The sequence below is a fragment of the Ptychodera flava genome (genome assembly GCF_041260155.1).
Source record: "Ptychodera flava strain L36383 chromosome 23 unlocalized genomic scaffold, AS_Pfla_20210202 Scaffold_24__1_contigs__length_23054250_pilon, whole genome shotgun sequence".
Classification (NCBI taxonomy): domain Eukaryota; kingdom Metazoa; phylum Hemichordata; class Enteropneusta; family Ptychoderidae; genus Ptychodera; species Ptychodera flava.
This window is the reverse complement of record NW_027248278.1, coordinates 7244039-7532396: the sequence shown is the minus strand read 5'-3', so window position 1 is coordinate 7532396 and position 288358 is coordinate 7244039. Positions and strand designations below refer to the sequence as shown.

Sequence of the window (288358 nt, the reverse complement as noted above, 5' to 3'; positions counted from 1 at the left end):
ATTTCAACCAGCTGAAGAGACAAATGGGAGAATTCTGGGATTACTGATGTCAAAGAAGCTTTCTTTCAAGGTGCAGGTGATCAGAAGAATGACGAGGCTCCTGCAAATGGCAAAGCTTCAGACAGTGCGTTGCCAAGTGGTACCTCTTCATTAAACAATGTCGATCTTTCAGATTGTCCAAAGACCAAAGCAAAGACAACAGAAGGTACTGGAGACACAAAACCGACAATTTCACCTAAGGAGATGCCCCCTAAACTCACAAATGGACATCCAGCAATACCTTCACAACAACGTGGCTCAACAGATCAAATACACAGCCCTGAGGGTGCAGCCACTAAGAAAAACCTTGGCAAGACCAAGGCTAAATCTAAAAAGGGGACAGAAATGGCAGCAAAAGTGGATGTTGTTAAAGGTGTCAGGGGTAAATATCACAAAGAAGGAACACCACTTTTAAAGACAGGTTCTGTGAAGACCATTGGAACAGAAGGACAATTCTGTTCTCCGAACGGTATCACCATCAACAAACATGGCGATTTTGTCACTGCTGACACAGCTAACAACAGAGTACAAATAACGGACAGGGATGGGAATATGAAATCCACTTTCACTTTCCCTGAGTTTCCAGAGCCTTTCTATCCCTTGGATGTCGCAATCTCTGCTAAAGATGAGTATATAATGACAGATGGAAAAAACAAACAAGTAGTCGTAAGTGATGAGAATGGATCGTTGATCAAATGCTTTGGAGAAGAGATCAAGAAACCTGGCCGCATCGCTATCAGTCCAGTGGACGGCAGTGTGTACATCAGTGACTGGGAGTGGTCAGTGGAAGATGCTGACCAAAAAGGTCACTGCATCAGGAAATACACTCCTAACTTTCAGTATGTTAAATCATTCGGGGATTTCATCCCGAAACCAGAATCTGACTCCAGAGCGCCTCACTACTTAGCTGTGGACATTAATGGAGATGTGTTTGTTGCAGATTTTAATCAAAGTTGTATCCAGGTGTACAACTCAGATGGTGAGCTCAGGCATTCATTTGGCAGCTACGGTTTGAAGCAAGATGGCAAGTTCAACGGTCCAAAAGGAATGGCGTTTGACGAGGAAGGTTACTTGTATGTCAGTGATGAGGGCAATAGTAGTGTACAGAAATTTGATAAAAACGGCAACTTTATCTGTCGCATCGATAAACCTGACGATAAGCTGAATCTGCCTCAAGGCTTAGCAATCACAGATGACATGGAAGTAGTTGTATGCAATTGGAATTACGATTGCCTCAAAGTTTTCACTCAGTTAACATAAAGAGCCTCAAAGGGAATGAAGAGTTTCTGTGAAGCTTGAAATTCGAGAAGAGTATTAAGACGCTCGAATGCATTATGCTTAGAAGCTGTACGGTGAGCAAACATAATTTAGCACATAATGTAGAAATACCAAGAGAGTGTGCATAGGGAACATTGTCATTGATACTCACAGACATTAAGTGCTGCTGAAGTCAAAGAGAGTACATGGCAGAGTCTCTTAACCACATGAAGATTATCATGATTTATTTTTTCCATATCCGTAGGCAGGGAAAGAGGGGGTGGGAAGTGGTTTGGCAGATACGTCCTCATTTGTTGCCAGAAATTCCATTGTACTGCTCGGTGGATAAATTGAAAACGGTCCAATGGGTAGGTAGGTAGGGAGGGAGGGAGGGAGGGAGGGAGTACGATTAGTCGGATATTATTGTATTTCTTAGCCACTGTTTTGATTTTAAGAGGGCTTGCTACCAGTAACATAATTACCTTTAAGGTTTGAGCATTTGATTACACTTGTAATGCAATTTAACCAATTATCCACATTTCGTTATGGACATTTCATTGTTTTCAATCTCAATAGTATTCGATTATTTTACTGAAACCACTGTATAATATATTCCAGTAGATTTTTATTAAGCTATTGCTGCTAATGATTGGTAAGTGTTGACAAAAAAGAAAATAAAGATTGAAATACTAACTTGTCTATTAAAGCTTTGATACATAGATGAGAAAATTCCTTCTGACTGAAAAATACACTGGAAACACATTGACAATTGACTAAATAATAAATTTATCAATGATATTTGCTTAATCAATGAAAAGAAAGTCTGAAATTGTGTTCAAAAGGTTCAGTGTCTATCAAGTACTATTCTTTGTTTTGAACATTTCTGTTTTGTTGAATACGTGGCCTTATTTCCACAAAAAAAAAACTTTAGGAATTTACGTAATTAATGTAATAAATTTCTGGCAATAAGAGGACTGAAATAAAGCTAAGACATTGCTGTTATCAATGCCTGTGATTGCCTTTGTATACGCAGAGAAACTAGGTCAGAGTGCCAAGAGAATGCAGTAACCCAGGTATTTTACCACAGTAGACTGCCCTACAGATGTGTTTTGTTTGTCTGGGTAGGAATCTGGGGCAAAAGGTCTAGCGACAAGACTGATTTCTGCCGTGCAAACTACTATCGACTGCCCTAGTACTACCGTACAAGAAAAGCAGTAAAATGCCTAATTGTGAACCTTGGCAATAGCTTCAATCGTAATGAAAGTAAAATCATGCTACAATGTATGAGAACAGGAGCAAGCTGGTATCTGGATTGTTACAAAGGTGAAGTAAAAGATCGCAGCACAGTGGCTGGTTGAAACGTATGCAAAGAAACAGTATGACGAAGGTATCTAGTGAAGAAATCAATGGACTAAACCTACCTTATTGAAATAAATGGATGTTAGGTCAAATGATCACCATATACAATAAGTACTTTACAACTGAACGCCAAACTCTATACGCTTGAGAAAACTTAGAGAATCTGACATTTGCAATGTAGAGACTGCAAACTTCTCAAACTTTTAGAATGCTGTTTAGGTCTACTACGTTTGAGGGCTAATTTTGAAGCTCATGGGGTAAATACAAGTTTTCATTTATGAATCAAAGCATTACGATGCATGGATAGTGAACTATCCACAAACAAAACTAAATGAATATGTAAATATCTAAATAATTAATATTCAGATACAGACTAATATATTATAGCATTTTGTAAACTAATTCAAGATATCTGACCCTTGCCTAACCAGGTACCATACCTGGGATTGCCTGTTAGTTAGATGCTAGTTGCTTTTTACCTAGTCAAAAATTCTTCTTTCTGTACGCAAAACTTTACCAACTTTATGATATTGCTACATGCCTCCAAGTTGTTTTCACTAAACGCTTTGAATGAATGCGAAGATATTTTTTAACATTGCAAAGAGCTAGGTCGAAAGCTTGTCAAGAACCACATAGTTATTTTCTTTATTTTCTATTTATTTTTACTTTTTGCAACACAAAGCAGGATTTCTATACTGAATCCATATTTGCAGTGTCGCATGTGTACCTAGCACACAAGAGTAATATACAATATTTGATTTTTTACGAATATGTCAATAATGTTCACAGTGAAACTAACACATGCATCTGTGTGATATAAGACTACATGCTCATCATTCTGTAACTACTGAATTTATTCGCATCTCAGGTGTGTGTGTTAGATTTCGGTGACTTTATAAGAACAACTGCCGCTAGTACAACGCCCCTGACCATCCCAACTTAAAGGATTCACAGGATTCAAAATGAAACAAATACAGCAGATTTTCTTGTAGCTGTATTTTTAACTCGCAGTCACCCATGAAAGGTCATGCACTCTGCACTACTATGAGACGTCAGGAAAACATGTTGCACAGCAATTCATCTTGACAACATGGATAAACAAAAGATCTGCATGAAGATAATATCCCCGGTTCGTAAATGGTATATTTGTTTTTAGTAATGTTTATGTATGAACTTTTGACCTAGTGACTGGAGGAATATTTCTGGTACAAGGCAATACACAGTAATGTGTCATTAATAAGCATATTTCTAGAGATTGGCACTGTATTGCTGAATTTGATGAAACTATATAAAAATGTAAAATGACATTCAAATAAATGACTAACATCATGGCGTGTGTACACTTACTCAAGATGTCTGACCCTTGCCTAACAAGGTACTATACCTGGCATTGTCTATAATTAAATATCATTTGCGTTTTGTTCCTGTTTATCTTTCTGTACAGAAAACTTTAACAACTTTATGATATTGCTAAATGCCTCCAGGTTGTTTCACTAAACGTGTTAAATGAATGCAAAGAAATGTTATCACATTTCAAACAGTCAGATCGAAAGCTTGTCTAAAACCGCATACTTTATTTTTTTAACCAAAGGCATAGAGACGTTGTTGTTTAAACAAATGCAGCAAAGAAAATTTATCTCCATAAAGTTTCCTATCAGATTGAGAAGTAACCACTCTACTTGGTCAATTCATGCATGCTATCTCTATAACCTTGAGGATATTTTGCTAAACACTGACGGTTGGTAATATCTACCAAAACGTTGATATTGTATATGACCCTTCATCATATAGCTATGCAGGAAAATGATCACTGTTTTCATTTATCCTGCGCTTTAAGGAGCTAATAACTCAGTAAAACGACACATGCAAACAAAACAATAAATTTTGGGTTGCATGTTCACATATTTAGTTCTTCTCTAAACACAATGAAATGACTGGCAAAATTTATTAGAATCTGCCATGAAATTGGCCATGATCAGATCACCGTAGTACTGTGTGGTTTATATTTACTTGTCGTCTAGACATGTCATCAATAAAGTAATATAATGGCAAAGACAACTACTTTACTCTGATCTGTTACTCTTAACGTTTTAGTTGACGTGATCATGACATTCTCATCACAATTAATGATTTGAAAACATACAGAAAAAGCAAAAAAATCATTTTTCGGTTTGAAATTACTTTTCGATCACTGCTCTGAATGTCCTAACATTTGCTACACAAAACAGGATTTCTATACCGTATCCATATTTGCAGTGTCACATAGGTTTCCAGCACACATGAATGATGATAACATGCAATATTTTACTCTTTACGAATATGCAAATGGCGTTCAAAGTGAAGGTTAAACTTCAATAAACCTGTGTGATGAAAGAAAACATGCTCATCATAATTCTGCAACTACTGAGTTGAGATTAATTCACGTCTCAGGTGTTTGTTATATTTATGTGACTTTATAAGGACAATGGTCATCGGTACAAAGCCCCTGAATGATGATAATATACAATATTTTATTCTTCACAAATATGTAAATGGTGTTCAAAGTGAAACTAACACATGCATCTGTGTGATATCAGACTACATGCTCATCTTAATGCAACTACTGACATTTATTCTCATCTCAGGTGTGTGTTATATTTCTGTGACTTTATAAGAACAACTGTCATTGGTACAGCGCCTCTGAGCACCCCAACTGAAAGGATTCACAGGATTCAAAATTAAACAAATACTGGCAGATTTTCTGGTTGCAATATTTTTAACTCGCAGTCACCCAGAAAGGTCATGCACTCTGCACCACTGAGAGACGCCCGGAAGTCATGCTCCACAACAATTTACATTGAAAACATGGATAAACAAAAGAAGAACTGCTACAAAAGATCATAAAGATACTACACTTCCGGTTCGTAAATGGTATATTTGTTTTTAGTATTTTTATGTATGAACTTTTGACCTAGTGACTGAAGGAATATTTCTGGTACAAGGAAATACACAGTAATGTGTCATTACTAGGCATATTTCTAGAGATTGGCACTGTATTGCTGAATTTGATGAAACTATATTAAAATGTAAAATGACATTCAAATAAATGACTAACATCATGGCGTGTGTACACTTACTCAAGATGTCTGACCCTTGCCTAACAAGGTACTATACCTGGCATTGTCTATAATTAAATATCATTTGCATGTTAATTGCTTTGTACCTAGTCAACAATTCTTCTTTCTGTACAGAAAACTTTACCAACTTTATGATATTGCTACATGTCTCCAAGTTGTTTTCCCTAAACGTTTTGAATGAATGCAAAGAAATTGTTTCACGTATGAAACAGTCAGGCCGAAAGCTTGTCTAAAACTGCATAATTATTTTTTTTAATCAAAGGAATAGAGAAGTTGCTGTTTAAACAAATGCAGCAAAGAAAATTTATCTCCATAAAGTTTCCTATCAGATTGAGAAGTAACCACTCTGCTTGGTCAATTCATGAATGCTATCTCTATAATCTTGAGGATATTTTGCTAAACAATGACAGGTGGTAACATCTACCAAAACGTTGATATTGTATATGACCCTTCATCATATAGCTATGCAGGAAAATGACCACTCTTTCCATTTATCCTGCGCTTTAAGGAACTAAAACGTCAGTAGATTTACACAAGCAAACAAAACTATAAATTTTGGGTTGCATGTTCACCTATTTAGTTCTTCTGTATATACAATGAAATGAGCGAATAAATTAATTAGCATCTGCCATGAAATGGGCCATGATCAGATCACCATGGTAATGTGTTGTTGATATTTACTTTCTGAATTGGTGTCTAAACACGTCGTCTGGACATATAATCAATAACTACTTTTATCTGTTACTCTAAATGTTTTAGTTGACGTGATCATGAAATTCTCATCACAATTTATGATTTGAACGCATAAAAACACGGCAAACAAATTATCTTTCGATCTCTGCTCTGAATGTCCTAACATTTGTTATAAAAAACAGGATTTCTATACGATATCAATATTTGCAGTGTCGCAAGGGTTCCTAGCAAACGTGAAATATGATAACATTCAATATTTTATTCTTTATGAATATGTAATATGGTGTTCAAACGAAAGCTACAATAAGCCTGTGTGGTATAAGACAATATGCTCATCATAATTCTACAACAACTGGGTTGAGATTAATTCACGTCTCAGGTGTTTGTTATATTTATGTGACTTTATAAGGACAATGGTCATCGGTACAAAGCCCCTGAATGATGATAATATACAATATTTTATTCTTCACAAATATGTAAATGGTGTTCAAAGTGAAACTAACACATGCATCTGTGTGATATAAGACTACATGCTCATCTTAATGCAACTACTGACATTTATTCGCATCTCAGGTGTGTGTTATATTTCTGTGACTTTATAAGAACAACTGTCATTAGTAAAACGCCCCTGAGTACCCAACCTGAAAGGATTCACAGGATTCAAAATGAAACAAATACAGCAGATAGATTTTCTTGTTGAAATATTTTTAACTCGCAGTCATCCAGGAAGGTCATGCACTCTGCACTACTTACATACGTCAGGAAAACATGCTTCACAACAATTCACCTTGACAACATGGATAAACAAAAGAAGAATTACTACAAAAGATGAGCATGAAGATCATACCCCCCCCCCCCCCGGTTCGTAAATGGCATATTTGCTTTTATATTAATTAGTAATGTTTATGTATGAACTTTTGACCTAGTGACTGAAGGAATATTTCTGGTACAAGGCAATACACAGTAATGTGTCATTACTAAGCATATTTCTAGAGATTGGCATTGTATTGCTGAATTTGATGAGTTATCTGGCTGGGAAATCAATCAGTTGGTAGGTGCCATTTATTCAAACATGGACAATTGTGCTGACAAGGATATTGGTTATTGCAAGCGCACGGTAAATAGGGAGTCTGTAAATTATTGATTGCATTCTGTAACATTTGGAGGCAACTGTTCGAGATGGCTGCTGCTCTGCAAAATGTCTCTGAAGCTGAACAGCTTCTCCGTGAGCTACACAAGGATATTCTTTCTTGTGCCATCTGCCAGAAGTTTTTCACGAAACCCAAAGTGTTGCACTGCAATCACTCGTTCTGTGAGCTATGTCTGACGACGCTGGTGTCGACAAAAGATAAACTTATTAACTGTCCTACGTGTAGCACATCATACCAACTGCCTGATGGAGGAGTTACTGAAATGAAAGCTAACTTCTTCCTAGACTCCCTGGCAAAATTTTACTCCAGAGAATGGTTCACAGATAAGTCCCAGGCAGTACTTTGTAATGGATGTGAGGAAAACGAGGCAACGCATTGGTGCATGGAGTGTAGTCTGTATTTCTGTACGTTTTGCACCAAGCCACATAAGAAGCTTATGAAAGCCCATGATGTTATCACGCTGCAGGAATACAGAGAAGCCACACCATCGAGCTCGTTACTTCGACATCATGTCTACTGCAATTTGCATCCTGATAATGTTGTTAAATTCTTTTGTGAAACTTGCAATGCTGTGGTGTGTACAGAATGCACCGTTCTTAAACATTACAGTGGTCAACATCTACTCAGAGATCTGGAGGCGACAGCTGCACAATACAAGAGTCAGATGAAAGATTTGTTGAATCAAGCGAAGCAGAAAGAAAGGGCCATCCAGAAATACGCTTCAGAGGCAAAGATAGCAAGAGAGACAATGATATCGTCATGCAAGGACGTAGAACAGAGAGTGAGAAAGAAAACAGCTGACGTCATTCAGAAGGTCAAAACAGAGGAAGAGCAACTCATAGAACAGCTCAAAACTGGATGTGAGAAAATTGGAAAGCAAATTGAAATGCAAATAGATGACTTGGAGCAAAAACATAAAAGCATATCACGACATTTTGGTTACATAGAAATATTGATTGATCTTGGAACACCAGCCCAAGTCTTGTCTATCAGGGAGGAGACGATATGTCACATGAATAAGCTTGTTTCTATGAAAATGAATGTACATAAAGTATCTCAGAGCGTTGAATTCCACCCTGTTGAGGAGAAAGGGGACATGGGAATCCTTGGGTATCTAAAATTCAATTCGGCCAGGCCACATGATCAAACACCGAGTAGTATAGACTTAAGCAATGGTGATGTCCAACCTGCAACTGACAAAATGGACACAAAGACACCCATTAGTCCAAGCTGCACTGATGTTAACAATACCATTGGCAAAGAGGATACACCACATCTCTGTGAAAAACAGGATATGAGGAAAACAGCAAAATCAGAGAACGATGGTCTGAAGAGAAATGTCAGTCCTGCCAACAAATCATCTCAAAAAATGTTTCCTCGCAATCAAGATTACTTAAAAAATAGAGGGCGAAGTCCAAGCCGTGAGCGAAAGAAGAGTGCTCTTCCTCAAACACAAGATAGACTTAAAGGTCAACGAGTATTGCATGCCAGACAGTCAGAATCTAAAGATAAAACAGTTATTGTGCCAGAAATGAAGAAAATTGTCGTAACTACATGCCAAAACCCAAAAGCAAACATAATAAAGAAAGAGCCAGTGAAAGCCTTTGGGGTCAAGGGACATAAACCTGCATTGATGCCTCTTCCATCAGCAGTGACAAACAAAGATTTGATGAAGCCTGCTCGCAGATGTCAAAGTCTCACAAACCTACACGTATTTAAAGAAGAAAGTGAGCTGAAACCTGTCCGTGGCAAGGTTCACAAACAAGCCCCACTTGTCATTGTAAAGGGTTCAGTGAAAAGCATTGGGAATGAAGGACCCGCAGAAGGTCAGTTTCGTTCTCCAAATGGTATTACCATTACCAAACATGGTGATTTTGTCACAGCTGACTCTGCAAACAACAGAGTACAAATCACAGATAAGAACGGGAATTTCAAATCTAGTTTCACTTTCACAGAATTTCCCGAGGTTTTCTTTCCAATTGATGTCACAATCTCCACAAAAGATGAGTACGTCATGACAGATGGGAAAAACAAACAAGTAGTCGTAAGTGATGAGAATGGTTCATTGATCAAATGCTTTGGGGAAGAGGTCAAGAACCCTGGATCCGTGGCTATCAGTCCAGTGGACGGAAGTGTGTACATCAGTGACTGGGAGTGGTCAGTGGAAGACACAGATGAAAGAGGTCACTGCATCAAGAAATACACTCATGACTTTCAGTATGTTAAGTCTTTCGGTAATCTTATCACAAAATTAGGGCATTCTAAAGGGCCTAATTACTTGACAGTAGACAATAATGGAAATGTGTTTGTTTCCGATTTCAACAATTGTTGTATCCAGGTATACAACCCAGATGGTCATTTGATGTATTCATTTGGAAGTTTTGATATTAGTGATGGCAAGCTTAATGGGCCAAGAGGAATAGCATTTGATAAAGAAGGTTCTTTATATGTTAGTGATGAGGGTAATAGTAGTGTACAGAAATTTGATAAAAGCGGTAAATTTATCTGTCGCATTGATCAGCCAGAAGATGACTTAAAACAACCTCAGGGTCTAGCAGTGACAGAAGACATGGACATTGTCGTGGCAGATTGGGGCAATGACTGCCTCAAAGTTTTCACTCAGTGAATCTAATGCTACAGTGATGGGAAATATCTCGCCCATGCATGTTGAAAGTAAGTCCAACGAATATGGAATGCGTTTGAAATTGAGATACAGTGTTTATATACGAAATGAATTGATATTTGCATACCTGTGGCAAATTACTGTGCACAGGTTGTTCCTTCATTTCTCATTCTTGATGCATTATTCCTTTGTGTTCAAATCTTTCAAAGTAAGGGTGTTTTGTACAATGAACAGTGTAAATATTTTAATTCAATGATTGAAGGGAACATATGGGTTCAGTTTATAAACTAACATGGCGTATGCTCTCTTTAAAATGTCGATGGTATATTGACATACATTACATTGGAAATTACAGAAATACTCTGGCATTTACAGTAATATAAATGTTAATGCTGAAGCATTGAGAAATGGGTCGACTTTAACTTATAAGCATTATGCCAGACAGTTTCAAGGCAACAATTCAGAGAAACGAAGAAATGTTCTTTAGCAACTGTTATACTGTAATTCCTGCACGTGTAGGTGTCGCTCAAAATAATCGAAAAGGTTTTGTTCTAGTTGACTTGGTGATGTACCACAAGCACATCATACTCATGTGATACCAGGAATGCTGGAAATTTACAAGAATAGTAACTTTTAAAGTGGGAGCTATCCCAACTTTTGCATTCGGCCACATACTTAATGTTGCCATCAAATCGAAGTGAAACACTTTGTAACCAGTTCTCAGCAGATTGGCAACAAATTTGCATCAACTATTGAGAAAGTAGTGTAAAATAGAAAGGAACTTCAAAAATTTGCTGAATATGCCACTACAATATACAAGAAGTATTTGAAAATTGACAGCAAAGAAATTACGTTTCCCACTGTTAGTTATTTACATTCATGTGGAAATAATTGCATACAATAATTTGTATCTTTGACTCCGTATTGCCCTTTAAAGGTATACAGTCACCTGTAATCTAAATATGCCTATATATGGTCAAAGGGGCGTTCCTTTGTATTGAAAATGCCATGCGAGGGCGCTATTTTTAAAAAGCGGCCACCAGCTTAAAATCTGTGATTGGTTAGATTTTCTCTTTCCATAGTAACTATGGCAAAATTTGAACAGGTGACAGTATACCTTTAATACAAACTATTAACCTATCAAAGACTTCAATTATCGCCGATAATCTAATAATCAGAGAAACACGCTCTATATAAACATGCTCAAATGAATGGGAAAGGAGAGTCAACAAAAAGGAATTTTAAAACAATTCTTTGTAACTTAAATACGATTTTGTTGCTTAAGTGAGTCATGAGGAGTTCTGAGGTCTCAGGAGTTCGATGCAGATTTGTCCAGGTGCATTACACAAGAATACAGGGGCAAAAGACAAGTTTTTAGGTTATACCTTAATGCAAGTAATATCCAAAAAGATGAAAAGATGAATGAGTTTACGTAAGTTTCACTATCAACCAGAACTTTTAGCCATGACGACGATTACTTTTATGTTAAAAGTAATTATTAGATCACCATCTCAAACTGTTTCTGTGGTGGGAAGTTGACCTTTTACCCACAGTGCGCTTCAATATCATTTAGCTTGCACCTCTCCCACCCCAGCACAAGACAAAAGCTAGTTGAGGTTGCGAGAATTGCGACCATATCGCTGTACGATATCATTATCCCTAGTGAAGTGACAGAGTTTGAATATTTTAACATCCATATTAGAAAACTACTTGCGTTTTCCCCACAAAATCTGATAATTTAGAAATGTAAATGTGTTTCTTTTTGCAGGTAGATTTCTGATTGAAAGTATAGCTTGGAGTTAGTTGGTTACGCTGACAAACTTTGAACTTTGACCCTTCACTTGTTTTCCATACTCTGTGATAATATATTAGATTCTCGATTTACAGCTGATATATTTCAATCGATCTGGCCGGAGACTTTTATGGTTAAACTATTTTCAAGGTGTCTACATAATGAGCACATTGTATTCTGGTAAAATACTCAAAGTCTTATTTGATTGTGCAAGTCGTCGAGGCGACAGAGTTTGAAATAATTGCATGTTTACAGAAGCAGGACGGGTGTAGTTAATTTCGCAGCCTATGTGGTTTTAAAAATAATTTCCTCTGATTAATATTAAGTTCATCCAAAAATACATGTTTACAGTTACATTTAAATTGTGAATCAGGATCTTTTATGTACTATGACATGAAAAATATTACATCAAAATGTTAGTTTATATTAAACTTGGCTTTTATTCTCATAGTCAAGGTTGGTAGCAGGCATAAGGACTGCAATTTAGAAAACCTAACAACATGAAGAACAATAATGAAAACAGAAAACTGTGTTGTGTTTTTGAAGTTTTGTTGAACAATAAAATTTTCACGGAGTAAGGTATTTTCAGTGTGATTTGTTACATGTCTTTTCTCACAGATCATCCCCCAAAAGAGACAATATTTGGTATACAAACAATAAACAATGATATATAAGTCATGAATCAAACCACACTCCGAAATGTGTAGTGTTGAGCTACTTTGGTCCACCTGATACAAATGGTACATCAGTGACGTATTCAACAGGGCTATGGCAATGTATACTTAACGAGGCAATAGTTATTGTTTAGCTATTTTCAGAACATATTTCTTTCAACATACGTCAACATAAGTCTCTGAATCGGGTTTTGGTTCTGTTTACACTGATATGAGATGAAATGAGTAGGCTGAGAATGTCCCTTCATGCATTATCAGACCCTGAGGCCCTCTAGAACAGGGCCTAGTAACCAAAAGGATCACTAGGTTTACATGTTTGGATAATATCCGTACTTGACCTAGTGTTCCAACTGATATCTGCCTACTAGCAAAATTTGTTTACAAGTTTGCGCTACCCTTTGGCCACATGGTACACTGTTATTTGCAAAACTGTGTACAATTTTTCACTATATTTAGCGGTATGTTACGAATGTTATCGTCTGTTGTGCTGCAAATTACTGTCATATTTATTTAATTGCAAGCTTTGTTCATGTAGCTACACGTTTGTCTCGTCGAATGTTATAGCTTATATTTGCAAGATTAAACAGGTTTTCTTACATGAATATCATCAAATGATAAGCATTCAACTGCCTTCCGACGATATCACATACCTAATGGTACATCAGTATGGTCAAAATTGATAATAAGGCCAAAGTAATTAAATTCTTTGTTTTGCGTTCCTACCCACTTAGGTTTTTAAGGTTTTCATGAAAACATACAGAGTTTATTTGAATAGGAAATTTTAGGACATGGCCGCTTAGCTTTTCTGAACTAAAATTTTGTTACAATTTTTTATTTGCTGCAATCAAATTACATTTTGTTAATTTTCTTAGGTGTGTTTTTTCAGCAGCTTAGACGCGTACCTTTTCCATTTAGATTGGACGCAAAACAAAGAATTTAATTACTTTGGCCCAAGTTGTGTATTACTCATGTTGAAATATTTTCTGACAACTATTTCATCATGCATATGACCATAACATGCAGTTATTCAGAAAAAATGACCACTGTTTCCCTTTTATCTGACTTATGCAAACGATGAATCTATGGGAAAAGTCAAGCCTATGTCTAAAAGTGGCCAACGACCACGTCTTCCTAATACTCTGTATTTTATCATTGCATATTATCTGGACATGACATGATCAATGATAGCGAAGAAAACTGGTTTACCCTCACTTGTTGCTCTGATCACACAAACACGTTTTGTTTGCACTCCTATGCCAATCTTATCACATTTAAGGGGGCGCTGCACCCAACATAGCGTCTTTTGCTCAAAAATCACCTTTTTGCAAATATTCATTCAATTTTATTTAATTTGTCAACCCAAGATGAAAAAATTTGTTGGATTCACCTATTAGCTTGTCAAGCAGTCACATGTTGCTTGATAAAGAAGCCTTAATTTATGCAAATGTATGCAAATCACCCGATTTCCTGCCTTATTTGTCCTCCCAATTTCAAAATTTTCAAAGAATTTAACTCCACTCTGGCTGGGTCAAATTTTCCGAAATTTTCATATTATGTTCTTTAAATGCCTACAACAAAACGAATATTTTGTTTGGCAATACAGTTCCTACTTTTTGAATAACAGGCATTTTTATATCGCTTTTTTGAGTGTCAGTCTTTCAACCCTTGCCATTTTAGGATGGGATAGATAATGCAAAATAAAACAGTCGTTTTTTTTTCTACATATACTCTTCTTTCAAGTAAAATATACCTTTCAGAAAATAGCGTCAAGTTTTTTACTTAAATTAATTTTTATCATTAATACCAAAATTGTTTTTTTACCCCAATAATACACCCATTTTCTCTTTCGAGTAGACTACGGCTACCATACTAAACTTTAGAGTCTCTGCTTTTTGAAAATATATGGTATGAGGAGATTTCCTGTCGTCTTTGATGAGAAATATAGCTTGAAAAAAAAATGTGTTGGCAACATGCAGCTCCACCTTAATATCTTGACAGCACCATACAAAAATGGTAAACAATCTTTCTGTTTGAAGTAATACTCTGCTCAGAGTGTCTTACCTGATGTTACACATAATTTAGTTTTTTCTGCAAAGCCTCAGTACTGTGTAGTCAGTGCCATCTGGGTCAATTGTGCACATAAATGATGTCAACGTGCCATATTTCGTATTCATTTTATTAACTACAGTTTAAAGTGAAACTAAAAAGCTGTGTCAATATAAGACAGACTACGCTAATTTCCCCAAATATGGCAAGTTGGCAAGTTCAAAGAGCGGTGTTTTATGCCACAAACAAATTCTCTGTATGTGTTACGTCATGAATGTGTATGTATATCATGTACATCCTTGCATGTTTCCATTACAGTGGTGTTTACCATTGACCTAGTTCACAGATGAGGTCACATAGAAATAACTGCATTCACCAGAAGCACAATATGTCAAACTCAGAATTACTCAAAGAGGTTGTGACCTTTTGGTTACAACGTGACAGCTGGTAAACATACTAAACGACAAGTCTCCTTAAAAACATGGATACACAAATGAAGGATGCACAACAAAATATAAGGCCAATGTAATTAAATTCTTTGTTTTGCGTCCCCACCCGCTGAGGTTTTTAAGATTTTCATGAAAAACAAACACAGTGTATTTGAAAAGGAAAGTTTAGGACGTAACCGCTTAGCTTTTCTGAACTAAAAATTTTGTTACAATTTTTTATTTGCTGCAATCAAATTACATTGTGTACATTTTCTTGTGTGTGTTTTTCAGCAGCTTAGACGCGTACCTTTTCCCATTTAGATTGGACGCAAAACAAAGAATTTAATTACTTTGGCCTAAGCCTGAAGCGTGCCTTAATTGTTTATTTACAATTTGTGTTGTTTATGTATGGGCTATAGACCTAGTCTTAATGAATACCACTAATTCCATGTTAAAAACCATATGTACCAGGTGCATTAATGGGTCTTTACAGAGCACATTTATAAACAGTGGGGGTGTGTTGCTGTGTATAATATGACTACTTATCTTGCTGGAAAAAGGTGAGTTGATGTATATCATTTCTAAAAGCCTGTGCGATTGTCACGGTGATAGGGTACATGTTACCACCAGCAATAGATAAGGAGTCCACAAATATTATTGATTGTTATCGACTTAAGCATTTGGAGGCAACTCTTCAAGATGGCTGCTGAATTTTCTGACCTTCAAGAAACTGACAAAATTGTCTATGGGATCCACAAGGACTTTGTCACTTGTGTCATCTGCAAGGAATTGCTCACGAAACCAAAAGTGTTTCCATGCAATCACTCATTCTGTGAACTATGTCTGACAATGCTGGTGAAAACCGAAGGTAAACTTATTAACTGTCCTACTTGTAGCACGCCATACAAACTTTCTGATGGAGGAGTCACTGAAATTAAAACTAACTACTTTCTAGACTCTGTACTAAAAGTTTACTTTAAAGAAATCTTCAAGGAAGATGAAGCTGAGCCTCTAGTTTGTAGCGGATGTGAAGAAAATGAGGCAATACATTGGTGCACAGAGTGTAGGCTGTATTTCTGTACTTTTTGCACAAAGACACACAGGCTACTTATAAAAAGCCATGGTGTCATCATGCTTCGAGAATATGGAGAAAAAACATCAAGGAACATGGTACATCAGCAGCATGTCTATTGCAGTTTGCATCCTGGTATTGTAGTTAAATTCTTTTGTGAAACTTGCAATGGTGTGGTGTGTACAGAATGCACTGTTCTTAAACATCATAGTGGTCAACACCGACTCAGAGATCTGGAGGCGACAGCTGCACAATACAAGAGCCAGATGAAATATTTGTTGAATCAAGCAAAGAAGAAAGAGAGGGCCATCCAGAAATACGCTTCAGAGGCAAAGTTAGCAAGAGAGACAATAATATCGTCATGCAAGGACGTAGAACAGAAAGTCAGGAAGAAAACAGCTGACGTCATTCAGAAGGTCAAAATAGAGGAAGAGCAGCTGATAGAACAGCTCAATAATGGATGTGAGAAAATTGGAAAGCAAATTGAAATGCAAATAGATGACCTGGAGCAAATGTATAAAAGCATATCACGACATTATGGATACCTAGAAACATTGATTGATCTTGGGACACCAGCCCAAGTCTTGTCTATCAAGGAGGAGACGATATGTCAAATGGATAAGCTTGTTTCTATGGAAGTGAATCTACATAAAGTCTCTCAGAGCGTTGAATTCCACCCTGTTGAGGAGAGAAGGGACATGGGCATCCTGGGGTATCTAACATTCAATCCTCCCGGGCCACACGATCAAACACCGAGTACTGTAGACTTAAGTAATGGTGATGTCCAACCTGCACCTGACAAAATGGTCACAGAGACACTCATTAGTCCAAACTGCACTGATATTTGCAATACCAATGACAAAGAGGATTCACCACATCTCTGTGTAAAACAGGATATGAGGAAAACAGCAAAATCAGAGAACGATGGTCTGAAGAGAAATGTCAGTCCTGCCAACAAATCATCTCAAAAAATGTTTCCTCGCAATCAAGATTACTTAAAAAATAGAGGGCGAAGTCCAAGCCGTGAGCGAAAGAAGAGTGCTCTTCCTCAAACACAAGACAGACACAAAGGTCAACGGGTAATGCATACCAGACAGTCAGAATCTAAAGGTAAAACAGTTATTTTACTAGAGATGGAGAAAGCAAATGTCGTAACTACATGCCAAAATCCACCAGCAAACTTAATAAAGAAAGACCCAGTTAAAGCCTTTGGGGTCAAGGCTCATAAGCCTGCAGTGATGCCTCTTCCATCAGCAGTGACAAACAAAGATTTGATGAAGCCTGCCCGCAGATGTCAAAGTCTCAAAAATCTACATGTATTTAAAGACGAAGGTGAGCTGAAACCTGTCCGTGGCAAGGTTCACAAACAAGCCCCACTTGTCAAAGTAAAGGGTTCAGTGAAAAGCATTGGGAATGAAGGGCCTGCAGATGGTCAGTTTCGTTCTCCTAATGGTATTACCATTACCAAACATGGAGATTTTGTCACAGCTGACTCTGCAAACAACAGAGTACAAATCACAGATAAGAACGGGAATTTCAAATCTAGTTTCACTTTCACAGAATTTCCCGAGGTTTTCTTTCCAATTGATGTCACAATCTCCACAAAAGATGAGTACGTCATGACAGATGGGAAAAACAAACAAGTAGTCGTAAGCGATGAGAATGGTTCATTGATCAAATGCTTTGGGGAAGAGGTCAAGAACCCTGGATCCGTGGCTATCAGTCCAATGGACGGAAGTGTGTACATCAGTGACTGGGAGTGGTCAGTGGAAGACACAGATAAAAGGGGTCACTGCATAAGGAAATACACTCATGACTTTCAGTATGTTAAGTCCTTTGGTAATCTTATCACAAAATTAGGACATTCTAGAGGGCCTAATTATTTGGCAGTAGACAATAACGGAAATGTGTTTGTTTCCGATTTTAACAATTGTTGTATCCAGGTGTACAACCCAGATGGTAAGTTGATGTATTCATTTGGAAGTTTTGATATTAGAGATGGCAAGCTTAATGGGCCAAGAGGAATAGCATTTGATAAAGAAGGTTATTTATATGTTAGTGATGAGGGCAATAACAGTGTACAGAAATTTGATAAAAAAGGAAAATTTATCTGTCGCATTGATCAGCCAGAAGGTGACATAAAACAACCTCAGGGTCTAGCAGTGACAGAAGACATGGACATTGTCGTGGCAGATTGGGGCAATGACTGCCTCAAAGTTTTAACTCAGTGAATCTAATGCTACAGTGATGGGAAATATCTCGCCCATGCATCTTCAAAGTAAGTCCAACAAATATGGAATGCGTTTGAAATTGAGATATAGTGTTTATATAGGAAATGAATTGGTATTTGCATATTGTGGCAAATTACTGTGCACAGGTTTGTTCCTTCATTTCTCATTCTTGACTGCATCATTCCTTTGGGTTCAAATCTTTATAAAGTAAGGGTGTTTCGTACAATAAACAATGTGTAATGTAAATGTTTTAATTCGATGATGGAATGGAAAATATTGGTTAAGTGTATAAACTTACATGGCGTATGATCTCTTTAAAATGTCGATGATATTGACATACATTACATTGGAAATTACAGAAATACTCTGGCATTTACAGTAATATTAATGTTAATGCTGAAGCATTGAGAAATGGGTCGATTTTAAGTTATAAGCATTATGCAAGACTTTTTCAATGCAACATTTCAGTGAAACAAAGAAATTTTCTTTTGCAATTGTTATACTGTAATTCCTGCACGTGTAGGTGTCGCTCAAAATAATCGAAAGCGTTTTGTTCTAGTTGACTTGGTGATGTCCCATATGCACTTCATACTCTTATGTGATCCCAGGAACGCTGGAAATCTACAAGAATATTAGCTTTTAAAGTGGGGACTATCCCAACTTTTGCATCGGGCCACATACTTAATGTTGTCATCAAATCGAAGTGAAACACTTTGTAACCAGTCCTCAGCAGAGTGGCAACAAAACATCATCAACTATTGTGAAAGTAGTGTAAAGTAGAAGGGAACTTCAAACATTTGCTGAATATGCCAATACAATATACAAGAACTATTTGAAAGCTGACAGCAAAGAAATCACGTTTCCCACCTGCTGTAACAGTATAGTTTTGGACTCCTTATTCAATTACATACTATTAGTTATTTACATTAATGTGGAAATAATTGCTCACAATAATTTGTATCTTTAGCTCAATACCGCCCTTTAATACGAGCCTTTAACCTACCAAAGCCTTCAATTATTGCAGATAATCTAATAATAAAAGAAACATGCTGTATATGAACATATACAAATGAATTGGAATGGAGAGTCAACACTAAGAAATTTTAAAAATGTGCATCACAAGAATACAGACGCAAAAGAAAAGCTTTTAAGTTATACAGGAATTTAATGCAAGCAATACCAGTAGTAAAGAAAGCGTGGACAACTGGGATGAAGTAAGAATTTTACACCCATTTTATTCATTTATCTACATGAAGCGAAGGAAAAATTAACCATCCATGTAACTAAAGTATGACCCTGACCTATATACGAACTCACGCACGCGCAGCAGTGCATTGTCCTGAACTAAGCGGGGAAATTCCCTTCTGAGTCACACACAACATGTTTATACATGTACGGGAAATTCCGTGTGAGTCATCACCATCAAACTAGCCTATATAAAGGAGCCCCGTTGTCAGTCCGGCGGCCGGTCGCGGAGTCTAGCTGATGTTGAACACGAAGTTCCTATCGGTACGAACTAAATTTCATATCCATTCAATCCATAATGTCTTAAATATCTTTCCAGAGGTGGACTAAATCCTTCTTGTTTTTGAATTTCTAGCGCCTGATGAAATATGTCCTGAATAAGTTCTGACCCCGGAGCCTCCTCGTTCCGAAGGTTGCGCCTTTTTCTTGTATTTGTGTAAGCAGCTGTTTATATTGAACATAATAATGTTTATATTTCTCTCGTCTCTTTGCTACACCAGTTTTCCCTTGTATTACATCAATAACAACACCTGGTATAGGAGTTAAGGCTAACAGTACCGGAACTGTTGGAATTGCTGCTATTACAGCAGAGCTTACAAGAATTCCCTTAGTAATATTAAGAGCCATATCAATTCGACCCATTAATTTGTAACTTCGTCGATATGCAGCACTTGTTCTTTCTATGTAATCAGCCAATTGTTCAACGCTTTCAACAACTGAGATGTGCATTTTTTTACTGTATATGTAAGGGGGGATAAAAAATAATTGTAGTAATATAGAAATACAATATGGCAGAAGGAGGAGAAGATATACCATTCCAGGATTTCGTTAATGCAAATTTGAATGACGATGATGCTACTGCTGAAACATCTTTTATTGGGATAATGTCCTTGCAGAAGCCGATACTTTCCAGGCCGGCTCAAGCGACAGACCCGCAGGTGAGTTGTTGATTGGACAGAGAGGACGAATTACAGATATAATGGCTAACAATACTTAGATAGTAATAGGATTACTGATGCGCATAAACGAGAATTAATGCATACAATACTAGTATTAGGGATGGAGAGCTGTATTATCGAGAAGCCAGGCTGACATCAAATAAAGGCACGAAGTATTTAATGCCCTCCTCAATAAAAGGTAAGGGAGCTGCAGAATTTAAAAAAGATATATTAGGAATAGATCCAGATTTTGTATCAGAATTGACTGATAATGAAGCAAAAATGTTATTGAAAAGGCGGCCGATAGACTGAAACCATACGACATTGGACGACTCAGAGATAGAATAACAGATTTACGAGAAAATTTTAGCGATAATGCCGATGAAATACGTACTATCGAAAATAAAATCGAAAAATGGAATAATGAAAACCCTGAATATAGAGCTATTAATGATGAATTAAGGATTGCGAATATGCGTCTTGGCGAGCTTAACAATGAAAAAAAGAAAATAATGCTAGAGAAAAAAGAAGTTGAAAAACAGTTAAAGGATCCTGAAACGAGCACCCAAGGAAAAGCAAAAGCCGAAAAACTACTAGCTGAACTCATAACAAGCGAAGCTAAAATTGTTGATCGAATTGAATACGAACATGGTAAGATTAGCGGGGCACGTGAAAGTCTGGCTACGACTAGGTCTCTTCGTGATGTAATTTCCGATCCAGAATTGTCACTCAGGCTGAAGCTGACAGAGTTATTTAAACGAAATGGTATAACAATCGCTGCAATACTGACTGCCCTTGGAATGACAATATCAACAATTGCCCTGGCTGTGACTAGAGGAGGAGCGGGAGCAGGGGGAGGAGGAGCAGGAACTGGCGGGTCTGGTTCAGGTCCGCCCAAAGTATATACAAAAGCGAAAGAAATTGTAAAGCAATTTGGCGAATGGTTAAAAACCTTGGCCGCAAAAAGTGCTGCTGCAATACCAGGTTTAATCGGTTCCCTCGTCAGTTTTCTATTAAAAACAGCAGGATCGGTGGTCGGATTTGTCGGAGAACAGCTATGGATATTTTTAACTGGTTTAACATTAGTCATTATAAATAAAATTATGTATTAATATATGACACCCCTACGGCATCGACATGTTTGGTGAAAAGAATATTGCAAAGTTTCTTTCTAAAAATAAAGACCTGTTTGGTTTCTCCGTCGAATTGGAATGGTGCAAACTTCGGCGGGTAAATCGACATATACTTCGAGCAAATCCAGGTGTCCGACTCAAAGATGATAATCTATATCATAACATATTAGCTTTCGTGAAGGAATGTCAAAAGACTAACTTCTTTAAGCGACTAGAATTCATAGCTGTATTCCAGGATACTGAGGATGACCAAGAGGCTCATCATCTCCAAGAATATTGGGTTCTTCGATTGATTCGCGACACAGGCAACGATTTATCTTTCAGTCAGACGGAAATATTTATGTAAAGATGTGATTTTTTCTTCTAAGTCATTATATACACGAAGTGAAACGTAAGATGTGATTTATTCTTTTTTTTCTTCTACTATATACATTACACGAAAATGGGGTACGATAGAACATTATCACCGACTTTCACCAACCGAATACCGAATGGAACAAAGTCAGAAAGAACTCATCACGTGATTGCTCATAATCCAAGTGAGGCAGATCCAGGCCAGACACTTATCATACGATGTCCAAAGTTAGAAAGCGGAGTACTCTTAGTTCCTAACACTTTCGACCTGGTTTTTGATCTCGAAGTAATGGGAGGTGGAACTACCCGTGTAGTACAAAATGTTGCAAAAATTTGGTGGAGCGTAATGAAACTCACATTCGAGGGCCAGACACTTTTCGATTTGAATAAATATAACCTTATTGAATGTTATCGCGATCTCTTCAAACATAAAAGGAGGAGAGAACGAACATGACACTGTACGGAATTCAGAACGAAAATCTAAGAAAATTAAGAAGCGGTGCGACCGATGCAGATGCTGCCGTCGTGGGCGATAATTTACTTTTCGACACATATAAAACAAAATATGCTATTCGTCTCACTCATCCCCTCATAACAGGCCATGGAGTTGCATATCCATCAGCGTTAGGGAGTCATATTGAATGGGAAATTACGTTGGCACCCGCCCCCCAATTACTTGTCAGTAATCAGTTTATTACAACCAATTATAAATTAAAAACATTCAAATGGAATACGAGACAATTTCTGACCTCGATCTCGCGAGGTCAACTGCTGGTTATTACAACGGTGGAAAAAGTTACCTTTACGAGCATATACATTATTTTAGAACAATCCCATTCAAAGAATCGGACACAGTTATCAATGAAAATATAAATGTACCACGACGTAGCATTAGAGGTATCGCTATACTCTTCACTAAAAATCAGAATCAGTCAGAACTGAACAGTGAACTTTTCTTTAACCCCTCCATTGAATCTGTGTCTGTAATGATTGAAGGCATTGCAAATAAAGTGTACGCTCAGAAGATGATACCAAGACAATTTTGGCGAGAGGTGCGACGGTATTTTGCTGAAGATAAAGATTGGTGTGAAATTGATATAGATGAGGCCGATATTTGAAGAATAAATTCTGTCTGTTTATCGATCTGCGTAGTTTTAAAGATATTGAGTTTCATGGAAATGGTTTAAAAGTAATGAACACAAAGGACGGAATTCAACTTGAGATCCTGAAGAAAGATACCGCGTGGGGTGGCGATGACGCTCACAATGATAATATATTTGCCCACATTTATGTTATCAGTGATGCCCAGGTCACTGTTGAAAATAGTAGATTAATGTCTTTACAATTTTAAACCGTAACCATGACCCGTCGTCCGTCCTATCGGCCATGTTTCTGCCAACCATTCGCCCGTGTCTGGATTATATAGCTGCACACGTTTGATATCATTTGGCGCCATCATATTTTACTACGCTTTTCACTACGGATTTCTCCAGCCTTTTTCCGTACAAACTGTACAAACTGTGCCGGCTCCGGCTTCTTCCCAGTTTCAAATAGATCTTTATAATCTTCAAAGTTCAAATGTTTTCTAACACAAACATCTTTCACCCCTTTATTTTTTTTCGTCTCCGAAGTTGGAGTTCGAAAAGCATACACTTCGAGCGTATGCCGACAAAATCAAGAATAGGTTCACCATTCAACTCATCTTTAAATTTACCTATCACTTTTTATTAATCTTCGGAAAGTTGGGGGCCACCATGGGTCCACTCATCCCACTAGTATCATATATAGACTTCTCACCATTCTTTTCAACATCTTCTCGGACTATATCATTGAAAGTTACGTCCGGGTCCGGGAGGGTATTGGCACACTGTAAACAAAACTGTCAGTATCCATGTAGGCTAATCGTATTCCAGGGAACTGGGCCGAAAGTAATTGTAATGCGTCTCATACATAAGCAGCTTAGAAAGTTCCAGTACTGCGGCGCCGATGAAAACTGGTTTTACATATCTATGCTCATCCGTTTTCAGTTCCAGTAGGGCACTGTCGCAGGAATCGCCATCCTCTTCGGAAGTTATGAAAGTTATATGTTCATCTTTGGATTATACTTCTGAATCTTTTACGTCCACTATCCGTGCCGTTCCAGTCCGAAACAAATTTAAAGTCTCTGTACTTTCGAACATCTTCTATTGTCTTACCGAACATTGCATTATTCATCAGCTTATAGAAATTCTTTTCGAAATCTGTCCTCCCCTTTGCCCTCATTTTAGTGTTAAAGTCAATATATTTCGCGAGACATGGAGCTTCATCGAAAGCAAGCACCCGATAAATCTTTTTCAATCTCATCCCATCCGAAGATAGAATTCCAGCAACTTGTAGTGTAAGACATAGGACTCTCTATCCATCACACTTGTAATCAGTCGACCGCCCTGCCTCGGAAATTCATAGTGATGCGGTGCTAATGGCAAATCGCTGTGTTCTTCATGTAATTCGGCTGGGTATTCTAAGTCTACTTCTAGAAAACTTGGTGGAAAGGTGGAACCAGGTCCCCACCCTCCGGCTCCGCCCCCCGCTCCGCCGCCCCGTCTTCCATTCCTCCCACTCTTCCATCGTCATCCAATGAAGTCCGCCCGTAGGCATTGCCTGACTCATTGCCCAGCCGTAGAGATTGTTTGCATCGAGATATTTTATTTCGGTCACCGGCTTCTCTGGATCGTAATTCCCGTAAGCCGGATGATTTGTCTGTAAATAATGAATATTACACTGGCTGATACCTCCTCGTATTCCCCGTTGTACGAAAGTCATCTGCTCAGCATCTTGAATGAGTTTAAACTTATTACCCGTGTAAAGTAACATAGCATCCCATGTCAAGCCAGGCGCGACATATAGTGGGCTGGATCTAACTTATATGCTTCTAAACATGTGTCACGGAAATTTTCAAATATATTTGCAAGAAGTAGAACGTCAGTCTCACAATAGAATTCCATATAATCACGAATCGTCTTACATCCAACTTCGTCCCATACTCTTAATGCATGTTCGTAATCAGACTCCGAAATCCCCTCTTCCGTCAATTCGCTATAAAATTCCCCCCTCTCCGGGAGCTCACCCTCTCCCAGTCTGTCAACCGAGTCTAAATATTCGTAGGGGAAGAAACCTTTCGCCCTTTGAATGTCCGGGTACGAAAGTGGTACCGTCGTCCATCCGTGGTCCGGCACAGTTTTTGCCAACTTCGCCAATGACCCCATCATCAGCTGAGCACTGTCCATAAACTTTATAGAAAAGAAACGTCTCTTTATCTCCCTCTTCCCTCCGGCAACAACAATTGAGGCGTGAAAAATAAATGTTTTCGAGAGACCCATAATTCCTCCATTGCTCGTCTTAGCTATGATTTTAGGCTCTGGTCCGGAACCCCCATCATCTCCTTCGGTAACGATTTCATGTAATTCTTTCAAAATAAAAGAACCATCGTATCCCTTGAGGTTGTGAAAGTAGATAGGAATGGTTCTCGACGGCCGGCATCCTTCGCAATAGAAGGTCGCCTCCTCTTCACTACTCGGTATCCTGCCGGCTCTCCACATGCAATACAGACTGGATCACATCCGTCGCGCCGGTAATTAGAAGGATCCCTCATCGGTATTATTTTCCAATAATACGATTTAGAATAATACTCGGCCCGTTCTTTCATATCCTTTAGAAAGTCTGTAACACAGGAGAGACCTGTGAATGTTCTTTTACCATAAACAGTGGGTCGGCCCGGGCCTCGTTCCGAAGGTCCCCACCCCCGTTCCACCATAACATACGAAAGACAAATTGGAATGTGCGGCCGGTCCCCTTCTCAATAATTGCCTCAGTATCTGCATAGACGACGTAGGGAGAAGGAACCTTCTTCCGATGTCCTTCAAATTGACACACTTCCTTAGGAAAATCTGGCTGGGCAGTGTCTGTTCCACAGTATACCTGATGTTTTTCTAATTCTTCTGTTGACTTAAAACCTCTTTTACAAACCATACAAATACACTTCCGTCTGCGCTCATTCTTTCGATTAGTACGAGAATTACGAAGGCGATTTTCCGCAGTAATTGGTACGAAGTGAGAACGGCCGCCGTCTTCGCCAACTATCAGTAAGATATTTGCTATTTGATTCCTATCGGCTTCACCTCGGAATGGGCACTATATAACACAGTTATGTCGGACGGGGGAGCGGGATCATTTTCGTAGATCTGAAATACTTGAAGTTTGATGCCTGGATTTTGCTGCTCGAAGCGCTGAATACAGTCAGATCGGCGGGCGTGGGCGTGGGAATACCTTCCCAACAGTAGTCAGCCAATAAATGGGGCGTACGTATTCCATTTTCTCCTTACCTGACCACATTTCTTTTCACGAAACTCGGGGTCGGCCAACTTTAAACTTGCTACGATGGCGTATTGAAAACAGTTCTCGCTGCCCGAAGGTAGCACCAGATCGCTCACACAATGCTTATTTTTTAACCATCTTGGAAGTTGGACTGCGCCAGCCCCAGCCCCGAGTAAAACTTCTACTAGAATTACTTCAAAATTAAGTATCTCCTCGAGAACGAGACCAGAACCCTCAACATTTTCAATTGTATCAAGCATACGATCGTAGCGATCTATTAATTGTTGCCCCACATCCAATCCGATCCTCTTACATCTTTTGTGTATGTATCTTTTAATTTAACAGGCAATGTACGATTTTGTGTATTACCAGTTTTCGGATCCGATAATTTGACTTCCATTTCGGTATAAACAGAGTACATCTTTCGTTCCGTTTCTTTGACCATACCTTCAATATCCACCAGCTCCCCGATATCCTTGACTCGCTTGACTTCAGGAAATTCTTTTCGTAAAACTGCTCCCTTGAATGCTGTATGTAATCGACGGGCCATAATAATCTTTATGATATATACTATCCTAAAAATTTTTAAAATGAAAAAATAATTATTCTATGATAGGTCATCAAAATCCACTATAATATTTTTGTCAGCATTTATTTGTTTATATATCTCGCCTAATCTTTCTAAGTCGACTAGTTCTTCCACATCTTGAATTTCTGGTTTATTAGGCGCAGCACAAAATATTAATCTCTCAACAGTGAAAGAAAGAGCACGCTTACTTAAGCGCGGTTTAAATGCTAAGAATTCTATCTTACTACCTTTTCGGATATTACGAGGTACAATAGCAGGATTTTCTCGGACTGGTAGTAACGGACTCACTGTTTTAAAACCGCAGTCAATTTCTTGAACCATATCAATACATGTAGCGAAATCGTGAGCCCCTCTCCCTCTCCCTCTTTTAAACTGAAATTTAAAATACGCCACTGGCTGAGGCCCCTCGCTCCCTCGCTTCTGATACACTTTAGATGGATTGTAAAATCCGTAGTCTTGGAGTGAGCGGCCAGGCTTGCAGCATAACTTTTAGCAGTGCTGCATCGAAACTTTCACCTAGGGTACGGAATATTATTAAATCAGTAAACTTTTGAAGACTCGGTTGCCAACGGACACACACCCCATCACATGTAGCTGGATCTTTAGAACCATATTTAGGTCCGATGTTGAAAACTACTTCTAGCTCACTGTCTACGTATATGAAAGGATCTACATATTCACCAAATACTAATTTGCCTCCATCATCAATTTTGATGTTTTCTCCGGTTTCAAGTATTTTATTGCAGTTGAAATAGAAAGGATTGTCATTGTCTTATCGTATATATCTTAATAAAAAATAATTTTAAAAAATTTTTCTATGATATAGTATCCTAAAATGTCATACATATTCATAAATGGACCAACTGGAAGTGGTAAGAGTTACGATGCAGTAAATTTGGATCCGTATCACGTACCAGAATTTGACACTAGTTTTCCAGCAACATTGCCGACTTTTATAATGGGCGCTCCCCCGTTTCGATTGCCGATTTTCAGAACCAGTTTATAGAACATACGCTTAGTTTACAATGTCAGGCTGGGAGGAGGAGGGAGGAGGTTTCTCCTCCCCCCTCCCTTCAGAACAATACATTATTTGTGACTCTTCCATAATTCAACATCTGACTTTTTCTCGAATCCGGGGCGTTTCCACGGAGTGGGAGAAGAAAAAAAGATTGTTTCTAGAGCATTTGACCATTTACCCAGTTTCATTATCATATTCAAAGATATGCCTTGGGATTATTGCAGGCGGAATGTGTTGACTCGAGCCAGGTCGTACGAAATAGCCGCCTTAGAAGAACTAGAAGAGATTCACAACAAGTTCAAACAGACTTTCTTAGAAATTTGCCACGACTACAGACTTCCATGTTTGGTAATTCGGAACGCTCTTACCCCCTCGTTCTCAAGAATATACTTAATCCAACAATGATACGAGACAGTCGGACCAGTAGAATATCCACGAGCTTTTGACTTTGGAATTGCATGGAGCGGCGGCAGCCAGGGATTTTTAATAGACGGTTTCAGGCAAGGAAAACTTGAAAAAGCGTACTTCCCACCTGGCAAGAACAACTAGAACAACCTCGAGTCTCACTCAAGAACATACACAAACTTCTTAACGCTTGTGAATCTGTGTGTGCTTATAATGCTTCGTTTGACCTACGAGCACTTGACATTATGAAACCCTACGGTTCTGTAACACCGGACTTTGAAGTTACTTGTCTATGGCTTATGTCAGTTGTGTACATTATACTTCAACCAGAACTTATAGATAAAGCTGAAAAAGGGGGACTCGAAAGAACGGACTGTGGTAACATGAGAAGTCGTTTTGAAGATCTTGCAAACTTAATATGTTCAGGAACTGAGGGGGTACCACCTCATCCACATACGGCCGAAAAAGATGCAGTAAGTGAACATTACTTACGACAGTACATGATAAATACTTGGCCAGGTGGGGGGTGGAAGTGGGGTGGTAAACTGACACTTTCGGCTTTCAAGAAATTAAGACTTTTTCCATGGTACTTATTGAATAACTTTCGTAAATACTTACGTTAGTACTTACGTAGTACTTGACAAGTACCATGGACAGGAACTTACGTAGTACTTACGTAAGTACCAGCACAGGAACTTACGAAGTTCTAATAACATTTTCCTCTGGCTCCCAACTATTGAAACTTTCTGGATAACCTTTCCATTTTATCAGATAATATTTCTTTCCTCTAATTTTTTTCGTCTTCAAAATTCGTTCTACTCTGTACAGCTCGTCCGAAAGGGCGCTCTGAAGTTCATCAGAATAGAAAGTGCCAAGTATTTCCTCTCCATTCAGATCTTTTATTTTGTAAACTGGTGGCGTTCCTAGTCCAGCTGCGTACACAACTTTTGAAACCACGAAAATCTCCTCTGTCCAATTTGGTAAATACCCTTTCTTAAAAGTGGTCTTGTATTTTGTAATTCGGACACGTTTCTCCCGGCTTGAATTCAGGGTTGGCTCCCCCGGCTGCCAACTCAGGACCGAATAGTGTATAAAATGCCTGCCAATCGTTCTCCTCTGTTACGTCCCTGGGTTTCATTTTGATACTTCCGTGTACGGTGTTATTGTAATTCTCAAGAAGGTGGGGTAGAATAGAAAGCCAGGAACGTGTCTGTTTATATGTAAAGTATTTCCACATCATCGTCTTAAGCGTCCGATTAAAACGTTCAACGACGCTAGCTTTTTTGTCACTGTAGGTGTGAAACCAGTGAATTCCCACCTCCTGGAGCCACCCTGCATTTTTCGATTCGTAAATTCCCGCCCCTCATCTGTCTGAAGTTTGTCGGGCCTTCTCCCAGATTTCTTAATCACATCTTGTAGCGCCTGTAACGTATCATCGGCCGTTTTTGACTGTATTGGCCTAGCCCAGGCATATTTACTGAGTACATCGATTACTGTTAGCATGTATCGAATGTTATGATTCTCTTTTGCGAATGCTGCAGGGAATTCCACAAGGTCTGCTTGCCACTGTGAGTCTATCGATGTTACAAAAACGCGTCGGCCGCCCGTAGCATGAGAACGAGGTACGGTTTATGTAGATTATAAGTTAGCTGAGTTTTTAACCAGTCCTTCACCTCTTTCTTAGTGACGTGGAGTCCGCTGGCCGTGCTGCGTCATACAATTTTTGTACACCTCCAAAACCAGTTTTCAGGTTGTAATATAATTCTCTAAGAGTACCTTCGGCTTCCATAATTGCTATATTATACGAATAATTTTATGTCGTACGGATTCCGTAAACGAAATACTAGTTTACTGAATGGCCTACTTTTCAATTGCTTGATTAGGCCCACGGCTTCCTGTTCTGACACCTCCATTCCATATTCTTTTATAATAGTTTTGTTGTCTATCTTGTTCGGTGTGTAAAATAGTACTAACATCTGTATGTTTTCCCTGAATGGTTTACTAATACTAGTATATTGTTGAGTCAGAACCCAGACAGATAATCCGTCGTGCCTTGCGCTGAAACCAAGTTGGACTAAAACGTTACTGCGCTTCTTCATATCTTTGGACGAGGCGCAGTCGTCGAGGATTATTAAAGTGTTCGTGCCGGCCCATTCTTTATGCACGAAGGCTAGTGTATCATCCACTGCATCGAGTCCGACTGGAAATATAAACACATTATCATCGGTGAAAATGAATCTTCTATTATACGCTTTATTATTCATGAATGTTGGGCAAATGAATATCACATATTCGAATTTCCTTAAGTACGGACCGGTGAGGAGGTCCAACATAAATTCTGTTTTGCCAGAATATGTCGGTCCAGTTATAATCATGTTGAATGGTGGGGTTACGTATATTGACATTTCCTCTGGATCTATATACTGTAAATTAATGAATCTCTTCTAGTTCTTTTAAGTTACTGGTTCGAGTTAGATGAAACCCAGTCACATCGACAGCATCTGAATGAACTATATAGTTAGTGACTTTATTCCAGTACCTACAATAGTAATGAATATTGCTAAAGATAACAAACCAATTTTACCATATTCGTGAATAGGGTCTGCAGATGCTGCCCGTTCTGGGGAGGGGAGGGGAGGCCCCCGAGTCGTGTCATTGTGAGGTGACTCTCCGGGCTCGTCCTGCCACTTCACGGGATCCGCCTCCCCCTCCATCTCGTGTACAGCACTTTCTCGAACTTCCGTGTTTATATCACCGTTCACCCCGAAGGACATAGATTCTGTTGCGTATTGTAATTCATTATTATAACCCGAGATTGCCGGGCCCGAAAGAATGACCATCTCAGATGGCAAGAGAAGTAAATTGGGTGAAACTGCCATATCAAGTTTGACACCAGTATTCATTATTGTGTCTTGATATCGCCTATAACTGATTACTTTGTCGGTATTGCGAATTTCATCTTCGAGGAGAACGCCGAATTCTTTTCGGACTTGCTCTGCACTGCCAGTATCGCCCACAATGGTACTGCGAATATTTGCTTGTGCGCCGAGTATGCAATATACGTAGGCTTCAAGGCTTTCATTGAGGCGAGCGAGACCGGCCTTTGTTAGTCCCGAGTCTCCTGTCAGAGGAATGAAACTATTGTATTGTCCCTCCGATCCATCATTTCGGAAGAAATAGTAGTGCGGTCGTCTTTGTCGGGACAGTACATGTTTTTTCTTTCCAAAAATGGTATGTGTATAGAAAACGCCTCCGTCGGCGGAGAGGAAAAAGTCCCGACCGTTGTATATCGCTTTTGGCTGTCGAACAGGCCCACGATTAGTGTAATATTCATATCCATAACCAAGACCTTTATTTTGACCTTTTCGATAACGAAAGTCGGACTTCGTTGGACTTATATTTCCAAATTCTGTACATAGAAGTTCATATTGGACGAGATTGTACGGATTGTCGCCCGCTTTGAAGGTGGGGAGGGGTCGTCTGGAAGTGCAACGCCCATTTCGTGAAGGATCCGACGTATTGTAAAGTATACATGGAAACGGCAGAATGATCGTATTTGTGGAGGAAATTTCTTATCAAAGAGATGGGCGAATGATATACCACAACCAGTAGTGCTACACCATACAGCGAAATTCAGTTGCTGGTCCCAATATTTCATATGCGGACTGCCCAGCCAGACATTACTTTCTTTCGCTGATCGATGAGTGATTACGTTATCTTTGAACACATCCCGAGGATGAAAAGTAAATTTATCTGTCGGCGTTACATATATTTCTAAGTCCATGAGAATAGGTTTTATTCCCCCGTCCGGTTTGGAAGGGGGGGTATCAGCATGCTGTACTGTCGGTACGCTCGTCTTATTCAATTGAAAAGCAACTGGGAATAAGTCTGTACTCATTATTCGTGTTTCTATATACAGATAGATTTAAATGGAGGAGAATTTTCTCGGAATCCCTGTCGGAACGATTTCTTTAGGGGTACTAACATTCCAGACTATGTTAATACTTTATTTCGGATTCAGGTTTAAACGAATTTTTTATTTTTTACTAAGAATAGATAACATACTGCAAACAATGGAGAATTTAATAAAGTCATCGGCAGCGGCAAATATGGCAGCGCCCTACCGGAACGGTTCCGAAGGGGCTTCGGCACCTTCAGCGCCTTCGGACAATAATCAATCCATAATAGAGACAAAACGTGAAAAAATACTCTGTGTCATCGCAAGTGGTCAAAGCAAGTTATTTTTGGTAAGGATATTACAGTTGCTGACGTAGAAAAATGGAAAGATGAAACGGTGGTTAAAGCCTTCAAAATGTACGAAGCGAAATACAGTTCTCTTATAAGTGATACCATCACTCAAAGTTTCATAGATCTAGGAGCCCGCGCAATAAGTCAGGTAGTTCCAATCGATGATGGGGATAACTATGCCACTGATCTTAAAAAGGATTTTATTCTAAACAGTGAAATAAAACGATTATCAGGACGGATAGCGTACACGTGGGGGCCCGTGATTGCTCTAATTTCCACCGGTTTAATTACGGGTAAACATTTAAATTTTAAAAAATCGGGTTTAATATAGTACCTGAAATAAATGGATTCAACTTCGCCGACTCAGCAAACGGCTCCGCCAGGGACTCCGTCAGGGACGACCCCCACACCGCAAACGACTCCGCCGACTCCGACACAGCGCAACATAGAGAAAGTGACGTTACCGCCGAAGCATCCAGGGAGAGTTGCTGCGGGCAAGAATTAGCGGAATGGAACAGGCAAAACAGGGAGAAGAAACTAAAAGCAATGGAGGGGGAGGGGATAGCGATGCGGTAGCGACAAACTGTATAAGCCTACCGCCTACAATGAAAGAACAGTGTGATAGCTCACGCGATAATAAATGGTATAATAAATGTTATCTTGTTTTAGGAATTGTGGGAGTTTCATTGACTGCATTAGGACTATATTGGGGGCGTGCTCGACATATTTGTCCCGTTCGGAAAGATCCTCCCCAGAAAGCGAAAAAAACAGAGCCCGTAGCGGCTCCCTCCAGAACAGTTCCGACAGGGGTTCCGAGGGGAGGGGAGGGGGAGGGGGAGGGGGAGGGGGAGGGGGGACCCAGCTCCTCTACATTGTATGAGATGGATTAACTCCCCATATTTTTTATTTTTATTTTTTATTTTATATACTAGTCAGCAATCATGGATATTAAAAAGTTGTAAACACAATGTACGATGGTATTGTAATCGCAGGACTTGCGATGGGATATCTTATGATCTCCAGCAAATTTCTGAAAATGGATTTGGCGATCCAAGTCGACCAAATTTGACTCGATTGGCAAAATTAGGCAGTGCGACTGCTGCCGCGGTTGCGACCAAAGATCTCCTTGAACAGAAAAATATTATTCCTGCAGAACCTTATACTGTGTAATGGGCACCTTCGGAATAATAATAATATTCATCGAACACTTATACTTAGTAATATATACAACGTACAACAATGATCATTTGGATTGAAAGCCAAACAGGTGAACCAGTCACTGTTAATTTTTACCCTTGCATTGACACGACACAGTTTACGAAGATAAGACTGCTAGAGTGCGGACTATATAATTCATGGCATAACATAACATCGACGAATAATGTAATAAAATATCAAGAAGGTGACCAACCGAAGAAGACTAAATCAATACGTCCAGGTAACTACAATATCGATACGTTAAACAAAGCAATCGGGTTGAAGCAAAAATTAATTTTGAAAAACATCTGCCGACAAACCACGTTCTTCTAACTTTGGCTAAAGATGTTAAAGTTTATTTCAATGCTACAGGTAGCTTTGCCAACGTCGTCGGCTTTTCAGATAAACCTGAGGACAACCCAGTTATAAAAAGTACTATGAGTCCGAAGAAAGTGGATTTCTTAACAGTCACTAAATATATAGTTCATTCAGATGTAGTCGATGTTACTGGAAATTATGTTTCATTTGGTTCGGGTGCCTCCGGAGGATACATACAGGGGAAAGTATCGAACTGTTTACAAATACTTCCCATCCGGGATACGAGAGAAATAAGTGAAAAGGTTACTTACGATTTTAAAAACGGAGCAATTTCTATGCCATTGAGAAAAGGGGGAGATTACATGAATTCAATGCTATCTGGATAACAGATCAGGATGGGAACATGATCGATTTCAATAACTGGCCAATTAGCTTTTGTATTGAATTATTGTAGTCCCGAAGCGGGCCCTACCGGTGTAACCCTATCGGAAGATAAACCATCCCACGACCAATCCTCCAGCAATATAGATCATCTCATATTTCTTTTGCTCAGGACTGGGCTGATAATAATCTGAGAATTGAACTGCCCCTTCGGAACGGCTTTGCACCGCTTCTGCTTCTTCCAGGATTTCTGCATCTGTATCTCTTAATTCTGCCGCAGCATGCGCATCCTTTGCTTGATTTTCTCTTTCCCAGTCAGCCTGTAGTAATCTTTTTTCTGACCAGACGTTGCGATCATGTTCAAATTTTTCTAATGCTTTATCATGTCGGACCTTTCTTCAATAAGAGCGTCACCATTACCGGAAAGCTTTTGTCCGATAATATTTCCTCCTGTGAATGCCGTTGCATTTAATACAGCACCGAGAACTGTCATTCCTATAGCTGAAGCCATGGTTGTGTATATTACAAGGTATTATTTTAATTTTCACTGTATATAGGTCCCTACGGAGTATGTCTGATCCAAGTGGCTTCGGTCTAGGTACAATTCGTATGCAAAATCTTGAGCTTGAAGATCTGAGTGATGTTAAAGTTAACAATAATACTAAGATGGCTGCTAATCATAATAAGGATTACGTCCTTCGTTATAAAGACCGCGAAAAATATTTCGTTTTAGCCAATGCCGCGGCGCCACCCCACGAACATGCTGTAGAATTTTCCGAACTTAAAGACATTGATGAAACTGTAATTGACGCCACAAAGGCTTCGAATGATTCTACTCCTTTTGCTCTGACATGGGATTCGGCTAGTCAGAAATTCATGCCTTATAATGTGCCGCGTAACATCTTAGATATATTGGGTAGTGAAATTGCAGGAGGTGTTGCTGAACCACCAGGAACTCCGAATGTGATTTATTTTGATAGCAATGTAAACAAATATAAATTGTTAGATTTTCGTAGTTGGCTTACTCCTACGAATCCATACATTGCACTTCTTGGTATACCGATTCACCTTAAAATTAGTCCTCTTAATACAATAATGAAGGCAGATAATACACTAAGAAGGTGGATAAACGAGGGGGAGAATTATTGCTCGTATACAGCTAGCGGAGTTCCAGTTAGATTATTTTGGGACACAACTTTAAAGAAACTGGGCTTGAAAAGTGTCGGTGACGAGGCAGCTGTTCTCACTTTACAGACAGTAAATCAACAGATGACTGATAATATGAAAATACTTCAACATGGTACAGTTCTCATTAGATGTGTAAAGTTAGCTACGGGAGATGAATTTGACGATTTGGTTGGATATTATGCTATGAAAACAGATAACAGAACAACTTGTGATATTATCATAAGTATTGATAAAGATCGGGGAGGGGAAATGAGTATTGAATGTTTTGTTGGCGGGAATAGAATAGAGAACGACTTAGGAACTACATTTGTACGTAAAGATAAAGAGGTGAACACTTTAGATATCAGTACCATTCATCTGAAACGACTCATTTGTTTGAAGTAATGGTCTTTCGTCATATTTTAAGTTCAGAGGAAATTACTAAAATTTTATCTATCGGGTGAACAAGTTCGTACCGATAGGAACTTCGTGTTCAACATCAGCTAGACTCCGCGACCGGCCGGCCGGACTGACAACGGGGTCCTTTATATAGGCTAGTTTGATGGTGATGACTCACACGGAATTTCCCGTACATGTATAAACATGTTGTGTGTGACTCAGAAGGGAATTTCCCCGCTTAGTTCAGGACAATGCACTGCTGCGCGTGCGTGAGTTCGTATATAGGTCAGGGTCATACTTTAGTTACATGGATGGTTAATTTTCCTTCGCTTCATGTAGATAAATGAATAAAATGGGGTGTAAAATTCTTACTTCATCCCAGTTGTCCACGCTTTCTTTACTACTAATACCTAAAAAGTTAAAAAGATAAATGAGTGTACCAAGTTTCACTATCAACTACAACTGTTTTCCATGACGACCGTTACTTTTATGTTAAAAGTAATTATTAGATCACCATCTCAAACTGTTGCTGTTGTGGGAAATGGATTTTTTACCCACAGTGCGCTTCAATATCATTCAGTTTGCACCCTCCCCCCACCTCTCAGCACAAGACAAAAGCTCGTTGAGGTAGCGAGAATTGCTACCATATCGCAGTACAATATCATTATACCCAGTGAAGTGACAGAGTTTGAATATTTTAACATTTATATTAGAAAACTACTTGCGTTTTCCTCACAAAATCTGATAATGTAGGAAATGCAAATGTGTTTCTTTTTGCAGTTAGATTTACTGACAAACTTTGAACTTTGATCCTTCACTTGTTTTCTATACTCTGTGATAATATTTTAGATTATCGATTTACTGCTGGTATATTTCAATCGGATCAGAAACTTATATGGTTTTGCTATTTTCAAGGTGTCTACATAATTAGCACATTGTACTTTGGTAAAATGCTCAAAAGACTTATTTGATTGCACAAGTTTTCTAAGAGACAGAGGTTGAAACAATTGCATGTTTAAATAAGCAGGACGAGTGTAGTTAATTTCGCAGCCCATATGGTTTTAAATAATGATTTCATCTGATTATAATTCAGTTCATTCAACAATACACGTTCGACAAGTTGGAAGTTTTCAAAATTGTTGAATAGGGCATTTTATGAACTATAACATCGAAAATATTACATCAAAATGTTAGTTGGCATTACACTCGGGTTTTATTGTTATAGTCAAGGCAGGAAGCTTGCATAAAGACTCGAATTTAGAAAACCTAACAATATGAAGAACACTTATAAAAAAGAAAACTGTGTTGTGTTTTTGAAGGTTTGTTGAACAATAATATTTTCACGTAATAAGGTTTTTTCATTGAGATTTGTTAGATGTCTTTTCACACAGATAGATGCGAGCAATAGACAATACCATATAAGTCATGAATCAAACCACACTCCGCCATGTGTAGTGGTAAGCTACTTTTTTCCACCTGACACAATTGGTATAAAAGATGTCATTTTTGTATTCAGAATTATCAGGTGTTGACATTTTTTCATGTTATCAGTGACGTATTTAACAGGGATATTGTAATGTATCCTTAAAGCGGCAATAGTTATTGTTTAGCTATTTTCAGAACATATTTCTTCCTACATACGTCATAACAAGCATTTACAAGTCTCTGTATTGGGTTTGGTTTTGTTTACACATGATATCAGATGGAATGGTCAGCTGAAAATGTCCCTTTATGCATTATCAGATCCTGAGTTCCTCTAGCCCAGGGCCTAGTAACCAAAAGGATCACTAGGTTTATATGTTTGTGTACTATCCGTACTTGACCTAGTGTTCCAACTGATATCTGCCTACTGGCAAAATTTGTTTACAAGTTTGCGCTACCCTGTGGCCACATGCTACACTGATATTTGCCAAACTGTGTTGAATTTTTCACTGTATTTGGCGGTATGTTACGAATGTAGCCGTCTGCAAACTTTTTTTAAATGATTGCACTATATTGTACCGCAAATTACTGTCATATATATGTAATTGCAAGCTTTGTTCATGTTTCTCGTCGAATGTTATAGCTGATATTTGCAAGATTAAACAGGTTTCTTACATGAATATCATCAAAAGATAAGCATTCAATTGCCTTCCGACGATATCACATACATGATGGTACATCGGTATGATCAAAATTGATAATTAGTTGTGTATTGCTGTTGTTGAAATATTTTCTGACAAATATTTCATCATGCATATGACCATTAACATGCAATTATCCAGACAAAATGACCAGTGTTTCCCTTTTATCTGATTCATGCAAACAATGAATCTATGGGAAAAGTCAAGCCTATGTCTAAAAGTGGCCAACGACCACGTCTTCCTAATACTCTGTATTTTATCATTGCATATTATCTGGACATGACATGATCAATGATAGCGAAGAAAACTGGTTTACCCTCACTTGTTGCTCTGATCACACAAACACGTTTTGTTTGCACTCCTATGCCAATCTTATCACATTTAAGGGGGCGCTGCACCCAACATAGCGTCTTTTGCTCAAAAATCACGGAGTCACATGTTGCGTGATAAAGAAGTGTTAATTTATGCAAATGTATGCAAATCACCCGATTTCCTGCCTTATTTGTCCTCCCAATTTCAAAATTTTCAAAGAATTTAACTCCACTCTGGCTGGGTCAAATTTTATGAAATTTTCATATTATGTTCTTTAAATGCCTATAACAAAACGACTATTTTGTTTGGCAATACAGTTCCTACTTTTTGAATAACAGGCATTTTAATTTTGATAATCATGATTTTTGTCGCTTTTTTTAATGTCAGTCTTTCAACCCTTGCCATTTTAGGATGGGATAGATAATGCAAAATAAAACAGTCGTTTTTTTTTCTACATACACTCTTCTTCTTTCAAGTAAAATATTACCTTTCAGAAAATAGCGTCAAGGTTTTGACTTAAATTAATTTTTATCATTAATACCAAAATTGGGTTTTTTTTCCCAATTATACACCCATTTTCTCTTTCCAGTAAACTACTGCTACCATACTAAACTTTAGAGTCTCTGCTCTTTGAAAATATATAGTATGAGGGGGTTTCCTTGTCATCTTTGATGAGAAATATTGCTTTGAAAAAAACTGTTGGCAACATGCAGCTCCACCTTAATATCTTGAGAGCACCATACAAAAATGGTAAACAATCTTTCTGTTTGAAGTAATACTCTGTTCAGAGTGTCTTATCTATTGTTACACATAATCTAGTATTTCTGCAAAGCCTCAGTACTGTGTAGTCAGTGCCATCTGGGTGTCTGGTGCACATAAATGGTGTCAACGTGCCATATTTCATATTCATTTTATTAACTACAGTTTAAAGTGAAACTAAAAATGCTGTGTTTTATAAGACGGACTATGCTAATTTTCCCAAATATGGCAAGCTCAAAGAAAGGTCCTGTATGCCACAAACAAATTCTCTGTATGTGTTACGTCATGAATGTGCATGTATATCATGTAAATCCTTGCATTTGTCCATCACAGTGGTGTTTACCATTGACCTAGTTCACAGATGAGGTCACATAGAAATAACTGCATTCACCAGAAGCACAATATGTCAAACTCAGAGTTACTCAAAGAGGTTGTGACCTATTGGTTACAACGTGACAGTTGGTAAACATACTAAACGACAAGTCTCCTTGAAAACATGGATACACAAATGGAGGATGCACAACAAAATATCAGGCAAAAGTAATTAAATTCTTTTTTTGCGTCCCCGCCCGCTAAGGTTTTTAAGGTTTTCATGAAAAACACACGGTGTATTTAAATAGGCAATTTTAGGACGTAACTGCTCAGCTTTTCTGAACTAAAAATTTTGTTACAATTTTTTATTTGCTGCAATCAAATTACATTGTGTTAATTTTCTTGTGTGTGTTTTTCAGCCGCTTAGACGCGTACCTTTCCCCATTTAGATTGGACGCAAAACAAAGAATTTAATTACTTTGGCCTAAGCCTGAAGCCTGCCTCAATTGTTCAAGATGGCTGAATTTTCTGACCTTCAAGAAATTGACAAAATTGTCCATGAGATCCACAAGGACTTTGTCACTTGTGTCATCAGCCAGGAATTGCTCACGAAACCAAAAGTGTTTCCATGCTATCACTCATTCTGTTAAGTTTGCAAAGAGACGGTGAAAGATTTAAACTGTCACGTTGTTAAAGAAATATTATTTTATATAGGCCGGTGAGATATTAAAAAGAGCGCTACTAATAAAGATAAGAAAACCATGTTGGTATTTTTGAACAATAAACTTGTGGCTGAAAAAGTATTATAAGTCACACGTGATAATCTTAAATACTCTCAGATTCTTCTATATCTCAGCTACATTTGGCAAAATGTAAACGGTAAACGTGTCCGTTGAGAATCAACCCATAAAGTCTCCTGTGGTGGAGGACGTCCGATGGATACGTACAATTGGGACGTACAACAACTTGAAACTATTCACCATGTCTGATATAATTAGTATACCGGAAGTGATCATAATTATCGTTACATTTCGCATATATTAATATTTTCAGAATATTTTACAGTTTTCGTACGGTGTTTACAGTATGTACAACTCTCTGTTTACGTTTGGTTCAGTTTGCAAAGAGACCATCATGGAATGTGTAGGCTAAAATGTTTCCACATAGCAATTTACACATTTTGATATAATGCTGACTAACCACTATCGTTGCTATTGCTGTTCATGTCGTCGTCGTCGTCGTTGTTGGTTTTTCTATTTTTTGTTATATTTTGTGCAGAGAGTGTCGGGGCCACAGCCATAGAGAGTCTAGTTGAGGTAAAAGCTTCCCCTTACAGCCTAAGGTCATGCACAAACCCGGTACACAAAGCACAGTCCCTCCACGCGGTGTTCACAAAGGTATGTCATCATGGTTTTTTAACCACATATAGACCCGATGTGGGCTTTTACCAGGTAACTCAACGAACCCATTGGTCGCATAACTTGGCCTTTCTGCATTAAAATGCGTCGTTTTGGTTAATTACACTCCGCGTCAGTAGTGAGCCCTCTAGTGACAGCCTTAGTGCTCAGGTTTGCCATTCTGCCTGTTTCCGTTGAGCGGTGCATTTGCCTCAGTGTGCCCCCGCCACTCCCCTTTATTTTTGCTAGTTGTCAAGCATTTCATCTTGTGAACTTTGAGCAGCTTCATCACCTATTTGCATGTATGGAATTTCTCTTTTCTCACCAAGTAGTGGCTTGCATTGTGGTTTGTCACTGGTCTTTAATTCTAACCTCTAATTTTGTATCATCTTGGACGTACATAATTTTTACCGGCTCGCCCAGGGATCACAGTTCACACTAGCAACGCTGTGTAGAGTTTGCTGAAATGTGTATTCTTTCAAGTAAAAAGCCCAAAGACTGACAGGTAACTAACAGGTCATTTATCATCAAAACGTCAGCCGTGCCACTTTGTCCGTTTATACACAAACCTGTACGGCCACTACATACACAGTAGTGGAACGGAATATTGCAATATGCTTAAACGCCATAGGCACTTTTAACCAGAAATTCAGAAAAAGAAACAGAGATATGAATGAATGAATGGATGGATGGATGGATGGATGGATGGATGAATGAATACGCGACATTGCAACACTCTTTCACGATAATGTGAAAGTATCGTCAGCGAGTGTTTTGCAATGTGACATATTCTCAGGTGGTTCGGTGCGAAGGCGTAACATTTTGTCCTAATAATCAGCCTACTCGCGTATCCAGTTCTACGAGGGTACTAACTAGCTACGTGGCAGGGCAGTATTACCGGTTACATCCCCCCCCCCCCCCCCGGTGTGGCCGATAACTCAGCCCTGCGACGTCGGCCCAGTAGCTGAGTGGGCTGTAGGGGATGGTTCTACGTACTAACAAGCCGGGTCGATAAGAATACAATTATTGAAACTAACGGGCAGTAGCATATATATTTACGGTGGTCGTGATATAAGCTTAAATGTACCTTGGACCGCACCGTATACCAGATGTGACCAAGTAGGCCCACAGCATGTTCGAGTATACATTGTCATGTAGGTAGGTATTGAAGCTCTCATAATTTGACAAGGGATAATAATTTTAACTTCACAATAATCCAGATACCTAAAATATGAAGTTGACTGTTACTTACGTAAAATACCTGCTCTCCCTGCTCCATGACTCCTCCCGGCCATGACTGGCAGTGCCGTGTATATTTCAAAGTGGGCGCCATGTTTACGTTGAGGTCACAGTCCGGAAAGAATGACGTCATCATAAACGAAACCTGAAAAGTTCGTTGACATTGACAGCGTCGCCCGGAGGTTCTCGTCAGAACATGAAAATGTTCTGGAACTTACACCATAGAAATGGAAATTTTTGAACAGCGTTTTTGCACTTTTCAACTCACTGTGCATCTGTCGTTCATCCTGGTGACGTGCTCATAGTTTGGCGGAACTAAGCGAAAGAAATGAAACTAAATTTCCATTTGGATATAACATTCGCCAGTTTATTCATCATCTTTCTCGTTCACCGTAAGTAAATTTTCGTATTCGAAAAATCAAGTTGCTACACATACACGAAGAACTCGCAAACACATCCCATTTCTGCTTTTTGTGCAGATATTGTTAGAATCTTGGAGACAAGAAACTTTGTGCATGAAAAATTCCTCTGCTGCTGGCGGCAAGGACAAATTATATTAGGATACATAGCTTGAAGACGAATAACTCGCGATTTGGCACGTTACAAGACTTTCACGTGACTCCGCCAAAGCGAATTCATTGGTCTGGCTGGACTCGTACGCATGGTGTATAGTTTCTATATTTATACGAATACGAATGTATATACTATGGCAACAACACTCGGTACGGTGTTTTCTTCTGTAATTTATTTCATCTCGATTTGTGGCAAGGGGGAGAGGAATAGGAATTCGAACATCCTCATCGAATTTATGAACGACCCGCGTCTCACGCGCGTGCGCGCACATGTCTGCTTTCACAACTGCCGATACCCGTTTACGAAAAAGTAACCTTTTTCTTTCGTTCCATGACGCTCTCCGGTGAAAATATTAATGTTAAAAAACACAAAAATGCCCATCAAAAAGGAAAAGTTAAACAATGAAAGAACCATGCTGGCATGCAAAATCTCTTTATGGAGTTTAATTAAAATGTCGTAAATCGCATAACTATTTTCTGCGACAAGATATTGGATATAAACTTGAAAATTACTTCGGTATCTTTACGGTTCTCTGCCCTCCCCATCTTATCGTTTAAGCAGTGATATTGTGAGCAGAATGCGATGTATATGATCATCACCACGGATCGTTAGTGTTTCCTCGGGTCGGGGTTCAGTTTTGACAAGGATGTCTCTCAGAATGTTTATATTTGCTGTATTCTACGATCTGTTTGTCTCGAAATACGTGGGACCTTGGGGAGAATTTGTAATTAAATTCGGCGCTTTCGGTCGCTGTTTACTTTTGTTTTCGTTTTGTTATTTTCACCATTTGTTGAATACGTTGATTCATGTACTGACTAAACGTTTCCATAGCTGATAATATAGCTTTGTCAATATCAGCGAATTTCTGTGGCAAGATGGTGTTTTAACAAATTCACCGGAATTGCCAAAACTTTACGATAATAACAATAATGTACCCCCTCCCGGCCCATAATGGACTCAATTGCAGCAAACTTTGCACTCCATAATGTACTCGGCTTCGACTCGTACATTATGTTGTGCAAAGTTTGCTTTCATCCATTGTGGTCCAGGAGGGGGTACATTATTGCATAATTATATTTTACTTCCAGATGTGAATACTAAATCTATCCAGGTAGAAAACAGATGGCGGGAACACGCCGTTGCAGGTTAGTGCTACCGATGACATAACGCACCGTCATGAGTGCCCAGGTATACGCAGGGTGTGATGAACTCTACTTTCTCTGGTCAAAATTACCCAAATGGCAAATGTGTTGCCGTTTTTGATTGGTCTATCCGAAAATATGAAAATCAACAAATGTTCCCGCCCGACCTACCCTATTTTCTGAATGTGTATTAAAGGGAGGGGGTCGTCGCATCTGCGGCTCTGCGCATGGCACCAATGCGACCGGTCAGTTTCTATTCATAACATATCCGAACATCCCATGTCCATAGCCAAATTTCCTTTAAATGGTGGCCGAAGCAGCTTCAAAAGCTTATTTGACAAGTCTTGCCATGGTTGGAAAGATGTAAAACTCATTAACTATATGAAATGAACACGCATAAAATGCTGAATTTGCATCACATTTGCTCGACATTCATCACCAATTACTGAGGCAATTACAGAGGCAATTTTTATAAACAAGAAATACGCGCAGTCGCAGGCGGCGCGACTCAATCCCTTTAAACTGCTCTCATTGTATTGGTTCCCCAAATATACATTAATTTGCACTTGCGGAATCAAAGAAGTACTAACAAAAGGCAATCAATCATCTGTCTGCCTATCCCTTGCCGGTGATACTCTGGGACTCTCCACATATAAGTCTGATAAAAATGTATGTAGGTACAGATTTTATGGGAGAAAGGACGATAAGACCTATGTACCGGTACAATTGGCGTATTTTTTATACGTTCTCATTTGTTCAAAACATCTTTCAGTTTCTCGTTGTAATCAACAGAGTCATGTAAAATGCCTAGTGTTCAACACATTGGCAATTGCCTGTACACGTTTAATGTCCATGTTTTACCGATGACAGCTGATGTTTAGACCAGAGTAGAATTCATTCGCCAATAATAACATTGACATTATACACAAATTGTTGTGTTTATAGGGCCAATATATTTTATTTAAATGCTTTAGGGGAAAGAACAGGAAAATATACGAGTCTCTCTTTCCAGAGCAAATGTTATCAAACCTGAGCTAGCCTGGATGTACATATTGCATTAGATTACACATAGCATAGTTAGCCGTGTTCAAAACATAGAGCAACTTAGTAATGGCTGTCAATTCTGCATTTTTATGCAGATACATTCCATCATCGCATCGCCAAACGACACGCTGATTACAACGAACTCTGGCACAGCGAATCACACCCGGGACATGGCAGAACACACGGTCACACGGGACACGCTGTAAGTTTCTAACATAAAAAAAGAGATTTGGAAGTACCCTGGATTTGTCATCATTTTGCAGATGTAAATGGTGGTAAAATGTTCGAAGAATCAACATCATAACTGAGTTGACACACCAGAAAATAATTGTTTCTGATTGGGAACATTACTTAGATACCAGAGTCAGTGTAAGAGAGAGAGAGAGAGAGAGAGGTGATCTGTTGTTCTGCATTACATAAATCGAATTGTTGTCTGTCTTTCAGAACAAAATAGAAACTCCCGAACCTGAGACTGGTGGATCGTCTGGTGGGTTGCCTGGCTATGCTATTGCTCTTGTCACCGTTGGTGGCGTTATCTTTCTCCTGACATCAGTCATACTTGGAGTGCTGATATACGTGAGGCTGATTAAAATCCCGTGCTGGAAATATGATTAATTTTTGATTTCAAGAAATTGTATTTGATGTCATAGACACCGAACTTTGCAACAGATCACATCAATATCTCTTTTTACCTCTTGAAATGAAATCGATAATGAATATTAAGCTTGCCTGCTTAAAGTGTCTGTGTTTTGATGTCATTTGTGACTTCAATAAATCTCACCAGACATAAAATGGCACTGGTTGATTGAAACCCAGAGAGTTACACATTCCGCACCGATGTAATACATGGTCACTGACAAGTTTAACTCACAGATCCCTATATCTCTCTTTGATGTTGAAATTGTGCCAAAATAAGTTTTTCTGAACTTCAACATTTTTTAAAAGTCGATAGCCTATCTAATGTGTGACACGCTTCCAACAACTCTGCAACATGGCTAAAAGAGTCTGTGGACAAAAATTACCCATCTGATTGGCAATAGGTGACGAGCAGGAATTCACGTCTTCAAATCTGCCTTACTTGTTCTGGGAAAAATAGACAGTCAGCCATGATTACTTGCTGAAAGTCAGCAGCACATCTGCTGTAGTAACCAACAACCCAATATGATTGAATGACGCTCACAGCGAAGACTTAACCCATTCACCACCATGGTTTGTTCCAATCCTATTGTTTAGCATGGTAAAGTTGACTTCTATGGTGGGAAATGGGGGAGGTGAGTTACTTTTTGTCTAGATTACAGTACAGCGAGTCTTTCCAGCTTGCAATAAGCAAGCACACACACACACACACACACAGTCGATTTGCCAATTTCAGATGCTGATAATTCAAACTTTTCTCAATCACAATGAATATCTTTTTTGCTAAATTAAAAACCTGCTGATTGCAGTGAAAATATTAAAGTGCTGACAAAGCATGCAGCTAGTTCAAAGTGTTTTACAGTACTTCTCTCAGCCAGTCACAAGATGCTGACGTGTCTTTGACCAGTTATTCAGAAATTCATTGTCAGAAGCAGAATGTAAGGGGCAGTTGAATAGAATGTTTCTTATATTGAATATCTTCATTTGTTCGATGCTTGGGTGTTTGGAAAACCTCCTCCAAATTATGGCATCAGGCTTGAAGTGTTGAGCCAAGTCTTGAAAATGACAATACATGACGTATTCACACATTCTATGGACCTGTAAAGCTGGCATGGTTCACAACAGCTAATGCCAGAGCCTCTCAGGCCCCTGTCAGGTCCTAGACTGAAAGAGCCATCGCTCAATAGAGCGCCCTCAAGCGACCGATCTTTCAGTCTAGTCAGGTTCCGTCTCCAATTTCTACTGCTTTTGCTGACGAAGTATACACTGTGTGTAGCCAGCAGTAGGCTTTGGGTAGGGGACAAGACTAGCGCCCAAGCATTCTTATACTATCGATAATTGCTTGAGGTGGTGAGTGTCAGATATTGGGCACAAAAGAGGGAAGGCTTGTGTCTTCTTATAGTTACTATTCTCAATCAATTCTAGGAGATAATATTAAATTCCACTCACATGTAATACACAATGCACGGTAGTTTTCATTAAAGCACATTATATCACATAGTAAATTTTTTCGGAGCTAAAATTTTATGTGGATTCATTATCGTTGTGGAATATTCATTCTATCTCACATCTTCCATTGCATACCTCACTTGTGCATATTGGTTAGTAAATTGAGTTTAGTTTTGCAGACATAGCTGGACAGACTGGAAGCTGCAGCTATTCTTGACAGTTTAACTAACACTAAACCCACCCCAGAAATTTTCCTTCACGATGTCGTGTTTCATGTCAACACACTTGACAGCTAATATTGATCCAATACACACCCATGGTACATCAAAGCAAACCTGGAACACGATAGCAATGTCACCAGTGTTGAGAACAGATACTTTCACAACAAGTCATCGTAGATGACACAGTCCCCACTTGTTAATGGGTACTTTGATTACAAGTCCTCACAGAGGATAGAGTCCTCTTCATGAATTTGGTCTGTGATGTCCTTTTACTAAGTTTGAATAAAATTGGTGAATAAAATCGGTTGAGACTTGCCCTAGTTTTGGCTAAGGACATGAAAAAATTGTAACAAAATGGCTGCCATGCAGCCATATTGGATCATATCATGAAACAAATTGACTTACATAGGTATGACATAGGTTAATGTCCTTGTACCAACTTTGAATAAAATCGGTTGAGATATGCCTGAGTTATGGCTCTGTACATGAAAAAATCATAACAAAATGGCCACACGGCAGCCATATTGGATCATATCACAAAACAAATTGACGTGCTATGTATGACATAAGTCAATCTCCTTGTACTAACTTTGAATAAATTTGCTTGATACATGTCTGAGTTATGGTTCCATGTACATGAAAAAAACGTAACAAAATGGCCACACAGCGACCATATTGGATCATTTCACAAAACAAATCAATGTGCATATATATTACATAGGTCGATGTCCTTGAACCAACTTTGAATAAAATCGGTTGAGATATGCCAGAGTTATGGCTCTGTACTTGAAAAAATCGTAACAAAATGGCCGCCTGGCGGCCATATTGCATTGTATCAAAAACCAAATTGACGTGCATGTCTATGACATTGGTCAATGTCCTTGTACCAACTGTGAATAAAATCGGTACAAACATGTCGGAGTTATGGCTCTGTACATGAAAAAATCATAACAAAATGGCCGCCTGGCGGCCATATTGGATCGTATCACAAAACAGATCAACGTGCATATGTATTACATAGGTCATGTCCTTGTACCAACTTTGAATAAAATCAGTTGAGATATGCCTGAGTTATGGCTCTGTACATGAAAAAATCGTAATAAAATGGCCGCCTGGCGGCCATATTGGATCGTATCACAAAACAAATCAACGTGCATATGTATGACATAGGTCAATGTCCTTGTACCAAATTTGAATAAAATCGGTTTAGATATGCCTGAGTTATGGCTCTGTACATGAAAAAATCGTAATAAAATGGCCGCCTGGCGGCCATATTGGATCGTATCAAAAAACAAATCAACGTGCATATGTATGACATATGAAGTAATCTATGTACTAAGTTTGAATGAAATCGCTCCAGGCGTATCTGAGATATCTGCGTGAACGGACGGACGCACGCACGCACGGACATGACCAAACCTATAAGTCCCCCCGGACGGTGTCCGTGGGGACTAATAACAGTTAGATACAGGCTTGGGAAGAACACTTTTGGAAATATTCTATTACACACCAGGGTTTAACCCTTGTTACCAACCATCCCAAACACTGATATACAGGGAACTGAACAACAAACACTAAAATTGCTGATGTGTATGTTTTATGAATTCTGCAACCCCACATCTCACTGTCTTTGTACCGAGTAGTTGTACAGTTGTTCCACAGAGAAGTGAGTTGAAAACATGCACACACTCGTTCCAAAAACCAACAAGAACACAATTTTGAGCAAGGATAGTTGCAGTTTTTATTGTTCCATGGTTTCTCAAGATTTCTCTGTAAATGAAAAAAAATATAACAGATGCAATAGGCTCTCAAAGAAACTCTAATAATTTGAAACTTTATTCTGGGTATACTGCATAAAGTTCACAAATATAAATGGTGGTTGAGAAGAGACAATTTCAGAAAACTCTCCATGAAAATATACTTGTCTTTGGCAGAGCTGATGTTGAAGGTTGGTTGGAAATCCAGTTCACAAATGTTCGTTGACACAGCATCTATCCCTGCTTCTTCTTAACAATGACACTCTAATGAGCCTTCCTTCTGAACGAACAACCTGGAATGGACAAACAATTTGGTATATGTCAATTACTTTGCACTCCCACAATAGCTCTGACTGTGATTGAAGCCTTGTTTTTATCTAGAGCATCACATTTTGGAAATTGGCCCTTCCAAAGATATAAAGAAATTTTTTTTTGTACCTGTGTTTTTTGGTACAGATTTTAAAAGAAAAGAAAAGAGGGGTTGCATGGAGGGAGCACACTCAAACATCATGATAAACTGTTCCTCTTGCAGACATTTGGCAATAATAATAAAACATGACATCAAATCCCTCACAGCATTAGTTTTTTTTATATTCTGTACGTTTGACCATATTGGCAAGTCTCTGTTTTTATATTCTAGTAATAATTAATTCCCTGACACAGTGACAAGGGCAATGTTGTCATACCCTGTATCTTAAAATGTATGTTATTTCTGAAGTATTTAGCTGGCAGAGTTTAGTATCTAAGGTTCACCTTGTTTGCACTTAATTATGAAATCTGCATCCCGCAAATTTACAAATAACATAGCCTTTTTCGACAGGTAATAAGTGCACCAACTAAATCTCTACCTGAATAATTTCTAAGATTACAGTATCGGTAATTTTCCTACAGGTACAGTCATTATCTATTCCCCAAACAAGGGATTACAAGCTCAAGTTAGGTGACCATTTGCCCAATGCAAGGAGGGCAAATAGTCTTCTGCTTCAAGAGCACACAGTCCTTTGTTTAGGGTACAATGTTTTCATTACATGTCTCTCTTACAGTTTTCACACAATATTTTGGGGCTTATTTGCATAATTTAACTTAATTATTTGCATAATTTTCTAAACACATTATTTTCTAGGTAAACACATAATTTCATCATTTTCAAAATCCCTAAATTGATAAGTTGAAAATACTTCCGGTTGACTGGCCCTGCTAGGTGAATGAACATTGCATTAATCTTAGGGTCATCCATAAACAATGTTGCTATGGAAACACAGCTGCCAACAAAACAGTTGTGCTTCTGTTGATTGCAAGACTGCCATTGGTATAGACACACAAACAGTTACACAAAATTAGAAGGGTCATGTATGATGATGTGCAGCAATCAGGAGTCTCAAAGAAAATCTTTTTCTATGATGTAACTCCTCTTTCTTTGTTGTATGAATATCAAACTGACAAGTGTCTTATTTGATATCTGGATAAACGTTCTCACCTTCCGTAAGCCTTGCTCTGCCTCCTGTGGGTTGACAAAGTACAGTTGAACATCCTACGCAGAGTACCACAGTCTGTGCATGGCTAAACACTGTGGTGATTTTGTAACAACCTGCAAAATGAAAAGTATTATTTTTGTGATAATAAGCACGCAATTCAACATTTCCTGAACTGAAGCTAGGGTACACTCTGCATGCAGAGTTGTGACCAAATCTTGTAATCCTGTTTTTATTTCCTATGATGCAGGTGCTTTTTCTACAGAAACAAAGTTAATCAAGTGATCGAAGCAATAAACCATTATTATCATTAAAGGGCAACTTGAGGACGTTCACTGGTTCTGTTGTTGTCCTATCAGGGTTCTCTACAAGGGGAATTTTAGAGCTGGGTCACCACTCTGTTTTTGGGCGCAATCTATTCATATGTTAATAACTGTACAACAGAACACATTTTTACAGTAAAAGAACATGAAAATTATGCATTATTATGTGAATTTGCCATGCCTTTATTCTCCAAGCTGTGGAGAACCACTGCCTAGGTGTGAATCAATCAAGGGAAATGAACAACCAACTGCACTTGCTGAAATCTGTTTGAATTGCAACTATTACTTGTATGCAAAAATTATCTTGCTCTGACGACAATATTGCAAAAAATGCACTATTAATGAAGACACAAATATTTCTTTACTAATACTAATAAACATACAAGGATGTCAGATATTTACAGCTTTAGTCAGCTCATTTCACAAATTGCATTTTTCTCAAAACTAAGCCTGCACTGAAGTGCAGATACAACACACTACCAAATATACTGTGATATATGACACACAATGCATAGATTTCAATGCGCTGAGATGACAGTGTCTGTCTGTCTGTGCAGTGTCTATGTTTTGTTTGCATGTAAGGTGGTCAGAGTACACACTATGGACTGCGCAGAAAGTCCGCCACTCAAAGCTCATCTTTGGAAAAATGCCAAAACAGACGTCAAAGAAATCAATACAATAAGGGAACTACAATCTGAATATCTCTGGTATGGAATGGAAACTGATTTTTCTCTACCATCATCTCTGTTTTGTGTCGGAGACATGAACCTGATCCAACTTGCTCAATATGGCTAAAGCCCACATTAATATTTCTCACCAGGTACAACAGTTAAGGTAAAATATGAGACACAACAACCTACATGTGTACAGAGTCGATTCTCTGCAATGGCAAAGACATACTATCATCAAGGTGACAGGGGACCCTGTTCACAAAGAACTGGGGTAAGCAACTGGTGTATTTGGAATTCATGTAAGACTGGTCTAACGATTTCAAGTGAAACTAGCTTGACCCTACAGTAGTAGCTCCTATAAGGACAGTGTAGTTACTCCTATGAATAATTCCCCGCGTCCATGTCTGTCCCTGTAAATTTAAAGGTAGGGGACTGGATCCCAGGGTTCAAGTTTGATCTAGTCTGTAAGAGGATTATGGAGGTGTAATAGTCTTTTGTTTTCAATTGAAATTGTAATCTAGTAAGTAAATAAACTGACACCTGAACCATGCCTTTAAAATTCCCCTATCCATTTCAGGAAACCTCAAATTCCCTGTCTGTCCCTGTAAGCCGAAAATTCCCAATCTGTCACTGTACGCCTAAAATTCCTCTGTCAGCCGTGCAAACCTGGAATTCCCGTCTGTCCTAGACTTGGTTCAAGTCGGTGAATTTTAAAAAAATAAAATCATTTATAATAGTTTCTCTTGTGTCTCTCCTATTTCGTACAAACCTATTCGGAATTTGGCAGCTCAGGCTCTCGCCAGGTTTTCCCAGCGATTGAATGCGTCACTTTTGAGTCTGCGCAGTAGTGAGTTAGTTTCTGCCGGATTCACCGACTTGGACTTCTTGCAAAGTACAGGCGGTGAGACGGACTGAGTACACAGTGACGTAGAGCAAATACAAAATGATTGACAGCCCCCACCATATTCTGGCCGATAAGAAGAACGCATGCTAATAAACCTCTGCAGGCATTAAAAAGTTTGTTGTCATCTCCGTGCAAAGCTAGACATCGAGTACGTTTTATATCTGGGCGAATAATGGCATCAAGTTCGTACATCAACCACGTTTTACAACTGATCGGTCGACCATCGCTAATCATGCGAGATTACCAAAGAAAGCTTGTTGAGAGTTACATTGAGGGAAAAGATGTGTTCGTCTGCGCACCAACCGGCAGCGGAAAATCACTGACATACGAAGTCGCCCCACATTGTTTTGATTTCCATCGCTTTGGGCACGTAAGAGAACAAGCTACAACTGTAAGGACGGTGTCTTTTTCCATCCTTGAATAACCGGCGACGATTTTCGCATTTTGCAACATGGGCCCCACAAACAACACAGATATTTTCACGCGTTTTTGGTGATACAACAGAGGTCGTGCTGACTTTTGTGGGAGTGATCGCACTCGACATTTTGTCAACAACGCCATGTGAGTTTTATGCACGTCTCGTTTGGGTCAATTGGTAACTCCTCCCAATGTGTAAAATTTAGTGATGTCATCTTCTAAACGTCATCTCATGAATAATTTATAGCAACGCAGATCGTGCAAGAAAGCCAAGTCTGTGATTCCGGGTGAAACTCCGCTGTATAGCGTTCACTCCACTCATCGCGTTCACCCTACTCATCGCGTCCACTCACGCGCGCGTTTCACATGAAAGCAGAATACAAATCGTTGCGTTCACTCCACTCAAACATTCACAAATCACAGACTTGAACCAAGTCTACGTCTGTCCCTGTAAACCTCAAATCCCTATCTGTGCCTACAAACCTCTGATCCTGTTCTGATATCCACTAACACCAATCCCTGCTGTGTTGGATTTGTAACAGAAAATTCACTCACTGTATTCATTTCACAGTTGGAAACTGTTGAAAGCTGAAGATAAGTAAAGCCATGATTAACAGGATAATGCCTGTTAAGTGTCATACATACCTGGACATTTGACATCCATGAAATATGAATTAGGACTCTGTACAAGACGCTTCTTCTTGTGTCTTCTCTTCTCAAGCTCAGGGCTTGGATGAAGTAAATCTCTCGCGAGCTGAAACGGTGAAAAAAGAAATAAAATCAATATGCTACAACACAATGCTGAAAGAGAGATATTGTAACGTAAAGTATGTACAACCAATCAACAATCTGTAACTGGTCACTGCAACCAGCATAAGCAAGATCAAGTCCATTACGGAGGGCTTGAAATTGATCAACAAGTTCAGGACAATCTTCTGAAACTCATATGCACCTCGTGGACAGATATTCAGACACTAAATTTTTTACAAATCTGTGCTGATCTACCACTTGTGTAGGTCAATTAAATAAAGAAAGGGTAGATTTTTGAAAATCCTTCACTCAATTTTCCTCTGCAAAAATAACCAGAGTATGACAGCCATTTTGGATTTCAGTATCAGTAAATGTTAGGTAATTTGTTTCTATGGTACCAAACTTAGCACGGTAACACCTGATTTTTTTGCTTTTTTTGGTAAGAGAATGATTAAAAGTTTAGTTGAGGAAACTCTGAGCGAAAGTTGGTCTTTCACTTTTGAGGCATGTAATGAAGTAAACACTGGAAATGAAATTCCACAAATAAATGCTTATTAAACTTCAGTCAAACATAAAAGTTGGGCTATCCATAATCTTACACCTCAAAACAACAAGACTCGTACAGTTGTCTGTCAAATCTGGCCTACGTATGCTAGAAAATTGGTCTATATTTCAAACCAAGACTGACAAAAGGTCTGCGTAAGAGCATAACAAGGACACAATTGATACATACAACTGCAGGATAATTTGTTGGAAGCAGTTCAATAAAAGGACTAAAAATAGGTATGACATTTGCTTTGTATACAAGGAATGTCGTAGCCTTTCAAGTTTGAAGTTTGCAAGTTTTTGCACCATTTTTGCAAGGACATGATGAATTTTACAAAATAATAACAATCCTAATAATCTACTACTGTAAATTTGAAAAGTTTTGTTGGGAACTGGATTTCCTTACACATGTGGCAAAGGTGCTTTCAGTTTACCTGGTTCATATGAAATGGGGGTTGAAAAGAAAATAATGGTGCACACAAAATTAAGAAACAAAATTTCAACCATAGAGGTGTGTGATCTCCAAGCTTCAACATGTGATCAAACATTTACATTCCAGCAACCCTACGACAGTTACAATAATTATCAAAATAATGAATACTTCTAGCATTACAATCATGTGTGAAAAGTTGTTTGTAAACAACACGAACAAAATGAAACCACCTGCGCACAGCATTGTGACGCATGCAACTTTGCACGCAACAGAACTTCGTAAAGATAATCTCGCGGCAAGTCCTTATCAAATTGTCTCGGTTTCCGAAATATAATACTTACTGGCATGGTGTTTAAATGATTCTACCAATGTCTGATAGCGCGTATCCGTGATTTGACGTAAGACTACAGCAGACCCAGTTCTCTAGAATTTGCGATGAAATGTTTTGATTGCACAACCTGTTGTAAATCTTTGCGCATGCTCAAAGGTTAAATCCCGCTGACGGCCGCAAGCAGCATATTTTGACAATATGTAATTTCGCAATACGGCGCGGTAAAATCGTCAACTTGTTTGGCGGTATTTCCCTGTGAGTCTTCAACGCATCAACTGAAGCCTGAATCTCGCATAAGAATCCTCAAACGAAGAGCATGCTTCCGATGTAAACACTACGATCGGACACAACATGTTATCCAACATGGCGGACTCCATCGACACCCTGATTTATTCATTCCAACGGTAGACATTTTTTCATCGTACGCGATATTGAAGATGAAGGTGAAAACAAAAATGACCGATTACGCTTTCTAAGTGTTTAAAGGCCTAACCTCGAGGCAAAAATGGCAGAAAATGATAACATGTTGCAAAATATTGGGTTATACTTTCGTGCATACTTACAGGCATGATGGCTATGCTATCAGTGTAGCGAAAAAGAGGTTGAATCACGTGACCAGTGTTTCTCCTCGGGTTTCAAAGACTGTAATGCAGGGACACGACTTTAACCCCTATGATTGAGTACAGATTATGATATCACAATTTCTAGTGAAAGAGCCATAGTTCAAGAAGAAGCTTTTCATACAGAATAGGTGAACCTTAAAATTTGGAACAATTAGCTGTCTTCGCTGCCGTGGTGGATGGTATACCTCATATTCGACGATGAGGGCGCAATGCTCAGGTGCCGCCAACTGGTAAATTTGATGAATTTCGCAAAATCATCACAAAACATGTTTTGAAGGCTGATATACCGATTTTTCTTATTTTTGACCTTGACCTAAAATTTGGAGGGGAAAGTGAGAGCTGTTCGTAACTGCCCTCCCACTGGCATACACTGAAAATGTGCCCTCCCACTGAATTTTGATGCCCACTGCCCTCTGGTATCTACAGTCTGCCCGCTCCCCGCTCCCCACAACAATTCAAGCTCCCCGCTGCCCTCTCCCCACTACTAAAATTCCCCATTGCCAACTAGATGCCCACTAGGCAACCCAGATCAACACAAAACCATGCCAGTAGTTAGCAGTATACTTGGAACATTGCTCCCCTCTAAGTTGGGCGCTCAATTTCTCCTCAAGTTCTATCAACCACGCCGCTTTCCCCTCCCTCTATGTAGGCCTATTTTCCGGTGCCACTGTCAAAAATTTTCTCCCCGCCCGCTGAAAGTAATGAAATTTCTTCCCCGCCCACAATAAATATCGATATTTTCTCCCCGCCCGCTTATTAGTTTTGAAATTTGCCCGCCCGCTGAAAAACTTCGCACGAACACCTTTTTGCACGAACAGCTTCGTTGGCGGCACCTGAATGCTGTATAGGTAGTTCTGACATAACAACTTGTATCGCTCTGGTAGTCTGGTAGTCCTGACAAAATTTAAGGTTGAGCAAATCAGAGTGCTTGCGCACTTTCATTTGAGGTTATTCAGAAACTTACGTTAAGATGTTGGGACCGGTCTGAAAGAGAGCAACTCAAACAAAACTGGTACTTTTCAAAATTCTTTCCTCTCAAACGACAATTTATTAAAAGCCTGAAGGTAGTCAAATACGTCAACATAATGCTCTACGATAAAAATGTATTTATGCCAAAAATTCCTAACATAAGCCAAACATCTTCCGACAATATCCAAACCAACCAATCATCAAGAAAAGATAGGCGGATGAATCTAAATAGATATTCTGGACGGGAATAAAAGCTTAAAATTCATTTTGAAATGAGGTCAGTAATTTAATATTTCTAATGCAGTGTAATCAAAGTGAAAACATTATGGTCTGTGTTTTAAGAACCCGCCGTCCACACGCGTATTTCAAGTTTATGCCTCTCTAAGTTACAATTATTCTATAGCAATGGTAGTTGGGCCAATAGCAACAAATTTTTGCAGAATCGAAATTTAACTCACTGTAATCGAACGAGATTCGTTAAAACACGGTGATACACGGTAGGGCCAACCGTATTGCAGATACACGGCGGAGTGACCTTGATTTTACCTATAGATAAGTGATACGTATATGACTTGACCAAACTTATCCCGCTTGGGGTAGAATCCGGCTCTCTTTCGACCATAGGGCGTAAATTCAAATAGTGCACCCATGATTCTATCATAGAAATCATACATATAAGCTTATGTGTTTATATTTAAATGTACATGGCACCTTGCACATCTTGCTTGCCATATTTGTTATTCCAAAATTATCTGTCACAAGGGATTTTTGTCGACAAATTTAGAAGAAGAAGGAAAAAAACCTTACGCGTCACATCGCAACCGCCCGACGGGCCAAGCACGCGTGACCGCCAATCATTGTTTAGATTTTTCTTTGATGAAAGCTGACGCAATATTTGGGAAATTTTTCGGGTGATCCATTAGGGCGGCACATACCCGTACATATTTCTACAGGAATGACTACAATTAAGGAGCAGCTCTTATAATAACCCTGTCATCGGAATATCGAACACACTTCCGACCCTTCGTCGGGTGGGGGGGGGGGGTGTTAGATGCGGCGAGTATCGTTTGTCATAAACTAGTATTCGGTCACGATATTAGAGATGATTGTTGAAATAGCTATTCACTCAAATCCCGGGAGGTTCCAATTGAAGGGAATCACATGTGACACGATTGGAACTAATTTGGGATAATTGGATCTTCAAGTTTATATTTTTCATATATCTCAAAAGTGTTACGTGCACTATAGATGAATTTTGCTATATTACAAAAAACTCATAAAAACAAGTGTGTAACTTAAAAAGAAAAGTAGACGAGCTAACATTTGCAGATTAAATCGACAATAATTCACCATTCCATTATCCTATATTAAATTAGTTCTAATCATGTTATGTGTACTGCGGGTTTACGTAACAACTCTTTTACCTGATGTGGACATGTATTGGACGGAAGATCTTTTGAAAAATGAGGGCTTTACAATTAACCCCCTGGGTTTGTTACTAGACTAGCACGACTGTATACACCAGATTGGCGCTTTTGACGCCATCGTTTACTGGAAAATTCGAAAACGTAGAAATTAGACATCAGTATATGGCCCACCGTTCGTGAAGTTTATGCTTTGGCTTCTATGGCGCTGGCGCACCTGTACCAAAAGTAGGGCAAATAACACACTTTCCCTTAGACTTGGTTAAAGTCGGTGAATTTTTAAAAAATAAAATCATTTATAATAGTTTCTCTTGTGTCTCTCCTATTTCGTACAAACCTATTCGGAATTTGGTAGCGCAGGCCAGGTTTTCGCAGCGATTGAATGCGTTACCTTTGAGTCTGCGCAGTGTAATGAGTTAGTTTCTGCCGGATTCCGGGTGAAACTCCCTTGTATTGCGTTCACCCCACTCATCGCGTCCACTCCACTCACGCGCGCGTTTCACATGAAAGCAAAATACAAATCATTGCGTTCACTCCACTCAAACATTCACAAATCACAGACTTGAACCAAGTCTAACTTTCCCTGTCCGGGTCTCACATTGAGCTTTTTCACAAAAAGCACAAGTGTCTATGCAATTTTCTCTTTTTTTCATACAGTGGACATAATTAGTTAATACTTGCAGTTAATATATGTGTTAAGATTTATAAATATAGATAATATGAATATATGTATGATATATATTATCATTTTAGTTGAATTAATTCCAACTTTCTCGTTCAGGCGACTTTTTCAGCTACTACCTGGTTTGATCTAAAGTGTCAGTTTTACTGTCACTTTGCACCGTACACTGCAAAATGACTTTGATACCCTCCTGCAGTAGTTTATCAGTCACAGAGGCGAACACTTAGGGAGATGCCCTGGTAGAAGGTTACTTTGGTCGTGCAATTACATCCGACCATATCACATCATAGAGAAAGAAGGACAGACAGCATACGAACAATAAGGCCAATTTAATTAAGGTAAAGGGCGACGAATTCGGACGCGCACACGCTTTAGAACATTTCTGCGCAGATTTAACTCAAGCCTGCCGCAAATGTGTTATTTGTAGCGCATGTATTGAACATCACCTGGCATTGTTGAAATTGCGCTTTTACCTAATTTTTTGACCCAGTCTCTTAGAAATACATGTGACCTTTAACCTTGTCATATTTTGACCCCCTAGGAAGCTGGTTTTTATTCAATATGAGCGCAAAATTAACATTTCTCTCCCACTTACATGGCGCATATTACCCATTCACCTGGAGATATTGTAAAAAGTAGCGTGGTGACACCCTTTTATTAAAAGTGTAAACTAAATGGTATTATGTCAGGATTTTATTCGCCAAGTTTGGTCAAAATGACACCATTCAAAGCGACAGGAAGAAAGTTCGAAAATTATGTAGTGATATAATTTCGATATCGTCATTTTGTAATCGATACTTATGTTAAAATTTCGTTACAAAACATCATGAAAACTATACATTCGATAGATATGGATCTTAATTCTTGGTATTTATCAAAATTAACTCATTTGCTAAGCGTTTTGTAATTGCTTTCTTTAGTTTAAGTGAATTATATCATTTTTATTTATTTCTAACGACGCCATTTTAACGTCCGTTTCCATGGAAACGAGCGTGGTGACCCCCATTTTTTATTTCATTTTTGCACTTGCACAACTTCCAAGAATATTTGTGCAAAGTTTCAAGAAAATGACACCACAACCTAATTTTGACGTAATTCGTAGTACTTCACCTTAAATTCTTTGTTTTGCGTCCACTCAAATTGGAAAAGGTACGCGTCTAAGCGGCTGAAAAACCACACACAAGAAAATTAAACAATGTAATTTGATTGCAGCAAATAAAAAATTGTAACAAAATTTTAGTTCAGAAAAGCTAAGCGGTCATGTCCTAAAATTTCCTATTCAAATACATTGTGTGTGTTTTTCATGAAAACCTTAAAAACCTAAGCGGGTGGGGACTCAAAACAAAGAATTTAATTACTTTGGCCTAATTAAACAGAGGATGAAACCACAAATGACGAAATGTGGTTTGTCCCTAAAGGACCAGTAGCTGTAACTTTTAATCGTCAATTTTTTAATAATTTTGTTTCATATGCCAAACGCAAGTTCCTGTTCTTCTCGAGCTTTCAGAAAGAATGTTGAAACATCTACGTACTTTAACTTGTCAACACAGCATCTAGATCTATACGTGTAAAATGCACATATTAGTCATGACTAGAATTCACTTGTGCAACACTAACAATGCTGTCAACACATATAAGGCCTACATGTAGTGGCTGGGTTGACAAGCTCAACACTGTGTATCCCAGAATCCTTAGGTCAATAGAACAAGAACTGTAGGTGACACAAAAAGGCAAAAATTAGTAGTAAAGGCCTGAAAAGTTAACACCAACTTGCCCTTTAACAGCATTGGTTAATCTGCGAAGTGCAAGAAACCAGTGAATGATTGGCTTTCAATAGCAATAATTAAGCAAAAATAAACCACACCAAGCGACGGCATATCCACGGGTGCACATAAGGCCTGTGAAGTGAAGGGGTCAAAGCCAGTGATACAACCGTTTCTGATGTAGTTTATTGCTATCATATCATAATATTAAATTGAAATTCAGGCGTGGAACGTCGAAAAGGGAATTTTCTATGGCTTAAAGCTCATGCTTTTTTTCCAGCCGTGCTACATTGCAAATACAGCGTTTTTATTGTCACGTCAAGACCAATCAGATTGCAGTATTTGCGCCATCATGATCAATATACAGGTATGATATAAAAGAGGTTTAACACTATTAAAATTACCAGGTCAGGATGGTAGCGGCCGTGTTGCGCCATTAAAGTCATATCGTTTGTAGTTCCAAATCAAACACTACGACATTGCATGCGCAAAAGTGTTTCCAACGGGATCTATAGGCCGTATGGCTACTTCAAAAGGGTTATACTGTCACAGAATGACTGTATACTATTGATTGGACGAGGATGTCACAGTACCAACGCAAAGTCCATTGCAAATTTATAGATATAATTTGTTGAACAGATACAAAAATCAAGATTTCATAATAATCACCTAGACCATATGTTGTAGTTGTAGGCTAGGCATGTTAAAGACTTTAGTTAGTTTGCAATTTACAAATGCCGGCCCGTACTTTACACTAATTTTCAAGTTCATAGTGACTCACTTTTAAAATGAACTAACTAAGGGTAGGAAAGAACTTAAAAGAAAGGTAATTTGATAAAAAAAACAGTATACTTTATTAGCCTGGACTACTATTTGGTATATAATTGCCCCAACTCTAGCAGATACTTCCCAACCAGGCGAAACAATTATGCTTCGCCAAAAAATTATTTTAAAAAAATTAATCATGATTGGCATCGGACCATGCGTCCGATAACCTGGGATGCCAGTCTAAGCTTTGTATTTCGCTTGCTTTGCAGTGCGCGTGCGGGCGCTTTCCATGCGACGAATAAGTCTCTGATTGTGATAATTTGTGTGACATATAGATAATTTTAAAGACTATAAGTAAAAGCACAGTTACATATTTACTCAGCTGTACACCTAGAAGGCGTACACCTGCCAGCTGACGCGACAACCACGCACAGGTAATATCCCGGAAGTACTGGGAGAATCTTCTGGTCCATGACGTCACTCAACAAGTGACTTTATGGTAATGAGGGTGTTTCCCTGGGACGAACAGACAAGAAAATGGCGAAAACGTATGACTTTCTTTTCAAGTTGCTACTTATAGGCGATTCCGGAGTTGGAAAAACTTGTGTACTCTTTAGGTTTTCAGAAGACGCATTTAATTCAACGTTTATATCAACGATAGGTGAGTCTTTTTTAATGTCGTCGCCATTGTCGTGTACACGACAAATACAAGTTGGAAAGCGCCTGTAGGCTGCGTGGTGTCATTGTCAAACCACGACTCGAGCGAGTGACTCACGCTCTGAGAACGGTGCTGTTTCTGCAGGCGGTTCGTGGGGTTTGGAGACAGGTAACATATGTGATCGGTGGTTGTTTCATATGCCGGCCAAGTTTCAATGTCCAGTATCTTGAAAGGCGACTCTTAGGGTCGAGTGAGCGGCTAAAATGTCGCCGTGCCATTGGCAGAACCAAATTCCAGGACCGAACCTTCAGGCGTGTGCCGTTGCGTCACAGCGCAAGTTCATGTCTGAGCGGTCATTGCAACTCAGCAGGTATAACAACAATAAGTCATGTTAGGGCGGACACCGACAGCGAATCTCTGAATACCTTTGACAGTCAGAATACGAGAAAACGACTGAAGTTGTACTCGTAGATGCTGAACACACTCACAGACAGCCGAAATTGTTATATTTTCAATGGAGGTGGCACACTACCCGGGGATCTGTGTGCTACCTCCATCTATGGTCATTACTTCGAATACAGCAATATGTATGTTGTTTTGATCGATGTGGTTTCTTTTTGCCTTTGCTGAAGACATGAAGCTGAAAGCACCCTTCATTGCCTAATGAAACTGAAAGAGTGGCGAATATAAAATGAGTCTTCAAACAATATGTAAACGAAAAATATTGATAAAACCTGATAGGAATATTTTGAAATTTTATCGATTTCAGATATGCAAGGACACATGAACTCATGGTGATACTTGAGCTAGGCATTCAAATTGTGCATCAAATATTGAACACGTTACCAGGAATGCAAATGTGACATCTGTGTGTTTTAGTTGATTTTGATGGCAGAAACCGTGATAAAAAAGATGCATAAAATAAGTGTATGGGCTGTAATTTTTACAGGGATGTTCATATGCCCGTCAGGATTTTTGCTGACAATAGCAAGCTTGGTTTTATTTGCCAGAAATCTACCTTTTATATATGTTCTCATCACAAGCATTGGAAATTTTGCTGTAGCTCCCAAATTTGGAATCTATGTTGGCCGAACTTGGCAAAAACACTGCCCTCTAAATTTTATCTGGCCCATGGGGCACGGCAAGGTCAATACAAGTCACATGGTTTATGCACTCATCAATTACAGGTTTTTGAGATAAAAGAACTTGGCCAGACATGAATTCTTATGTCAATAATAACAACATATGTTACGCATACATTTTATACAAGTCTTTGGTTTACATGCGAATGTCAAAGCAGGGTTGTTCATGGAAGTAGGCCAACAAGTTGTTGCACTTCAACCCTTATTCTAATAAGTTCATATGTCACGTTCAGGTCAAGTCGGTTAACTGTGAAGCATAACATGTTCCATATCTGGGATTTTTAACTAAAACAGTGGAGTAGATTTTTTCCTCTCTAGCATCAATAATTTTATTAAAAAGGGACTTGAACATTTGAAGGCCCCCAAAACCAAACAATGGTTCTGCTCCAGAATAAAAAGGACACATAGTCTACCGGTACGTGCTCTGCAGACTCAGTACATCCGAGAGAACAAGCAACGACGGTACAAATAAACCAATGTGTACAAACATGTATGATAATATACATATTTCTCTGTGTGTTTGTGCACATGGTTCCGTTTGCTGTCCATTTGAATTCCAGGTTTAACCTATCGGTAAATTTGCAAAAAGGTTGACAATAAGTTTTGGCTGAATACTGCTTTTTACTGACGTGGCAGATGGGGAAATGACAGGTCTGACAATTACTTGATGAGTCTTCCACTTCACTGTCTACAGTTAAGTATCTCCAGCTTTTGAGGTACAGTTAACCGTACATTTTAGCAGCACTTACATGTAAGGTAGGATGAGCCTTGAGGACACTCCCGACAGATATTTGGACTCTCAAACTTTTACAATTTTTCTCTGATATACCACTTGTAGGGGTTCATTTTAAAGCTCTTGGTGAAAAAAAATTTTTCATCGGCTTAGTTTTTTGAAAATCAAAATTTTTTTATTTTTCTCCGTAGAGTTAACAAAGGGATAGCGGCCATTTTGAATTTTAAATATTGTAAATCTTTGGTTATTTGTATCTCTAGTACCAAAATTTGCACAGTAACCCCCTACTTTTATTCTTGATTTGGTAAGAGAATGGCTGAAAGTTTATTTAAGTCTTTCACTTTCAGGATGCATACTCCCTTAAGTGCATAAGCTGTCACAGTGGGATGGGTGGGGAAATTTTATTACCTACAGTACATGTATGCCCCTATACAAACTGTAAGTGACTATAGAAATCTTTGCCCGCCCACACACTTTACACCTTAAAGAGGGAAATTGTTGGTATCACCTTGGTGTAAAATACAGTAACACAACAAAGGAAGTAAAAACAAACAAAGAATAAATACCAAGAAAGAAAAGAAATGTTCAATGATTTTCCGTGCAGTCAGTCATTTTTTTTGCCCTATAAACGTAGGTATACATGTACCAAAAGTGTATTCTTATACACCTGTCAGATTTATTGAACTTTCTTTTTTACCTCCATGCACTCACAGACTGATACATTTCGTTTCAACTGTCACTGTCGGTGTGTTCATTTTTAGCTCTGAGATAAGTGACAAATTAACCGTCTATTCTGTAACCTCTTCACCCCCTATTCCGTGTAAGGAAATCCTAAATCACCATTGATAAAAAAAGTCTGGGCAAAACCATGCTGGTGAAAGGGGTTTGAGTTTTACAAGCAATTTTCCTTGACTGAATTTTCTCATGGAAGCAGTTGCATCCGTGAACTCCATTCCTTTCACCGCCTATCAATGACATTTTGCATTGTATTTGAAAAATATCAAACACCCTGGATACTGAAAAGCATATGAACTCCATGGTGCAAATCAGTACATAACATTGCCCGGGCCATATGTTACATCCTGATAGGATATTGTGCAACAATTGCACTTCCATTTTACCAATGTATTATATCTGAGTATTGAATAGAATATGGAACTAAAAAGATAATGACAGAATGTCTGTGAAATCCTGTTCAGTGGTGGTGTACATATCATCAGTGGGAGGGAAATGTTACCCATCCATTGCTGGAGTTTGGTATGACCCAATTGATTTTAATAGGATGGCCGGACTGATGTACATAGAAATAGGAATGAAAGGTGAACAGAATATAAAAGAATACATCAGAATTTTTAATTTCTTTTTTTTTTCAATGATTGTATCAATGGTTGTTAGTGTCTGATCCATGCTTCCAGCCATCTGTTGCTATTAGAGCAAATATCCACCTTGGCATTATCCAGTGATACGACATTTCGGATTTTGATGGAAGGGAAAAGGTAGGGAAGAGAAAGGGCAGGTCAGAGTCAATGCGGGCATTTCAGAATAACTCACAAAAAGATTGACTGAGTAATTTCCACCCGCATGATCTTGTCATTATTACCACCCACCATTTTGAAATATGCCTGGGTAAATATAACGGCTATAAGACAAGTGAACTAAAAGGTTTGTTGAACCAAAACATTGTGTTTCAGTTTCTATCCGAAACCAAAGAAGAGGAAAGTGGTTGTAAAAACACGAAACTTTCCAACTACAAAGCCTATATTTATTCAGAGGAAGGAAGTCTATTTCAATTGCAAAAACTGTACATAAATCAAATGCTAAACCGGGCACATATTTTCATCAAATAGTGTGACTGATTTAAGCTGCATACCATTTTGTATGATGTTACTAGTATATATCAGGATCTTGCCTCAATTTTAGAGCTCCCCAACCAGTATTCTAAATTATCATGTACAAAGTATGCCATCAGTAGGATCAGTGGCTGTGACTTTTGATAATTTGTTTACCATCTCAAGATTTCAGAGCTGTATTCACATACATGATTCAGGTCTTTGGTACATGACTATTTGATCTATGTCATGGAAATTCTGAGTATATACGGGTCTGAAGAAACATGACTGTGTGTTGCAGAGTAGACAGTGCTGTGTTTATATTTAGGTTTTTTACAGAGTCTGCAAATATGCAAGATTTTAGAGTTTTGAAATAGGTCTATTGACTAACAACATATACTGGTAGTTGAAAGACATGCAAAAATTTCAGCAAGAATTCCTGCAGGCAGGCCCCTCATACCTGGAAATCACTTAAATCGTGGATTTCCTTGGGAGAAGCACATCAAATACACCTTTTGGAGGGGTTTAGAATTAGGGTTAGGGTTAGTTTTAGTGTTAGCATACTTAAAAGTGTTATATATCCTACCCAAGAAAAAAAAAATGGGTGGGAGGAGGGGGGGAGCCTTATGGAACTCTTTCCAAAATTTCAGATCCAGACATGTCTATGTACAAGACTGTATCTATTCAGATAATATGGCAGTACAGGTTCTGATACAAGATTGTAATTCCAACCCTGTGACACACCTGTGCACAGAGCACTGTAAACATTTTTGTCTATACAAGCACACAGACCTGGAGTCACTGAAGGGTCACAGACCTGTAACATTCCAGCCTCCATTTAGCTGTCACAGTTAGGACATCAATGCTACCCGGATCTAAATTTGCACAACTTCAACAAAACTCCATAATCTGCATTTTGCATCCACTGGCTTAACATTATCACAGGTATTTCTTGAAGTCAAAGCATTTAATTTATGAGATGTTCGCTTGACTGGAAAATACTGGTCTGTCTGTATTCTATGGTGCACTGTCAACCGTGATCCTTAAAAGGTGCTTCACGCTGATTTATTCATTTGCTTTGCAAGAAGGATCACGACTTGCATGTCTGATGCAGTGCTTTATTGTTTGCTGTTCCAAATAGTATTTCTGTTTAGGGAAGTGAGGTAATGGGTTACGCAGGAACTGTACAATCAGTAAAAGTTCCATTAGCTTAGACTTTTAGAACATTTTCCAATGTTTTTGTTCAGTTTGTCAATACAGCTGGGCCTCTGGCTTCTGGCGGGCCGCCTTCCAAAATGTGTCAAAGTACCAGAGTGTTCAGCTTACCAATACTGGTACATTCTGTGTATATTTAATGTCCAATATTTTTCTTTGCCCCTTTAAGTGATATTTTTATTGCTTAGATAAGTTTGTATGCTATGTCTGAGAGTAAGTGTACGAGTGTGAATGCTTCACAAACTCTACAGTGTGTGGTGGGGTTGCAGTCAGAAAAATTGTATAAGCTCAGGTATTGAACCACTCTCTCTGAAAGTGGTGATTTGGCCAAGCGGTTTTGTCTTTGGCTTCTCTGTTAAGTGACTGTGTGCCTTACATAGAAAGCGATTGAAAACACGGTATTGGCAGTGTTCTACATGACTTGGAGTGACAAAGGAATGGCTATTTACATAACAATGTATAATTTGCATGTTCTTTTGATATTCAAATGCATTCTTTCATGTGATCATTAACATAGGAATAGATCCTACTCACATTTTCTTTGAACATGAATGTTATTCAGAAAAGTGATAAAACGCACAATTCCAGACTTGAAAATCTAGATGTGTTGTACGTGGATGGTAACTGACGGTTGCAAGTTCTGTGTGTTGCACTCCATGAAATTTGTGAGTTGAGGCTTTGAAATGCATCATTGATTCCCAATTTTACCATTTGGGCATGAATTATGTATTGCATAGTAGAGGATTTCAACAACTCTTGGAATGTAGTTTCTTCTGTCAATCAAGGTACATTGTACATAAATAGGATTTTGAGGGTTACATAATGTTATTGGTATAATTACGGTATGTTTGCTGTTAACAAAATTGAGATCCCACGGGAAACAGCCTATCAAAGCATAGTGAATACAAAATGGTATCTAAACTTTCAGTTAATTTTTTTACTGACAAGTAAATCAAGTCCATCACAGTGGTGAAAATACATTTCAGCATGACTGTATTTGGTGTGGCCATTAGACTTTAGGAAGAGCTATCATAGGGAGGAAACGCTGATTTTTTTTGCCTTCAAAGTTGTGATGTATTGTTCATTCTTAAAGTGAAAGGGTACACATTGTTTTCCTAGAAATTTCCCCTTGTTTGACTTTCATACATGAATGGCAATTTTTTCTTCAGAAATTAGACTTAGGTCACATAGCACTTTGTTGAGGCCTCTTTTCTGACTATTTTCACCATGAATATGCATCACAAATATTTTTTCCATTTTTGACCCTCTCCCCCCAAGAACTAATGGTCTGTCCCATTGTATCATATACTGTTCCTATTCCTTATCAGTCTCTGCTATTTCTACTCTTTACACAGGAATAGACTTTAAAATAAGAACAATAGAATTAGACGGAAAGAAGATCAAGTTACAAATATGGTAAGTATTTTTTTTTACTTTTCGTTATATCCTCTCTTTCGATGGGGAAACGGTTTTGAATATCACACAAAAGTTAACGTTGATATTTTGTTGATTTTATACCATATATAGTGGAGGTTTTGTCGAATTATGAAGACACAATCATAAATGTTGATAGTGCAGAAGTGTCGTAATATCTAAGTGTTTGTTCAAATAATGTGCTTGTGTACATCAATACATATTCTTTTATCAATATATTAATGATATTTTGGTGTTAGTTTTGATCTTGGGATCTCAGCATTGCATTTTTTGTTCAGCTGTGTCATTTCAGGGGAAATGGGGTTGGTTTCCCCACATACATGTACAGGTCAAAAGTTCAAAGTTCATAGTTTTAGACAACCGGCAGGAAAGAAACCTATATAGCCTTTCACAATATCTTACAAACTTTTGCTGTGATTAGACTTTCAAATGTTCCAAGATTTTGATCAACACCGTCAAACTACACATTTGTATATGTTTTGACACCCCCACCCTCACCCCACCCCCGTTATTGTCAAGATGTAAGCAAAAACTTTGGATTTATGGATCAGGTAGCATTGTACATCTCATTGATACACATGTACCGGTATGCCTGATGTTGCTTGCTTTTTCCCTGATACAAGACAGGACAATATTTTGTGTCCCAGTGCAAACATGAAGAGATTTTTGGTACGTTCAGACTGACGACTTTGCGTCGGCCCAGGTCCCGACCAGGGCCGGGGCCGACGTAAAAAACCAATGTGGACACGCTGAGTCGGCCCTGGGCCGACTCAGTTTGGTCCCGGTTAGAAGGGGGGTTCAGGGCCGACTCAGGGCCAACGCAAAATTTGGTCCGACGCAAATCGCCAGTGTGGACACGTTACGTTGGCCCTGGTCCCAGTTGACCAGGCCTCCGCTATGGATCGAAGTTGAACTAGTCACACTATTCGCACAAACAAAACGACGTTTGAAACTAAAGTTTACACCTATCGAAAGTTTTCAATCCAGTCTTTACATTTTAATATCATCCCATGTACGCTGAACTTCCCACCAACCTTTGTTCCGCAAACGAGACCATGTCATTCGATTCCACAGTGCACGTAATAGACAAGAGAGGCATGTCAAAATGCCGCGCACTGGTTATTTCTCCACCGCGGTCTTATATATACCATATGCCCATCCAATAAATGGTGAAGATCTCTCCGATGATTAAAAGGGTGAGTGGTAGTCATATTTGCCCTTCTTGTGCGTAAAACACAGGAAAATCATGAACAGTAGAAACAGCGTGCCATATTCAAATGCGCCATTTTGAACTTTGACAGGTCAGAGGTCACAAAGGAAGGTAAAGTTACGTCGGCCCTAATTCTGGTACCGGTAAGTGTGGACACGGACCAAATTTAATCCCAAAAGGACAATTATTTTGCGTCGGCCCAAATTTCAGTTGGGTTGCCAATGTGAACAAGATATTTATCAGATTAAATATGATTGATGGTTTTACTGTAGGGCTATGTTATGTGACTACATTAAAAAAATACATACATGTAGCATACTTGCAGTAGCTCGTACATGTTTTACAACAGTTACAGTAACAATAACTTTCAAAGATAACTTGAAGCAATATTTGTTATCTCAGTGTAATGTATGTACAAATATTATACCATGTCTCAAGTACAGTGGCTGTGTGACATTAGAATGTACATGTACATTTATAGTGTAATACATTTGTATAGAACTAGTAGTAGTATTTGTTCTACACACTGGCAAAGATCTGTGTGCGATAAAACTTGTTGACAATTAAAGAGAGGGGTAGGGGTATTGTAGCTTAAAACATTACATCAAAGTATGTGTTCCTATGATTGTTCAGGCCCCTTCAATATGAAAACTGACCTTTGACCTTTGGAAAGGCAGTCCAAGCCATTGCTGATACATCACACCTGACATAAATACCAGTGCACACAATTCGTCTTTTGTTGTCTGGCCCGTAGAGTGCAGTTCACTCCTAAAACTGAACGTACAGTACAGTACCTGCTCATGAAATATTTATTACCTGCATTAAACCCTGGTTGGAAAACATTTGAGAAGATTATCTTTATCATCAAAATTATCAAACAAAACACACAAATATAGATGTGTTCTTCTCTTTTTTCATTGCATATTGGCATAAACAAAATGGGCCATTCAAAACAAGTCCCCAAGCCAAATTATATTGCTCTGTGTTGGGCAAGACTGAATAACAGTGGGCCCACACTGATCAATTTTACTAATTAGCATAATCCTAGGGATGCAGTTGATTCACAAAGTGAAGGGAGGGCGACTGTACAAGTGGTATAGCCAATCAGTGATGACATGAAAATTGCCGTACGCAAACACAGACGTCCAGTCATTGCAGCACTGACTAACCACATGCTAAAATAAAATAAATTTCCACTTTCTTCCAATCACTTTCACGATTTCCAACTGCTTCGTTTTTGTGTCAGGTGAAGCACAATGGGCCAGGAATTGGGTTTAGCTAACCAACTTGTCAAAACGGAGCGAGGGTAAGCGAGCAATGTTCTGACAATTTGGTCAGCTAACCCCAATGCCTGGCTTCCACTATGCTTCACCTGACACAAAATCAAGCAAATGAAGACCAATACACACATTTTAGAGTTAGAGTTTGTTAGTTCATGTCATTGTTGAAATAAACAATGTTGAAAATTGCTGACTGAGATTACTGAATTATATCATACCACTTCTGCAAATGTTACTTTTTGTAGGAAACCCACCTCATATGCTGTTTGACATCCTTACTGTATATTATTAGACATCTGATTCTACCATCAAGAACAATGGAATTATGTGAGCGCTAAAAAAGCAGTACATTCCGTAGCAGTTACTTTTTCTAGGCATTCTCCGCCAACCTCATTGGCTGTGCATTCTGCAACTACATGTACATCCGTGCATCCACTGCTCAATGGTTTCATGGAACGAATTGAAAGATTTACAGTATATCTATAGATATGTTTCACTATCTGTATGTGTAGTTCACAGGCTATTCAGAAGCACGTACAAGATAGCGTTCCATACTTGCTATAAATCGACAGAAATTTGAACTTGCATGAAAATGGTCAATGCCTGGCCCATTTAATGCCGCAGTCATGAATGTAAGATGTGTAATAATATGGTCATTACGAAAATTCCGCAAAGGATGCGCTCAGACAATGGCGCCGCGCATCGCCCCAGGCTTCGTGTCAGCGGATATGCTGCCTCAGTGTCCTCGTGCATCCTTTGCAGTATTCTCGTAATAACAGTATTCTCATAATAACCTAATCGTATTTCCATCACGTTATAGACATTCCTGTTGGAAAATTGTTTCTGTGTAGAGATGAAATATGAAACGTGGAATATGATCTGTCTTTTGTCAAATACTGGTGCATGATCAAATACAATCTCTTGGAAACACGGAGTACAGTCATGCCAATCATAGCTTCCTATTAGCAACTTTTTGTCACCTTGTATAACATGTGCATGTATCTTCAGATCCGGTATATCACTTGCCTTTATTCTGAAACGGTCCTTGTGTGTGTTTTATACACGTCTGCATGGCTTCAAAAAAGATTCATGGTCATTAGTTGCGTCCCCTCTATGAATATTTATTTCATTTCTGCATGTATTGTAGTGTCTTAAGGTAGTATATGCCTCAAAACGGAAGACTTGAATATTTACTCATACTTTCCTCAATAAAGCTTTAGGTGTTGTCATACAAAGTTTTGTACCATGGAAGCATCTAGCACCTTACTGGCGTAATTATACCAACAATTGAAATTCAAAATGGCGGACATTCAAGTGTAAACTCTTTGGGGTATATGGCACCGATGTAAAAGAAATAATCTGGTAACAGCCCAAGTTACTCCATGAGCTTCAAATTAATGCTCGCAAGTGATAGACTAAAATGTATTGTGAAAGTTTGAGAGGCCAAATATCTGTCCTAGAGGTGCATTCTACCTTAACCCTTTGAGCACCAATGACAATTTTTGTCGCCTTTATAAAATATCACCCCATCAATTTTTGCTGATTTTTGTCAAATTTTTAATGAGAAACTGTAGCTAATGAAATGTGATGTCCATTTGATCCAAAATTATCAAAAAAATTACAGAAAAATTCTTAAAAATCAGTAAAATGTTGTACAGAAATTTTGGTGGGAAAAATTACGGCAGTCTACATGGGTTCGACATAAAAGTTCTCCATGTAATGAGAATGGCGAAAGTGGAGACTACTGAACCTATAATAAGTTGTAGTACAAATCAATGTAATCATAGGGGATTAGGTTGGAGTAAATTGCCAGTTGAAATACCATGAAATTTCTGTAGCTCAGCCATAGTGTTGAAAGGATTTTGGATATGTGTGTGTCAAAGGGCTCTGGAATTATTCTGTGACAGGATTTGACGCCTTTGAGGTAAACAGTAGTGCTTCAAATTGGCCACCAATGTTTGGATTTGGTGGTTCAAGATGAAAAACTGATGATTATTATGGATGCCAAAATAATCATGCTTTCCCATGGTTGAATGTTGTAACAACTGGTTCATCAGTTCCTGGAGCATCCTTTTGGGATCTTGTCACATGCACATTGTATTCTTACAGTCATAATTTCTAAATTTAGAAAGCAAGCCATAGACTCTGAAGTGACTTTACTAAGTCAACACTCAGTTGAATGAAATTCCCTGAATGAGAGATTTAGCAATGTATCATACATGTACATTTGCAAGGAAAACTCTAACTTGCTTGATTATGAGCAGTTTGCCCTCAAAGCTTTCTCAAAGATTTCTCTCCATCAGATTTTTAAAAATTTGACCTATTTGGATACATGTACATGTACAAGTAAAGAAAATTTTTAAAATATTCGCAAAATGACTCAATGAGTCTGCAAATTCCAAAAGTCAAAGGGCACACACTGTTTATGAGTGGGCATGTAACCTTTTGACCCTATTTTCAGTAAACTACTTCAGACGTCACAACACACTCCCACCTGACACCACAGGTACACATGACTGTAAAATCAATCTAAAGTGTTCGGGTGATAAAGTTCACTGGATATAGAATGCCATAGCCTGGTATACCATATATACCGTGTACGTGGAGAACATACGCAGAAGTCGATGACATCATCGCAGAAATTCGTGACGTTACGCGTTCACATTCATGTAAAACATGTAGCCAAACCTGTCTAATATGCAAATGATGACTTGTTATGTAAATTGGCCATCCTTCTGTTTTTCCAGGCCATAGAAAACACTGGGATAGTACTCTAAGCCATGACTTGATATACCAGTACATGAAACTTTAGTATTGTTTGGTCCTGTCAACCCTATTTCCTGTACTTATGGAACCATCTATCCAATTCAAAACAATGGGATCATACCATTGTGTGGAACTGAAAGGGTTGATATACCATACAGATGTTAATATGCAGTTGTCCAACAGTCAACATTCTTATTTAGCTAGTTCATGAATTTTTCAAAATATGACTCTTTGCCGATTGGCCGGCATCAATTCAATGAGGATGTGCATTCTTTATTTTCAAAATTCTACATACATTGTACTGTCCATTAGTTCCAATGGCAAGTTGTGGGCCCGACAAGAAAAGAGTTCACACTTATGTTTGGAAAAAGGTAAATACACGGTCCCTCTGTGATAGACGGACCGTGGTAAATACAAGTGCAAATTTGAGGAAACATAATGGTATTATGTGTTTCCTCTGGCTTCTGAAATTTTTTAGTAAATTTACGAATTGGGTATTGAAACTTTTCGTAAATTTTGAAATTCATAAGTAAACTTAACCGTTCCAATACGGAATATCATTCAATCAAATTCAAATTAAGTACAACATGTGCTTAGACAGAACTATTTTGAGGTTTGGGGGTCTTCAGCTCTCAATCAACTAGCTGCTTCCTTGCATTCATATATTTACGAATCAACAATGAAAAAAATTAGTAAATCATCTAAAAAATTAGTAATTTTACGAATTTGAGAGTGGCAGAGGAAACATAATGGTATTAATGAAATGGTATTATTTTTAATGAAACTTGAATTGAGCAGTGTGGGGATTATTTGTACATATTATGATGGAAGCGTCTATCAATGCAGTGAGGAATGAATTTTTATCACATTGTTCAATTCCCAGGACCAGAGTTGTTGTTCTGTATTCATAACTTATTGCACATTGATATATAGCTTTTCATATGGAAATACCGGTATATTTATGGAAGTATGGTTTATGTACATTGTATTCATTGAATTGATCTTAATCTGTAGTAGAAAGGTACTTTTCTTGTGTGAGGGAGGTTTTTGTGTCAAATGAGATACATACCCCCTAGGGTAGTGATATATTTCAATACAGCAGTGTGTTGCTAGTTTTCTTCAACCTTGCCAAGTTACGTGTGAGAGAATAATATGGTAGATGACCTTTGACCTCTAGATATCCTCACCCCTACAATGTTATGTTATCACTTTGGTATTGCTGTAAAGTTTTAGCAAATGATTAATATCAGGATGTTATGAATTTTGCCTTTATATGCTTTTGTTAAGGTGTTATTTCCCATTGTGACTTATTAGTCCCCATGGACAAAGTCCTGGGGGATTATAGATTTTGTCATGTCCTTGCGTCCATGCGTCCGTCCGTGCGTCTGTTCACACAAATTTCTAAGAGATGCCTGGAACTTTCTTTCAAACTTGGTACAAGGATTACTACCTATGTCATACATATGCGCGTCATTTTGTTTTGTGATACAATCAAATATGACTGTCATTTCTGTCAATGGTTTCCAAATTCATTGACCAGTTGGAAATGTGTCATTGATAATGACAGTGTTTCAACATCTTTTCTTTGAATTTTGTTGTTATGGGTCGCGTGTTGTAAAGTTTTCTTGTGTGATTTGTTTCAGGGATACAGCAGGGCAAGAGAGATTTCGCACCATCACCACTGCTTACTACAGAGGAGCAATGGTAAGAAATGTCCCCTCTCAACCTCTCCAGTGCAGGGCCTTTTGTTTTGTCCTATTGTTTTCAGTTGGAAGGGTGAACCTATTATTGAAATGGAGGGGGGTGGGAGGGAAAGCAGTTTCAATTTCTGATCCGTTGATAATTGAAATCATGTCTGGATGATGTAGCTGTATGTTGATTGGCAGCAAATATCGAGTGTGTATAAAATAGCAGGCAGTTGGCAAAACAACCAGCTGTCAGCTGAAATTCACCGATTCTGAAAGTGAATTTTAGTAAAAAACTCAGGACATTTTGCACTCTCTTAAATGTGCTCACACACTGCATGTAAGTGCCGACATTTGTATACTTTTATTTTTGCCACCTTTACACCAAAAATTTTACATCCCTGAGATGTATATACTGTGTTGGAACTAAAAAAGAAAATGAGATTGTTTGATGGTGTTTATAAAAACCTAATGGAGAATTGTTTGTGTCCCTCTCAGGGAATTAGTTGTATATATATTATTTTTAAAAAGTGCTCAAAGGTGCATATTATCCTCTGTTACTCCATTATACGTTCAGAAGAGGGAATTATGGCATATTATAACATGCCACATGCTCATTCCGTGTCGCGATTCGCCAGAATACGTCACGTGACGAGAAAATAGATACGTCTAGTCCCCACCAGATCGACAAAAGTGACGTCAGAGGGTATATTTTGAAAAGCTATTTCCCTAGGGAAATAGTTCTGACCAAATTTGGAAAAGTGCCCGGTCACGTGACCGTAGTGTCGTCTGCAGCTTTGCAACAATGGCGGGTGACTAGAACGTGATGTGCGTCCGGGATAGGTGACGACACATTCTCTAAAACAGATTTTCCAACATTTTCCAACATTCCAACAGCGTAGGAACTTAAATAGCTCATCGATGGACTGGATGGAAAAGATTAAAGCGCAACTAAGGATGTCGCTAGGTATGCTTCGAATATTTTTTGAAAGAAAGTGGTACCACGTACAACTGAAAGCGCTGTGGAAACATCGCCCAGTAAACTTGTCACAATGGATTGTTGCGGTGCAAAATATCAAAACACATTAAAAACTATATAACAATACAACATGAGCATGTGGTGTGTTATAAAACACCTCTAGCCTGGTCTTATTTGGGCTATAGCGCTCGTCTATTACCCCTCGTGGCCGTGTGTTACCAGAAACACATCGCTATACCCCTCGGCCTACGGCCTCGGGGAATAGCGACGTGTTTCTGGTAACACACGGCCCCTCAGGGTAATAGACGGTCGCTATAGCCCTCATGACCAGGCAATAGGTGTTTACTTGTATGTACATGTGATATCATTTGCCTCCATATATTGATTCTTCTCAGGGTATTATGTTGGTCTATGACATCACCAATGAGAAATCCTTCGACAACATCAAGAACTGGATCAGGAACATTGAAGAAGTGAGTAAAATTGAAAACATTAATTCCAGTAAGGAAAATAAAGTAACTCCAGTAACAAAGAGTATTAACCCTTTGAACCCCGCTCGGACATAAATGTCCGATGACGTCATAGAGTACCAGGGGGTCAGGGTGCAAAGGGTTACGGAAAGCACAAGTTTGATTTTTAGCTACTATAGACTATAGTCTATAGAAGCTATTGGGATGGGTATCCGTCCGGCGTCCGTCGTCAGTCTGTATGTATGTATGTATGTATGTATGTATGTATGTATGTATGTATGTCCGTTTGTGAGGCGTCCGTCCACTCAAATATCTTGAGAACCGCAGTACTTACTGATTCGATATTTGTTGTGTAGATTAAAAATATGATTTTGAGAAAGTACTTTTTTAATTTTTTGATATTGTTGAAAATAGGCAAATTAATGCCAAAAAAGGTGTTTTTGGTAAAAAATCTTCTTCATAACCGCTGGTCAGACAGCTTTGTTATTTGGTATACAGGTCCCTAGGGGTAACCCAACTTAGATTTGTTCAAATTGTGATGAAATATGCAAATGTGTATTTTTAAGGAATTTTTTTGTCATTTTTGGTCAAAATTTGACTTGCATTGTATGTAATTCTTGTACTGTATAAACCCTATCATTCATCCAGAAAAAAATAATTAATATGATTTTAAATAATTGAATTAATTAGAAAATCATCAAAGCCAAAATAATTTTTATGTAGAATTATCAGAAAGTTCACCCTTTTTGACAGTTCGTAGTGAAATGCTTACCATCTTGGAGGATTAAAACATGTAAACGCAACTTTCCTGAATCCCAACTTTGACATATTCTGAACCGTCATTTATTGTGCCCTGTATGTTATCTAACAGAAATTGCTCAAAATAGTCAATAGAGATAGAGATAGAGAAGTTCTAATTTCCATTTATGGTTGACTTGGTAAGGATAAAATAAAATTACTTTTTGAGGAAAAAAATAGAGTGGTCAATTAAAAGAGTGGTCAAAGTGATAGGGTTTTTGGTAAAGCTTCGCTGTAAGATTCCTCATGTGCTATTTATAGCAATTGTGCAATCTGTGTAAACAGTGCAATGAAAGTTACATGATTCCTTATAATGCTTTTGATGACCTTGAACTTCTTAAGTTCAAACATTTGTCTCTTCAGTGTGCTTTCTCTGCGTATGTACAGTCTAAACTTATTCAACAGAACTCACTTACAATGTTAATGAAAGATATCCACCTTCTTCATCAATACATGTGTCACAAAAGGTTATTCTCTACATATTACACAGCAGAGCTCTGTCAACTGTTGAGTTGCTTGTTTTTTCAAAACCGCTGGTCAGACAGCTTTAACATTTGGTTTACAAGTCCCTAGGATGACCTATTAAAGTGAGATAATTTCATACAGTCAGGAAATACTTAATTTTGTATCCATGTCTATTGTAGCTTCAGGACTTTGGCCCTATGTTTAACATGTTCACCCGTGATTCCTTGTGAACAGGTCCACAAGCATCACTGATAGCAAAGGTTTGGGCAAAACCATTGTGATGAATGGGTTAAAGCCGTGTTACAACTGTTGTAGTTCACATTCCTACATTCAGTGGCAGTTAACAGGCCAGTGGCAGTTAAATGATATTGCACCATACACATTCATACCCTTGGGCAGACCCTTCAGTCCACTTCTGAAAGTGCACTCAGTTCACACCAGCCAATAGGCAGCGTTGTTTCATGGTTGCAGAGGTGAATAACATGTTATATTTGCCTTCCTATACCAGCATGCATCAGCAGATGTTGAGAAGATGGTGCTTGGTAACAAGTGTGATATGGAAGACAGACGACAGGTGACCAAAGAGAGGGGAGAACAGGTTAGATCAATTTTGTATCCCTCTGTTCCAGAAATTTGATATTTCAGGTCTCTTCTGATTTGAAACTGTTTTGTGTTTTCGTTGGGCCAATATCAGTATATTGTGTATCTAAGGCTCCTTTAACTGTAACTTTTGGTGTGATATCCAATATTTTCCCTCTGTTTGTGAAATGCAGTGTCTTGTACTGTAAGTGATAACAAAGTCATTTTGAAATGCATCAGCTTTTTAACACAGTCTGTTTTTGTAAAGTTTTTAACAACTGTATCCCTTTTCCTGCCAAGTTCATATTTCACCATTAGTTCAAGTTTGTTAAAACTAGTGAAGCACAATACATCCCATTTGGTGCATTTTAACAAAAAATTGAACATTTGAAACCCCTGAAACTACAGGTACTGTAAGCATGATTTTTATGAACTAAGCTGTAAAGCTTTTGGAATATACCAAGCCAAATGGGTGGAAATACGCGTGGTTTTGGCTCAATACAGCTTTTTACTGACTTAGCTGATGGGGAAGTGATACTGTCTGGCAGGGAAAGGGATATTTTAGTCTAGACCAGAGTTTATTTGTCAGTAATAACATCGCATTTTGTACACAATGCGCTGTGTTGACATGTATTTTGTATTTCTACCGTACACACTTTGAGAAGAAGAGTTAGAAAACTATATTTGATTTAAAGAATAAAGGTCATGAAAAATTATCAACTGTCTTTAAAGATAGTCCCTTTTGCAATCAAAAGAGTGTAACAGATGTATTGATTTTTGCAGCTTGCCATTGAGTACGGTATTAAATTCATGGAAACCAGTGCCAAAGCTAGCATCAATGTGGAAGAGGTAAGTATGATATTATACAGCTTTATAGCTTGCAATATTCGCCAGTCAGCAGGGATCTTCACAAGAGGGTTCTTAGGGGTTGGCCACCCCTCTGTTTTTGGAGCATTCTATTCGTATGTTAATAACAATGCAAAAGAATGCACGTTCACAACAAAAGAATATATCGTACGTCAGACATATGGTTACCTACCCTCGGGAGATTTTTCGAGCCAACCCCCAACTCCTATTTGCTGTTAATGTGCAGTGAACCTGAAAGGTTTTATCTGATTGGTTGATTTTCACTATTTACAACAATTTAAGGGGTCTATTGTCTATAATTCAATAATAACGGTTAGATTCAGGCAACTAATTGAATAACAGCTTCCGAGATGCTGCACATTAGTCAGTATTTGTGAATGCCGCTTTACCTGAAGTAATCAATGATTTTTGTGGATTACTTATTAACATGTGGAAACCACATTGTGCATCTCATTGAGATGTGATTTCACACTTCTGCCCTCTCCTGTTATTACATTTTGCCATCCTCAATCTCTTTCAGGCCTTTCACACACTAGCCACAGATATCAAGATTAAGATGGATAAGAAAATGGTAAGCAATTGTATTTGCATTGAGTTTTGTCAGCACCAATGATAAGCTTTCTGAATCAAGGCACTGTGGTGTAGTTTGCTTCTGTGATAGGGAGCCTCGATAGAAGCATACCCCTCAGGATAATGCTTGATTGCAATACAGCGTTGAAATAAGTATATATACCCCATAGCTTAGTGTTGAATAGTAATATGGCATACCGTAGAGAGCGATAATGTTGAATAGTAATATGGCTTGGAATGAAGCAATTAATCTTCAGCCATACCGTTGTGTTGTAGTCCTTTTCCAAAATTTGCAGTTTACCTTGGCTTCAAATTTCAAAATGAGTTTTCTTTTAGTGTATTTTATAGCTACATGGCTTTCAGATGTGTCACAGCCTCTCACTGAGTATGGTTTGCATTGTATAAGCGGATCACAGACTAAACATGTGTCTGATTACCTCTTTCATGTTCCATATCAAAGCTATTGTAAAGGGACAGTCCATAATCTATATTTTAACGGGGCAGTCCTCAATTCATATTTTAAAGGGGCAGTCCTCAATTCATATTTTAAAGGGGCAGTCCTCAATTCATATTTTAAAGGGGCAGTCCTCAATTCATATTTTAAAGGGGCAGTCCTCAATTCATATTTTAAAGGGGCAGTCCTCAATCCATGGTTCTCATTAATTCTTGTTGACTCTTGGTATTTGTGCTGTTGTTTTCCTGGAAGAGTTCTATCAAATCATTCAATTTACCTGTCGGTACATCTGATAAACAACTTACACCTGCACTGCAACAGTTCAGAAATTTCATTACTTTGGTGTCTAGCCCCAGTGCAATTGAAACAAATGATTCTTGCAATTTATAAAGACCCTTGATCATAAAAAAGCGGATGCATGAGAAACATAATTTCTTCAGACCTCAATTCATTTTGCATGCGCCGAAATTGCAGTATGGAATTTCCTTTAGTTTTTCTTAAACCACTTTCACAGTAAGGAGTTTCATTTGGATTGGGGCACTGATACAAATAAATTATGTTTTTCATGCATCAGTTATGATCATTGTCCCAAATGTACCATAAAAACCCTATCAATTCAACCAGAAGAGAAGAATTATGATTTTAAATAGTTGAACAATTAGAAAATTAACAAAGCCAAAATAATTCTATAGCTCCAATTATTAGGGATTTCAACTCTTTTGACAGTTCATATGGGATATGCTTACCATCTGAAGTCCCGACTTAGACATTCTGTGCTGTACATTGTATTGTTCTGTGTATTTTATCGAAAGTAAAATGTTCAAAACAGCTTGTCATGATTGGTTGGTCGAATTATTAGAGATTGATAAAGCCCGAATTCCATCGATGGTCAAACTGACAAGGGTAAAATAAATTACGTAGGATGGTCGAATTAAAAGAGTGGTCAAATTAATAGGGCTGTTATGGTAATTTAGCCGATCATGAGTCACGGAGTCCATAGACACCTTCATTGCTTTCATTCTTTTTGTTACATTTTCCAGGAGACAAGCTCAGCAGCCAAATCAGCCGTCAAAGTCACAGAAACACATCACAAGAAGAGCAGTGGGTGGCGATGCAGTATCCTGTAGCTTCCTACCCCTCACAGACCGACCTTCCCACCCCTGTTTTATGGTCCAACCAAAATATTCGGCATCCACATGCATTTGAAATGGGTTATCTTACTGTATATACAGGGTTGACGCATTGGCTATACCATAGAGGGTATCAAAAGTAATCGTTTTTTGTAGGATATTTCCACATTCACCTGCAGTTACTGTGGATTGGTCCTATACCACATATTGCCCCACTCATGCTTGGTATATTCCATTGATAAAACAGGGGTGGCAGGGTGCTCAATGAATCCGTTGTACATGTTTACACTGTATAATGAACCAGAGATATCTATATTTTCTACAATAGGGGACATAGATTTTGAAAAACTGACTTTTGAACTATTAAATAGAAATTCTTTCCTAGTAGGATAGTTATCATACACACAGCATTATGTTATGATGTTTCAGTGAGACCCAAGTATATTGCAACATTTTTTTTCAGAGCACAGCTTTTATAGAAGAACCAGTGACTTAAATATATACGGTGTTCTCTCCAGATAATCAGGGTTGTATTGTTGTACGGTGTATTTAAAATATAATGAAACCTGTCTTTTCAGGACACTCTGGGGATTGACAAAAAGTGCTGTCAAGGTAGAATATGCCTCAGGGACAGATATTCAAACTCTCAACACTTTTACTGGTCTTTTGGTCCAGCATTTGTGGGAGCTCATTTTGAAGCTCATGGAGTAAGTAAAAATTTTCCCAGGGAGTGATTTTTGTGAAAGTCAAAAATATACATTCTCCTTATACAGTTACCATGGGGTGGCAGCCATTTTGAATTTTGAATATTGCTAAATATTGTCTAATTTGCCTTTGTAGTACCAAATTTTGTAGGGTCATCCTTGATTTTCCTACTTGGTTTCAAAACAGAATGGCATAAAATTTGTGTACAGAATGTTTGGCCAACAATTCCTTGTTCAATTGTGAGGCGTGAACTACCATAAAGGTAATATGCTCCTCAAGGCAGAATGTTTGAAATTTGTCACAACTGTTATGAAACTTTCAACCCCTTTCTTTCATAATCAATAAAACTCAGCGGTCACAGTGCAAAGTTTTGGGTTAAAGAAACAAATAACCTAGAATTTACCAATATTTAAAACTCAAAGTGGCAGCTGCAGGCTGTGTTAATTTGCCGTGGAAAAATTAAATTTTCAATAAAAAAAAGAAAACAGGAAGGTGAAACGTTTTTGTACTCCATGAACTTAAAAATGAGTCCAAAGAAGCAGTAAACCACAAAGTGTTGTCAAACTTTGTGTCCAAACTCCCCCAAATGGCCTGTCATTAGTTTCGTAATCGGGCTTTGACAAAAATTGGTTTGAGGAAAACCATGGTGGGAAAGGAGTTAAGAGTAAAGCGAGAGGAGTGTTGATTTCAGTGGAGTCTGGGAATGCATGTTTCACTGTGCATGTGTTAGTTTCAACTCTTTCACACCCACGGAGTGATCCACCTTTTGCCCATAAAAAACGGCAGGGTTGTGCCATACTTTCGACCAGCCAGTCCTGTAGACAAAAATTCATATATCATTTTAAAGATTGATCAAAGCACATGAGACCTTCAGTACAACATCTGAAAGTATTCAAGGGTATCATAATTGTAATTTTTGCCCTGTCATGTTGATGTCGGATCTGGAGAAAACACTGTTAATACATTCAGTTTCATTTTGATTGATAGTAAGAAGTGTTTAAAAAAACCATAGTTTGTAGATTCTGATCTCTTAGACAACCCAACCCCTCCCATTTCACAACCACTTTGGTTTAATCCCATAGTGTAACATAGAATGGTTGAAACTACATTGAGGGTAAGGGGTATGAAAGGTTTTCATAAATAATAGAATTCTTGACAAAAGTTTAGCAAAATGTCTTAAATTATGTGTTTCTCAGAGCGGGCAAATTCTTGCCAAATTAATTCATATGTAGATAGTTTCCCTCAATTGCAGTATATGTACAAGTTTTCCTCTGAGTGGGCATTGGGGCGTATAATCATGTGAGATTCAAGAAAATTTTCCTCTCAACAATTACATAATTCAGAGGTTTTTTGCCAAATTTAGAAAGAAAATAATGCAAGTCTTCATAACCATTATGATATCAAGAATTATATCATGCCAATAAAGTGATTGCAAAAATAAAGCAATCTGATTGGTTGAGGCGCAAAAATAACAGTGCTGTATTTGTGATATAGCATAGTTGGAATATACGCAAAGCTCTGAGAGAGAAATCCCCTTTTTTACCTTTTCATGCCAGAATTTCAATATACTATAATTGTAATATAATACAGGTAGCAATGAACCATCTCAGCAACTGGTATACAATGCAGTTTTGACCAGTCCATGCCATATATGCACTTGCATACCCTCCTGCATGTATCTCACAAACTCGTCAAAATCTCATGGTATGACTGTCGCAGGGTGTGGTTCTTTGCTAAAGTATACTTTCACAGTCTGACTGATGGTGGCGCTGTTCACTTTCACTCTTGATAAAGTAGTGTGGGAACACAATATTCTAACTTTAATTTTTCTTGAAGGATGTAAATGTCTGTTCTTGTCACCCATCCCTAAGCATTTACAAACACACCCATAAACTTTTTATTTATCATTTTGTTGCTTTCCTATTTCTTAGTCGTTGCATGATCCTTTCAATCAGCAAGACCAATGAAATCTTCCATTTGAAGTTTCTAAGGTAGAACGTGTCTCGGTGACAGATATTTGAACTCAAATTTTTACTATTTTTTTCCATATTTACTTCTTCATTTTGAAGCTCTTCGAGTAAAAACATTGCAGAGTCTTAGTTTTCAAAAACTGGACATTTTCCCCACAGAGTTGGGATGGCGGCCATTTTGAATTTCAAACATTGGCAAACATTGGGCAATTTGCTTCTCTAATTCCCAACTTTGCAAAGTGACCCTGATTTTTATTCTTGATTTGAAAAGACAATGGTTGACAGTTGTGTCATTGAAGAAAGTTTGATCAAAAGTTTTATTTCTTCCACTTTTGAGGCGCGGACTACCTTAATATTCAGGCTGTGACATTAATGATATTATTACCATTATCTGTAGACTGAAAGATCCGTTGCTTGAGGGCGCTCTCTATGCTCCCAGCCTTATGAGAGCGCCCTCAAGTGACAGATCTTTCAGTCTACGTCATCTGTTGATGCAAAAACTGGTCAGATCCAGGGTGTGGACAATTCATGTAGATTAGTAACTCTTTTATAACTAACATCACCTGAAACTTTTTTGCACCTCCCTCCATCTCCTGGGAAAGTAGTAGTGACCCTATTGTAATTCTATGGTGGGTGAAGCTATTTTATGCAGAAATGGGGGTTTGTTGTAAAATTATGAAAACTTTGGTTTGTAATGGTGTGTAGGCAAACTTAAATGTTCATTGTGGTTTTTTTTCATCATATTTTCATTTTTAAACAGTACTGTTATGTAACACTTTTCCATTAATAATTGGGATACTTTTATACACCGTAATATTTTCCTCCATAAGTATGGATGGAAATATTTAAACCTGAAACATCCATAATATTTTGGGTTTTCTGGAAATGCCGATCTGTAATCAAGAAATATTCATATCAAAATACAGACTGTTAGCAAGCTTAAACATGATTCTAAGAAGCTTAGGTGGTCACCACGATTTAAGACCCCCTAGGGAGACTTTCCTTACAAGCATGAGGACATCCTTGCTTGATACTGTGCCTTCATCAATAGCCACTCGTTTGTTCCCTTGTATTTGCACCCTCATGTCAACGAAGAGAAACTACCAGAAGCAGGGCTGCTTCTTTCTAATTCATCCCTTTCGTTGACAAACCGTGGTAAGATCCCATTATATTTAATGGATGGGTGGACTTTTATACAGGAAAATGGGGGTGGAAGGGGTACAAAATCCCATAATTGTGTGACCATGTAGTTCTCTGTCAACAAGTTCACCAATCTGAGTGGCCAAATAAAAAAGCTCCCTAGCTCTCTTCAAAAACATCAAGTTCTTAAGAGATACTTTGTACAGAACGTGTCTATAAGCCTTAGCATTCAGAAAAACCAAAAATATCAAGCTTGTAAAATTATGCAACAACAGCCGCTTTAAATTGTACACACAGAAATGATTTAATATTTCTAGCAACATAGAAAACAAGCAGATATTACCTACAGTTTCTGTTTGATGTTTGATGTGTCAAAAAGACTTACACACCAATTGTGTCTCTCTGTTGTTGATAGCAATACATTAGTTCTAGAGGGATGAATGTAGTGGGAGCTTCATTTCATGTATGGTACTATTCATGCAATTTTTGAAATGAGATTTTCATTCAATCTTGTTACTTTATTGAGCTTTAACTTTGGTGTAAGCTATCGGTATCTTCTCTTCCTGAATCATCTGACATTAAAAAGCCATGATATAGCTACATTTGTAGTTTTTTGTTGTTTTCTGTATCAGTGTGATTGTAACAGAGACATGAAATTATTACTGTAAACAAGAGACATTCTACAATTGGTTAAGGTTGTATGTGCCTTGAAAGTGAAAGACTTAAAACTTTTGCTCAAACTTTCCTAAATGAAACTTTCAACCATTCTCTTACCAAATCAACAATAAAAATCGTGGGTCACCATGCAAAATTTGGAATTAGTGAGACAAATTGCCCAACATTTTGCAAGATTGGAAATTCAAAATGGCCGCCATCCCTGTGTTAACTTTATGGGGAAAAATTAAAGTTCGAATTTTCGAAAAACTAAGAAGGTGAAAGTTTTTCTTTCTCCAAGAGCTTTAAAATGAGCCCCCATAAGTGATAGATCAGAAAGGAATTGTAAAAGTTTGAAAGTCAAATTATCTGTCCCCAAGGCCGGCTCTACCTTAAAGGTATACAGTCACCTGTAATCTAACTATGCCCATATATGGTCAAAGGGGCGTTCCTTGGTATTCAAAATGCACATGTGAGGGCGCTGATTTTAAAAAGCGGCCACCCGCTTAAAATCTGTGATTGGTTAGATTTTTTCTTTCCATGGTAACTGTGGCAAAATTGGAATGGGTGACAGTATACATTTAACCACATGGTCACTTTTTCTCAATCTCTGACTTCCATGTGATTGTACTGCATGATTAGTAAGGTGGGGTAATGTTGCTGATTTGCTATTACAGGTGTAACAACTTGTCGTTGATATTGCTTTTGTACGTGTGACATCTTGTGGTTGATTCAGTCACAGAGTAACATACACAGAGTGGCAACACCTATTGTTTAAGGCGTGAAGCGGTTACGTAAGCAATCCATGTTTGCCTCGCCTCACGAAGCTCTTGGCTCTCTTTTCCGAAGAGTGCCGACCATGCACCCTTCGGTAATTTTCGGATTTTCACCAATTGTTAAGCGAAAGTATGTTCGACAAAGTTTGTGTTGTTGTTGTCGTGTGGTGCTGATCGGAATTGATCTGCTTGCAAAAACGGGAATGTTTTGAGCTTCAGGAAAGTGGGTTTTACCGTTTTAAAAATTCCTCTCATATTTTTATGAATATATAATGAGTGTGTTTGAACCAAATTTGAAAGTCTTTTATCGATACTGTCTGGTTTTACTCAATGGTTTACGGTCAGTCATACCGTCTTTTACACGTGCGTCAAGAAAGGACATGTTTATGAAACTGCTGGCGTGTTATGTTTTGATTGGCGTGAAGCAGTGTTTCTGGCCTGAGAGCTCACAAAGTAACTATGGTTGCTACGCGACTGGCAGTATGATGCCATCTCGTCGTATGTTTCGCATAATCTCGTGTAATTATCAACCACAAACAAAGCCTCCATAAAGTTTAACACCTTTGAAGCTCATTTTAATATGAAAAGCCAATAGTCTACCGAGACGACCATGGAACAAAAGGCATGCAAGTGTTGCCACTCTGTGTATGTTACTCTGTGATTCAGTATACTGACAGTAGCGCTTGTTTGTATATAACTCTATCTTCCCTATTTCTGCCTTAGCGTACCATGGCCTGTGTGCAAACATAACGACAACAGCTATTCAAATTTCCCCATTATATTACAGCTTTGTCAATATCAATAGAGTTTGTGGCATCATAGCCTAAGATTATGACTGGTAATGCATCCGATTATCCAGCATTGTGGACCTAGATGAGTTCAAAACATGATTAACATAGAGTAGCTTCCCGGTGAGAATCTGGACAATCACGCATGTTCGAGCTGAACAGCAAAAAGATGATCTTCGTTTGATAAGATTCGTTCAATAAATTTTTTCTCACTTCTACAAGCATAATGCCAATCGAGAAATCGCCGTAAATGTGAAAATTAAACCGTGTTATTTGTAAATGTCATGTCTTCAATCTGTAGTCCATTATTATTCCTAACGATAATTCTCCTGTTTGTGTTTTGAGAAATCTAAACACAACCTGTGCCCTCTAAAGTAAAGCTGATTATAATCTATATCATCTGCAGCCGCAACCGAGGATTTCCTAAGCCAGTGTTTATATTCTATATAAGAAGACTTGGGCACTGAACGATGAATTAAAATAATCAAAACTGAAAATGTGAGCATTTGATTGGGAATGGCATGAAAAAATGTCGTCTGCTTAGCGTTTGTAATCCGTTGACGATTTGGACATTCTGAGAAATTCAATAAAGTGACTCACAGCCTCTTGTAAATTTTGATCTATTGGGAGTTAAATAGTTCGATGAAGTCACATACAAATTACAATTGAGCTTGTCTGGTCTCTCGATGGATGCAAGGAAAAATACCGTCGCTGGTGAACAGTCAATGCGTCAGAAGGGAGTGGTATAGTGTTCGCATGGGTTTATTCAAGACTGGAATATAACTATCAACATTATTCGAACTTTTCGGATTCTTGCGCGTAAATATAATATTTTGAACGAAATTAAAATTTAGAGGGAAAAGCCAAGATTTTCCTACCTGCCTATTTGGGAAACTTTCCACAAGCCCTTATCAAAAAGCTCGCACTCCCGTTCACCCATACAGACCATTTGGAAAATCACCGAAAAAGCCGAATCATCTCTCTACCGTTCGCAAAATGTGAGCGGCCGTCCCAGGAGCCATATTTTACAAACATTTTAGGGCTACATAGCTTTGAAATTCGTTCTCTCTCTCTCTCTCTCTCTCTCTCTCTCTCTCTCTCTCTCTCTCTCTCTCTCTCTCTCTCTCTCTCTCTCTCTCTCTCTCTCTCTCTCTCTCAGATTCTTTATGTTCTCTAGAAGTGCCTCAGAGGGGAGACAGAGACCAACCTAAAATGAATACCAGGGACAGTCTCAGGCGACCAAATCCCGACATCTTGGAAGAATATTGAAGAAGTCATAACACATTACGATATCACACTTGATCTTCTATGGCTTCATTAAGGAGACGACATCTTGATACGTATTCCTCCCCGATTTTTATTCTTGACTAATGAAGAGAATGGTTTAAAATTTCCTTGATCAAATATTGAGAAAAAGTATAAACCTTTCAAATGCAAGGCGCCCAGTATCTTGACTGAACAATGACAATAAAACAAGTTAAGACTCTTAAGTCCTTGAACCTTGCACACAAACTTGGCACATGTTATGCAGTATCTTCTATATTGATAATTTTCATTAAACGTTTTTCCTCAAAATCTATTCGTCTGAACTTTCAATTTGCCTGACAACAGCATTTCTTAGCTTCAGATAGATGATTCAATGTTAAGGTAGTATGCACCTCGAAAGTGAAAGACTTAAACTTTTGCTCTAACTTTCCTCAAGGAATCTTTCAATCATTCTCTTTCAAAATCAAGAATAAAAATAGGGGGTCACCGTGCAAAGTTTGGTACTAGAGAAACAAATTACCCAAGATTTACCGATATTACAAATTCAAAATGGCCGCCATCCCTGTGTTCACTCTATGGAGAAAAATATAAATTTTCGAATTTCGAAAAACTAAGCCGGTGAAAAGTTTTCTTTCACCAAGAGCTTTAAAATGAAGCCCCACATGTGGTATATCAGAAGAGAATTGTAAAAGTTTGAGAGTCCGAATGTCTGTCCCCGAGGTGCGTTCTACCTTTTAACAGAGGCCACTCTGGTTGTCCGTATTGCATTATTTTTGTAACTTGACCATGCCTATTCAAGGTAGAGTATAACCCTGTCATCACAAGATGTTGGTAACTTCCCATCACTTGGGAAAAGTTATCACGACAGCAACTGTTAACAAACATGTAAGAGGCAAGCGTTTCATGATGAAAAATTTAATTCATATTTCTATGTGACCTAGTCTTTGGTGGGACAGAGGGTATAGGCCTACGAGGGAAAGTTTTCACCCAAATCCGACGAAATTGTTATGGTCGAGAAATCAAGTCATATTACTCTCATTCTCAATTAATTACGCTGCTTGCCCGTTCAGATCTTTCGCATCACCTTTAAAGGTCTGAACAACACTGCTCATACCAATATATCCGACCTGATCCTTCCCACACCCCATACATGGTTCTGTCGTCTAATTACAAAGTTGTACTACATGTACTACGGAGTAACCAGAAAACGTAGGGTGCATGAATCTTCATTCTCACGCACTCCCCCGCCCTCATCTGTAACAGGGTCCCACTAAAATACGCCAGTCTTGATGGTTTTAAGAAAAAGAATCAAATTTCACCTGTTTAGCAGAACAAACTGAACAAATCTTACGACGGTTTGGAGTTTGGCGCTATAGAAACCAATTTTATGGATTGAATGACTGAAGATTGACAACGCATCATCTCGTAAGTTCGGTTACACCCAATAGATCACTTTCTAATGGGTGCAAATTAACTTCTCAAGCTGACTGTCATAGATAAACTAACAAACAAATGCATCATTTCAAAATCATCTTTATTAACAATTCATTCAACCACAAGGAAATGTGAAAGCTATCTTATGGAGTAAACTCCGAGACAAACAAGACATTTTCAATAACACAACAACAACAACTAAGGGAACATTTTATGAGATGAATTGAACAGAATCGATAAACTGATAAAGGGCTTAGTGATCCTAACGCAGAGGGTACCTGGTAGGCTTACATTTGACAGTAAGCATTGTGAAACTGCCTTGTTGTGCCAGGAAACTACATGTTTTGTCATTCAGGGGTGGTAATAGGGGTACCATATCATCGCACAAATTGAAAATTAACTAACGTAAGGAACAGGGAATTTATGAGCATTACACTTCAATCGACCAGATGTCATTTTCACACTAATGATTTAGTCTAAAACGTTTATAATCATGTCACTCAGTCACATACTCAGCTTACTGAATATATATATATGATAAATTGACCTGAATGTAAAGTGTATCAGGTAAATATTAAACTTGTGACTGTAAAAACATCATTTAACAAGTTGCCTGACCTTAATTCCTACTCCAATCAATAATAAATGACAAAACGTTTACTTCCTTTTGCAGTATATCAAATAATCAATCAGACATTGGATACAAACAATTTACATTTGGCACATGAACATGTAATCAAATTGTTTATTACAAATTGTTTATTTAACAGATAAAGGTACATTTACAAGCAAAAATAAAAGATGTATTTCAGTGAAAGTATGACTTTATCTGGTTTGGACCATAGAAATAGTCCACAAGGACTAGTCGAGTCCATGGCCCACTATCACCTCATAACTGTAAACGATGATGTCATAAAGGGCTTAAGTAAGGACATAAAATACATATCGGAGATAAAGAGAAAATAGAATACATTAGATAGATGAACAACTCAAGAAAAAGATACAAATTATTCTGTTTTCATTAAGTATCTTCTTAATTCAACTTTAGACCATTGTCTTAAATCGCAGGACCAATTTACACAGAATCCTACATCGTTGTAAAACTTCCATTAATGAAATACTTTTTGGGAAAAATTGTTTGCCACAAAATCAAAGAACAAGTGGTCAAATCTTTCAATTCAAACGAATCGTTGGCATTTTCCGATACGCACGCCTTTTGACGTCATCACTGTGCAAACACTTTGATACAGTTGTTTCCCCTGTCAGCAACAATAACCCTGCAAGGTACATCATCTGTCAGTGCAAGGCCGGTGGGCCAGTCAAGCCCATCAAGGTCACTATCAATACGACAAACAAACTTGCCGCTAACCTCAAACTTCAGTAGGCAGGCAGGATAACAGGTAACATAAACGTATTTGTCATTTTCGATTGCTATTCCCCTGGGGTGTCTCAGCTGACCATCCCCACACTTACAATCAAAGGAATACAAATACTTGTTTTGTTCGTTAAACACCTGGATACACTTGTTATTGTAGTCTGCCACACACACCATTCCAGTACTCCCTATGACTACACCCCAGGGCCAATTCAAAATGATTTGACCTTTGCGTTTTGGCCGAAATGACCCTAGATAAATACCGTGCTGTGTATAAGTCCTGATACACTGCCCACTATGGTCTGTTACATAGACATGGCCATTTAAAGAGCTAATCCCAATACCATACGTACTCCTCAACTCATTTTGTCCAAAGCATCTCATGACTTGCCCATATTCATCAGTGACGACCACTTGCTTATTGTTCTCATCTAAATTATAATATGTATTATCGCTTGCTATCGCTATATCACATGGTCTGAAAGGCTCCTCAAACTCTTCAAATTTCAAGACTTTCTTAAATTGGCCATCCGCGGTAGTTATCTGCAACCTATTGTTTTCTGCATCAGCAGTTACAATGTCTCGATCGTTGTTTATGGCTACACCCAGGGGACTGGTATACTGTCCCTCAGCACTTCCTTTGCTGCCTATTGTCTTCACCAGTCCTTTCATGATAGGATAGCGCTGTATCACTTGTTCCCCTTTCTTTGTGGTAGATTGATAACTATCCAATCGTCCGGTCTTTGTAACGGTATGTGTAACATCTCTGTTCTCCGACGAATAAATGTCTTCCTCTGCCGACATCGATTCCACCTGTTGTTTTGGGATGACTTTTTGTCCTGTGGTGTCTCTGGTTCGGCTTTGCAAATCGGCAGAGTCACCCTTTTGTTGTTTGGGGATGTTTCCAGTGGCTCTCTTTGCGATCTGGGTCTCATACTTTGATTCTAGCAACCCAAGAATTCCACACTCACAAAATTCTGCAGGTGTGAATATAATGCCTTTACTATTGTCAGCCTTTATTCCACTTTCCATGGTACTTAGCTGCCCAATATATTTGTCAACATCACCCTTCGAGGAAAGTAGTTGAGCAGCATTCCCGTGATGCATCAGTGTCTCAATATAACTGCATGCACTCTTGATGTCACCCTGTACTAATTCCATCTCATCAATATCTCCATTTGTTCCTTTGATTTTCATTTCGTATTTGTTTTCCAGTTCATCTATCAGTCTCTGCTCTTCCCTCTTTATTGCCTTGATGGTTTCAGCTGTCTTCATTCTCACTCTGCGTTTTTCTCTGCTGCACTGCTCCGTAAGATCACTGTGCATCTGCTTGGCCAGAATTTTGTTCTTTTCAGCTTCCTGTTCTTTCACTTTCAGCTTGTCAACCATGGCTTTCAATTCTGTCAGATACTCATCTGCTGCATCTTTCAAGTCTCTGTGCTCATGTTCTGGTATGCGGTGTTTGACAATAGCGCAGTTTGTACAGACAGGTACCTGACAGGTTTCACAATAGAACTCAATTTCATTCTTTGTATGGATACTGCAATATTCCACTTCCTGTAGTGTTCTTGGACTTACTGATTTTGCTCTGTTATATTCTTCAATCGTCATAACTTGATGTGCCTTCGTATATGATAGATTTCTATGTGCCTTGACACAGATGTTACAAAGATAATGTTTGCACTCCACACACCTGTGGGTGGCTGTGTTTTCTTGACAAGCTTCACACTTAATCTCACCTCCTTTCATACTTTTCAAGCGTTGTCTGAATATCTCAATGAGATTCTTCATGAAAAAGTTGCTTTTTATCGCTGGTGCTCCTCCATCAGGAACCTTACATGGCTCTCTACATTCCGGACAAATAAGAGAGCCAGACTTCTCAATCAACGTGACTAAACACTGCTCACAGAAAGTGTGCAGACATGGTAGGATTTTAGGAGAATCGAACTGCTCCAGACAGATGGTACAACACAATAAATCTTCACCGATTTCTTCCAAAACTTTGCGTTCAGAAGCAGCAGCCATTATGCTTTGGGGTGTTTTCAATACGTTGAAACACGTATGAAGCAACTGACAGATTAGGCCCCTTAACATGGCATTCCAACACTGAAATTTATAATGTGGCACAAGCTACTTCATCGGCCTTTTACGAAATGAAGCAGTGCCATATTAACAGCCTTTATTAACATAAAGGGTTCTCGATGACCTAATTCTTTCAATTCCAGGTAATGGTTTATCCCTCGGAAAAGAGGTTATCAAGTAGAAATTCTGTAAAATATTGTGTAAATATTTGATTTGCCTGATTAAATACAATAGAAATATAGAATGCTAGAGTACTGCTGGCGTGCAAATAGTGAACAAGCCGAGGCAGAGATATTCAGTGGCAGGATGATGTCTTTGCCAAATGAGTTTTTACCGTATAGTTAATGACCAATAGCGCAATGGCAAATGCTATGAAAAATTATACCTTAATTGCCCAGAAAGTTCTGACATCATAATTAATTACTCTTCACCAGTGCCTGGAGCAATGGATCATTCGCGCATAATGCTATTGTAACGCCCTCCCTTGTAAATATTTTATCTCGAAGCGTCCTTCATGTGGCCAAGGCGTGTCAAGGTTGGTTCAGAATCATACGAGAAGGAGATAGGAGATAGCGTAATACGTTTAATTAATTATTGGTAAATGAAAACAATCGAGAACAGGATATTCCATGGTGTGATATTGCTTAATCTTAAGAAGCAATCAAAGACTGGCGGAAATTCCCATGTGATGACCATTTTATAGTATATCACTTTGTAGAGAATGTACACTAGGGAGGTATGCGATTAGAATTGCGAGACCTTGATCGTTACGGTTGCCATGATTTTGAAAAAATGATCTGAAGTTGTGCACACACAATCAACATCTTTGTGTGTCAGCTTCACTTACTGAAAGCATTACAATCCAAACTGGTACCTCAGCTGCTGTTCCCAAACTACGAGCGCAACACTATATGTGTGAACAATATCTTAGGTACAAAGTTGGAATGGCAGTACACGGGCAAAGGGGTTACTGCGCTTCATCTACTTTCATAATGTTCAGATCATCAATTACATATATTATAGGGCATAACTTTAAAGTTTTATGACAAGTTTCATTTATTGCTAAAACAGCGAAAAAATGGAACAAAATAGAAAAAAGAGAAGGAAGAGAACCAAGAAAGAGGAAAAGTAAGCTGTAATACGGTATTCATCAAGTAAATATCTGCAACCATTTATTTTCTCTACAATGTTGACTTTACTAAATTGATTAAAAATATGACTCGGATGGCTAACGTACACACTGATACCTAAAAGACAAAAAGTGAGTTAAAGTCAAAGCTGCTAATGCTGTAATGAGAAGATTGCCAAATCATAGACAATATTGATTTCTAAAAGTGAACTTGCAGTCTACACATATCAAACAAAAACGAAAGAATCAGAGGTTTGCATATTTCGTGTCAAATATAATGATAAACAATAACTTGTGACTACAGTTATAATACGAAAAGACGCGCACAAATCCTAAATATACATAGTATGTGATTGTGAATATTTTTTTAAACTATAGAATGTATATGCTGTTCACATGAAATAGAAAATGAAAGGACTGAGAAAGTGGCAACTTGTAAAATACACTACAGTTGCATTATATTACTTGTCAAAAGAACATGCTTTTCTTGTGTAATGTTAGAAGTTTGTTAATATCCCATTAAAGTAGACTAGAACGGGTTAAAAGAGTTACATTGTGCTTTGAACCGTTCAAGTTGTTCGGTGACGGTGAATAAGTATAACATGTACTAAGGAATCAAAGAGCATAGGAGAAACGATCAGTCATCATAAGATGTAAGCATTGTTCTAGAAACTTTCAGCGCTATTTGATTACTTCATCAACATTTCTGCTAACTAATGCAACTATCAAATGTTCCTTTGCCTTCTTAGAAAACACACAAAATAAAAACTGAAATTTTAGAAGCAAATATTGCAGAAAAGGTTCTACTAATAATGCAAATGCAATCCTTTTATGGTAATAAGTTCTCTTCGTTTTGGAAACTAACTAACATCATGTATCTTTTCATCTTTTCAGGCATTTCAGGTATAAAATTCCTGCATAACCTAAACCTGTATTTATCTGTAATATTATGTGTTTACCTGTAGAGATCCGCCAATGTTGAAAATACGGTGGACCGCCTGAGACTCTTTTGACTCACTTAAAGTACCTGGCAGGTACCTTTTAGGTATCACAGTGGTATTTTAGAAGATCGTAAAGTTGTATTTAAGGTAGTATGCACCTCGAAAGTGAAAGACTTAAACTTTTGCTCTAACTTTCCTCAAGAAATCTTTCAATCATTCCCTCTCAAAACCAAGAATAAAAATAGGGGGGTCACCGTGCAAATTTTGGTACCAGAGAAACAAATCACCCAAGATTACCGATATTAGTATTTTAAAATGGCCGCCATCCCTGTGTTCACTCTACGTAGAAAAATAAAAATTTTCGAATTTCAAAAAACTAAGCCGGTAAAAAGTTTTCTTTCACCAAGAGCTTTAAAATGAAGCCCCACATGTGGTATATCAGAAGAGAATTGTAAAAGTTTGAGAGTCCGAATGTCTGTCCCCGAGGTGCGTTCTACCTTAAAGTACCGAGAATTCTCATTGTACAAATACTTTAATGCAGTGTCTTCCCATATCAGCAACGACCAGCCTACAAGGTACATCATCTGTTAGTGCTACACCGATAGGCCAATGCAAACCATCTGTATCCGTGTCAATACGACAAACCAACTTACCACCGCTCTCAAACTTGAGCAGGCAGTGAGGGTAACCAGCAGTAACATAGACATATTTATCACTTTCGATAGCTAACCCTCTTGGATTTCTCATCTGACCATCTGTGCTCACACACCTGAAGGCGTACAAATATCTGTCGTGTGCATTGAATACCTGGATTCGCTGATTATTGCGATCTGCTACATATACAATTCCATTACTTCCTATGACTACACCCCAAGGCTGATTGAACTTTCCCCGACCTTCACCTTCTGAACCAAATGACTTAAGATATTTCCCGTTTTGTTCAAAAACCCTGACACAGTGTCCGCCCCGGTCTGTCACATACACATTACCATTTATTGGGCTAATGCCAATACCATACGGATCTTTCAACTCACTTTGTCCAAAACATTTGATGACTTCCCCATCCTCATCACTGACAACCACTTGCTTATTGTTATCATCTAAGCTATAACATGTATTGTCGCTTGATAACGCTACATCACATGGCATGAAAGCCTTTTCAAATTGTTCGAACTTTATAATTTTCATAAATTTGCCCTCTTTGGTTGTTACCTGCAACCTGTTGTTGTCCCTATCTGCAGCGACTATGGCTCTCTCCTTGTTTACTGCCACACTGTGAGGCCTACTGTACTGTCCCTTAATTGTACCTTTACTACCAATTGTGGTCATCAAACCTGTGACTACAGGTATGATAAAAGGACAGCCTGGCATTGTTTGATCTGCTATAGTCACTATTACTTCAACTTTGTCATCTACCTGTGCAGTAACCTTAACTTTATGAGTGCCGTCTTTGTCTTCTTCTACAGTGACGTCTTCCCAAGATGCATCAGGTATTCTGACCTTGGCTTTCACCCGTTGTTTTGGTATTACCTCATTTCCTGCTGAATCTCTGCTAACTATAAGTAGGTCTGCAGAATCACCATTCATGAGTTGTTCTGGAATGTTCTCGACTGTACAGTTTGACATACAAACGTCAGACCTCAGTGCTCCCAAAGTTCCATTTTCACAGAACGGTGTCCATGGTGTAAATACAACTTCATCATGTTTGTATCGCAGTGTGGCTCCCATGGAAATTAGTTGATTGATACGATAAACAACGTCACTCTCTGCGGAGAGAAGTTGAGCGGCATTCCCATGATGCATCAGTGCCTCTATATAACTTAATGCACTCTTAATATTACCATGTTTTAGTTCTAATTCATCAATATCAACGGCTGCTCTTTTAATCTTTATTTTGTAAGATTTCTTTAGTTCATGTTGTAGTCTTTGCTGTTCTTTCTGTATTTTCTCGATTAACTCTTCTGCCTTCACCCTCACTTTGATTTTTTCTTTGTTGTACTGCCCTTTAAGATCACTGTGTATTTGCCTGGCCAGGTTTTTTTTCTGTTCAGTTTCTTCTTCTTTCACTTTCAGTTTGTCAACCATTACGTTCAATTTTGTAAGATACTTATCTGCGGCGACTTTCAAATCTCCATGTACATGTTCTGGTATGCGGTGATTAATAATGGTACAGCTTGTACAGACAGGTACCTTACAGGTATCACAGTAGTATTTTAGAAGATCGTCTTGGTGATCATTACAATATTCAACATCAGGTATTTTCCTGGAGTGTTTGGACTTTGTCGCAGAATTTTGATACTCCTCATTTGTCATAAGCGTATGTGCCTTAGTAACTGGTATATTTCTATGTGCTTTAACACAGCTGTTGCAAAGATGATGCTTACACTCCAGACACCGATGAGTGGCTGTATTATCTTGACAACCGTCGCATTTGATCTCAACTCCCTGCGTGGCCTCCAGTCGTTGCTTGATTGTTCCGATCAGATTGTTCATAAAGAAGTTGGTTTTTAACGCTGGCACTCCGTCAACAGGAAGCCTATATTTCTGTCGACATTCCGGACAGTGGAGAGATCCAGTCTTCTCAACCAGTGTGACTAAACATTTCTCACAGAATGTATGCAGACATGGTAGAATTTTAGGAGACTTGTACTGCTCCAGACAGATGGAACAACGCAGGAAAGCTTCACCAATTTCTTCCAATATATGTTCAGAAGCGGCGGCGGCGGCCATTCTAACTAGTAATCAATACGGAATTTACGCACGACAGAGATGTTTGCAGAGTAGGCCCCTCAACATGGCTTTGATTCATTGCGGGTGAAAATGTAGGTAAAACGAGCTCCGAAAGAACCACCTAGTTGACTAATATTGTTTCGTTGTGCTTCTGCTCAGTCTGGGCTTTTGTTAACGAAAAATTAAAATATTAGACTGCTAGTATAAGTACATTTTGTGCATAGATTTATGTAATATTTGTCAATTAGCATGCTAGGCGTTCACGATTTTTTACCAGGGCATTAGAGCCTTCGTTAGTAAAAAGGATAACAACAGCATGGCAACAATTGGCAAGACAGTTATGTCAAAAATGTTCGCCCCCTGACATAATTCGACATTTCAGCTTATAAATGATTGTGAAAGCCACTTTAATGGTGGCGTGTCAATGACTCAAATGTATTCACTGGCAGGTGCGGCCTTGGCCTTAATCAAATACATTTCACATTCCGTGGTTGATTTAATGAATCTGATTGCGTTGAGGCTCCAGTCACAAATGCGGGTGTGAGGGCGGGGGTTGGAGGAATTCAGGGGGATTCGAAAATTTCGGTGGTAGTAGTGGAGGGACTTGCAAGTTTTGTTCCGCATAAGGGGGTTGAAAATGTTTTGGTTCCTTTTATTTTTTTAATTTTCCGATTACAAGGCTGGTAGGTATTTCAATGAGAAATGAACAACATAGTCATCTAAAGGTTTTCATGTTAGAAATAGTTAAACAAAATCTGGAACTATTTTGTCGCATTTCATGACTTTCATCTCGAAAAAATTTAAAAACATATGAATGCCATTGAATTTTCGTAGAAAAAAACAAGTAGGGGCAGAAACTTCAACTGTTGATCATTTTTTTCAACATTTCTATGCAATTTATCATATACAGTGTCTTGCTGTCTCCCTAGCATATGCTGAAAGACACAGTTGACAAAGCCTGTACATATAAACATTGGTTATGAACGGAATCAGAGTCCACACTAGTCAATTGTACAAATGTACGGTACATATACACAGGCTGTATTGGCAAGCTGAATACTAGACAGTTCAACATGCTGCAGGCAGTAGAACAAGAACACAGTCGTATAAACTGAACATAAATATTGTCAGAATTATCAAAAGTTAATACAGCTACGGCCCTGCTCCTACCTACGGGCAGTGTCACTGTCACTGCATACTGGCAGTGACAGTGATAGCTCTGACTCATGTGAAGTTGAACAAGAATTTGGGTCTTATGACGCCCATGACAGTAAAACATATTTATACACAATTATGTTGTACACACTCTCCAACACACACACCGCAAAACAAACAAAAAAACAAACAAAAAAGCTGATGTTAAGATTGAACGACAACATATTAAGGTGGAACAGTATGCGCCAATAAATTTAATGACCTAATCTTTTGCTCAAACTTTCCATAAGGCAGTTTAAACCATCCCCTTTCGAAATCAAAAATAAATATATACACGCAAAATTTGGTACAAAAGAAATAAATTATGTATCGCCGCAATCTCGATGGGAATTTTTTTTTTATTTTCACAAACACACGCCAGAGAAAACCTTACTTCGTCCTTGACCTTCAAAACGAGACCCCAAGTGATGTACCGAAAAAAATGTATTGTAAAAATTTGAGAGTCTGAATATCTCTACCACAGGCGCGTTCTACCTTACGGTGGTATGCCCCTCGAAAGTGAAAAATTTAAAGTTTTGCTCAAACTTTCGTAAATGAAATTTTCGACCATTCTCCTACCAAATCAAGAATAAAAATCAAGGGTCCTTATGCAAAATTTGGTAATAGAGAGACAAATTACCTAAGATTTCCCAATATTTGAAAATGGCCACCATCCCTGTGTTAACTCTTCCATATTTCTATGCAGTCTTTGATTGTCTCATAAGATTAAACAAGGTCACACTATGGAATATCCTGTTCTCGACTATTCCTATTCTCATTGAAATCTTTACCAATAATTAATTAAAAGTGTGACGCTATCTCCTATCTCCTTCTCGTACGATCTTGAACCAACCTTCACACGCCTCGGCCACATGAGGGGTGCTTCGAGATAAAATGTCTACAAAGAAAGGTGTCACAGTAGTTATTATGTAATTTTGTTCATGGAGGTTGCAAAATTTTTTCTCATATATTTGTATCAACCCATGTCCAAATACAATGGTTTACCAAGCCCCATTGGGATGAGTTGTTTATCTATGGCACGTACAATTTGGCTCAGGCCGTAAGTCTGCAGTTGTTTATTTCACAGCGTCCCGCTCTGCTGGCGATACCATTCCTATATCAGCCCTTTGAGTTTGCATTTTTCTCCCTTGGCCCAACCTTCTTGTTTAGGTTAACAACATGACACAAGAATCGGTATCAGAATCAGTATTGATACTTGATCATTTGATGGTTTGGATGAACAGCAGGCATGCAGCTGTGGGCCTCACAAGGCTGTGTTAACACGAAGACGTACACATGACTCGAATAAATGTTGTGTACTGGCACAGGGTCTTGCAATTAATATTCGTCTTGAAGGTACCATAAATAAGTGTCATGTATGTTAAGCATTTTTATTACACAAGTCTTACCTGTGTATTGTGTGTCTATACTTTACCCTCGCCATCTTTGTATAGTATTTCAAAGAAAACAGTCTATATCTCTTAATTATATTACATGGATTGGAGGGGCCCACTGTGCCTCCGCCCCATATACCTAATAAATGGTTATTTTCTGTTCGAAAAACGGTATCAATGTTGGATATTTTAGGATGCCATACCTCTCTTGAGTGGTTTGGATTTGCATGTACTGCTCTAAACGGAGGAAAATGGTATGCAATTAATAAAAGATAAATAAGGAAACAAATAATCTGCACATGCAGAGTTTTGATCCGTCAGGAAGTATCCAGAAATCGGACCAAACATTCGATGGAAACAACATTTTCTCTAAAAGGAGGTTGAACCTGTGACGTTCTGTTTGCTGATATTTAAGGTTTTACTAGAGTTCAACTTCCTTCTTCTTCCTCTTCCAACTCAGTTGTTTAATATATGCCCAGTACTATATATTGAAATTGGTCGTTATGCCACTTAACTTATGACTTCCTTTCGGCTCGATATTGTTAATATTCTCTTGCTTAGCGCATCAGGTTTGTGGGTATTTACAGTTGACGAATATGATTAGGTCGTTAGATTCATGTGGACAGAACCTGCCATTATGGATGTTTACTGTCACACCAAGAAATGTGTGATTTTCAGGTTAAAATGAGATACTGTTGTATGTAATGTTTACATTGATATATTTACATTTATTTATTTATCTATTTATTTGTTTATTTAAAAACGGAGATTTTTTAATTTACTCTTGTGTAAGATAAGATGTGTAAAATTAGTATTCTTTCACTCTAATTATCATTGCTTTATACGCAATGAGAACATTACTGCTGAGTATTATTCCACCTTGATATTATTACAAGAAACGTTGAAATCGTTATGGCTGAAAAATAAAAGTTACGTAAGTTCTCCTCGTAAATAATTATTGATTATACTGTTTGCATTAGATTTTATTTTTGTTTTTTGTTTTTTTTTCATCATCTGGTAAAATGAGATGAATGCATATCATCAAACGGTTACGTAAAATTGATCAAAATACTTCCAGTCCACAGTAAAACAGGAACAGGAACATTTTTGTTTTCAAGCTTGAGATGAACTTCCGTAAATCTGTTGACCCGATTATGCAAACTGCATTCCAAAACGTATCAATATGTCATGTACTTCACTGCAGTTTGGTTCCACACACAAGAACAGTCACTCCTATCTTTTACAATTGATTTTGATAACACCAACAATGAAGAATTTGAAAATATACAATACAGAGATACAACATAATTTCAATCACAGTGACAGTGCACCCGGACAACAAAATATGGACATGAATATTTTAAAGCTTTACATAAGCTTCACAGGATATCTTATCACATTAAAGTGCCACACAAAAATATGAAATTCATTGACATTGTACGTGCACCAAACATACTAACTTTGAGACATGACCTGATTTTCATCCTAAACATGGAGAAATGTACAGAATGAAGAAACCTGAACACATGATGGCATGGTAGTCTTGATTTGAAGATGAAACGTTACTTCTACGGTACACATTGAGTAGAATACACTTTTTCTGACAAAGATTTCCAATAGAAAAATTACCACTATTAACAAAATTTGACATTGTAATGATATGCTTTGAGCTTAGACTATCCTGATTTTTTTCTATAAAAACAACTTGATTTTGAAGATTGTTCATAGATGGACGTGCATGATCATTTCAGAATGAGATTAACAGAGCTTAAACGTACTTAAAAAGACAAACACTTCAATTTGTCGGATATGGGATTTCCTTCCAGTGGTTCAATGTGAACCATCTGTTATCATATCATAAAGATCTCTTCTTTTGGTTAACAGGTGCCGTGCGGTGTGAGTTCGAATCTGATCGAAAAGTTAATATATTCTAAGTATATTCGTCATGGATTTGATCAGCATGTATACAATCTATCTAGAATCATATATTTTAGTTACTGTCTTATCTTCCAACACAAATATATGCACAGTTATATCCAGCACATTACACACCTCATTGGTATGATCACTGTACAAACACTTTGATGCACCGGTTTTTCCTGTCGGCTACAACCACCCTGCAAGGGACATCATCTGTCAGTGCAATACCAGTCGGACAGTTCAGCCCATCCCTATCACTATCAATACGACAAACAAATTTGCCACTGCTCTCAAATTTCAATAGGCAGTCGAAAGCAGTAATGTAGACATATTTGTCGTTTTCAATTGCTATTCCCCTGGGTTGTCTCGTCTCACCATCCCCTCTCTGACATTCAAAGGAATACAAATACTGGTCTTGTGAACTGAATACCTGGACACGCTCATTCAGTAAGTCTGCTACAAACACCATTCCAGTGCTTCCTATGACTACACCCCATGGCGTATTGAACTCTCCTGGATTTTTACCATTTGTGCCAAATGATCTGAGGTATTCGCCATGTTTGGTGTATACAATGACACAGTGCAGGGCCATATCTGACACATACACATTGCCACTTACAGGATTAATACCGATACCTAATGGATCTCTCAACTCAGTTTGTCCAAAGTGTCCTATGACACCTCCATTCTCATCACTGACAACAATTTGCTTGTTGTTGCCATCTAAACTGTAGTAAATATTATCACCTGATAAAGCTATATCACGTGGACTAAAAGGTTTCTGAAAATATTTGAATTTCAAAATTTTCTTAACTCTGCCCTCAACATTTGTTATCTGCAATCTATTGTTTTCAGTATCTGCAGTGACGATGTCTCTGTCTTTGTTTATAGCCACACCACAAGGGTTGTTGAACTGTCCCTGTGCACTACCTTCACTGCCAATGGTCTTCACCAGTCCTTTGATGACAGGTATGATGACAGGACAGCCTGGTATTACCAAATTTCCAATTGCGATGGTGACTTGATATATACCGAACAATTGTCCCCTTACTCTGACTGTGTGTGTTCCATCTCTGTTATTTGTTACATCAATGACTTCCCATGATCCATTGGGTTTTTGCACCTTGGCTTTCACCTGTTGTATTGGGATGACTTGTTTTCCTGAGGAATCTCTGGTTGTGATCAGTAGGTCTGCTGAGTCACCTTTAAGAAGTTGTCTTGGAATGTTTTCAACTGTACACTTAGAGATTTCAAGGTCATATTCTGATTTCAGCAATCCAAGAATTCCATTCTCGTAGAACTCTGTTCTAGGTAGGAATATAACATGTTCACGGGGAGCCATTTGTCTGGTTTCAATGGTAATGAGCTGCTGAATGCACTTACCAATCTCACGACTTGTGGAGAGAATTTGAGCAGCATTCCCATGATGCATCAGCTTTTCTATGTAATTGCGTGCACTCTTAATATTACCATGTTTTATCTCAAAATCATCAATATTAACAGCTGCCCTTTTAATTTCCATCTTGTAATTGTTTTTCATTTCATTTATCAGTCTCTGCTCTTCTCTTTTTATTTTCATGATGATTTCTTCTGCTTTCATTCTCACCTTCCTTTCTTCTCTACTGCACTGCTCTGTAAGATCACTGTGTATCTGCTTGGCCAGGGTTTTGTTCTTTTCGGCTTCCTGTTCTTTCTCTTTCAACTTGTCAACCATGACTTCCAATTCTGTACGATACTCATCTGCTGCATCTTTCAAGTCTCTGTGGACATGTTCTGGTATGCGGTGATTAAGTATGGTGCAGTTTGTACAGACAGGTACCTGACAGGTTTCACAGTAGAACTGAATTTCATTCTTTGTATGGACACTGCAATACTCAACTGCTTGTAGTGTCAATGGACTTGTTGACTTAGCTATTTCATATTCTCCAAATGTCATAAGTTGATGTGTTTGTGTAAGTGGTATGTTTCTGTGGGCCTTGGTACAGATTTTACAAAGATACTGTTTACACTCCACACACCTGTGAGTAGCCGCGTATTCTTGACAAGCTTCACACTTGGTCTCAGGTCCCTGCATAGACTCCAGTCGTAACTTGAATTTCTCAATCAGATTGCTCATAAAGAAGTTGCTTTTTATCGCTTGCACTCCTCCAACAGGAAGCTGATATAGCTGTCGACATTCCGGACAGATCAGGCATCCAGTCTTCTCAATGAGGGTGAATAAACACTGCTCACAGAATGTATGCAGACACGGTAGTATTTTAGGAGACTTGAACTGCTCTAGACAAATAGTACAACACAAGAAATCTTTGCCGATTTCTTCCAAAACTTTACGTTCAGGAGATGTGGCCATTGTGTCTACCAGTAGGAGAATTCTTAAATACTATCCTGGGGCAGGTACAGTCTAGTTGAGAAATTTAAACCCCTTAAGATGACATTGAAAACGCAGTATTTTGCAATGACAAGAGAGAAACTACCCGGTTTGATTATGAACCTGAGATATGTCTTTTAACATTCAGCAGTGACTTAGGGACTCTGTAGGTCATGTGACTTTATCAAAGGGAGAGGCACATGTTATCACAATAAATGGATGACGTTTGATGTTCAGAGGTCGTGTAGATAACAATAGTGTAGATTCTTTGCATATATATCATTGAATGACATGATTAAAATAGCAATGATGTACGGCTCCAACTTTGAGGAAATGGTCATCCTGGTAGATTCATTTCCGTCTATCCTGTGACGGCACAGTAGTGATGATAGAAACCCATCTTGTAAACAGGTACAAGGAAACAAACAGAAACACTAGTGGTAGGAAGTTGTATTTACAATGCGCACAGATGATGTACCTAATGTTATTATCTGTTGCACGTGATATGTGAGGGAAGCATCCTACATAGGCCCTGGAGATATTTTGAGAAATGTGGGTTATACATGAGGACATACTCATAGTCTGGTCTCATGCCCCATTTCTACTGCTGGCTGCACTGTTCATAGGGTCCAGTATGGGCTATTGTAAGCATTGCTGTCAATAGTAACAAGTACAGTGATTGCATTAAAGATATTTCCGAACATGCAGCTACCTTTGAACTTTTGAGTTAGTTTGCCGAACCACGTATGCTTTGTCAAAATGGAATGAAAAACACTCATCGTCGTATTCTGGTTTTAAGGCAAAGCAGCTTGACTGCCTTAAAGCATGAATGGGTCTGCATTGGTCTACTGCAAACTGTTACAGAAAATCACTCATTTTTGATTCAATGTCATACATAAGAAAGGAGGGATAATCTGAGACTAAACCAAGAACAATAATCGTTATTTCACCACTTAATGCAAACCTAGAAGAACAGAGTCAGAGACTTAAAGTACAACCATGCAAATAACTTCAACGTACAATGCTTCACCATCTTGTCTATGGATTATGATCACACACTTGCCAGGTGAATGTTCTCAGTCAAAATTCTGACTGAAGTAGTAGTCTGGTCACCCGCCCCATTTCTACTAGGGATACTTTAAGGCAGTCAAATTGCTTTGGCTTATAACCAGGGTACAACCAAGGATGTGTCTTTTTCATTCAATTTTGACAAAGCGTACTTTGTTCGGCAAACAATATCAAAGTTCAAAGGTAGCTGCATGTTGGAATTATCTTCAATGCAATCATTGCGCTCGCTACTATTGACCAATGACAGCCATGCTTACAATGACCAATACCTGACCCTATTTTCGTCAGCAGCGTAGCCAGCAGTAGAAATGGGGTAGGGGACCAGACTTACAGTACATATTGTACTATGTATCAAAGCTATTTGAAAAGCAGTTTCTGATGAGAACATTTTGTACCAAACTATGGGATGTGTTTCCTCAAAATTATGATTTTCAATAATTTATTTATAATCCAAATAAATTGATTTCACAAGGCTCACATCAACCCTGTCAATATGTAAACCAAATTTCACAGCAGCTGAATGAGGAATTTCCCAGAAAAACCATTTTTAAAGCAAATGGCCAAGATATTTTCAAAAATATTGACTTGCTATACACTTTGGAATAATTCAAAATTATGACATGAACACTTCAGGGGAACTGCATATGAAATTACAAAGCTATCTGTAGGATCAAGCAGGTGTGGGTTAATTTCTAGAAATTTTATTTTATTATTTTGGAAGTTGAATCAGTGTTCGAACTCACAACCTTCCGTATCCAGTCACCTAGCAGATAAGCAACAGACAGAACCACTCCGCCAAATCCCCACTCTCAAAAGAGACTGGTTCAATAACCGAGCTAAATTTTATAAGTTGTCACCATTTTTCTGACTGTGCCCCACCAAACATTGTAGAGTTCAGAAGCACTCGTGACGTCCGCTCACTATCACACACCACATACAAATTTTATTGAAGCAATGAACATTCATCACTTAAACTGGACAAAAGACAGCCTCAGGTACAATAATGAGATAGGTGTTGTAGTAAACTTCCTACTTAGAATGTGGGTGGGGGGGAGGGGCTGTCTCGTGGGCATGTTAATAGTGTACTGTACCGGTACACGACCCTACCTCAAACAACACTGCGAAAGTAGTACCACTACCACTAGGTTTTTGCAGTATTCAGGTTTCCGAATGCAGTACCTGTGCAACATTAAGAATCCAGATACACACATTTCAGTCAGTCATAAAATGAACAGATCAATGTTAATAGCACCATTCCCAAAACAATATCTGAAAATGCTGATAATTAAATGTATCCAGGCTGTAAAAGTATTGAACAGTATATTTTGTTACACACTTCCAGGACAAAAGATATATTATTTGCATAATTTTATTCAAGTTTAAACCTTTGCAAGGTTTTCAAGCTATGACTTCACACTCTGAGTTATGTCATCCACAAAACATACAAATCAGCTAAAACATTATTGTTTATCAAAAGTAAGTAAATTCTTTGTTTTGCGTCCACTCAAAATCCTAAAAGATACGCGGGTAAGCGGCTAAAAAACACACACAGAAAATTTAACACAAAATCTGTTTGCCTTTATTGGACAATTTTTCTCAAACCACATGAATACTCCTGTCACAGTGTGTCACACTGTATGATTACTGTATGCATTTTCATAACAAATGGATCAAAATAAACAGTAATTCGTCGAGGAGTGCTTTTATTTCTCTTATTAGTTTTATATTTCTTTCTTGTGTGTTCAATGTTTCCACATGTCAATACCATTCCTTAAATCTGGACAGTTTGAGGAATGGGTACACCATAACAGTATACAGTAGCTGTATTTTGTGTTCAAGTTCTTGTACGTTTTTTCAAGTTTCTTGTGATGCCTATGATCTGATGGAATGTCATAGTTTTGCTGAAAGGTGTCTGTTTTGAAAGAAAACACCAAACAGAAATGGTAACTTGTAGCCTCTGCATTTAATTTTAGAAAGATGGGGCATCAGAGAGAAGAAGAAATTGATGATATAATTGACAAAAGTATTCCCTGTAGCTTCCTCGGGACCATCCGTAAACCAGCACCTTTCCTTTCCATCAAAAAAAGAAAGCATTTCGCAATTGTCAGTCTCCACACACAGACTCATCAGACCCAAATTAGGTGGAAGCTTCACATCTATATTCCTTGCACTACCACACCCCAGATTGATTGAAAAGATAAAGTATCATGGCATAAATGGAAATATTCTACAGTGGGTCAAAGCATGATTGACAAATACAAAACAGCGAGTAGTCATAAATAGAGCATCATCTGAATGGAGAATATGTCACAAGTGGTGTCCCAAAGGGTTCAGTTCTTGGACCAATACTCTTTCTAATCTACATCAATCATATTGGCGGTGAAATTAGTTTTGAAGTCAAAAATTTACCGACAATACCAAGACATATCATCCCTTGCGAAATGTAGTGATCCTGAAATTCTACAAGCTGATTTGGACAAGCTACAAAAAATGAGTGAACACTGGCGGACGCATATTGGCTACAAAACCCCTTCAATAAATACTCAATGAACAATATTTCACTGGGACGTACAACTGAAGAAAATGATCTACTTCATTCTACCTTAAAACTTCAAGCAAATGTGATAAGTTTGCAAAAAAGCAAACAGAATGTTGATCTCATCAAACGATCATTGTCGATCTAATAAAAAAAATGTCATTCTCCGTCTTTACAAGCAACTTGTTAGACCACAACTCGAGCATGCAGTACAAGCTTAGTCACCATGGCTACAAAAGGACATAAAATCTTAGCACGGCAAATAATACCTAAACTCCAACACTACAATTATCAAGATAGTATAATAACACTTGAACAAAGAAGAATTCGCGGCGACATGATTCAACGCTAGAATTAGTTACCAAAGGCCATGACCACTGTAACCTTTCACTTGAGTTAGCAGTCGACTCGAGAACTTGAGGATACTGTTCCAAACTTCATAAACTAACCGTTCGACTCAACACAAGAAAGTATTTTTTCAGCAAGAGTTGTGGACACCTGGAATAAATTACCAGCCGATGTCATTAATGCAGAAAGTGTGACTCCTTCAAGAGCAGCTACGACCGACTACTACAAGTTTGAACTTTCACAAAGGGATTCTAATATACTTTCCCATACCTAAACTGAATAAAAAAGTACGAAAAGGCCTTTCGTTTACAGGACTGATCACTGATTCAGTCTTTGTTTCAAGTTAAAATGGACGATTAACCAAATTTTGGCAAACCTAAATCCAATTTAACTAGAATGGGCCTCAACGCTTTCCGATTTTTCCGTCTACCATACTCTCTGAATCGTGGTACCCAAGTCCAATCGGCCGACTGAATCTCTCTCTGTTCAAGTGCCGATTGCTCGCAATGGCCATGCCTTCAAGTTGCCGTGCAAAGGTTTCCTGTTTTTAACTTCCATTATTTCCCTGCTTTCATCCATTTTTTATCCTGACGACAAAGCCACAACAGGCAAAGCCACAACAGACAGCGAGAAGGTGAGGCCCCGGCGTGAGGCTTAGGTTAAGTATCAACAGGTGTAAATGTGTAGAGAGTACTGTTTTACGTCACCACATGGCCCATTAGTGAAATGTGACTGACGTAAAGGAGTGTTTCGTCGCAAAGCTAAAAACCACAACTTGTTTTTGCGACAAAATAGCGCCATCAACGGCGAAATTTTGAAAGGAAAGTTTGTGTTTTTTTTCCAAAAAATCTCCAAAAACCTAGGCGCGCGCGGACGCAAAACAAAGAATTTACTTACTTTGGCCTTATCAAATAAAACTAAATGTCTGCTCTCCTCTTGATGATTTTGAATTTCTGATTAGAATTACTGAAGTGGCAAGATGTCATGTTATTGAATATGTTTTGTGTTTGTTAAGCCTGCATTTTCAAAGTACAGATATGACATCATCTTGACATAATTGTATCCAGTTTTTTGATTGCATAGTTACAACTTGAACAATATTCAAATTGATTAAACTATATCAGAAAGATTTGAGTTAAAAAACAAGAAATGGTATTTGTAACAGTGTTCTTTCCTTATATTACGGTGTTGACCTTCAAACTTCAGCTGATATTTGAATGAACAGACCTTTCTTATCTCCCCTGTAGGTGGCGCTCTAACTTCAACTTATCACCTCATTTCTCAGTTTCCTACCTATACACAATTGTAAGGTATTGACAAAAATTTACCCTTTTCAAGATGGTTAACCCTTTGTAAGGCATAGTTTGGTACAACCTTATTAATTTAGATGTTAAAATTGGGCCTCTGAAAGAGAAACTAAAGGTGAAACTGGCTAATCTTCTAATGATAGCAAGGAGACAAAAAGCTAGAATTTCATGAATTTAGGTTTAAAGCAAAGAGATAAAATAACAAATGATGAACCGTATTGAGAATTGACTGCGTTATTTAATTATGACATTAAAATTGTTATTGAAAGAAGTTATCTGCTACGTGGAAGGCGGTATTTCAGTAATTTGCCACCCACGGTAGAGAGACATGAAGTTCTGGGGATACAATCATTTTAGCCTGGTGGCCAGGTCATCTGGCGCCCTCCCATGACATGTACATGTAGATGAAACACAGACTGAGCTCCATCAGGACCATTGTTGATGACGACACGGTAGCCATTTTTCAGTCCCAGATCAGTGGCTACTTTGTTTGCTACAAATAGCATATGGCCAAGCAACTGCAAAAAAACGATAAACATAAAACCTGTGAAATTCTAGTGAGATTAAAGTTACACTATTTAAAGATTTGTTTAAAGATGAAAAGCTATTTATGCTGTTCTGCTGGTGAATTGTATTGAGTGACATCAGAATTTCATAAGCAATAAAGGTTTTATCAGGTTGTCGAATGTCCACACACAACTTTCTTTTTTTTATGAGTGGTTCATCTTATTGAGTATGCCTTAACCCTTTGACCCCCAGTTCCTTGTGTACAGGTCCAACTTTACCATAGAAAACAATGGATTTGGGACAAACCATGGTGGTGAAAGGGTTAAGGTACCGTAGAACGCACCTAAAGCACAGAATTTTGAACTCTCAAACTTTTACAATACTTAATTGGTTATCACTTGTGTGGGCTCATTTTAAAGTTCAGTGAATAAATAAATTTTTACCCAGCTAAATTTTGTTGAAATTGAAAATTAATGTTTCCTACAGAGTTTACATAGGAGTGTCGGCCATTTTGAATTTCTAGGGTAGGTAAATGTTGATTTGTCTTGCTAGTTCAAAAGTTTGCACGTGCAGGGCCACCCCTGATGTTTAATCATGATTTTGAAATGGAATGACTTAAAGTTTCCTGACGGAAAGTTTGAGGAAAAGTTCAAGTCTTTCAATTTTGAGGTACAAACTACCTAAATGAGCTAGCAGGTCATATTATGCTTCAAGCACTCACACTTACCTGTTCATCTTCCTGTTTTACATTGGACAACATATCAAGTGTTTTCCTGGGAATCACCAGGAAATGAGTCGGCGCTTGTGGATTGACATCATGGAAGGCTACCACCTACAAGCAGAAATAAATTATTGGCCAATCATTGTACAAGTATCTGATCACATGACTACAGCTGGACCAATTATAGATTAGTATTCTGTATAGAGTGGGTGGAGATATAAAGTTTTTATGCAAATAGGCATGATAATTGATCAGGTAAGTTGTATAACTAATGGTATGTTTGCGTGCGGGTACATTATTTCTTAATCATTTCAGTTTTGTATACACTGAAAGATTCAGCTGTTTTTTCAGCTGTGGGTGGACCTCCGACCCTACATGTAGTGTTGGGTCAGAGGTCATGGAGCGCTGGTACACAATTCAGCCATGTGTGGACCTCCGACCCTACATGTAGTGTCAAGTTAGAGGTCATGAAGTGCTGGAACATGATTCAGCCATGTATGAACTTGTTTTGAACAGTCTGGATTCAGGTTTCCCTAAATCAGTTCAAGGTAGAATGTGCCTTGGGGACAGATATTAGGACTCTCTTAAAACTTTTGTAATATTCTTTTGGCTTACCACTTATGGGGGCTCATTGTGAAGCTTATGGAGTAAATAAAGTTATCACTGCCTTACACTTAGGTTTGTGAGAATAGGGAACTTAACCTCCCAACCCCCCATAGAGATAAAACAGCCATGGTTGCCACTTGGAGTGTCAAATATAGGTAATTTTGTCACAGCTTTTAATACCAGTGAAAATTGTGGCGTCATCCCCAAGACTATTACTGATAATGTATCTGATTATCCAGTATTGTGGCCAAAGATGTTTTCTACATCTACAAAGTCACTAGCATTGCCAAAACTATGAAAAAATAGCAATGTACACCCTCCTGGACCATACCATACTCAAACTAACTTTGCACTCCATAAGTACTTGGCTGCCTCTCATATATTTATATGTCATGCAAAATTTGCTCTTGTCCATTATGGGTCAGGAGGGGGTACACTATTGCTTAAATATTGGGTTATTTGTTTCTCTGGTACAAATTTGCATGTTGACTTCCAGTTTATATTCTTGATTTTGAAAGAGAATGGGTCAAAGTTTCCTCAAGAAAGTTTGAGCAAATGTTTGAATCTTTCATTTTTGAGGTGCGAACTTCTGTAAGATTTCTGCTTAAAACCAATATTTAAACTACGCTTTACCAATCATTGTCAAGAATTATAATCTGTTTGTCAAAAGACTAGATCTATATGGTGAATGCAATGATCTAATGTCATGAAAAATAATAACGAAAGTTTTAGTCGTACAGGTGCCAGATATGTACACATGCACTAAATTCATTTACAATAGTGTACACAGATATTCATACATTTTTACCAATGTTGTGGAAATTCTCTTTTGAAGTCATGACATGTCGAAAAGTAAGAAACTCAAATTTCAAGGAAGAAAACAAACAGCTACTATAAATGAACATCCGCATTTAGAATCTGATCTTTTTCTTGAAGAGTGCAATTGCAATATGAATGATGGATGATCAAACTGTCATTGAGTTTGACATGTTTTATTTGATTTTACACGTCATGTGTTCTGCGCAATATTTTTGTTAAACCATGGACTCGGAGGCAAAGTCTTTTTTTAACCAATAACCTCCTTGGTTCAACTTTGGACCTTGACACAGGGACAATGATATGGAGACTTCGGGTAACATATACCTAATTTTGAAGCATGAAAAAGTGATTTTACGTTCAGGAAAGTCCAGAGTACTGTGTGTCGGTGCTGGTTACACAAACCTGATTTACACCTTACTTGAGCGATGAGTGGATTTAATAGCATAGACTCCCATGTTATGAAAATGAAAACGAAACTGACGCGCATCGTCATTTACCAATGACGACATTAAAATTCCCTTTGACCGTGCGACATTCATTTCCGTATCCCGTGATGATGCTTCCCAGGCTTGCTTCTAAGTTAACTGTAAGTGGTGCTGAGGTCGGTGAACCTGAAAAGGGGGGGGGGGGGGGGGGGGGAAGGCAGGGGGTCACCGTGACCACGTTGTATCTGCAACCGAAGCTGGATACCGAGTGTGTTGTGCAGAGATTGGGACACAACTGGTATTAAAATGCAATCGAAACTGTTGAAAACTAAGTACCTGTTCATCTTCATAGATGAAATTGCACGGAATCTCCTTCCTTAATATTTTTCCGAAGATCGTGTCTCCACCGGGAGCGGCGGCCTGCGCTTTCGCGACCTCGTCCGACATGTTGTCGACAGCACAATGCTGATGATATGAATGCCTTTCCAATCTCTTGTTCGTCTGAAGAAAATTGAGACAAGAAGCACTATGTTATGTACAAATTTGCAAAAAGAAATGAAAGCAATGAAATATATAGGGACTAGAATGCACTCTATCGTATTTATTCGGAATTTTAGAAATAGTGCGAGGGAATTTTGTTTTGCTAATACTGTGCTCCGGACTGAATCGGGGGGTCAAAGGTCACAGAGGTGAAGTGCTCGAAGACAGTAGATGCGTTGTTGGAAGTGTTTTAGGACTTGTTTCGCCTTGTTTGTCCGTCAGATCTCGCATTACAATCGGCAATGAATGGCACCTTTATGTGATTCCACGCCACAATCCGTACACTAGCCGTCGATCACCATTTCTGACGTAAATCCTTCGAAACTCAGACTTTTTGCCTGTGGTATTACCTTCAACTCCGGCTGGGTCAGCTGTAGAAGGCTGAAAGTTGCCCACACAGCGGCCGCCTGTTGAAGCTGTCGCGGTGCAATCGCAGGTACAGATGTCGGCAAGCATGGACAACGCCTACCTATCTTGACCAGTGAAAGCCAGTACACCGACGGGTCTGTCAGTTACTCAAGTCAAACAGTCCGCAAGCTATGCAGTGTCGACAACTACAACATGCGATCTATTGAAGCTAAAGTTGTTGTACTTGGCTCCCAAGGTGGGTCTCGTTCGTAACACCCCTGCTCGTATTGCTTATTTTTTCCTATATTTTGTGAGAAAAATAATTTAGAGCGTATACCATTGGTTGCACAACACAATGGTTCTTAAAACACGAACTCTAAAATTACAGTGCTATTGTTCAAACAGTGCACAGTGCTGGAATTGAGCCGACCGTGTCATACAACATATTCAACGTACATGTACTAAAATAGCCGGTACTTCCTCGCTCAGACAGCGGACGTGTCATACACACATGCAGTTTCGTTATATAAAGTTAAGAGACCCGTCATTTAATTTTAAGTGTCTTAGCCGAAAATGTAATATTTACATAGAGGCGACTGGTATATTGCATTATTTTGTTTGGAACTATGGATGGTGACAGGAAGCCCGAAGTGAGCAAGTTCAATTGGTTAAAACACGGTCCCTCTTGGTTAAAACAATTCTTAATCTTGCTCCATAAATTATATTTGTTGGCAACGAGGCTATAAGTTAGGTGAATTTTTTTTGGACGAGAAAAACAAAAAACACCTACTATGAAGAACAATTTCATATTATTCAGAGTGGATACACATTGTAAGCCTTGTGGTTTCCATGACAACAAAACAGGCACTGGTTAAAACGTCTTGTCTTTTTGAAGCTCTTGTTTTCTCCACGATGCAGTAATTATATATATTGAAGTTTCAAAACTACACTACCGGTATTCCAAGAAGTTCTTGGTAATAATATTCAAGCATTTTTCTTTGAATGTTTCCTGTTACTGAAGTTGTCACACAATGCTTGTAAAGAAAAATTGCTTTGTACCAAAGTGACAGCTCTGTGAAGATGAATTGGTATACTTGTCAATTCTCTTGAATCAGTAGTATTATAAAATTGTACGAGTGCAATATTTGTCTTTGGTGTGCTTTAACAAATGGGAAAGTATCATCGATCATGCATAAGTATCATGTACATGTATTGCTTAAAACTACTAAAAACAAAAACATTTGCTTAGTACTAGACGGAGTTGTATAAACGTTGTAGGTGGAAAAAGTCCATTAGAAAAAATTATTGCCCTGAGAGCACTCATCAGTGACTGTTCAGAATTTTACTACATTGTAAAATACTGTTATTTCTGGTTAATGATTCTGTAAAGCACGTGAATACATGACACTGCGTACCTTTTTCTGGCACAAACCAAATGCCTGTAGGGCGGAAATCACTGTACTATGAAATGAAGACCTGTCTCTCCACCCCAGTCTCTGTCATCTGATTTGATTTAATCCCACCATTTTCAATTTCAAATGTAATACTTGACACATAAAATGCTGAGTTTGAGGGTGACTGCAATGCAATGGATGTCAGCAACTAATGAACTGGTCAAAAATATCATTTTATATAATATAATTTTGTGTATATCATCTGCTTGTAAGCAAGTTCAACAATCTCCAAAGCATTAACTTCATTTTACCCCCAGCATTGTTAGCCTTTGATATACTCTAAAAGGTTATTTGTACAAATTCAAAGACTGAAAAAAAATATTTTTCAATTTTATTTTGTCATATTTCTCCTCCCAGTAGAAATGGCAATTAGACTCTACCGATAAACATAGCGTACAAATAATCAACACAAGGCCAGACTAGACTGTACAGTTTCCCACTATTTGGTTTACAACTGCAATACACAATGTAAAGCAAGGACACATTGCTTTATAATCACCTTCTGGTAACGCATCTCATTATCCCCATGTATTCCCTATGTGCATGTTTTACCAGTATTACTAGTAATTTTGTTGACAGTAAAACAGCCCCATAAAAGATACATAGAATATAAATGCAGGGCTCGAAATTAGCGGTAGTCCCGCGTCCAGTGACTACCAACTTTTCCCTTGGGCTACCAAAACCCATGAAATGGTAGCCCACACGGACTACCAAAGCCTGGGACATGAAATTACCTAGTGAGCGACATGATGTTGGTCGCTGTGAGATGACCGACGCTCATACAGTCAACCCAGTTATGAAAATTAAAAGGCGATATGCATTCGAATTTGTTAAGACAAACTTTCAATTAAATGTCATTATGTTAACTGATGTACTTGGATGACAGGCTCGGGAAACGATGGCCAAAGAAAATTTATTTTTATAGTTATTTAATCACAATGTATCAATCACAATTAAATACAAAATTATTCAAACTGCAAAGAAAAAGCTGTCAGGCCATCCACAAATTACGCTTTCCGAAGTGTACGAGATCATGCCATGATAGTGTACTATGGTGGAGAAATATAGTCAAAATTGCCACGAAAGTATTGGGAACATGACTCTACCAAGTTGTCATCCTGAAATTAACAGCAGGTCTATTTTAGCCATGTTATGTGTACATGTGTTGAGTGAAAAGCTGTTGCCATGCGAACATCAAAATTTGCCCATAAGCTCTGCGTATGTGTGAATAGGTCGTCAAACTTTGAGGCGTCACCGTTGTCCACTACACATGCTATAAACCGTTCTCCTAAGGCTATGATCTGCGAGTATTGATGTCAAATGACTAGAAAATTCACTTCCTGGATAGAATCATGAAAAATAAATCTTTCATTGTCTAGATATAAATAAAAATATCCTTTACAAAAAAATTCTTCATTCATGCATGGGCTACCAGACATTGTCACCGGGCTACCAACTTCAGAAAATGGTAGCCCAATGGGACTACCAGGGAAAAAAGTTAATTTCGAGCCCTGCAAATGGCCCTTTTTTTCAGGAAGTGTATCAGTCCAGGCCAAAATAATAACAATACAGTTGTGGTTAAAGACTACTGCGCGGGAGATATTTGACCTTCACTCCTGTTTTTGCATTTTGCCCTGATCTTTCACACAGTTGGCAGCACTGATTTGAAAACATACACTCATCCCACAAAAACAATACCCAGTCTCTGTAAATATTTATCTCTTGTTTTTGTGTACTTTAATTTTTTCTTTTATTACTTGGGGTCTTCCACCTTTTATTTATGTTGTTAGTGGCCTCCAAGTTTCATTTATTTGTAATGTAGTCATAAAGCATATTTTCAGTTGTCACAGTCAAATTTTGAATAGATTACCAATATTCAGGGTCTGAGAATGACACCAGAGTATGTGAGTTTATAATCAAATGTTTTTGTTGAGCACCCCGCTGCAAAATTGATTCAATTTTAGCCCCAATAATTTGCAGCTTGAAATTGTAAGATTTAAACTTTTGCCCGAAATTTCCTCAGGGAAGCATTAAACAATTCTCATTTGAAATCAATAAATATGGGGTCAGCACTACCCAATATTTACCGAATCTTGACATTCAAAATGGCCACCATCCCTGTGTTAACTCTATGGAGAAAAAATAAAATTTTTGACATTCAAAAAATTAATTGGTACTCAATTAGCTATAAAATTAGTCCCCATAAGTGGTAATATGTAGTGGTTGGAGGTCAGACACCCTAATTACTGTGGCTTTGACCTCTGAACCTTTAACCCTTTGAGTGCTAAAGTCAACTTTTGTGGCCTTTATAAAATGTACCCCAGTCAAACTTTGTCAGATTTTTGCCAAAATTTTGATGAAACCTGTAGTCCATGAAATGTGATGTCCATTTGGTCCAAAATAACCACAAAAATTACAGAAAAATTCATAAAAATTGCTAAAATGGTGCACTGAAATTTTGGTGGGAAAAATTACAGCACTCAAAGGATTAATACTACCGGCTCTAAACAGACCAAGGAATGTTTTTACAACGGTACAACATAATCTCAATGCCTGCAGCATGGTTTCATGTACTATGATATGACTGATACTGGTATTTTGGTACCCTGAGCAGTAAATTTTATGGAATCTCTGACACCTGCATGTAACAAGTCAACTGTTATCGTATTCTTTTCATTACTTGTAATTCTACCTCACCTATCAAAATTCAAAGTTATAGCTATGCAGGTATAGACGATATGATTATTTTTCATGGTGTCTAGAAATCATATCTTGGTTTGTACATGAAACATATTGGTAAGGCCAATAATTCACCCACTGGTAGTGTAAACAGCTGAATGGTGTTGTAATTTATGAATCCCCTGTGAATAGTCTACCTTCTCTGCATTCTTTATATCACATTATATCAGTAGGTCATACAACTGTGCTTTGCATTTTAAGATGTGGTCGTACAAGCTACTTGATACCTCTGGTAGAATAAATGATCGTTTTTTTCTGAGATTCAGAATTCAAACACTTGTTTAAGTTTTGGTCCATAAGACAGCATTGTGAAGGTAATTTTTATTTACGACTTCATGTGCAGTGAAGGGCCATACCCTTTACAAGAGGGACATGTCAAAGTGCATGTTTGCACCGACACATATATGCATGTACCCTTTGCAGTGAGATAAGTGACCTAGCACAGGGGAAATTTTCCCAACAATTGCGCTGATTCATTGTGACATTAGAGTTCTATAATTACATGTATTACAAAAAAAACCCCATATTTCTCTGAAAATTTTGACAAATTTATCACAAAGAAATTAAGGAAAAATCCTTTTCATACCAACAATATTCTGATTAACCCTTTCAGTGCTGTAATTTTCCCACCGAAATTTTAGTACAACATTTTATAAATTTTTCTGTAATTTTTTTGATAATTTTAGATCAAATGGCCCGTACATTCCATTGGCTATTATCATAATTTTGGCAAAAACCTGAAATAAATTGACTGAGGTATATCTTATGTCGGCATCGAAAATTGACTTTAGCGCCCAATGGATTCCTTAACCCCACAAGATGCTGTAATAAATACGGGTGTAAAAATAGGCAATCTTCAACGGAATTTCCATTGATAACTGCCTGTATAGAGCATGCATTGCTTTTATTTAGATACAAACTTACATTTGCAGTCAGCTCAATTCAATTTTCATTTTTGTTTCTTCGCATCCCATACTTTTGGTCCAAAAAATTGGAACTTGAGAAAGTGATGGAAATATAAAAATCTTGGCACTTTTTACCCATTCACCCCAATTCCCTCTCAAAAGGTCTACAATCATTGGGCTAAGCCACGGTGGTGACAAGGTTATGTAAATGACAAACAGTTTTGCTGTCTCAATGTCTATAAAAATATGCTTGCACTGTACAAGCTCAAACACTTACATTAGCATTTACACAATAACCATAGAATGAAATTATTCTATGAAAATAATCACAATCATACCCATCCATAATCCGATATTAAACACCAGGTCAAAATTCATAATTTGCATAATCAATTGTTATAACCGTAGACACAGAACAGGCAGCACACAGAACAGACAGCAAAGCAATGGTGCAATTAACAAAGTCCAATTCATGAAAGAAAGATATATGGACCTCTGGCAAAAAGACCAAGAAGTGATGTCAGGTGTTTCGAAAATACTAAGTGCATCCTGTCCCACAATTGTGGCACCGCCATTTATCAATCTGTAAGTCAAATAGGTAGTGGTCACCAACTAAGACCCAAAGTCACTGACGCCATCAGCGATCATTTGTGGAAGAGAGATATCGTATTTATCTACCAACTTCTGATACCTTACCTTGTGATAATTTAATGCCAACAGGCTTTGAAATTTCCTAGTATACATAGATCTAGAAATTTTGTTTTTGACCCGTTTGTTAGGTCGAACTTCTTTTTTACGAGTATGTATTAAATGCCTGAATGGACATTAGGAATGAGAATTAAAACCATGTGCAAAAAGGTGAGTCAGTGAACTTGACAAGCCGAACAATAAGGAAAAAAAAGGCATGCAGCCAATAAAACCTGGTATTTGGGAAAGTGGGACACACACTGACACTCTGGAAGAAGACAAAAAAATGTACTGGAAATGTCAGTATGTACATGTAGTATCCTAAAAGTAATTTCAAGTAAACAGTTAAGTTGATTTAACCTGTTCACATTTGAATGCATGTCTACTAGTACAGCAAGTCTGTATTTACTGTCTTATCTAGTCTACCAAAACATAAAAGTATGACAAACAGAGTTCTCTGCTTTGTGCAAAAAAAATAAAAAAAAACAAGACAAAAAAAAAAAAAAAAAAACAGTTGAAAGTTTTAGATTTGTCTGGATTCATTTATCTTCAAGTTTTTGACAAGTATGTACCGGTATGATTTTCTTTTCTAATGATTTTGCTTCCGAAATTTTTGTCATGTTTTTATCAAGAAATGTTTTTCGATCTCCCATTTCGATAACATTCATGTGTTGGTTTACTGAACATTCCATTATGTTGGTTCTTAGGGATGACCATTTTTGTCATTTTATTTTAAAACAAGATTAGCATTGAATTATAGTATCATTTCTTATGGCATTTTTAATGAACATTCATATAATTTACTTCTAATATTGCATAGTAATTCAATAACTGCATTGAAATCATTTCCAGAATAAATTAGATTTTATTTATATACCGGTATATGAACTCTTATGCAATGCCAAAAAGTACACCTACATACTCGTTGAGTTAGAATATCACCACAGTATGATGAATCAATGCTTGAAAGTTGTCCATGGAAATGTTTTTACAAAGCCCTCCCCACTGTATATCAGTGGCTTGTCCCTTGTGAGGCAAACAAGATGATAGTTCAACCATAGGCAGTACTTGTGCATTTCAATATGAATTATTCATAAGGTGCATAATCCAAACTTACCAATCAGCATTGAGTTAACTAAATGACCACTTTTGCCTGTTTAGAACAAGCTATTTGATTGGGTATCTTTTGATTTCTTTCCCGTTGTTTGCAAATTTAGTCAGTCTGTGTGAGTCCCACACCAAGCATTTTATAGTAAAAGAAGATGGGGTTTATTTTACAAGCGTCTCTTTGGACAACATAGTTGAATGAAAAACAAGGCCACGGTTTCTTTGTCAATGGTCAGACTTCAATTGTACATGAAATGGTTTGTCAACATCTCCATCTCAGCTACAAATTACTCTGGAATTAATGCTTTTGTGGGTGTGAAATTTTATATTCCCAGTCTGCCAGCTGTGCCAGAGATACGGCTATAGGGTAACTCAACTGGACTCACTGTCAAAGGATAGTGAGTTTGAGACCCAGCATATGTACCGGTAGCACAGTTACAGTGGTTGACAATCAGAGAACTTAACCCTTTGAGCACCAAAGTCAATTTTTTTGCCTTTATAAGATATACCCGTCAATTTTTTTTTATTTTTGCCAAAATTTTGCTAAAAAATTGTAGCCAATGAAATGTGTTGCCCATTTGGTACAAAATTATCAAAAAAATACTGAAAAATTCTAAAACTTATGGTAAAATGTTGTACCAAAATTTGGTGGGAAAAATAACAGCTCTCAAATGGTACTGTACTGTGTAAGGGTTAGCATAAGATTATACATGTATATTGCAAGGGCCACTTCGCTAGCTTGTGAATTTTTTGTCAAAAGTGTTTGTTTCACTGCAAATTAAAATATTTATACCTCCTTTTATTGAAAATTTTGAGAAAAATGATCATTTTTATATAATCAAACATAATTCGACCTCCCACAACAGACCAGTTTGATGTTCCTGGTTTTGACCTAATGGTACCAGTATGGGTATTTGTCCTTATCCTCTGTTGGATGGCTACATGTATTTACAGGAGCTGAGTACACAAATCTGTTCATCTGACAATGACCTTCACTAGAATGATTGGCCAGACTCAAGGTCTTTCCCCTTTACCATTCGTGGAGAGAGAACAACTAAATTGTCCAGGCTGGAAATAATAGCGGCCATTCAGGTGTCTTACCAAGGCACCGTCAGTTAAAAGCCTGCAAAAAATACAATGAACCTTTGTGACAAGATAAAATATTGGTTAACCATTGGGCAGTTTGACGCCCATTTTATATTATGATGTTCTAACACAGATCCCTTTCATACCATAATTATTCCCTATGATGCCAAAATTTGGGTGAATCCTGTTTTTGTTTCAACCAAAAAGTTTGACCATTCCATTTTGAAATAGGGTGTTAAGGGTCAGGAGATGCGTATTTTCACCCCACTTGCACTCTGTGTACAGTAAATGTTGCTTTTTAAAGATTTTCCCTTTTGGTTAACCTCTACATTGTCTATATACTGGTACTGGTACAGATGTTTTTGTTGAACATTTTTCATGACAATTTTGGCTTTGAGCTAGAAATATTTGATCTCATAAATATTTCAATATAACTGTCTTTCAGTTTGTTATCATATTTTTTATACATGTACAAGCTTCGAAAATGAAAGACTTAAACTTTTGCTCAAACTGTCATCAAGTAAAGTTTGAACAATTCTCTTTCAAAATCAAGAATAAAGTTGGGAGTCACCATACAAAATTTGGTACAAGGAAAATAAATTACCCAATATTTACCAGTATTTGAAATTCACAGTGGCCACCATATCCTTGTTTTATCTCGATGAAAAAAAAACGGATTCCTGATTTTCACAAAACCAAGCTGTGAAAACTTATTTACTCCATAAGCTTCAAAATAAGCTCCAACAAGTGGTAGGCCAAAAGAATTTTGAAAAAGTTTGAGAGTCTGAATATCTGTCCCCGAGGTGCGTTCTATCTTAAGTGCTTTATCAATATCAACTAGTATAAACAAGAAAATGATAAACTTTACCAACTGTGTTACTGGTTTAATTTGTTTTCACAATCTCTCTACCAGCAGAAACGTGAGAGGGTCACCATATGCTGATTTGGGTTGATTAGAAATCACATGATTTGCACAGATTTCAGCCTAATCAATCACTGTTATTTTAAGTGATATTCCAATCAATCACATATTTGTTATTTATTTATTAATTTATTCAATGATTTTCTCAATTTATCCATTCATTCATTATGTACCGGTATGTACCTAGATGTACAATATTCAATATTATGACATTTATTTATGTATTGTTATTTTGTATTAATATATTCAATGAATTATCCACAATGATTTTTATATATACATACATACATATATATATATATATATATATATATATATATATATATATATATACAATGTGTGTGTATATATATATATATATATATACATATATATATATGTATATATATATATATATATACAGGTATCCGTTGTATTTATAAGTTAATTTGGTACTGCATTTATTTTATTTATATATATTAGTTTGCATATACATGTCCATATTCACTTATGCAAATGTATGTACATGTAGTGATAAAATCAAGCCTCTATGTAATATTTAATTGGTTCCCACTGGGAATATCAGACTCTGTCATCAATATTACAATGATACCAGACTTTCCAGTTTTGATTTTCCCATTTCATTACATCATGTAGTATTCTGTGGTGTTCTGTTTGTACACTGCAAACAGAATAACTTTCAATTCCTGTTTGGAATTACCATGCAGCAACAGTCATTGTCATGGTTTTTCCAGAATTATGCCTGCTGGTTTTTTTGCCGGTACTCAGGGTTGATAGAGATCGACAATTTGATAAATATGTACTGATAGATAGGTATAACCCTGTATTGAATCTGTTACTTGCTAAGTCTGTAAATATCAAAACAGAGAAAATTGAAGAAATAAACTTCAGCAGACTGCCATGTTAGTTGTAGGCTGTTGTGTAGATTATGGGGTGAACGAGGCAGCCAGCAACTGATACAAGGAAAAGCCCAGTGACCTGGGCTAGTCTATCTGTTACTGTGTGTAAATGCGATAATACTCTAAATATAGTATGGCATTTCCAATCTTGACTGTCAGTACAAATGTACATAGGTGTCTTGTAATGTGTACCAGCAATCACATGTCCTGATCACATGACCCAATCACGTGATACAATCAGTTTTATCATGTTAATGTGCATGCAAGTCATATGTGTACATCGATCAACCATGTTTTTCTAACTCAATGACAGCTTAAAGGGCCATTAGCTGTAATTATTTATTGTTATTTATTATTTTTTTCAATATTTTTGTTTTTTATGTCAACTTCAGTTTCTTAATTACCTCCCCAAGGCATGTTGATATACAAAGTATTCAGCATGTCAACTCAGCCTGTACATGTGTAAACAGCATTGTTATTATTGACAAGTAATTCTGGTCCGGACTAGAATTCAAATGTAAACAATAACAGTGCATTTTACATGTATGTAGTATAGATACTGTGTTAGCAAGCTATAATGTCGGTGCTTCAACATGTTTTGGGCAATAGAACAAGAACTTGCAACTGACTTATAAAGCAAAAATTGTGAAAAAAATCATTTTAAGTTGCAACTACTAGCCCCTTAAAAGTTGTCACACTATGATTTAGTCACTTTACATTCAAGTAAAGTATTGTTGACCATCTACTTGGTTGGTCTCAGTACTTCTAGATAAACACTGTTCCACAATAGACCGAAAGGTGCAATCTTCAGAGCATGCAAGTGGTTCAGTTAGGCTATCTCAACAGTGAATATTTCCAATTGAATTTAAAGTTCCAAAAGTGGAAAGTTAGCTGACAGTAATGCAAGTTTAGGTACAGTTTTGGTAAAATCTGTTCAAATAGCCACTGTACAAAAGTTTAAAAAAGTTCTCAAAAGGCAAATGCTTGAAAAATTTTAGGACAAGCTTGCAAAATTCTTGATGATAACAAAATTCTACCATCCAAACCTTCCCAAATTTTGCTAATAGGAAATTGAATGAAAACTTGATTTGCCTGATATTAAATTATTTTACAAATATTCATTGTGTGGTATTCTCCGGCAGTTTTGTCATAGAGTTAAAACAGGGATGGCGGCCATTTTTTATTGCAGATATCGGTAAAAGTTAGGCAATTTGTTTCTCTTGTAGCAAACTTTGAAAGGTACTCCCAGATTTCCATTTTTGATTTTGAAAGAGAATGGTTGAAAGTTTGATTGAGGAAAGTTTAGGCAAAAGTTTTTATATGTCTTTCAAGGCACGTACTACCTTAATTAAGTTTCCTCTGAAAATTGTTCGCTGAACCAGATGTTACCAGTTGCCCTTTCCTATGAATTATTGTTTAGCTAGCTATACAATAGTTTGCAAATTAAAAAAAAATTGTTACACATCTGTCAATCAAACATGATTTTCCAAACAATTTAAAATTACAAAATGATAAAAACCTGTTCAGAATTCATAGAAAGACATGTCTCAAGAGTTTCTCAGTGAATCCGAAACATGCCAGTTGCAACGTATTCACCAATCTCTGAAGATACAAATCGTTGTCAATGGTGGGATACAGTATCTCTATGGTAGTACCGGTACTATGCCCCTAGCTATCTACTTGTACACATATCCAGTCACAACACGCAGTTTGCAGTCATAACAGATTTGCTTGATTAACTATGGTCCAAGCACGGCACTAACATATTATAAGATATAACCAAGAAGAGATTTTTTTTTTTAAATGCACCAAATTTTGGTAAAAATCAGACTAGCCCTTGTAGAATGTCTTTTCCTGGTAGCAGTTACTGGCTGAGCCATGGTGTTCTCCCTCCAATCTACACAACACCCTGCCACAAGTGTGACAGTCTGCTGAAGTTTAGCCTTCAATTTATTCTGTTTTGATATTTACATGCCTGCAGACTTGGAGCATGTCTACAATGTATGTAAAAATATAACTACCATGTATAGCTCCATATTTTACAATACCATTATGAAAATAAATTGTCAGAACCATGTTATTTCTAGATTAAAATATGTAAAATAGGGAAGAAAGATTCTGACTGTACATGTAAGATTTGATTTACAATATTTACATAATTTGTGTATTTGTTACCTTAATTCCCTTATCAGCTTTGAAAAGCCTTCAACTTTAGCATACTCAGAACCAAAATAAAAACCTTGGAGTACCCACAGGCTTTTTAACAGTGATTGTTATGACCTCTTCAACTGACCGGGATTTCCTAAGCATCTGTGAAACTTAGATATGACGCATTTTGACGTCATAGCTCCTCGAGAGTTCACAGATTTATAGTTTTTAATTGTCATCTGTCTCAGGGTCACAACAGTAATTCTCAAAACAAAGCAAAACGTAAACAGTACTTTGTTGATAAGGTCATTTTTGGTGAAGTAAATTCTTCACTACATTAAACCAATTCAAGTACTTTAAACATAATTTTTGATAAGAATTTCAGGTAAACAACTACCCCTGTATGTTTCGTACAAGGCAATGTGGGGATACTGTAATCATAATATTGTTCTTGCGTAGTTATGTACAGGTAGATATTATAAATATACAATTCATAACAAAATTAAAATGTTAAGTGATAGCTGAATGGGACTACCCTCCTTGCCCAAAGCTTCCTCTTTGCATTAATTCAGAAAACTTACTCCAACCCTCTCTCATACACCTCCCTCTACCACATGTTTCATCCCCCCCCCTCCAGCAACCCCCACAAACAACTGAATCCCATTCTGGCATTGCTGTCAGGTAAGCTTTCTTCCAAGTTATGCATGGAGCTGAACGCACTAACAAATATGGTGGTTTCAATCAGATTCAAACTCACAACGTACAGTTCCCAGTCACCTAGCAGAGAAGCCACAGACAAAACCACTCTGCCAAATCCCCAATTTAAAAAGATTGATTCAGTAATCGAGCTAAGTTGTAGCATTGAAATCTCCAAACCAGTGCTGATAACATTCAAAGTTGCCTGCTTGCTATTTTCCTTGCCCCCCTGATATTACCTGCCCCCCCCCCCCCCCCCCCTGCTAAGAAATTACATGCTTGCAATATAACCTGTTCACCCCCAGTTCCCTGTAAGCAGGTCCACGCTCACCATTTATAACAATGAGTTTGGACCAAGCCATTGTAGTGAAAGGGTTTTTGCAAGGTAGGAGTAAGATACTGGATATCACTCAGTTGTAAATATAGCTACACAGCACAATGGCGTCATTTTGTCAAATGCTTGCTTTCAAAGTCCACTCTGGCCTACATCTTTACATTCTGACAATCATCCACACTTCAATGAAGAATGCTAGTGCCCCCCAATTACTTACAGGCCAGTGGTTCCACTATGTCTCTTGTCTTTATCTCCAAATGTCACCACAAGGTTCCTCATTACCGAATAAGGCCAAACGTGTATGACCTGCTAACCTGGTTTCCAGAAGCAACTAAAATGCGTTTCATAAAAAATTTTAACAAAAAGCTGTTTTTGTTGAAATTGCTTTCCCTGTCCTCAAGTTGCACCCTCTTTTTTTATTCAGGAAAACTACTAACTGGTCTTTTCTGGTTTCATAAAGCTCCATAAAGCTTAGGTTCCACTGAATTGCACATTGGGGACAGATATTCAGACTGTCAAACATTTCCAATATTCTTTTGGTCTACCACTTGTTGGGGCTAATTTTGAAGCTTATGGAGTAAATTAAGTTAAATCTTCAGCTTAGTTTTGTGAAAATCAAGAATTTTATTTTCCCCATAGAGATAACACAGGGATAGCAGCCATTTTGAATTTCAAATATCAGAAAATATTTGGCAATCTTTTTTCCAGTATCAAACTTAGGACAGTGACCTGAGATTTTTAGTCCCCACGGACACCGTCCGGGGGGACTTATAGGTTTGGTCATGTCCGTGCGTGCGTCCGTGCGTGCGTGCGTCCGTGCGTGCGTCCGTCCGTCCGTCCGTTCACGCAGATATCTCTGAGATGCCTGGAGCGATTTCATTCAAACTTGATACAAGGATTACTTCATATGTCATACAGATGCACGTCAATTTGTTTTGTGATACGATCCAATATGGCCGCCAGGCGGCCATTTTATTACGATTTTTTCATGTACAAAGCCATAACTCAGGCATGTTCCAACTGATTTTATTCAAAGTTGGTACAAGGACATTGACCAATGTCATACAGATGCACGTCAATTTGTTTTGTGATACGATCCAATATGGCCGCCAGGCGGCCATTTTATTACGATTTTTTCATGTACAGAGCCATTACTCAGGCATGTTTCGACCGATTTTATTCAGAGTTGGTACAAGGACATTGACCAATGTCATAGATATGCACATCAATTTGTTTTTTGATACGATCCAATATGGCCGCCAGGCGGCCATTCTATTACGATTTTTTCATGTACAGAGCCATAACTCAGGCATGTTCCAACCGATTTTATTCAAATTTGGTACAAGGACATTGACCAATGTCATACAGATGCACGTCAATTTGTTTTGTGATACAATCCAATATGGCCGCCAGGCGGCCATTTTATTACAATTTTTTCATGTACAGAGCCATAACTCAGGCACGTTTCAACCGATTTTATTCAAAGTTGGTACAAGCTTATTGACAAATGTCATAGCTGTGCACGGCAATTTGTTTTGTGATATGATCCAAAATGGCCGCTGTGCGGCCATTTTATTACGATTTTTTTCATGTACAGAGCCATTTCTCAGGCATATCCGCATGTTTCGACCAATTTTATTCAAAGTTGGTACAAGGACATCGACCGATGTCATAGCTATGCACATCAATTTGTTTTGTGATGCGATCCAATATGGCCACTGTGCGACCATTTTGTTACGATTTTTTTCATGTCCTGAACCATAACTCAGACATGTATCAAGCGAATTCATTCAGAAGTATTTTTATCACAGACCTAATGAAGAGGACTCTATCCTCTTTGAGGACCTGTAATCAAAATACCCATTAACAAGTGGGGACTGTGTCATCAACGATGACTTGTTATTCTTGATTTTGAAATAACATGGTTGAATGTTTGCTTGAGGAAAGTTTGAGCAAAAGTTTAAGTCTTTCATTTTCAAGAAATGAAAAGTTCTAAAGTTTTAATCTGAGAATGGAAATGACATCGATGTGAAGATATAATACATACTGTACCCAAACAGAAGAATAACAATGAAAGCAGGAACTAGTACAGATTTACTGTTTAAAATGTCGTAATGTCACTTTCACTATTTGTATGACTGATGCTGAATCAGGTGATTTCTTATTATTAACCTCCAAGAGAAAACAGGATTAACAAGAAACGAAAGAGAAAGTTTATTATTTGAAGTATTGAGTCTGCAATCAATGTCAAAGTGAAAGTAATACTGATCAGCATATTTAAAATGATGTAATTTATTTTGTCTGTCCTGGTCTCCCTTCAATAATGATACATCATCCCTTTCAGCTTGTGTGAAATAAAAAATTCTATCTGGCCCCATGTAGACTATCAATTTAAATTATGTTTTTATTTACTAATTTTCACAGGTGTTGGGAAAACAAGTGTTGTTCTGCGCTATGTCAGCAACCATTTTAGTCAGCAAGTCACGCCAACAATCGGAGCGTCATTCTTTACAATCAAAATGTAAGTACTTGCCAGGTCAAGACATCATCATGAGATGTGTCCTCATCTACAAAATGGGTCATCTTATATTGGGACACATTTTCACAGACAACATATTTTCGACCAAAGTTTTACGACATGAAAAGACCATCACCTTTCTATTAAGACACCTCTCTAACAAGGACACTTGCCATGCTAACTGGTGTCTGTTGTAGATAAGTTTTATTTTATTTCACACACTTTGACCCTTTGAGTACTGTAATTATTCCGGCCAAAATTTTAGTGCAAAATTTTACCAATTCTTATGATTTTTTCTGTAATTTTTAAAATAATTTTGTACCAAATGGACATCACTCTACCTTGGCTACAGTTTTTGATCAAAATTTTTGGAAAAAGTTGACTGGGTTATATTCTATAAAGGCGACAAAAATTGACTTTTGGCACTCAAAGGGTTAATTCTGCACATACAGAACAATAATTTTACTTTCTGTAGACTAATGAAACTTTTTGAAATTCTTCCAAAAGAACCGGTATTAACATTTACACCTATTATACTGGTAAATAGTATTATATTACCATGCGCTGCCCGTTGCATTTCGATTGGTCGAGCTGAACCACGTGACTGACAACAAATACACAGTAATGGTTTGTTTACATGCCCGTGAATATGAATAATAAGATTAACAACTCAAAGTATCGTAACTTTACATCGCAAACGTAAATCATAATCAATCACAAAATACAATGGAGCACTTGTAGGTCAAGTTGAGATACTTTTTTCTGAAAACATCTCCGGATTTGCCAATTTTTTACAGTGCCCGTGACAGTGCGTCGCGTAATGCTCAGTTTCTGGGGCCCAGTTGTCGCTCCTGAAATTTGAGGAAATTTTGACGGTTTTCTTGGGTTCGCTGATAATATAATGGAAATAACAGACTCCGCTCTGACCATTAACGTTTATTTGTGGGCGTGGGCTCGAGGAAAGCCTAATTAACGGGCTCGGCAAGCCTCGCCCGTTAATTTTTGGCTTTCCTCTTGCCCTTGCCCACAAATAAACGTTAATGGTCAGCGCGTCACCCGTTATTTCTATACCGGTATTATCCACAAGACCAAGGGATAGACAAGCCGTATGTTTTTCAGCATTCTGTTAATAAAAAAGTGAATTTTTAAATCAAAGGAATATGCAAATTATGCATTTTTATGTAAATTATTCACATGCCTCAATAGGATTCAATTGTAACTTGTTGATAAAAAACACCAGTGGACCTAATACAGTCATGATTTTGCTAAAACTAACTACTTTTTTCAACTGTGTAACAGTGATTCAAACATATTCATATGCCAAGCCATGATGAAAACTGTTTTATCATGTATCTTCTGTCAAAGGAATCACACATATGATTTTCAACAGCAAATCAAACTGAAAATGCTGTGTGAAAATGATGATGGATAGACGTATAATAAAATCAGTAGAGCCTCAACAAAGGATATTTTACCCTCCAAGCAGGAAATATTTGCCCCCTTCATATCAGGCAAACAGCATGGTCTCCTGCTATTACTAGTATTAGGCACATAATCCCTTTTTATGCTGTAATACCGGGTATAGTGGTATACTAACACTGTTTATCTGTTTTCAGGAACATTGACGAACACAGAGTGAAGTTACAGCTGTGGGACACTGCTGGACAGGAGAGATTTCGTTCCATGGCTCCCATGTACTATCGTAAAGCCAACGCTGCATTGTTGGTCTACGACATCACAGCGCCAGACACATTTACTGCTATTAAGTCCTGGGTTGAAGGTATGGTAGTCTGGGGTAGGGGAAGGGAAGGGAGAGACAGAAATGGCTACAAACAGGAGTGGTAATGATAAGGGTGACAGCTACAAAAGTGATGTGTAGAGAGGGAAGCAGGGAGACTTGTAGTGTGACGGAAATGGTGACAAAATTGATGTGATAGTGGGGGAAAGGGGAGACTCATACATAGATTGACAGAAATGCCTACAGGTAGAGAGAGAAAGGGAGAGACTCATAGAGTGACAGAAATGGTAAGGTGTTAAAGGGGACAGAAACGGTGACAGAGGTGTGGTAGAGGGGAACAAAGACTCACAGAGTGACAGAAATGGTAAGGTGTTAAAGGGGACAGAAACGGTGACAGAGGTGGTGTTGTAGAGGGGGAAGAAAGACTCATAGAGTGACAGAAATGGTAAGGTGTTAAAGGGGACAGAAATGGTGACAGAGGTGGTGTTGTAGAGGGGGAAGAAAGACTCATAGAGTGACAGAAATGGTAAGGTGTTAAAGGGGACAGAAATGGTGACAGAGGTGGTGTGGTAGAGGTGAACAAAGACTCACAGAGTGACAGAAATGGTAAGGTGTTAAAGGGGACAGAAATGGTGACAGAGGTGGTGTTGTAGAGGGGAACAAAGACTCACAGAGTGACAGAAATGGTAAGGTGTTAAAGGGGACAGAAACGTTGACAGAGGTTGTGTTGTAGAGGGGGAAGAAAGACTCATAGAGTGACAGAAATGGTAAGGTGTTAAAGGGGACAGAAACGTTGACAGAGGTTGTGTTGTAGAGGGGGAACAAAGACTCACAGAGTGACAGAAATGGTAAGGTGTTAAAGGGGACAGAAACGTTGACAGAGGTTGTGTTGTAGAGGGGGAACAAAGACTCACAGAGTGACAGAAATGGTAAGGTGTTAAAGGGGACAGAAATGGTGACAGAGGCGGTGTTGTAGAGGAGGAAGAAAGACTCATAGAGTGACAGAAATGGTAAGGTGTTAAAGGGGACAGAAATGGTGACAGAGGTGTGGTAGAGGGGAACAAAGACTCACAGAGTGACAAATGATGACAGAAGTGATGTGGTAGAGGAGGAGGCAGAGACTCAAAGATAGAGTGACAGGAATGCCTACAAATGGGACTGGTAGTGGGAAAGGGAGAGACTCAGAGTGACAGAAATAGTGACAGCAGTGACCTGGTAGATAGGGAAATGGAGAGACTCATAGAGTAACAGAAATGGTGTTTAAAGTGTCAGGCAGAAAGCTGGTGGGAGACTAGCAGGCATCACAGGTCAGCCTGAGTGATGGAGGACTTCATACAGACTGCATGTAACTGAATATTTCTATAATGGAAAGCAAGATATGTAGTATACCAGTAGCAGAAAAAGGACAGAATGTGAGGCAAACAGAGAGGAATGAAGAGACAGAATCAAATAGCCAAGATAGTAACTGATGATTGATGTATGGTAGGATTGACAGAAAAGAATGTTAGAGATTGTCAGTACCATTGTTTACCTGAAGATGGTAGATACAATGAAATTATTATACTATCACTGAGTGCTATAAAATATAAATATGAAATCTAAACATTGGAGGGATGGGCCAAGACTTGGTCAGGTTTTAGCTATTTTCCTGTCTCCAAAATTGTCATTTTCTGAGTACTATGTTAGTCTGTAAGTTTTACATTGTAGATTTATGAAATGGTGATAAAGCATAAATGAATGAATAAATAGATAGGCAGGTGTAGCAGAGAAAAGAGCAATTAAATACAGTTGTTCAATCACTATAGTCAGGCCGAGTAGCAAAGGAACTGTACAGATATATGATATAATGGTTTAGTGTTGTAAGACAATAATCTAGGCAGTGGTAGGAGATGTTTAATCTGACATTCATTTTTGAGGAAAATAACTGAAACATGTTGTTTTCTTTTTTTTTCAGAATTACAAAGAAATGTTGATGATAAGATAGGTAAGTTGAAGTCTGATTGGCATGGAAATTTTCATATGTGTGTTTTATAGCAGTAAATGTGTAGTCTCAGAAATGACTGACTGCCAAATTTCTGGTTGTAAATATGATTATCTTGCAAATGTGCTGTTTTATAAAAATGACTTGTTTATAAAATTTTACATGTTTGCCGGGAAATGTGAATGGTAGCTTTAAACTCACTGCCTAGAAAACTTTGTGTCTTAAAAATGACCAGATGTTTAAGTGGTAGTTCTGAAAATTATTGGCTGGCTAACTTGCACTTTATGTTGCAGTCAGATTATTTTGAAGACTGGTAGGACTAAATCTGATTTGCCATGGTAGGACTAAATCTGATTTGCCTACAAACTTTGAGATCCTCTGAAGTGCAACTGTAAAATTGGTGATTGAAGTCACGTCCAAATTCCTAGCTGCAAAACATTTTTTATCTCCCATATATGCATATGTATATATGCAAATGGGAGGTATTCGTATAAGGTGGAAAAATGTCATCTGTATGTATGTACAGTGTATGTATGTATGTATGTATGTATGTATGTATGTATGTATGTATGTCCGTCCACATCAAAAACTCCTAAACCGTAGCACCTACTGTCTTAGTATTTGGTGTACAGGTGCACCTAGGGGTGGAGATGTGAATTTGTTCAAATGAACATGTCAGTGTCAAAAATATGCAAATGAGGGGGAAAAAAGGAAAAATCCTTTAAATGGCAAAAACTCAGTAAGCAGTGGTCAGATTTGGTTGAAACTTGGTATGCAGATTGTATTCTAAAGTATGTGTGCAAAAATTGGGATGAAATTTGCATGTTTGTATTTTTAGGGTATTTTTTCAGTTTTTAGTCAAAAAATCTTGTTCTCTGAAATCGCTCGTCTGATTGCTATGAAACTTCATATTCATGTTCCTCAGAATGACCTCAGTCATGCTTGTACAAATTGTATTGATATTGTCATATTTGTAATTTTGGGGCAATTTTCTCAATTTTTGATAAAAAAAAATTTTTATCCAAAAACTTCTGATTTGATAGCTTTGATATTTGGTATACAGGTATCTAAGATTAATTTCAATATAATGTATTGAAGGTATGTTGAAACTGGCAATTTTTTTTTTATTTTGGGGCAATTTTTGCCTTTTTTGGTCAAAAAATTTTTCTCCTAAAACTTGTGATCTGGTAGCTTTGATATCTAGTGTACAGGTTCCTAGGGTTTATGTTAATTAGATATATTTAAAATTAGGATGAAATCTGCAATTTTGTATTTTGGGGGGCAATTTTTATCATTTTTGGTCAAAAAATTTGTTTCTCAAAATTTACCAGTCTGATTGCTTTGATATTTAGTAAACTGGTTCTTAGGGTTTTTGTTAATAAGATATATTGAAATTAAGTTGAAATCTGGAATTTTGAATTTTGGGGGCAACTTTGCGAAACTGTCAGTTTTACTAGGATATCTTTCATTCTGTATTTTTAAGATTTTTAGTCCCCACGGACACCGTCCGGGGGGACTTATAGGTTTGGTCATGTCCGTGCGTGTGTGCGTGCGTGTGTCTGTGCGTGCGTGCGTGCGTGCGTCTGTGCGTCCGTCCGTCCGTCCGTTCACGCAGATATCTCTGAGATGCCTGGAGCGATTTCATTCAAACTTGATACAAGGATTACTTCATATGTCATACAGATGCACGTCAATTTGTTTTGTGATACGATCCAATATGGCCGCCAGGCGGCCATTTTATTACGATTTTTTCATGTACAGAGCCATAACTCAGGCATGTTCCAACCGATTTTATTCAAAGTTGGTACAAGGACATTGACCAATGTCATAGATATGCACGTCAATTTGTTTTGTGATACGAGCCAATATGGCTGCCAGGCGGCCATTTATTACGATTTTTTCACGTACAGAGCCATTACTCAGGCATGTTTCTACCGATTTTATTCAGAGTTGGTACAAGGACATTGACCAATGTCATAGATATGCACGTCAATTTGTTTTGTGATACGATCCAAAATGGCTGCCAGGCGGCCATTTTATTACGATTTTTTCATGTACAGAGCCATTACTCAGGCACGTTTCAACCGATTTTATTCAAAGTTGGTACAAGCTTATTGACAAATGTCATAGCTGTGCACGGCAATTTGTTTTGTGATACGATCCAAAATGGCCGCTGTGCGGCCATTTTATTAGGATTTTTTTCATGTACAGAGCCATTACTCAGGCACGTTTCAACCGATTTTATTCAAAGTTGGTACAAGGACATTGACCTATGTCATACATATGCACGTCAATCTGTTTTGTGATATGATCCAATATGGCCGCCAGGCGGCCATTTTATTACGATTTTTCATGTACAGAGCCATTTCTCAGGCATATTTGCATGTTTCGACCAATTTTATTCAAAGTTGGTACAAGGACATCGACCAATGTCATAGCTATGCACATCAATTTGTTTTGTGATGCGATCCTTTATGGCCACTGTGCGACCATTTTGTTACGATTTTTTCATGTCCTGAACCATAACTCAGACATGTATCAAGTGAATTTATTCAAAAGTATTTTTATCACAGACCTAATGAAGAGGACTCTATCCTCTCTGAGGACCTGTAATCAAAATACCCATTAACAAGTGGGGACTGTGTCGTCAACGATGACTTGTTTTTGGTAATTTTATACCTACTGGAACTGAGAGTATATAATGTGGTGATTTAGTAAGCATTTGATATGGTTAACTTTATTTGGTGTTGAAATGCGGTAAAAAAATCCTGGCAGATTTTGAAAAAATTCCAAACAAATGCCAATAAAAAATTCAGCCAGTGAAGGTTTGATAAAAAGAAAAGGTGGGGAAGTGGGGAAAAAAGAATGTACAATGGATCGGTAAAAAAAGATTATGTACCTCATCGATCTTCCAGACACCATCCCTCATCAAATGGTCCACCCCGATGTATTTTTGTGCGTAATTAACCATGCAGTGTATTTTAGTTTAAGATGTCAAGTTAGGTAAGGATTTGAAAGGAATAGTCAAGTTCACCACAGTTTAACTTTATCTCTTGTGTCATCATCCTTGTGTACTTGGTTAAGTTTGTAAGTTGTTCCAGATGTGGATGCACCAGCTGTTCTGGAAGAAAACAATGTTTACTTTTCCCTGTATAGGGTTTTCTGAGTTGATGATTTTATGTTGAAATTTCTCCATGTATCTGGTGTATGGGCAAAGTGTAAACATTGGTTGCATGTTATGTATTTCAGTCCATGTCAAATATTGTAAATGAAAAATCAAGAACAGTTTACAGTGTGTTTGTAAAAGATAACATATTTTTCAATACATAAACTGCCTTGCAGATTGATTATCTTAAAGATTGTCACAGAAGTAGAAAAGGAAAAGAAACTAATCAAATTGCTGTAACATATTCACTCTCAGTGCCTGTATAGGCCTATACTTAACTATTTTATCATTACATTCAGCTGTTTGTTATATCTTTATCACTCTCCATGGGCCAAGGCACACTTGGGGTCAATGTCATCACTCTGTGCCAGTCTGTGTATGTCAGTCTGTCTGTATATGTATGTCCATGTTTCATACAATTGTTAACTTGTTTTGATAACTATATGGGAGCGAACAGTGATGTTGTCACTATTTTTTTAAGTATGGCACGTGTCATTATGAATGAAAAACTTTTTTCCATCCCCTCACATAGTCATCTGTGTCCTGGCCAACAAGTCTGATCTGGTGGAACACAGGAAAGTGACAACTGAAGAGGGTCGTAGCTACGCCAACAACATTGGTGCTCTGTTTTTTGAAACCTCTGCACTCACAAACCAAGGTAAGAATTCACTCAGATGTAAAAAATCTCTCCATTTTGATGTAAGTTACCCCACTTTCTATATCATGGTTCAAACATGGTTGAACATGGTTGAAACATGGTCAATAACCATGTTTGATTATGGTCTTGACCATGGTCCAACATGTTTGACCATGCTTGAGAAATGGCACCATGGTCAGACCAGGTCAAACTCAAACATGCTGACCATGGTTAATATTGGCAATGATTGACCATGGTCAACCATGGTCACCGTGGTCCATTTTGGCATTAGTTTCTCAAGTTTTTGAGACCATTGTCAATCGTGATTGTCGCATCATTAACAACCATGGTTAACCATGGTTGTTGATGAAAAACCATGGCACCGTGGTTAACATGACAGCGGGGTTTAAACTCGATGACTACCAATGCTGGAAATTTTCTTCATTTGGATTTTTTAAGGATGACCTGATAATATATATCAAAATAATGAAGAAATTTTAATATTTGGCCCATTTGTTGTCATGTTTTGTCAAAAAAAAAAAATTTCAGAACTGCTTTGGTGATAGCTTTCAAAGGTATTGATAGGTTCTTAGGAGTTATTTAATTTGACTCATGAAAATTATCATTGCATTCGTGCATGTGGGCCAATTTTTAGAGCAGTTTTTCTATTTTTTTTGTCAGAACATCATATTTTTTGAAAAATGCTAGTCCAAGAGCTTTCAAATTTAGTTACAGGTTCCTAGGCATGTCGGCTTTGTGTTTTGTGTAAATGATGATGAAATTCGCACAATACAAGATTTTTTCTGGAACTACCAGTCCATGGCACCTAAGAAATCAAATATAGAAATTACTGAAATAAGTGTATCTTGATTTTTTTCACATAAAATAAAACAGTTTTATTCAAATGATGATGAAATTTGTACAATACTGTCTTATTTTTTGTGAAAAAGTGAAGATATACTTATTTCAAGTTTCCATATTTGACTTTTAACCCTTTCACCACCATGGTTTGTCCCAAATCCATTGTTTTCTATGGTAAAGTTGGACCTGTACACAGGGAACTTGGGGTGAAAGGGTTAAGGTGCCATAAACTGTTTAATTTCCAGAAATAATCTTTTTCAATTACATCATATTATTTTTTCATCATCACAGCTGTATGACAAGGGGGGCATGAAAAGTCTTACTTTAATTGTTGTTTGTATCTTCCCAGGACTTCAAGATGCATTCATTCACGTCTGCAAGAATCTCATTTTGCTTTCACAAACCTGTCCAGACAGTGGAGTCAACATCATTGAGAACAATGACAACTCCATACCCATGACAAACAATCATTTCATGCCAAAAGTCTGGCATACCACAGAGACAAACTTTCCCGGAAATTTACACGAGCAACGCCAGAGCCAGCTTAGGATAGAGTCCCGGAGTAGCATCAGCGATACTCATGTGTGCTGTTCATGAAATTGAAGATGGAGTCGGCCACAGACCGGATGACGTGACGTGACTGTCAAAGAAATGGATGTCCTTGTTAATGTTGTGTGTGAGATGTCGTGTTTGTTGAAAATTTCTGAAGAAGTACTATTTTTACAGCAGAAAGAATTTCTTACGCTGGCAAAATGGTATTTGCCATGTTGAACATTCTCTGTCATGTTATCTGCTTGACTTGAGGAGAGACACATTGAGTCTGTTTTGGAATCAGATTCTCTTTCAAATCAAGTTTAGAATCCTTTTGCAGTCACATGAAATCTGGTTCTGAGATCCCAATATCATAGTTTATTCTGCATTATCAGACTGACTGCAAACATGTGACTTGTTTTTGCAATGGAAACAGACATGCAAGCTATGATATGTGTAACTCTTAACAATATTTCAGTGTTTTGAGCTGTAAATCAATCATTGTTTCTCTGTCTACTGCCTAGAACATGGATAAATAATGAGTATTTAGCTTTCAATACAGCACATTGAATTCCAGCCTGGACCTCAATTCAAATTTCTACAATAACAGCGCACTTCATATGAATGTAGATTGTGTTAACACTCTGAGCGCCAAAGTCAATTTTTGTTGCCTTCATAAAATATACCATAGACCCTCCAAACTATGAATATACCCAAGACAATTTTTGTTCATTTTTTGGCCAAAATTTTGATTAAAAGTTGTATCCAATAAAATGTGATGTTCACTTGGTCCAAAATTATCACAAAATTACGGAAAAATTTGCAAAAATTAGTAAAATGTTGCTCTAAAATTTTGGTGGGAAAAATGACTGTACTCAAAGGGTTAATAATACAAAGTCTGCTTGATACAGAGCTCACTGAGAAAGTAGTCAATACGTTGAGCAAACATACTGTAAAACTTGTCAAATGTTTAGTTGCAAGGATTGTGATTGCCAAATATTGAATAGTTTTGCATAGTCACGTGAATTCATTCAGTTTTCAGAGGAATTAGGATTGATATTTTATTTCAGCTGCTATCCAAACAATTTCTTCAATCCAATAATTCAAGGGCATATTATTTAACCTGTAGAATCTTAAAATAGCCAGCAATAGAATGAGATTCAGGGTGCATATACGTGGGAAATATGAATCTTGCCAGGATTCTGATACTGAAACTGATGTGTCTCTAATTTTGACCACATTTTGACGGATATATGAAACATCATATATTTAAGTAGAGTTGAGCCAATCCCCTGGTGCTAGGTTTAAGTTTACAAATTTTATAACCACTGAAATTTGTTGTAAACAGTACATGCAGGATTTTCAAACCACATGGCATACCCACAGGATCAAACTTGATGCTGGGTCCATGAGTGGCTGAATTCAAAATGGATATCTTACCCTAATAAGAAATGAATTATTTCACCCACCATGTTCTCACCGGATACTTTATCGATGATGTGCATACATACTTTATTTCACAGTGAGCCCAGCAGTGTATCGTAGGACAAATTTTTTGAATATAATTTGCATTTCTGTCCTTCATGTTTGCAAACAGGAAACAGGAAAAGGAATTGTAACATCTTTCTTAATGAAATTTAACTCATCTTGAAGGATTTACCACACAGAGGGCTTTAACTTCAATTTTATCTTGTAAAGGTGTGTTGCTTCTCCCTGAGGAATGGCATATTATAAAACATAGCCTTGATTAGTGAGGGGTTTATTTACATCGTATAATGTTCTTGGTGATTACCCTTTCACTCCCATTCCCTCTTCTAGATGTCCAACTTAACCATAGAAAACAGTGGAATTGGTTCAAACCATTGTGGTGAAAGGGTTAAAGGTCCCATAAGCTATAACTTATGAAGCATTATCCAATATTTTTGTTTTGTTTATCTGTGAAATACTGTTTATTGTTCTTCTATACCAGTGTTTGAGAAGTCAACACAAGCCTGAACATGTCAACAGTCAATGGTGCTGTTGAATTTTTGAAATTCATTTGTCAGTAATAACATTTCATATCACACACAATGCATCGATAAGGGTGAGACACGTTTTGGGCAGAGAAAGAAGAAATTTTATTTGCTTTGCAGGACAACAATGGTGAAAATCTTATCAAAAGTTGAAGCTAATGTCCCTCCTATACCAGGTTGTAAACCATATGATATGAATCTTTTGACAGTCATAGCCAACGTTTAAACAATAAAGCACACCCAGCAACAGTATACCACAAGATTTTGACCAGTTCACGACATCTATGCATGAGCGATAGCGAGCGCATACCACTACCGGTATATGAATTGAACTGGTCAAAACTTAGAGGTATACCGTTGCTGGGTATGATTTATTGCTATTGTATCATAACAGTACCGGTATATTGAAATTCTGGTGTTGAACGTCAAAAACGGATTTTTACTCAAGCTGAGAGCTCGCGCGTATGCCAGCCATGTATATCGCCAATATACCACAGTTCTTTTCGAGTCTTGACCAATCAAATTGCAGTATTTGCACCATCAATATACTGGTATGATATAATTTCCCATATACCATATGTGGTATTCCCTGAATATTTATATCACATCAGTATATTGGTGGCACATATTCCGCCATAGGATTGGTCAAGACGTGAAAATAACCATACTTTATTTGTGATATACTAAAGTTGTAACATATGCAAGCCCTCAGCAAGAGAAATTTCCTTTTTCAACATTTCACTCCGGAATTTCAATATACTGTTATGATATAATAGCAATAAACCACAGCCGGCAACGGGTGTGCCACTCACTTTTGAGCAGTTCACGACATATGCTCTCGATATTGCTCGTGCACGTATGTCGTGAACTGTTCAAAATCTAGTTGCATATCGTTGCTTGGTGTGGTACATCGCTTAAGTTATTCACTATGGTGCTAGAAATTCCCACAATTCAGGAATTTTGAGGGGTTTAACACCCGATATCTTAACCCTTTTAGTACCAAAGTCGATTTTTATTGCCTTTATAAAATGTAAGCTACACAATTTTTGTCGGATCCGAATATTATTTTTTAGATTTTCCCCAAAAAGTTTGATCAAAAACTGTAGGCTACTAAAAGTGTGGTCCGTTTAGTCCAAAATTATCAAAACAAATACAGAAGAATTCATAAAATTGGTAAAATGTTGCACTAAAATTTTGGTGGAAAAATTACAGTACTCAAAGGGTTAAACATGTATTGCATGAACTGTTCATTGGACTATTAATTACATTCACACTGAACACTACAGAGTCTATGGCAGTTTGCATTTTCAAATTTATCTGCTCACTGCCCATTCAAAGGAACTGTATGATTGTACCGGTACTTCTGTGCTATATTTTGAAGAAACGCGTAAAAATAAAGAGACAAGTTCTCACCTCCCGGCAGAAACTACGGTACGCATACTCATTAGCTTTGTAATACCGGTACTTGTTAACGTGAAATGAATTTGTTAGTTTTTTGTCTTCATTTGACTCTTGAATTTGATACAAAGTGGCTGAATCAACCTGTTCACCCCCAATTCCTATTAAACAGGTCCATACTTACCATTTATAACAATGGGTTTGGGCCAAACCATTGTGGTGAAGGGGTTCAAGTTGCGAAAGCTTTTGTTTGTTTGACTAATTTTGCAACTGTACTTTAAGTACAATTTACACTGAATTCTTTTGCTGACCAGTTTGTTTTAATATATTTACTCGGAATATTTTTAAAGTTAGCTTCAGTTTTAACATGTATGTTTGCTTTATGTCGTATTTCAGCTTATTTCAAAGTTAGTACTTAACTACACAAACTATATCACTAAAGGTCTGACAATACCAAAGTTTCTCAGCCCTTAAAATTTAGGTGTGCTGTATGGGATATGTAGCTGTTATTGAGTCAGTGAAATCAGTACTATCACACTTCATATTTACTTGTCTATATTCATGTGGATCAACCCATCCTTTTGAAAAAAAATAGGGGGTGCACCATAATGTGACACTGAAAGGGTAGACGGTACCTATGAGAAAATGAAACCTACTGGATACAGTGGTAAGTACCGCTCAAACATGGACAATAGATCCTTCTATTGTCTATGCTTTCAATGATTTCACTGACCACGATGCAGCCAGCAGATAGTTTCAGTGATGTTTGCACCTGTCCACCCCTCCTAGTTCCACGTGGACAGTCCAAATCTATTGAAAACAATGGATTTGGACCAAACCATTGTGGTACAAGGTGTAAAGGTCAGTGAGACGTTTAAGATGCACCAACTCAAAAACAAGAAGGGCAAAAGAAAATTTTCTTTCAAATGCTTTGTGTAAATATAAAGTGAATGTTTAGCATATATATAGAAGTAAAAAAATAGCAAATATATGCAGCACAGCATTACATCTGTTATCGAATTGAATTATTAAAAATTGTTACTCTGTAATTTTAATTTTTGTTGGTTATTACATTCTGGAGTTATTTCAGAAACTTTTTTCATCTGACTGGTTCAGTGAATTGATGCTTTCTTGAGTAATATTTTTTATGGTCAGTGCAAGCTGTTCTCAGTATTATGTGGACTTGTGACTGTGTAGTTGCACTGTCATGATATGTTTTAGATGTTTAATATTCATGAGCTATGATTATGTAAATTACTTGTCATGTGATGTTGTCAGGACCAATCATAGTTTGTAGTTCTGAAGAATTTTAATTTATACATAATAGAATTCCTTGACCAATCAAAAACTTTGTTGCATATATTTAATTTACTCAGACTTCTTTCCTACGCTGTGATATGTTGCTTGAGCATCACAGCTTGATATCTTTATGCAGTGCATTTTAGGGGATGATGATATTTACTGTGCACTTTTATCTACTGAGCTTCAAAACAAATGTGTATTCCTGACAACTGTAATGCCAATAAATTCATTGAAAGTATAGTTTTTGTCTTTTTGTGGCTATTGATGTTTGCAATTAAATGCCAAAGTCTATGCCTTAGCCATGGTCATCTCTAAGACTGGACTCAGACTTTTTTTTGAGGGCGCTACACTTCTGCCAGGAGAGGAGACTGGTAAAAGTACATCACCCCAACCAGGGAGTCTACAGGTCACAGATACCCACGGAAATCTGCTATATCAATTGCTCAGGGAAGAACCGTTTGATTTAAGGGACATTCTTATCTTTTGAAAGGGTGAGTCTGATTTTCATTTAGAGAAAACCTGAAGGGAACTGGACCCATACTGATCAATTTATAAATCAACATTATCCTAGGGGGGATTCAGTCACTTCACAAATCTATGGCTGGGCTGGGCCCCCTAAGAAAACCTTTGTGAGGAGGTTTTCATGTGCAGTTTGGCTATGCCACACTGGTCATAAGTTTATCTTGTGCACAGTGAGGCCCTGTTGTATGACACAAACACTGTAAATCATCGTGTTGTCCACATGCGTGCAGCAAAATGCTTCATTGGAGAATTCCAATAAACTATACTTGATATTTTTATAACAAAATCACCATAGAAGTTCCTAAAGTCATAAAAAACTTCCTGCAGTAGTACAGTCATTGCCTCCAACATTATTACATCATATCGGTACATGACAGAAAAGATCTCTGATCAAAGATTTTGCCTTAAAAATTGTTCATTACAACTCCATGAGAAATTATATTCATTAACCATTATGCATATAAACATTCAAAATGCAAAATTGCAATGTAAATTTCATGAAAATTGGGCCAGGCTCGATTAGCTCTGAGCTATTATTCCTGGCTCCAACTTGCCTTTTTCCTCGTCATTGTATACTTTGTATACCTTGTATACTTATATTTGGAATTGGCAATAAAGTAAGTAAAAGTAAGTAAAAAAATTAAGATCATTTTAAAATTAATTTAACTTTTCAAATTCAAGGGTAAACCCTTTATGGGCTGGTAACATGTCTGTATTTACTCAATAGCTTGCTGTCACTGATTACACCAGTGTAGGTGTATTTGAGTCAAGCAAGAGAGGCCTTTCACAGCGCCCCCTAGAGTATACTGATGAAATACTTTGTTTTTACATCAACGGTATATAACCATTTTGTGAAAAGACTACAGCAGCGCAAGGCAGTGACTTCGAGTAATGAAATCAATAGTTCTGCTCTCTTTCGAATTTTCAGTTTTCAAAGTTTTTCCCACGGCAATTTTTTTCCTGTATGAGTGCCTTGAATTAAATTGTATTCAAATGTCCGCTATCAAAAATATGTCAACCTATTTTCGTATTTCCCGCTGAGGCTGAAAAGCTGTGCAAACATCACTCATAAACGTTCAATTAAAATCTCACAATGCCATCGATGCATTTGAATCTTCCGAAGACATGGTGAACTTGGACGAATGCCAACACTGTGCAATCAAGCAAGATCAAGAGCTGACAATGACTGATATCTATTTTGACATCAACTTCATTTCCTAGTATGTCAGTTTTCACACCAACAGTATCATTCAAAAAGATAAAAAGTGTGGCAAAAGTTTCGATCTTTTTAAACTTGAACTTTTTTATCGACTTCCATCCTTTCTGCACTGTACACAGTGATGCATGACCGTATGGTGATCGTCAACAAGTTGCATGATCTGCGCACGTGGATATGTATACAAATTTGTGACGTCAGGATCAGCTGTTAACCTTTGACACTGCCAGCTGATAGTCACGTGACGTGTGATTAACACAACAACGTCATTTCCATTGATCAGTCGAATTTTTTCTCCAAATGTTGAACTTTTCCACCCACTGCGGCAACAGAATGGCGTTGGGTGAAGTTGTGAGAAGCGTCGCAGCCCTACTTTAGCCCAGAATTTCGTCAGGTGTACGGAAAATATCGCAATGAGGCCCGATACCGGTACGTAGATTTTGTTGACTTCTTGTTGATTTGGTCAGGTCAAAAAAATTTCTAGCCGTTACCTACTCAACCAGCGGTTTGTTTTGTCGGTCCGGAAATTTGTGTTCTTTTTCGTAAACGAGACAGGATGTGTTCACAGAGGGGTATGAACCAATATTTTTGATGGTTGTTTTTTTGTACAGACGTACCCAACTTGACAGAAAAGGGCTGGTTTCTTTTGTCGCTATGCGGTTCGTTGCTTTGTAAATTATGCAACGATAGACGTGGCAATTAGCCCGCTTTAATATATGCAAATTGGATTAAGTTCCGTCGAAAAATATTCCTTAATCTGATTTCTTTCCAAGTAGTCAAGGCTGGCGGATATCCATGTGTCGTGACGGGACGGGCAGGTCATGTTAGCAACGGCGAAAATATGAGTCAGGGCCCCGTTTTTACTGCCTTTGTGGATATGTGTCAGCCCAGCTGTTGGGACTCTCCGTCTATGCACGTACAAACACTAGAATAAGTAGTGCAGAGGTCAACTCTTTGAAATTTTATTTCACCAGCATCAAGGTCAAGGCCAAGCAGTCAGCCTATAAACTCTTATGTAATTAGCCTAAGAGATTTATCACGTCTCAGTAATAAACATTGTAATATTTTTTGAATAGTTTCAAAGTTTTTCAGTGCGAATAACTCGAATAGCTAGTGTGTTAACTGTTCTTATCGATCCGACCGCCGACAAACAGCTGTTCGCCGCCGTCAAAATTGTTGTACAAGATAGAAAAGGGAAATATTTTGTGAGAACAGAATTATGAATTCAGATTTTTGACCCATAGGATTAATCTCTTCCTTCATATTTGTTCCGGACATTCCACAAATTCATGAATTCCATGAGGTCACTTTAAATCTATGCCAATACTGTCTCCTTGGCGAAACAGTATACCGCCCCTATATCATATTAATTATTAATTCGACTTTGTAAAAATTACCCATTTTTATCTCACTTCAAGGCGCATTGCCTTATCTTTGATTGTGAAAAAATACAATATATATATATGCATATTTGTAGGTGGTCAGTTTATGGTCAAAGGTCACATGTAAATGAGTGGTATTCATGTGATAATGACATTATTGATGACAAACAAACAAACATGTCTGTTGATTTTGACCATTGTATTATCATGAAAGCCAAATGGGTTACATAAATATGATAAAATGGAACCCACTTTGTGACAATGAATTATGACCCTAATGCTATATGCCTTGTAGTATCCTGAAATTTTTTTCTTTCAGACACATTGTTAAATTTCAGACGTACATTTGTTAATTGATGATATGCATAGGAATTGAGTCTGTTCTGCCATGTCCAGAAATATGTCTGTGTACTGTGTTTTTGAAATATTCAAGATTGTATTTTTTACAACAGTGCTCAAATTCTGTGCACTTTGAGATGAGCTGCTAGCACTAATTTTCTTCTTGCTGAGTTCACAGAAATTATTCACCACATTGACCTGCAGTGACCTGGTAGAATTATCCTCAAAGTTTGCTCGAACCTTTGCTAATTTAGGTCTAACTTTTGGTGTATTTTTAGGATTTACGGGTTTTTAAAGGGGCAGGTTCTTTATCAGCTTTATATCTGAGCAAATTGCTAACTGTGCACAACTTTCAAGGGACAACAAAGGACTGAAATCACATAAACAGTCAATGTCAACAACCAATTCTGCCAGAACCAGGGATTGAAAATTCCCCTTTAAAGGCACTGTTCGGGATCCCTGGGATCCCCCTTGTTCTAGTCTGTAAGAGGATTATGGAGGTGTGATAGCCCTTTGTTTTCCATTGAAATTGTAATCTGGTGGGTAAATTTTCTGATGAGACAATCTGGTGCCAACACAGGCCTTTAAGTGAAATCACAATCTCTAGGTTTGCTTGGAAATTTGATTTAAACAGCGATCATTCTACTTATCAATGACCTCTGTGTTTGTCTACTGTTATGTACAATGTTGTTGTTGACAATTGGATTTGAGTCCAGACTAAAAAATCCTCAATGTCAACAGTAACATTGTATACTTGACACAACATGGTATGTTTGCAAGGCTAACAGACACACAGCTAAAGTTCGGGGGAAAATTAGTGAAAGATTTGGGAATTTTTTTTCTGTCCATAGCATTCATTCATCAAGGGGAACCCAAGTAACGTGATTGGGGATTTTTAAACCCAGGTAACAGTTGCCGCACATCACCCATAACAGAAACACAGTGACATATGTATTTGAACATACTATCAGGGAACAAAAGTTGAAATGTATTTGTTTTGTACGACAAAAATAATAAAGAAATTATTGAAAAATACTGCTAGTGTCCCTTGAAACAATTAGCTACACTGTTAAATGAACTATTATTAGATACAAGTGAAGGGGTTTCCCCTCGAAAATTACAACAGCTTTAAAATAAGAAATATTTGCCGAACTAGGAAGTCAGGTTTTTGGTCTGATGTGAAGGAAATGATAGTATTCCAATGGAAAATTGGGAAGTACCTCAAAAATTACATGTTTTGTTACGCAAACAGAAGTTTCTTTGGAATAATTGAGAAGTATTTTACTTGGGGGATGAATATGCATTGCTTGGGTGCATTGAAACATACATACTGTAGTTATGAAAATGTTGGTTATCCTATTAAAGCATTGACAATACACCTGATACATATCGTTTACATGCTACAGCTTTGTGTGTAAACTGTTTGAACCTGTTCCCCCCATTTCAATATCTGTGGGTCCAACCAGTCCACATAAAACAATGGACCACACCACAGCGCAAAGGGATAAGGCGATATGAGTTATGTCCTGGGTGGGGTTAGGGTGTCAAGAAATGCAGACCCTTATATGTTGTTAAAATGTTTCCCTGGCAAAAGGGCTACATATATATGCAAATGTACACTTTTGACACATATGGTATACAAAGTAACCAGTAAACACATCTTTTACTATTGATATATGCACAATCATATACATTTATGCAAATTGAGACCTAAACTAGAATAACATATTTACAGCAGCTCTTTAAATATGATTTAAAAAATTTGAAAACATTGTTAATTTATTATATTGCACATGATTTGGACATGTCTCTATTTATACAATATGACCTCTGACCCCAAACGCTGTCACTGAACTCATTCAGGGGTTAACAAGAGTCCATACACACTACGTCCCTTATGTGTTTTGCCGATCGCATGACCATCACTGTGTAGTCTTTGTCTGTCCTGAAAAAGATTGCTCCCAACAACATGTTGACTTCTCGTTAAGTCCATTCATTGGGTGAATAATTTGTTGGCCTCTGGTTGACAGTACAAAGGGGTGTTTTGAAAAATCGCAAATGACAGAACAAAAAAAATTTCCAGTCGATGCAAAATGTCAAAGAGGATATCCTTGTAATTCCAGATAATTGGCTGAACACACTATACAATATAACATCCCTTAAGATTAAACTTAAAGGCCAAATACGACAAACCTTGTACGTCCTGATATTTTCCTTTTTTGTATAGGAAAATGTCCCAGAAACTCCTCTTTTAATCAGTGACACTGTCTATTTTGGAATTTTATAAGGAAATTGGAAAAATGTGTGGAATTTAGGGGAAGTGATTACAATCACTGCCTCTGAAAGAAAATATCTCATATACTGGAATGCGTGAAAACATTTGTGTGTCCATATTGGTACCACCCCTCTAGAATGTAATGGTCTGTCCCACTATAGCAAGTGAATGAAGCATGTTAGTAGGATAACTCTTTCAAAAGTAATTATCCCACCGGAACTTCTAGTGTATGGCTTCAAAATCAGAACAAATATTTGTGTTACTTTTTTAATATTTTGTTAACATACCATCATACTGAACTCAGGTACAGCCATCAGAGCATGTATCTAAAAAAAGATTGTCATCGAACCCTTTCGATATAATGGTTTGACCCAATCTCATTGCTTTCTATAGCTAAATTTGACCACTACACAGGGAAATAGGGGGCACAGGCCTAGCAGATGCACCCATGTTGTTGATAATGAGGCATCATGACAATCTTTTTTTGGCCTTGTTGCAATTGCAGCAGGACATATGTTGTGGAAATCATACTTGAAATCATACACTCATTTCAACTACATTGAACCCCATAGTCTGCTCAAGAATTCCTTGTCCAAAATAAAATGGACATGTAACTTTATTGTGATTTTGTAACAAAATTAATTCACACACATGATATCCTGCATACATTGGAACAACAACAATAACAACAATAATATATATATATATATATATATATATATATATATAATATACATTTGTATATATATATATATATATATATTATAAAAATTCATATGTATATATATATATAAGGAAAAATATATATATATATATATATATATATATATATATATATATATATATATATATATATATATATATATATAGGATGAATGTATTTACAATGGAAACGATCTGCAAAACTCTAATTTCCTATTATTTATATCCTATTATATATTCATATGCCTGAACGCTTGAAGGCATATTATATGTATTACTTGAAAAGTTCAACATTTTGACACTACTTGAGCATCAATTCACGTAGCTCTATTAGATAAAGCTCGATTGAAAATATATTCAGACATTTAATACATATTGTTACACATTGACATTCAAATACGCAGCAAGTCTTTCTATGTTGAAATTCAAATATTGGTCCAAGTAGAAATTGTGATATTGTTGCAGCAGGCTTAACAATGAAATTCTTCAATGTACAGCAGTGACAGCTGTTGATGTGATTCAAGATAATTGATTTTCTAATTTTTTCATCGATATATTTGTCAGCATTTATTCAAATATGTTGCCAGGTTGTCTGTGTGTCCACAGTTCATAGTCGTCTGGTTGTTGCACTGTTGTCTGTTATCTCAGCAAATGTTGATACACTTTGGTCTTTTTTATTCAAAGTATTGCCTCTCTGGTTGACCATATTTGGCCAATCAGCAGTGAATAAGAAATGGTATGATCCAAGTATAGTGAGGGATGGGCCATTGGACTTTGAATAAAGGGAGGGAGGTCAGTCCAAAGGGATGCAAATTTGTGTGATATTGACCAAAAAATGGGTAATGTTGCTCAACATCTTTTGCTTTCCAGAGATGTTAGTCTAGTTTCTGTAAGAATATTTCCATTTATACAAGTGCAAACTGATACTTGTTTTTAGCTACTATAGACTATAGTCTATAGAAGCTATTGGGATGGGTATCCGTCCGGCGTCCGTCGTCAGTCTGTATGTATGTATGTATGTATGTATGTATGTATGTATGTATGTATGTATGTATGTCCGTTTGTGAGGCGTCCGTCCACTCAAATATCTTGAGAACCGCAGTACTTACTGATTTGATATTTGTGTGTAGATGAAAAATACGATTTTGAGAAACTATTTTTTTAATTTTTTGATATTGTTGAAAATAGGCAAATTAATGCCAAAAAAGGTGTTTTTGGTAAAAAATCTTCTTCTTCATAACCGCTGGTCAGACAGCTTTGTTATTTGGTATACAGGTCCCTAGGGGTAACCCAACTTAGACTTGTTCAAATTGTGATGAAATATGCAAATCTGTATTTTTAAGGAATTTTTTTGTCATTTTTGGTCAAAATTTGACTTACATTGTATGTAATTCTTGTACTGTATAAACCCTATCAATTCACCCAGAAAAAAATAATTAATATGATTTTAAATAATTGAATTAATTAGGAAATCATCAAAGCCAAAATAATTTTAGTGTAGAATTATCAGAAAGTTCAACTTTTTTTGACAGTTCATAGTGAAATGCTTACCATCTTGGTGGATTAAAACATGTAAAGGCAACTTTCCTGAATCCCAACTTTGACATATTCTGAACCGTCATTTATTGTGCCCTGTATGTTATCAAAAGAAATTGCTCAAATAGTCAATAGAGATAGAGATAGAGATAGAGATAGAGAAAGTTCTAATTTCCATTTATGGTTGACTTGGTAAGGATAAAATAAAATTACTTTTTGAGGAAAAAAATAGAGTGGTCAATTAAAAGAGTGGTCAAAGTGATAGGGTTTTTATGGTAAAGCTGGGCTGTATAAAGATTCCTCATGTGCTATTTATAGCAATTATGCAATCTGTGTAAACAGTGCAATGAAAGTGTAACATGATTCCTTATAATGCTTTTGATGACCTTGAACTTCTTAAGTTTCAAACCATTGTCTCTTCAGTGTGCTTTCTCTGAGTATGTACAGTCTCAACTTTAACAGAACTCACAATGTTAATCAAAGATATCCACCTTCTTCATCAATACATGTGTCACAAAAGGTTATTCTCTACATAACTCAACAGAGGTCTGTCAACTGTTGAGTTGCTTGTTCTTTCAAAACCGCTGGTCAGACAGCTTTAATATTTAGTTTACTTGTCCGTAGGATGACCTTAGTGAGATAATTTCATACAGTAAGGAAATACTTAATTTTGTATCCATGTCTATAGTAGCTTCAGGGACTTTGCCCTATGTTTTGAAAACTATGGACGGATACTGGACTACAATGATGCCATAAATTGATGGATAAAAAGGGAAGTTGCTGCAAGTTTTGTTGATGTGTTCCAAGCTGATAGTATTGAGGTGACATTTGATAGACATGAGTGATACCACAGTCTGGATTCACTGTGATAAGGAACATACAAATACCAAGAAAATATGATCAATATCCTCATGATTTCATGTCTATCTTACAAAATACAGCACTGTACTCTTAAAGTACAATGCCCCTCGGCCTGGCACAGAAATTCAGGCCATCAAATTTTATCAATTCTCTTCTGATCTACCACATGTGGGGGTTCATTTTGAAGCTCTTGATGAAAGAAAAGTCTTCACTGTCGTAGTTTTTAAAAAATTGAAAATCTTACTCTCCTAATAGAGATTACAAAGGGATGGTGGCCATTTTGAATTTCAAATATCTGTCAAAAATAGGAAAGTTGTTCTTCTAGTACCAAACTTTGCATGAAGACCCCTCATTTTTGAATTGTTGAGTTTAATTGAGGAAAGTTTGAGCAAAAGTTCCCGTAAGTCTTTCACTCTGGAGGCGCATACTACCTTAACAGAAATTCAGACTAAGGATTCTGTTTTCATCGCCTCTGTTTGTAGTCTGATCTTTCATGTGTGATTTGTGTACAGAGACAATACTTGTAGCTTTTAATTTGGATAATTTGGTTTTGTTTTGTTTTGTTTCTTTTGTTTTTTTGTCCTGTGAAACGAAGTGATTTCCTTCTCCCCAAACCATGTTGAAATACCCTTTGAGTACCAAAGTCAACTTTTGTTGCCTTCATAAAATATATTGCAGACAAATTTTTTTAGATCAAGACAATTTCTTTTCAGATTTTTCCCAAAATTTTGATAAAAATTGTAGTCAATGAAAAGTTATGTCCTTTGCCTCCAAAATTACAAATAAATTACTGAAAAATTAATGAAAATTGGCAAAATGTTGCACTAAAATTTAGGTGGGAAAAATTACAGGTCCCAACTGTAAAGGGTTAAGTTCCTACTAACCATATAGACTAAGTGCTGTGCATTGTGTACCAAATGCATTTGACAAGTGTGCACAGTATAGTAATTCAGTTTCCAACAATAACCTATTGGACATTGCCAACATACGGGCATTTCTGCATGATTTGAGAAGAAGAATAAAAAGTCCACTTTACTGCAAAGAGGACAAAAAGTACTGGGAAATGCATCAAGGATTACACTTTATAGATATGTGACATCATTTTCAGCCCAATAGGAGGCCCTTGTTTTTAGGGTGTCAACCGGTTTGGTCAAATGATGACTAGTCATCTGGGTGTGTTCATTTTAAATCCATTGTTTTGCCACTGCAACCAAAACACTGTCAAAACAGGTTTAAACAAATATGATTTAAGTTAAAAACACAGAAAGTCCCTCAGTATTAACCCTTTTCCTGCCAAGTCCATATTTCACCACCAGGTCAATATGGTTCAAATTAATGAAACACAACATATTCCATATGATGTATTTTAACATAATACTGTACATTTGAAAGCTGTTGAAAACATAATACTGCAAAGTCGATTTTGTTTAGACAAAAGATGCTATAGCATACCAAGCCAAGTGGGTGAAAATACGTCATGTTTTGGCTCAATACCGCTTTTTACCAACTTGGCTGATGGGGAAGTGATACAGTTATTACTGTCTGACAGGAAAAGGGTAAGTAGCTTTAATTTTTGATGATTTTTTCACAAAATTTTTCTTGTATATCGATTGCAAGTTCTTATTCTATTCCCAAAAATGTTAAAATATCCACTACTCAGCTAGTCAACATATTTTGTGCATATGTGTAAATGCACTGTTACAGTTTAGATTTGAATTCTAGTCTGGACAAGAATTCACTTGTCAACAATAACAATGCAGTCTACACATGTACAGGCTGAGTTGACAAGCTGAATATGTAAATCAACTTGTTTCTGGGAGTAGAAAAGGAAACTGTAGTTGACATAAAACATGAAATTAGTGAAAAATATCATCAAATGTTACCGCTGCCAGGCCATTAAATAGTCATTATAAATGCCTGTTTTAATTCCTTAATTAAGTTCATTCAGCAAGGCGATATATAATATCCTTTCCATCAGGCTTTATGGTGTGTTTGACTGAAATACATGAAAGTGGATGTGTGGAGTTGCGACAACAGCGGCTAACATTGGGTGTGGGTTACGCACAATGAATGGGTGTGGAGATCAGTACTGGACCAGAAAACCCAGATTCTGCCTTGTTGATAAAGAGGCCAAACTGTTTCCTATGGTAAAGTTGAACCCCAACATTTGGAAGTGGGGGTTGAAGGGTTTTGATGAGGGGACATATGAGAGGATTAGCAAACCTGACATCCCTGCTTTATGAAATGCTGTTTGTCATTGGATGACAGTACGGCTGCCATCAGTTCATAGCCTTGAGGCTATGCTTTGACCAGTACATTGGCTTCACTTGTGTGGCTTGACAGTGGCTTGACATAAACAGGAAACCCCCAAAACACACAAACAGCATGATTAATGACCAAAGCCAAAATTACTGTCCCACTGAGAACTTGGGTTCAATAACCTCATATGCAAATTACCTAGTGTGTTTGCTTGTTATTGCCATCTACCTGTACCTTGAACAATGTTTATTTAATGCTGCAGCCTTCTGTATAACACTTCTCATTCTGTATGTTTTGGTTCATATCATATCAACTAAAGTCATTTTTTGTAAGACTGGGGCTATTGAGTGATCTCGGCACTGAGAATAAGGGATCAGTTTGTTTTTTGCTTTGTTTGCATTTTTTAAGGCACACGTTGAACAAAGGCGACTTTTGCATGGTTTCATCTTAGTGAGTTAGGGTGCCATATATAACATGTGAAGGAAACCTGCCTCCCTAAGATTATTGTGAGAATTGTAATATGGCTGCTTTAGGGGTCTCAGTGAACAACTGTGTAAAATAGTAATTATAAATATTATTTCATAGCACCATACACCTATGAGAATATAAGAATTACGCAATAAACCACACCCAGCGACGGTATACCAAAATATTTGACCAGTTCACAACATATATGCACGAGTGAAAGTGATTGCATATATAAAGTAAAATGGTCAAAACCAAGTGGTATATTGCCGCTAGGTGTGCTTCATATCATAACAGTAAAATGAAATTCTAGCATGGATGTCAAAAAATGATTTTTGCTCTTGCCAAGAGCTTGCACTGTGCCAACTGTGCTATATCGCGAATACAGCACAGTTATTTTCACGTCTCGACCAATCAGATTGCTGTATTTGCACCTTCAGTATACTGTTATGATATAATACTAGTTATCGCATTTCTGTTTTAATTTTTTTTTCTCAATTACTTCTTGTAAATTTTTACTGGTAATGGTGATTCTCTGAAGGTGAAATCCATCATTATGCATAGAATTTATTGACACACAAACAGCAATAAATTGAGAAAACACAAATAAAAACAATGGACAGTTCAGCTTGTTCAAAAAGCCAAGTCAAAGGTCATAAGTTGATATGCAGAAATTTAAGTCATTGAGAGGACTGATCAAGTACTGTATTCAGGCCAAAGTTTGACCCCTAACCTCTAACCCTTTCACCCCCATTTTCTTGTTTTGAGGTCCAATTCTGGTATTGATAACAATAGGGCTGTATCACTGCATGGGTGTGATAGAGATAAAGCACAAAGTACTGTATAGACATGGATTTTGTCAATTTATATCAAAGAGTCAGTTTGAACATAGGCTTCTACTAGTCTAGAACCTGTACATGCATTGTTTAATTTTCAGGAACTATAATTTCGCAGTTATAAGCTTCCTGAATTTTTGAATCAGAAATATTAGTCTATTTTGTCAAAATTATCAAATATACAGATAAATGCAAAAGTAGAATAATAATCAATTTTTCTGTAAAATTGGAAAATATATACATAGTGTCAGTTGGAATCTATACAAGAAAAGTCATGATATGGTATGTTGAAAAAGAGTTTGTAAGGAAATGATTGAAATGTAAAATCGATTTAAAATTGACAAAAATGCAGCAGACTTCACTGTACATGTACACATGCCAGAGTGACTGCATTCGTGTCGGGTGAACTTGTGTGTAATTGAGTTTCACTAAAGAATAACCTGACCGTGAACTCCGTATCCAGTTGTGGAAATTTCCTAACGGGCTGTGTCAGACAAGAAGGAATTTTTCCTGGCACTGTGCCAATGTCAGCTGAGGACAAGAAGTGCATAGTATTTGCTACAGTCAGGGCAATCAACCAATGAAAACTCAGTGCTGATCATATTCATATTTTACCATTGACACTGACTCTTTTGAAACGCTATCTGGATGCAAAGTTTGCACAGCTACAGGTATATATTTATCGAAATTTGTCATTTTTTTGGCAAGAATGAGTAAATTTTAAGATGAAAAATCTAAAATTCTAAAAATTACAAGATTAGGAAATATATCGCTTTCTGTAGCTAGAGCCAAACATTTCAATGAACATGACCTCATTTGCATATATAATTTCATGTAATTTGCATAAATGTAATTTGCATAAATTACCATATTTCAATTACTTATTACTGTTCAGAAATATTTAACATTTTGACCATAAAAGGACAAATACAGTCAGCAGTTATTCAAATAATAGGTGTTGTGAAGGAGATAAGAAAGAAATTTGAATATATTTTAATGCATTTTGTAGTTTACTGATTATAAGTTTTCATGCTAGGAGCTTTGTGTAGAATTGTCATGTTAGAGGTAATTTGGTAGACAATTATCTTTTGATATTATCAGATATGTTTGTTTAACTTAATAAACTCCAGGATATGTACAGGTAATTTACGACATTTTTAAAATGTACCTATGTACCTGTATATGTTCAATTTTACACAAGTCAGGGTTGCAAAGCTGTAGCTAGCCTGGTGAAATCTGTGGAGGGGCAGTTCCACCTGTGATGTCACAGGTCATTAGGTGTGTGGGTTCAAGGGGTCAATTGCAGTTGCTACGAAGCAGGAGGTTCATCAAGGGGTGAATAATCTCCAGGTGACCGTTGGTGATGTCATCCAAATTGCCCGGCAATTTACAGCTGATATCAGCGATTTATTAAGCTACATACCATACTGGTATAACAATCTGTTTAATGTGCCATATGTTAAAAGTAATTACGCTTGACAGTTATTGAAAGCCATATGTTCCCCATTGCTATAAATGGAATGCCTCAGGGATGGCACAGTTTACTTCTTCATCTGTATTTCTGTAAATTTCAGTCAAATTCTGTCACTCCATTTCTTATAACCTCCATGTAGATCTAAACATAGCACTCAAAACAGCACGGTCAACCTCCAAAATTTCAGTTTGACTATATTGATTCTCATGTATGGTTGAACTACCAGTGGATCAACCGATATTCAGAGATGGGGGATGAAAATTTCAAAGCAACCTGGTTTTTAAACACACTGAAAATATTTGAAATATCCAATTTTGATATATTGAGATGTGATGTAGTTCATGATGAGAGTCAAGTTTCGGGGGAAAGCACTATTGACAAGTCTTCATAGAATAAATGAGATTATCTGAATAGTTCAAGTTAATGTTATTGCCAGTACAGACCCATATCAGTAACCTCTTTCAAGGTCAAGGTCTGATTGTTGTGGCCCCAGGGGGAATCTGTCAGAGATATTTTTTGCCGTTGCACTCTGTTCTGAGTGAGTTTAGCATTGTGAGTGGAGTGATTGTATGTAAACCAGGGCATTGAACATTGGCTGGCAGAGCCTTGTGAAGGTCTGTGGTGTGTGACCTTACTTGACATTGTTAAAAGGGCAAGTGGGTTCTTGTCAATCCCAACAAGCAGTCCTGGGTTCTTGCATAAACTTTGAATCCGTGATACATGCAGATCTGCCAGTAGGTGTCCGACCATATTTGTTGGTGTGTATGTGTTGATTAATATATAGACGGATGGAGAGAGAGAGAGAGAGAGAGAGAGAGAGAGAGAGAGAGAGAGAGAGAGAGAGAGAGAGAATAGATAGATAGATAGATAGATAGATAGATAGATAGATAGATAGATAGATAGAAAGAGTATAGATAGATAGATGTAGTATAGATAGATGGTAGGAGATAGATATAAATGGTGTAGATATATAGATAGATAAATAGATAGATAAATAGGTAGATAGATAGATAGATAGACAGATGGATAGATACCAGTACACATTTATACACAAGTGTCTGTGTAGGTATCTATGTACATGTATTCACATATTATACACACATACCTGTATAAATGCACATATATACATAATTGTTCTTTTGTTGTTAATAACGTAATAACGATAATAATTATTCAGAATACATTTTAGAAATGATAATGAGAACTATATTTATAGTTATGTGCTTGAGTGTTATTTGGAATCACAGTTGCCGTGTCCTTGGTTTAACCCTTTCACCACCATGGTTTGTCCCAAATCCAGTGTTTTCTATGGTAAAGTTGGACCTGTATACAGGGAACTTGGGTGAAAGGGTTAATATAACAACTATCAGCTTTCTGATTAAGAAACTTGAACTTAAGGAATTGAACAAAGAATTCTCTTCGTCCTTCAAATAAGTACATGTTTACAATCAAGTCCACACTACAGCAATGACAAAGTCCTTGGTCATATTGCTGAGATTGTATTCTAATTTTTAACACACCTGACCATCGGCTTTATAGAGGTCACATTTTGAAGCAAAAGACAACATTTCTTATCCTGTTCACCCCCTGATTCCCAGTAAAGAGGTCCATAGTCATCAATTGATAAAATGGTTTTGGTTTAACCCATGGTGGTCAAAGGGTTGAATGGTATCGGTATTTGTCCCTCTGATTACTCAGTGACAAGGATCAGTTTTTTCTGCAAAGTCATTTACATTGTGATCTTGAAACTATCACTTTTATCATTAATGTATTTGAACTGGATATGCTGTTTTGTTCAGGTAAATTTTCACAAAAATTGAGAAAACTTTGAAGAGCAAAAATGCCTGTTTAAAATATTTATCTATCAATATTGTTAAATATGTAAAAGTGTTACACATTCTTGCTTTATCAAAATTTCTTTTCTAAAATATTTCTCAGTTTATGTTGTAAAACACTGCATAAATGTCTAAAAAAATTTTTTATGAAACTGGAAAAAATGTTTGAAGACAAATCAAATTTTCCAAATTCTTTTGAGTGGTGCATTGTTAACATTACCAGTATAAAACAAAGTTTGAAAGAATTTACAGATAAATTTCATCTGTGAATTGTTGTGATCACAGATTTATATACTGGTGTGGATATACCGTATATTGAGATGTGCATGACAAATTACCTTCTTCTGACAGAATCAGACACAAATTTTACGGTTTGTGGCAGAGCATATCTCTGCACATCACCTCTTAACCGTTGATGTGTGATCTTATGCTTTCAGAAAACATCAGCCGCAATAAAGAGCTTTTTTCCATTATTCACGTTCAAGCTCTTTTAATTGCCAAAAGTCTTGTCAAAACTTGTGGGTATAAACATCTAATATTGCATATAAATGAAAGACCTGTGTTGTGTTTTGAAATCCTTCATAAGTAACTGGATACAGAGTTTCAGCTGAGATGTTCTGGGTGTTGTCCTGGATGACCTTCAAGTTTTAGCAGACCTAGTCTCAACAAGTTGTGTAAAAATAGAAAAATCACTGCACCGTTTTTCTCATCAGCACCACAAATAGGTTGGACAGGATGAGTGATGTTAGAACAAAAATGCTCTTAAAATATTTTTTGAATATTTCTGCAACAAAAATTGCTGTGCCTGTTATATTCACACACATGAAAGAACATTTTTGACGTGTTGCTAAACCATCTTCATTTATTTTCATAATTCCATTTTCCATTTCACTATGCTTTTTACCCTTTTTCAATAATGGTTTATCCCAAATCTATTGTCATCAATAGTGATTGTGGACCTGTTCACAAGGGATAGGGGCAGACAGGTTTACAAGCTTTTCTTAATCTTACCCATGTTTTATTTTCCATGTTTTATTTTTTTTAGAATCTCCATCTATCATTATTGTAAAAAAAATTTTTGTGATTATTCCAGATGCACAAAAAGGAATGGATGACGAGGAGGAGAACCCGGAAAATCCGGAGAAGTTGTTTGTGGATTTGGGAATGCTTGTAGCGAATGGTAGGCAGCCGGAACCGTCAGTGAAAGGCAGGAAGGAGGGAGTGCACTGCCCTCCAGTGGATTCTGGCAGTGGGCTGCCACATAGATGTAGACAGGATGATGATGAGGTTAGATGTTATAGTGAATATTTGAATAAAGATCTCTGTACTTACCGTACGTTTGTACCATTCAATGTATTTGTACACGTTTCAATGCAGTTGTTGTTGAATCCAGTATATTCTTCTATTGAAGCAGATATCAACAGATATCAGCTTTGTCACTAGATTTTTGCAGACTTTTCAGGCATGTAAAGGGTCATTTGACATATCACTGATACATACAGACTTCATTTTGAAACTGGAGAGTAAGAGCACATGCCACAGGGATTTTTGCTTGTAGTCAGTCATGAAAATAAGTTTTGTAAGAAAATGTATGAAAAGAAATTCCACTGGTGTATTTCATGAGAGAGATTTAACCATCCCATATGATGAGAATTGTAAGTTAGAGGGACGACAGATGTAGGTTTTAATAATATTTTCATTACTTTTTTCTAGAAAACAAATATGACCATAAAGCATGTTGAAATACAGAGTTTGCCTTGCCAAGGGAATGCATTTGAGCAATATATTGTTGACAAATGAACTGTCGTCCAGACTGAAATACTGTTAACATGGGGCATTGGATATCGCACACACACAGGCTTACAGCTTATCACTTAAATGCTAGACATGAACTAACAAAAGTTGAGTAACTGAACAAGAAACTCCCATTTCACAAACGAGACAAAAATACATGAAAATACATAATAAGTTGCAGCACCCTTGAAAAAAATTTCACTATTTTATAATTGTGTTTTGTCAGAGATATGACCATTATATGGAAAACAATTTGGTCCTTTTCATGAATAAAGATTAGAAAGAAAACACTGACTTGATGCAATATGTACTTAACTTGCATTCATATAGGTCTGCCGTGCAGAATTCTGTTTAAGCCTCTGAGCGCAAAAGTCAATTTTGTTGCCTTTCTAAAATATACCAAAGTTTTTTTCAGATTTTTGCCAACATTTTGAAAAAAAAAACTGTAGCTGATGAAATTTGATGTCCATTTGATCCAAAATTATCAAAAAATTAGAGAAAAAATAATAAAAATTAGTTGAACTAAAATTTTGATTGGTAACATTATAGCACTCAAACGGTTAACATTGAACTGTAAGGACATATTGACATCCTGTTTTGTTAGGAGACCAACTCACAGTACTGTAGATTTCCCATAATTCATTGCGATTTGTATCCTCGGAGATACCTGAGTGAAGTCTACCATGTCTCCCATGTGTAGACAAATTCACAGACTATTTATCAAAATTTTGAAAACGTACTTTTATGCACACCATTCTTCTCAATTCTCATTTTAAATAATTTGGAAAATTATGCATAATTGAGAGAGGAGATAGCATTTTTGTGAAATTTGCCAGAGATTGTGTCGTCAGCCATACAGAATAATGTGATGGAAAGTAGGGAGACTAGTTGCACCTGTTTTATGAAACAAAAGGATATTGATTTTTTGCAATGGAAGTGACAAAAGAAATTTGCATGCCAAGTTTTCTCAGAGAATGACCCCTTCAGTTCGTCATAACTTACTGCCCAAAAAGCAAGGCATTTGTAGTACCTACAGAATGTGACTTTTATGGTTGTTTAGTGGTTATTTTGAAACTTTCACTGAAATATCTAAACGTACTTTTACTAGATATTATTTATCAATTATTCTGATGCTGCACACTAGTGCTTACATGCAGAACTGAAAAAGTTTTTAGAAAAGTAACCTTCATGTGTACAAATCAAAGAGAATTGTGGGTAATTTATTGTACTGTGACCAACTGATTGATAATAATAATATCACTGCACTGGTCAACTGACACAAAGCAAAACAAAATGCCACCTTACAAATATATGCAGACTTGTTACTAAATATAGCTGCATGTGTTACATTGAACGCTGCCGCCAGAAATTTGAACAAATTTTGCCATGTTTATACACCGCTGTTGTAATAGCTAGCTTGCCATATCTGAGTTACCACACATCTTTTCTAGTATTCATCAGAACACAGACAGTTGCCCATGAAGTTATTTTTGCCATTCTTGCGTGCAAATGCATCCAATTTTGTAGACAAATACATACTTTTTGCATATTAATGAGGGAATAATGACGTAATATGCAAACAGCCCTATTTGATCATTACATATAATTATTATTTATTTATATGTTTGTTTGTTATTGATATTTTTATATTTAGTTTATTTTTTTCTGTCACCAGTCTGCTAAAATATTTAAGACCATACCTTTACCAAACAATATGCCTAAGATGAAAAGATGTCCAAAACAATTTTCTGACATTCAGTAGTTTTTGTGACTGTAATTATTGGGTTGTTTTTCTCCAGTGTATCAAAGCAAAGCAGATGGAGTCAGAGATGGAGTTGTTATGGCAGAACAACATTCCAATGTCCATTGAAGTCCTGCTGTATCCGGACTGTTACCATAGCTACCACCAAGCCGAGGCCAGTAGTGACGGAGGTGGAGCTAGGCAACACTGTATGCTTTTGGAGCAGTGGACGATACAGGTAGCGGCAAGGAGGTAATTAGCATCACATGTCTTCATTTACACCATCAATGATAACCTTAACACCCCTATGTCTTGTATGTAGATCCTTCCAAAACACTGTACAGCACATGGATGAAACCACATTGCTGCGATGTTAGGGGTAAACAACTGAATTAGACAAACATGACATTTTTCTCTGTGTAAGTTTGTTTCATAGCTAGTGTACCTATAATTTTCGGAACAAATTTACAGCTTCAGACTTGTGTACAGTACACGGCAAAACTTGCTTGCTTTAGGCTTGTTTTAGGCTTGCCTTAGAGCAAGCCCAGAGCATACCCAGATTGACAGCCAAGTCTGCATGTCTTATTCTCACCTTGTCTGGGGCCATTGAGTAAAAAGGTGATGACTATCATTGCCACTGAATTACATTTATGTGTGATTTCCTGTACATTGTAGGAGTTTTGAAAGCTAGTCTGTGGGTCTCAGGCTTGTTTTAGCCTTGTCTTAGGCATGCCCCAAGTGAGCGCTTTGCTGTGTGTACTGTACCTTTGTACAAATAAATCAGCAAAAATAGGGTAAAAGTGTTAATTTTAATAGACTTATATCTACGTGATCATTATTATGAAAATAGACAAAGACTTAACCCCTTGACTACCAAGGCCAATGTATTCCTATATACCAGGCCCCTTATGTAAATATTTATAGAAATGTGGGGTGTGGTCATTGCATGAACACTGCTTAGAGTAAAAATTAAGTAAGTACCAATAAACCATATATTTTCTGAATCAGCATGAAATTTCCCACTTTCTCATACATAAGTTTTGTATTTCTAGGTCACGTGACTGATCACATGACACATCATGTGACCAGAGTTGGCAAAGAATATGAATATTTGAAGCATCAGGACATGTTTTGAATCAATAAAATGACGCAAATTTGAATACAGTTGCAATTTTCATGGCATTGTCTTTACATATATGTAATAATAACTACCCTTTACTTTATTTATATATGCACCCATTTAAGATTTTTCTTACAAAAGGCGAGTAGGCTAAATGAACCACAAACATCAGCATCTGACATGATTCTGTATTTGAAAATCAACACATTTTATATTTGTAAACACCTGCTTTATGTCTTCCTTGCAGAAACATGCATCCAAAATGGTTATGATTTATCAAAAAATAATTCACAATATTTAAAAATACATTTTAGGGAACCACATATCACATGACCAAACACATGACCAGTCATGTGACCAGTCATATTGATAATATGGCTGCTATAAAATTTCACTGGCTTATAGTAAAAAATTGTATTTCCTCTAGTTTCATTCACGAATATTGCTGTTAATAGAACATATTTACATATAAATCATTTGTTTTCAATAAATAAACATTTCATTTCATTAAAAAAAAACACTGTAAACATCTTCGCGATCGTCCGTACTTCTGAAAACTTTAAACAATCAGCGCGACGCTTCTGTGATCAGCCTGACCTTTCAGGGTCGAGGTCAAGGGTCACGACATTTGCTTCCGGATTTTGGCCATACTCGGACGTACGGGGGCGCAATCACATTCTGGCCGGATCGGAATACATCAATCTTAGTCACTCTGCATGCTGACGCCGAAATTACGGGAATTTTAGCGACAAAAACGAAGCAAATATGCCTATTTAACTGTGCCGGATATTTCCGGCACTCAAGGTATATGGTAATTCAATATGGCGCCGGATATATCCGGCGCCATAGGTAGTCAAGGGGTTAATATTTGTAATAAATGTTTGGCTCGCAATGTGCCTAATAAAGCTACAGTCATATGATTATTTATGTCTGGAATATACAAATATGAGAACTACATTCAGACAGATGTGGTGTGATTTTGAGTCCGCAGAATAAAATCAAACACAAAATAACACATGAAATATAGTAATAATTAAAAAGTAAACCTGACTGAAGCAGACCCCATCATCACATTTGTGAAATACCTCTTGTTGCGTTGAATATTTGCATTAAGTTGCATTCTTTGTGAAACATGCTAGCAAATAATTATCGCCCTATGTGGTAGGATGTCTTGCTTCTAACGACCTTTAGTGAACTGACCTTTTGCCAAGGTGAAACCACGCAATGACTCACAGAGCAAAGCTATTTTCTCTTCTATTGTTAATATTGGACAAAATGGCACAACTAATCTCCGGGGACATGCTAAGCCCTGAAATTCACATGTTTGTCTAGATTTTAAAACGTGCCCAGTGGCAACATAGATAAAAATGTCAAAATATTGGATTACTATACCATATGATATTATGCATAGTTGGCTGGCTTTTTTTGTTACTCTGGTTGCAGGCTAGCTGTAAGCCATGTGATTTGCATTTGGTTCACTGTAATGTCGTGGTGTACCGATATATAATACATAGCACAGGCTTGTGTCCCTTCTTCTAAACACAGCCACATTTCTATTTAAGCTGAACATCCTCTAGATGATTACGAAAGGCATCTTTACTTCTATGGGCTGTGAAAGGTCCTTTTCAAACTTACAAGCCAATTGCTCAGTTCTTGTGACAGCCATTATAAAATATCTGTGTGCCTGGCCATGAAGGGTCATTAGAAAGTTTGATAATAGAGTCTGAGGTTTGGCATAAGAATCTATACATTATCAAAGAAAAAGTGTAAAAACGTTAATAACGATGGCACATTTAAATATATTTTATATGCATGTTCCTCTCACATAGGACCCCATGGTATATTACAACTTTATAGGAGTCTTTACCCCTCTATTAGTCTGTAAAGGGGTAATCTTTTAATGTGAAATATATAAATAAATAATACATAATATTATATTTGAAGAGACAACAGTGATGTGGACAAGACTTGTACATACTGTACAGTATACGGCTGATGTCTTGGAGATTCATTGCTTTTTTGATGTTTCAATCATTCACCTTTGCATACAGAATGTCATACATATTGGTATAGTCTACTTTCTGTCACGTTCATTTTATGCAATTCTAACCAAGCACTCCCACTTGTTCAATTCTACGTACTCTATTCCATTTCATGGCTTCCAACTCCTGTTCACTTCAGTTCCTGTCCACTTCATGATGTTCCATCTGCCCATGATGCCATTCCATCCTGTATCATCCATGCCATTATGACCACTGTGTTCCTGACCATTCCATTTCCATTCTGTCTATCATTCCATATTTACTTTCTGTTCCATCCATTCCACTTTCTTCCATTCTATCAAATTCAGCGACGTTTAGCACAGTCCTTCCACAAACCATTTAGCCGTAGTCCTGCCCATATCATTCCAACCTCTTCCATTCTTTATTATTGGTTTTCTCCATTCCATACTTCTTTTTAAAGACCCAAAAATATTTTCTTGTATTCCATTGGATTCTTTGCCATCTTCATTAATGCTGTCCATATCCTTCCGTTATCGTCCATTGCATCCTTTACCAGTACGTTCCATCATTTGCCATTCCAAATGATTGTATTAACAAAGACCTACTGCAGTTCCCACGCTGACTTTAACACTTTTGAATATTTCAGGAGCGGTGAAGTTCATCTAGGACGATGCATGTTAATCCAGGCAGTGCGTTCTTATCTCCACTTCTCCCAGCTCAGTTCCTGGTACAGTTCAACTCATGGCAAAGAACCAGCTGTGGTTGTTTGCAGGTAAATGAGCCCTTAGCTTCTTGTCATTTGGTGCTACCCAGTTGGACATACGTTGAAGATGATCAACATAATTGTTGGGGTTGCTTGCACAAAGAATATCCTGTATGCGCCAGTTTTTTTGCCAGATAAGGCCCAGAAATAAAACTGTGTCGTTCCTATAACCCGACTTACCCCACTTTTTACCTGCTGACCCTAAACTTTTTAAAGCTACATGAACTTAAAAGTAAAAAAAAAAGAAAGAAAAAAACCCATACAATCATGCATTCATTACCTGGCATTTGATTTTTTGCTTAATGAAGATGTCTTTTATGTTTTTATTCCTTTTATATGTTTGATACGTTTTTCTGGACATGCAAAAATGCATACTTACCAATAAAATACTTTGGGAAAATATCCCTGCCTTCTACCTAATCTATTTTTGAAAACCATGTTGTAGGAACAGCACAATTTATTTTTTTAGCCTAAGGGTTTGGATAAACATCACAATTGTAACATTGCTGTATGCTCTGTACATGCAACTAAAACCATTTTGCGCCAACTTCATAACTTCATTGACTTATAAAACCATCTTCAATTCAATTAATTTCCAATTAGTGTCAAGGTCAATATCATCAACAATGACTTTTCAATAATTTTGTTATTTTGGAAAACTTTATGAACTAAATGACAACAATATAAATGGTCATTGTAGATGAATTTAAACTTCCTTTATCGACACAATATCATATCTTGGAGTCACCTTCAAGATCCACCAAATACAATCTTTGCAAAACTGACAGAATTTGAAGTTAAAGACAGACTATGAAGAACAGTCATTTTTCCACATGGAAAGCAGAGATTGGAATGCAGTCTTCCTGTCAGAGATAATATGATATCTTAATCACTGTCATATGTATGCCATAAACTTGTTAATATTTTCGCACAAATTCATTTATGCTTTTTAGCTCATATTCGGTTTTGTATATAAATACCGAAAAGAGCTTATATGATGAGTCAGTGGTGTCTGTATGTCTGTATATTTGTGGGTATGTTTCATTCTTTGTGCTGCAAAAAATTATCAAAATCTTTGTGAAATTTTTCAATGTATTGAAGTCAGTTATAGGTAGTTTTGAAGAAGGGAAACTTTTGTTTTTGATGTTCAGAGCAGTCTTGGTGTCAGTGATAAAGATGTTCATCTTCTTACTCTGAACAGAGTTTGTGCTCCAGGAGAATCCCTTGCAAGCAGTTTTGAAGGACCAGTCGACACGCATGAGTTTCCAAAGGCTTTCCTGGGCAGAACAAGCTGCATGAAAGTGTCGGTGAAATCGCTGACACGACAGAAACACATCCCGGGCGTCGCGTGCGGGATTCCGCACTGGGATGCCGAGGAATACTCAAATGGCGTACACCACAACAAAACTTACAAACCAACCACACAAGTGCAATCTACCGAGACACAGGCGCAAAACACAGGAGCAAGAAAAAAGCAAATACAAAAACCTCCAGACGTCAGAGTCAAAGACGACTACAGGACTTCCTTTAAGAATCTGAAGAAACAGAGCAGCTCTCCCACTGGAGGAGAGGAACAGCAGACATTCACCTGTAGTGGAGCAGAGAAACAACAAGACAACATTCCATCTACCTGGTTCAGCAAATTTACCCACAATGCAATACACCACAGTGACAACGGTGCTGGCTTTTCAGGACTATATAACAATAAAGCAGACGATGTAGAGCATATTATAGAACAACTGTCGCTCCGAGACAAAAAAGAAAATCAGTTTGTTAAACATCCTGCAGTTACACCAGAAGCTGAATATGTGTGGTTCAGCAAGAAAGAGGTCCGGAGAAAACTTGAAGTTGGGAAAGCAAACAATTCTATGCTGAGCAATCTGCTGCGCAAAAAGACGGACTACAATTCTCTTTTGCAAGAAGCGGAACAGGAAAGACTACAGCTGGAAAAGGAACAATTGTGTCATGATCCTTTTGAAAACAACAAAGTTGAGGGGGTCGTAGAGGATGATGTTGAAGAGAGTTGGAATGAAAAGTCTCTCAGTGATGACGAGGACCAAGAAAATTGTTCGTGCCAACAGCAACAACAACAACAACAATGTCACATACACCAAAAAGTAAGTTCATCTATATACCTAACTTTACATATTTTTTTCCTAAGATTTTTAGAATCTTTTTCATCTTTCTGCAATTTCACAAAAAGAAATAATATTTTGTGTATTTTCTGTAACATGTCTACTTTTTGCACCAGTCGGTGCTTGAGATCTTGTCTATTTGTTACCATAGTGATATTTCACTATCTGTGTCTTGAAGAAAATGGACAAGTTTGTAAATGAACTTGTTGTCCTTGAAAGTATTGAGGAAAAGTTCTGGGATTAACAGATTTAACCAGTGTCTGTTATCTGTAACATTTTAGGTACTTTGGGCGATTTCTATTCGTAAAATATAGTTTCTTTTTACTTTTACCAAAATAACTCCTCAAAATGCCTAGTAGTCAACTCAGTCTGCATTTCAGGACTGTCTGAATATAGTGTTGGTAACTTGACTTTAGTCCTGACTAGAATTATTTTTATCAATCATAAAATTTGATATGAATTATTGTGTTCATAATATGTGATATTTTGTTTTCCAGTATAGCTTTAGTGAAAAAAAAAATTAAGAAAAAATTCTTGTTTTCTTGATCAAAATTACTAAAATATATTTTGCTAACAAAAGTTACAGCTTATGTCCATTTTGAGGATATCTCCATAAGTGAGGCATTCCATTCTATACAATGCAAGATGTGCGGTTCAAGAATATTCAACATTGATTATGATCATTTGCATAAAATTTGAATACAAAAGCAATACTCATTAAAATAATTTGCATAAATGAATACTAATGTACAGGTGCGTTACATTTGGCACCAACTGTTCCATTCCTCAAGGCTTTCACCATATTTTCATTGTACCTGTATGAAACCAATCCTCTTGTTTTTATTGGGCAGCATGAAGACAGAGGCATGGTTCGAAGCAAGACATCACCAGCACTTGCAAGTCTTGGGCGGCGATCTATCAAAGGAACAACAAACACCGTCTTCCATCCAAAAACAGGATTACCCATCAACTCTAGTCCAGTAAGGCAATCTGTTTTAGAAACACCTGTCAAACATAACATGAACAATAGATGAAAGAGACAGACAGACACAGACAGACTGACAGACAGACTGACAGACAGACACAGACAGACTGACAGACAAACTGACAGATAGACAGACAGACAGAGATGGGGAAGAGACAGGGAGACAGGGTGTTACATTTTATCCTGATTCAGAACTGAATATTTTGGCAAAGGAGCCATGTCTAACACCCATTGATTTTTTATATTCGGGTAATGGTAATACCATACTATTATTTAGCAAGAGAGCTCTGACACAAAATTATCATCATAACTGTGTACCCACATTTGACAACATGTTGAGGACGTTGCCACCATATTGTAAACAATGGGAATGTACCATTATAATCGTACTGAAAGGGCTTAATCAGCCTGTTATCAACATTTTCATCATTGAAACAGTTCAGATTTTCAAACACCAAATATTTCAGTACGGAGTTCAAGTTTTCAAATGGTCAGCTGGTGAATTGGACTTAGGTTTTCCATTGATTGTACCAATCCCATGAAAGAGCCAGTAGCCATTTTGATGACTGTTTTCACTACATTTGTTTTTGAATGCCAATTTTGACATCTTGTTCCTCTCCCCAGTGCATGCTGAAACACCAACTATTTATCTCATCAACACAGCGTCTATATGTGTGAAATGCACTTATTTGCTTTTCAATTCCAAAGAATTCACTTGTCGACAATAAAATGCGGTTTACACATGTACAGGCTGAGTTGACAAGCTGAATACTGTGTATCTCAACATGCTTTGGGGAGTAGAACAAGAAAAAGTATTTGACATTAAAATCAAAAAGAGTGAAAAAAGTGATCAAAAAGTTACAGTAACTATCCCTTTAAATCAGATATAAAGATTAAGTATCATTTCTTAGATTCTCTTTGTGGATGTTGCTGTCGTAGAGAGGCAGCAACAACCAGGAAGATCAGCAAAAAAAAAGCAAAGGTTCAAATGTCACGTCCTCTATGTTTGATTTTAATCCAATTGTCATTAAAGAAGCTTCCCCTATGGTGTACCAGGAAATACTTGACCAGGAAGTCATTGTCGTGGCATGGAAGCTATTTAGGGTCAAAATCAATCTGACCTTCAGTATTATTTTTCGAAGCTACATTAGCTGTAACAACATATCTTTCATAATTGTTTTAGTTTATTTAACATGTTATCTTATTCTACCGTAGTCTAAAACTCATTTGTTCAATCAATCAGCTAAGTTACATATCAGAATACATAAACGCTTGTTCTGGATTTCAAGGGTAATGGAAGACGAACAAGTAGCGAAAGCTAGCCAAGTCTGTTTCCCTGCACCATTTAGAATTAAAGGAATTTCACAAATTTTAAGGGAGGTGGGTCAGATGGAAAACTCAACCAGTACGAGATTTTGAATAATGCCAAATGTTATTGTTGATCTGAATCTGAATCTGAATCTGAACCGGAATATGTTTGTCAATCATAACAACCAGGGATTGCATTATGTACTCAATTCACTTTGTCGACAAGGCTGATACTTTGTGTTTTAGTATTCTTTTTGGGAGGAGAAGATAATTGCTTTGTAGTGCAAAAATAATGAAAATATAATCATAAGTTACTGCAGTTTTTTCCTTTCAGCCTCACCTTTCACAAAATATTTCTGACTGTGTTTACAGTTGTGATAATATCATTTACTGGTATCCACTGAAATATGACTCCTGAGCTACCATTTCCATCAGTGAATGACTCATTCATAAACTATTTTTCTTTTTTAATATGCATTATTCGACAGGCTCCACCACGGAGAATCAACAGAAACAGTTATAACTTTGAGAGATCCATGACAAACCTCAATGACGTGGGCTTTGATCAAAAGTAAGTTGTTCTTATTATGGACGTAGAGGGCGCTTCACCTCTGCAACATGCTGCGGATACTTCTTGTACAATTTTGTTTACTTATTTACAGTTATGCAGACATGTCCTTTCATGCTGGTGGTGGACAGTCGCCTTCTATCAAGGTTTTATTCCATGAGTAAAGGTTAAATTAAAAAAAAAGACATATGATTTCAAAGTCCAGTGCTGCAGTGAGATGTTCTAGTGCAATCTCTTATGCCGTAGTGTCATACAAAAATTCTCATCACCAGGTCAAGCTTCAAAAAACTTGCCATCACCTTTCCTTAAGATTTTGTTACAGCTTTACATAATTGTGTCCCCTATACCTCTGACCTTTGCTACACTGCTAACCAAGTCTGTCGTGCCCTTAGATGACCTTTGAAGTATGTACTTTGTCAGGGCAAGTGGGCAAATGAACTCTAACCCTTCACTTACCTGCTTTTGTTAGCTCCATCAAGTAAGCTTACACTCATTGGTTGTTTTTTCCAGCACTGGTTTCAATCGACCACTCAATGCATCCGTAAGACTCTTGAGTAAGAGTGCACCTCCCTCTACCTCTTCATTACTCGGCAACTTTGAGGTGAGTCAACAAAAAACAAAAATATGAATCAAATAATTTTCAATACTTTGTTTCAAATTTTCACAGTGCCAACATGTAAATGGTGATGGATCACACCATGTTATTTACTCTTACCTTAGTGCAACTGTACTTTGGTATAACCCTGTTTTTTACAGTTATTCAGTTGATCTTACCAAGAGGCAAGAAGGGGTGGAAGCCTTAAAGTGACAGTAATTTGAAAATATGACTATTTCACCTTTTTTCTTTTTATTTAATTCATACCAAAACAATACTTTCACATTGTTGAACTTGTTGGTCCCAAAATTTATGATGTATCTGTGTTTTTGTTGTGTAATTTACATAATTTGCACAAGCTCTTCACAATGTAATTTCACTGGACAAGGGGAATGTCAAGTTCTCTGGTTTGATTGGAAATAAATTGTCGCTTAATGAACTATAGGACTTTGAGCTACTTGATTTTCATTTCGGTGTTTACCATAAGATGTTTAGGTCAGATGTGTTAAAAAACAATTACTCAAAAATGTTTATTTTTGTGAAGCCATGCTAATTTTGAAAAAAAAAAATTCACATTTAGGTCAGTTAATAACAGTGTTATAGATTTGGAAAAAAAATGTTATGCATGCTTTGAAAAATGAAATAATTTTCAAATTTTAGAATTTGAAAAAAATTTGCATGTCTGCACCCTTCCTTAAATGGGCCATCCCAATAGTTCATTGATTTGTATCCTGATACCATTATAACTCTGCTCACAGCAGCTTGAAATGAAAACAGTACAAGAGAAATTTTGAATCTCATTTTGAACTTGTGTCCACCTTGTAGGAATGTGTTTTGAATGGTCGCTTTGAGCCAGTTGGAACAGTCGATGGTTTCACTGCAGAAATTGGTGCTAGCGGATCATTCTGCCCAAAACATAAAGTCCTACCTGTAACAGCGTACTTCTTTGATGTGTCAGACGACAATGCACCATCTCCTTATATGGTAAGACAGCATGTATAAAAGTGTAACGTTAGATTCCTTTACCTCCTTATATGGCAAACCAGTATGCAAATCACATAATGGTGTTTCATGTCCATATATGGTATATCAGTATACTATCTTTAATTATGCACATACATAAATACTTTCTTTCCTTATATAGCATGTAAGAATATGGCAGTAAAATTACCGAATACTAAAAATTTGTTTTTGTATTATATGCTGTTAATAGTGTGCTACATGGTAGGTATTTGAGATTTTTGACTTTAGAAAGAGTTCAAATGCAAATTATTGACTATCACCGCCTTGCTTTTGATCAGTGTTTGATGTGGTTCTGTTTGCAGGGACATATAAGTCTAGAATCACTGGGTCGCAAAGGATACCATGTGCCAAAAAAGGGGACTGTACAAGTTGTGAGTATTTTGTCCAACAAGAAATGTTTGTTGGATGATGCTACTCTTCTGCTTGTTTTATGCATGATATTATTTCAAAAGTTTCTGGGTTTTACGTAATATCTGTCATTTTTTATGAACACTAAAGAATTACAGAGCAAGGTCCTCCCTAATTTATTAAAAAGCACCATGAAACAAAGTTTTAAACATTTGTTTAAAAATTTATTTAACTTGTCTCGATGAAGCTTGAAACCCTTTTCTTTCATTGTCAAGAATAAAAATAATCTTGGGTCACTGTGCAAAGTTTCGAATTAGAGAAACAAATTACCTAAGTTTACAAATACTTGAAATTCAAAATGGCCGCCAAGCATTGGTATATTGAAATAGATTTTTGACTTCCACAAAAACTAGACTTTAAGAACTTCATTTCCTCAACAATATACCAGCATACTATGCAAAAAAATTTAGAGCTTTTCCTGTTACCATCTTTTTCAGACATTGTTCAACCCCAACAAAACTGTCGTCAAAATGTTTGTTATGCAAAAAAATTTAGAGCTTTTCCTGTTACCATCTTTTTCAGACATTGTTCAACCCCAACAAAACTGTCGTCAAAATGTTTGTCGTTGTGTACGACCTTTGTGACATGCCGCCAAATTGTCAAACCTTTATCAGGCAACGAACTTTCTACATGCCCACCAACGCAAATCTCCATGATGACGATGATGATGAGAGCATACGACAGTTGAGGTACCTAATACATCTCAGGCAAGTCTAATACATCTGTGTTACATGAAATAGTGTAGTAGAATTTTACTCTAGAATCTGTAGAACCAACTCACAGTGTAAAACAAATTCAGCATCCACATGTTGGACACAGCCGCACATCTCAAACGCTAAATTGTGCGTGTTATATGCTTGCAATTTGTATGCATGTTTAACCTTTCAGCGCCAAAGTCAAGTTTTGTCGCCTTTATAAAATATACCCAAGTCGATTCCTTTCAGATTTTTGCCAAAATTTTGATAAAAAAATGAAACTAATGAAATGTGATACATGTATTAATGTGGTCCAAAATTATCAAAACAATTGCAGTGAAAACCACAAAAATTGGTAAAATGTTGTACTCAAAATTTGGCTGGGAAAAATACAGCACTCAAAGGGGTTAAGTGCAAGTTGAAATTCACACTGTAGCATAGGCCTAGCATAGGCCTGGGTTCAAACTTTATATACATATATCAGAAAGGCAAGCTTTTCACCACTTTCAATGAATATTTAGGTACAAGTCTTCAAGCACTCCAAAGACACAAATATGTACCAATTTTCTATATTCAGACATGTTGTTAAGTGTACTTTTTGGTATTTCATTTTTACGCTCCCATATATGCATATGTATATATGCAAATGGGAGGTATTCGTATAAGGTGGAAAAATGGCGTCTGTGTGTATGTATGTAAGTATGTATGTATGTCTGTTAGTCCGTCCGGATCAAAAACTCCTAAACCGTAGCACCTACTGTCCTAGTATTCGGTGTACAGGTGCACCTAGGGGTGGAGATGTGAATTTGTTCAAATGAACATGTCAGTGCCAAAAATATGCAAATGAGGGGGAAAAAAGGAAAAATCCTACAAATGGCTAAAACTCAGTAAGCATTGGTCAGATTTGGTTGAAACTTGGTATGCAGATTTCTTTAGGTATTCTAAATTATGTGTGCAAAAATTGGGATGAAATTTGCATGTTTGTATTTTTAATGTATTTTTTCCGTTTTTAGTCAAAAAATCTTGTTCTCTGAAATCGCTCGTCTGAATGCTATGAAACTTAATATTCATGTTCCTCAGAATGACCTCAGTCATGCTTGTACAAATTGTATTGATATTGTCATATTTGTAATTTTGGGGCAATTTTCCCAATTTTTGATAAAAATTTTTTAATCCAAAAACTGCTGATTTGATAGCTTTGATACATGTATTTGGTATACAGGTATTTAAGATTAATCTTAATATAATGTATTGAAGGTATGTTGAAACTGGCAATTCGTTTTTTTATTTTTGGGGCAATTTTTTGCCTTTTTTGGTCAAAAAATTTTTCTCAAAAAACTTCTGATCTGGTAGCTTTGATATCTAGTGTACAGGTTCCTTGGGTTTATGTTAATTAGATATATTTAAAATTAGGATGAAATCTGCAATTTTGTATTTTGGGGGCAATTTTTCTCATTTTTGGTCAAAAATTTGTTTCTCAAAATTTACCAGTCTGATTGCTTTGATATTTAGTAAACCGGTCCTTAGGGTTTTTTTAATAAATATATTGAAATTAAGTTGAAATCCGGAATTTTAAATTTTTTGGACAACTTTGCGAAACTTTCAGTTTTACTGGGATATCTTTCATTTTGTATTTTTAAGATTTTTTTGGTAATTTTATACCTACTGGAACTAAGAGTATATAATGTGGTGATTTAGTAAGCATTTGATATAGTAAACTGTATTTTGTGTTGAAATGCGGTAAAAAAATTCTGGCGGATTTTAAAATTCCAAACAAATGCCAATAAAAAAAATTCAGCCAGAGAAGGTTTGACAAAAAGAAAAGGTGGGAGAGTTGGGAAAAAAAGAATGTACAATGGATCGGATAAAAAAGATAATGTACCTCATCGATCTTCCAGACACCATCCCTTATCAAATGGTCCACCCCGATGTATTTTTGTGCACAATTAACCATGCAGTGTATTTTAGTTTAAGATGTCAAGTTAGGTAAGGATTTGAAAGGAATAGTCAAGTTCACCGCAGTTTAACTTTATCTCTTGTGTGATCATCCTTGTGTAATTGGTTAAGTATGTAAGTTGTTCCAGATGTGGATGTACCAGCTGTTCTGGAAGAAAACAATGTTTACTTTTTCCTGTAGGGTTTCTGAATTGATGATTGTATGTTGAAATTTCTCCATGTATCTGGTGTATGGGCAAAGTGTAAACATTGGTTGCATCTCATGTATTTCAGTCTATGTCAAATATTGTAAATGAAAAATCAAGAACAGTTTACTGTGTGCTTGTAAAAGATAACATATTTGTCAATACATAAACTGCCTTGCAGATTGATTGTCTTAAAATTTCACAGAAGTAGAAAAGGAAAAGAAACTAATCAAATTGCTGTAACATATTCACTCTCAGTGCCTGTATAGGCCTATACTTAACTATTTTATCATTACATTCAGCTGTTTGTTATATCTTTATCACTCTCCATGGGCCAAGGCATACTTGGGGTCAATGTCAACACTCTGTGCAAGTCTGTGTATGTCAGTCTGTCTGTATATGTATGTTCATGTTTCATACAATTGTTGACTTGTTTTGATAACTATATGGGAGCGAACAGTGATGTTGTCACTATTTTTGTCATGTATATTTAGTAGCATTCTACCAGCTTCTCAGGAGGCTGATCTCTTACCGTGCACAATATATTTATGAAGACCTAATTGATGTTTTTTGTGATGATTTTTGCAGGTTTTTGAGTTCCAAGTCAGGGCATATTTATTTACATACCGATATTCGACTAATCTTCGCCAGAAACCGAGCTGATATGGACTCAGGAATCAGTGAATATGAACTAAAGTCATTCACGGAGATGCCAAGCAATCCAAAATTCTCTCCTAAGAAGTAAGAATGAACACAGAAAATGGGACCACAGAACAACTACCAAATAAGGAAGATGTTTTATCCAAATGTAGCCAATTGTGTTCCTTATATGGCATTAGCATTACCAGATTTGGATTTTACTTCCAAATACGGTACATGTTTTACCAAATAAGGATCAGAGAACAACTAATTATGGAAGAAATTTCATCTCCAAATTTGTAGTCAGTAGTGTTCCTTATGTGACATTGGCATTATCAATTTGAATTTTCTTCCAAATATGGTTGGATGTTGTACCGAATGTGGCATTAAAGACAGAGTGTAGACAAGAAATATTGTTATTCTGCGTAGCATATTTAAACCAGGAATTCAGGATACTTCTATTTCAGAAAGGATCCTACCTACATAAATGGACAATATTCAAATGTGAACAAAGTACAATTTCAGTTATCAAGTGTGACGTTCAGATATGATAGAAATAATGTATAATTTGATAGAAATCAAAAATATCATCTTCCATGAAGGATCTGATTCTTGTGTACATGTTTTATCATTCGTAATAGTTTCAAAGAAACTGTTAGACTTGGTTTTGTGAAACAAGTATGATTTTTGGTTTTTTTTTGCAATCAAATATTGCAATCTGTGTGTATTCTGTTTTGTGGTTTGGTTTCACTAAGTGCATGTTTGAGAAGATTGTCACATGATGTTTAGTTTGTGAGAACAGGAAAAATGTAACTGGTTTTCAGTTTGTGTCTTATCTGCTCTTTCTGCTCATTGAATCCTTTATGGTAGCATCCATGCTTTGAAATTTCAGCACGACTACATTAATTTACCCTTTGAGTGCCAAAGTCAATTTTTGTCACATTTATGAAATATAACACAGACAATTTTTTCAGTATCAGACAACTTTTTTCAGATTTTCCCAAAAAATTTGATCAAAACCTGTAGCCAAAGGAAAGTTATGTCCATTTGATCCAAAATTATCAAAAAATTACAGAAAAATTCATAAAATTTGAACACTAATGCACAAAATTTTGGCAGGAAAAATTAACAGCACTCAAAGGGTTAACAAGCAATTTTCTGTTATCACTTCTTTTCATTTATATTTCAGATCATAGCTTTGAGGTGAAAATATACTGTCTCATGTCTTCATATTGTCAAAAAAATTGAAGATCAAAGTTTGCTTCTTCAAGCCATCCTTTTTTTTGACCTGTGAAGATATATCATTTTTGTAATTTAGCAACGGATTTTTGCCAAGTTGACTGTTTTCAAACAATCTGAATGAAATCCAATCCAGAAGGCTGTAAAGCAAGCATTATATTGTACATCCAGAGCAATTTATAGAAACCAGTGGGTGACAGTGTAACAGTTCAAAACAGGGACAACTGGTTTGGACCTGTCTAAACCAGCCAGAACCGGTTCCAACTGGTCCAGCTAATATGACAATGAATGCAAAGTAACTATATGCATCCCTGGTCACTAGAATTATTTAGCTACTGTGTCGCTAGGTCAGATTAGGAGTGTATGAAACCCACAAATTTGTCAAATTTCCTTTACTTTTTCTTCCACAACTGTTGAACCATTCACATTGTAGAAAACAATGGGGATGTACCAAATCTGATGGTGTTAGGGGGTGTTGGTAAACTTGAAAGCAAGCCAAACCTGAAATGGAAATAGAGAATTGGATGAAAGAGTGACAAATTGTGACAGGCTAAATATATTACAGGAAAAACTAATCAGTTTTCAAAATCTGTATCACTCTTCATGATTTTGTGAAAGATTGTTTTATATCAGTCATCATTAATTTTCTAAAACAACTATATAATCAATACCATATTTGGTAATAAGATTTCTGCTGACATCATGATGGTACATTGTGAAACACAGTAATTCTTCATTCTCATGAATAATTCATAGGTCAATATGTGACATACTCTACTGGTCTGATGGATACCATATTTCAGCTGATCTGTAATTGGTGAGAGTGTACCAAATGTGGCAACATGAATTATTCATGAATGCATTAACCCAATCATATTCTTCTTTTGTCATTCAAACTGATGTGTTGCATTACCAAAAATTTAGTCATAATTTTTTCATTTTCTTTTCAAACAATGGCAAACTGGAACATGTTATGCTCTCAATTTAATATTCACTCTGTTTCACTCAGAACTTTCAAAGAAAAATTTATTATAAAGAAATTATTTATATGCAAATGATATTCTCACCCCAAAAAGATACCAAAAAAATGTCATATTGGTTTCTATGAGATCCCATAGATGCATATTTATTGGGCATGGCTGACCTCCCGTAGGGGAGTAACCATGGAAACATCATAAGCGTGGTCAAATAGTAGCTTGGAAATTTTAGACAGTTTCTACTGTATGTGATGTACAGTAAGTAAGCAGAATGGAAGGACACTTTGTCAGCTAAAACACTCCACATATCGCCCGACTGTCCACATATTTATCTTATCTGCCTTGTCATTGTTTACAGATTTTGATCATGTGACATTCTTAACATTTGTAATTAACCCTTTGAGTGCCAAAGTTAATTTTTCGTCGCCAAAATTTTGATGAAAAACTAGCGCCAATGAAATGTGATGTTTGTTTGGTCCAAAATTATCAAAACCTTACAGAAAATCTCATAAAAATTGGTAAAATGTTGCACTAAAATTTTGGTGTAAAAAATTACGGCACTGAAAGGGTTAATGAAGTTAAAAATTGTCAAATTTCTGAAGAAATGGTTTGACCAGAATGCCTGGGCCACCTACAGCATGCATGGTAATAGCAAAAAAGCTGAAAGAAAATGAACGTTTGCTGTCTGTTTAAATATCTGAAAGACATTAGCAAGACGTAATTCAAACTTTACTTTTTCTAAATGTCACATAGTATTGTTGTTTTTCAGCAAAACATGAACAAGTAAATATCAGCCGAGTAAATATGTATGTTGATTTCAAACCTCAAAAACCTGAGAAACATTCTCAACCTGCCCCGCCGTATCTTTTGTGACAAACCAAAGGGATCATGCCCCGTTATTAAAACCTGTATTTATTTGTATTTATTACCTGTGACGATATTATTCCTAGCATTATTATATTAACTTATCTATGTTTTAACTTATCATGCAATGTAAGTAAAGGACTTGAGTATTAAGATTTCAATAAATGTGTCAATGAAATGAAACTATGTAAATTGTGATGTAGTGATTTTGTCACGTCATTGAACTCTTTTGCTCTTCAAGTGGTCTACATATTGTATCCAATGGTGCGAAGAAGGCATGCATACAAACAGCAAATAATATTCCTCAACATACAGATACATACACATAGACAGGCAGGCAGGCAGACAGACACGCAAACATTATTCAGCATATCACATGTTCTATAAAATATGTTTGTTTGTCTATTCAAGCCGATCTATATGTACTTATTCAAGGAGCAGCTTGTTCAGCATATCACATATTCTCATATATATATATATATATATATATATATATATATATATATATATATATATGTGTGTGTGTGTGTGTGTGTGTGTGTTTTTGTGTGTATTTGTCATATATATATATATATATATATATATATATATATATATCGAGGTATGCAGATGCTATCATGGGAAATTACAGTGCTCGATGCTAAAAGGCAGATCATTATAAATAAGATTGTCCGAAGATTGCAGGATGTATGAAACTTAAGTGACAGATATTATTACTTTGTACTTGATGCAATTTGCTTATATACATGTGTGTTAATTGTGTGTGTGTCATAATGTTCAGATATCTTCATGAGGTACAACAGCCTGCTCAGTACCTTTCTGCAGAGCATTTTACAGTAAAAATTGAGTAAGTTGAAAATGAGAACTTCAATGTTATATACTCAGAGTGTCAGAGCTTGGAGGTCACACAGTTTCATACTACATTTACACTAATTGTATTTGTGAAACACCGAGGGTGGACCATTTGATATCCTGGGGTGGGGGTTCCGATAGATTTAAAAAAAAGATTTCCAGTAAATGTCAATAAAAGAAATCAGCGAGAGAAGGCTTAACAAAAAATGTGGCAGAGTGCAAAAAAATTTATGTTCCATGAATCAGGTAAAGAAAAAATAATGCCACCTTATCAATCTTCCAGACCCCCCCCCAATATAAAATGGTCCACTCCTAATTCTGATTTCAATATGTAACCAAGATTTGCTGTATACATATTACCTTTTCAATGTCATCTGAAGTTATGCAAGTTCACAACTTACATCAGTTGGTTATATTTATAATTCATCATCTCAAATAGATCAGAACTGTCTTGTCTATTTTCAATGATAATTGACCTTAAAATAGCAAATGAAGAGTAAACACAACTAAAAATTTATAATAAAGAATTTAACATGCCTGCATGTTTGACATAAATGTAATGTGCTCAGTGAGACAAAGTAAGGGATGTACCTATACTTTGTATAGGCTTGTTTTACGACAATTTTTTATCGAAAACAGAGGAAAATAGGCGTTTCTCATCAAAGTGATACAGAAGTTGATCGTAACTATATAGACAATTTACAAACAAACAAAAATGATGATTAAAAAACGAAAAAAATGTACAAAAAAAATTACAAGAAATGATAAATATGAAATAAACAGCAGACTGAACTAAAATAAACGATCATTTTTTTTTGGTCCGTAATTATTGTTTGTTTTGTTTGGGTTTGTTTTGTTAGTTTTCTGTTATTCGATCACCCTGTCTAGATGCACAACAGATCCAGAAAGAGAGAGTCGTGTACAGTCAGTCGAATACACCGCCCTCAACGATAGATATGTTTTACCTTTCTGCCCCTGGTTCCCATGATGCAATGTGTCACTGAAGGGCATTTGTTTTCACTTGTGTGTCGCGTGAACAGCTAACATACTCACCTGAAGAACAGTACTAACAACTGTTGTCAGACTTAAGGTTTGTCCCATACGTACGGAAGCGGAATCTGTCCATGGCCATGTCTACCGCAAGCTTCAAACTGTCTCTACACAAAAATGTGAACTTCACTTTCACAGAAGACAAAAATGAAAATACGAGTAATGCTCACCAAAATAGGTCACTTCCGGGATACGGCGTCTCAGATGCTGTTAAAGAGATCTGTTTTCTCGGTAATTATTAACTTTTATCGATATTTTCCTGGGAGATGGAAAATCGTTGCCGATTTGTTGCATTCATGAGGTCTAAAAATGTATGCTAATCAAAAGAAATTCGTCAAATTCAATTTTGAGTTCTCACCAGCTCGAGGTTTTGCCTTGGTGCATGTGGTCGGACGGCAAAACCAGTCCGACCGACATCATCCATGCAAAACCTGGAGCTACAGTACAGCAGCAAGTGTTATGCATGCAGAGGTGATATGTACAAAGTAGAAGTGCTTGCGAAGTCAAGTGCATATATTAACTTTACCATGAATAATACTACGTTTTAAATTTACAGAGAGAGGGAGAAAGTGTGAAAAAAATTGCAATGCAGATTTTCTTCAACTCTGAGAGCGTGATTATAGATAAACAGAGCTAATTTTTTTGTTCGATTTTCATCTTTTGTTTCCAAAAATATCATGGCCGAAAACAACAGTATACCTCTTCAAATTGCAATGATCTTCCTTGAGATTTGACCTACATTTGTACGCTCCAGATTTTGATCTTGTCTACGGATTTGAGCTATGTTGTGCAGACTTGACCTACCCTCTGCAGATTGTAATTTCCGTCTTCATATTTGACCTACGCTCTGCAGATTTAGATTTTGATTCCCTTCTTCGGATTTGAGCTACGTTGTGCAGATTTTAATCTCCTCTGCCAGATTTCTATTTTCCTTCTGCAGATTTGACCTGCATCGTGCAGATTGTACAATTGCCTTAGTTTTTGATAAGGGTAACCTTCACTTTCCATTTTAATAATAATAATAATAATAATAATAATAATAATAATATTTATTTCTTACACGCACTACACGTACGTCTCAGTGCGATTTACATATTTAAAAAAAAACAAACAAATACTAAAAACCAGCAATGGCAATAAAAGAAAAACGAAAATAAACAATGTCAAAATCTGTCGACACCTGTACCATTCTCATACAATAAACAAAAGACGGTGATAAAAATTAAAAAAAAAATAATTAATAAAAAAAAAAGACGGTGATAAAAAAAATTATGAAAGCAGCAGAATAAATTAAAAAGTCCCAGTTAAAGTAAACAAGACGTTAATAATTAAGTCATTAAACCCATAACTTGATCTTATTTGGCGATTACTAAAATTGACATCTTCACAACGTTGTTGTTCATGTCGCTTTTTACACGAAATCTCAATTTTCACAGAAAGTTGTTATTTGTGGGAAGAAGCAAGGAGAAAGAATCAAGTCAATCGTCTTGGCGACTGCTTTGTCAAAATAACCATGGAATTATTCCACCGATTGAGGAGTGACAAACTGACCAGCAAAGGTAATTAAACCTTAAGATCATACTTAATACTTTCCTTACTCTAAACACCAGTAACTGGCCTTCTTTCCTGAATTAACGTTAAAGGCCCCGATACTGATTTACTGATTTATTTTATTGTGTAGCAGCTCCCTGTCATGCTTATCAAATAATTTCTCTTTGTCAAATTGTCCTGCTCACTATCAGCACTTACCCCAACCTGAATCTGTCAGTGTTAATCTGATGTTCTTGAGTTCTGCCTATCATGCAATACCATCTAATGCGTTTTCTGAACCAAGCTCAATATTTGTTGAAAATCTTGTTTGAGGCAGTGACATCTTTGGAAATTCTACAACTTTCAACAGCTTGTTTAATTCAAAATACACTTGTCATGATTGAAGTGTCTACATATCAAATGAAATGAAAATTGTGGGATTTAGTTTAAAGGTATATTGTCACTTGTTCCAATTTTGCCACAGTTACCATTGAAAGAGAAAATGTAACCTATCACAGATTTTATGCAGGTGGATGCTTTTTAAAAACAGCACCCTCACATGGGCATTTTGAATACCAAGGAACACCCCTTTGACCATATGGGCATATTTAGATTACAGGTGACTGTATACCTTTAACCAGCAAGTCTTTAAAAAAAGCATTATTTTGTGCTTTTGTTATTGAAGTCTCTTTCATTTTCTTTATTTGAAACCAGAAAAAGTCATGATTCTAAACTTTCTGTGTGAGAGCGGAGCTCTTCAAATGGATGTGACAATGTGCTGCGGAGGAGAGAACAGTACCAACAAACCAGATGCTGAAACGTACAGCGAGGCTTCAACACAAACTAAACGTGATGATGAAAGGGACATTGAATACATGATTCACGGGGATGTTGATTCACCAAGCAGTGTACAGTCTCAACAAAGAGACAAGAGGATAACAGATGAGAATGTGACGCAGACTTCAATTTCTGCCCTCTTGAAGAAAATCTCTTATCAGATAAGTACACTTGAAACAAAAAACAAAGAAGTAACACGGCGAGACATCGAGAGTGATAGACAGCCGTGTGTCAGTATTATCCAGGATAATTCTTTGGAGACTAACACATTTGTACAAGAGCTCAGTACAGCTCATAATGATAAAAGTGTGGGTGACACTATGCAGGGAAACACCACTGTCAAACATTTTCAAAGCAGAAAGCAGAGAAATATCAGTGACAGCGCTGTGCAAGATGACAGCTTCAGAGACAGGAATGTTTCAGAGGTGGCAGAAGCTGAACTAATGGGGGCGCAGTCTAGCTGCGGTCAGTCTACTCGTAGGGACTTTACTCTTGATGTTGATCTGAATTCTACACAAACCACTGTTGTCCCGAAGGTCTGTTCATTCTGGTCAGTGGAGGATGCAAATATTATTGAAACAGCACCCTTCCAAGACAGGATTGCGAGAAATTTCGCCCAACATCATGGCCAAGAAACGGAACCAGTGCCAAAGCAGGAAGATTGCTGTTATATCGTGGAGCAGTCACAGCCAACCGTTAAAATATCTGAGGCAAGTCGAGGATCTGTCAGGGGTGAAATCATACCTATGCTAAATGTGAAGCGCAGATCGGCTTCAAAGTTCAAATTTGACCATGGTGCGAGACCCTTCAAGTGTGGACAGTGCAGTTTAGCTTTTCAGTACCGGAGCAGGTTGACACGCCACATGAAATCTCACACTGGCGAAAAACCTTCACTGTGCCAGATATGTGGGAAGGGTTTCACGGAGAAATTCAATTTGAGACGTCATATGAAAGTTCATAATATGAAAGCATCCTGAATTTTGACATCAACTAGGCAGACCACTGGGAAACTCACAGTAAAAAAAACCAAGAGATCACTCTTTAGCGAAAAATATACAATGCCACAATATGGAATAAGTGCTTTAGAGAGAAGTTACAATGATTATCATGGACATCTTTTGATTCTTATAGTGCGTATCTCAAAAATTTCTGAGTTGGGTTCTTATGGGTTGTAAGTAGAATTCTTTCTTGCAAAGCTTTCACAGTGGGAGGTCAAAGTACCGGTATACTATACCTTTCAATACACAGTAGTTTTGTACCAAAATGCACATGTGAGTTGACATGTTCACCCCGTCATCCCTATAGACAGGTCCACATGTGATCACTGTTGATACCTACTGGTTCGGGCCAAACCATTGTGATGAAAGGGGTGAAGAGGTTGATAAGCAGTGAGAGAGTTAGACCTTTTAAAACATTGAACTGTACAGTGGCTAATGAAATTGCAATTTATCAACAGTAGGCATAAGGTCTTGCATACAGTAACAAAGATATGCATGTTTGATGAGTTCTAGGACAGTGCCTCCCCAGAGACTGACCAGCTGGACACCATCCCTAACTGTAGTGCCCTGAGGCGTGTTCTACCTGAATATATCTTTGAATGGAAGAAACAATATGCCTTTAGATGTAAATTCCACCAATTAATTTCAATTTTTGTACTATCAAGGTTGTCTTGAAATGTGCAGTTATGTCTTTTGGTATTTTAGTTTCAGTGTATTTCCATAATGTATATTAAAATAGTTTGCCATATAAAGATTACCATTGTGTAGTTATGGACCCACCATAACTGAAAGCTCTTCCATTCAAGGGCATTCTCTACACTTCCCCCTCCTCTAGGGGAGACAAAAAGCTCCCCCCGAGTAACAGAGTTTTCAGTCTATATCCACCAGTGCTCTTTCACAGGCTTGTTGGCCACTCAGCAAGCAATTAGCATATTGATTTAGTGATTATTTGCATATCATTTGCATCAAATAACATATACTGTGGCTTTTTAAAATACGCTATACAGCATGCTTATGTATACCACAGTAAGACCAATTGTTGCTTGCCTTTAAAGTAAGTGGTTCAAGTATATTCACATCTTTAATAATCAGTGATGAATACTGCAGGTTAGTTATTGCAAGTGTTAGATAACTTTTATTCATTATTCATGAGCATGCTCTTAAATAATCAATGAGACTTACAAATATTCACCAAATATATATATATATATATATATATATATATATATATATATATATATATATATATATATATATATAGATGTATATATGTATATATATATATATATATATATATATATATATAGTGGGAAGCTGTATGTGAGATTTTATGTCATAGTGCACCAATAAATTACAAAAGCATGACTTGTTTCAATGTCAATATTGAAACTGATTTATTGGAAATTTCCATTCCCTTACATGTCACATGGGGCATTCTGTTGTACATAGAGGTATAACATTGACAATATTAGGTTACTTCTGACTTGGCACCAGACTGAGAGTAGGAGTTGAAACACACTTGTAACAGGTAAACAGCACAATATTCAATTGTGAGGTTTTCCTATTTCTTTAAAAAGCAATAATGTGGAAAATTAAAGATGAAGTATTAGTTTTAGATCATGTATATTCTAGTGTTGTTGAGACTGTCCAGTGTTCCTTAAATATTTGTTCATACTGTTTGATTTCTCTTCATAACCTGGGCTTACATTAAAGGTTACCAAAGGTCACAGGCGTAATAATTTTTTAAACTGTATAAGAAAATGTAGTGCAATATTTTAGTTGAGTGACATCCCATGTTTTTGTCTGAAAAATAAAAAATTATCAGGACTTTAACTTTTACCTACACTGCTGGAATGTCTTATTCTATGGAGCAAAAACGATAGCAAATTAATCTCGGTCCGTTTTTTTCGCTTATGTTTAATACGAGTATAGATGTTTTATCAAAGCAACATGGTAAGTATTCATATGCCGTTCATACACAGGCCATTGAAACGCCTCTGAAACGGTTCTGGGCCAATACTGACACAGAAAGTTATGTGTGGACACTCCGAAGTGGTTCTGAAACGTTTCAGATTTGAGACGGTTTAGTCGGCCCGACCAGAGCCGTTGTAGGGATTAACTCTATCCGCAAATCGCTGTGTGGACAGACTGAGCCGTTTCAGAAGCGTTTCAAACGCCCTCACGCGACAGGTCTTTGTAACATAAAACAAACAACAACCAACATACAATATTCATTTTCGCCATGGCTGCCGAACACAGTACTACATCTCGCGGTATACTGGTCCGACGAAGAGATAAGCTTGCTACCAAAAACCCTATCAATTCGACCAGAAAAAAATAATTACGATTTGAAAAACGTCGAATTAATAGGAAATTAAAACTGCCGAAATAATTTAGTGGTCGAATTTAATTTGGAACGACGAGGATGAAATTCAAGCGAGACATGTTTGCTATGTGAAGACTGCTTCAAAGCATGGACTGTGAAATTTTGTGAGGTCGACAAATTAGGTAACAAAAAAACCTCAAACGCACGTTGGTGTCACATCAAAATCAAAGTGGCCGCGATTACAGACAGAGCGATCTGTGACACTGCCATCGGCCGCTCGACGGACGACACGTAAGTTGACATCGTGTGCCAGCCCTTGGAAATATATTGTAACTCCTTGACAGGCAGATTAGATAGTCTTATGGCGTTTGATGCATTGAAAGTTTGTAAAAATAATAAAAAATGACATCACCGATCATAAGAAACGTGGTGTCGAAGATAATAGTTTTTAAGAGAAGACTATGACGACCATATTTCTGTAAGTATTATCTAACTTTAGAAAACCAACATCTGAAGATTTACTTCAACCAACACTTTTGGATTTGTTCTATTCTTTATTATAAGATTAGTCGAATTTCTGGAAAGTTGGTGTACATTTTCGATGTCTGTGTATCGTCTACACCGAAGTCATATCCGAAAGAGTATAATCAGCGTAAACCTCTCTCTCTCTCTCTCTCTCTCTCTCTCTCTCTCTCTCTCTCTCTCTCTCTCTCTCTCTCCGGCATTTCAATGTTTTATATTGTCGACATTTACATATCAGTCTGAAGTTCCAGGTCACTGCTCAATGCAAGTAGTTGATGTCAATTTTTCCGTATCGGGCATGGTCTCTATCGTCACTCTAATCGTTAGTGTTTTCCTGTTGTATTCGACATCAGACTCAAAACACAACGTGAACAACGCTGATATTATATTGCATCTTTCGTATCGAAAACCGGTAAAGTTTGTAACTGGTGACATGTCACGGCCTGGAGAAAGTTCATCATTATCGATCGAATGTCCGTGGCGCTTTTGCTTCCAAATAGACATATTGAAATGCACAGGGAACTTCGCGGTATCGCAATTATATGAATTTTACCGTGAAGAAAGTCTGTGACTTTAAACTGGCCGTACAACCAACAATAAACATGGCGGAGCAATGATACTGACTTAAGAGACTTCGATTTTTTTTATTGCGACCTCGACCGCTGGTGAGAGCGAGTCGTCTAATTTTTTCCCACTGGCTATTTGGCTTTGAATTTTCAATTGCCATCATGTGCTAAGTTAAATTTAAAAACAAGGCGGGCGTTCTCTGTAAATCAATAAGCCTTTTGAATATGAAAAAATCGGACATTTGAACCTCAACACGCAGCTTCAGTTGTTCTCCGAATTAGGACAGGGACATCGGCCCGGGACATCGGTGAGGCCGGATTTCACGTAGTAGCTATGGAAACCGACGGCTCGTTCGTTGTAAGACACCATGCGATGTGCGCTCCCTTGGGCCGTGGAATTTCGCCGTATCGCCTCTACAGACTACACCGAGTATTACCTAACCATGCTACTAAACAATCACACGATAGTTCAGTAACATATATCTTCATTAATCTACCGATCGTCGACCGTCGAACACTTCGAAAACAATGGTCACGGTCACGGATTCAAGGAGTTCACAAGAAGAATCTATCAATAAGTGGCGCGCAGAATTATTTTTACTGGTTTTGAGAACTTCTAAAATCATAACTTGTAATCTGTATATCTTCACACATCGAACCGATATTGTATACCTATCACCGTCGAAGTTTATGTCTTTCACTGTAGAGTTCTTTTCATCCAAAACACATATCCAGAAGAGTCCCACAGAGCGGTCAAATGAAAGGATATGTGCTCCAAACGAATGAAATTGCACGAAAGAATGAAAATTAACAGCACATCCTGGACGTGATTTAAAACAACAGTGCTTGTGGATAGGACTATTCTATCTGTGCAAAAAGTGCCGTTTTTCTGGCAATTTTAGCAACTGTAACGACCCTTTATTCTTTAATACCTTTCCATAATTGAATTAAACTAGGTTTAGGGCTTATACACACAGTGTACACTGATGTACAGAACTTTAAAAAGTATTCTGCTGGGAACGAGCAGGGGTTTACACTCTAATGGGCGCAGTAAAACAATGGTCACGTCCATAGGTTCAAGGACGTTCACGGGGAGACACGATGGCAAATAGTGCAGTCTCAGGTATGTTAATGCATGGGCATAGCCTTACATACATGTAAAATCAGTTTGAACATACCTTTAAATCAGACCTGGTCAGAATATTGTGAAAATTGCCAAAAATATGTTTCGCATTTGATTAAGTTGAAATTTATCATAAAATATTACCTAGGTCAGGTCACGTGACCATAATCTGTTATTTTCCCGCCAAAATTGTATATTGCAAATAACTGAATATTCCAACCGCTAAACATCAAAATATTTAAAATATTATGACCAATTAATGTAAAATGGGATGGGAACTTGTGTTAGAACTAGTGGCAGATGCAAAATTATTGAATTTTGAATAACATTTCTTCACAAAAAACAACAAATACAATATTTTTGATGTTTTACATGAATATTTTGAATATCAGAAAGAAGTATAGATAGAGTTTCATGAGTGCCATGTATTTTTGAAAGAATATGATAGATGCTGTTTCCAAAAGTGAAAAGAAAATTAAGAAAATTTAACGGGTTACGGTTGGAATATTAAAACTAATAAAGACGTAAATTTTGGCGGGAAAATATCAGATTTGGTCACGTGACTCAACTCGTCAAGATTTAGGCAGACATTTTTTTAAAGAATTTATTAATTCCAATAATTAGGCCAAATATCAATCAAATCTGGTGGTGTTTAAAGATAATTGATCATTTTCTTACTTTTGGGCTTGATGGGTACAAACACCCATGCATTAACTTACTTGAGGTGTCGTAAAATTGCTTAGACTAGTTTTAAGAACGGTACAATATCTGGTCATCGGTGTACCGCTACCTGTGAATCGAAACGACAAGTGTAGACCTATAGAATCCGTGACAAATTACGTCCACTCCTTCTGATGTCGTGATTCTTGATATATCATATTCTAAAACACTTGTTTTGACATTTTCGATTTGAAATTTTGATGATCTAAGTCATGACAATGCCCCAGTCCTCAAACGTTCACAGTGAATAAAATAGAAGGGAGATGCACGACATCCTTCTTTATATATATATCAATACAACGGCACAGTCTTTAAATCAAATAAGTCAAAACGTCTTTTTAGCGTGACCAATCACGTCCAGGTGATGTGTCATCTTTCAGCTGTTCTGGGCTATCATCGTGCCAACTATATCATTGGGCACATTGCTTTTATTCCTTCTGGCCTATACAAATTTAATATTCGATAAGGTACCCTTCTTGCATGTGAGTTTGACCCTGGTTTGACCCAGAGTTTGACCCACAGCGCCCTCTATCGTTATTTGATGGAAACGGGGCAGAATACATGGCAACTTCATGTTGCTAAAAAGGTTTTGCTACAGCACCAACTTTAATCTTTCATTTTTCAAATTGTTAAGATGTCATATATATACAAATTATTTTATGAACGTCACATTACGACCATCAAGATTTTGAAAAAACTAAAATTTCGCTAGTTATAAAATGTACCAGTCAAGCTCGAGCACGGTAATGAGATCACCCAGCACGGGCGGCCGGTCGCAGCTGCAGCTGTTGACCGGCTTTCATTGGCAGCACCCGCGTACTCGCGTGCGGGATACAGGGTAGCTGTACGTATCCACGGAGTTGTTGTGCGGTCGGTGTTGTTTCCAGTTTTTATATGCTTGCTAGCTACCAGAATGCGCAAACAGCGAAAGAAAACACTCATAAACGAAACAGCACTGCTAAACAAATGTCAGGACGACGGGTGTATATAAAGAGGATAAGCTTACGGCCGCATTTAACGTAGCTCTGCATGGCTACGGCCTCCCACCATAGCCCGGCTGACTGCCATAGACAAAATCGCTGGTAGCACCTCGGAAATACGGCCCGCAGTTTCTCCGCCGAAACAGCCGATTTTGAATCCAAAACTTGCGTTGATCTACTTTTTCGAGCACACCACCACCTCGCTTAGGTACATGATGTGCTTAGCTGCGCTTGTAAATTTACGCAGAGCCCAATTTTCTCTCTAGGCTTTTATGCGGGGGAAGCGTTCGTAATTAGTGCGAGCAGTTTTATTGCAGTTCACTGCAGTGGCTTCGATATCTATTACTGAAAATGGTTGTAATCTGATTCAACCCATGAGCACTCGGGCGAAAACCAGCCCTGCAAACAACATGAACAAAAGAGCATCGCGATATCGAACTTCTAAAGTCGACGTTCATCGAGGAGTGCAACCAGAAAAAATTATGAAATATGTAACAAATCTGATGAGAAAAAAAAATATTTACAGGATGTAGAAAATGTTCATCGTCGATAGTAAATAGCCGAGTGGTTGTTAGAAATAATGTTAACTATAGACTGTTACATCGCGATGTTCATTTGTTTGCAAGGCTGGTTTTCGCGCGAGCTTGGCCAGATCTTTAAGGTTGCGAAATCCCCGATATATATCGGAAAGTATTTACCGCGATTTGAAAAATCTGTAGTATCGTTCGTTTTTCGAAGTTGGGGTCGAACTGAGGAAGTCGTGCTTGCTCAGATCTGTAAAGTGATGAAATCTTCGATATAAGCTTATATTGGATATTTACCCGCGATATGGACAATCCAGTTAATGAGTATCGTCTATCGCTGTAAATACTGTATTTCGTGGAAGACCAGCCAACACTCCCGATGATGTCCGATCGGTCCTCTGTCCAAGTCCCGATCGTCAAGTAATTTTTTTAAAGCCTAATTGTAAAGAATGTATTTCGTGCAAGGCCCCCGGAAACTCACGATGTTATCCGATCGGTCCTTTCAACGAAGTCCCGCCAGTAATTATGTGTAGGAAGTTTCGTGTGGACATTTAATGAACAAATGCTTTAAATGTAAAATGTATTTCTTGCATGAATAAATTTAATAATGTAAAACATGCAGGATTCTTGACTACCGGCCATGGATGCTATTTTTGAACTAAGAGTCGGACAGAGGTAGTCGGGTGGTCAGATCTGTTAGGGAGCATTCGTTTTTTACAGGGAGGGGGTCGGTGGAAATCAGGGGGGTTGACTTTTACGAAACCGTTTTTAAGGGGGGTCAAATTTTGCAATCAATGATTGGAAGGGGGTCAAATTTTACAAAGGTTTGTATGGAGTTATGGAAAAAATTTGACTTTTGAATTTCACAGAAATGTTACTTGGTCCTTCATACAAAATCTATGAGTAGTCTATGAGAAGCTATGAATAATTTCCTTTAAATACAAAACTAGCTAAATCTGTGTTTTTATAGACTCTTGATCATTGACATTAACGTTCTTGATTAGACTAGGGCGATTACAAGTTCATGTGTGTGCAAGAAATTTGATTTTGGAACGTCACCAAAAATGTTGATTCTCTTTAAATTGTGGTATGTGAGGAAACTTTTAATATATTTTTTACAATTATACAAAACTAGCTATTAAAATCAGTGTTTAAAAAAGTTTGACATTGATATAAATGTACGTGACGAGAATATTATATTTAAAGGAGAAGATCTGAAAAACCAATATGACAATTTAACCCAGTGATTATTTGTAAAGTTCAAAAAGGATTCTTTGAAAGGTTAAAGGTCAAATGGGAAATTATAATTCAATTAAGATATTATTGATACGGACTGTGACATCTGGGGGATGGTCCCTGTTTTTTTGTGCATGAAAATTCAAGGGGTGGGCAACTCTTTTTCTCGCAAACACTTTTGAAGGGCCTAATTTTTTCAGCCCAGGGCCATAGGGTGCGAAGGTTTAATGAATCAAATCTGATGATTGTTTGAGGGGTCACATTTTACAATTGATGAATTGAGGGGGGGGGGGGTTAAATTTTAGAAATTTGATTTGGAGGGGGGTAGCTTACATTTTCATTTGTCCCTCAAATTCCACCGACACCCTCCCCGTAAAAACGAATGCTCCCTTAGGTGGTTAAATCTCCGATATACATTGGATATTTACCCACGATTTGACAAAGTATCGTCTAGTATCAGAGTTAAAGTCCGAAATCGCCTATATTTATCGGTTAATATTGGTGATTTTGAAGACACGGCGTGCCGAGTTCAGTGCAAGGAAATCTAGTATGATCGTCTGGTATCGATATTAGAGTCTCGGAATTGCCGATATTTATAGGGTAAATATCAGCTATTTCTCAGCGTGCCAAGAAACGATAGGCAAGAAGTCGTTCTAGGCTGAGGTGTAGTCCCGAAATTGCCCATATTTATCGGTTTATATCGGCGATTTTGCAGACCTTTGAAAGGTGTAGAAAATAACTTAGTATCTTGACAGTTTTTAACATTTTAGGCCCTATTACCTCCATGAGAGAAAATGCCAAGAGAGTTTGACCGGTTGACCTCGCTGTTAATTTTATGCAGGAAATTACAATAACAATGCTTGGTCGAATGACGCAGTGCCTTGAGGGTGGGATCACCAGTGGTATAGGGGGAGGAGTACCTTCCCGATGGTGATAAGTGGTGCAGATTACCGTCGCCTAGGTGACTGGCGTATACGCGTGCCAAAAGACACCTATGGTTGATTTCCTGTTGACCAGTCGGATGGAAGAGTTGCAAATACCTGGACTGAACCATTTGGTTTATTGTGGGTGTCGGTGGTACTTTGACAATATAAGTAAAGATGCACATATATTGAGTTTATTGTCTTGTTTATGAGCGGCCAGTATTTCCAACAGCATAAATTATGTGCATTTGCCCTTGAAGGAATAAATAATTTTCGAATAAAACATCGCGAATGTAACTACATTCCTTAAGCTCGACGTACACTTAAGTGCCCCAAAGAACCATGAAATCGCCCGACTTTCGATTGAAGAGATGAGTTTTGCCAAACCGCGTATACAGAAAAAGTGGCAGATGACTTTATTTTTAGAATCATTGACAGTATAGCGAGATGTAAAAATGTGAAACAGGCTCCCCACCTAACTATCCTAAATGTTTTTGTGTCGAGTTTGTGTTTGATTCGTTTCGAAAATGTGTTCCTACATTCTTATCCGATTGTTTGTGTTAATGAAATGTTTGTTTCGCTTTGGATATTTGTAGAGAAGTTTGGATTAGTGTGTACGGTAATGTTTTGTTTGTGTGGGGAAAGCTTATGGCGAGACGCAGCCGGACCTATGTTGTTACAAAAGTTGATAGAGTCGCCCTTTGACGCTTGCGTTTCGAAACCCGAGTGTGGTTTCTCATCAGTCGCAGTGTAGATTCTTTCCTTAGTTTGTGTTTGTGAAAATTTATTTTAATGCATTTTAGTGGTCTTGCTTTCCGATTAGCGAGGCAAGTATATTAATTTTGGTCACGTTGTGAGTCCGTTTGGTGGTTCGGTTTTTTGTTTATATTTCTTTACTTCGGTAAATTTTGTTTTGACTGGTGTGTCTTTTAGATTTTTGCGGAGGTTTGTGAATTTTTAGGCAATAAGTACCACTGCGGGGTACGGATTTTATGTTTATTGGATCAAGATACTTACAAGTATCCTGGTTGATGTACTTGTTCTCGTACATTTTAATTAATATTTCGTTTACTTTGTTTACTGTTTGTTCTGGCTTGTTGTGTATAATACTGAGTGTTACGTAATTGCCTTTCGCATTCGAGTACGTAATCGTTTGTGTTGACAATAACGAAAAAACCGACCCTTGTCGAAGGGTTATTTTCCCAAAATTTGTCCAATGTTTGCAAGCTGGTTTATCGCGATTCTTTTGGCACGCGACATGTTTTGTTTCCTTGTTTGAAAGGGTATCTCTAGAAGTGCGAGTTTAGAAGCTTCAGATAGCTTTCAAGTTTTTGTTTTTTTGTTGTTCGTGGAGTCCAATTTGACTTTTCTTTGAATTGGTGTTGTTGCGATTGTTTGTGTCTCACGATGAAGCGTAGTCACATTATACGACTTTATTTGTTGAAATCCTGAGGTGGTTTTATTCTGTTTGGTTTTGTTGGTGTCCGAATGAATTTTAAGGCTTTTGCCTAGTACTATTTTTCGGAGTTTCATAGTTTGAGCGATGATAGGTTGTTGTTGAATTTCATGTTGTTGTCGGCTTTTCTTTGGAAATAGCTGATTTATTTCCACGGCCATGTTTTCTGTTACGTTACTGTGATTGTTTATTTTGTATTTAATGTTGTGTTTCAGTTGTTTGTTATGTGTACGATTTTTGTTATTTCTTTTAAGTGTTTGTGTGTTCCATGTCATTTTATCGTATTTTTTGGTAGTTCCCTTTTTGGAGTATTTGGTGGCCCTGAAAAGGGCCGCTTGGTATGGGTTTTTGTTAGCGCTTGGCGCGTTTGTTTTGGCGATGAGCCTAGCTTTTTTATGCTTCTTTTCGCCGATTCGATGTGCTTGGTGAGTAGGTGTTTGCCGCCTTCTTGTCACTGTGTGTGCGTACATGGACAGTCTGCATAGCCCTTGAATGTGGTCTCGATTTTGATCAAACTTACAATTTAGGAGTATATATCAAAACTGATAAATGATTTATGTGATTACTGTAGCTATAGATAGGCTACATTCAGGACGGGCAGCGACGGGCAGTAATTAGTAGGCAAAACAGGTGGTTTTCACCGTGGGTAGAACTCGGTGCAATGATACTGAACATTAATAGTAAGCCTGTCACCTTGAAGGTAATGCTGTAGGTGAAACAAGGACTTCAAACGCACGATGGTACAAACAACACCACAAGTGAAACGTACACATAGAAATACACGCGTTCCTACGTTGTGCCCACCCGGGCCACGCGATTAAAATATGACTGATACTGCTGGATAGTGTTAATTGGGTCGGTAAACAGTCAATTAATAGTTTAATTGACTACCTGGGTGATTGGCAGGTCGTGTCCAACGACGCATATGCAAAGCAGGCCAAAAGACAAAAGTCCCCAAAGTTATTGACAGCTGGCCAGGGGTCACCATGAATACGTAATGAAGCTTCACTACGCAGAAACTGCGTAGTCAAGCCCTTCTTAACCGGTCAAACTCTCTTGGCATTTTCCGGCATGTCCGACTCGCCGGACTTTCTTTAGCCACTGTCTTCGAAGGAGCTGCTCTGTGGGAAAACGGTAAAAACTTGCACCGTTTTTGTTCTGTCTTTAGTCGTATTTGCACCCAACTGCACTTAATTCATTCTTCATTCCACTGAGCATTAAAAAGTTGTAACATGCAGAACTACACTAGACAGTCATAGACTCCAATGCTACGGTAAGCTGTCACACACGATAAAAATTACAAACGACCTCAAAAGAGGGCTAAAACTGCAGCAAGTGAAAAATAATACAGTAAAAAATTAGGTCGACCAGCGAGAGATAATACTTGCTAAAACGCAGAGGATAAAAACTGCAACAAGTTAAAACAAATGCAGTAAAATACTGACCGACCGGCGGGAAGTAAAACACTTGCAAAGCACAGAGAATAAAAACGCAGACGTTTCGGGTGCCTTCGTCAGTGTCGCACTCGAAACGTCTGCGTTTTTATTCTCTGTGCTTTGCAAGTGTTATATTTCCCGCTGGTCGGTCAGTATTTTACTGCATTTGTTTTAACTTGTTGCAGTTTTTATCCTCTGTTTTTTTACTGTCACACACGCTCATGTATCGCCGATGACGTCACGCACGCTCCTCCCATGAGCCCTTTCGCGCCATGGGATTTCGAGTTTATTTTCGTAAATGTCGTCTACTTCAAAGTCTCCTTCGTCGCGCCGCAGTCGCTGGCGGGTGCAAACATGTGGCAAATTTGAGCTGCATTTTATTCAAGGTGGATTTTACAAGGGATAAATGGTGACAATCCCTAGACTTAGGTTTCCCTTCAACAGCGCGGAGAATTTCCGACATCGGGGAGATTACACAGCACGGAGATAAATTTCCCACAGCGCGGAGATTATTACACAGTGCGAAGATATTGACACAGTGCGGAGAATTGTCGTTTTCGTCCACGGTACAAGAAACATTAAACAATCTCACTCTCTAGCAAAACCTTTTCATGATTGCCCTGTATATTCTGCCCCGTTTCCATCAAACTAACGATAGAGGGCGCTATGGGTCAAACCTGGGGTCAAACTCATATGCAAGAAGGGTACCTTATCGAATATTAAATTTGTATAGGCCAGAAGGAATAAAAGCAATGTGCCCAATGATATAGTTGGCACGATGATAGCCCAGAACAGCTGAAAGATGACACATCACCTGGACGTGATTGGTCACGCTAAAAAGACGTTTTGACTTATTTGATTTAAAGTCTGGTGCCGTTGTATTGATATATATAAAAAGAAGGATGTCGTACATCTGCCTTCTGTTTTATTCACTGTGAACGTTTGAGGACTGGGGCATTGTCATGACTTAGATTATCGAAATTTCAAATCGAAAATGTCAAAACAAGTGTTTTAGAATATGATATATCAAGAATCACGACATCAGAAGGAGTGGACGTAATTTGTCACGGATTCTATAGCTTCGAAATTTTATGGGAAAGACACCACGACTGAGACCGACAGTAGCACAACAAACTATTCCCAATTGTGCGTCCGTGTTTAATACAGACATCTCTGTAGGTGATTCTGGTTTCTCAATCGAATCAAAAGTCCGACATTGACAAAATTGACATAAAATACGTCCGAAAAGTTATGTTTTATTCGATTAACTGATTCATCTCCTTTGATATCCCCTAAGCTACATGTAAACAGTCCGGAAAGACTGACATCGATGTCTCCCGGACCCCATTTCTTCACCGTTTTGCAAAATATCTCATCAACCGGGCGCATGGGCAAGGGCAACGTCTTTGTACGTTGGTCAAAACTTATGACAGTATAGGTCAGGATGTAACATCGGTCAAAGTAATATTGAATATGGAAGACGAAAATGCTTTCATCGATTGACAAAAATGAGAAGGAACGAGTCAGTAAATATCGAACCATAAAGGGGAGATCGAGACTGCCATCCCCCATGATTAATCAACTGGGAACAAAATATATATTTCGATCAACAGACTTACACAACCAGAGACAGCATTTTATTCAGCTTTAAAATAAGTCACCGCCTTTCCTATAATAACACCCCGTTTGTGTTTCGATCTACTCTGTTCTATCCCCAATCGGTATGGCCGTCCGGGTTTCGCCTGCCGTACTGACTGATACATGGTTATTTCTTCACATATTTTTTCATCGTTTGGCATAAAATACAGCATCTCTTTTGGTGCACAAGGCAAATCAACGTTTAGAAGGAAAGTCAACGAGGTTAGGATATTATATACCGTAGGTGAAATTAGAATGGAATATTGAAGATGAAAAGACTTTAATCGGTCGACAAAAAATGCCATAAACCGAGAATTGAGATTGTCTATGATTTATGTATTGGGAACAAAAGTATTCGATTGAGTCATTAAGTTTGTGTTTGATTCGTTTCAAAAATTTGTTCCTACATTTTTATCCGATTGTTTGTGTTAATAAAAATGTTTGTTTCGCCTCGCCATAGGCCCTAAGCTTTCCCCACACAGAGAATGCGTTAATATACGTGGATTTTTATCGTCTACAGGATTCCGGAGGGCAAAATCGTGTCAAACCTTCCCATTCTCTCTATCTATGCATGTACATCGGCAACTCCGGACACCTGTGCCTGTGCTGACACCCCCACCCCAACCCCTGGGGACGGACTTTTGTGCTTTCCGATACCGCCCTCAACGGCGCTTGTATATCTGACTTCCGGTCTGGTGCCGGAAGTGCAGTTAGTGTCACAGCTGGAGATCAACGTTGCACTCTCCGGCAAGATAGATTTCAGTGTAAAGGTTCTGCTGCTCTTTGGTCGGGTTATAAGGTCTGTTACTGACTTTCGCTAGAATAATCTGCCCTTGGCCATGTCTACTGCAAGCCTCAAACTTTCTCTGCGCAAAGACATCAGCTTCACTTTCACCGAAGATGATAATGAAAATGCGAGCAACGTATCGTCCGCTGACCAAAACAGCTCACTTCCGGGACACCGCGGCTCTGATGCGAAAGAGACGTGTTTCCAAGGTAACCTTTTTCTGTCATCTCCATGGATATACCGTATATCGTACCAATAAGTCCTGAGTCAGAAGCCACGGAGCTGTAACAGTTCCCTGCTTTTTTGCTCACATGTTCATACACGTACACGTGAGCATATGTCGCAGGGATGTCTGTGTGTCTGTGTCTGTCTGTCTGTCTTTGTACTCGATATCTCAAAAACGGCTTATCAGATCAGAATCAAATCTGGTACTTAGATTAAGTTTGCAAATGGCGAAAACTGATTAGTTTTTGGTGGGTGTTGCTAGCTTACTTTTTGCTCATTTGCATAATTAATGATTTTAGAAAAAACGGATATACACTGAGAATGACTGAACACATACAATATGATGAGATTTGCTACAAATGTTGATCACACCAAAATGTATCAGACGTATCAAAATGTTAAAGATACTAAAGGGTGATATGAAAGATAATTGCTAATTTACATATTTAATGAACTTTCCTGATTAGGGATATATATGTGAATTTGCTAGATGAAAATTTACGAAACTTGATATAGTGTAGATACTATGATTTTAACATTATTGAAAGTCATTAAGCATTTTTACTTCTGCCAATTCGTAATATGCACATTTAATGAACTTTCCTAGTTAGGGATTTATATCTGAATTGACTTGACCAAAGTTGATGAAACTTGGTACAAATATTGAAAATACTATGATACAATATTCTTGAAAGTCATTAAGCATTTTTACTTCATTCAACTCCTAATTCAACTCCTAATTTGCATATTAAACTCTGGATGAGCTTTTCAAAGCCTAAGCAAGGTCATATATTTCGCAGGATGCAGACTACCAGAGCCCATTTTAAATATGCTCTGCGTTGGTGTAAAAACAATGAGCGTACAACTAGAGCAGATGCTCTTGCTTCAGATTTAATCAATAAGAACGACATTCAATTCTGGAAACATGTAGAACAACAAGCGTCTAGTCGGGTGCCTCTTGCCAATACAGTCGGGGGAGCTACGGGACATAAAGACATAGCTAACATGTGGTATAGCCATTTTAAAGATTTGTACGCTTCTGTTAAGACAGAGAGTAATAAGTCATTTGTTGAAGAACAATTGTCGAATATTCAGCTCAATGGCTCCCATAAAATGTTTTCTGTTAATGATATTAGGAATGCTGTCAGTAAGTTGGAAAAGAGTAAAGCTTGCGGTCCTGATGGTATTTCATCTGAACATATACTGTATTCTAGTCATAGACTTGCTGTACTTCTGACCATTATTTTCAATGCTTGTTTGTTACATGGTTATTTACCTTCTAGTATGATTTCTACTGTTTTGGTGCCTATTATCAAAGATAAGGCCGGTGATATAGCTGATAAGGGCAATTATCGACCCATTGCGTTGTCATCTGTATTTTCTAAGATTTTTGAAAATGTCTTGTTAACTTATATCGAGTCATATTTATATACATCAGATAACCAGTTCGGTTTTAAGGCTAAACATTCTACAGATCAATGTATTTATCTCTTAAAGGAAGTTATTCAGTTTTATAAGACACATAAAACTCCCATGTTTTTATGTTTTATGGATGCCTCCAAGGCGTTCGACTGTGTCAATCATTGGACACTTTTTCAGAAGCTTTTATCGAGAGGAGTTCCTGAAATATTCGTACGACTGATTGTTTTTTGGTATAGATCTCAACAAGTGTGCGTCAGGTGGGGATCTACATTATCTACTGCATTTAATGTTTTAAACGGTGTTCGTCAAGGGGGCATTCTCTCGCCACTTTTCTTCAATGTTTACATTGATGAACTTAGCTATAGTTTATCCAGTTGTAATGTTGGCTGTCTTTTTGGTGGTAGAAGACTTAATCATATTTGTTACGCTGATGATTTAGTTATCTTTTGCCCGACAAGCAAGGGCCTGCAAAAACTTATTCTTATTTGTGAGGTTTACGGTGCTGAACATGATATCATTTATAATCAAAGAAAACTGTATGTATGATTGTAATGCCCAATAGTTTTAAACTTATCAATATGCCTGAAATCTGTCTTAGTGGTATGAAGCTTTCTTTTGTCCACTCGTACAAGTATTTGGGTGTCTTTATAATTAGCTCTTTCAACGATGACGATGACATTAAAAGACAAATGCGGCTATTATATATTCGTGGTAACTTTCTTTTCAGGAAGTTTGCTTACTGTTCTATACAGGTGAAAACCAGATTATTTAAATCATTTTGCTCAAATTTATACTGCTGCCAGCTTTGGTCCACCTTTACAAAGCGCTCTCTAACGAAAATTCGAGTGGCGTATAATAATTGTTTCAGACGACTTTTTAATCTGTCAAGACGTTGTAGTATTAGTACCATGTTTGTTGTCTATGATGTTTTGTCTTTTGGCGAGTTACTGCGTAAAAACATTTTTAACTTTATGAACAGAATTAAGAGATCTCAGAATTCTTATATTAAGAGTATTTATGCTTGTACATATATTGACTCACTACAGTGCAGGCACTGGCGAACTATTTTATACTGAAGTTTTTTTCTGTATAGATGATTTTTTGTGTGTATCTGTTATTTTTCTCTATTTTATGGTATTTTTCTATGGGCCTAGAGCCTGATTCAAATAAATAAATAAAATAAAATAAATAAATTAAACAAACTTTTGAAATTCTAGGGACTTATATTTGAATTAAATCGACCAAAATCGATGAAACTTGCTACGTACATTAAAGATACTATGATATGACATTATTGAAAGCCATTAAGCATTTTTATTGTACAGCCAATTCCTTATTTCCATATTTAATGAACTTTCCTAATTAGTGATATATATCTGAATTAACTTGACCGAAGTTGATAAAACTAGCTATGTACATTGAAGATACTATGATGTAGCATTATTGAAAGTCATTGCTTAGTTTTACTATAGCAAATTCCTTATTTGCATATGTTATGAACAGTCCAATAAGGGATATATATCTGAATTGACTCTACCAAAGTTGATGAATCTTGATACATATAATTAAGATACTATAATGCAACATTATTGAAAATCGTTAAGCAGTTTTACTTCAGCCAATTTCTAATTTGCATATTTGATGAACTTTCCTAATTAGAGATATTTTCTGTATTGACTTGACCTAAGTTGACAAAACTTGCTATAAAGATACTATGATACAACATTATTTAAGTCATTTAACATTTTTATATTTCAGCCAATTCCTAATTTGCATATTTAATGAACTTTCCTAATTAGGGATATATATTGGGATTTACTTGATCAAAGTAAGCAAAACATGCTATGTATATTGATGATAATTCCAGGTTGTAACAATATTGAAAGTCATTTCGCATTTTTATGTCAGCTAATTTATAACTTGTATCTAATAAGCTTTCACAGTTTGGCAAATATAGATTGAAAGACTTAACCAAAGGCAATTACACATGCTATATTTAGTGGTGATACAATGACAGTACTCAAAGAAATTAATTATTTTTATGTCAGCTAATTGCATATTTGAATACTTAATGACATATAGAATTGATCTGTGGTGAATGTTGTTCATTATGTTGATCATAACACATTCAATGAAGTTGCAAATATGTGGCAAAGGTTCAAATTTGCACATAAATGCAATATATAATGAAACACGTCAGCAGTTTCAGTTCATCTGGTTTGTTTTCATTTTGGATTCCAGTTTGTTGACCTATACAGTATAGTGTGCAAACTGCACTACTTTGTAAATTTCACAGAAAAATTTGCGACACAACGAACTGGTAAAAGCATGAACTTTTGTGACGGAAATCCGAAAACCAGGTCAAACTTTGCAATAATCTAGATGAAAAACCCTTTCCTTGCCGTGAACTGTGCAGCATGATATTTTCATTAACCCTGTTTCTACAGAATGCTTTCATTTGTGGGAGGAAGTGAAGAGAACCAATCAAGTGAAGCGTCTTGGAGACTGTTTTGTGCGGGTGACACAAGAGCTGTTTCTCAGACTGAGAAATGACACCCTCTCTGGCAAAGGTAATAAAGATAATTGAGCTGCTTTCTGAGTGAGATATATCTTATTCTTCTGCACATCATTTTCAAAGATACTATGACTCAGGTTTGATTTCTGAATCAACACTTTCTCAGAAATAGGATATTAAAAAAAAACTTATACAGGGATTAAAAAATAAAAGCATGACTAAATGGCATGAATTTATGAAAAATTATGCAAAGCTGACAATAATGACCCAGCACACCTCATTGCTGTAAGCTATTGAATTCAGCCCATATTTGTGCCCCAGTTGCTTATTTCAAATGTATAATATTAATCATGTTAATATTATATAAGGCTCAGCCCTTGGAGTTGCACCAGGGGTTAAGATTAAAAATTTTATTTGTATTGATTAGTAATAGTAAAGGATAAAATAAAATTTACTGTTTAGTTGGACATAAATGGCAATTTTTACCATGATAACTACCTACTGTGCTTAACTAGAGACTTATTAATGTACCACCATTATCATTGCAATAGTAACTGCACTGCCAAACTTCCAATTGAAAGCCGAAGACTAGCGTTCCGTTCAAAAAACTGGCAATTTTTGCAGTTAGTTATTGACATAGAGGGCACTTTTCCAAAAGTCAATCCCAGTATTCTCTGCATCACGACAGTATTCTCTCTTTTCGTATCTTTGAGGCGTGATAGTAACGATATTTTGTATCAGTGACAATGTGGATAATAATACTTACTGGCAAATAAAAGAGATGTATTTTATTGTCAGGGCATGTTATAAAGTAATACTTTACACGCTTCATAATTGTTTATTTACCAGTACTCAAAAAAACATGGCGGCGCCCATGAATTAAGTCTGGTACACTTCTGGTTACTCACATAGTATATCAGTATTATAAATCTGCGCATGCATAGTCAGCAAGCCAATGGTGCAACTATTACAAAAATGTTTAGCAAAGAATGCATGATAATAGCACTTGTTGTTTTGCATCAGCTGATAGGCTGTGCAAAAGCCCATGTGCATTTCGTAATAACTTTATATTATCCTTGAATTATAATGTACGTGTTGTTGTGCACTGTATATGAGCTTAACCCTTTCACCCCCATTTCCCTCTCCAGAGGTCCAACTTTACCACAGAAACAATGGGATTGGTTCAAACCACAGTATTGAAATGGTTAGAGAGGGGGTTCGTCCCATCTAAGACTGTGTGTGGGACACATACAGTGGGTCCATTGAAATGCACAACATATCCCAACATATCTGTTGTGCATATCTAAAGTGTTAAAAATGGCAGCTTTAATAATGACACTTGTGATAACAGCCAAAGCTGTTTCATTTAAAGGAAGGGATCCAACCAAAGTTCATTAGGCCAAAGTCTTGCCGGGATTAGAAACATAGACCCTGGTATGTTTGAAAGCTACAAAAGTGACGAACTAGGAACATACCGGTACATCAAATGCTGAATTTGCTTCACATTTCCTCAAGACATTCGACACCAATTTCTGTGGAGAGGTGATGTTTATCAACAAGAAAGTCATGCAGCCTCTCCCTCCCTGAAGTGGTTGAATTTGCTTCACCACTACAGGACACTATGACTTCATTTTTAAGCAGTCAGTCTATTTTGAAATTCATAAAGTGCACATGAAGATAACTGCAGTCAGAAAAATGAAACTGACAAAGCATTTAAAGTTTTTAAAATAACTCCGGACATAGCAGTTCAAAAATTGTTCCAGAAAGATATAAGATATGTGAGATGTTAGTTTCTTGAACAACCAAACACTCTTTCGTTTTCTCCTCACTAATGTTTATGTGACTTTTATTTTCTCTGCAGACAAAGTAACAATTGTTAACTTTCTGTGTGAGAGTGGAGCACTCCAAATGGATGTGGCAATATCCTGCCAAGGAGAGGAAAGACAACAAAAACTAACAAACACCAAGACAGACAGTCAGAGCTCTTCACATCACAATGAAAGCAACGAAGTTGAAGGCAGCGGTCAGGGCTTTGCTGAAATTGCGATACACCATGAAAAGGGAACACACTTGATCATTCCACAGTCTCTTGAGGGCGTTCTTCAGGTCGAATGTGACTCCACTCCTATTAGTCCTAAGGAAGAACCTTACCCAGAGGGGCTCGAACAGACACCAGGCTACATGGTATCTCCAGATGCTAGGACCCCAGAAGATAGAACTGAACAAAGTGATGCCGCTGACAAAGTCATCCGCTCTGCAAGGCACAGGAGAGGCAGTGCCAAATCGTCAAACAACATTTCAGATATACCTGTTGATGTCAATCCACGGCAAAATGTTATACCCATTTCAGACCATCGTACAGAGGATAATGCCACGTATACCGGTAGTGATGTGAATTTTATCGAAGCAGTTGTCTTTCCTAAAAGGCTTTCTTTGTCATCAGCTGCCAATCGTCTGCCAACAAATGTATCACCCAGAATCAAAGAAGAACTACAGGCAAACGTTTCTCAAAGTGACAGTCAGGGGGCAGCACACTGGCAAGACAGTAATAACGAAGTGCCACGGCCTGCATGTAAGTGTAAAGTGTGCAGTGCTACCTTTCCCACATACCGTGCTTGCATGGCCCACATGCGGTTGCAACACAACATCAAGAAACCATTCAAGTGCCGGGAGTGCGGAAACCAGTTTGTGAACAAAAGCAATCTCCGAGTCCACAAACGGCTCCACACGGGTAACCCGTTCAAATGCAATTGCTGCGCAAAGGCTTTCACAACGGCGAGTAAGTTACGTCAACACCAGCGCATCCACACAGGTGAGAAACCGTTCGAGTGCCAGCACTGCCATAAACGCTTCAGTTACAAGTCCAACCTGAATAGTCACCTCAAAGTCCACATTGGAAGACAGTTTGTGTGTGCCTATTGTGGTATCAGCTTTTCCAAGCACCATTTGCTCAACAAGCATAAATGTGCCAAAGACACTGCTGCTGTTGCAACAAATCCGGGTACCTGAGTGTGCCAGCCAAGACATCACATGAGCCATACCATATCATTGGCACACATAGCGTTTGAGAATAAATACAGACAAGACACTCATTGCGTTGTGTTACATGAAGTCAAGTGTATGATATTTAAAGTTCTGCGGTACTGTTACCAGTTACTAGAGTACACCTTTGCTTCTGATGTGCTACTGGTGGAATGATAAAACACGAAGAGTTCCTTTACAAGAAATTGGATGGTATCCCCCTTTCCTGCCAGACAATATCACTTCCCCGTTTGCCAAGTCAGTAAAAAGCTTTATTGAGCAAAAAGCATAGGTATTTTCAAATACTTAGCTTGGTACGTTATACAACCGGAGTCCCTAAAAATCATGTGTTAATTTTAATACAGTATCTCTTTTTGGGGGGTCTTCATGTGTTCAATGTTTTGTTAAAATGCACCATATGGGACATGCTGTGTTTGACCAGTTTTAACCAACTTGTCACTTGATGCTGAAATATAAACCTGGAAGGGTATGAGGTATATTGTGTACCCTATCAAAATACATGAATATATGGTATGTGTGTCAATTTCCTGAATTGATGAAATTTCTTTGCGTCAACCCTTGTGCCTTATATATGAACAAAAAAGTTTCCTTGTGTCACATGCTCACTTTTGCACTTTGAGGGCGCACTGATTCTAGGATATGGCAAACACAATAATGTCAGCTGTAAATGTATGTTCCTTACAAATTATGTGCACAACTTTGATATGCTGCTGTGGAAGCAAATATATGGTTCTGTGGCATGATTATCAAGAAGTGGAAATGTATAAGAAGTACACTGTTGTTTGCGTTTTCCATAACAGTTTATTTAAATTATGGAAACAGTCTTCTTACCCATGAAGATTCCCTCTGCAGCACTGTCACATATACAATTTTGCAATCAATGTAGTGTCATTCTTTCTGTAATGAGATTTCTATGGTCAACTCCAGTTCAAGACTGTCAACAGTCCCTTGTGCCTTTCATTTCTTATTATCAGTATACTATCTCGCACATACTAGGGTTGGGGTGGCAATAGGGGGTTTGCAAACCTGGCACCGAAGGGAATGCTTAGAGCATGGCCACGAGTGCCCCGCAAGACATTGGCGCTTGATTCAGCCATGTTCTGTCTTTGTTTGCAGCAGCCAAAATGGCGGAAACAACAGTTGACAAAATACTGCAATTGCTAACTTAAGTATGAAATGATATGTAATAATGATATACAATCAGGATTGCCTTGCCATAATGTCACAGATTTGAAATAATTCAAAAAGTCACGTCCAGTCAAGAAAGTTTTTCACATTGTGATCGTGTGTACAACAGTGTCCAAACAAGTTTTGTATGTGGACCCAAAGGCCAACTGTAGCAGTATGTATGATTGCATGGTCAGGTATCTGACATTGTATAGAAATTTCAAGATGTTCTGAAAGCTTGAATAATCTGCAACATCAGAAACAGTGATGTCAGGCATAGGGATGTTGATGGAACTACAGCGCTGAAAGGTTGTAACTTGTTGACCCATATGACCAATGTAGACACTGTATCCTAGGTATGTTGGCAATTGATGAAAGTGAAAACATGTTTTAACTGTTTATAATTATGTGGTATGTTGATATGATGCATCTAGGTGGTATGTGGTATGTTGATTTGATGCATCTAGGTATAACAGGGATTGTGCCAGCCTTCAATGAGTGGTGGTCGCCTCATTAAAATTCGCGACCTTATTAATATTCATGAATCATTAATATTCATATTCAATAATTCAATAACAATGAGGCAGTGGTCGGCGGCCTTCCTGTGATGGTCGCTGACTGAGAGTGCCGGTCGGCGCAGACCACCGCCGACTGGCATGGGGCGATCCCTGACAGATATCTTGTATGAAGTAGAATTGTGTGTAAATAAGAAATTGCGGAGGTGCAGTTCCAACAACCCTGTCCCTCCCTCTTAAGAATAATTACTATGTTTTGATACAAACTTGTTTGATAATCATCATGTACTTGTTATACAGTAGAAGTTCAACATATCAAGCCTTACCGTATTTGCCACATTTATATTCATTCTCTTTCTGTTTAGCAATGCTGAATGACTTAAAGTAGTATGTGCCTCAAAAGTGAAGGACTTAATCATTTCCTCAAACTTTCCTCAATGAAAATTTCAACCATTCTCTTACAAAATCAAGAATAAAAGTCAGGGGTCATCATGCAAACTTAAGTACTAGAAAGACAAATTTCCCAAGATTTACGGGTCAACTTGGAGCGATTTGGAAGAAGCTGACCAATTGGTTAGCAGAATCTAACCATTGTAATTAAATAATACAAATAAACTCCCTAAGTTGCCGTGAATAGTGACAATCACCCAATCATATATTACATAGGAATCACGCTGTCGACTGTTGAGTCACTTGTTTTTTTTCAAAACTGCTGGTCAGACAGCTTTAATATTTGGTGTACAGGTCCCTAGGATGATATTAGTGAGATAATTTCATACAGTCAGGAAATACGTAATTTTGTATCCATGTCTATTGTAGCTTCAGGGACTTTGGCCCTATGTTTTTAAAGCTCTTGGTGTAAGGAAATGCCTCACCATCTCAATTTTTCAAACATCGAAAATTTAATTTTCCCCATAGAGTTAATTATCGCTAGGATGGTAGGCATTTTGAATTGTCAATATCAGAAATGTTAGGTAATTTGTTTCTCTGGTACCAAAAGTGCATGGTGACCCCCAACTTCGTTTTTGATTTGGTAAGAGAATGGTTGAAAGTTTCTTTGAGGAAAATTTGAGCAAAACTCTTAAATCTTTCACTTTCGAGGCACATACTACCGTAAATGAGAGTTACAATCTCTCTCACTAATGCACAAATAGCACACAATTTAAATGGCAATGGAAGTGGAAATGGTAAAATGCCCTAAATGACTGTAAATCAATACATTTCTTAGAGTTAGCAAAAGCGCATTATATTATATACACATAAATTCTTTTTCTGGAGAATGTGTTGATATTCTAATTGGAAATATCAAGAAGTAGTTGTTGGAAGGTGTGGCTTGTATAATTAATGCTTATGTACTTAATAATTTGTTAAGAAATCAGATAATCTCAAAATAATAACAACATTAGATTCTTTAAATCTTGGTACAGGTGTTAATGTCAAATGAACTTTCCTATATATATATCCAGACTGATTCAACCAAAGTTGATGAGAGTTGCTATGAACCTCGTAGATACTATGATATTGTGACTTATTGTGTCATAGTATGATAGTTGTTATGTTACTGCCTTTGTAAATAAAGGTGTTTCATGTACCTCACCTATGATGGACACACCGTCTGATTATATGCAAACGATTTGGTCAGGACCTTTAATCAAGCCTGCCATCTTGTGTGTTGTACAATTGTTGTCAAGTTAAACGATGTCATTCAGGCAATAAAAAACGTTTCTCGTCCTTGGATGGATTAAAAAATGATGCGGTCATGCGACTTTCTTTCCTTGGGGGGGGGGGGAATAAAAAATCCCCCCCCCCCTTGAGGCCATTCAAACATGGCCGCTATAAAGTAAAATGGCTGCCACTGAAAGAAACAAACCTGAGGAACATTTCAGAACATTCATTTCAGAACATTTATTCCCAAGTAGACGTTACATTTCTGCTAGTTCCATGATTTTTCTTTTTCTTGAAAAAGTCGTTAAGTGCCTCTTTTCACATGAAGGGCGCACACGACAGGAAAGAAACAACTTTTTTCAGCCTAAAGTATGGAAACTGACATTTCTGACATTTTATACTCTGATGAGTTCTGTGTACGCATGCAAGCGCATGCAATGCAGTACAGTATACTGAGTAGCAAACCACAATATAATATGAAGAAAGGTAATTTCTCACTTTTTCATCAGCTAGTTACTAATTTGCATAAAGAAATAGCTTTTCATCTTGAGGAGGTCAAACTGAAATTACTTCAGCAAAGTATATGAAATTTGCCCTGCTTGTTGGTGATGTGAAAATATGACAATAGTGACAGATATTTAGCATTGTCACATCAGCTAATAAGTAATTTGCATATTTAATGAACTTTCAGAATTAGTGCTATTTAATTGGAAGGACTAGACCGAAGTTCATGAAAGTTGCTATATGTATGCTAAAAATCATAGTGATAGACATTAATATTCGGTTTGATACTTTGCATATTTAATGGCCTTTCTCTAAAGGGTACACTGATTAAATTTGAACAATGTGACCAAGGTTGATTAAACTTACTATGTACGTAATGATACAATAGAAGTGAAAGGCATTGTGCACTTCTGTATTCACCAGTATATGAGAATAGGAATGGAAACATACTTTCCACAGTTATACAACACAATATTCAATATTTCTATTTTTGCATTTGATACCTACCGTTTAATGTGCAGTATATTACAAATTTAATATCAGCATTCTTTGAATATCCAGCATTCCTTGAATATTTGTTTCGTACTCTTTGACTTCTCCCCATAACCTGGGTTTACACTAAAGGTTACCAAGGTCACAGTCTCAACAATTTGTTAGGAAGAAAACAGTTCAATATTTGAGTTGACTGATTATATACCCTGTTCTGTCTGAAAATGAGAAATTAACACGAATTGCTGAAATGTCTTATTCTATATTGAAAAAACGATAGCAAATTATTTTTGATCCATGTATTTGCTCATTTTTAATACGAATATAGATGTTTTGTCAAAGCACCATTTAGCAGTGACGGTAGACGTCCCTCTTCTGGCCGTGGAATACCGCCCTCAACGGCGCGTGTACATCTACTTCCTGTCTGGTGTCCGAAGTGCAGTTTGTGTCACAGCTGAAAATTTGTGGAGATCAACTCTGCACGGTCGTGCAAGATAGATTTCGGTTTAAAGGTTCTGCTGCTCTTTGGTCGGCTTATAAGGTTTGTGACTGACTTTCGGTAGAATAATCTGCCCTTGGGCGCCATGTCTACTGCAAGCCTCAAACTCTCTCTGCGCAAAGACATCAGCTTCACTTTCACCGAAGATGATAATGAAAATGCGAGCAACGTATCGTCTGCTGACCAAAACAGCTCACTTCCGGGACACCGTGGGTCTGATGCGAAAGAAACGTGTTTCCAAGGTAACCTATTTCTATTATCAACATCTCGGTCGATATATATCGTACCAATGAGTCATAGGCCACGTGAGGTCTAAACGTTCCCTGTTTTGTTGTCTAGTTTGTTGACCTATATAGATAGCTGTGCACAGCGCTACGTTATCTTTGTAAATTTCACAGAAAAAATCGTGACACAAGGAACTGGTAAAAGCGTGAATTTTGTGACGGAAATCCGAAAACCAGGTCAAAATTGGCAATAATCTAGATGAAAAACCCTTTCCTTGCCGTGAACTGTGCAGCATGATATTTTCATTAACTCTGTTTCTACAGAATGCTTTCATTTGTGGGAAGAAGTGAAGAAAACCAATCAAGTGAAGCGTCTTGGAGACTGTTTTGTGCGGGTGACACAAGAGCTGTTTCTCAGACTGAGAAATGACACCCTCTCTGGCAAAGGTAATAAAGATAATTGAGCTGCTTTCTGAGTGAGATATATCTTATTCTGCTGCACATCATTTTCAAAGATATTAATTATGACTAGGTTTGATTTCTGGGCAGATCGTCCATGAAGCCGACACAAACATGAACTGTCTGATACCAGCTGAGCTACCAAATACTATGAAAAATAGTGAAGAATGAGCTACAAAATCACTATCAATTTTAAGTTGCAGGTAGAATAAGTCTGTGACTTTGTATAAAATACTATAAAAATAGTAGAAAGTGAGCAACCAGCTGAAAGTTAGTCGAGGAGACCGTAAACACATATCATTAGCATCTCATTGTTGGCTACATGGACTGTGTGCCGATTTCTGAATCAAAAGAAATAGGACATTCAAATGAAATCTTTTACAGGATTTAAAAATAAAATCATGACAAAATGGTATGAATTTATGAAAAATAATGCAAATCTGACGATAATCAATGACCTGAGACACTTCACTCTATAAGCTATGGGATTCAGCCCATATTTGTGCCCCCGGTTGCATATAGATGTACGATAACAAAGTTATTACAAAAATGTTTAGCAAAGAGTGCATGAATATAGCACCTGTTGTTTTGCATCAGCTGATAGGCTGTGCAAAAGCTCATGTGCATAATTTGCACCATTTTCGTAATAACTTTATATTTTCCTTGAAATATAATGTACCAGTGGTTGTGCACTGTTTATGAGCTTAAAGGTGGGGTCGTCCCATTGAGGACTGTGACAGTGTGTGTGTCTGTGTGTGTGTGGGACACATACAATGGGTCTGTTGAAATGCACAACATATCCCAACATATCCATTGTGCATATCAAAAGTTTTAAAATGGCAGCTTTAATGAAACTGGTGGCAACAGCCAAAGCTGTTTCATGTAAACGAAGGGACGCAATCAAAGTTTACTATGGCAATTAAAGTCTCGAAGTGATTGGAAAGCTACAAAACTGGTGAACTATTAAAATGCATCAAATGCTAAATGTGCTTCACACTTGCTTGACATTCATCGCCAATTTCCTGGAGAGGTGATGTTTATGAACAAGCAAGTCATGTAGCCGCAGACTAGATGACCCCCTCTAAGTACTGAAGTGGGCACTACGGGAAGGCTCCATTAACTTAGGAATACCCTACTTCCCTATAGGATCAATTTCACAGACCTGCCTTTCCTACAATGGCATTACAATGGCACCAGCTGGATTAGATAAACATAACAATGGAACATTCACACCTTGAGGGATTAAAAGTCTTCTGTTTGTCACCCGAGTTGGTCAGGCAAGGACTCGGGTTTCAGGTACCATGCAAGTTAATGCAGTCGTCCCCTAATGGGAAATTTGCTTCAGTACTACGGGACACTATACAACTTCATTTTTAAGCAGTCAATTTATTTTGAAATGCTTTAAGTGCACATGAAGATAACTGCTTTCAGAAAAGTGAAAATATTATTCTGAAAAAGCGTTTGAATTTAAGGTTTTTGAAAAACTCTGAGCACAGCATTGATTAACAGAACAGGTCAAATATTTTTCCAGCAAAACATAAGATATGTGAAATGTTAGTTTCTTGAACAACCAAGAAATCTTTTGTTCTCTCCTCACTCTCATTTTCTTTTTGCTTTTATTTAATTTTTTTTTTGCAGACAAAGTAACAATTGTTAACTTTCTGTGTGAGAGTGGGGCACTCCAAATGGATGTGGCAATATCCTGCCAAGGAGAGGAAAGACAACGGAAACCAACAAACACCGAGACAGGCAGTCAGAGCTCTTCACATCACTATGAAAGCAACGTAGTTGAAAACAGCGGTCAGGGCTTTGCTGAAATTGTTACACACCATGAAAACGGAACGTACTCGATCGTTCCACAGTCTCTCGAGGGCACTGTTCATGTGGAATGTGATTCCACTCCTCAGCAGGAACCTTACCCAGAGGGGCTCGAACTGACACCAGGCTACACAGTATCTCCAGATGCTAGGACCCCAGAAGATAGAACTGAACAAATTGATTCCACTGACAAAGTCATCCACTCTGCAAGGCACAGGAGAGGCAGTACCCAATTGTCAAACAACATTTCAGATATACCTGTTGATGTTAATCCACAGCCAAATGTTATATCCATTTCAGACCATCTGACGGAGGATAATACCACAAACTGTGACGTGAATTTTGTCGAAGCAGTTGTCTTTCCTAAAAGGCTTGCTATTTCATCGTCTGATCGTCTGCCAACGAATGTATCGCCCAGAGTCAAAGAAGAACTACAGGCAAACATTTCTCAAAGTTACAGTCAGGGGGCAGCACACTGGCAAGCAAGTAATCAGCCATTCAACCTGCCAGGAGTCAGCCAGGTTGCGTTACAGGATGGTCCACACCATTTTCAGACTGAATACATCAGTGTGAATGAGAATCAAAGAAAGCCACAAAGCCAGCCTGTCAGAGCACAGATAACTGGTCACGAAATGTCACGGCATACCTGTAAAGTGTGCGGCGCGATCTTTCCCTCGCGTCGTGCTTGGATGTCCCACATGCGGTTGCAGCACGTCATCGAAAAACCGTTCAGGTGCCGCGAGTGCGGGAACCAGTTCGTGAACAAAAGCAACCTGACGGTCCACAAACGACTCCATACAGGTAACATCCCATTCAAATGCAACTACTGCGCAAAGGCTTTCACAACAACAAGCAAGCTGCGACTCCACCAGCGCATCCACACAGGTGAGAAACCGTTTGAGTGCCAGCACTGCCACAAACGATTCAGTGACAAGTCCAACCTGAAAAGTCACCTCAAAGTCCACATAGGAAGACAGTTTGTGTGTGTCTATTGTGGTATCAGCTTTTCTAAGTACCATTTGCTCAACAAGCATAAATGTGCCGAAGACACTGCTACCGTTGCTACAAACCTGGGTACCTGAGAGTGAAAACCAGTACATCACATGAGCCTTACCGTACCATTGGCACACATAGCATTTGAGAATAAATAAGAGATGCTTATTGCGTTGTGTTACATGAAGTCAAGTGTAAAGTTCTATAATATTATTACCAATTACAAGGGCACACTTTTGGTTCAGATGTACTACTGGTGGAATGTTAAAACACGAAGAGTTCCTTTACAAGAAATTGGATGGTATCCCCTTTCCTGCCAGACAATATCATTTCCCTGTCTGCCAAGTCAGTAAAAAGCTTTATTGAGCAAAAAGCATAGGTATTTTCAAATATTTAGCTTTGTACGTTATACAGCTCTAGTCCTTAAAAATCATGTTTACAGTATCTTTTTTGGGAGTCTTCATATGTTCAAGATTTGTTAAAATACACCATATGGGACATACTGTGCTTGACCAGTTTTAACCAACTTGTCACTTAATGCATACTGAAATATAAACTTGGAAGGGTAAGAAGTATATTACGAACCCTGTAAGAAACACGAATAGATGGTAAGTGTGTCAATTTTGGAAATTGATGAAACTTCTGTGCATCAACCCTTTTATCTTTATATAAGAATGAATTCCTTGTGTCATATGCAGTTTGTTTTGCACTTTTAGGGCGCACTGATTCTAGGATATGGCAAACACAATAGCGCCAGCTTTATGTTTGTTACAAAGCATGTGTACAACTTTGATATGCTGCTGTGAAAGCAAATATATGATTCTGTGGCATGATTATCAAGAAGTGGCAATGTATAAGAAGTATATTGTTGTTTGCGTTTTCCATCACAATTTATGTAAATTATGGACGTAGTCATCTTACGCATGAATTTTCCATCTTCGGCACTGTCACTGATATAATTTTGCCATCAATGTAGTGTTTTCTGTAACAAGATTTCTATGGACAGATACAGTCCTAGACTGTCAGTAGTCCCTTGTGCCTTTTATTTCCTATTATCGCTATTGTCTCTTGCACATGGGATGGGAGTTTGCAAGCTTAGCATGACTGCAAGTGCCACGCCAGACATCGGCCCTTGATTCAGCCATGTTCTGTCCGTATCAGCAGCAACAAAAATGGCACAAACAACTGTTGATAATATATTACAACTCCTAACTTAAGTGAAATTATATGTATATGTAATAATGATATAATTACAGGACTGCCTTGCAATATTGTCACAGGTTTGAAATGATTCAAAAAAGTCAGCAATGTTACTGCCAGTCGGAAAGTGTTTCACATTCTAATCGTGTACGTGTGTACAGCAGTGTACAAACAAGTTTTGTGTGTGGCTCCAAAGGCCAACTGTCAATTTTTTTGTGATTACATAGTCAGGTATCAGACATATAGAAATTTCAAGATGTTTTGAAAACTTGAGCAAGCTGCAACATCAGACACTGTGCTGTCAGATGTAGGTAAGCAGTTGTTAAAGGAAAGGGGTTGTCGGAAATGCGCTCAAAGGTTGTCTGGGGGATGGGACCCATATGACCAATGTAAACACTGTATCCTGGGTATGTTGGCAATTGATTAAAGTGAAGCATGTTTATAATTATGTGTATCGTTAAAATTAAATGTTACAGCTATGTTGATGTAATGCATCTAGATATCTTGTATGAAATAGATTGTTTGTAAATAAGAAACTTGCACAGGTGTAGTTCTAATGACCCCTTCCTCCCTTTAACCCTTTCACCACCATGGTTTGTCCAAATCCATTGTTTTCTATGGTAAAGTTGGGCCTGTATACAGGGAGCTGGGGGTGAAAGGGTTAAAGAATAAGTACAATGTTTTGATACAGACTTGTTTGATAATCATCATGTACTTGTCATACAGTAGATGTTCAATGTGTCAAGACTTAAGGTAGTATGCGCCTCAAAAGTGAAGGACTTAAACATTTGCTCAGATTTTCGTCAGTGAAACTTTCAACCATTTTCTTACCAAGCAAGAATGAAAGTCAGGGGGTGGAGGGTGTCACTGTGCAGAGTTTGGTACTAGACAGACAAATTACCCAAGATTTACCTTTATTTGAAATTCAAAATGGCTGCCATCCCTGTGTAAACTCTATGGAGAAAAATAAAATTTGGATTCGCAAAAAATGCGATAGTGGAAATTTTTTCTTACTCCAAGAGCTATAAAATGAGCCTCCACAAGTGGTAGATCAGAAACAAATTATAAAAGTTTGAGAGTTCAGATATCTGTCCGCAAGGTGCACTCTGTCATAAGCCTACTCATCTGAGAATGTCTGTTTAAACCGCAATCATAACAAATAATTATGTATCACATTAAATATTTTCTGAAAAGCTCAATAAACATTGCAATGAATCAAGTTCATGTGATGTGTCTCAATCACATTTATTTCCATACCCATTTGTACATGTGGACTTCTTTGCACTGGCATCACATGATATCATTGGTGTACAGAGTCAGCAGAACACATTGTGTCCTTTTAAATCTGGAGTAGAACCATTGTGTCTCATTTGATGTACTCTGGGAAAGAATGATGTTCACTTTGACATACAGTCTACTGGAAACAATATATCATTTGATGTCGCTACAAACAAAACCATTGGTATAAATGCATGTAATGAACAATACATTTTAGAATACCTTTTGATGCTCATTGTTTTTGTTTTTCACTTTGCTTTATTCAAATTAGAGTTTTTAGCTCATATTTGGTATGTATATAAATACCAAAAAGAGCTTACATGTATATGGTGAGTCGGTGGCGTCTGTATGTATGTATATGTAGGTATGTATGTCCGTCACACGCAAAAGCTCCCAAACCGCCGCACCTACCATCACAGTATTTGGTGTACAGGTATACCCAGGGATTGAGATATGACGTTGTTCAAATGAATATGTCAGTGTCAAAAATATGCAAATGAGGTAAGAAAAAAGGGAAATCCTGCAAATGTGTGGGAGTGGTGGCATTAACTGAAACAGCCCACACATCTGAGTTGGAGATTCTGTAATCTCTAACCTATTTGTATGCAGTGTACCTATTATGTGTAGGAGTGGTGGCAGTGACTGAAACAGGCAACTCCACTGGCCTTGAGTCATTTGCTGTCATTGTTCATGAACTGATACATATTGGCAGACCTGCTTAAACCATGAAGGAGTGTGTTGAAACATTCCTCTGCTAAGCCTGTTCCTAAAGGTGACCTCCAGTACCTAAAGTTTCAGATCTTATTTACTTTTGTCATTCTTGTTTTTCTGGTTTAAATATTTCTTGATGGACCAATTCAAACCAAATTATGAGCACACTGTCCTTGACGGTAATTTTATCAAAGTGGAGTCACAGGGTACATCATTGAGGACTTGTCCGCGAATATTTATTTGATCCATCTTCCAACACCTGAAAGCCCAATTACAGGTTCGATTAACCATAATTCCTTGTTCTACTCCCCAAAGCATGTTGATATACACAGTATTCAGCTTGTCAGCTCAGCCCTTATGGTTGTAAACTGCATTGTTATTGTTGACAAGTGACTTCTGGTCGGGACTTAAATTCAAGTGTAAACAATAGCAATGCATATACACATATAGAAGCTAAATTGACCAGCTACGATGGGTGTTTCAACATTGTTTGGATAGTAGAATAAAAGTTGCAATAGATATACAAAATAGAATTAATGGAAAAAAATCATCAAAAGTTAGCATTAATGGTCCTTTAAGGTGTTACTTACCTCAAAAGTGAGAGACTTAAATCTTTTGCTTACACATTTCTGGAAAAAAACTTCAAACCGTTCTAATTCAAAATAAAGAATATAGATCAGGGTCATTGTACTTGTGATAAAATGCCCTAAACCATACTAACATTTGAAATTCAAAATGACTGCTACCTGTATGTTAAATCCACCGGAAAATCAATTTTTCTGTTTCGTCCACGAAAGAATATTTGACACTTCTGCCAAGGGAATTCATTTTGAGTCAAATTTTGACAATATTTTTCTGGTCTATGATATTGGCTCATTTGAAACATGGATGAAATTAACTTTCAGCATCTTATGTGAAAATCGAAAATTGAATTTTTCCTCATGAAGGTAATATATAGATGGTGGCTGTTTTTAGCTCCTCCGTTCACATAGATTGGCTGTTATCGCACCGCTGTCTGTCTGTGTGTCTGTCTGGATGATATTTCAATAACTCACTGGATCGAAATCTAATTAGGTACATGTGTACATAGATTCTAATGGGAAATGGCAGGAAGTGATTAGTTTTGGTAGGTGTGGTTTGTATAATTAATACTTATCTGCTCAATAATTGTTTAGAAATCAGATAACCTCAGAATGAAAATATTAGATCCTTTAAATCTTGATAAAAGTGTTATCAAGCTAACAATTGGCAATTGCAAGCGGCAATGTCGCAGCTTTACGGCAATTGGCATTGCTCTTTTGCATATTTAACGGAGAAGTGATATATATCTGAATTAACTTGATGAACATTGATGAGACTCACTAGATACTATGAAAGAACATTTTTGAAAGTCATTTACCGTTTTTACATAAATAAGCTTATTGCTATGATATAAATCATATTCAGGGTTTGAACTTCAGCTTATTACTAATGTGCATGTTTAATGAACTTTCCTGATTAAGGATATATATCCAGACTGATTCGACCAAAGTTGATGAGAGTTGCTATGAACATCAAAGATACTATGATATTGTGACTAATTGTGTCATAGTATGATAGTCGTTATGCTACTGCCATATAAAGTGATACAGGTAAACAAAGGTGTTTCATCTACCTCACCTATAATGGAGGCACCATCTAATTATATGCAAATGATATGGTCAGGACCCTTTTATTGAGCCTGCCATCTTTTGTGTAATAGGATTATTGTCATGCAGGCGAAAAAATGTTACTTATCCCAGGGTGGATTAAAAAATGATGCGGTAATGCGCATTTCTTTATTTTATTTTTGTTTGTTTTTTTTTGGTTTTTTTTGGGGGGGGGATAAAAATGCCCCCTTTCGTTTTGGGAACTCAAATATGGCTTCCATAAAGTAAAATGGCCACCACAGAAAGAAACAACCTGGGGAACATTTCAGAACATTTACTGAACATATTAAATGATCCATAGCATGAATTCACATGTAGACCTTATGTTTCTGTTAAGTCAATGATTTTTCTTTTTCCTTAAAAAAAGTCGTGACGTGCATGTTATCACAGGACACGGGCACATGATGGGAAACAAAATACTTTTTTATGCCTAAAGTACGGAAGTTGACATTTGTGTTCTGTGTTCGCATGCCAGTTACCTACCCACATGCAGTTCGTCAATGCAGCACTCTAACAATATGCTGAGTAGGGAGCCACAATATAATATGAATGAAGGCAATTTGCCATTTTCACGTCAGGTAATTACTAATTTGCATATATAAAGAACTTTCCAACTTGAGGATATAAAATTGGAATAACTTCATTAAAGTATATTAAATTTGCTCTATATGTTGACGAAGTGAAAATATGACAATAGTAAAAAATATTTAGAATTGTCTCAAAAGATGAGTAATTTGCATATTTAATGAACTTTCCAAATTAGTGATATTTAACTGATAGGGCAAGACTGAAGTTCATGAAAGTTGCTATGTGTATTGATCTTATAATGATAAAAATCGTAGTGATAGTAATATTTTCGTGTTGGTAATTTGCATATTTAATGAACTTTCTCTAAACGGTACACTTATTAAACCTGAAAGATTTGACCAAAGTGAATAAACTTACTATGTATATTAACAAGACAATGATACAATAGTAGAACAAGGCATTGTGCACGTTCACATAAGCTTAGAAATAATTCGCATACTGAATGAACTTTCCAAATTCATGGCATAATGTGATCATAATATTGAAAATATTCCAAGCATGAAAAAAATCAAGTTACTGACAAAGGAATCAATGAACAAAGAAAAACATTTTTAGATTTTATATCTACAATTGTGTTGGTATAGTCTATTATATTTGACTTTTTTAAATAAAATTGCTTTTAAAATGAAGAGCCATGAACAATTTGCAAAGAAGTGAAACGTTACAAGTTTTAAAACACTCATTGAACTTTGAAGATGAATAAAAAAGATAAAAAAACCTTGCCCAAAATATTCCGAACAATATATAGCATAGACTCCTAGCAACAGTTATCAACACATTCATAATCCATTTGTACAAAATCTTTCTAATGACTGAAATGGTAAGTCACAATATTGTAATAAAAGTCAAACTATATATCTTCTGTACGATGATAACAATGGTTAGATTCAACTTCAGATATTTGTCTTCAGAAATACCTTATTAAGAATCATGAATATCAAATAATACATAATATGGAATATGTAAATTAATATTGAAGAGACAAAAAGTATTATTTATATGAATCAAATACACATCTACGTCTTTGAGAGGGAAAACTAATAAATTCTAGAAATAGTCGTAGTTACCTGTGTTTTCAGTTCTCGGGACAAAAACAAAGAAAACAAAAAATCTAACAGGAGACATCACTGTTTTTGAAAAATTAAGAATACGAATAAGATAAGTTGGTTTCGAAGGTTGACAAAAATGTTCAATGTAGCAAACTGTTCTTACGTGCTTTTCATGTGGTGGAAACAAAAGCATCAAACCATTGATTTCATATTAATTGATTTGACAACTACGTATTGCTATTGGAAAAAGTAAGTTTCGGATAATGCACTCTCAATGCATTTATCAACCACCTACCCACTCTCCTTCAAGACTGCATGAATCCATTACTTTTAAGGTAGCGGTAAAGGCTATTTTTGCACCATTCTTTTCTCAGAGTTAATGTCAAGTTTCAAGTGTTAGAATCAAGATATTTACTTCAAATTTTCAGGATAACTCCCTTAGTTAATATTTTCTCCAACGAATATAAAAATTGTATATTTGTAGCCATGATTTTGAAATATGACACCAATCAATATTAAAATTTAATTTTTCATATTTTTTTACATCTTTGAATTTATTAATAAATTTAATCACCAAATTAGTTATAAATATGTTGACACTATTAATCGCAAGATTTGTACGGCAGGATTTGTAAATAAATTTGTTTTTATGATTTTACACGGGTTTACATATCAAAAATTATTAAAAATTCTTTCAAATTTCAAAATGTGATTTTCAAAAGTACTTCAAATACAGGAAAATTGTGCCGTACAAATCTAATCTGTAACCTTGTTAATAGGCTGTAAAAATTCCATGTCCATATCTCATTTCAAAGGTTGGATTTAATTGGTATAAAATTATGTAGGAAAACTTATTCTGTCAAAATTGTTGAAAACAAGCCATATTTGCACCCCTCTTTTGAAGTCAAAGAGCAGTCTTTTTGGTTAATCTCACTTTTGACACCACTTTGACACCCAAAGAATCTAAAAATGCATTTATAATAGCAGTCACGCATTCTGAATGCAAGCACTGCCTTGTCAAACTTTCCTAAAAACAGTAAAAAATGACTTCCCTTTTCAAACGTTTTTTTAAAGCTAGGGGACCTCTACCATAGTTAATACACTAAGGACTCCCCAACTTCCTCTTATTTGGTCAGTTTTTCAGAAGTTTCAACGGGCTATAACTCTGCAATGCCTTTGTGCCCAAATGTCTAGTTTTTTTTTATTCCACAGAGAATGTTGACTACTTTTATGTTTTAATAGTTTTATTGAAGTTTATAACTGACGCTCTAGCCTTTACCGCTACCTTAAAGCAAAACTGACCCAGAATAAATGAAAAGAAGGTTAAAAAAAGCATAATTGATTCCCCAAATTTACTATCAAATGATACAATTTAACACATAATAATGAAGAATAAACATTTTCATTTACTTCTGATCAGAACAGACCGGTTGTGATATCCAATTTTTCATTTAATACAAGTTATGATATGATGTTAGAATACATGCCTATACATCTATGTAGAACACCATAAAGTACATTATGTAATCATAAAAGAATAACCTTGCAATGAAAAAAATCGATTTAGAATATATGACATATATCAAAATAGTTTTATGAAAAAGGATATCCATGTATATATTTCTAAAACTGATTGATAGTTATGTAGAATTTTGAAATTCTATAGAAGAAAGAAACTGTCCAAAAAGTAATATCAATAACAGAACATTTTCTTTCACGTGACCCACATTGTTAGAGGGACAAAACGAATATAATATACTTATACTTTGAGAAGTATCCCAAATATTCACAGCAGAATGTCTAAAACACATAAACAGGCCCTGGAAAAGTAACATTTTATGTATAGTTTCTTGGTAGCCAAATTGAATCCACGATATCAATTTCCAGCCTTTATGTATTCTGTGTAAGAATATTATCAGGGTTTTCGGTAGCTGGAATGATTTTAAGACATGGTGTGCACCAGTTTGTCGATATCAAGTGTAGATAGTATAAGTGCCACCGTGGAAGTGTTCCATTGAGATGACAGGAGACAATAAATCATATGATGCATGGACTCCTGCAATCTGCGTATGAGGGTATTATATAATATCATACCAGTATATTGATGGTGCAAATACTGCACTTTTTGATTGGTCGAGGCGTGAAATTCACCGCAATATAGCACGGAACAGGCACGGGCTCTCGGCTAGAGAAAATTCTCTCTTTGAGGTTTCACGCCAAAATTTTAATTTAATCACAGTCACTCGTGATCTATTCATCTCTGGGACTATTCACCCCATAGACGTGTGTACATATGCCTGAGAAAAAGGTTTTTCTCAGTCATATGTACACACGTCTATGGGGCGAATAGTCCCAGAGATGAATAGATCACAAGTGACTGTGATTTAATATTATTATGATATGATAGAAAAAAACCACCTCAGCGACGCGCATACCTCTCGATTGTGACCACTTCACTCTATATATGCACTCGGTATCGCAGATGTCGTGGACTGGTCAAAATTTAATGGTATACAGTTGCTGAGTATGGTTTAATATAGCTCTGCATGGCAGGGCTGTGTGTTACCGGCGTTATACGGCCTCCCACCACAGCCCTGCAGACTGATATAGAAAAAAACGCTGGTGGCTCCTCAGAAATACGGCGCGCAGTTTCTCCGCCGAAAACAGCCGATTTTGAATCCAAAACTTGCATTGATCTTCGTTTTTGAGCACACCCACCTCGCCTAGGTACACGATGTGCTCAGCCGCGCATGTAAACTTACGCAAAGCCTACTTTTCTCTCTCTATGCGAGGGAAGCGTTCGTATCCGCCGCCAACCCTTGAGCACTCCGGCGAAAACCAGCCTTGCAAACAAAAGAGCATCGCGCGATATAGAGCTTCTTAAGTCGACATTCTGAGAGGAGTGGAACAAGAGAAAATTGTGAAATATATACTCCTGAAGAGAAAAAAAGAAAATTATTTTGTCAACAGAAAATGATCATCGTAGATTGTACATAGCTGAGTGGTGGTTAGAAATAATACTTATTACAGAGTGCCGCCGTATAACGCCGGTAACACACAGCCCTGCCATGCAGAGCTAGGTTTAATATTACAAGCTGTAAACGACCACTTGTGGTTGATATGTTTAAAAGCAGCAGACTGCTGACGCACATTCTCCTGGTGATGATGTGAAGTGTCACTGTAAAAACACTCTGATGCAGTTGTTGTCCGTATCAGCCACAATTACCCTGCAAGGTACATCATCTGTCAGTGCTACACCAGTCGGCCAGTACAGAGCATCACTATCACTATCAATACGACAAACAAACTTACCACTACTCTCAAATTTAAGTACGCTGTCCGTGTTACCTGCAGTTACATAGACATATTTGTCATTGTCTATTGACAGTTTCTTGGGGTTTCTCATCTCCCCATCCTCACTCCGACAATCAAAGGAATACAAATACTGGTCATGTGAATTGAATACCTGGATGCGACGATTCCAGAAGTCAGCAACAAATACAAGTCCAGAAAATCCTATGACCACACCCCAGGGCCCTTTAAATTGCCCTTGACCTCTACCTTCTGACCCAAATGACCTAAGGTATTGACCACGTTGTGTGTAAATCTTGACACAGTGCTCATCATCTTCTGTCACATAGACACTGCCATCTACAGGACTAATCCCAATACCAGAGGGATTTTTCAACTCATTTTGTCCAAAGCATCCGATGACATGTCCATTCTCATCACTGATAACTACTCGGTTGTTTTTGCTATCTAAGCTATAGTACGTGTTATCACATGATATAGCTATATCACATGGTGTGAAAATGTCCTCTAATTCTTCGAATTTTAAGATTTTCTTACATTTCCCATGTCTTGTTGTGATCTGCAATCTATTGTTTTCTGTATCTGTTGTGACGATGTCCTTATCTCTGTTTATGGCAACACCATAAGGGGAATCGAATTGCCCCTCGCCACTTCCTTTGTTGCCAATGGTGTTCACCAATCCCTTGACGACGGGTATGATGGCAGGACAACCTGGTACTGGCTGATCTCCTATTGTCACGGTAACTTGATATTTACCATCCAATCGTCCAGTTACCGTAGCTGTATATGTACCATCTTTGTTATCTGTTACATCGATGTCTTCAAATAATCCGTCAGGTTTGCGTACCTTGGCTTTCACCTGCTGTATTGGGATGACTTGGTTTTCTTTGGAATCTCTGGTTGTAATCAGTAGATCTGCAGAGTCACCTTTCCAAAGTTGGTTTGGAATGTTTCCAACCGTACACTTTGACATACACACATCAGATCTCAGTTCGCCCAATCTATGAAACTCACAGATTTCTGCATTTGGTGTAAATATGACACCTTCTTGTTGTTTTGGTGTATCAATATGCAGGCTTATTAGCTGGTCGATGCGGCTGCCAACATCACCCTTTGTGGAAAGAAGCTGTGCAGCATTTCCATAATGCATTAGTGTCTCCATATAACTGCATGCACTCTTGAGGTTACCATGTGCTAATTCCATCTCATCAATATCAACAGCTGCTCTTTTAATTTTCATCTTGTAATTGTTTTTCAGTTCACCTATCAGTCTCTGCTCTTCACTCTTTATTTTCTTGATGATTTCTTCTGCTTTCATTCTCACCCTCCTTTCTTCTCTGCTGCACTGCTCTGTAAGATCGATGTGTATCTGCTGTGCCAGGGTTTTGTTCTTTTCGGCTTCTTGTTCTTTCTCTTTCAACTCGTCAACCATGAATTTCAATTCCGTACGATACTCATCTGCTGCATCTTTCAAGTCTCTGTGGACATGTTCTGGTATGCGGTGTTTGACTATTGTGCAGCTTGTACAAACAGGTACCTGACAGGTTTCACAGAAAAATTCAATTTTGTTCTCAGGGTGGACACTGCAATATGCGAAACCTTCTAGAGAAAGAGTGCCTTTTGATATTGTGGTTTCATATTCTTCGTTCGCCATGATTCTATGGGCCTTAGTGAGTGGTAGATTTCTATGTGCCTTGACACAGTTGATACACAGATAATGCATGCACTCCACACATCTGTGGCTCGCTGTATTCTCTTGGCAACCTTCACACCTTATATCAGCTCTCGGCATAGACTTCAATCGTTGCTCGAACATATCAATCAGATTGGTCATAAAGAAGTTGCCTTTCAGCGCTGGCACTCCTCCTTCGGGAAGCTGATATTCTTTTCTACATTCTGGGCAGATTAGCGACCCAGTCTTCTCAACTAGTGTGACTAAACACTGCTCACAGAATGTATGCAGACATGGTAGAATTTTGGAGACTTGAACTGCTCCAGACAGATGGTACAACGCAGGAAATCTTCAGTTATTTCGTGCAAAACGCTTGATTCCGCAGCCGCAGCCATTGTTCCTGGGCGTGTCAACAATCATGTGATATCAACATAGCACAAAATTTAAGCTGAGTCCTGTATATTTTGGTTATAGACAACACCTTGCACGAATTAGTAGAATGTACGGGTATATAAAACAGCTACTTCACAAATAACAGCGCCACAAATCAAACACTTCCTTTTAAAATGGATGGCATTCTTGACCCACTTCTTTAACATGCAGCTTTGTTTACAGGTACTTCAATTTAACCTCCCCTTTCGCTTTTCGCAGTTTCTTGGATTTTTCCGCGGCCTAGCTATTAGGACATGATTTTTAGACTGAAACATGGAATTGAACGAGTCCATTTTCACTGTTTTGTTTGAGAACTTGCGAGAGTCAATGTGATTCTACATGACTTTCTGACTGAGTGGCTGTGAAATAATCAATTTAGATGTTTGAAGTACTTCGAGTGTAGACAGCCTTTAATAATAAAAAGGGTCACTTTCAGGAAGCCGTTCCGGGGGGCGTTGGTGCACTTTTGCACATTGTACTCGAGGAAGTTTATACCTACTCGATCGAATGTAAAAATCGGTGGTCACTATGTACATATGGCCATGCATATGGCCTCAATGTCCAAATTACTCCAAATGCACAAACAAAGTAAGGTTAAGATAGTTGGGATTGAATAGTAGTTGTAAATCTCTCCCAGTTTCTTTCAAGTATTCGTCTTAGGTTGATCTCCTCTCTCACTAGAGCAGCACACATGAAAGGAGAGAATTCCTGAAAATGTGGATCGACCAACAACATCTTCATATCCGATCTTAGTTCAGATTGATGAAGTAATGTAATAATCTAAATGACCCTCTTAGAAACGATTACAAGGGCTGTCAACATAGCTGTTGAAGGTGTCCGCTAGCGACTTTCGTACTCGTGAACAGACATTTTGTTTGCATATTTGTGGGCGGAGATTTCTTTCTTTACCGAACAACTTGGAAGTCTAGAAAGCGAAATGATCGGACAATGGTTATGATTTAGTTGTTTTCAAGTGGATGGCGATGCGGAGGACACAATATGTGGCAAAGCGGAGCCACATGTTGGAGACGATGCGGCATTGGGCATTTCTTAGAGAAGGCAGAAATAGGGAGTATTTCAAGTTGTAAATCAATTTTCTTTTTACAATGGATCAAACAAATAATTATCTACTATTTCACATCAGTATCGAACACTTGTTACGCGTAGGCAATTTCAATAGCAATATTCATCTCTTGATGTTGACGAGAATAACACTCTCCGTTGCAGCTCTTTTTCATAATTTCAAGAACTGATGAAATATATGTTTCCTACATGGCTTGAGTTACGCAAATAGCTATATATGCTAATACAAATGTTATATCAAGCTCCGAGAACTACAGAGTTTCGTTTAAAGTAAAACCTGATAGACTGCAATGTTCAATGTGCACAACAATGATCCAAATATATTGAATGAAAAATACGGTGCAGGGAGTACAACTCCATGGTGCATGCCTAATCTTAGCTTGACATTGCATGAAAAGTACAGTGCAGTATCTCTTTGACCTGTACATCACAACATTGTGACTTTGTCAGCTGTATTTTATAGCAAAATTGGAGGCAAAAATGGTATTGAAAGGTTTACATTCCGTGATATCGTGAGTGAACATGACGCCTTATATCGTGGTTACTGTATATGTTCTCTGCAGTACGTACCACACTGTAGAACACAACTCAATGCTTTATTTGGGTTAGCCATGCCAGTATACTAAAACTACATCAGTGATGTCCTTCACGATACATCTATGCGTTGTGAAATATAAGAAATAACGACACTTCCAATAAGCAAATGCCATCGACAAAAGACAATACATGTCACATAATTTATCGAGACTACAAAATAAATTCCGTATCAAGGCTGCACTAGGTATGATGTACCGTCAGCTTTTTGTAATATGTTGTATCCAAACTTTCTTTCAGGCATTATGAAAGGTTTCTTAAGGAAGAGGAAAACTTATATCGTTGATTATTTTTTACTTAAAAAAATGCCAAATCAGTATTGCATCTACTTACTCTACAATCATCATGGTATTGGAACTAATTTGGGATAATTGGATGGTGAAGTAATGCCGATTTAATCTACAAATGCAATCTCATCTCCTTTTCTTCATACAGTACACACTTGTTTTTATGAGTAATTTGTATAATTTCAACATTAAACTACCTTGCACCGAACACTTTTGAGAAATTTGAAAAAATACGAATATCCAATTATCCCAATTAGTCCCAATCATGATGGTATAACAAATAAATGTTTCGAAAATGGACATTTGTGATATAACGTAAAATTAAAATTAACTATAAAGTTAAATTAATGCAACTTTCTCTTGTAAAGTTTGCGGATAATATCAGAAAATACGATGACGGCGCCAATTGTTCTATGCGAGTTTTACAACCATTCCCAATAAAACTCAGTACTCAAGTGTGATTTCACGTATATTTTAATCGGGTTCGCAGCCACCCGTGTTATATTCTCTAAGAATGAACTACACATTTACATTATCACAGCCATACTATTTACTCTTATCCTATTCGTTTTTCTTTTCTATTTCAGGCAAGTGACCAGCTAAGACGCAGCTTACGCACTATTTACATAATGTACAATCAGGAAATGACTCCACCTAACGAATTGGTTCGGTATACTTTACGTTCAGTTACCGTACTACATCACATAGTACTCAATATGATTGGAGCGAAAGAATTATACATTAAAAACTCTTTCGTGAAGCGTCTGGAGGTGATAATTACTGTTTGATAACCGATCTGAGGTTTTCATGGGAAAATAGTTCCAATTCTTTACAAACCACAGATTTAATAATCGGTAAATATATCATTACGTTAGCCGAATGTTGCTATATTGACAGATTTTGCATTCTTATTCATAATGACTATAGACCTGCTGTGATTTCTATACATGTCCACACGGAAGACGCACGTCTTTCAATTCTGTTTGGCCTTGAGTGATTTCTACAAAACCACTGTACTTTTTGACATCTTCGAATTTCTTTGGATTCTTAACATTAAGAACTTCATAATTATATTATATGTCATACGAAACGCCTTCATTTTTTCCGTCTCTTTATAGCAAAATTTTTTATGACTTATTTCGCGTGCCTGTGTGTAACAGTTTATAGCAAAATTTTTTATGACTTATTTCGCGTGCCTGTGTGTAACAGTTTTACATACTTTTTTTCTTTTTTGTAAATTTTTATCGCACTTTTTATATTTTCAATTTCAAATGACACATTGGCGTTTACAGTATTATTGGGCAGTCGACCGACTTTTGCGCTTTTTATTTTTTTTTGTATATTCACTTTACAAGTTATCAATTTGCAATAAACAGTTGTTTTCACTGTAATCAGGTTTTTAATGTTTATGTTTCAATTCTATAGTGGAAAGCACTACTGATCATGACACCAGGTAACCATTTCTAACAACCTTATAAGTAAGCGAACCATGTACAAACTTCAATATATATTCGCTATGGTAGAATAATCATTTCAGATTTCTTTAACAAAGCCCCATAAATACCATTTTGAACTTTCACACTATATCAGTATACAAGAAGACAAAATACGACATCTTCAATCCACAGAAATATGCATATTCTTCAGATAACACAGTCCGTCACAACTTTTCAACTTTTTGAAAACAATTAATAAGTTCGCAGGTTGGCACAGGCCCCCTACTACCTTCCCTTCGTGAAAGGTCAGAAGTTAGTAATTTCGCCAGATAGCACAGGCCTGCATCACCGTCGCTCTGTGAAAGGTTTTAAGTAGGTATGTATCCCCTTCGTGCGTGCTCTATCATGTCCCTCTTTGGCCTTGCATCATTCACTAAGTTGTCACCAGTGGTTTAATCTTCATCTGGTACACCATTCCTGACGTCAATTCGGCGTCGAACATGTTTTTCTGGCTTTGGATTTCTTTCCTTTTGCTTCAAAACAAACGCTCCTCCTTTTTACTTTATTATTCTTTATTTTATTAGTTTTCTTTATTCTTTATCTATTATGAAGTTTGATGAACTATAATGGCTTCCTTGTACTGTAGCAACGTTACATACCACTCTTCTTGGTCTCTGTAAAGGCGACGTTAAGTGAACTCATCATTGCACAAAGATATTACAATCATCAGCAGGTCAAGAAGACCCTTCCACTGAACCATAGCCACCATTGGCTTCCTATTAAAGATGGTAAACACGATGTGTAAATTCAACAACGCTAATTAAAAACGTATGTAGGGAATCGATGCACTTTTTGCCATGTCCTTCTGCACTTGGACTTTCTCTCATTTTGAGTATTAGCTTCAGAGAAAAAGAGCTTCAGATTAAAAAAAAAGAACAAAGAAGATAAACTCATTCCTAAATCATTTGAAATCATCTACAGTGCAGTGGTGAAGATTATCCTCAAGCAATGAGTAAATCATTTGGATAAAGTTTATTTGTATTATTTCGGTCTTATGAGCAAGGCGTTCTGGAATATGGCTGTATGGGAAGGAGAGATGTAAGTGCGAGATAAAAATAACTGCACACCAGGCACGCATGACACGAGTCTGCAACATCGCTATCGAGCATGTTTAGTGAATGAAGTATTGTATAAGGAACAGTTACAACATTTTATGAACTGGCAAGAGCCAGTAGTTATCGTTCCATTGTGCTGTAAAAATCAATCACTTCTTGAGTTTAGGCCTCTCAGCGGTCATGCATTGCAGTGCCAAATTTACCATCACTCACCTTTGCAAGACAACTTTCTCACCGGCCTCCTGCTCTCTTAAAACTGTTCCCCATGCATTTGTTTAGGTTTTCCATGAAATGACAAGATATTTCGCTTATATGAAGGTTTTTTTTAATTTCACATTGACGCTCTGTAAGTGCTTCGAACAATGTCGCTAGGTTTGTTGTTGTTGTGTTCTATTTGAAAACAGAACGTTCACTACATTTCGCACCAAATCACGTGGGTTCTCGTAGTGCTAGCGTAGAACAGCGGTTGTTCGAGTAACTCGCCCTCTTGAGTTCTAAACAGGGAAAATATATCAAGCTTTATTTTTTATTATTTCTTTCAACAATATGATTAAAAATATCATGAAACGGCATGCTATTTTTCTAAACATTAATATTATCATTTTGTCAGCTGTTTATTATTAGTTGTCGTTCTGCCATTTACACAAATTATTACAGTTGTTGAAATTTCCCAACAGTCATTTTCGGTGGAGTCAAATATACACTCAAACTACTCTCGGCACTTCATTTTTCTCGCAGACTTTCCGCTCTCTCAAAACTTTCTTATCTATTTTTGTAAGTTTTGCTACAGAATTGACACGTTTTTCGCTTAGTTTACGAAGAATTTTTACAAATGACGCTCTCCAACAAGGGGTCCGACATCGCTCGTGCTACGTTCTATTTGCGAACAGAATAGCTACGTGACGTCAATGTACGCAAGTGGGTTAAGGCATGGGCGTCAAACGTTATCATGAATATGCATTAGGGCTCATGAATATTAATAAAACAACACTGCCCACACATGAGATAACAACAGAAAATCTCTAAAATCATATCACATAGTTCCTAACTGGAACATCATCGAGCCAACGAAGTGACAAAGGACACACTAGTGTTCACAACAAAAGATAGCCCATAAGCACTGTGTGGAACTTCGAACACATAGAAAAGGCCAATCATCGCGTACAAACGAAATCCATACATCAGCCATCCTGAGGCCAAAGTCCACGGCATGAGGAACGGGGTGACAAGGGTTAATGAACAGAGTCGGACACAAAACGATCCAAACATGAGTATTCTTGCTTCCCTGCAAGAAGAATGCAGAGATCAACAACATAGATACAATATAAAATTAAGGAAGAGATGTGCTTATGTCATGGAGATACATTTGGTACCTCCATGTTTATATAAGCCACTAAGGAACGAACTGGTAGGAAACGTGGGGGTCAAAAGGTCACGATGGTCTGAGACAAACTTCCACGTCTCACCTTGACTATAACAACCAATTTGTTAATTTTCTCACTAACAACCTTACCGGATACAGACAGAAAACACATAAAAGCACAAGCAAGACAAGAGGGATGATGTGTGCAGCCACTTTCCTACCTAGAATTACAAATCGTTTCCGTAACAGGCGACAGGTTCATGACCTTTTGGATAGCTTGCGAGATGGCCCGATAGCGCACAAAGCGACCAGATTTCTTTCAAAAATTCCAACTTGTAGATCGCATTTTTTCCTGAAATTTTTCTATCCCTAAACTAAAGCTTAAAATATCTTAACAACAATACCTTTAACATGTATGATTTGGAAACATTTCTTTAAAAAATCACCGAAATTCAACCAAGAATTGACTTTTCCTACAAATCGTACGTATTTGGCGCAAATTTGAGGCGATTAACTCAGCAATTTCTCTTTGTAAAGGATGTTGATCGATTGTCCTGAACCCATTCTATTATCATACGCCCAAAAAACATAGTTTAAATGTGGTTTACAAGTTGGAATATGCCGATAAATAATATACGCGATTTTGGCGCGAAAATGTCAATATAAAAATCACGTGACACCTTTTATGCAAATTTAAGTGACATAAACTGAAAGAGCTATCAAAACTACGTATGTGTACCAAATTTCATCAAAATATGACCAGTAGTTTTTGAGAAATAAAATTCAGCTCGAAATTCAGTCTGGACCCCTGCTGGACCCCTGCCTTAACTCACTTGCGTAGTTTCCACCATATTATATGGGCGCTCCATAGCTTGGAACTGCACATTTCTCATGAGCTTTTTTAGGCTTACTCGCCCTCTTGAGGCCGAGTTCAAACGGCAAGAACAAAACCGTGTGTTCTCGATCTCACACGAAAATTCTTTCTTGGAACTTAATTAACAGTACAATGAACTGTATGCTGCCTTTGAAGAGGGTAAAATTAATACAAAATTGTTGAAGAGGTTCATAGTTGGTGAAAACTGAACGTTGGGGGAAATGTTGCAAAAGACTTAATCACTGGTAACTTCAAAACAACTGCCACTTGCGTTCACGCAAATTGTCATTTGCCAGAGTGGGGGATAAATGGTGGACAGGGGCTTCTACATGAAGTTTATAGCAGAGAGTGGGGGAATATGAGGTAAAGAAAGCCCGTAGATCACACAAATAATCACGTAATCCAAGGCCATAGTGTGACTAACTTGAAGGGGAAGGGGACAGACTACAGCTTGGCGAGGATTTAGGTAATTTAAATAAATTTACATATTGACAGCGTGGAAAATTCCAGAGGGGAAGCTGAACCAGCCCTGCCCTCCCCCTGCAGACCATGACTCTATATAATTTTATAATCTACAACTGCCCCAAGATGTTAGGTAAAAAATGATTTTTTTACAGCAAATTGGTGAAACAATCTCAATTTTTTCAAAACATTTTTTTTTCATCCTGAACTCCTTTAAGTTAAATCATATTCTGTGATGATTTACAGATTAACTTCAGATAACAGGTGTGGGCTGGTTTGTCATTTAAGGGAATACTGAAGAAAATTGGGCATATTTGCAATCAGCAGCAATTTTCAGTGTATGCTGTTGATAATTGTTTGGATGGGAGAGAGTCCAACCCGTGAATCATTTGTATACATCATATCAGTGATTGCTGAAACTGCTGGTGCTGCACATCGTTGGTGGCGCACTTTGCCTGAGAACAAACATTTCACCTAAAAACAAAAAAAAAATTGCTCAAAAAACACAAATCTGCAAGCCTTACCACAATTTGGACAATCCTGACTCGAGGTCAATCCAGGGAACCTCCATAGTAAGTTTCAAACCAATCAAACAAGCAATTTCGGAGATGACAATTTCTTGACCAAAAACAGGAAAACATTGCCCCCCACATTACAAATTTCTCTACAAATTGAACAAACCTGACTAAGGTCATCCCTGGCAAAATGCAAACAAAATTTCAAAGCAAACGGAAAATATCACGTTTTTTTCTACAATTGGGAAAAGTTGTTCCCAAAACACAAATATTCGGCTTTTCACACAACTTGAACAAATCAGACTCAGATCATCTGAACGAAATTGTATGTCAAATTTCAAAGCAATTAGCTTTCAGAGAATAATTTTTTTTTTCACAAAAATTGGAAAATTGCCCCAAGAAACAAATAACTATGTAACCTACCTATTAATTATAAAAGCAATGGGAACAGCTGTTTTGGAGAATGAACTTGAATGTGAAAAGTTAATGGATGTCTACAGCTGCCTGACAACAGCAGACAACCACCTATCTGATAAACTCTATATCATAGATAGCGGACCTAAAAATGTGACTGGGCCATCTTCCACACACCAGTGCTGTCTAAGATGCGACTGATTGTTGTACATGTACTGTTGTGCAATAAATTTCTCTTGAACCACCATGGAATATGAATTTCATTACATTGTAGCAGACAATACTTTTGCAATTTATTGGGGCAGTATTACAAATAAATGTCATAAAAACATCCAGCTTACTGCTGAGCTATTCATTTACATAAGTGTGATGAATATTCATAAGGGCTATAGTGACTCATAAAAACTTATGGCCAAAGTCCCTGAAGCTACTATAGACATGGATACAAAATTAAGTATTTCCTGACTGTATGAAATTATCCCATTAAGGTCATCCTAGGGACCTGTAAACCAAATATTAAAGCTGTCTGACCAGCGGTTTTGAAAAAACAAGCGACCCAACAGTCGACAGAGGTCTGCTGTGTTATGTAGAGAATAACTTTTTTTGACACATGTATTGAGGAAGAAGGTGGATATCTTTGATAGCTCATTTCCGGATGGCCTGACCAAAAATGGCAAAATTAGCTGCAAAAATACAAAATTAAAGATTTAATCATAATTTCAATATATCACATTAAGGTAGAACGCACCTCGGGGACAGACCTTCAGACTCTCAAACTTTTACAATTCTCTTGTGATATACCACATGTGGGGGTTCATTTTAAAGCTCTTGGTGAAAGAAAACTTTTCACTGGCTTACTTTTTTGAAATTCGAAAATTCTTATTTTTCTCCATAGAGTTAACACAGGGATGGCGGCCATTTTGAATTTCTAATATCCGTAAATCTTGGGTAATTTGTTTCTCTAGTACAAAAGTTTGCACGGTGACCTCCTATTTTTATTCTTGATTTTGAAAGAGAATGATTGAAAGATCCCTTGAGGAAAGTTAGAGCAAAAGTTTAAGTCTTTCACTTTCGAGGTGCATACTACCTTAAGATAAAGCCTAGGAACCTGTATACCAAATATCAAAGCTACCAGATGAGTACCTTTTGAGAAACAAATTTTTTGACCAAAAATGGCAAAAATTGACCCAAAAATACAAAAATTGAAGATTTCATCAAATTTCAATACATCACACTAAGACAACCCCTAGCAACCTGTATACCAAATATAAAAGGCATCAGACAAGTAGTTTTTGAGAAAGACATTTTTTGACCAAAAATGGCAAAAATTGCACCAAAAATACAAAATTGTAGATTTCATCATATATTCAAGATATCATATTTAGTTCATTTGTAGGAACCTATATACTATAGGGTTATTCACAAAATACGGCCCTGTATGGACGAGGGCTCAGTGAGTGACGTATTGGATGAGTCGAAGGCGAGTCCAATACGTCACTCACTGAGCCCGAGTCCATACAGGGCCGTATTTTGTGTATAACCCTATTATTATACACCTCCCTCCATTACTCGTCCGTATAAACTAATTCTATGGTAAATTTTGAGGGATGCGGCACGCGCGATGTGAGTGGAACGCGCGCGATTGTTGAAATAAAATTGCTACAAACCCCAAACAGGCGCGTCGCGCGTCTCCCGTATTCGGGACTCCGCGTACTATACAAAATACGGAAAGTTATTGGACGGTCAAACTCCCATAGGTTAGGGCAGTAGGTGTATAATAATAAATATTAAAGCTGTCAGATGAGCGGTTTTGATGAAATAAAGTTTTGACCAAAAATGACAAAAAAATTCCTTAAAAATACAGATTTGCATATTTCATCACAATTTGAACAAATCTAAGTTGGGTTATCCCTAGGGACCTGTATACCAAATAACAAAGCTGTCTGTCCAGCGGTTATGAAGAAGATTTTTACAAAAAAAAGCCTTTTTTGGGCACCAATGTGCATATTTTCAACAATATCAAAAAATTAAAAAAAGTAGTTTCTCATAATCATATTTTCCATCTACACAACAAATATCAAATCAGTAGTACTGCAGTTCTCAAGATATTTGAGTGGACGGATGCCTAACAAACGGACATACACACATACATACATACATACATACATACATACATACATACATACATACATACTGACGACGGACACTGGATGGATACCCATCCCAATAGCTTCTATAGACTGTAAATAGCTGGTTACCAGACAAATTGGAGGTACAGTACAACACAATCTTTACATGCTGTACTAGTTCCATGCAAATTATATCAATTAATATAAAAGTCCATTCACAATGACACAGAACCTTTAATATGCAAAATTAATTAAAAGAGGTAGTGAAATATACTTCTTATCTGAAATTATTATGCTGACACTTCTGTTGGAAGATGGTAGACTATACAGTTCATTGATAAAAATTTCAAAAACAAAGACAGTAAACAAAACAAGAAAGTATGCTAATTACCTGTTGATAATGAGATCCACCTAGATGAAAAAATGTTCTAAGCATACCTAAATTATAAAGTTTTTACATAAAACCTAATCTTACCAAAGGCTTTACGATATCAACATGTCAACTTGCCTGCACTCATTAATGACATGCTTCATGTAAAACAGAGTCACAGTCTTGCCTTTTTCTGTACCTTTGAAACTGCCCTAAGCCAATAACGACTCAATTTCCTCTGTATTTTACTAGGTGTATGTTTCAAATGCTTAACATAGTCTTGAACATACCACGGAATATTGATATATTGATATGAAAATATATTGTGCACAGCGGTATACTATCTTGTGTCTTGTAGCACAGTGATACCAACTGCAAGCTTTTCTGGAACCAGTGAGAAAGCTACAATTATATCCATACACATATTGTGCATAAACACATTATGTGTATATATATATATATATATATATATATATATATATATATATATATATATATATATATATATATATATATATATATATATATATATATATATATATATATATATATGTATTCACAAATTACTTCAAGTACAAAGTAATAATATACTGGCACCATGTAAATAGCTACAATTATATCTATATTCTTATATATATATATATTATATATATATATATATATATATATATATATATATATATATATATATATATATATATATATATATATATTATATATATATATATATATATACAGGTATATAAAAACAAATTACTTCGAATTACAAGGTAACAATATCTGTTACTTAAGTTTCATGCTTCTCGCAATTTTCAGACTAACTTTTCTTAGGTCATCACTCTCAGAGTGTTTGTTCAGTAGATTTATCATCATTGATTAGGCCAGAGAAAAAAAAAATCTTGTTCATCGGATTTTTTGGACCAAGGTCCAGGAGAGGCGAGCGAAAATTTTTTTTTTTTTTTTTTTTAGGCCGAAGGTAAACGCGGTTCTCTGACATTTTTGCACAGATGCAGAAAAGGCAAGATAATTGTTTCCCTTTTTACCAGAAATATCTCAGACAAGAAACACTGATACTGGTAACTGAATTCAATACTATATTTCCCAACAATAACATAGGCCATTACATTCACAGTTAGTGTTTGCACAACATATTCTGAATATTTCAACATTCTCTCAGAATAAAACTGAAATGTACAGCGAATCACTGAAATCCAACAATTCAGTATTGTCCTTTAATATTGTCCTGGTGGGACCTACATGTAGCATCTGAGTTTTTTCATTTTACTTTGGCCCCATGTTTTGACCTCTTTACCACTGTCTGCACTGTCTCTACACAGTTTACACAATGGTCTAACAACACTGTACTGTGATCGGAGTGAAGTTATATAGTCATCATTCAGATCGTACTTTAACATCGACGCAACCATGTGTTTTGTCATTGCCGTAATTTTTTATACTTTCGATGCAATTTTCATTCAATCGGATGCACCGTCCATCTGCTATCACGATCTTGTTGAACAAATCATCGCCGAAGGTAATATCAGGACAAACACTGAATAGCGTCTTTAGAACTAACTGTTGGCCATCACGTCGAATGTTGGCGATCAAATTAATACTCATGATGTACTAACCTAACCAAATCGACCCACTTTTCGTCGTGATTCGCCAAATTCAGACGTCACAACAACGTGTTGGCGGTCAACTAAGTCCGTACAAACACATAGGAAGTCTCATTAAAAATCCCGTGCCCGCGAAAACCCGACAAAGTGTAGGGCGCCACCAGCGGCAGTACTAAACATATTTGTAATGCGGAAGTAAGAATTTGCCGCGATCAAAAAAAAAAAATTTCCAAATATGCCAAAGTAGAAGCGGCGATTCCGATGAACAATTTATTTTTTCTTCCTGGCCTTAGGTGTAGCTTTTCTGAGAGACACAGATGACACAGATGATATTAGAGTAACTCCATGCTCTTCCATATATATATATTGACACATTTGTGATTTACAGGGTTCATAGACTATAAAATGTCACGTTAAAATCACTTTCTCCATGAGGAAACTGTGAGTAAAAGGATTCTGCTAAGATCTCAAGTCAAACTTTTTGCAACACACACCATGGGAATTCCTTTTAAAATGAGTTTTTAGATGACAGTTTAGATTAAATTTATCCCTGAAACCCTTGCCGCATATCTGGCACTTGACGGGTTTTTCGCCGGTGTGAGTTTTCAAGTGGCGATTCAACTTGCTTTTGTACTTAAAAGCCATCAAGCACAGTTCACACTTGAAGGGTTTTACAGTCATGGGCGTCTTATGTTTGTCAAGTCTTAACATCACTGAGCCAGACTCTGAATTTGTTAGTCTCTGAGGGACAGGTGTAATTTCCTCCCTAACAGGCCCTGGATCAGAGTCCATTATGCTAGGCCTTGGCTGTGACTCTTCTACCATGTAACAGCAATCTTCCTGGTTTGGCGCTACTTCAATTGCTTGGCCATGACCCTGGCCATGACCTTGGGCGAGATCTCCCTGGATCTCATCCTTGAAGGACGTTGTTTCCATAATAAGCGCATCCTTCACGGACCAGAATGAATGGATTTTCGGGACAATAGTTTCGTGGATAGAATTCAGACCATCATCAGGGGTCAGGTCCCCATGAGTAGATTGGCCAGAGCAAGACGGTGTACTTCTCAGCTCAACATCTCCAAACTCTGAATCACTCCTCACGACGAGTCTTTCATCTCGCACAACGCTGTCACCAACATTTCTCCGCTTTCTGCTTTGGAAAGATTTGTCAATGATCTTCCTCTCAGGCAGAGTTCCACCTGAATTTTTATGATGAGGATCCGTGTCATATTCACGGACGCATGTGCTAGAATTCTCCATAGAATTCTCATCGTCCTGGATAACACAGATATACGGCTGTATATCACTTTCAGGGTCACGCTGTTCAACTGCTTCTTTGCATTCTATTTTGGTTGTATGAGCCTGTCTACTAGGCTTTTTCTTCAACAGAGCAGAAAGCATACTGCCTGTCGGAACATCATCTGTTAATCTCTTGTCACAGTCTGGAGTTTGTTCACTGCTTGGTGAACCAGCTTCACGGTGAATCGTATACTCAACATCCTCATCATCACGTTTAGTTTGTGTTGAAGGCTCGCTGTACGTTTCAGCATCTGGTTTGTTGGTACTGTTCTCTCCTCCACAGCACATTGTCACATCCATTTGAAGAGCTCCACTCTCACACAGAAAGTTTAGAATCGTGACTTTTTCTGGTTTAAAATAAAGACATTGAAAGACAGATGTCACTCAAACAAGCAAAAAATCATCAAAACATCACAATAACCAGAAAAGCATTTTACCAGACTAAATGGCTTGTATTTGACTGTGTTAGATACGCAAATTTCTAAATAGCCAACAGTGAACTGGCAATTATGTGGTGATACTCTCACCTTGTATGGTAAATATTGTCACTAACTTCAATGAAATTCAGGAAAGCCACTTTACGTATATTTAAAACACACCACATGCTCATTCTGTGCCGTGATTCACCAGAACACGTCATGTGGCTAGAACATTGTTACACCTAGTCCCTATTGGTTTGGAAAATGTGCCGTCAAAGAATAGTTTTCAAAGACTATTTTCCTTGGGCATTAGCCTTTCCCTAGGAAAATAGTTTTGAAAAAGTGCCTGGTCACATGACCATACACATAGTATCATCTGCAGCTCTGAAACAATACTGGGTGATAATTAGAGCTGATCACTAATTCTACAAAAATTTGACATCAGAGAAATCAATTGACAATCACGATACACATTAAAAATATGATATTTATAATTACTCCAAGTGCAAAGTAATAATATCTGCTACTTCATGCATCCTGCAATCTTCAGACAGAACTAAAAGTATTCATATCTATACACTCTCTACACTCTCATTTATATAATTGGATGAACCATATATACCGGTTTATATATATATATATATATATATATATATATATATATATATATATATATATATATATATATATATATATATATATATATATATATATATATATATATATATATATATATTATATATACTGCCGCTATGTTGGGGGAAACCCTCGTCTTCGATGACGTCACACTCGTTCGAAATACTGGGAGATTATATATATATATATATATATATATATATATATATATATATATATATATATATATATATATATATATATATATATATATATATATATATATATATATATATATATATTAGAACATTAGACGGTGACTTGAAAGTGAACCTGTGAAGACAGCCAAGATATCAATGTCCTCTGTGTCAGCATGAGTACAGTCTTGCAGTATATTTACCTTTGTTGGTCAGCTTGTCATTCCTCAGCCGGTGGAATAATTCCATGGTTATTTTAACAAAGCAGTCACCAAGGCGATTGACTTGATTCTTTCTCCTTACTTCTTCCCACAAATAACAACACTCTGTGGAAATGAGAATTTCATGCCAAATAAAAATCGATATAATAAAATTTCCCAACAGATGTTGGTGTTTACACTCATGTACAGTACAATCATATGCCAACAAGACAGCTTGTTCCAGCTTTCTTCTTTGACAAATGGGCAATTTATCATTTATATTTATCATTTACATTTTTCATAAACCTTCAGAGCTGGAAAATTCCAGCAAGATCCCCCATGGTCCCACTGTGTCTCATACAGTAATGTCACTAGATTGTGGAAGTCGAGGAATTAAAGTCCCACTAGCTGTAACTCTTTTATCTTCCTATTCTCGCCTGGTTTTCTCTGAATTCTACCCTCTGAAGGGATATGGGCTTTTACTGCATTAGGAAACCATTCCTTTGTAAAACATTTGACAAGTAACTTCAAATTTTTAACGGCCATTTTGATTTACTGCCATTTTCAAAAAATTGGTAATACTGTATTACAAAGGAAACAGAACATACAATGTCACAGTTGAAAACATACACCCCTATGCATTACATTGATTACTCTTTGCAGTTTATGTGAAGATTTCAGTGCTCATATGCACAATATCCATGTTTTTTGCATTTTCGGGCTGCCATCTAATGTTTTGGCAAACATTTAATCACAGTGTAATTTTTATCTTATTCAAAATTGCACATACAGTCAAAGTACTAGTTAATAATAAGTGTATACACACACCTAAATTAGTGCATTCTCACAAACTTATTTTACAGGTAGTTTGAAAGTAAAATCATAAAAATAATGCTAAAAGATACAGCTAGTGGGGCTTTTAACACAATATCATTGTCAAATCTGCATCCATAATATTATGAGTAATTTGTGGAGGGACTGTGACAATTTCAATGTAATAAATCAAAACATACATGAGTTTTGCTTATATACATCTACTTTATGAGTCACAAATGATTAAGCCATTTAAAGAAAATTCTTTGTTTGCTGTCCTTGGATTTTTGAAAAACCTACCAGCCAGCCAGGGAATAAAATAAAAACAGACAAAAAACACAAGTGTATTAACATAAGCTCATTTTTTATTTGGTCTCCTTTGGAAAAGTAATATTTTTGTTTGTAATAGTGTTAACATTATGTTTGTTTTCTTAATTTTCTCTGAAACATACCAGCACACAGACAGCAAACAAAGAATTTTTTACGCCTCCAGGACACATATTTGCACTCCCACTTTTTACAATTATTTTCTGATCTACCAGTTGTGGGGGCTCATTTTAAAGCACTGCAGTGTGAAAATTCTCACCATCTTAGTTCATGAAAAAATTCATTTTTTCCCAAGGAGTTTATAGACATGGCAGCCATTTTGATTTTAAAATGTCAGTAAATGTTTGACATTTGTTTCTCTGGTACCAAACTTTGTACCATGACCCCTGATTGTTATCCTTGATTTGGAAAGAGAATGCTTGAAAAAATCATTGAGGAAAAGCAAATGTATAAGTCTTTCACTTTCATGGCCCATACTACCTTAAAACAGGTAGACTTGTATTGGAGTTGAGTTGTTCAGGGTTTGGGTTCAGATAAGTTGGGTCGAGTTGACTTTGGCTTGAGTTGACTAACGGTCGAGTTCATTAGGGGTCGAGTGGACTTTGGCTTAGTTGATCTTGGGTCAAGTACTTAGTAGACCAGGGTTGAGCTGACCGGTTACCTTTGAACAGTTTTAGTGTTGGTGTTATGGTGTTATGACTTATAGAAGTTTTTCTTATGCATCTTTGTTGGTCAAATGGTGTTGGTCGAACAGGGACCCACCTTCAAGACATCTGACCATGTGGATTGGACAACATACTGAAATATGCTGAAGGTAAGATTGGGTGGAGTGAGTGGACTAAGCCCTTCTTCTTCATTGGGTCCACTGCAGTCACTGATCTAGAACTGCCACTGTCAAGTTCAGAACTCCATGCATGACAAAAGAGTAATTATGTAACAATTATGTAACATAATTGTTACATGTGCTAATCGTCTGCAGTACTGAGGTGTGCATACATATTTGTGTGTACACCTTACCACGGTCCGGAGGGACTGTGACCATACGAGTCGCATTCCAGAATAACAACGCAAGTTATCGATCACGGCTTTTCAAAAGGCGATTTGAAAGTGGAAACTGATTTGGGCATTCACTCAGGTGGAATATCTAAGGGGTTGAATCGTATGACTTCATGGGTCGAGAAACCCATCTCAGCCCCTTCCATTCTCAACGTGGAATTTGAGAATTTGACGTCGCTCCCGTTTGGCATCCAGACTACAGGAGCACGTCTTGAGCCTAGACTCTTATACTCTATACATTGGGCGGCTGTGATGCGGATGTCCAAAAATTAAATTGACTTCCGCATAGGGCCTCACAACACACTCGGAGACCTGAAACGAGGTCTTCCAATTTTGAGTCTGGAGCGGTTACTTGTCATTTGAAACAACCTGGCGGGTGAAAGTCGACATGAAATCGTTGTCTGATTCAGTTCACGGCGTCAAACACTGAGATCGTAGCTGCGTACGAATCACGATAACCACAGTCAACACACTTGTCGACAGCCCCATTGACGTTCCCGAGGCTCCGAGGCTAGCTGGCGTGTAAACTGACCACACGCGACTGTGACGGTCACAACATCAAAGAGCGAGCGGTTGTAATAGTGGTTGTGGTGACTATAGTTAGGCCACATGAACCAAACCAACTCATGCTTTTGTAAATACAGAGAAAATAGCAGCTTTTGAGACAGAATGGTGTCACAATGACTAGTTCTATAATTATTAAGCTTACCTCGGTAACACATCGTCCATCTCCCATCGAACTCGGAAGCTAGAGGCTCTCCAGCGGTCTCCGTAGGCAGTGACAAGCCACCGTCACTAGCAAAGGTGAAGTTGATATTTTTGTGAAAAGAGAGCATGACGCTTGAAGTCGCATCCATGCCTATCGACATTTGTTGAGCTGAGGACACACTAAATATGGACGTCAGTATATATTCTTGCACCCATTCCTGGAAAAGCATAGTGGGAAGTTCCAATCTGGGACGTAGAGGGCGCTTTCGCAAGCGGAGCAGTTGGTGACAGTGAATGATTTTAGATATTTCACAGAGGCCTAATGGACTGGTCAGTTTCTTCGGCCTGGGGGGGGGGGGCGGTGGATTATTTTTTGCCGACGTCAAAAAGTGGCTGACCCCCCCTATTCCAAATTTTGAAAACAGGGTGACCCCCCTATTCCAAATTTCTAAAACAGGGTGACCCCCCCCCCCGGGCGCGACAAAGGTAAAACAAAAGATGGACATAAATATATATATATATATATATATATATATATATATATATATATATATATATATATATATATATATATATATATATATATATATATATATAAATATATATATATTATATTTTACATTTTACATATATTTATATTTTAAATAGTCATTCTATGTTTTAGTGAAATTGTTGACATGTCAGTTGTAAGATAGGAATTTCAAAGTGTCAATCTTAAAGTTTAAATACAGTACATTTTGAATGAGCTGTATTTTGAATGAGCTGTGAATGTATTTCACACTTTCTCTGCTTAACCAGATGTCCTGAACTGTTGTACAGAAATGGATGTCAATCATTAATATTAAAGAGGAAAAAGCAGTGAATCAAAAACTTTGATGGGTGTTAAGACTTGCCAACCATCCAATTAAATCTACTGAGGAGCCATAGAGAGCTTTTTAGCCAAATCTGATGTGTACAGTGTCTGAGAGGACCTTTTCTTGTGTAACATTGAAACCATAAAAGCACAGCTAATAATGAACAAAACTGCCTTTTTTAACTGTTATTTTGTTCATAAAAAAGCATCTTTCTACAGAAAACCTATGAAACAAAGGAAATAATTGCATCAATGAGAAGGAAAGATATCTTGTCATTTTTCTATCTCTAAAATAAGTCACTGTATCAAATATATATTGTGAAATATTTGTGCATGTTTGCTTTCTCATACTGAATTCTCACAGAGAGAACAGAAAAGTATCAGGAATTTGTCATCCTTTTCATATGAAATGCAGATTTCATAATGGTACACTTTCACTTAGCAAACATCAAGATATCTCTGAAAGTATGGCGCCCGAAGGGGCGCGCAAAAAAATATGAAACATCCTGATATCTCTGATATATATGCCTTGTATATTAAAGTCATGCACCTGAAGGGCATGCTGAAAGATGTATGATATATTAAAGTAATGAGCTTGAAGAGCACGCTAAAAATATTGAACATACAGATATCTCTGATGTATGTATGCTTGATATGTTAAAGTTGGGCGTGCTGAAAAATATGACTGATTATTAAAGTTACGCGCCCAAAGGGCGCGCCGAAAAATACAACTGAATGATGAATTTTGTGGCTGACACTAGCATTTTAGGCAATGATGAGCCTGTGTCAAAATTCAAAAACACACTGACCCCCCTATTGGGCATTTCAAAAACATGGTGACCCCCCTATCACCAAAGTCAAAAACAGGGTGACCCCCCCCCCATGAATCCACCGCCCCCCCCAGGCTGAAGAACTGACCAGTCCCTAATCACAGGACGCATGGCCAAAACATTTCATTTAATTGATGAGAAATGCCGACTTTGTTGCCCTGGAACACATTGTATTCGTGACCGCGGAGTGACGTCATAGGTGAAACGCACGTGAGCGAGATGAATGAGAGATCGAACGATACAGAAGAGCGAATGATAGCCTACAGAAATTGTGTGAAAAAAAGAAAATATGTTGTGAATGTATGTTGGTTTGGTGGTTGAAAAATCCGAACTTCAATTAGCTGTTTTCACCGCAGTGTGACGCAAAAATGACGCAAGAACCCGCAAATACCTGGATGGCCCGCTATCAAGAATTTGATTTTAAATTTGAGCGCAAGTTGGTGAACAAAGTTGATGACAGTATGACCAAGAATTCAAGACTTGAAGGTGGAGGATGCATCTTGAAAGCATTACCATGATATCGTCTTAATGGTGTTCTTTTTTCTACTTTCATTCTAAATATCTACTTGTTAGACCAATCTTTGTACTTGTTTACTTAACATGTTCACTGCTATATAAATTCGACTTCATTTGTCGTTTATGTTTGAATAAAAAAGTTCTAAAAAAGTTTGTGACACTTCGCTTGCTAATGTAGTCCTAATAATTTGTTGTACCATATCACCTTTGTGAAGAACACAATTTTTGTGATAAGAAGTTGTTGTTTTAAATAGATTAAGGTCAGCCATCATTTTGCGTAACGCAATTGAATTGCTATATGTCTCTACGGGTGAACACTTGTAATTTATTTAAAATTCTTTGCTTGCCGTCCTCGGATATTTTTAAAAAACTGACCAGCCAGCCAGGGAAAGGAACAAACACAGAAAAAGAAACACAAGTGTATTAACACAAGCTCATTTTTATTTGGTTTCTTTTGGAAAAATAATTTATTTGTAAAAGTGTTAACATTGTGTTTGTATCTTGATTTTCTCTGAAAACCTACCAGCACGCGGACGAGAACAAAACCAAGGCCCAGCATTTGTGCAGGGAACGTACAAGCCGTTTTTAGAGGTTATTCAAATTAGCTGTCATACGATTTTCATGTAAACAAAGATTACAAAATATAAATCATAGAATTTAGGCTGCGTTCACAAATAACGATTAGGGGGCTGGAGGAATCGCGATTGAAATCCTTTTTTTTCAGACCCCCCTCAATAACCTCAAAAAATTTCAAATGCTCCCCTCTCTATATGATCAAAATTTTTCAAGTCCCCCAAACTATCACAAGCCTGCATATTTGTAAAGGATGTGCATACAGAAAAAATCACATATTGCGGCGTTCCGCTCGGTGTTCAACACTACCTATTATTAGGACTTTGTAAAGTCATATTCCTAAGACAAGTTCTTAAATTGTTTCATTTTAAAGGCATCAGTGAACTTTTTGGATTTATCAGTCTAAGCCAACTTGAGTTAATCCAACTCTGGCCAGGTCAATTGCTCCTGCCGAAAAGCACACAAAATGACGATTATGAGAGAGTAGGCAAATTGTGAATTCTGGCTAAATGCCATATTGTAAAAAACTGAGCACAGTGATCTGCCAAACATTTGTTTCAAAAGTACAAGACATATATGAATTAGATGCTACTCAAAATTGACAATACTGGAAGGCTAAAATATTCCATCAAATAAATGTTTTAATCTCTGAAATTTTTGGTGTAATAATGGCAAATTTGGTTAAAAAATAAATAATTCCATTCATTTACATATTTTTTCATTTAGTCTTTACTGTTCAAAGTTTTACTTTTGTATAATTTTATGACAAGAATGTGAAAATTTAGAAAATCAAGCATGGTTACCCCATCTTTTTTCTTTAATATTTGATTATTCTCATATGCCAGAATTCAAAAATTCGCAGTCTCCTGGTCTTCCATATGTTGCTGTCTGGCCTGTATGTTTCATTGTCATGAGCGTCATTTGACCCAAACTCTTTTTCAACTACCGTGTACATCAGAGTCAGAGCTATCTCTGTCACTGCTCAGGTATGCAGTAACAGCGACACTACAGTAGCAGGGCAGTATCTGATAGTGACACTGCCTGTAGGCTGTAGCTGTATTAATTTTGATAATTTTGACAATATTTTTGTTCAGTTTATACAACTGCGTTCTTGTTCTACTCCCTACAGCATGTTAAACTGTCCAGTATTCAGCTTGCTATGACAGCCTGTGTACGTGTACCATGCATTTGTATCACTGACAACTGACTGTCAGTCTGGACTCTAATTAAAGGGACAAAGTCGCCTTTTTTCATGAATTTTGTTTGATGCAAGATACTACTTATATTGTTTGACATGTTGAAAGATACTGAATGAATGGGTGACCATGCATATATTCAACCCCTGTTTTAGACAAATTAAATGAAATCATCGTGAAAATGAATTAATGGTCATGACCATTAATTCAATTTTGCGATGGTTTCATGTATCTTGTCTAAAACAGGGATTGAATATATGTATGGTCACCCATTCATTCAGTATCTTTCAACATGTAAAAAAAATTAGTAGTATCTCGTGTAAAACAAAATTCATGAAAAAAGGCGACTTTGTCCCTTTAAACTATCACCTAATACATATTTATATATACAGGCTTTGTCGACAAACTGAATATTGTGTGTTTGAGCATGCTGTAGGGAGACAGCAAGAAACAGTAGTTTATATATTGCATAGAAATATTGCAAAAATCATCAACATTTGCAGCTTCTGTCCTGTTATTTATAGGCTTGTTTGTTTTTTTTACGACAAATTACACATGTTTAGATTTTTTCGAGATAAAAGTCATGAAATGTAACAAAATGGCTCTAGATTTTACAACAATTGGATGACATAAAAATGGTATTCATTTTTCATTGAATTACCTACAAAAATTTGAATTGGAAAATGTAAAACATAAAAGGGAACCAAAAAATTTTCAAGTTCCCCCCTACAGGTAGAGCAAAATTTTCAAGTCCCCCTCTACTACCCCAAAAATTTTCGAATCCCCCCTCAATTCCTCCACCCCCCCCCCCCCCCGTTTTTTGTGAACGCAGCCTTACCGATGATCAATATCCAGGTCAGCAGTGAAATGTGTACTTTACGGTAGTGTGCTCTTCGAAAGTAAAAGACTTAAGCTTTTGCTCAAATTTTCCTCGAAGGAAGTCAGACATTTACTTTCAAAAATAAAGAATAAAAATCAGGGGTCATCGTGCAAATTTTGGTTCTAGAGAAACAAATTATCTAACATTTTGCAATGTTTGAAATTCAAAATGGCCGCCATCCCTGTCTTAACTCTATGGAGAAAAATAAAATTTTCGATTTTCAAAAACTAAGATGGTGAAAGTTTTTCTTTTGCAAAAGGCTTCAAACGGAACCGCCACAAGTAATAGAGCAGAAAAGAATTGAAAAGTTTGACAGTCCTATCTGTCCCCGAGGTGCATTCTATCTTGATGGGGTAAAGATTTATACTACCATACTTTGGTGTCTTGGTCTTATCTTAGCATTGATTTCGCAAAGATTTATTTTTCTCCTAAACTGAATCATGTACCCGTGCTTATCTTACGAAAAGTGTATCACTGAGCTGCTTCTATTCTCTGATGCCCTTGATTGCCTAATGCGCAAGGATAAGCAAGGGTAAGTTACTGATCTGTGGACGCTGTCATCAGATTATCACCGGATTATGCAAAAGTCAACAATGAACGTACCAGCAAGGGTATTGGCAATTTCTATCATAGCCAAACTTATTAAACTAAAATAAACAATAGCAACAAGAAACCTGTGGTGAGGCAAAGACACCTCTACCGCGTCCCCACCTCGGGGACGGACAATAAGCTATCGCCTATGCAAGGTAAATTTTTGATGTTTCAACGTGCTTTGGGAAGTGCACGTGGAACGAGAACTGCCAATTGGCGTGCAAAACAAAAATAGTGAAAAGATAATCAACAGTTACAGCTACTGACCCTTTTATTAATTGACTATGGAGAAGACTACACCCGGATCTTCACCACAACACAAGACGATTAACCCCTTGAACCCGGCTCGGACGAAATATCCGATGACGTCATAGAGTACCAGGGGGTCAGGGTGCAAAGGGTAAACTTACTTCCAAAGGGAGACTGAACCAGGGGCTCTTGGTTGACAATTTTTGGGCCGACTCGCAGCGATTTCGAAGCTGCTATCCAATTGGGTGGCTGAATCTTACCAATATAATGAAAACAATACAAATAGACTCCCTAAGTGGCTGTGAATAGTGACAATCGACCAATCAGATATAACCTTGCAAACACGCTGCGAGTCAGCCGCAATTTTGTCCTGATGTCAAAAATGGTAAATTTTACTTTGAGTTATTTCGGACCATCATTCAGTAGATATCGAATCTTTACAAGGTATGAAAACAAGCGAGGGACGTTTAAGGTAGTTCGCGCCTCGAAAACGAAAGACTTAAACTTACGTTCACACTTTTCTCAAGGAATCTTAAAACCATACTCTTTCAAAATCGAGAATAAAAGTCGGGGGTCACCATGCAAATTTTGGTACCGGAGAAAAAAATTACCAAAATTTTACAGATACTTGACATTCAAAATGGCCGCCGTCTCTGTGTTAACTCTGTGGAGAAAATAAAATTTTCGATTTTCGAAAAGCTAAGACGGTGAAAGGTTTTCTTACACCAAGAGCTTTAAAATGAGCCCCAAAAGTGGTGGATCAGAAAAGGATTGGAAAATCAATCAATCAATCAATCAATCAATACTTTATTCATCCCAAACACTGGGCAATTAAAGAGGCACTCCCACTTGGTAACATTTTTAAAACACATTTTTTTAATGCCAACGGTCGATATTTGACATGGCGACTGCGCGCGGATCGCGAGATATCGATAAAAACATGTCCTCAAAAAAGATAAAGTTTGAATTCCGGTGGCCCACCAGAATTCAGCTTCCGAACATAGAAGGTTCGGCACTGGGGCCATTGTCAACTAAGCTATGGAGTACGAGTCTACGCTGACGCTGCTGTACGCCACAGCAGTACCACTCGCGTCGGTGAGCGGTCATGTCCCGTGGGAGAAAGCCGAGTCCTACTGACTCGGCAAAAAACCGAAAAACAAAGCTTGCTGATTCAACCAGAATTCGCACAGGTGACTAGCACAGATAGGTGCGGTTGATACATAGTATGAATAGTGGCCGCCGCGTGGTATGCGCGCATACACACACGGCGGCCGCTATGTATCGAACCACGCGTAACTGTGTGGCAGACGACAAAATGTAGTCATCAGAGGCAACTAATATTTTACATGTAAAAACTGATATCTATGTGGTATTGTTTGAAAATTTAATACAACTGATCGAGAATAATGAAAACGAAAAAAAACTACGGAGAAGTTTTAAAAAAGAATTACCAGAGGTAAGGGCATTGATAATGATGTATATAAAGTCATCGCAGTAGGAGGTAAACTAACTGCGTCATTCGAACGTTTTTGGACTCCTTAGAATATCGTCAATCAGCACAACAACACACTTTCGGGGGATTTCGGGTCATAACCAGAAACGATTGTAAAACTTCGGGATGTGAAAAATACGCTCGGAAAATGACATGTTTTTATCGATATCTCGCGATCCGCGCGGAGTCGCCACGTCAAATATCGACCGTTGGCATTAAAAAAATGTGTTTTAAAAATGTTACCAAGTGGGAGTGCCTCTTTAAAATGGTGACTGAGAAAACTTACACGCACGAACGAGAAATCTACAAAAGAGAAATAAATAAAAACAAACAACAGACAGACACTGGATAAAAAGCTTGACATCATTTCTTTTCATTTAAAAGCCGCACTGCGGTTGGAATAAAAGAATGTTTGCGCCGATTTGACGCGCAAGCCGGGGATTGAAAACGTCGACCGGAAGGAAGTAAAACAAACTCTGAAGATAAAACATGGGTTTTACAGGATATTATAGAGTGAGCCTTCCGGAGCACCTGCTGGTTATAAAAACAAAGCAAGTTTCTCTCAGGAGTACCGATTATGTTGGAGCATATTGAAACGATCTTATCTAATGAGTTTTTATTTTTAACGGACAAATTATGCATCCAACAAATAAATTAAAAAGTTAAAACACTTTCAATGAATGTTTTTATAAATAGGATAAAATATTTCTAATCAACTGTAAATGATCCAGTTTTCTCAGAAAGTATAAGCGCTGCTGACCCTTTTTAGCTCACGTGTGTAAACACGTGGGCTATTGTCATAGCGATGTCTGTCTGTCTGTCCGTGTGTGTGTGTGTGTGTGTGTGTGTGTCTGTCTGTCTGTCTGTCTGTCTGTCTGTTTACACGATAACTCAAAAACGCCTGAACAGATTCAAGTCAGATTTGGTACACAGGTACCATGTGCTACTTGCAAGAACTGATTAGATTTTGGTTAGTGTGGCTTGCATATTAATGAAGTTATGCAATATCGTTTTTTTCCATACCATGGTTTCCCTATGGAGACGGTAATGACAGTGTAGACATATATCAAGAAATACTGCACCAAATTTCATGAAACTTTTCACAGATGACAATCTAAGAACATTATGATGATACTGTGAGTGTCATGTCAGTTATCTTCTCATTTGCATATTTAATGAACTTTTGTTATTAGTGAGATAACTCTGATATTCTTGCACCAAACTTGATGATACTTGCAACTAATATTGATCAAATATATATCTAATTATAGTTAGACGCATTAGGCAGTGTAAAGTTAATGAATAGCTCATTTGCATATTTTATGAAGGTTTGTAATTAGTCATATAAATCCGATATAACTTCACCAAATGTGACGAAATCTGCTGCAGATACTGATCTGACTTATATCTAACTGTAGTGTAAAGCATTTAGTAGTGTGACATTAATTAAGGGTTCATTTGCGTATTTAATGAACTTTGTAATTAGGTATATAACTCTGAAAGTACAGCACCCAAGTCAGTGAAATTGGGTACAGATATTGTTTTGATAAATATCTAATTGTACTGAGAAGCATTTGGCAGTGTCAAGTTAACAAATAGGTCATTTGCATATTTTATGAAGTTTAGTAATTAGTGATATAACTCCAAAATAACTGCACCAAATATGCTGATATGAAATCTGCTGGAGATACTGATCCGACAGATATCTAATAGTGGTGTAGAGCATTTAGTTGTGTGAAGTTAATTAAGGGTTCATTTGCATATTTAATGAACTTTGTAATTAGTGATTTTACTCCAAAATTAAATCATTAAATTTGATGAAACTTGCTACAGATGTTGATCTGATAAATAACCAATTGTACTGAGAAGCATTGAGCAGTGTCAAGTTAATAATTAGCTCTTTGCATATTCCATGAAGTCTTATAATTAGTGATATAACCCCGAAATAACTGCATCAAATGTGATGAACACTGCTGCACATACTGATACGACAGATATCTAACTGTGTTGTAAAGCATTTAGTAGTATAAAGTTAATTAAGGGTGATTTGCATATTTAATAAACTTTGTAATTAGGTATATAACTCTGAAATTTCGGCGCTAAAATTTGGTGAAACGTGCTTCAGTTATTGACTTGATAAATATTTAATTGTGCTATGAATCATTGGACAGTGTCAAGTTAATGTAGGGTTTATTTGCATATTTAATAAACTTTGTAATACGTGATATTACTCTAAAATTACAGCATTAAATTAAACCAGATATGAACTGAAAATGCTCACGTGTTTCATTATATATTGCATTTATGTGCAAGTTTGAACCTTTGCTACATGCTTTGCTACATTTAAAGTGTTATGATCAACACAATGAATTTCACCACAGATCAATTCTAAAGGTCATTAAGTATTCAAATATGTAATTAGCTGAAATAAAAATAATTATTTCTTTGAGTACTGTCATTGTATCACAATATAGCATGTGTAATTACCTTTGGTCAAGTCCTTCAAGCTCTATATGCCAAACCGTGAAAGCTTGTTAGCTATTTATGCAAATTATGAATTAGCTGACATGAAAATGCAAAATGACTTTCAATACTGTTATAACCTGGTATAATGATCAATGTACACAGCATGTTTCGCCAAATTTTATCAAGTAAATGCCAGTATATATATCCCTAATTTGGAAGGTTCATTAAATATGCATATTGGGAATTGGCTGAAAAAAATGTCAAATGACTTTCAATAATCTTGTATCATAGTATCTTTAATGTACATAGCAAGTTTTGCCAACTTGGGTCAATAGTCCGTGGGCTAGAGGGGGTCTACGTGCACCCCCCCCCCACAGGATAACAAACCTGTATTTTTCAGAAGCCTTGGGATCCCTAGAATACGAAATGGAATTTTAACAGAAAAAATATAGGGACGCAATAGCTGTTATGGTCATGTTTTGAAGGGTACCGCAAAATCACCATTTTCCAAGCCAAATGCATTTTCGTCAAATCTGTCTTCTTGTAAGTCATGTGCTGAGCTCATTTTTTAACATAACCTCACTTGTTTGGTATCATTAGAAAGGGAATTTATTCCTCTTTAAGATGACATATTGCATTATGCAATATCTCCTACAATTTTTGTCAAATATAACCAAAACTTACCCCTTACCCCAAAATTTAACATTACAAATTACAGAAAATCTCAAATTCTACCAATTTTTTAGCTAGGCATAATAAAAAATGCAATGCTTTGTCTGAAATCTGTTTTATTTGATACAGGGACATGTCAGAAATATGAAATAGACTTTTAACAGAAAAAATATTGGGAATCTACAGCTGTAACAGTCATATTTTGAAGGGTACCGCAAAATCATAGTGTTGCAGATTTGCATGCATTTTTGTTAAAACTGTCTTCCTATAAGTTATCTGCTGAGCTTGTTTTTGAATATAACCTGGCTTGTTAGGTATCATTAGAAAGATAATTTACTAATCTTTAGAATGACATATTGTAACATGCAATATCTTCTATAGTTTTCATGATATATAACAAAAACTTACCCCATACCCCAAAGTTTACATTGAAAATTTCAGTCATAGCTAAAACTAAATTCTACCATTTTTTCACCGAGACATATAAAATCTGGCCGTTTTTGCTATTAAATCTATTTTATTTGTTACAGGGATATGTCAGAATTATGAAATAGACTTTTAACAGAAAAAATATTGGGAATCTACATCTGTAACAGTCATATTTTGAAGGGTACCGCAAAATCATAGTGTTGCAGATTTGCATGCATTTTTGTTAAAACTGTCTTCCTATAAGTTATCTGCTGAGCTTGTTTTTGAATATAACCTGGCTTGTTATGTATCATTAGAAAGATAATTTACTAATCTTTAGAATGACATATTGTAACATGCAATATCTTCTATAGTTTTCATGATATATAACCAAAACTTACCCCATACCCCAAAGTTTACATTAAAAATTTCAGTCATAGCTAAAACCAAATTCTACCATTTTTTTAGCTTGACACAAAAAATCTGGCCGTTTTTTGCTATTAAATCTGTTTTATTTGGTACAGGGACATGTCAGAATTATGAAATAGACTTTTAACAGAAAAGATATTGGGAATCTACAGCTGTAACAGTCATATTTTGAAGGGTACCGCAAAATCATAGTGTAGCAGATTTGCATGCATTTTTGTTAAATTTGTCTTCTTAAAAGTTATCTGCTGAGCTTGTTTTTGAATATAACCTGGCTTGTTAGGTATCATTAGAAAGATAATTTACTAATCTTTAGAATGACATATTGTAACATGCAATATCTTCTATAGTTTTCATGATATATAACCAAAACGTACCCCATACCCCAAAGATTACATTGAAAATTTCAGTCATAGCTAAAACCAATTCTACCATTTTTTTAGCTTGACACATAAAATCTGGCCGTTTTTGCTATTAAATCTATTTTATTTGTTACAGGGACATGTCAGAATTATGAAATAGACTTTTAACAGAAAAAATATTGAGAATCTACATCTGTAACAGTCATATTTTGAAGGATACCGCAAAATCATAGTGTAGCAGATTTGCATGCATTTTTGTTAAATTTGTCTTCTTATAAATATCTGCTGAGCTTGTTTTGAATATAACCTGGCTTGTTATGTATCATTAGAAAGATAATTTACTAATCTTTAATATGACATATTGTAACATGCAATATCTTCTATGGTTTTCATGATATATAACCAAACTTACCCCATACCCCAAAGATTACATTGAAAATTTCAGTCATAGCTAAAATCAAATTCTACCATTTTCTTTACCTAGACATATAAATTCCGGCATTTATTTGTATGAAATCTATTTCATTCGGTAACGGGTCATTTCAAAAATATAAAATAGACTTTTAACAGAAAAAAGATTGGAATTCTGTAGTTGTAACAGTCAGATTTTGAAGGGTACAGCAAAATCTCAGTATTCCAGACTTGCGTGCATTTTTAGTCCCCACGGACACCGTCCGGGGGGACTTATAGGTTTGGTCATGTCCGTGCGTGCGTCCGTGCGTGCGTGCGTGCGTCCGTCCGTGCGTGCGTGCGTGCGTCCGTCCGTTCACGCAGATATCTCAGAGATGCTCAGGTCAATTTCTTTCAAACTTTGCACAAGGATAGTACCCTACCCCATACAGATGCACGTCGATTTGTTTCACAATGCGATCAAATTTGGCCGTGTTAGAGGACTTTTTAGTTTTCACCTCCATAGACTCCCATGTATAAGGCAGTCTGCATAGACTCCCATGTATAAGGCAGTCCATAGACTCCCATGTATAAGGCAGTCCATAGACTCCCATGTATAAGGCCAAGAAAAATAAAAATTTAGTTTCTCATCGTATTCATATTGCAAAAAGGATGCAGTGACACAGTTTTTAGTCCCTACGGACGAAGTCCAGGGGGCTTATAGATGGGGTCATGTCCGTCCATGAGTCCATCCATGAGTCCATCCGTTCACGCAGATATCTCAGATTTTGACAAAATGTCGCGTGACCTTGGTGACCTTTGACCTCAAATATATATATATGTCCATAACTCGGTAACCACAAGTGCTACACCCTTCATATATGGTATGATGGGACAGCTTATGAAGCCACATATTGTTACTCATTAATTATGCGCATATCTAATTTTGAGTGAGCCAATAGAGCTAGAGGTCCGATTTTTGGTATATAGGGATAACTTAGCAATACTATTTTTTTTTCAAAATGTCACGTGACCTCGGTGACCTTTGACCTCAAATATACATATTTGTCCATAACTCAGTAACCACAAGTGCTACTACCCTTCATGTATGGTATGATGGGACACTTTATGATGCCACATATTGTACATCATTAATTATGCGCATATCTAATTTTAAGCAAGCCAATAGAGCTGGAGGTCTGATTTTTGGTATATAGGGATAACTAAGCAATACAATTTTTTTGACAAAATGTCACGTGACCTCGGTGACCTTTGACCTCAAATATACATATTTATCCATAACTCAGAAACCACAAGTGCTAAAACCTTCATGTATGGTATGGTGGGACACTTTATGATGCCACATATTGTACATCATTAATTATGCGCATATCTAATTTTGAGCGAGCCAATAGAGCTAGAGGTCTGATTTTTGGTATATAGGGATAACTTAGCACTTCAATTTTTTTTACAAAATGTCATGTGACCTTGGTGACCTTTGACCTCAAATATACATATTTGTCCATAACTCAGTAAACTTAAGTGCTACATCCTTCATGTATGGTATGATGGGACACTCTATGACGCCACATATTGTACCTTATTAATTATGTACATATCTAATTTTGAGAGAGTCAATAGAGCTAGAGGTCTGATTTTTGGTATATAGGGATAACTTAGCTATACAATTTTTTTTTACAAAATGTCATGTGACCTCGATGACCTTTGACCTCAAATATACATATTTGTCCATAACTCAGTAACCACAAGTGCTACACCCTTCATTTATAGTATGATGGGACAGCTTATGATGCCACATATTGTACCTTATCAATTATGCGCATATCTAATTTTGAACGAGCCAATAGAGCTAGAGGTCTGATTTTTGGTATATAGGGATAACTTAGCAATAACAATTTTTTTTGACAAAATGTCGCGTGACCTTGGTGACCTTTGACCTCAAATATACATATTTGTCCATAACTCAGTGACCACAAGTGCTACACCCTTCATATATGGTATGATGGGACACCTTATGACGCCACATATTGTACCTCATTAATTATGTGCATATCTAATTTTGAGCGAGTCAATAGAGCTAGAGGTCTGATTTTTGGTAAATTGGGATAACTTAGCAATACAATTATTTTGACAAAATGTCACGTGACCTCGATGACCTTTGACCTCAAATATACATATTTGTCCATTACTCAGTAACCACAAGTTGTACACCCTTCATATATGGTATGATGGGAGACCTTATGATGCTTCATACTGTACCTCATTAATTATGCGTATATCTAATTCTGAGCAAACCCATAGAGCTGGATGTCTGTCATACATATGCACATAGATTTGTTCTGTGATACTATCCAATAAGGCCGCAATGTGGCCATTTTATTACGATTTTTTCATCTCCTGAACTACAGCTCAGACATGTATCAAGCGAATTTATTCAAAAGTATTTTATCACAGACCTAATGAAGAGGACTCTATCCTCTCTGAGGACCTGTAATCAAAGTACCCATTAACAAGTGGGGACTGTGTCATCAACGATGACTTTTTGTTGAATCTATCGTCTTTTAAGTCATCTGCTGAGCTTGTTTTTGAATATAACCTGGCTTGTTAGGTATCATTAGTAAGATTATTTACTAGTCTTTAAAAAGACATATTGTAACATGCAATATCTTGTACAGATTTTTATGAAATATGACCAAAACTTACCCCATACCCCAAAATTTACATTGAAAACTACTGTCATAGCTAATGTCAAATTCAAGCAATTTTTTTACGCAGACATAAAAAATTAGGCAATTTTTTGTATGAAATCTGTTTTATTTTATACTTGGCCATATCAGAAATATGAAATGAACTTTTAACAGAAAAAATATTGGGATTCTATAGCTGTAACAGCTGTATTTTGAAGGGTACAGCAAAATATCAGTATTCCTGATTCGCATGCGTTTTTGTTAAATCTGCCATCTTATAAGTCGTCTAATGAGCTTGTTATTGATTATAACCGGGTTTGTTTAGTATCATTGAAAAGGTAATTAAATAGTCTTTACAATGACATATTGTAACAGGCAATATCTTGTATAGTTTTCATGGAATATGACCAAAACTTACCCCATACCCCAAGGTTTATATTGAAAGTACTGTCATAGATAACATGATCAAATTCCGTGAATTTTTAGCTAGACATGATAAAAATAGCTCTGTTTCGGTATTAAATCTGTAGTATATGGTACTGGGTCATGTCAGAAATGTGAAATAGACTTTTAACAGAAAAAATATTTGGACTGTATAGTTGTAACAGCCATATTTTGAAGGGAAATGCAAAATCGCAGTACCGCAAACTGGCACCTTTTTTGTTAAATTATTCTTCTTGTAAGTCATCTGCTGAACTTATTTTGTGACACAACCTGGCTTGTGAGGTATCATTAGTAGGGAAATTTATTCTTCTTTAAGATGACATATTGTAATATACAATGTCATTCATAATTTTCCTGGAATATGGTCAAACTTTACCCCATACCCAAAAAGTTCAAATCGCAAATTACAGCTTATCTTAAATTCTACCATTTTTTGCTGCACATAATACAAAAGGCAATTCTTGTTTAAAATCTGATTTATTTGTTACAAAAGTATGTCACAAGTATAAAATTAACTTTTAACGGGAAGATGATACAATTTAGTAGCCATTTGGATCATTTTTGGAGGGGGAACCCATATATTGCAAATGTATGTGTTTCGGCAAATTTGCCCTGATACCTGGGTACCCTTCCAAATATGATCCAAAAGGCTACAAAATCATATTATGTTCCTGTTAAAAGTTAATTTCATATTTTTAACATACTTTTTTAACAAAAACACATATTTCATAGATTGCATACAAGCATTGCCTTTGGTATTTAAAGTTAATAAATTGTAAAAAATGGTAGAGTTTCAGATTTGCAGTAATTTGCTGTGTAAACCTTGGGGTATGGGGTAAGCTTTGGTCCTATTTCATGAAACCTAAACAAGACATTGAATATTACAATATGTCATTTTAAAGACTAGTAAATTACCTTTCTATTGATACCTAACAAGCCGGGTTATGTCAAAAATCAAGCTCAGCAGATGACTTTTAAGAAGACAGATTTAACAAAAAAGCAAGCGAGTTGGCAATACTGTGATTTTGCGAGACCCTTCAAAATATGACTGTTGCAGCTGTAGAGTCCCAATATATTTTCTGTTAAAAGTCTATTTCATATTTCTGACATTCCCCCATACCAAATAAAAAGATTTCATGTAAAGCATTGCCTTATTTGTTATGTCTAGCTAGAAAATTGGTAGAATTTGACGATAGCTACGAAAGTAATTTTCGATATAAACTTTGTGGTATGGGGTAAGTTTTCGTCATATGCCATGAAAACTATATAAGATATGGCATATAACAATATGTCATTTTAAAAAGTAGTAAATTAGCTTTTCAATGGTACCAAATAAACATGGTTATGTGATAAAATAAGCGCAGCAGATGACCTACAATGGGACAAAGTTAACAAAACACATATGAGTCTGCAATACTGTGATTTTGCAGTACTCCACAGAATATGCCTGTTACAGTCATAGAATCCCAATATTCTTTCTGTTTAAAGTCTATTTCATATTTCTTACATGTTCCTGTACCAAATAAAATAGATTTAATAGCAAAAACGGCCAGATTTTATATGTCTAGGTAAAAAAATGGTAGAATTTGGTTTTAGCTTTGACTGAAATTTTCAATGTAAACTTTGGGGTATGGGGTAAGTTTTGGTTATATATCATGAAAACTATAGAAGATATTGCATGTAACAATATGTCATTCTAAAGATTAGTAAATTATCTTTCTAATGATACCTAACAAGCCAGGTTATATTCAAAAACAAGCTCAGCAGATAACTTATAAGAAGACAAATTTAACAAAAATGCATGCAAATCTGCTACACTATGATTTTGCGGTACCCTTCAAAGTATGACCGTTACAGATGTAGATTCCCAATATTTTTTCTGTTAAAAGTCTATTTCATAATTCTGACATGTCCCTGTAACAAATAAATAGATTTAATAGCAAAACGGCCAGATTTTTTGTGTCAAGCTAAAAAATGGTAGAATTTGGTTTTAGCTAGACTGAAATTTTCAATGTAAACTTTGGGGTATGGGGTAAATTTTGGTTATATATCATAAAAACTGTAGAAGATATTGCATGTTACAATATGTCATTCTAAAGATTAGTAAATTATCTTTCTAATGATACCTAACAAGCCAGGTTATATTCAAAAACAAGCTCAGCAGATAACTTATAAGAAGACAATTTAACAAAAATGCATGCAAATCTGCTACACTATGATTTTGCGGTACCCTTCAAAATATGACTGTTACAGCTGTAGATTCCCAATATTTGTTCTGTTAAAAGTCTATTTCATAATTCTGACATGTCCCTGTATCAAATAAAACAGATTTCAGACAAAGCATTGCATTTTTTATTATGCCTAGCTAAAAAATTGGTAGAATTTGAGATTTTCTGTAATTTGTAATGTTAAATTTTGGGGTAAGGGGTAAGTTTTGGTTATATTTGACAAAAACTGTAGAAGATATTGCATAGTGCAATATGTCATCTTAAAGAGGAATAAATTCCCTTTCTAATGATACCAAACAAGTGAGGTTATGTTAAAAAATGAGCTCAGCACATGACTTACAAGAAGACAGATTTGACGAAAATGCATTTGGCTTGGAAAATGGTGATTTTGCGGTACCCTTCAAAACATGACCATAACAGCTATTGCGTCCCTATATTTTTTCTGTTAAAATTCCATTTCGTATTCTAGGGATCCCAAGGGTTCTGAAAAATACAGGTTTGTTATCCTGTGGGGGGGGGGGGGGTGCACGTAGACCCCTTCTAGCCCACGGACTACAAGTCAAAACAGATAAATATCGCTAATAAATGCGGGATATCGGACCGCAGGCGGGCGAAGATTGCATTATAAGCGCGCCAACCCAAACTCACTGCATGGACATCACATTTACGAAATCGAAGTCCAAAGTCAACTACGTCATTGTTAGAATAAGAGAGGTTTTCCATCACACGGGAGCATACCACCACAAATTTTGCACAGATGGCGTTGCACTGGCATTGAAAAAGGGTGCATGGGAACGCGGGCAGTTTCCCTCGCTATGGGTAGGAAATGCATTGAGCAAGACACACTTCCGGGTTCGCAAAAAAACGAGGATCCCATTTACGGGGCGCTCAAATATAACTATTTGCTGTGATACATAGCAGAGGCGTATATGTTTGTGATGCTGAGAATAACATCAGTAAATAAATGACGGGTTTTAAAAGTTGACGTTTTTTGCGATGAAACAGACTTCTGAAGGTAGCTCGCTTGGGGAACACGTCATCCCGGCCGCTGTCCGCTTTGACCCCAGTAATTCACACTGGTTTTGGTCGGCCCCAGGTACCCAAGTCACTTCGACCCCGTCACACTTTTGCCTACATGTCCACGGAGACGATTCAACATGTTCCACAACAAAGCCAAGACAAAAATTGAAAATATCAATAAAATGGCTTCACAAAGGCTGAAATACACGATACTCGATGAAGTATGAAGTTTATGAAATGAAATCAAAATTGACAACACAAGTGTTTGTCTCGGGTAATACCACTTGAAGTTGAACTATTCTACAGACTGTTTTTTCCATACAGTGCAGTATTTGTCAGTGACAAATTAATCTTTGCAATACATTTTTTTGCGATGAGCTGGAAATTTGATTAATATCGAGTTAATGTACATAAATATTCCGTTATTTACTGGGACACGTTTATTTTCTCGATCCGCTATCTGCGGACTACGTGCTGAAGTACATTGACTGTTCATGTCAACGATCGTTTCTCCCTCTGCAGAGTTTCTGTATCCCGTTCAACAACGCTGTACCTCGATCACACGATAGTGACGCTATGTAGCTGTGCAGTATTGAAACTTATCATAAAATGGCCACCTCGTCTAACAGTAACACGTATTGTCGGGATTATCGTACGGAAAAAAAGACTGCAAAAGTAAGACTTATGAATCTTCATCAGAATTGAACACATCATGATTGTACACGAGTATCAACCGTGAATGCACGTTGAGCTCGGCAGTTACACAAGCATGGTACGCTACATGCATAGCCCTACGAGTATGGCGACAGTGTCCGGCTTTGGCTACGCCGCCTACCGGAGGTGGGAGGCGGCGTAGCCAAAGCCGGACACTCTCGTCATACTCGTAGGGCTAGCTACATGCACTGCCGCGATGCCGATCGTATGCATTCCAAGGCCTATCCCGGAATTTGTTTCACAAACAACCTCAAAGGAGAGCAAACATACTTCTATGGACAATGACGAACATGTTTCTTGGCGAAGCAAAATCAAAACAGTGCAGAAGTACATGAAGTAGGTCATGGCCTTGGACTCTGTGCACGAACCTGATTGGACACTTCAATACCTTTGACCCAAAGTTATTATTCATCAGCACTTCCATGCCATGAGGCTAGGTAGAGAACGTATGTACTCATTTCTGGCGATCGAGCAGCGAGGGAAACAATCAATTACCAAGGATAAAGCTAATTTGCTAAACGATATTTTATCTTGAATAGTGAGTTGAATGAGTAATAAAATATCATATTTTTAATGTTCAATACGAGGTTGAAACACGGAGGGACCGTGGTTGAAACCAGAGCTATCCAGCTGTAGCCAACCTGGACAAGCACATTTCACAGCGCCCTCAAACAGTCGATTGTTTTCACTTGTCATACGCGGCGTAACAGAAAAATTAAAACTTTCATAACTTCATTAATATCCAAGCCACGCCCACCAAAACCTTTTCAGTTCTAGCCATTTGAATTCTGAAGATGTCTACCAAATTTGACTGAAATACGTTCAGCCGTTTTTGATAAATGGACCAACAGACAGACAGACAGACAGACAGACAGACAGACACACAGACAGACAGACATCGCTGCGACATATGCTCACGTGTTCACACGTGAGCAAATAAACGTGCTACAAATGTTGATCTGATGGATATCTAATTGTCCTATAAAGCATTGAGCAGTGTCAAGTTAATTGACAGCTCATTCGCTTAAAGTTTTGTAATTAGTGATTAACTCTGAGAGTACAATGCGAAGTAAAAAAAAACAACCTGCTACATATAGTGATAACATATATCTCATTGTTCTGTGAAGCGCACTACTATTAATGAACCTGTTGTAAAACACGTGAGCATATTCAGTTCATATCTGGTTCACTATAGCATCAGTGTTGGAATCCCATTTTAATTTATCATCAAAAATAGAATCCAGATAAGCATAAATTGATACAATTTCTACTTCTTGATTATGTATGATGGTCTTCTCCCTTCTGTGTCCACATCTCCTGAAATCAATGACCATTTCTTTTGTTTTCGTGATGTTCAAGTTCAAATGTGATTGGTCACACCAGTCAACAAACTCATTGAGAGCGGGGCCATGATGATACTCAGACTCCATTAAAAGTGAAAGTAACGAACTATCGTCCGTAAAATTAACGAGATGATTACCCTTATGCGTACTCCTACAGTCATCGGTGTAAAGGATATAAAGTAGAGGAGAAAGGACACGGCCCTGAGGAGACCCAGTTGAAGTATGTATCAAATTGGACATGCGACCGTTGACATACACTGTTTGTGATCTGCTGGTAAGAAAATCGATAATCCAGAGCACTAGTTGGTGACCCAAGTCAAAATTAAACAGAAGTTTTTCTTCGAGAATGTGTGGTTGAATAATATTAAAAGCACTTGAAAAATCTGCAAAGAGTACTCTAGCATGTGCACCCGGCTTTTCTAGATGTTTATACAGCGTGTTTAAAATGAACCGCTTAGCATCTTATACCCCTTTTCCAGGACGATACGCAAACTAAAGAGGGTCGAGTTTGTGTACTATCGTAGAAAAAATAATGAATTTTATAATTTTTTCTAGTGTTTTCATAACGATAGAAGTTAGTGCAACGGGACGAAAATCATTTAACTGTTTAGGGTTGGTTTTTTTTAGGAACTGGAACTATGTTAGAGTGTTTCCAAATGATTGGAATAGTAACAGTGTCAAGAGAGATCTGGAAAAGGTGTTGAAAGACCCCACTCAGCTGATCAGCTCAGAACTTCAGGGTGCGTCCACAAATGCCATCTGGACCTGGGCTTTTATTAACATTTAGCGATTTAAAGGTTTTAGCAACCATTTCTTGAGTAATGACAAGGGAATAGTCAGGTGACAAAGACTTTTTTATGTTGGTAATCCGAGAAGAGAAGTCAAACTTTTCAAAACGAATGAAGAATTTATTAAAGGCGTGACATATTATTGCCGCAGGCCCTGTTGACTGCTGCCATGTTTTTAATACCATGCCATGCTGCTCGAAAATTACCTGAACTGAATTTCGATTCAATTTTATTACAGAGTCAAAATTTATGTCCCCGGGTCTCATTCTACCTTAAATGTAATAACCGTCCATTGAAATTGTGATGCATTCGCGTTAAACAAGGAATAGGGTATCCGTGTTCATTTTGTCTGAATCAAAACGCATCGTGACAAAATTTCGGTCACGAGAATTTTGAAAAGATATTAAAGCTTACTCAGGGAACGTCTGCGACACATAGTATTACGACAAAACAAAAAAATCAGCAAGAAAAATCATACAAAATATATCATACAAGAATATTGGTGGCGCAATCTGATTGGTCGAGACGTGAAAACGACCGTGGTATATTCGCAATATAGCACGATTGGAATAGGCACGAGCTCTCAGCTAGAGAAAATTCCCTTTCTGAAGTTTCATGCCGGAATGTCAATATAATATTATATTTAATTATATTAAAGAGCCCGTTAATTTTGGCTTTCCTCGAGCCCGCGCCCATAAATAAACATTAATGGTCATCGCGGAGTCTGTTATTTCTATTATATTATCAACAAACCCCCAAAACCGTCAAAAATTTACGAAAATTTCCCACGCGAACGACAACGGGGCCCCAGAACTTGTCAGTGAGAGTGCACGCGCTGTAAAAATTTTGCAAATCCGGAGATTTTTCAAAAAAAGTGTCTAAACTTGGCCCACAAGTATTCCGTTTTAATTTTGTGATTGATTATGATCTTTGTAAAACTTACAATTTACGTTTTAGCTGTAAAGTTACGATGTTTACGATATTATTCATATTCACGGGCACATAAACAAACCATTACTGTGTATTTGTGGTCAGTCACATGGTTCAGCTCGACCAATTAAAATGCGATGGACATGGCATGGTAATATAATATGACAAAATAGCAATAAACCTCTTATAAGCAACGGGTTCTGACCAGTTCACTCCATATACGAACTCGCTATCGCTCGTGCAAGTATTAGGTGAACTAGTCAAAATCGCTGGGTGTGGTTTGTTGCTTAATTTTATATAATCGCAAAGTTTGGCTTCACATGGCAGAATGTCACAGCGAATGAACTCAAGCACTGATATGACATACCAGTAGAATGCTGGGGTAATAATATTTTTGACACTCAAGCACTTAGAGTAATTTTCAACTCGGCTTGTTTGCAGTCAATTAAAATCCTTTACCGTAGAATAAAGAGAGTTTCCACTTTATTTTTGTGAATATCGAAATATCAAAATGTCCAACACAGTTAGCTCAGTGTACCGGTATAGCGGCCATTTTGAGAATGAAATATCAGGTAAATAGAAAGTAATATTTTTACCGGTCGAAAACTTGGCTTTGTGACTTCCCCTCCCCCTAATTTGCATACTTGATGTGTTGTTTCCTTGATGAAATTTTATCAAAAGTTTCGACTAAATTTGTTCTATTAGGCCAAGTATTGCCTCGCGCTCTATGGGTAAATACGGGTAAACTGTTTCTCGGGTCGCAGAAGTTGATGACGTCAACTTATCAGGCAAGACGTTCTATAAAATTCGTCGAGTGCATGTTTTGTTTCGTGTTTTTTATTGTTGTCGTCGCTGGGCCAGGCGCGGCACCAGCGGTATATTGAAAGGAGGTGGACCCAGTGGATGTCACTCTCGCGACTTCACAGATTCCTGAACTACTAAGCTCTGGCGAGAATTGTAAGGTAGAGTGGAAGTCGTTTCTCCTTGTCCCGATCGGAATGTACTGGCCTCGAGCTTGCAATTATGTCGAAACCTGTGGTTATGTCTATAACGCCGGTAACACACAGCCGTGCGTGGCAGGGCCCTGCCACGCAGAGCTATGCAGGGGCCTGCGTCCATTGATATAGTATTGAATTATCTTTAAACTGTTGCAGTGTTGGACTGATCTTATTGTGCAACTGTTCGATTTGACCTGCATTTTCAAAGGTGAACACGTTTGGTTGTCAGTGTACTATTAAAGTCTATTTTCGACTCGCGTCAACAGTTTTATCGTCTGCCCCTTTATCAAGGTGACAGCGATACAGTGTCACTCAGGGGTGTCGCTGCCCTTTTTTCGATGCAACGTCAAAGGTTCATTCTCAGACAGCCAACGTAATTTTTCCGTTGTTCGGAAGTTGTTGACCCCGTAAAGATTTTTGTATGACAAATCCATTTAATGACAGGAGGTGCTAATATTCGAAAGTGACAATTGCGCGCTTAAGTCTTAGAATTAAAGGGAAGTTTCGCTCATACCCCAGGGTTCAAAGCACTTGTAACTGCGCGGCCGCAAAGCATTATCACGTCACATAAACAGGCAGACTTGGGACATCTGATGCACCCGATATTTATTTGATACACTTCCCACTATGGCGCGATCTGATAGGCTTTGGCGTCAATGTATACTTGTCTGTGTACAGATAGCAATTTGAACCAAAAGGAAAGCTGTTTGCAACACTCCTCGAGCTACGATTTGAAACTCCCTACCCGCCCACTAGTTTCCCCCTTCCCTAGCCCGCCCCCTTCAATTTGCAAACTCTCCTGTTTACCACCACACATTACAAATGCAACAAACTTAGACAGTCCCTAATGTAGGCAAAAAATAAAAATAGCTGACCGTATGTTTGTGTCTCTGTTTCTGTATGTCTGTCTATAAGTGTCTGTGTCTGTCTGTCTGTGTGTGCGTCAAGTATAGCAATTTGGAGACTTCCATCAACAAGCATATCGTGATTAAGGGAGCCGTCGTTATTAACGACCTGGGGGTGTCGGAGGAATGTAATCGGAAACTCTCAAATTTCGACTAACCCCCTGCCAACAATGATGAATTTGAGTAACCTCATCCAACACAGAAGATTTGAATGACCCCCCTTAGAAAAAGTAAAAATCAATACTTGCACTTGTAAAATTTACAAAATACAGCAATAGGTAAGACCTTTCAAATCCTGGTGTACCTGCTAGATTATCATCGGTTATCTCATAACGGTTGAAAAAGGTGAAACCAACAAAATGAAATTCAAATTCAAAGTCGCAACAAAATGAAGATAAAAAAATTCACACTATGGCCAGTATACAACCATATAGTATTGTTTACTTTGGAAGGGTATCATGACAGGGTTTTCACTAAGATATCTCAAAGGGTAGAATTGGAAAGTACAGGGGAGAACACGCGGGAGGCTAAGGGGGAAGTCTCAGAGGGGGTTGTCCCCTCTCTTGCGTGGAAAAATTTGAGAAATTGATGTGTGTAATGGTGCAGTCTGGTGCAATATGAGAGGTATTTTCAATCTGTATATTAATTAAAACTGCTAGAACTTCCCAAGAGAGAGAGCACGAGAGGGGGTTGTCCCCCTCTCTCTTCGAAAATTTTGAGAAATTGATGTGTGAAATGGTGCAATCTGAGAGGTGTTTTATTTCATTTTGCACAAAAAACTGAGTAACGCCCCTTCTTTCTCTCCACATTTTGAGCAACCTTTCAGTTTTTTTAGTGACCCCTCAGATTCCTCCGACCTCCAAGGACGTAATGATTACGGCTCCCTAAGTTAATAGATAAAATCAAGAGTGGCAGCAGGTTTGCGAGGGAACGCTCCAACTTGGATTTGTCGCATGCGCAGTCGATCTATATCGCGTGTAAAAGAGTCAAACAGGCTGACACATGCAACAAAAGACACCCAGAAACAGGGACTTGGATCTATCAGTGATGAAGATAAAGAGAGAGGCATGGGAAATGCGATGCATTCAGTCAGGTGGAAAGATGGCCATGGGATCATATTCTGGAAATATACAGTATAAATGTATATTCCAACTGTATTACTTAACAGCCCTTTCAAAGTTTGTAGAGACCCTCTGTGTATCAGAGATCGAACATTGGTGAAAGAATGTTGGGAGACACATACTTAGGTGCCCCACTCTGTATCCATGCAGAGATGAGCGGTGAAATGCCATGGGCACAACACCCCATCCTTCGTCAGTGAATTCGTAACCCTACCTTTACCAAACCTGGCCCATTCAGTCATGAATCATATCTGATTCGGCGAGTCTCTTCCCTTTACAAGTCTATCCCCAACCGCATTTTCAGTGGAAGTGTAGCTCGTTGTGTTAGATTCTTCATTTTATTCTCAGAGGCAGAAAATTGGCTTTTTGTATAAATCTCATAAACCATCACATGCCACATGTGATTTTACGCATAGGTATACTATTTTTGAGTATTTTGAACAAAGCCTGATTTAGAGGGAATATTCTTAGGCTGTTTTTCTTTCCAGATTATAATCTATGCAGTATCCCCATCACTCATTATTATTTTTACCGATACTCGCTAAGACAGTTCTCAAACCCCCTCCACTTTGCATGATACCCACATTGAGCATGCGTGATGAGACACTTAGATTCACCCTGCTACATGTGCAGCGAATGAAATTGTGGTGTGACTTTGCGATTATTGCAAACAGTAATTTTAAAATCAGTCGCAAGATGGTTTCAAGATTTCATATAAAATGTTACCGTAGAGCACGGTACCAATCGATCGCCTGCTGGATAATGCCATTGGCGACTGGTATAGGGAACAAATTGCCCACTATCCGAGGAGTGGCTAGTACCACACTGTATGGAGGGACTGTGCTAGCACGTACCTTTTTAAGTGCAATATTTTGCTGGCTGTCCCTAACCGTATCACAACATTTGATGTCAATGACTTTATTCATATTTTAGCCAATTTAACTCATTGGAGCGCTATTCTTGGATTCTCACTGAAATTAAGGCATAAATGATGCCATGTGTGTGAAAGGTCATATCGGAATGTACCACACTAAGGAAGCCGGTGATCAAATTGAAGGCTGTCCCATACGTAGGTAGGTACCGGAGTGCAGTCTGGGTAACCGAGACATGTACTATACGTGTTCAATTACATGCCTGTTACGGAAAGATCGCTGACGAGCAGTGACTCAACAGTTTGTAGTAGACAGGAAATATAAATCACAATCTCATGTCAAACATCAATTACCAAACAAATTAATGTTATAGACGGGAGATCGTCCTAGATATGTAATGCTTGGCGACAAAACACGACAGTATGGGCCTGGATTGGTTGTGAAAATATTAGGTCAGTCTGTTTTCAGCATAATGGTACTTTGTCAGTGCTAAATTACAGCCAAACAACAAGCGACGAAAAATTGCAGATATTTAGCTGACCATTTTCACCCCTTCTCATTAGACATTGCTTTAAGGTAGAAAGCGCCTCGGGGACAGATATGTATATAGACCCTCATACTTCAACATTCTTTTCTGGTCTTAACTACCACTTGTGGGAGCTCATTTTAAACCTCTTGGAGTAAGAACACTTTCTACCGTCTTTATAGTTTTTGGAAAACCTAAAGGGATGGCGGCCATTTCGAATTTCAAATATCGGGAAATCTTGGGTTATTTGTTTCTCTAGTACCAAATTCTTGATTTGGTAAGAGGTTTGTTGAGAGGTTCATTAAGGAAGAGCTGGAGTAATAATTTAAGTTTTTAAGGGGCCGTCGATAATAAAAGCTGACGCACGACAAACGTAATTCTTTCGTTTAGGGGGGAGGGGGTAAAAGCTCATTTCGTTTTGTGTGCGTCAAAATCGCATAAGGATTTTCTATTGTTTTCGAAGTGCGACTTCGCAGCGAGAACGCAATGTTACCTTCGCTTTCATCGAGAACTAAATGACCACAAAATACGGAGACAGAAAAGACAATGAAAAGACATGAATGTGAAATAGACACTTGTGTGCTTTTTTAAAGTGAAACATGTACGTGAAACATTTTCCTACATGCGAAATACATTAAATGTGCTGTCTTAAAAAGTGAAACGCCTTAAAGTGGACGTTTAATAATTGATGTGCCCTTCCGGTATTTTTTCATGGGCGTGCGGATCGGAGATCCTGCGTGTGGGTTTGTCAGAAACGGCATCATAATACGAAATTGATTTCGCATAAAAAATTTCGTTTTGTGGGGAGGGGGAGGGGGTTTCAAGTAAAACGAAGGAATTACGTTTCTTGTGCGTCACCTTTTATTATCGACGGCCCCTAAATTTCGTTGAGCGAAATACCTTAAAGAGCGAACCATTATTGATTAATTCACCGCCCCTCATGCAAGAAATTTTTAACCATAAAAACCCTTTAAAACGTTCACATGTCATAATCCATCGGGGGGGGGAGAGAGAGAGAGAGAGAGAGAGAGAGAGAGAGAGAGAGAGAGAGAGAGAGAGAGAGAGAGAGAGAGAGATGCATGCGGAGTTTCTGTTTCGCTCGGGTCGCAGAGCAATGGTACCGTGAGCGCATTTCACGATTTTAGAAAAACACTTAACTGTGGGTGATTATCATGAAATGAAAGAAACTTTGATAGAATTATAAAAAAATGTTGACAGAGCCATCATCCATGAGGAACTTGTGTTGCCCCCAAAAGGCTTCTATCTGCCCCTTATTTTGTCACGCTTTTCGTTTGTTACCCTAAACGAGCCATTAATTCCGAATGAGGACACGTGGTTCATGAAACGTTTCTGTTTAAAACACGATCGAAAGTGTCGAATATGCTGTATAGAGGCGTACGTTTTGTCCAATGTTAACTTTGAGAAGTGAATTTCATCCGTAGTGTGTGAAAGTTCACTAACTGTTCACTGAAACCAGTCACCCTAAGTTCATGATTTCATCTTTGGCATGTCCTACGCAATGCATCACGTGCAGTGTGACCCGTGTTTTATAATAGGCACTGTTAACCCGATCAGGCACTGATATCAACTTCAAAAGTTAAGATTACTAATTACCGGGAAAACACAGTTTGAACCCTGGATGAAATTTAAAGTACTTTGCACCGAAGAACAATGTCATTTTCGTGTTTCGCCTCCTAATGTAAGTCGAACTGAAACATATAGGATAACACAGTACATGAGTTTGTTGTTGTTGTTGTTGTTGTTGTTGTTGTTGTTGTTGTTTGTTTTGTTGTTGTTTGTTGTTGTTGTTCTTCTTCTTCTTGATGATGATGGTGATGATGTTGACGTATCAATTCAGTCCGGACTGAAATTCACTTGTCAACAATACGTAACATTTGGCATCACACAAATATGGGGCTGTGTTGACGAGTTTAATTGAGTTGAGTTGAACTTGAACACTGAACTGTACTTTAAAAACAAGCAAAGCTAGAAAAGGCACAAAGGCGTTAAAGAAATTCAACTATATATAAATGAACCTGTGTGTACTGGAGAGAGTAACTCCACGACCAAAGAACTGACATCAACTGTAAACCGTATTGAATAGTATAGGTGATACAAAGACAGGAGTCGCTAGAAGATCGCTGACTGCAAGTGACTAAGCAGTTTTTTTGGTGATCTAAATTACGTGTGAATGTTCACGTGTTATAGCAAAACTATGTCATCAAGACAATGCATTGCTTTGTTGATGAGACTGGACAAATGCCAAATTCCTTTTGGTATTCATGTATGTCATTTAATGTTGTTGAGTTTTTGCAAGCAATATTCTCTCTCTCTCTCTCTCTCTCTCTCTCTCTCTCTCTCTCTCTCTCTCTCTCTCTCTCTCTCGTTATGTATCTTTTCTGTCACGAAAGAATACAAGAGAACTTGCGCGGTGCGAGTTTAATTAATTCTTCAAGATAATTCACAGTATTGACAATCATAATGTAAAAACCTACAAAGATAATTGTAAACTACCAAGTGTTTACAAACTCTGCGATGAGTTCGTGACGTCATTCAGGCTTTAAAGCATGTGTTAAGTAGTTGAAGCGTGGACCGGAATTATATTGATCACTTCACTCCACCATGAGAGAGAGAGAGAGAGAGAGAGAGAGAGAGAGAGAGAGAGAGAGAGAGAGAGATACAATGCCTGCCAAACTTCGCCTATGCAATACTGCAGTTCATCTATGCAATGCAGTAGAGTGGCAATGATGTGATTCAATTACAAAATGAAATACTCCATGCTTAACTGTCATTATGACATACTGATGTGATGACATACTTCAATTATTTTGTCTCGAAGTCAAAAAACCAAATGATGTGTTTACATTTTGCGCCAAAGTTCAGTTAATCGCCGCTGTGGTGAATTGTAACGGTGTTTCTGGTGACTTTTGCCTCTGTACAGCTACTTAAAGCATCATTTTGTGTTTGGATGATCATCAAGTTCAAAGGAGAGTAAGCCAAATGACTAAATTCAATCTTTTACCCTGGGATAGTTACAAATTCAAACACATAAGCTTGACACCAAGTGATGCAAGTACATGAATCAGGTGCAGCCAACGGAGCTATTCATCGAAAAAGCTATTCCAGGAGCAATTTTTGAGGGCAGGGGAAATTTTAATTTTGCTAGGGCAGGGGACATGTTTTTAGGTGGTAGGGGAGCAAATTTTAGTTTTTTTTGTAGGGCAGGGCGGATATCGGTTGATTTTCCTGGGGACAGGGCTTGGCGAAAAACTTTTTGAGGGGAATTGTTTCCAGGGCAGGGGAAATTGGCAAGTTGTTTTTGCCACAGGGCGAGGGAGCTTCAAAATTCACAGTGGGAGAGGGAAACAGGCAAAAAATAAGGTGGGAGTGGGTAAATGAATTTTGAGTGTGGGAGGGTAAGTCGAAAAATTGTCTGTGGGAGGGAAAATTATGAACAGCTAATTAATTACCCTCTTGACTTAAAATTAGTCAGTTCACATTATTGTCATGCACAGTATATCTTATCATAGTAAGGACCTTTTTAAAAGTGCATTGTTCGTTGGCTGCACCTGATGAATACAGGACACGAAGCCCCCGTGTCCGATAGCCGCGGTACACGGCGACCCCCTGACTAAGCACGTGTTTGCTCTGTAAAGCAGCCAAGCAAACACATTTTAACACTTCAAAGATAAGCTCTAACGGTGGCAAAAGATACAAAAAGGACATTGACGTTTGCAAGACACGGGGCAGATGTTGAAGAGTTCAACGCTTTGAGGCAAGTGCTGAAGGTACGCTGAGGACATGCTTTGTATTTTATATATATACTACCAATAACGAAGTATCCATCAGTCTTACATACATACATACATACATACATACATACATACATACATACATACATACAATACATACATACATATATATAATATATATACATATATATATTATATAATATAAACATATATATAATATAAACATATATGAGTGTTTGTGTGTGTATTACATATATAATATATAAATATATTATATTATAATATATATATATATATATATATATATATATATATATGTTTATGTGTGTGTGTATGTACATGTGTGTGAGAATATTAATGTATGGATATATACATACATATATGTGTGTGCATGTGTTCGTGTTTGTTTATTTGTCTTTGTGTTTGTGTGTCTTTGTCTTTGTAAAATAATTTCAATGTATATCTTCTTCTGTATGTCAAACGACTGTTGATGGTTCATGGAACTCATCGAATTGGCGAAATAATGTTTTTTTACAAAATTTAGAAAATATCAGGGCGATTTGAAAGAAAGTTTCTGTAATTGACATTAAAAAACAAAAAACAGTGAAAAAATCAAATGTGACAGTTATTAACCCTTTGAATATACAGAATGAGAGTATTCAACGTACAGAAGCAAGATATGGACACTCTAGATCTGTAGTCATAGACTAAACTTCTCGTCGTCCTCTTGCGAGGTGTCAGAATTACCTCAGACTAGAAGCTCTACTCCTTTTTGTTGTTGATGTCAAACCATAGTTACTTGTTCTTTCCCAACGCATGTTGAGATTTACAGTATTAAGCTTGTCAACTCAGCCTGTACATGTGTAGACTGCATTGTTATTGTTGACAAGTGAATTCTGGTCTGGACTAGAATTCAAACGTCAAAAACGCCGGTCAGTGCATTCAACACGTATGGACAATGTGCTGACAAGCTAAATAATGGGTATTTCAACATTTCGGGGGAGGGGATAGAATAACAATTTGCAATTGACATACAAAATAAAGAAGAACAAGAACATGCAGCTACCATACTAAACAAAAAAGGTGAAAAAAGTCACCAAAAGTTACAGTTACTTCCAGTAATGTTGGGAGTCTGCTTAAGAGAGAAATTTGATGATGAAACATCCACCATTTTTCCTATTCAAAGTCACTGTGAATTTTGGTGTAAATATATACATAAATCGGTGAAACAAAATGTATCATTTTCACGTGAAACAAGCCAGATAAAGCTTCGATACTGATATGGACAAATCCCAACAAATCTTTTTGGCGCTTACCACATCACCAATACAATGCAGACATCGAGGTGAGAGGATGGCACTCGATATGTTTCAATTATGGCTATAACACCAATTAAGCGTACAAAGGTTCCCCAATGCAGCACAAAAGAGACACCTTACGCTTTAAACAGTACGTGCTACAAGGCTTGAACCATCTATCTGTAAATGTTTTTCTTAACGTGAAGGAAATCTTTACTTAAAAATATTACCACACATGAATATTACTGTCACTCATTATGTTACAATAATATGGAGAGAGAGAGAGAGAGAGAGAGAGAGAGAGAGAGAGAGAGAGAGTAGTGAGTAGAGTATATTCCAAAATTAGCCTGTGCAATACTGCATTTCTTCCACGAAATATACCAAAGCGGGAAAGATTTGATTCAATTATAAAATGAAATACTCTATGCTTAACTGTCATGATACTGATTTACTTCATGATATACTTCAAGTATTTAGTCTGGAAGTCACAAACCAAATGATGGGTCGACAGTATGCGCAAAGTTCCGTTAATCGCCGCTATGGTGAATTGTAACGGTGTTTCTGGTGATTTTTGCCTCATCATTTTGTGTTTGGAAGATCATCAAGTTAAAAAAGAGAGTAAGCCAAATGACTAAATTCAATCTTCTACTCTAGGATAGTTACAATTTGAAACACAAAAAGCTTGACACAAGGTGATGCAAGTACGTACTCACACCAACATGAATACAGAACACGAAGCCCCGATGCCGATACGCGGCGACACACCTGACTAAGCACGTTTCTGCTCTCAGTGAAGCAATCAAGTAAACACATTTTAACACTTCAAAAACAACCTTATATATAACGGTGGCCAAAGATAAAAAAGTGCATCGACGTTTGCCTGAAACGGGGCAGATGTTGAAGAGTTTAGCGCTTTGAGGCAAGTGCTGAAGGTACGCTGAGCACATGCTTTATATTCTATATAACCAATTACAAAGTATTCATGATATATACATACATATATATATATATATATATATATATATATATATATATATATATATATATATATGTGTGTGTGTGTGTGTTGTGTGTGTGTGTGTGTGTGTGTGTGTGTGTACATGTAAGTGAAAAATCACACAACTACTGTTGCATACAGAAGAGAATACATACACACACAGACACGCACATATATGTATATGTGTACATATATATATATATATATATATATATATATATATATATATATATATATATATATATATATATATATATAGGTGTGTGTGTGTGTGTGTGGGGGGGGGTATTTGTATGTGTGTGTGTTGTGTATCCGTGTCTGTATATTGTCTGTGTCTCTGTGTCTACGTGTTTGTCTCTTTGTGTGAAATAATTTAACTCGATGGGAACCATTTTGGGATAATTGGATTTTCATATTTTTCAAATTTCTCTAAAGTGTGAGGTGCCGTATAGCTGAATGTTGCCATATTGCAAATTACCCATAAGAACAAATGTATAATGTAAAAACGAAAAGCAGATGAGATTACATTTGTAGATTAAATGGGCATTATACTTCATCATCCAAATATCCCGAATTGGTTCCAATCGTGTCATTTGTATCGTCTTCTGTAAGACAAATGGCAAAAGAAAGAAAGAAGTTGACACTAAAAACGAAAAAAAGAAGTGAAAAAAATTATCAAAAGTGACAGGTATTGTCCATTTGAATATTTACAGAATGGAAACAGTCATCGTACTTATGTGTAAATATTCTATAGTCCTATACTTAACTTCTCGTTGTCGTTTTGCTAGTGTGTCAGAATCACAGGCGCCTGTGGGCTGGGTAGTATGCCACATAGATCCTTTTCTGCTCAATCTATCGATCCCTTAACTCCTGGGCCCGTACTCGGCCTGTCCGCCACTGTAACCTAAATACCCCCAAGGTGTGAAACAAAATCACTCAATCTATACACAACCCGGGTTACCTTGGCTGGCAGATCGAGGACGGGAGCGATAGATTGAGCAGAAAATCGATCGATCTAGCATACTACTCAGCCCGCGGGCGAATGAGGTTAGAATTAACCTCACTCTATCCTTTATGTTGTTAATGTCAACTATGGTTTCTTGTTCTACTTCCCAAAGCATGTCGAGCTACATAGTATTTAGCTTGTCAACTCGGCCTGTACACGTGTAAACCGCATGAATTTGTTTTTGTTGACAGATGATTTCTGGTCCGAACTAGAATGAAAATGTAAACAACGCCGGACAGTGCATTCAACATGTAAAGACAATGTATTGACAAGGTAAATAGCGGGTGCACGTGTTTCAACATTTCGGGGGGGAGGGGGTAGAATAAGCATTTGCGATTGACATACAAAATAAAGAACAATAAGAAAATGCAGCTACCATACTATACAAGAAAGGTGAAAAAACCTAAGCTTATTATGTTGGGAGTCTACAGAAGGGAGAAATTTGATGATGAAACATCCATCATTTTCTCCTATTCAAAGTCACTGTAAATTTTGGTGTGAATATATTCATCCAGTTTGTTTCAAATTATCATAAGGAAAAATATGTATGTTTTCTGACAGGTTGTAGTATTATTCCTGTTTGACCTAAATTGGGAAATTGAGATCGGGTACAGAGATCTAAACTCTCAAATTTGATCGATACCTTTCAGGTCTACCGCTCGTGTGGGTCATTTTAAAGGTCTTGGTGTAGGAAATATTTTCACTAGTTTAGTTTTTGGGAAACACCGGCAACAAAGTTTAATAACACAGGGATAGCGGCAACTTTTAATCTCAAATATCGTTAAAGGTGAGGTCAGTTGTTTCTCTAACACCAATATTTGCATGTTGACTCCTGAATTTTATTCTTAATATAAGAATGGCTGAAAGTTTCACTGAGGAAAGTTTGGGCAAAAAATTTAAGTCTTTTACTTTTCATCAGATACCGATGTTCGTTCATGCTAGCGCCTTAAAAAAAGGCGGTCCTAATAATTTCTGCCCGTGACTGCCCGTAGCTGCCTGAGGACTGCCCGAGAACTGCCCGAGAACTGCCCGAGGAAAAAGTGGGCCAAATTTCGCCCATTTTAACAGTAGGCCAATAGGTTAAATTTATATCATGCCCAGCCAATCAAAAATATCATTGATTTGACGTTAACCTGATGTTTTCTCCGGCGGTTTTGGAACTCAGAAGACACCGGGCTTGAAGGACGTCGCCAGCTTAATAGTGAGATCATACCATTCAGTCCGAGAGGTCGTAAAGTAACCTCGCCGAGTACGTACAGCTTGACAGCCTACCACCCCTTGCGCTGAATGGTATAATCTCACAATCAAGATGGGACGTCTTTCAAGTCGAAAGCCCAGCGTCTTTCAGGTTTAAAACCGCTACAGAAAACACCAAATCAATGATATTTTTGGTTAGCCAGGCATGATACAAGTTCAAGCTATTGGCGTAGTGTTAAAATTGGCGAAATTTGGCCTACTTGCTACTCGGGCAGTCCTCTGGCAGCTACGGGCAGTCACGGGCAGTAATTAGTAGGACCCCTTAAAGGGGGGTGCTGATTGGTAGTTTACTGGTGTAGATGTTTGGAATTCGAGTTTGCGCGAGATACATAGGAATTCATAGCAATCGCCAACTATAGCGACGAGAGAGGTCAACTGACCTTATTTGACCTCGCTGGGACTGATCTCCAAGGTTATTTATCGTCTAGTTAACTGACCTCGACGAAAGTTTTAAGCGGGAATAGCGGACCGGGCACCCCGGTGACTCAGCAAATGCGAATTGGTGAAACAAAATGTATCATTTGTTCACGTGAAACAAGCCAGATAAAGCTTCGATACTGATATGGACAAATCCCAACAAATATTTTTGGCCCTTACCACATCACCAATACAATGCAGACATCGAGGTGGGGATGGCACTTTTACGAGGACACTCGATATGTTTCAATTATGGCTATAACACCAATTAAGCGTACAAAGGTTCCCCAATGCAGCACAAAAGAGACACCTTACGCTTTCAACAGTACGTGCTACAAGGCTGGAACCATCTATCTGTAAACGTTTTTCTTAACGTGAAGGAAATCTTTACTCTAAAAAATTATGATACATTAATATTACTGTAACCATTATGTAAAAATAATATGGAGAGAGAGAGAGAGAGAGAGAGAGAGAGAGAGAGAGAGAGAGAGAGAGAGGGGAACGAGAGAACAGAGAAGATGGGAGGAGATCAATAGGGAGACATTCTTACAAACGGGGGAAATTTGCACAATAAATGCAGCCATTGTGAAGCTGGTAGATAGTGACTGTTCCGCTGCAGACTTTCCAGATACGGACAAAAACAGCCAGTGTGACACAGGTAGATATTTCGCTTCGACGAATTAAACTCGTGGGTCAAGCTGCTCGATAGCGGTGGGTTCGTAAATGACGAAAGCAAAGATGTGTATATTCATCAACCACGGTCCCTCCACAAAGGACCGTGCATTAACCAATTAAATTCATACAGACACGCGTTTGCTATGGTCTATAACAGAGTCAATATACAATTTTTCATTGAAATGAGTAGCATTTTTAAATCCTTCGTCTGACATGGAAAATAATTGAATGCGGATATATATACACTGTACATGTTTCCGCCTTTGCTTGTTCTTTGTTGTTGTTAGGGTAGTACACACCTCAAAGAACGTCAACTTTTACGTAGGTTTTACTCAAGGAAACTTAAAACCGCCCCTTTCGAATTTAAGAATTAAGTCAGGGGACAACGTCCTTTTGGAAGTATTCATTCACCAACCCTCGACATGGCCGCCATCCCTGTGTTAACTCGATAGGAAAAAAATAACTGTAAAAAAACAACTTAACTTTAATAAAACAAAAACAAAACAAAAAACAACCTTAAACTATATTTATTTACTACTGTAACATGAGCTTCATAATGAATCCCTATCGTCGGTAGACCAGAAAGGCTTTGTAAAAGTTTAAGATTTTGAATGTCTGATGCCCCCGAGGCGCGTGGTATTTCTACGCTGTTGGTTGTCGGCCATATATCTCTACATTTGAATGTAATCAGGTGGACCATCTGGAGTACTTTTCGCAGAGTGCTAACAGGTAAATTTCCCAGGCAGCTCGGTTTTTGAAATATCTACATCAAACAAACAATTTTTCAGTTTGGTTACATGATAAACGACCGAAACAGTTGTTTTCGTTGTGCGATGTGTCTATCTAACACTGATAATCTTTAAAATTATAGGAAAAATGAACTGTACTCAATTCCGAATACTACAGCGCCCCCTAGGTTAGTTGCCCATGCATGGTGCTGTATTTCTCAGCATCGTCCGCTCTGGACGGTTTGGTTTGGTAGGCGTATCATGGTTGCAATGGAGGCTCTCTTCAACCTTTCCTATAGCGAAGTGGATTTATCAGTTACATTTTAAGATCCACGACAGCCACGAAAGCTAATTTTAGAAGAGTTTTTTTTTTTTTCAGTTCCTGAACAAAATTTTGAAACTGGTCGTTTTCATTTGCTTGGCAGCTTTCAGAATATTCAGGGATATGTTTCTGCTGCAGTATTTTATTTTTTCTCTCCACTTAGATTTTTTTAATAGTGCACAATTTGTATCAAACCAAATGACTTTTCTCCGGATAAGGTAGTTTAAGCCTCGAAAGTGAAAGACTTAAATTTCTGCTCGAACTTTCCTTAAGGAATCTTTCAATCATTTTCTTGAAAAATCAAGAATAAAAAATCGGGGCGTCACCATAAAAATTTTGGCACTCGAGAAAAAAATTACGCAAAAGTTACCGATATTTGAAATTCAAAATGGCCGCCATCACTGTGTTACCTGTATGGAGCAAAATAAAATTTTCGATTTCGAAAATCTCAGACGGTAAACATTTTTCTTACACCAAGAGCTTTAAAATGAACCTCCACAAGTGGTATATCAGACATGAAGTGAAAGTCCGAATATCTGTCTAGGTCTCCGAGGCAGATTCTACCTTAATATAAACTATTATCAAATAATTTGCATTCAAAAATAAATGGTTTTTTTTTTAATTTTTATTTTATGCCCCAAATATTGTGTCTGTCCACCCGTTGCCCATAACAATTTAAATCCACTATTGAAACTATGCATCATTGAGCGGAAATGTCAGTTTTCAGCCTTGTAACGTTGTATGCGTCATATCTTCACTGTGAGTGGTGGTCTAACATCAACAAATGCGAACATAAAATTGTGCAGCTGTGACGCTGCCTGAAACTATTCGGACACAGGTGAGTCACACGAGAAAGTGGAATTTCAAAGGAAATAAAGTTCAGCTGTCATGCAGCCTCCTCAAATATTTGATGAAAAACAGTCAAATATCGGCATTACGATGAATTCTCCTCCGTAGATCTGATGGAACCAATCAGGTGGAAGTTTGCTGTTATCATCGCTTGGCCTCATGGGATTGGCTAATTATGCATTGTCTTCACATGTGTAGCACGCTATGATCATGGGTACTCCGGGACTCTTTTTCTTTGGACAGATAAGGGGAGAACTATTTGATTTCTAGGGGTGGAGGGAATAGGGAGAGGGAAATGTTGGCTAGAGAAGGAGTAAAATAATTTAATCTTTTAGTGGACTGAGAAAAAACACAATGCACAATTGCACATATAATGGCGTACTTGTACATGCAGCACGTGTGTGCTTCTAACGTAAAACACTATACAAGTCAGTTATAGGTTGAGACTTGATAAGGTGGCATACTAGGTATACTAGGTAGAATTATGAACTTCATGTTAAAAATTGGTTTCCGAGAAAATATTACAATGCTTCAGCAAACGGAAAATGTAACTTGATGCAGGACCGACAATAGAAAAATACCGCAATTATACGGTGTCGCTCACATTTTATCAGAACTGGTACATACCAGTATGGGTACCAAAGATCAACCAGAAAAACAAGACTGACAAAAGCAAGTAAGGTCTGCAACTTAGGTAAGGGGTAGGTCATCTTTAGGAACATGCATATCAACTTCTATAGCAATGGGACAAGCAGATCCTACAGACATAAGCAAATGTCAAGAAAAAATATCCAGAGAAGCTTGACAAAATGAAAAGGTGGGAGAGTGGGGAAAAAAGAGTAGAAAAAATATAAAAGGGATCTTTTAAAAAGGAATGCTACCTCATCAATCTTCTATCCCCTACCCCCTCCTGAATATCAAATGTTCCACCCCTTGGTTGACCATGTTTACATAAGACCAGCTGGCAGTATATTTACAACTTTGGGGATGTTTTAATTAATGCTATGAATGCTATTATTCAAATGTAAACAGCACTTAAATCAGTTACAGATAGTGAAATTCCTTCCACTGTGGGGGGGGGGGGGGGGTTATGACATCTGGAATTATCCTGGATCCAAATTTCTCATCAGTTCTTGTGTGTCTCACACGCGAAAGTTGCAAAAATTGGTTCGCAATGGAAAAATTTACCTCAGCTCTGTTTTCAGGATCAAATTTTACTACAAATTGATATTAAACAAGACAAAATTATGTTCACAGCCTTCGAAACTGTCTCACAACAAATCCTTGGTTGGTGTAGGTCATTTAAGGTCACAAAAGAAGATTACCTAAAATATAAATATTTGGGGGTTTCCCAACACTTTGAGCAGAAAATTTATCTAATAACATCCCTCGGGACTTTTGTACCAAATTACAAAGCTATCAGACAAGTAATTTTGAGAACAAGTTTTCTTGACCAAATATGACAAAATTGTCTTAAAAATACAAATTTGTATATTTCAGGTCAATTTCCAATATCTTACTATTCTCATCCTTGGACATCTGTACACCAATGTAAAAGCCGTCTGTCCAGGGGCTTTAAAATGAAGATATTTTTTACGATTTTTTGACCAAAAATAACAAAATTGCCCCAAAACAGTAATATTTCCAATTTTGTCGTAATTGCAACAATTAGAAGGGTAACACCCTTGCAAATATCCAATCCAAATTTGAGAGCATTGGGCGGGCTAGCGGTTTCAGAGAAGAAGAAATTTTACTTAAAATGAGAAAAATAACCAAAAAAAATTCAGCAAAAATATGAAATTCAAGATCTTCACGATATTCATCAAACTGATTTGGATCAACCTTAGTAACCTGTATACCAAATATCAAAGCTATCAGATTAGTTATTCTTGAATAAAAAAAATTTTGACCAAAAATTCGGAAAATTGCCCCAAAATTACAAATATAAAAATTTCAATTCAATTTGTATACACTTGACTGATGTCATCCTGAGGAACATGTATACCAACTTTCAGAGCAATCAGATGAGTGGTTTCAGAGTTAAAATTTTTTGACTAAAAACTGAAAAAATTACCTGAAAAATACAAACATGCAAATTTCATCCTAAATTTTACACATCTGCTTTAGAATACCTAAAGGAACCTGCACAACAAGTTTCAACCCTATCTGACCAACGGTTACAGAGTTTTAGCAATTTGCAGGGTTTTTCCTTTTTTCCCCTCATTTGCATATTTTTGACACTGACAAGTTCATTTGAACAAATTCACATCTCCACCCCTAGGTGCACCTGTACACCAAATACTAAGACAGTAGGTTCTGCCGTTTAGCTGTTTTTGATGTGGACGGACATACATACATACATACATACATACATACATACATACATACATACATACATACATACATACATACATACATACATACATACATACATACATACATACATACATACGGTACATACATACATACATACATACATACATACATACATACATACATACATACATACATACAGACATACATACATACAGACATACAGACATGCAAATAGCATGCAAATGAACTGATTCAGCTTATACGATTACCTCACATTGGTATACCAAATGTGAGCTAAATGTGAGCTAAAAAACAATTGTCACCGTGAAACAAAAACTTAATGGCATACGCTTTTACTCCCGGCACCCCCCCCCCAAAGAAATGCCACCCCCGGAAATCCAATGGTTCCCCCTTACTTGAATCGCGATTATGTTCTGCATTTACGCGAATGACAGTGCCCCTACCTGTGTGACAGTGCCCCTACCCACAGGTGTCCGGAGTTGCCGGTGTACATGCATAGAGAGAGATTGCTCTATGCATGTACACCGGCAACTCCGGACACCTGTGCCCCTACCTGTGTGACAGTGCCCCTACCTCCTAATGACAGTACCCCTAGCTGTGTAACAGTGCCCATACCCATGTAATGTGGCATAGTCCCTACCTTTGTTGCAGTGCCCATACCTCCAAATGACAGTACCCCTACCTGTGTGGCAATGGCCCTACCTCCTAATGACAGTGCGCATACCTGTTGGCAGTGCCCCTACCTCATAATGACAGTCCCCCTACCTGTGTGGCAGTGTCCCTACCTATGTCATGTGGCATTGCCCCTACCTTTGTTGCAGTGACCATACCTCCAAATGACAGTGCCCCTACGTGTGTGGCAGTGTCCCTGTGTGGCAGTGTCCCTACCCCATAATGACAGTGCCCTTGTGTGTTCGGTATTGCAGCAGCGTTTTGCAAGACATCGGAGATGGAAGAGCCCATTGCAAACTTTGGCGTTGGGGGTCAGTTGCAAACAGAATAACTAGGTTAGAAAAGTAGAGAATTCTTGCTATGGGAAAATGTTTCTTTTTCACATTGAACAAAAACTTTAAATGCATGTCTTTTTGGTTATTGCTCTATTGTTTTCTGAATTCGTTTACCTAAAATTTCACTTGCCTTTTTCGTTGAAAATCGCGGTCGATGAAAAGTTGTGTGGTTTCGTATTGGTGCTGTCGATTCACACTATCTTTGCCGCTATCTGCCGTACGGATAGCAGTATCAAAAATGTTTGTAACGTTAGCTTTGCAAGTGTCACTCCGGCAAATTATTCCGCCAATCCCTTTTTGAAATTATGTATCGGATATTGCAAAAGTTAAAACAAACAAACAAGCATGTAATTGTGCAAACTTCACCCACGTTTTAGGCAGTGTGGCAAATAAATTCGTTGGGAATTCGATGGCGCGACCTTTCCTCTCGTCATTGAGATATTGTCACGCACGGCTAAGGCAATCAATATGAACTTCAAATATAACTGAACAGGGTTGATATTTTCCGTAGTCAAATAATTATATTGTCAGAAGAAGACGGATATTGTCTTCGGGTGTGTATGGAAAGTAGTTTCTCGTTAAAATGCTAAAGATTTGTGTTGAAAACTTAACCAAGAAATTATGATTGATACTTTAAGCGTGACACAGAGAGAATCGACGCTTATTCAAAGAATAGAGTATTGTCTTAAAGCCCAACAAACTGTATCGTTTTATTTTTTCGATAAGATGGTTTGAAATAAAATGTAACTTATGTAAAAGCGCTTATACCAAAGTTTGACCAAACATTCGACTTCGATTTTGTTAAACTCTTTTTTTTTAAGTATCAACTCAAGTCTGGCCGGCGCATATCCATCTAAGTGCCTTAACCGAATCGGCCAAACTCATCACCACGGGTTGAAATAGTGTCATTGACAATATGGCTTAATACCAGGAATCTAAAACATCTCCCTGAGGACGGGGTGATTTTTCTTCGGTTAAAGCAAATTTCAAAAAGGTACTGTAGCTAAAGGGGCTTCAAATGGAACAAAGGCCTCTTTGCTCAAAGGGAATGTGTTATGGACCATATTGTACAGAGAATGGGTGTCTGTGAGTGTATGCATAAATTGCTGATGCCATATCGGAGGAAGTTGTCCACGTATATTACATTGAATGTTTCTCTGACGTCGTTTTTCATAAGATAGTAGATAAAAACTGCTCTATTGTGGCACAAAGTTTCTTATTTCCACCGAGACCACAAATTCCAAAATTAGATTGTGTAATTCATACAGAGTATCGCAACCTGCTTGACCCCTGTACAGCCTATCTGATTGAGCCACGTGTTCGTGGTGTGCGCAGACTACGGTCAGAATGATCCAAAATTGATAAATCCTACTGAGAGATTTTTCCGGTATATGACCTTTTTAAGGTTGACTGTACTTTGGTATGTCTGTACTTTACGCTTGTGTCAGATGGCCATGAAAAACAAATGCTCCCACACGCAAGATAAAAATTTTGAATGTTAGAGTGACCGCATTTTAAAGCCCCCATTAGCTGTATCTTTTGGCACTTTTCCCGAAAAGATGGTTTGAATTCAAAAAATTAAGTTCACCGAATTCGAAGTGTGGCTATACAGAACATTGACGACGAAAGCTCAACTTAGAATTTAACTTCTAAAAAGTGCCTGAATTGAACCGACCAAATCAATCACCAAGGACAAAGATACAGACATGACAATGTGGCTGAACAATAGGAATTAAAAACATATCTTCGAACATTGGAGAGTATCTTTTCGGTAAGCAAAATGCAAGGGGTATAGCCAATAGGGCTTTAATCTTCTGGACAAGTTGAAAGTAGGATCCGTAGACTATCCAGATATCGACACAGCCTGCGTCAGACAGATGTGCACCCCACTCCATTCTACTGTC

The 288358-nt window shown here is 37.4% G+C and overlaps 18 protein-coding genes across 24 annotated transcripts in view; 11 read left to right on the top strand and 7 right to left on the bottom strand.

Moving 5' to 3' along the window:
* Nucleotides 1–154, top strand: part of LOC139124384 (E3 ubiquitin-protein ligase TRIM56-like) — a 1191-nt gene extending 1037 nt beyond the window's left edge. The window contains exon 1 of the mRNA XM_070690516.1: nucleotides 1–154. This exon is cut by the window's left edge and continues 1037 nt beyond it. Within this exon, the coding sequence (XP_070546617.1) occupies nucleotides 1–154 (154 nt within the window).
* Nucleotides 155–243: 89 nt separating this feature from the next.
* LOC139124383 (tripartite motif-containing protein 2-like) lies at nucleotides 244–1299 on the top strand. Its single transcript, XM_070690515.1, has one exon. The coding sequence runs from the start codon at nucleotides 244–246 to the stop codon at nucleotides 1297–1299; it is 1056 nt and encodes a 351-aa protein (XP_070546616.1).
* Nucleotides 1300–7643: 6344 nt separating this feature from the next.
* On the top strand, nucleotides 7644–10241 carry LOC139124382 (tripartite motif-containing protein 3-like). The gene has a single exon (XM_070690514.1). The coding sequence runs from the start codon at nucleotides 7644–7646 to the stop codon at nucleotides 10239–10241; it is 2598 nt and encodes an 865-aa protein (XP_070546615.1).
* Nucleotides 10242–15915: 5674 nt separating this feature from the next.
* On the top strand, nucleotides 15916–19650 carry LOC139124638 (tripartite motif-containing protein 3-like). Its single transcript, XM_070690766.1, has one exon. It carries the CDS (start codon nucleotides 16028–16030, stop codon nucleotides 18479–18481), a length of 2454 nt encoding a protein of 817 aa, XP_070546867.1. The 5' UTR covers nucleotides 15916–16027; the 3' UTR covers nucleotides 18482–19650.
* A 22413-nt stretch (nucleotides 19651–42063) lies between these two features.
* On the top strand, nucleotides 42064–45850 carry LOC139124912 (uncharacterized). 3 transcript variants are annotated; one of them, XR_011550093.1, is made up of 4 exons: nucleotides 42064–42287; nucleotides 44030–44086; nucleotides 45223–45329; nucleotides 45572–45850. XR_011550093.1 is itself a non-coding variant. In XM_070691017.1 (4 exons), the coding sequence occupies exons 1-4, from the start codon at nucleotides 42262–42264 to the stop codon at nucleotides 45740–45742; spliced, it is 357 nt and encodes a 118-aa protein (XP_070547118.1). In that variant the 5' UTR covers nucleotides 42064–42261; the 3' UTR covers nucleotides 45743–45850. The 3 variants fall into 3 exon arrangements, 2 of the variants coding, with proteins under 2 accessions (XP_070547118.1, XP_070547117.1); XM_070691017.1 differs by having other exon boundaries at nucleotides 42064–42283; XM_070691016.1 differs by lacking the exon at nucleotides 42064–42287 and adding an exon at nucleotides 42306–42760.
* Nucleotides 45851–49149: 3299 nt separating this feature from the next.
* LOC139124850 (small ribosomal subunit protein eS27) lies at nucleotides 49150–55738 on the bottom strand. 2 transcript variants are annotated; one of them, XM_070690957.1, is made up of 4 exons: nucleotides 55601–55738; nucleotides 53623–53731; nucleotides 50668–50778; nucleotides 49150–49483 (listed from the first exon to the last, which is right to left on the bottom strand). In XM_070690957.1, the coding sequence occupies exons 1-4, from the start codon at nucleotides 55604–55606 to the stop codon at nucleotides 49455–49457; spliced, it is 255 nt and encodes an 84-aa protein (XP_070547058.1). In that variant the 5' UTR covers nucleotides 55607–55738; the 3' UTR covers nucleotides 49150–49454. The 2 variants fall into 2 exon arrangements, with proteins under 2 accessions (XP_070547058.1, XP_070547059.1); XM_070690958.1 differs by lacking the exon at nucleotides 55601–55738 and adding an exon at nucleotides 55048–55180.
* Nucleotides 55739–61764: 6026 nt separating this feature from the next.
* LOC139124495 (ras-related protein Rab-8A-like) lies at nucleotides 61765–85947 on the top strand. The gene is made up of 8 exons (XM_070690633.1): nucleotides 61765–61927; nucleotides 68199–68259; nucleotides 75177–75237; nucleotides 76593–76670; nucleotides 78439–78528; nucleotides 79293–79358; nucleotides 79897–79947; nucleotides 81441–85947. The coding sequence occupies exons 1-8, from the start codon at nucleotides 61804–61806 to the stop codon at nucleotides 81525–81527; spliced, it is 618 nt and encodes a 205-aa protein (XP_070546734.1). The 5' UTR covers nucleotides 61765–61803; the 3' UTR covers nucleotides 81528–85947.
* A 5541-nt stretch (nucleotides 85948–91488) lies between these two features.
* Nucleotides 91489–93663, bottom strand: LOC139124380 (tripartite motif-containing protein 2-like). Its single transcript, XM_070690513.1, has one exon. The coding sequence runs from the start codon at nucleotides 93661–93663 to the stop codon at nucleotides 91489–91491; it is 2175 nt and encodes a 724-aa protein (XP_070546614.1).
* A 2643-nt stretch (nucleotides 93664–96306) lies between these two features.
* Nucleotides 96307–98520, bottom strand: LOC139124379 (tripartite motif-containing protein 2-like). The gene has a single exon (XM_070690512.1). The coding sequence runs from the start codon at nucleotides 98518–98520 to the stop codon at nucleotides 96307–96309; it is 2214 nt and encodes a 737-aa protein (XP_070546613.1).
* A 4653-nt stretch (nucleotides 98521–103173) lies between these two features.
* Nucleotides 103174–105378, bottom strand: LOC139124378 (tripartite motif-containing protein 2-like). Its single transcript, XM_070690511.1, has one exon. It carries the CDS (start codon nucleotides 105376–105378, stop codon nucleotides 103174–103176), a length of 2205 nt encoding a protein of 734 aa, XP_070546612.1.
* Nucleotides 105379–107817: 2439 nt separating this feature from the next.
* Nucleotides 107818–114354, bottom strand: LOC139124513 (adenosine 5'-monophosphoramidase HINT1-like). The gene is made up of 3 exons (XM_070690655.1): nucleotides 114070–114354; nucleotides 111890–111994; nucleotides 107818–111173 (listed from the first exon to the last, which is right to left on the bottom strand). The coding sequence occupies exons 1-3, from the start codon at nucleotides 114178–114180 to the stop codon at nucleotides 111009–111011; spliced, it is 381 nt and encodes a 126-aa protein (XP_070546756.1). The 5' UTR covers nucleotides 114181–114354; the 3' UTR covers nucleotides 107818–111008.
* A 42-nt stretch (nucleotides 114355–114396) lies between these two features.
* Nucleotides 114397–143982, top strand: LOC139124511 (uncharacterized). Its single transcript, XM_070690653.1, has 6 exons — nucleotides 114397–114877; nucleotides 130023–130119; nucleotides 131733–131896; nucleotides 133809–133838; nucleotides 137534–137659; nucleotides 138849–143982. Exons 1-6 carry the CDS (start codon nucleotides 114835–114837, stop codon nucleotides 139094–139096), a joined length of 708 nt encoding a protein of 235 aa, XP_070546754.1. The 5' UTR covers nucleotides 114397–114834; the 3' UTR covers nucleotides 139097–143982.
* A 1726-nt stretch (nucleotides 143983–145708) lies between these two features.
* Nucleotides 145709–180625, top strand: LOC139125010 (atos homolog protein A-like). 2 transcript variants are annotated; one of them, XM_070691117.1, is made up of 12 exons: nucleotides 145709–145909; nucleotides 160538–160731; nucleotides 163038–163231; nucleotides 166749–166874; nucleotides 168067–168982; nucleotides 169852–169980; nucleotides 171782–171864; nucleotides 172372–172462; nucleotides 173282–173440; nucleotides 173782–173850; nucleotides 174410–174594; nucleotides 177312–180625. In XM_070691117.1, the coding sequence occupies exons 1-12, from the start codon at nucleotides 145894–145896 to the stop codon at nucleotides 177466–177468; spliced, it is 2319 nt and encodes a 772-aa protein (XP_070547218.1). In that variant the 5' UTR covers nucleotides 145709–145893; the 3' UTR covers nucleotides 177469–180625. The 2 variants fall into 2 exon arrangements, with proteins under 2 accessions (XP_070547218.1, XP_070547219.1); XM_070691118.1 differs by lacking the exon at nucleotides 173782–173850 and having other exon boundaries at nucleotides 145733–145909.
* A 1529-nt stretch (nucleotides 180626–182154) lies between these two features.
* On the top strand, nucleotides 182155–186461 carry LOC139125008 (zinc finger protein 90-like). The gene is made up of 3 exons (XM_070691116.1): nucleotides 182155–182575; nucleotides 183781–183903; nucleotides 184589–186461. Exons 1-3 carry the CDS (start codon nucleotides 182419–182421, stop codon nucleotides 185686–185688), a joined length of 1380 nt encoding a protein of 459 aa, XP_070547217.1. The 5' UTR covers nucleotides 182155–182418; the 3' UTR covers nucleotides 185689–186461.
* Nucleotides 186462–199859: 13398 nt separating this feature from the next.
* On the top strand, nucleotides 199860–210575 carry LOC139124878 (uncharacterized). Its single transcript, XM_070690981.1, has 3 exons — nucleotides 199860–200155; nucleotides 204041–204163; nucleotides 205970–210575. Exons 1-3 carry the CDS (start codon nucleotides 199999–200001, stop codon nucleotides 207115–207117), a joined length of 1428 nt encoding a protein of 475 aa, XP_070547082.1. The 5' UTR covers nucleotides 199860–199998; the 3' UTR covers nucleotides 207118–210575.
* A 1338-nt stretch (nucleotides 210576–211913) lies between these two features.
* LOC139124935 (zinc finger protein with KRAB and SCAN domains 2-like) lies at nucleotides 211914–217123 on the top strand. Its single transcript, XM_070691053.1, has 3 exons — nucleotides 211914–212231; nucleotides 212538–212660; nucleotides 214311–217123. The coding sequence occupies exons 1-3, from the start codon at nucleotides 212075–212077 to the stop codon at nucleotides 215570–215572; spliced, it is 1542 nt and encodes a 513-aa protein (XP_070547154.1). The 5' UTR covers nucleotides 211914–212074; the 3' UTR covers nucleotides 215573–217123.
* An 8049-nt stretch (nucleotides 217124–225172) lies between these two features.
* Nucleotides 225173–227143, bottom strand: LOC139124377 (tripartite motif-containing protein 2-like). Its single transcript, XM_070690510.1, has one exon. The coding sequence runs from the start codon at nucleotides 227141–227143 to the stop codon at nucleotides 225173–225175; it is 1971 nt and encodes a 656-aa protein (XP_070546611.1).
* An 11983-nt stretch (nucleotides 227144–239126) lies between these two features.
* Nucleotides 239127–245548, bottom strand: LOC139124908 (uncharacterized). Of its 3 annotated transcripts, none has more exons than XM_070691011.1 (3): nucleotides 245310–245548; nucleotides 242408–242530; nucleotides 239127–241320 (listed from the first exon to the last, which is right to left on the bottom strand). In XM_070691011.1, exons 1-3 carry the CDS (start codon nucleotides 245536–245538, stop codon nucleotides 240134–240136), a joined length of 1539 nt encoding a protein of 512 aa, XP_070547112.1. In that variant the 5' UTR covers nucleotides 245539–245548; the 3' UTR covers nucleotides 239127–240133. The 3 variants fall into 3 exon arrangements, with proteins under 3 accessions (XP_070547112.1, XP_070547113.1, XP_070547114.1); XM_070691012.1 differs by lacking the exon at nucleotides 245310–245548 and adding an exon at nucleotides 244307–244461; XM_070691013.1 differs by lacking the exon at nucleotides 245310–245548 and adding an exon at nucleotides 244025–244241.
* Nucleotides 245549–288358: the final 42810 nt, after the last annotated feature.

Coding starts and splice junctions, on each gene's coding strand:
- LOC139124383 (XM_070690515.1), top strand. CDS start 244: ATGCCCCCTAAACTCACAAATGGACATCCAGCAATACCTTCACAACAA.
- LOC139124382 (XM_070690514.1), top strand. CDS start 7,644: ATGGCTGCTGCTCTGCAAAATGTCTCTGAAGCTGAACAGCTTCTCCGT.
- LOC139124638 (XM_070690766.1), top strand. CDS start 16,028: ATGCTGGTGAAAACCGAAGGTAAACTTATTAACTGTCCTACTTGTAGC.
- LOC139124912 (XM_070691016.1), top strand. CDS start 42,697: ATGAAACTAAATTTCCATTTGGATATAACATTCGCCAGTTTATTCATC. Junction 42,761..44,029: donor CATCATCTTTCTCGTTCACC/GTAAGTAAATTT, acceptor TTTTACTTCCAG/ATGTGAATACTAAATCTATC. Junction 44,087..45,222: donor GCGGGAACACGCCGTTGCAG/GTTAGTGCTACC, acceptor ATTTTTATGCAG/ATACATTCCATCATCGCATC.
- LOC139124850 (XM_070690957.1), bottom strand. Junction 50,779..53,622: donor CATGGATGTCAAATGTCCAG/GTATGTATGACA, acceptor TTCATTTTGCAG/GTTGTTACAAAATCACCACA. Junction 49,484..50,667: donor CAGAGCAAGGCTTACGGAAG/GTGAGAACGTTT, acceptor TGTCCATTCCAG/GTTGTTCGTTCAGAAGGAAG.
- LOC139124495 (XM_070690633.1), top strand. CDS start 61,804: ATGGCGAAAACGTATGACTTTCTTTTCAAGTTGCTACTTATAGGCGAT. Junction 79,359..79,896: donor CTAGCATCAATGTGGAAGAG/GTAAGTATGATA, acceptor AATCTCTTTCAG/GCCTTTCACACACTAGCCAC. Junction 79,948..81,440: donor TTAAGATGGATAAGAAAATG/GTAAGCAATTGT, acceptor TACATTTTCCAG/GAGACAAGCTCAGCAGCCAA.
- LOC139124380 (XM_070690513.1), bottom strand. CDS start 93,663: ATGGCTGCTGCTTCTGAACGCAAAGTTTTGGAAGAAATCGGTGAAGAT.
- LOC139124379 (XM_070690512.1), bottom strand. CDS start 98,520: ATGGCCGCCGCCGCCGCTTCTGAACATATATTGGAAGAAATTGGTGAA.
- LOC139124378 (XM_070690511.1), bottom strand. CDS start 105,378: ATGGCCACATCTCCTGAACGTAAAGTTTTGGAAGAAATCGGCAAAGAT.
- LOC139124513 (XM_070690655.1), bottom strand. CDS start 114,180: ATGTCGGACGAGGTCGCGAAAGCGCAGGCCGCCGCTCCCGGTGGAGAC. Junction 111,995..114,069: donor TCATCTATGAAGATGAACAG/GTACTTAGTTTT, acceptor TTCTGCTTGTAG/GTGGTAGCCTTCCATGATGT. Junction 111,174..111,889: donor TAAAACAGGAAGATGAACAG/GTAAGTGTGAGT, acceptor GTTTTTTTGCAG/TTGCTTGGCCATATGCTATT.
- LOC139124511 (XM_070690653.1), top strand. CDS start 114,835: ATGCGATCTATTGAAGCTAAAGTTGTTGTACTTGGCTCCCAAG. Junction 130,120..131,732: donor TCATTCTTTACAATCAAAAT/GTAAGTACTTGC, acceptor ATCTGTTTTCAG/GAACATTGACGAACACAGAG. Junction 133,839..137,533: donor AAATGTTGATGATAAGATAG/GTAAGTTGAAGT, acceptor CCCCTCACATAG/TCATCTGTGTCCTGGCCAAC.
- LOC139125010 (XM_070691117.1), top strand. Junction 166,875..168,066: donor CCAGCTGTGGTTGTTTGCAG/GTAAATGAGCCC, acceptor TACTCTGAACAG/AGTTTGTGCTCCAGGAGAAT. Junction 172,463..173,281: donor CATTACTCGGCAACTTTGAG/GTGAGTCAACAA, acceptor TCCACCTTGTAG/GAATGTGTTTTGAATGGTCG.
- LOC139125008 (XM_070691116.1), top strand. CDS start 182,419: ATGGCCATGTCTACCGCAAGCTTCAAACTGTCTCTACACAAAAATGTG. Junction 182,576..183,780: donor TAAAGAGATCTGTTTTCTCG/GTAATTATTAAC, acceptor CAATTTTCACAG/AAAGTTGTTATTTGTGGGAA. Junction 183,904..184,588: donor TGACAAACTGACCAGCAAAG/GTAATTAAACCT, acceptor ATTTGAAACCAG/AAAAAGTCATGATTCTAAAC.
- LOC139124878 (XM_070690981.1), top strand. CDS start 199,999: ATGTCTACTGCAAGCCTCAAACTTTCTCTGCGCAAAGACATCAGCTTC. Junction 200,156..204,040: donor GAAAGAGACGTGTTTCCAAG/GTAACCTTTTTC, acceptor CTGTTTCTACAG/AATGCTTTCATTTGTGGGAG. Junction 204,164..205,969: donor TGACACCCTCTCTGGCAAAG/GTAATAAAGATA, acceptor TTTTCTCTGCAG/ACAAAGTAACAATTGTTAAC.
- LOC139124935 (XM_070691053.1), top strand. CDS start 212,075: ATGTCTACTGCAAGCCTCAAACTCTCTCTGCGCAAAGACATCAGCTTC. Junction 212,232..212,537: donor GAAAGAAACGTGTTTCCAAG/GTAACCTATTTC, acceptor CTGTTTCTACAG/AATGCTTTCATTTGTGGGAA. Junction 212,661..214,310: donor TGACACCCTCTCTGGCAAAG/GTAATAAAGATA, acceptor TTTTTTTTGCAG/ACAAAGTAACAATTGTTAAC.
- LOC139124377 (XM_070690510.1), bottom strand. CDS start 227,143: ATGACCAATCTGATTGATATGTTCGAGCAACGATTGAAGTCTATGCCG.
- LOC139124908 (XM_070691011.1), bottom strand. CDS start 245,538: ATGCTTTTCCAGGAATGGGTGCAAGAATATATACTGACGTCCATATTT. Junction 242,531..245,309: donor ATGGACGATGTGTTACCGAG/GTAAGCTTAATA, acceptor TCATTTCCACAG/AGTGTTGTTATTTGTGGGAA. Junction 241,321..242,407: donor TGACAAGCTGACCAACAAAG/GTAAATATACTG, acceptor ATTTTAAACCAG/AAAAAGTCACGATTCTAAAC.